General features: G+C 42.3%; 17 protein-coding genes, 1 long non-coding RNA gene and 1 pseudogene across 29 annotated transcripts in view; 6 read left to right on the top strand and 13 right to left on the bottom strand.

Moving 5' to 3' along the window:
* Nucleotides 1-7,985: 7,985 nt before the first annotated feature.
* LOC116373974 (uncharacterized) lies at nucleotides 7,986-9,052 on the bottom strand. The gene is made up of 3 exons (XR_004209684.1): nucleotides 8,762-9,052; nucleotides 8,605-8,676; nucleotides 7,986-8,397 (listed from the first exon to the last, which is right to left on the bottom strand). It is a non-coding gene; the product is annotated as an uncharacterized LOC116373974 (long non-coding RNA).
* A 33,540-nt stretch (nucleotides 9,053-42,592) lies between these two features.
* On the bottom strand, nucleotides 42,593-48,550 carry LOC109889293 (coactosin-like protein). The gene is made up of 4 exons (XM_020480620.2): nucleotides 47,975-48,550; nucleotides 47,435-47,517; nucleotides 43,801-43,958; nucleotides 42,593-43,624 (listed from the first exon to the last, which is right to left on the bottom strand). The coding sequence occupies exons 1-4, from the start codon at nucleotides 48,049-48,051 to the stop codon at nucleotides 43,514-43,516; spliced, it is 429 nt and encodes a 142-aa protein (XP_020336209.1). The 5' UTR covers nucleotides 48,052-48,550; the 3' UTR covers nucleotides 42,593-43,513.
* A 4,913-nt stretch (nucleotides 48,551-53,463) lies between these two features.
* Nucleotides 53,464-55,899, top strand: LOC109888636 (kelch-like protein 36 pseudogene; annotated as a pseudogene).
* Nucleotides 55,900-56,564: 665 nt separating this feature from the next.
* Nucleotides 56,565-62,254, bottom strand: zgc:56622 (aldo/keto reductase). Of its 2 annotated transcripts, none has more exons than XM_020480619.2 (10): nucleotides 61,960-62,254; nucleotides 61,575-61,748; nucleotides 60,640-60,756; nucleotides 58,849-58,926; nucleotides 58,584-58,700; nucleotides 57,668-57,780; nucleotides 57,429-57,516; nucleotides 57,255-57,338; nucleotides 56,883-56,974; nucleotides 56,565-56,792 (listed from the first exon to the last, which is right to left on the bottom strand). In XM_020480619.2, exons 1-9 carry the CDS (start codon nucleotides 62,041-62,043, stop codon nucleotides 56,888-56,890), a joined length of 942 nt encoding a protein of 313 aa, XP_020336208.1. In that variant the 5' UTR covers nucleotides 62,044-62,254; the 3' UTR covers nucleotides 56,565-56,792; nucleotides 56,883-56,887. The 2 variants fall into 2 exon arrangements, with proteins under 2 accessions (XP_020336208.1, XP_020336207.1); XM_020480618.2 differs by having other exon boundaries at nucleotides 56,892-56,974; nucleotides 61,960-62,189.
* Nucleotides 62,255-68,790: 6,536 nt separating this feature from the next.
* LOC109889290 (tyrosine aminotransferase) lies at nucleotides 68,791-92,749 on the bottom strand. 5 transcript variants are annotated; one of them, XM_031822694.1, is made up of 17 exons: nucleotides 92,402-92,725; nucleotides 89,269-89,492; nucleotides 88,953-89,051; nucleotides 88,696-88,797; nucleotides 86,599-86,712; nucleotides 85,161-86,478; nucleotides 80,176-80,465; nucleotides 79,959-80,063; nucleotides 79,629-79,696; nucleotides 79,319-79,477; nucleotides 78,387-78,525; nucleotides 78,209-78,261; nucleotides 73,367-73,519; nucleotides 73,079-73,207; nucleotides 72,860-72,943; nucleotides 70,412-70,510; nucleotides 68,791-69,601 (listed from the first exon to the last, which is right to left on the bottom strand). In XM_031822694.1, exons 6-17 carry the CDS (start codon nucleotides 85,274-85,276, stop codon nucleotides 69,461-69,463), a joined length of 1,536 nt encoding a protein of 511 aa, XP_031678554.1. In that variant the 5' UTR covers nucleotides 85,277-86,478; nucleotides 86,599-86,712; nucleotides 88,696-88,797; nucleotides 88,953-89,051; nucleotides 89,269-89,492; nucleotides 92,402-92,725; the 3' UTR covers nucleotides 68,791-69,460. The 5 variants fall into 5 exon arrangements, with proteins under 5 accessions (XP_031678554.1, XP_020336206.1, XP_020336205.1 ...); XM_020480617.2 differs by lacking the exons at nucleotides 85,161-86,478; nucleotides 86,599-86,712; nucleotides 88,696-88,797; ... (1 more) ...; nucleotides 89,269-89,492; nucleotides 92,402-92,725 and adding an exon at nucleotides 81,206-81,335; XM_020480616.2 differs by lacking the exons at nucleotides 68,791-69,601; nucleotides 70,412-70,510; nucleotides 72,860-72,943; ... (5 more) ...; nucleotides 79,629-79,696; nucleotides 79,959-80,063 and having other exon boundaries at nucleotides 80,355-80,465; nucleotides 85,161-86,254; nucleotides 86,370-86,478; nucleotides 92,402-92,749.
* A 1,467-nt stretch (nucleotides 92,750-94,216) lies between these two features.
* On the top strand, nucleotides 94,217-95,711 carry LOC109888561 (peptide deformylase, mitochondrial-like). The gene is made up of 3 exons (XM_020479724.2): nucleotides 94,217-94,493; nucleotides 94,605-94,620; nucleotides 95,052-95,711. Exons 1-3 carry the CDS (start codon nucleotides 94,338-94,340, stop codon nucleotides 95,201-95,203), a joined length of 324 nt encoding a protein of 107 aa, XP_020335313.1. The 5' UTR covers nucleotides 94,217-94,337; the 3' UTR covers nucleotides 95,204-95,711.
* Nucleotides 95,712-96,628: 917 nt separating this feature from the next.
* spata2l (spermatogenesis associated 2-like) lies at nucleotides 96,629-99,899 on the bottom strand. The gene is made up of 3 exons (XM_020480615.2): nucleotides 99,523-99,899; nucleotides 98,554-98,876; nucleotides 96,629-97,955 (listed from the first exon to the last, which is right to left on the bottom strand). Exons 2-3 carry the CDS (start codon nucleotides 98,869-98,871, stop codon nucleotides 96,720-96,722), a joined length of 1,554 nt encoding a protein of 517 aa, XP_020336204.1. The 5' UTR covers nucleotides 98,872-98,876; nucleotides 99,523-99,899; the 3' UTR covers nucleotides 96,629-96,719.
* A 1,169-nt stretch (nucleotides 99,900-101,068) lies between these two features.
* Nucleotides 101,069-108,047, top strand: LOC109888634 (uncharacterized). Its single transcript, XM_020479795.2, has 6 exons — nucleotides 101,069-101,229; nucleotides 102,354-102,461; nucleotides 102,590-102,729; nucleotides 102,963-103,059; nucleotides 106,862-106,986; nucleotides 107,213-108,047. The coding sequence occupies exons 1-6, from the start codon at nucleotides 101,145-101,147 to the stop codon at nucleotides 107,408-107,410; spliced, it is 753 nt and encodes a 250-aa protein (XP_020335384.1). The 5' UTR covers nucleotides 101,069-101,144; the 3' UTR covers nucleotides 107,411-108,047.
* Nucleotides 108,048-108,473: 426 nt separating this feature from the next.
* On the bottom strand, nucleotides 108,474-154,741 carry LOC109889288 (VPS9 domain-containing protein 1-like). 3 transcript variants are annotated; one of them, XM_031822692.1, is made up of 17 exons: nucleotides 154,625-154,741; nucleotides 154,396-154,490; nucleotides 139,305-139,377; nucleotides 138,416-138,595; nucleotides 138,171-138,333; nucleotides 137,715-137,829; nucleotides 134,951-135,013; nucleotides 134,516-134,568; nucleotides 133,905-133,992; nucleotides 133,717-133,802; nucleotides 133,134-133,600; nucleotides 132,905-133,034; nucleotides 131,552-131,757; nucleotides 129,689-129,767; nucleotides 117,304-117,408; nucleotides 115,226-115,342; nucleotides 111,805-113,763 (listed from the first exon to the last, which is right to left on the bottom strand). In XM_031822692.1, exons 4-16 carry the CDS (start codon nucleotides 138,567-138,569, stop codon nucleotides 115,231-115,233), a joined length of 1,821 nt encoding a protein of 606 aa, XP_031678552.1. In that variant the 5' UTR covers nucleotides 138,570-138,595; nucleotides 139,305-139,377; nucleotides 154,396-154,490; nucleotides 154,625-154,741; the 3' UTR covers nucleotides 111,805-113,763; nucleotides 115,226-115,230. The 3 variants fall into 3 exon arrangements, with proteins under 3 accessions (XP_020336203.1, XP_031678552.1, XP_020336202.1); XM_020480614.2 differs by lacking the exons at nucleotides 111,805-113,763; nucleotides 154,396-154,490; nucleotides 154,625-154,741 and adding exons at nucleotides 108,474-111,629; nucleotides 139,774-140,046; XM_020480613.2 differs by lacking the exons at nucleotides 154,396-154,490; nucleotides 154,625-154,741 and adding an exon at nucleotides 139,774-140,042.
* On the top strand, nucleotides 140,489-154,309 carry znf276 (zinc finger protein 276). Its single transcript, XM_020480612.2, has 11 exons — nucleotides 140,489-141,068; nucleotides 141,205-141,520; nucleotides 141,637-141,683; nucleotides 141,790-142,131; nucleotides 142,309-142,390; nucleotides 142,487-142,570; nucleotides 142,769-142,885; nucleotides 143,020-143,095; nucleotides 143,197-143,314; nucleotides 143,839-143,938; nucleotides 151,880-154,309. The coding sequence occupies exons 1-11, from the start codon at nucleotides 140,798-140,800 to the stop codon at nucleotides 152,145-152,147; spliced, it is 1,821 nt and encodes a 606-aa protein (XP_020336201.1). The 5' UTR covers nucleotides 140,489-140,797; the 3' UTR covers nucleotides 152,148-154,309.
* A 13,592-nt stretch (nucleotides 154,742-168,333) lies between the features above and the next one.
* On the bottom strand, nucleotides 168,334-170,805 carry LOC109889285 (P3 protein-like). The gene has a single exon (XM_020480611.2). It carries the CDS (start codon nucleotides 170,230-170,232, stop codon nucleotides 168,832-168,834), a length of 1,401 nt encoding a protein of 466 aa, XP_020336200.1. The 5' UTR covers nucleotides 170,233-170,805; the 3' UTR covers nucleotides 168,334-168,831.
* Nucleotides 170,806-174,289: 3,484 nt separating this feature from the next.
* On the bottom strand, nucleotides 174,290-182,839 carry chmp1a (charged multivesicular body protein 1A). Its single transcript, XM_020480609.2, has 7 exons — nucleotides 182,683-182,839; nucleotides 182,048-182,067; nucleotides 181,878-181,955; nucleotides 180,946-181,092; nucleotides 180,629-180,757; nucleotides 176,523-176,719; nucleotides 174,290-176,285 (listed from the first exon to the last, which is right to left on the bottom strand). The coding sequence occupies exons 1-7, from the start codon at nucleotides 182,687-182,689 to the stop codon at nucleotides 176,264-176,266; spliced, it is 600 nt and encodes a 199-aa protein (XP_020336198.1). The 5' UTR covers nucleotides 182,690-182,839; the 3' UTR covers nucleotides 174,290-176,263.
* Nucleotides 182,840-187,234: 4,395 nt separating this feature from the next.
* Nucleotides 187,235-198,995, top strand: cdk10 (cyclin dependent kinase 10). 2 transcript variants are annotated; one of them, XR_004209682.1, is made up of 15 exons: nucleotides 187,235-187,339; nucleotides 188,327-189,157; nucleotides 194,548-194,620; nucleotides 194,828-194,899; nucleotides 195,064-195,166; nucleotides 195,494-195,575; nucleotides 195,704-195,771; nucleotides 196,019-196,071; nucleotides 196,401-196,470; nucleotides 196,564-196,623; nucleotides 196,976-197,099; nucleotides 197,415-197,467; nucleotides 198,005-198,144; nucleotides 198,318-198,370; nucleotides 198,459-198,995. XR_004209682.1 is itself a non-coding variant. In XM_020480608.2 (14 exons), the coding sequence occupies exons 2-14, from the start codon at nucleotides 189,068-189,070 to the stop codon at nucleotides 198,551-198,553; spliced, it is 1,083 nt and encodes a 360-aa protein (XP_020336197.1). In that variant the 5' UTR covers nucleotides 187,243-187,339; nucleotides 188,327-189,067; the 3' UTR covers nucleotides 198,554-198,995. The 2 variants fall into 2 exon arrangements, 1 of the variants encoding a protein (XP_020336197.1); XM_020480608.2 differs by lacking the exon at nucleotides 197,415-197,467 and having other exon boundaries at nucleotides 187,243-187,339.
* On the bottom strand, nucleotides 197,683-207,843 carry vps4a (vacuolar protein sorting 4 homolog A). The gene is made up of 11 exons (XM_020480607.2): nucleotides 207,610-207,843; nucleotides 207,065-207,176; nucleotides 206,801-206,945; nucleotides 206,408-206,469; nucleotides 206,181-206,300; nucleotides 205,887-206,043; nucleotides 203,913-204,061; nucleotides 203,623-203,704; nucleotides 203,109-203,328; nucleotides 201,711-201,851; nucleotides 197,683-201,598 (listed from the first exon to the last, which is right to left on the bottom strand). Exons 1-11 carry the CDS (start codon nucleotides 207,628-207,630, stop codon nucleotides 201,497-201,499), a joined length of 1,311 nt encoding a protein of 436 aa, XP_020336196.1. The 5' UTR covers nucleotides 207,631-207,843; the 3' UTR covers nucleotides 197,683-201,496.
* A 1,110-nt stretch (nucleotides 207,844-208,953) lies between these two features.
* Nucleotides 208,954-217,751, bottom strand: LOC109889280 (syntrophin, beta 2). The gene is made up of 7 exons (XM_020480606.2): nucleotides 216,833-217,751; nucleotides 212,811-213,021; nucleotides 212,480-212,687; nucleotides 210,911-211,053; nucleotides 210,493-210,689; nucleotides 209,903-210,093; nucleotides 208,954-209,803 (listed from the first exon to the last, which is right to left on the bottom strand). Exons 1-7 carry the CDS (start codon nucleotides 217,551-217,553, stop codon nucleotides 209,711-209,713), a joined length of 1,764 nt encoding a protein of 587 aa, XP_020336195.1. The 5' UTR covers nucleotides 217,554-217,751; the 3' UTR covers nucleotides 208,954-209,710.
* A 455-nt stretch (nucleotides 217,752-218,206) lies between these two features.
* Nucleotides 218,207-238,228, bottom strand: LOC109889279 (protein spire homolog 2). Of its 2 annotated transcripts, XM_020480604.2 has the most exons (16): nucleotides 236,875-238,228; nucleotides 236,239-236,755; nucleotides 225,656-225,699; nucleotides 225,086-225,463; nucleotides 224,896-224,970; nucleotides 224,596-224,760; nucleotides 224,406-224,492; nucleotides 224,115-224,235; nucleotides 223,823-223,989; nucleotides 223,241-223,463; nucleotides 221,269-221,396; nucleotides 221,004-221,141; nucleotides 220,711-220,778; nucleotides 220,458-220,485; nucleotides 219,670-219,767; nucleotides 218,207-219,287 (listed from the first exon to the last, which is right to left on the bottom strand). In XM_020480604.2, exons 2-16 carry the CDS (start codon nucleotides 236,540-236,542, stop codon nucleotides 219,044-219,046), a joined length of 2,268 nt encoding a protein of 755 aa, XP_020336193.1. In that variant the 5' UTR covers nucleotides 236,543-236,755; nucleotides 236,875-238,228; the 3' UTR covers nucleotides 218,207-219,043. The 2 variants fall into 2 exon arrangements, with proteins under 2 accessions (XP_020336193.1, XP_031678551.1); XM_031822691.1 differs by having other exon boundaries at nucleotides 236,239-238,228.
* Nucleotides 238,229-240,604: 2,376 nt separating this feature from the next.
* chst6 (carbohydrate sulfotransferase 6) lies at nucleotides 240,605-257,568 on the bottom strand. Of its 2 annotated transcripts, none has more exons than XM_020480603.2 (2): nucleotides 257,409-257,568; nucleotides 240,605-243,562 (listed from the first exon to the last, which is right to left on the bottom strand). In XM_020480603.2, the coding sequence occupies exon 2, from the start codon at nucleotides 243,536-243,538 to the stop codon at nucleotides 242,354-242,356; it is 1,185 nt and encodes a 394-aa protein (XP_020336192.1). In that variant the 5' UTR covers nucleotides 243,539-243,562; nucleotides 257,409-257,568; the 3' UTR covers nucleotides 240,605-242,353. The 2 variants fall into 2 exon arrangements, with proteins under 2 accessions (XP_020336192.1, XP_020336191.1); XM_020480602.2 differs by having other exon boundaries at nucleotides 240,605-243,559.
* An 11,277-nt stretch (nucleotides 257,569-268,845) lies between these two features.
* Nucleotides 268,846-273,362, bottom strand: tmem231 (transmembrane protein 231). Of its 2 annotated transcripts, XM_020479794.2 has the most exons (7): nucleotides 272,834-273,360; nucleotides 272,393-272,559; nucleotides 272,179-272,307; nucleotides 271,906-272,049; nucleotides 270,102-270,183; nucleotides 269,864-269,969; nucleotides 268,846-269,415 (listed from the first exon to the last, which is right to left on the bottom strand). In XM_020479794.2, the coding sequence occupies exons 1-7, from the start codon at nucleotides 272,970-272,972 to the stop codon at nucleotides 269,253-269,255; spliced, it is 930 nt and encodes a 309-aa protein (XP_020335383.1). In that variant the 5' UTR covers nucleotides 272,973-273,360; the 3' UTR covers nucleotides 268,846-269,252. The 2 variants fall into 2 exon arrangements, with proteins under 2 accessions (XP_020335383.1, XP_031678550.1); XM_031822690.1 differs by having other exon boundaries at nucleotides 271,906-272,307; nucleotides 272,834-273,362.
* Nucleotides 273,363-273,863: 501 nt separating this feature from the next.
* LOC109889277 (gamma-aminobutyric acid receptor-associated protein-like 2) overlaps nucleotides 273,864-277,439 on the top strand; it is a 7,365-nt gene continuing 3,789 nt past the window's right edge. The window contains exons 1-2 of the mRNA XM_020480601.2: nucleotides 273,864-274,080; nucleotides 276,788-276,843. Coding sequence (XP_020336190.1) covers nucleotides 274,047-274,080; nucleotides 276,788-276,843 — 90 coding nt within the window. The 5' untranslated portion in view covers nucleotides 273,864-274,046. The remainder of the gene's footprint in view (nucleotides 274,081-276,787; nucleotides 276,844-277,439) is intronic.

Genomic DNA, 277,439 nt, shown 5'->3' with positions numbered 1-277,439 from the left:
CCAGTCTAGCTTTTAGTTTGGTACACCGGAAGTTAATATAAGACTCGCTGTCTGCCGTTCGACTTCGGAAACAATGTTTCACTTTTGAATTTCCATCTCTACCATATATGGGGAGTGAACGGTGCCCAGACAAGCCTAGACAACTTTTTCTGAGCCAGGCAAAATCACACACCAAAGTCATAAATATGGGCATATCCAAGTAAATGCCAATAGAAAAAAAGCTCAAACAAACACGTGTACTGTCATTCCATGTTTGACGTGACTTAGTTAGCTGGAGTTGGCCAGCTAGATAGTTAGCAAGTGACAATAATATTATCATCCAGCCTGCATAGCAACCATTTAGTTTAGAAAGGATGAGCAGTACTTTTGCATAGCAACTATGCAACAACAAAAATGTATGACTGGGTCGCTCGCGTCTGTAGCAACATGGCCAAAATAACTAACAACCAGATTATTGTCCAGACTACATTTTCTGGAGGAAGAATGAAATTGTATGAATTTACTTGTCAAACTAACGTTTTAATGAAAAAATGCAATTCATTGTTATTTTAATAAGTTGGTAACAGTTTATAAAAACATTATACAATGGACATAATGTCTATTTACTGTGTTCCATCTGACTGCACAATCCACTGTCTCATCAGCCCAGTCAGGCAATTTCTAAACTTGATCTGCACTATAAAAAGCATCTAGACATTATCTCACATTTCTTTTAGACTAGCATTTAGTTTTCAACAGCAGAGATTTGTATAAACGCAACATTGTTTCAATATTCAAATTCGATCTCCAGCTGTCTCATAGTAATGAACGTGTCGGGAGTCGGGATGAGACAGACAGGCAGGCAGCCTTTCTCAGCCAGTAGAAATCTTGAATCAGCATCATTTTTATGTACAGTCATGGCCAAAAGTTTTGAGAATGACACAAATATTAATTTTCACAAAGTCTGCTGCCTCAGTGTCTTTAGATATTTTTGTCAGATGTTACTGTGGAATACTGAAGTATAATTACAAGCATTTCATAAGTGTCAAAGGCTTTTATTGAAAGGCTTTTTATTGGCTTTTATTGCTGTCAATTAACTTCTGGGCCACATCCTGACTGATGGCAGCCCATTCTTGCATAATCCATGCTTGGAGTTTGTCAGAATTTGTGGGGTTTTGTTTGTCTACCCTCCTCTTGAGGATAGACCACAAGTTCTCAATGGTATTAAGGTCTGGTGAGTTTCCTGTCCATGGACACAAAATATCAATCTTTTGTTCCCCGAGCCACTTTTGCCTTATGGCAAGGTGCTCCATCATGCTGGAAAAGGCATTGTTCGTCATCAAATTGTTCCTGAATGATTGGGAGAAGTTGATCTCGGAGGATGTGTTGGTACCATTCTTTATTCATGGCTGTGTTCTTAGGCAAAATTGTGAGTGAGCCCACTCCATTGGCTGAGAAGCAACCCCACACATGAATGGTCTCAGGATGCTTTACTGTTGGCATAACACATGACTGATGGTAGCGCTCACCTTGTCTTCTTTTTTCTTTTTCTTCTTTTTCTTTTTTTCCGGATGCCCCAAACAATCGGAAAGGGGATTCATCAGAGAAAATGAATATCAGTCTGTCCCTGATGTTTTTCCTGGAGAGAAGTGGCTTCTTTGCTGCCCTTCTTGACACCAGGCCATCCTCCAAAAGTCTTCGCCTCACTGTGCGTTCAGATACACTCACACCTGCTGCCATTCCTGAGCAAGCTCTGTACTGGTGGTGCCCTGATCCCGCAGCTGAATCAATTTTAGGAGACGGTCCTGGCGCTTGCTGGACTTTCTTGGGCGCCCTGAAGACTTCTTCACAACAATTGAACCGCTCTCCTTGAAGTTCTTGATGATCCGATAAATTGTTGATTTAGGCACAATCTTACTGGCAGCAATATCCTTGCCTGTGAAGCCCTTTTTGTGCAAAGCAATGATAATGGCACATGTTTCCTTGCAGGTAACCATGGTTGACAGACGAAGAACAATGATTCCAAGCACCACCCTCCTTTTGAAGCTTCCAGTCTGTTATTGAAACTCAATCAGCATGACAGGCATCCTCGTCAACACTCACACCTGTGTTAATGAGAGAATCACTGACATTATGTCAGCTGGTCCTTTTGTGGCAGGGCTGAAATGCAGTGATTTTCTTTTGGGGGGGGGAGATTTAGTTCATTTGCATGGCAAAGAGGGACTTTGCAGTTAATTGCAATTCATCTGATCACTCTTCATAACATTCTGGAGTATATGCAAATTGCCATCATACAAACTGAGGCAGCAGACTTTGTGAAAATTAATATTTGTGTCATTCTCAAAACTTTTGGCCACGACTATACATACACAAATAAATATCAATAGAAAAAAGGTCTAATGAAATGCAGCTAGTTTGAAGTGATTTGTTAGCTATGTTTTTGGCTAGTTCCTCTGAACAAGAGCGTCTTGAAGAGAGAGCACATTTTCTATACCAGGTGAATTCGAGTATCATTAGTTCATTGTTATGGATGTATCAAAAAAATGTCACTAGAAAACAGCTTAAACCACTGCCGGCCCGCTCATTAGGCAGGATTAGGTCACGTCCAACAACACATAAACACATAAAACCTCACATGAATCTACCCAAAAACAATTACAATTTCTCTCAACCAGTGGCATATGGGGATTTTAGGTGAACACTGATGACACCCTTTGATAAGCAGTGCCCATTTTATCAATGGCAAGGGCGCAAAAACAGGTTGCTGTTGGAGAGATGCATGCCCGCAGCTCTCCACCAACGTTCCGTCAAAAAAACTATCCAACTTAAAAAAGGATATGGTAGAAAGAGTATGTCGCTTTTTCTGTAGTCTATAGGCTGGAGATAAAATGTATGACAATATAATGAGATTGACACTTTTTACATCATGCAGGTTTCTCCAATCATATAGCCTAACCTAAATGGCGCTCAATCAAAAAAAGAAAAAGTGCTGTCATGTTAACAAACAACATATCCCTGACCAGGTGAATTCAGGTGAAAGCTTTGATCCCTTACTGATGTCACTTCAATCAGTGTAGATGAAGGAGGGGAGACGGGTTGAAGAAGGATTTATAAGCCTAAAGACAATTGAGAAATGGATTCCTGTGGAACACTTAACACCTTGTAGAGTCCATGCTTCGACAAATTGAGGCTGTTCTGAGGGTAAAAGAGGGTGCAACTCAATATTAGGAAGGTGTTTCTAATGTTTTGTACACTCAGTGTGTGTATATATATATATACACTGCTCAAAAAAAAAGAAAGGGAACACTAAAATAACACATTCTAGATCTGAATGAATGAAATATTCTTATTAAATACTTTTTTCTTTACATAGTTGAATGTGCTGACAACAAAATCACACAAAAATGATCAATGGAAATCAAATTTATCAACCCATGGAGGTCTGGATTTGGAGTCACACTCAAAATTAAAGTGGAAAACCACACTACAGGCTGTTCCAAATTTGATGCAATGTCCTTAAAACAAGTCAAAATGAGGCTCAGTAGTGTGTGTGGCCTCCACGTGCCTGTATGACCTCCCTACAACGCCTGGGCATGTTCCTGATGAGGTGGCGGGTGGTCTCCTGAGGGATCTCCTCCCAGACCTGGACTAAAGCATCCGCCAACTCCTGGACAGTCTGTGGTGCAACGTGGCGTTGGTGGATGGAGCGAGACATGTCCCAGATGTGCTCAATTGGATTCAGGTCTGGGGAACGGGCGGGCCAGTCCATAGCATCAATGCCTTCCTCTTGCAGGAACTGCTGACACACTCCAGCCACATGAGGTCTAGCATTGTCTTGCATTTAGGAGGAACCCAGGGCCAACCGCACCAGCATATGGTCTCACAAGAGGTCTGAGGATCTCATCTCGGTACCTAATGGCAGTCAGGCTACCTCTGGCGAGCACATGGAGGGCTGTGCGGCCCCCCAAAGAAATGCCACCCCACACCATGACTGACCCACCCTCAAACCGGTCATGTTAGAGGATGTTGCAGGCAGCAGAACGTTCTCCACAGTGTCTCCAGACTGTCACGTCTGTCACATGTGCTCAGTGTGAACCTGCTTCCATCTGTGAAGAGCACAGGGCGCCAGTGGCGAATTTGCCAATCTTGGTGTTCTCTGGCAAATGCCAAACGTCCTGCACGGTGTTGGGCTGTATAAGCACAACCCCCACCTGTGGACGTCGGGCCCTCATACCACCCTCATGGAGTCTGTTTCTGACCCTTTGAGCAGACACATGCACATTTGTGGCCTGCTGGAGGTCATTTTGCAGGGCTCTGGCAGTACTCCTCCTGCTCCTCCTTGCACAAAGGCGGAGGTAGCGGTCCTGCTGCTGGGTTGTTGCTCTCCTACGGCCTCCTCCACGTCTCCTGATGTACTGGCCTGTCTCCTGGTAGCGCCTCCAAGCTCTGGACACTACGCTGACAGACACAGCAAACCTTCTTGCCACAGCTCGCATTGATGTTCCATCCTGGATGAGCTTCACTACCTGAGCCACTTGTGTGGGTTGTAGACTCCGTCTCATGCTACCACTAGAGTGAAAGCACTGCCAGCATTCAAAAGTGACCAAAACATCAGCCAGGAAGCATAGGAACGGAGAAGTGGTCTGTGTTCACCACCTGCAGAACCACCCCTTTATTGGGGCTGTCTTGCTAATTGCCTATAATTTCCACCTGTTGTCTATTCCATTTGCACAACAGCATGTGAAATTTATTGTCAATCAGTGTTGCTTCCTAAGTGGACAGTTTGATTTCACAGAAGTGTGATTGACTTGGAGTTACATTGTGTTGTTTAAGTGTTCCCTTTATTTTTTTGAGCAGTGTATATACACATACACACAAATACTGAACAAAAATATAAACGCAACATGTAAAGCGTGAAATAAAATATCAAATGTTTTTCCCATATGCCCAAAAAATGTATTTCTCCCAAATATTGCGCACAAATGTGTTTACATCCCTGTTAGTGAGCATTTCTCCTTTGCCAAGATAACCCCCCTGACAGGTATGGCATATCAAGAAGCTGATACCCCTTGTATATAGCCTCATTATTGTTATTTTATTGTGTCACTTTTTATTATTTTTTTACTTTAGTTTATTTTGCAAATATTTTCTTAACTCAATTTCTTTAACTGCATTGTTGGTTAAGGGCTTATAAGTAAGCATTACACGGTAAGGTGAAATGTTGTATTCGGTGCATGTGACTAATACATTTGGATTTGATTACCACACTCCTTCTTCAACTTGAAATGTCTTGTCTGAGAAGAAATTGTGATAAATCCCCAGAATTTCTACACGTCCATTTGAAAAGCAGAAAATCCTCAATCAGAACCTTAAGTCATTCCTCTCATTATCAATTGCACTCCTCTGACCCTGGCTATGAAGGGTCTTCACTGCAATCTCCATCGTGGCCAGCATCAAGGATGCTCCTCTTGCCTCCTGTCTCTACCTTCAACAGAACACCCCAACCTGACTGTCATCCACTAAGTATATGTGGTAGGTTACTTCCTTTAATAAATGTGCCTCTATCTCCACCTGCAGGTACAAATGAGAAACACAATGATACTTGCACAGCATTAAGAGACAGAATAAAACAAATAATAGAAAAAAATATGTGGGAAAGGAGAGAGGTGAGAGGTGAGAGACTGTCCTGGTTGATACTGACCTCTTCCTCCTCAGGGAGAGTCCAGGGTGTCCAGAGAGTCATGGGTGAAGTCCTCCTCAGCAGAGAGCCGAGGGCTGCTATAGCTGGTGCAGTGAGGCTGTGCTCGGCTATGCCCACTGCCAAAATCGCTGTCCAGCCACAGGCCAGAGAAGCCATGCTGACCAGCCATGCCCTAAAACACACACCGACAAATTACACAAGTGACATTGCTTGGGTCAAGAAAAACAACAGTTGAATTTTGCTCAATTTGTAAATTGGGAGGTGCCGGAACAAAAAGTGAGCCCTATGGGGCTCTTGAAAAAGAAAATCACCTTTTATAATAAAGAATTGCATGCATTATCATCGCTTTTGTGTACTGGCATAGAGCAGTAAAGTAGAGGCGCTTGCAGAAGTTGCCCATAGGAAAACACTTTTGTAGCCTGGGTTCCGGGAAAAAATGTGGCCTTTTATAAACCTTTTATAATCAATTCTACATACTTTTATTTGACTGGAGACTTTTGCAGAATACGTTTTAATACCTCTCAAATGATCGAAATGACAGGCTACTTTGACAATGAGATCAATAAAACGACCATGTCTTGAATCCATCAATAGCATAGGTGTGTGGAGACATATTGTACAATATGAGGAGGGATTTTTTTTTTTAAAGCATTCAATTTTCACTGACTCACCCAATGATGCCCAACTCACTCACCGGTAAAGGCCGAAGTGCTACTGCCAAAACCTTGTCGATCTCTCTCTTGTTTTACTTTGTAAAACAATGCTGTTTGCTCAATAGCGCTATTTGTAAATTGATCACTTTCGTAGTTTACAGACAGATTAGTATTCTCTTTTCAGCAGAATACATTTGCTTTACAAACTATGTTTTCACGCGAATGTATTTGAAATACTTGTTTTACATGCATACTGTTCCCTGACCGTATGCCCGGTGTACATAGCACAAGGATGCCTTGCGGTGAAACACCGCTTCTGATTCATTTTCAATGGAAGATAAAGAAGCGGAGAGTCTGAGGACATTTGGGTGGTGCGTGGTAGCTGGTGAAAAATATACAACTTTTCCCAACTTTACGCAAATAACCAGCGGCGACCGCTGTGCGATGACCAATCATATCGATTGGTTTCCATGACGAATTTGACGCGTTGCGACCCAATGCTGGAGACTTCCTTCAGATCATTGTCTATTTGTGTACTTCTTGTATGTATACAGCCTATTATACATTAAAGTTTTTTTTTTTAATGAGACTTTCTTCAGTGATGGAAGCAAATGTAAGTGATTATAACGTCATTACGAATCATGCAAAACAAATGTACAGTTGATAGGAATATGTTAGTTAATGTAGACAAACGATTATGCATATTGTTATATCATTAAGTTCATTTACGAAAATCGCGATTTAGCAAACTAGCTGGCTAGCTAACATTAGCCAGCTAGCTGGCTAGCTTTATGGGTGTTGCGACATGAGCATGAACTTGTCATCCTGGTTGTTTAATGTTTTAGGGACTCCCGAAACAACCAGCAAACCAGACTGTCGTCTTGTGAAAGAATCTAGCTAGCTAAAGCATTTACTGCGAATCGAATGTACAATCTTGTAATCTTGCCTTGCTGATATATGCAATTCAGATCGATGAAATAACGTAGCTAGCTAACTATTTTCTTGCTTATTGTGCAGTGGAGGATAAAAAATGCCTGTATGCCTATGGATGTGTAGCTAGCTATGAAGCTGATCTGTGTATGGACCCTAAAACGTTTGGTTTTACATAGTAGTTCAGAACCTAGCTATGAACCTCAACTATCATAGCCAGTTGTATCAACTTCAAAACAGTGAATGACATTGACGAAGCTGATGGATTGACTAGAATGTAACTTTGTGCCAAGGATGCAAGTCGTATATACGTGTAGTTATTACCATATATGAGATCCCCACATTGTAGCCCGTACATTTAATATATTCTCTAATCATGTACTCTACCATGGCAAATAGAGGTGCAGTTCAGGTATGAATTAATGTCATTTCAGTCATATCCAATACCAGGAGTATCAAATTCCAGTCTTTGAATGATGCTGTGTCTGCATGTATGCACTTCAACAGTGTTTGCCAATCTTGGTCCTGGGACATCAATGGTTACACATGATTTAACTAGTTAAATGTTGACGTGTAATTCATATAAACAGAAATATAATATAATTGAAAAACATTACACTACACTACACTTCCTATGCATCATGTAAATACTCTAAAACCGGTTCATCTCAATATCTAATTTTCTTCATTTGCGTTGATCTAGCACAGAATAGGTGCAGTATTTCATCAAATGAGAGACTTAATTTCAACCAGTAGAGAATGTGAAATGCTTTATTGAAAGAAGTTAATTATCCAAGTGTTATAAATACATGCATTATAAATATTATAATTGTAATATTATATTATAAATACAAGTTCAATCTTTACTTCAATGGACATCTGTTGTGCATTATAAAAACAGAGGAAGAAAGAGGTGGCAAGGGAGGTGTAAAAGACAGAAAGGGAAAGAGGTAAGAACAGAGGAGCAGGGAAGACAGCATATGATTAACGAATCACAGTGCTACCCTAATATTCTCTCAGTTCATCACAATGACATAACCTTTGGGGCTGAGTAGAGACACTATTATTTTAAGAGCGGGTGAGGTGGCGATGACTGGACTGGGGGTTGGCATCCTCTCTCACATCAAAACATACCTGTAGACAAGAGACAGATGGAGAGAGAGAGAGCATGTTAAAGCCTTGTGTTTTTTTTTGTCTAACACTGTCAGTCATAATCAGGAGGTGAAATGCAAAACTGACCTTGGATCATTAACTCTGGGACTACTGCATCTCTATCTGTATTTCAATGTAAAGCATCTCTTTAATAATACTTCCTCTTGGCCTGACCAAGTAACCTCTCACCTCTGATCATTCTGTGCACTCTATGTAGCAAGTTCAGATGCAGGAGGGGTTCACAGACAAGGCTGATATAACCTAGAAGTGAAGGCGAGAGACTGTTATTGAGAAAATAAGGTCGTTAAATGGACAGTGTTCAACAAGAATCTGTGTGTGGCCTCACCTGGTGTCCACACAAAGTGGCTGCAGAGTTCTTTATGCTGAAAAACATGAACGGGCACACGAGGACAAGCAATATAGAGTAGTATGACCGACAAGAGCTTCTGGACATCAGAACTGCGATTACTCACCTCCAGATTAGACTAAGAGTTTTTCTTCAATGAGTCGGACAGGAGGGAGATACTACAGACCTCCGACCAGGCCCAGATCCCCAGCCTTCGCTGGAGAAGGAAACAGAGATTTTGCGGAAAAAGATCAGGGTGCCGTGTGAGGATCAGGCAACGAGTGGCTAATCTGCCTTTGCCTTCCGTCCTGCTAGCTAACGTTCAATTGCTGGAAAATAAATGGGACGAACGGAAGGGAGCAACAGCAAGCTAGCTAGCAACAGCAAGCTAGCTAAATTGGACAAATTAGTTATCAAGTGCATGCTAACTAGCTAAATTGCCATACATGTTTAATGCTTTTCGACCTGTAGCCAAATTAATTTCATTGTTTCAGAGTTGAAAAAAAAATATTTTAACGTGCGTGTCATGATCGCATTTGGTGTAGGGGGACAAAATAAATGTATGCATGATAGCGCATGATGGCGCTCTCGCGCAGCCGGTTTGGGTTACGTATTACGTCTATGCAACCCTTAGCCCCGCCCCCTTTGTCTCGCTCACACTCACATTGACACTGACAGTGACAGCTCGAAAACTAGCTACAATAGAAAATGGAAAAGCAGAGTAAAAAGGGTGGGGTTGAAAATGTAAGAAACAAAAGAATCAAAAGTCTTCACTCAAATGCAAGTAAATGTAAATAAAAAACGTTTTAAAAAATGACTTATTCAGTACTATTGCTACTAGTACCACCGATTCTAACATCAGAGTGCTAGACCGGAAAGAGGAGGATGCCACAACCCGGTTGGTGGCTAAAAGAGTAGCCGGAGAGGACAGCAAAGCCAAAGATAGTGAAGTCAAAGTGGTAGATATGTGCTTAAATGTTTTACAAATACAACATGTTATATCAGAATTTATGAGTGAAATGCAAATACTATTGGTCAGCTACTGCTATGTAAATGTACCAGAAAGAAAGAATTGAGGTAAAGACGTACAATAACTGGGTGTTCAAACCGGCTAGCGGAAAAACTCTAATTTGACGTGTAACAAAGCTCTGAATGCCTAGATTTCGCCATCCTGTGGGGATTTTGTAGGAAATGGCAATCACTTGAGTATCAGTGATTTACTGTCGTATAATTTGACTTAGCTCAAATAAGCATTTTCATTTGATTCTGATTGATTTAGCCTTGTCGTTCTAAACGCTAAATTGCATTAGACATACATAAATGTTAATTAGCTCATTTTATTTCATGTCTATACAGCCATTGGTTGCAAATAGTATACATATTGTAAAACCAATCAAGTCCTTTCCCTCTCAAATTCATATTTTGTGCGGGAGAATATGGCTACAGTGATTTGCTACTGTAGTTATGATCCTCATCGCCACGGTTCCTACCACTTCACCTCTTACTAGACAACGCATTGAAACTCAACATTATGCCAACAGTCCAGTGTGAGGCTGTGGTGGGGCTGCTGAGGTGTTTATTTTTTTTCACAATTGGGCCTTTATTAGTTAATTTATATATTATTTTATTCATATCCAGTTTGATGATAGGTCCAGTCCAGTTTCAGTGGAAGTGAGCATTGATGTTGATGACAGGTCCAGTCCAGTTTCAGTGGAAGTGAGCATTGATGTTGATGACAGGCCCAGTCCAGTTTCAGTGGAAGTGAGCATTGATGTTGATGACAGGTCCAGTCCAGTTTCAGTGGAAGTGAGCATTGATGTTGATGACAGGTCCAGTCCAGTTTCAGTGGAAGTGAGCATTGATGTTGATGACAGGTCCAGTCCAGTTTCAGTGGAAGTGAGCATTGATGTTGATGACAGGCCCAGTCCAGTGGAAGTGAGCATTGATGTTGATGACAGGCCCAGTCCAGTGGAAGTGGAAGAGAGAGTCAGGGAAGGCCAGGATGCTAGACCAACTTTTGATTATTTCATAGAGAGGCTTTTATTCTCTATTTTGGTTAGGCCAGGGTGTGACTAGGGTGGGCATTCTAGTTTCTTTATTTCTATGTATTCTATTTCTTGTTTTTTGCCGAGTGTAGTTCCCAATCAGAGGCAGCTGTTTATCGTTGACTCTGATTGGGGATCACATTTAAGTTGCCATTCTCCTTTTGGTGTTTGTGGGATCTTGTTTTTTTTTTGTTAGCTATGTGAAGCATGCAGAACGTGACGTTCGTCATTCTTTTTGTTTGGTGTTCAGAGTAATTAAAGAATCATGAACACTTACCACGCTGCACCTTGGTCTCTTTCTGACAACAAACGTTACAGAGACCCAAGTCAGATGACCTAAAAACGTGTTTTTGTTTCCACCCTATGCATGAATCTAAACCTTTTCTGTTTGGAAGACTGCACCAATCGGAAATGGCTGTCTTACAATGAAGAAAGCCATGCATTATACTGTTCAATTTGTATGGCATTTGCAAAGCCTACTGACAGCAGTATTTTTATGAGTGGAATGACAGATTGGAAACATGTTCACCAAAGGGTAGAAGAGCACGAGAAGAGCAACATGCACAGAAGCAGTGCTGAGGCATACTGTTTAAGGTCCTCCAAAGCAGACACTCAAAGTCTGCTCAGTGGCAGTCAGTTGGAAAGTGAAGTGAAGCCCCAAAATTGCCCTACCTGGAAGCCTGTGTTTCAGACATAAGGAAGTGGATGGTGGCAAATGTTCTACTTTTAAACTCAGACAAAACAGAGCTGCTAGTTCTAGGTCCCAAGAAACAAAGAGATCTTCTATTGAATCTGACAATTCATCTTGATGGTTGTACAGTTGTTACTCTGGACCCTGATCTCTCTTTTGACGAACATATCAAGACTTTCAAGGACAGCTTTTTTCCAACTACATAACATTGCCACAATGTGATGCACACAAATGATGCAGAAAAATGTATCCATGCTTTTGTCACTTCTAGGTTGGACTACTGCAATGCTCTACTTTCCGGCTACCCGGATAAAGCAATAAATAGACTTCAGTTAGTGCTAAACACGGCTGCTAGAATCTTGAATAGAACCAACATTTTCTATCATATTACTCCTAACCTAACTGCTAACCTACAAAGCATTACATAGGCTTGCTCGTACCTCCTACCTACAAAATAGCTTCCAATACTCTACTCAGCAAATTGGATGCAGTCTATCACAGTGCCATCCGTTTTGTTACCAAAGCGCCTTTTTCCACCCACCACTGCGACCTGTATGCTCTAGTCAGCTGGCCCTCGCTACATATTCGTCGCCAGACCCACTGGCTCCAGGACATCTACAAGTCTATGCTAGGTAAAGCTCTGCCTTATCTCAGCTCACTGGTCACGATAACAACACCCACCCGTAGCACACGCTCCAGCAGGTATATCTCACTGGTCATCCCCAAAGCCAACACCTCCTTTAGCCGCCTTTCCTTCCAGTTCTCTGCTGCCAGTGACTGGAACGAATTGCAAAAATCGCTGAAGCTGGAGACTTACATCTCCCTCACTAACTTTAAACATCAGCTATCTGAGCAGCTAACCGATTGCTGCAGCTGTACATAGTCCATCTGTAAATAGCCCACCCGATCTACCTACCTCATCCCCATATTGTTTTTATTTACTTTGCTGCTATTCTGCACACCAGTATCACTACTTATACACCATCATCTGCTCATCATCATCTGCTCATCTATCACTCCAGTGTTAATCTGCTAAATTGTAATTACTTTGCTACTATGGCCTGTTTATTGCCATACCTCCTCATGCCATTTGCACACACTGTATATAGACTTTATTATTTTTCTATTGTGTTGACTGTACGCTTGTTTATTCCATGTAACTCTGTGTTGTTGTTTCTTTCGCACTGCTTTGCTTTATCTTGGCCAGGTCGCAGTTGTAAATGAGAACTTGTTCTCAACTAGCCTACCTGGTTAAATAAAGATGAAATAAATCAAATAAAAACATCTTTCCGATTTGGTCCTGTCGTACATACGTACACTACGGTCACAAGACGCAGGCCTCCTTATTGTCCTCCTTATTGTCCTGCTGTCGTGGACTGGGGACAGCAAGGAGTCATCATGTCAGGTAATCCTGGGGCATGGTCCTAGGGCTCAGGTCCTCCGAGAGAGAGAAAGAAAGAGAGAAGGAGAGAATTAGAGAACGCACACTTAGATTCACACAGGACACCGAATAGGACAGGAGAAGTACTCCAGATATAACAAACTTACCCTAGCCCCCGACACATAAACTACTGCAGCATAAATACTGGAGGCTGAGACAGGAGGGGTCAGGAGACACTGTGGACCCATCCGAGGACACCCCCGGACAGGGCCAAACAGGAACGATATCCCTCTAGTGGTGTGGGGGCTGTGCTTTGGCAAAGTGGGTGGTGTTATATCCTGCCTGTTTGGCCCTGTCCGGGGGTATTGTCAGACAGGGCCACAGTATCTCACGCCCCTCCTGTCTCAGCCTCCAGTATTTATGCTGCAGTAGTTTGTGTCGTGAGGTTAGGGTCTGTCTGTTATATCTGGAGTATTTCTCCTGTCTTACCAGGTATCCTGTGTGAATTTAAGTATGCTCTCTCTAATTCTCTCTCTCTTTTTCTCTCTTTCTCTCTCTCGGAGGACCTGAGCCCTAGGACCATGCCTCAGGACTACCTGGCCTGATGACTCCTTGCTGTCCCCAGTCCACCTGGTTGTGCTGCTGCTCCAGTTTCAACTCTTCTGCCTGCGGCTATGGAACCCTGACCTGTTCACCGGACGTGCTACCTGTCCCAGACCTGCTGTTTTCAACTCTCTAGAGACAGCAGGAGCAGTAGAGATACTCTGAATGATCGGCTATGAAAAGCAAAGTGACATTTATTCCTGAGGTGCTGACCTATTGCACCCTCTACAACCACTGTGATTATTATTATTTGATCCTGCTGGTCATCTATGAACATTTGAACATCTTGGCCATGTTCTATTATATTCTCAACCTGGCACAGCCAGAAGAGGACTGGCCACCCCTTATAGCCTGGTTCCTCTCTAGGTTTCTTCCTAGGTTCTGGCCTTTCTAGGGAGTTTTTCCTAGCCACCGTGCTTCTACACCTGCATTGCTTGCTGTTTGGGGTTTTAGGCTGGGTTTCTGTACAGCACTTTGTGACATCAGCTGATGTAAGAAGGGCTTTATAAATACATTTGATTGATTGATTGAGATGTCTGCCCATAGAGAGCAGGTAAGCAGGAGAAGACAGGTGCTGGAATGTGTCGTAGACATAGTGAAAGTCATTGGCAAGAGGGGGCTCCGTTACAGGGGGATGCAGTCTGAGGCTGTGTATACATTAGAAGACACCAGCATCGATCATGTTAATTTATTGGAGATGATAATACTGCTGGTAAAGTATGATGTCTGCTTGAAAAAACAAAAGCAAGAACCTACATCAGTCTGGGGCAAGAGGTTCTCTAATCACACTCCTCTCAAAAAATACTGTCAACACCGTCATTCACACAATTCAGAGAATTATCCAAGTGAAATCGAGTAAGCTGGAATGTTCTCTGTCCAGATCGACACAACTCAGGACATAACTTCTCAAGACCAGTGCTCTGTCATTGTGAGAAATGTGAAAGATGTCGTACAAGAAAGGCTTGTGGCTGTTGTGAAGTGTGTCTAAACAAGTGGGTCACTTTTTTCTCTCCTTAACGACATTGCTGTGTTACTCCGTGAATCCTACCAGGATTGGTGGATGTGTGAGAGAAGTAGAGCCACGACACAGACACCTATCTCCAATCAGAGAAACAAGCTGGTGGGCTAAGGATAGTGCTTTGAAGAAAGTCTTTTGATCCTTTGGAAAACCAGACCAGGGTCTCCATGTTGAAGTACTCCTCACACTATCAGCCATACAAGGACAGGCCAACAGGAAGACAACTGTTCGGGTGAAGGCAAGAGGATTTACTGAGGTTCTTCTCCGGTATGAGACGATACTGACAGCTCAAATATTTCTTCGGATATTTGAGAACACATCACTGTCCAAGTGCCTGTAGACAAGTGGGATGGACATCCTGTCTGCCGATCAAGTGGTTGTGGCTACACAGGAAACCCTGAAAGGCATGTCAAGATACTTTGACACCATTAAGGCAACTACAGACACATTTGTTCAGTTTGCAAATAAGAAGATTAATGAACAGGATGAGGACACAGAGATGGAGGAGGTAGAAGCCACTCTGCCACAGAAAAGGGCAAGAAAGAAGAAAATCATGTCTGGAGAGATGTCTCAAGATGAAGCTTTGACAGGGGCAGAGTGCCTATAAAGTTGAAGTCCACAATCAAATTATGGATAGTCACAGATAGTAGACCACCGTTACTCCACACACAGACGCGTACAAAGCTCTCCCTCGCCCTCCATTTGGCAAATCTGACCATAATTCTATCCTGATTCCTGCTTATAGGGCAAAAATTAAAGCTTGAAGCACCAGTGACTCGGTCTATAAAAAAGTGGTCAGATGAAGCAGATACTAAACTACAGGACTGTTTTGCTATCATAGACTGGAATATGTTCCGGGATTCTTCCAATGGCATTGAGGAGTACACCACATCAGTCACTGGCTTTATCAATAAGGGCATCAAGGACGTCGTGCCCACAGTGACTGTGCGTACATACCCCAACCAGAAGCCATGGATTACAGTCAACATCAAGGAGTGGGACTAACCTGGAAGCTTATAAGAAATCCCACTATGCCCTCTGACAAACCATCAAACAGGTAAAGCGTCAATACAGGACTTAGATCGAATCGTACTACACTGGCTCCGACGCTCGTCGGATGTGGCAGGGCTTACAAACCGTTACAGACTACAAAGGGAAGCACAGCCGAGTGCTGCCCAGTGACACGAGCCTACCAAACGAGCTAAATAACTTCTATGCTAGCTCATTTTCTCCAGTTGCGCCGTGATTGGCTCAGTGTTCTGTCACTCATGGGGACACTACGTCACCGCAAAATCTATGGGTAAAGCTCGAAAACTCAAGCCCTTTCATTAACTTTTCTGATGACACAACAGTGGTAGGCCTGATCACTGACAACTATGAGACAGCCTATAGGGAGGAGGTCAGGGACCTGACCATGTGGTGCAAGGACAACAACCTCTCCCTCAACGTGATCAAGACAATGGAGATGATTGTGGACTACAGGAAAGGAGGACCAAGCACGCCCCCATTCTTGTTGACAGGGTTGTAGTGGAGCAGGTTGAGAGCTTCAAGTTCCTTGGCGTCCACATCACCAACAAACTAACATGGTCCAAGCACACCAAGACAGTCGTGAAGAGGGCACGACAAAACCTATTCCCCCTCAGGAGACTAAAAAGATTTGGCATGGGTCCTCAGAACCACAAAAGGTTTTACAGCTGCACCATTGAGAGCATCCTGATGGGTTGCATCACTGCCTGGTATGGCAACTGCTCAGCCTCCGACCGCAAGACACTACAGAGGGTAGTGCGTACGGCCCAGTACATCACCGGAGCAAAGCTTCCTGCCACCCAGGGCCTCTATACCAGGCGGTGTCAGAGGAAGGCCTTAAAAATTGTCAAAGACTCCAGCCCGCCTAGTTATAGACTGTTCTCTCTGCTACTGCACGGCAAGCGGTACTGGAGTGCCAAGTCTAGGTCCAAGAGGCTTCTAAACAGCTTCTACCCCCAAGCCATAATACTTCTGAACAGCTAATCAAATGTCTACCTATTTTTACCCCCCATTCTGCTGCTACTCTCAGTTATGCATAGCCACTTTAATAACCCTACCTGCATGTACATAATTACCTCAACTACCTCGACACCGGTGCCCCCGCACATTTACACATTGACTCTGAACCAGTACACCCTGTATATAGCCCCACTATTGTTATTTACTGCTGCTCTTTAATTATTTGTTTTTCTTATCTCTTACATTTATTTTTATTTTTTGGGGTCTTTTCTTAAAACTGCATTTGTTAAGGGCTTGTAAGTAAACATTTCACTGTTGTATTCGACGCATGTGACCAATACAATTTGATTTTCTACCATAGTTACAGTGGGGCAAAAAAGTATTTAGTCAGCCACAAATTGTGCAAGTTCTCCCACTTAAAAAGATGCGAGAGGCCTGTAATTTTCATCATAGGTACACTTCAACTATGACAGACAAAATGAGAAAAATAAATCCAGAAAATCACATTGTAGGATTTTTAATGAATTTATTTGCAGATACTATTTTTGACTGTGTGAGAGTGAAGTCTCGCAATATTTGCGTTGCTGCACGTGCAACATCATTTTGCTGACTCTCCCGATTACCTAATTCTCCTAACCTGCTGCGTAAGTTCTCCTAACTTGCTACGAAAAGACAATTTTGAAAAAAGCTGTATCTCATCTAGACAAAATCATTGTGCATCACACCTTTACTTCAGCCATGATGGAAAAGCACATGTGAAGTACTAGGATAACCACTATGATACCTAGTTAAGTGATATATCCTCCAAAGACGGTGTTTGAAGGATATATTGGCACAGTGTTTTCAGTGCCAATATATCCTTCAAACACTGGCTTCGAGGGCATTATCACTTTTATACAATGGGTTACCAACATATTCAAATAATGATTGACGTATTTTCATTAAAAATGTTATTTTGATGAATTTATTCATACTATTTCATCCTTCAATGAGATATAGTTGAAGTCGGAAGTTTACATACACCTTAGCCAAATACATTTAAACTCAGTTTTTCACAATTCCTGACGTTTAATTCTTGTAAAGATTCCCTGTCTTAGGTCAGTTAGGATCACCACTTTATTTTAAGAATGTGAAATGTCAGAATAATAGTAGAGATGATGGTGCCACCCCCGTGCTTCACGGTTGGGATGGTGTTCTTCGGCTTGCAAGCCTCCCCCTTTTTCCTCCAAACATAGCGATGTTCATTATGTCCAAACAGTACTATTTTTGTTTCATCAGACCAGAGGACATTTCTCCAAAAAGTCAGATGTTTGTCCCCATGTGCAGTTGCAAACCGTAGTCTGGCTTTTTTTATGGCGGTTTTGGAGCAGTGGCTTCTTCCTTGCTGAGCAGCCTTTCAGGTTATGTCAGTATAAGACTTGTTTTACTGTGGATATAGATACTTTTGTACCCGTTTCCTCCAGCATCTTCACAAGGTCCTTTGCTGTTGTTCTGGGATTTATTTGAACTTTTTGCACCAAAGTACGTTCATCTCTAGGAGACAGAACGCGTCTCCTTCCTGCGCGGTATGACGGCTGCGTGGTCCCATGGGGTTTATACTTGCATACTATTGTTTGTACAGATGAACGTGGTACATTCAGGTGTTTGGAAATTGCTCCCAAGGATGAACCAGACTTGTGGAGGTCTACAATTTTTTTCTGAGTACTTGGCTGATTTATTTTGATTTTCACATGATGTCAAGCAAAGAGGCACTGAGTTTGAAGGTAGGCCTTGAAATACATCCACAGGTACACCTCCAATAGACTCAACTGATGTCAATTAGCCTATCAGAAGCTTCTAAAGCCATGACATCATTTTCAGGAATTTTCCAAGCTGTTTAGTCAACTTAGGGTATGTAAACATCTGACCCACTGGAAATTTGATAAATTGAATTATAAGTGAAATAATCTGTAAACAATTGTTGGAAAAATGACTTGTGTCATGCACAAAGTAGATGTCCTAACCGACTAAAAAAACTATAGTTTGTTAACAAAAAAAATTGTGGAGTGGTTGAAAAACTAGTTTTAATGACTCCAACCTAAGTGTATGTAAACTTCCGACTTCAACTGTAGTCCCGACACAAATATAGGCTTGCTACCCAAGCCGGCTGGTCGTTCTATTGGTTCGGTTGCTAGAGACACGACCCAGTCGTTACGTCTTTTTGTTTTGAATCCAGTCGTTCGTTCCAAATGTTGCGTGCCATGAAGGCGGGCAACGTTCTTTTCCCTTGCTTGCTAGCTAGCCAACTTTGGCTAATGCAGTTTTGTAAAACAGTGCAGCCAGAATAACAGTAGCTTAATTTGCGTTTGTTTAAGCTGTTTTCTAGTGATTTTTTTTTTTTATACATCAATTAAATACTAGCTATTGATGTACGATTTCACCTGGCATAGAACATTTTCTCTCTCGCCAGGCCACTGTTCAGAAGAGATAGCCAACTACACAGCTAATACAATCACTTTAAACGGAAGCTAGACTGACAGCAAACGAAATCAAATACAATTGTATTTTTCACATGCGCCGAATACAACAGGTGTAGACCTTACAGTGAAATGCTTACTTACAAGCCTTTAACCAACAATTCAGTTTTAAGAAAATATCCCCCAAAAAGTAAGAGATATAAGTAAGAGATTATTATGCATAGATAATAACAGAGAGTAGCAGCAGCGTGGAGGGGGGGGGGGAAACGCAAATTGTCTGGGTAGCCATTTGATTAGAACTAGCTGCATTTCGTGTTTTCTATTGTCATTTCTTTATATATCCATAAAAATTATGCTGATTCATGATTTTGACTGGCTGAGTCGTTCATTACCATGGGACAGCTGGAGATCGAATTTCACTATTGAAACAATGTTTGAAATGTCAGAGAGACAGACAGCAAGGTTATTACAAATATCCGCTGTTGAAAATCAAATGCTAGTCTAAAAGAAATGGGAGACAATGTCTGGATACTTTTTTTCACCCTCATCAATCTACACACAATATACCATAATGACAAAGCAAAAACAGGTTTTTAGACATTTTTGCAAATGTATTAAAAATAAAACAGAAATACCTTATTTACATAAGGGTTCATATTGGGTTCATAAGGTTCTATATTGAACTTAGTCTTTGAGATGCTCTAACAAGCATGTGTATCTGTAGTTGGTGCTCTTGAACTCTAAAATGCACTAGACTGTAGACTAGAAGACAAAACCTACAAAGAAAAGACGACAGGCAAATAAATACATATGTGTTCTCAATGAGTACGGTTACATGCACACAATAATACGATTATTGTGGATAGTCAGATTAATATAATAGTTCATTTAAAACATTTATATGATTTGCACGAAGAATGATTTCCCTAAAAATCCTGTTTACATGGACACATCTGAAATCAGGCTAACTGATGGGACTTAAATAAATGTTTTACCACAATGTCCATGTTATTTTTGCGAAGCATTTTTTATAGGCAAACCTGTAACGTCCAGTAATGGATACCAACAATCATTGGTTATACTCTATCACTTTATCTGGTGTACAATCTGTAGTCAACTCCAACTAAGCATATTGGCAGGGATGTGTAATTGTCACGACTTCCGGCGAAGTCGGGTCCTCTCCTTGTTCGGTCGGCGCTCGGTGGCTCAGGTCTTCTAGCCATCGTCGATCCACTTTTCATTTTCCATTTGTTTTGTCTTGTTTTTTCTCACACCTGGTCTCAATTCCCTCATTTACTTTTTGTGTATTTAACCCTCTGTTCCCCCCATGTCTTTGTGTGGGATTGTTTATTGTAGTGCTTGTGCACATTCCCCGGGAGCGCACGGCGGGTTATTTTGTGCCCATTTATCTTGTTGTTCTGGATGCCGTTGGTTTTGCTTTATAAATCTCAGGTTATTACCCAGTTCTGCTCTCCTGCGCCTGACTTCTCTGCCGCCTATTACACACCCCGTTACAGTAGTTTGTTTGAAATTAATGAGTACTGCCTTGATGACTGTGTATTAGCTTTACAATACTTGTCCTCTAGATTTTTGTAGTCTTAAATTATTACTTGGAATAATGATAGCTAAAGGTACCTGTCTCGGAATGGAATGCTAGTGATAAAGCTATCTGCTCCTGCTAGCTAGCAAAAGGTCTACTTGCTGTAGCTACAATAGCTAGCTACATTGCTAAGGTTGCTGCATTCTAAGAAAGTTTAAAGAGTTTGGTACAGCTTGCATTGATGGTATCATGTTTCTATAACTAAATAGATTACAAATATAAAAAATACTTTACACATAGCAGTTTCTTCTTCTTCGGTGGAGTTTAACGGCGGTTGGCATCCAATATGTTGCATTACCACCATCCAACTGGACTATAGTTGTCACGATCGTCGTAAGCATACTCGGAACAATGTGCAGCGAGGCACATTGGGTTCCACATATTTTACTATAAGGGAACTGCACAACAAACAATAAAGAATAAACGAAACATGACGTTCTGGAGTGCTCACAGGCAACTACACAAAAACAAGATCCCGCAAAACACAGTGGGGGAAATGGCTGCCTAAATATGATCCCCAATCAGAGACAACGATAAATAGCTGCCTCTGATTGGGAACCATACCAGGCCAACATAGAAGCAAACAACCTAGATAAGAACATCCCCCCCCCCACACACTAGTCACACCCTGACCTAACCAAAATAGAGAATAAAAAGGCTCTCTATTGTCCGGACGTGACAGTCCCGTCCCCCCCATCCCCAAAAGTGCGGACTCCGTCCGCAAAACCTGAAACCAACTGGGGAGGGTAGGGGGGTTGACTAGTGTCGGTCGCGTCTCCGGTGCGGGTCTTTGCCCCCCGCCTAGACCACGGGTCCGGCCATGGAGCCGCGCAGAACGGCGTGCCCGCCCTGGGCCTTGGCGCAGAGGAGGGCCCCGGCCATGGAGCTGGGTTGAACACCTCACCCGGACTGGGCTCCGGCCATGGAGCTGAGTTGGCGCCGTGCCTGGACTGGGCACCGGCACAGAGGAAGGCTCTGGCCTTGGAGCGGGACTGGACGCCGTGCCTGGACTGGGCACCAGCGCAGAAGGAGGCTCCTGCCATGGAGCAGGACTGGACGGTGTGCCTGCACTGGGCATCGGTTCAGAGGGAAGCTCCTGCCCTGGAGCTGGAGGTTCTGGACCGTGGACCGTCGCAGGAGGTTCTGGACTGTAAACCGTCGCCGGAAGCTCTGGAATGTGAACTGTCACCGGAAGCCTGGTGCGTAGAGCCGGCACAGATGGCACCGGACTGGTGACACGCACTTCAGGGCAAGTGCGAGGAGGAGACACAGGACGTACCAGACTGGGGAGACGTACTGGAGACCTGGTGCGTAGAGCCGGCACAAATTGTACCAGAATGATGACACACTCTGCACGGCGAGTGCGGGGAGCTAGCACAGGACGTACTGGGCTGTGGAGGCGCACTGGAGACCTGGTGCGTAGAGCCGACACAAATTGTACCGGAACGATGACACACTTCGCACGGCGAGTGCGGGGAGCTGGCACAGGACGTACTGGGCTGTGAAGGCGTACTGGAGACTTGGTGCGTAGAGCTGGCACAGATGGTGCCGGGCTAAGAAGGCGCTCTTCAGCGCACATGCGCTGCAGCATACTCCTTGCCAAAACCTCTCTCCGGTATCTCTCATTACCTTCCTCTATAGACTCCCACACAGGCTTTGGCCCTCTCTGCTGCTCGACCGCTAGCTCCGGCGCCCACCCCGTATGCCGCCCACCACGTGTGCCCCAAACCCCAAAAAATGGGCTGTCTTTTGGGCTTTCTCTGTGGCCGCGAACCCTGGGGTCGTCGCTGTCCTCCCTTCTCTCCTTGCGTCTGCTTCCAAGGAAGGCTTTCGTGTCCTGACATGATTTCCTCCCAAGCCCAGGATACCTTCTCCTACCGGGCTCGCTGCTTGGTCCTGTTGTGGCGGGATCTTCTGTCACGATCGTCGTAAGCAAACTCGGACCAACATGCAGCGTCATCTGGGTTCCACATATTTTATTATAAGGGAATCGCACAATAAAGAATAAACGACGCATGACGTTCTGGAGTGCTCACAGGCAGCTACACAAAAACAATAGCCCAAAAAACACAGTGGGGGAAATGGCTGCCTAAATATGATCACCAATCAGAGACAACAATAAACAGCTGCCTCTGATTGGGAACCATACCAGGCCAACATAGAAACAAACAACCTAGATAAGAACATCCCCCCTAGTCACACCCTGACCTAACCAAAATAGAGAATAAAAAGTCTCTCTATGGTCAGGGCGTGACAATAGTATAAAGCCATTATACTTTGTAATACAAAATGAGAAAAGGGGACAAGGAAAAAAACATCCTTCCAATTAAACCCACTACCCCATTCCAATACTTTGACCCTATCTGCAGCTGCACCATGCCAATGGCCTGGGAGGACGACTGAACACGACCCACTACTCAACCCACTCTGTAACTCTTCAGAAGTCGTCAAATCTTGTACACCCAAGTACTTCTCTGCAGCTGCCACCACAATATCTATTTTCTGTGATTTATGTTCCATTGCTGCAATATAGTTGATACCCATTGCTATGAGCGCTAAGAAGCCAACCTTACTGAAGCATATATCACTCGTAGGCCTATCCCTCTGTGCTGGCACAGATCTACTACTCAGAAGGATCCTCTCAGGAGCCCTCACCCTTGACCCATCCTCCTCTACTTTCTTCACTGCCTCAGCATAAAACACCTAATTCAGCCAGGAGAGCCAACTCAACCTCTGACTGTGGCCAACTCAACCTGCCTCTCTGGCACCGGACACTCCCGATCCCCAGCAACATGGGCACACCTACAGTTGAAACACACAACTTTTTCCGCCAAAACTACAAAATCCTCCACAATCCATGTTCTCCTACACACTTCCCACATCTTGGAATCACCCTCCAACAAACTGCTGTGGCATGACCATAATCGTGGCAACTGAAACACTGCAGTGGATTTGGCACAAAAGCTCTAACAGAATAACTCATATATCCTAACATGACTTTGTAGGGTAAAGACTCATTAAAAACGGCCAGAATGTGACACCTCTGTTCCACCACGTTCCCCACCAGGTTTGCATCACACCAAACGACAGGCGTCACAAACACCAGGGATCTTCAACTTCAATTGCTCCACCTCTACACTTAACACTACTCCAGAACTCACTCCTTTCAATAGTACCCTATTCCTAAGAGCAAAGCATGAAACAGATCTTGACCCGAATTGCGTGGCACGGAGCACCAGCTCCCTCTGGGCGGAAGAAACACAAACAAACATCATAAGTCCACTTCGGGTTACCTTCACCGATTTAACAGTACTTTTCCACCAAACCTGATACCACATATGGATCAGCCAAAAGGCCTGGATCCACTTTCTCCAAGAATCTCACTCCCACTGGACCAAACTCATCTTTATCATAACTATGTCCATCGATGCAAGGCTTGGGCTCCGAGCTCCTCATCACACCTTCCAACTCACTTAAATCCCCCTCATTCACTTCCATTTCACCTCCAGAACTCAGTCTGGCAGACATCCCACTGTGTTTGTACTTGACCCCAGTCTTCTTTGACACACCATCTCCCTTTTTATTGCCTTCATAAAATTCTAATTAAACCTCTGCGGTGGCATCCCGACGTAAATCCATCTCATAATCGTCCTACTCACCCCGGAAACATGTCTTCTCCGGGTAACGACATTTTCAGAGCATGAGCAGTGGCACAATTCCCTCCCATAGCAGTTTGTTAGACGGAGATCTCGTTTAAGCTGTAATCAGCTGTGTTTAGTACCTTAGATACGGAGAACGTGATTGGCAGATGTGATCAGCAGAGATGGTACCTGGATAGTACACAAGTTTTTTATTAATTGTATTTCATTTTTCTGATGTTTTCTTTGTGGGGTCTGCAGCAACCTCGGCACCCCTACTTCCCGTGGCTATGGGTTAGCGGTTTAGTACTTGGCAGCGTTTGCCTGTCCAGATAGCGAACATAAAAGAAAGTATTTAGGAAAAAATTGCAAGAATTGACATTCCCAAAAAACGGAAATGTGTTCAGAATAAATAAATATATTGAATATGTAATAAAAACAAAAAGAAATAGCTCCTCCCTTGCCAGAGACCGATCATCTCGAAAACTACAGCTTTGGCCACTGAGCTAGCTATAGGCTTCGTCCCTCCACCTATCACAAAATATACTTAATTTAACCCATGCTCGAAAGAAAGCTCATACATTTCGGCATTATGCTTCATCAGTGCTATACAAAGCATTGATTACGTCTCCTTGACATTATCATTTACCTGATGATGTTTTTGTTAATGTATGATGGGAGTCCATGGGTCACCGGTTTGCCTGGGAGGGGGTCCCTGGGCAAGAAATGGTTGTGAAGTCACCCTGAATGATTGTGGTAAAAAAAGAACAAAGGACTATGAATTTAAACAAACATGTTACCTAATAATGTAATATAACGCAGTAATAACGTTACAGGGAACAATAGGAACTACTACTAACAGTAATAGTAAACACACAAATCTCAGCCTTAACAACAATAACCACTACTCACTTTTACACGCGCACTCCATGAATACACTGCCATAAATCCCACTCTTATGTCAACTGAAAGGAACAGTCATGGGGACTGACTGCATATATAGGGATCCAAGAGCACCGGGCCTTATTAGCTAGTGCAGATATCAATAACCAATCCGAGGGTGAATGATCAGTTAATGTACAGAGTGGGCAACTGGGCACCAGTCGCTTGTCTGAGATCGCGGCTATGCGCTGATCGATATTTCCTCACTTGAGGAGAGCCAGACTCAGCGGAGCCAAACATAAATAATTGCGCACAAAAAAACTGTCAATTAAATAGTGTCATGCAGTGCCCTCAGTAGGGGGAATTCTCTCCTACAGTGTAGTAATGTATGTAACGTTATTTCATATTCACATACTATTGTTTTGTCAAATATGGTTGCTGTTGAGTCGAGACGTCTATCTAGTAGTCCATGATTAAAGTTGGGAATAATTTAGCATTTTGTTTACTACATTTTATATACATTTATTCTATATAATTGGACATAAAACTTTCAGACTAACAGAATATTCTCTGAAGAGCAGCTTGTTTCCATTGAACGGTCACTGCTATTCCCTTATTCGCCAGAAGAGTGTGCAAAGGAGCACATAAAAACGGAACCAATATGTGCTTAGCTTCAGCTCATATTGAAACTGTCGTAGACTATGAAAAACGCCTTTTAAGGGCATGAGATTTACCGTGCGAGTGGGCTGGGTGTTAATCAAGTCGGATGCAGTACAGTGGGCGCGATCCTCTGTCCAGGCGTTGATGCATGCCAGATCATACAACGCCTGGATAGGTATTTTAAAACTGCAATATGTAGCTTTTTGGGCGTCCCGACCAAATTCATATAGAAATGTTCGTTTTAAATCTGTCATTCTCGTTGAAAGAATCTCTAAAAAGCGGTAGATATGTTCTATGTGTACTATTTCTTTGCTTCCCGTTCTTCAATGTCATTTTTTTGTCTTTTACTTTCGGTTTTGTACACCATCTTGAAACAGCTGAAAATACAATATTTTTGGTAATGGAATATATATTTTACAGAGGTTTAGATGGTACAATGATTCTCTACACTATACTTGATTGTTTTGTTACATACACTGAAATTAGGCGAGCTATTAGAATGTTAGCAAACGGGAAATGGTTGATCGATTTCTGCATGGTGCATCTTTAAGTATCACTATCAGCTAACCACATAATATGTTATAGCAATCTGTCAGTCGATGACACGCTGTATCTCATCATACGGTTCTCATGGCAGATATGCCGGTTTTGAGTAGCAGAAGTGACTTTTTGTACAGGTTAAGATAATTAACATGACAGGTTAGGAGAATGAGGTTAAGGTTAAGAAAAGGGTTAGCGTTGGCTAAAATGCAAAAATTGGCCCCAACGAGACTGAAACATATCTACAACCAGGCCTGCCCTGAGAACAGTCTTGTGCCGCATTCATAACAACTGGGAATTCAGAGTTTGGAAATCTCCAACTTCAGTGCATTCAAGACAACTGAGAACTCGGGGAAAAAAACGATCTCTGTGTGGGAAAAATAGTTTTTAACGGTCCTCCAACTCAGAATTCCAAGTCGAAACTTTCTAGAGCTACGACTGATCTTATGGTTTGACCTCGTTTTTTCAAAGTTTCCAGTTGTCTTGAAAGCACCATTGGTTTCCACTAATGCCATGCTGCCGAGGACACAGTTGATAACGTGGCACGCAACCATTGGTTGATGCATGCAACATCTGAGCAGGGGAACGCAACAATTGACTGATTTGGGCTCACTCCATTTGTATAGGTGACGTTCCACTCATTTGTATAGGTGACGTCTCCAGGTGTTTCTTGCACCTATCTGCAGACTGACGTGTATTCCTCAGTCAAAAACCAAGAACATTACAGGATTTGATTTTATATACAGTTACAGTTGAAGTCGGAAGTTTACATACACCTTAGCCAACTACATTTGAACTCCGTTTTTCACAATTCCTGACATTTAATTATTGTTAAAAAAAAATCCCTGTCTTAAGTCAGTTAGGATCACCACTTTATTTTAAGAATGAGAAATGTCAGAATAATAGTAGAGAGTTATTTCAGCTTTTATTTCTTTCATCACATTCCCATTGGGTCAGAAGTCTACATACACTCAATTAGTATTTGGTAGCATTGCCTTTAAATTGTTTAACTTGGGTCAAATTGTATTTATTTGATTTATTTCACCTTTATTTAACCAGGTATGCAAGTTGAGAACAAGTTCTCATTTACAATTGCGACCTGGCCAAGATAAAGCAAAGCAGTTCGACACATACAACGACACAGAGTTACACATGGAGTAAAACAAACATACAGTCAATAATACAGTATAAACAAGTCTATATACGATGTGAGCAAATGAGGTGAGATAAGGGAGGTAAAGACAAAAAAAGGCCATGGTGGCAAAGTAAATACAATATAGCAAGTAAAACACTGGAATGGTAGATTTGCAGTGGAAGAATGTGCAAAGTATAAATAAAAATAATGGGGTGCAAAGGAGCAAAATAAATAAAATAAATACAGTAGGGAAAGAGGTAGTTGTTTGGGCTAAATTATAGGTGGGCTATGTACAGGTGCAGTAATCTGTGAGCTGCTCTGACAGTTGGTGCTTAAAGCTAGTGAGGGAGAGAAGTGTTTCCAGTTTCAGAGATTTTTGTAGTTCGTTCCAGTCATTGGCAGCAGAGAACTGGAAGGAGAGGCGGCCAAAGAAAGAATTGGTTTTGGGGGTGACCAGAGAGATATACCTGCTGGAGCGTGTGGTACTGGTGGGTGATGCTATGGTGACCAGCGAGCTGAGATAAGGGGGGACTTTACCTAGGAGGGTCTTGTAGATGACATGGAGCCAGTGGGTCTGGCGACGAATATGTAGCGAGGGCCAGCCGAGGCTATTTTGTAAATGACATTGCCGAAGTCGAGGATTGGTAGGATCGTCAATTTTACAAGGGTATGTTTGGTAGCATGAGTGAAGGATGCTTTGTTGCGAAATAGGAAGCCAATTCTAGATTTAACTTTGGATTGGAGATGTTTGATGTGGGTCTGGAAGGAGAGTTTACAGTCTAACCAGACACCTAGGTATTTGTAGTTGTCCACGTATTCTAAGTCAGAGCCGTCCAGAGTAGTGATGTTGGACAGGCGGGCAGGTGCAGGCAGCGATCGGTTGAAGAGCATGCATTTAGTTTTACTTGTATTTAAGAGCAATTGGAGGCCACGGAAGGAGAGTTGTATGGCATTGAAGCTTGCCTGGAGGGTTGGTAACACAGTGTCCAAAGAAGGGCCAGAAGTATACAGAATAGTGTCGACTGCGTAGAGGTGGATCAGAGACTCACCAGCAGCAAGAGCGACATCATTGTATACAGAGAAGAGAGTCGGTCCAAGAATTTAACCCTGTGGCACCCCCATAGAGACTGCCAGAGGTCCGGACAGCAGACCCTCCGATTTGACACACTGAACTCTATCAGAGATGTAGTTGGTGAACCAGGCGAGGCAATCATTTGAGAAACCAAGGCTGTCGAGTCTGCCGATGAGGATGTGGTGATTGACAGAGTCGAAAGCCTTGGCCAGATCAATGAATACGGCTGCACAGTAACGTTTCTTATCGATGGCGGTTAAGATATCGTTTAGGACCTTGAGCGTGGCTGAGGTACACCCATGACCAGCTCTGAAACCAGATTGCATAGCAGAGAAGGTATGGTGAGATTCGAAATGGTCGGTAATCTGTTTGTTGACTTGGCTTTCGAAGACCTTAGAAAGGCAGGGTAGGATAGATATAGGTCTGTAGCAGTTTGGGTCAAGAGTGTCCCCCCCATTGAAGAGGGGGATGACCACAGCTGTTGTTTGACCGCAATTGTTTCGGGTAGCCTTCCACAAGCGTCCCACAATAAATTGGGTGAATTTTGGCCCATTCCTCCTGACAGAGCTGGTGTAACGGAGTCAGGTTTGTAGGCCTCCTTGCTCACACACGCCTTTTCAGTTCTGCCCACAAAGTTTCTATGGGATTGAGGTCAGGGCTTTGTGATGGCCACTCCAATACCTTGACTTTGTTGTCCTTACGCCATTTTGCCACAACTTTGGAAGTATGCTTGGGGTCATTGTCCATTTTGAAGAACCATTTGCGACCAAGCTTTAACTTCCTCACTGATGTTGCTTCAATTTATCCACATAGTTTTCCATCTTCATGATGCCATCTATTTTCTGAAGTGCACCAGTCCCTCCTGCAGCATAGCACCCCCACAACATGATGCTGCCACCCCCGTGCTTCACGGTTGGGATGGTGTTCTTCTGATTTTCCCATGATGTCAAGCAAAGAGGCACTGAGTTTGAAGGTAGGCCTTGAAATACATCAACAGGTACACCTCAAATTGACTCAAATGGTGTCAATTAGCCTATCAGAAGCTTCTAAAGCCATGACATCATTTTCAGGAATTTTCCAAGCTGTTTTAAGGCACAGTCAACTTAGTGTATGTAAACCTCTGACCCACTGCAATTGGGATACAGTGAATTATAAGTGAAATAATCTGTCTGTAAACAATTGTTGGAAAAATGACTTGTGTCATGCACAAAGTAGATGTCCTAACCAACTTGCCAAACCTATAGTTTGTTTAACAAGAAATTTGTGGAGTGGTTGAAAAACAAGTTTTAATGACTCCAACCTAAGTGTATGTAAACTTCTGACTTCAACTGTATATTAGGGACCAGTTATATCAGGGAGCAGTTATGTATGTTAAAGATGATATAACTTGATTTCTCAGTTACTGGTATGAATGCTATGTGTGTTTAGTTTGCTCATTTTAATGATGGGTGTGTTGAAAGGGTAATGGTTGCCTACACTGGACGCAATTTGATATCTCTCAAAGGCCTCATAACCTTTCCCTATTGTTATAGAATGAGACACACACAAAGAGCATCCATTTTGGTGAGCCGTCACATAAAGTAGGACAGACACTAAAGGACATAGAGCAGAGGAGGCTGGTGGGAGGAGCTATAGGGGAACGGGCTCATTGTAACGGCTAGAATGCAATCAATAGAACAGTATCAAACACATGAAACATATGGAAGCCACGTTTGACTCCGTTCCTTTAATTCCATTCCAGCCATTACAATGAGCCTTTCCTCCTATAGCTCTTCCCACAAGCCTCCACTGACATAGAAGTAGTAGTGATCCTTTTCAACAGGTTGATGGTGTGTGGTGTTCAAGAGAGAAGGCTGACTGTTCTAGACATTCTGTAATTTCAGTATATTAAAAGGCTGACTATAACCTACTGTATTGAAATATAATGTAAACAGCAACTGACAAACAGTATGACAGATGTGTTATGTCCATTAAAATTGAAAGTACACATTTAGAAGCATGTGAAAAGCCAACATTACCATGAAAGTTAAAGTTAAGCTGAAGTTCAGTCATAACCATATGCTATAAATCTGAAGGGAACTTCCTTTACACAATGGGTCTCTTTTGGAGCATCTGAAACCCAGCATTGTTGTTGTACATTGATTCAGTTGTGCAGTGTATGCCATACCAGGGGCATTATCAGGTAGTGAATGTGTCATGCTATCCATGTTAAAGCAAGCTCTTGATGTGCTTGGATGCGAGTAAACAAGGCCAAAGTTTCACTGTGAAGTCATCTCCTCTCTCCATCTGTCTCCTGGATAGTCAATGCAGGTACAAACAAACCCAGAAAGAAACAAAAGTTCTGACACTGAGTGCACATGTAGATTTTCCAATAAAAGTTTCTTGGCATGATAGGTATCTCTGGCAGTCTCTACTTTGTTCCTCTCTGCTGCTTCGTCTAGCTGCAAGTTGAGACTTGAGGTTTTTCTCTCCCCTCTCAACAGTTATTCTTTCCTCTTCCCCTGCCTGCCTCTTTCTACTCACAGCCCTATATGGTAAAATACTCACTGTTGACTGAGTGCACAGGAAATTAATCACCCGCAAACACTCATGCGCAAAAACAAGAACATAAAGTACATTATAATAATAGTATCACTCGCTTTTTGTTGGGGTTAAAATCCACTGAAAACTCTTGTTTCATAGAATGAAGTCCAGTGGATAGGTGAAATAATTGTTCCATTTGATGATACAAGTATCAATCTTGGTACACTAATACTAGATACCTTAAGGAACATTTTAAAGATTTGTGGCAGTCTGGAAAGCCGGTCAGTCAAGCAGGGTGGCCATTTCAATAAAATGGCTGCCATACGGATTTCTTGCTCGAAGTAAATAGGGTCAAATCATTCCAAACAATATCAAAATGACTTTGTAATGTTCTCTACCTACTAAATAAACACCAAAGATAATATAGACAATTCTGATCATAAAGTACTCTTTTGACCTTCGTGGGGGTCATATTGAAGTAATTTTGACCATAGTCCAGTAGCTACTGGATCTTTTGGGGGGACTTTGTGATAGAGCCACCAAATTTCACACACAGCTAGGGCATGTCTAAATATGTAATTTTGGCTATAGCACAATTGCAGAATTTGTCCAGTAACCCCCTGGTGCTGGAAAATAGGCCAAGAAAGGTAAATCGTTGGATAGATGTCACCAGGGGTACTCCGCTCTGGTCAGAGAGCAAGCGAACAAACTTACTCTTAACTTGGACACATAACTTTTTTTTTTTTTATTAGGGTGTGAAGGGACCTATCACTAATGATCAAGTCCTGATAATTAGTGACAAGTGTGTGGCATTTAGAGAGAGTCAACAGGTGAAATCAACTTGTTTAATCAAGTTCATCTCAGTAGAATGCTGATCCACTCTGAGGGCTTTTGTACAGTCGCCAACCAGCTGCATGGGGCCATATTGTACTAGATTCACTTGGCCATATCTTCATAAATAATTGGTACATACAACCCAATGATGGCTTAAAATGTTTGAGGGGGTATGGAAAACACATTGAAATGGCCCACACATGCCATATATACGTATTGAGATTTTAGAAGAAAAGTGGTGAAAACGTATGACAACTGACTGTTTTTTGTAAATGTTTTCATGGCAAGTTCCAATATGTTTTTTGGAAGTTCCAACATGTAAACACTCTAAAACATTATATTGGTGTTCCCTGAAGTCTACTAATTGTAATGATATATAATATGATATTCTGTTTTATGTCAATTTGAAGAAATGTGAAACCTGCCCTGTACATGTCACTTTAGGTGACATGTACAGTGTCCGGTACGGTGTCCATCAGAGAGACAGATAACTCATTATGATGAGCACAATAAAATGACCCAAGTATGCCTTATGTATGTGTCCTTTAACTACACTTTATGCAGAAATGTGGTGGAAATGTCCCCTAAAATTACTTTTCTGTCATTTGAATTGGCCATAACTTCCTAAGTAAGTGGCATATTAAGCCTAATGATTCCTTGGACACTGTGCTATCTAACCTCCAAACGAGCTTCAATGCCATACAACACTCCTTCCGTGGCCTCCAACTGCTCTTAAACGCTAGTAAAACCAAATGCATGCTTTTCAACCCGACTAGCATCACCACCCTGGCTGGTTCTGACCTAGAATATGTGGACATCTATAAGTACCTAGGTGTCTGGCTAGACTGTAAACTCTCCTTCCAGACTCATATCAAACATCTCCAATCCAAAATCAAATCTAGAATCGGCTTTCTATTTCACAACAAAGCCTCCTTCACTCACGCCGCCATACTCACCCTAGTAAAACTGCCGATCCTACCGATCCTCGACTTTGGCGATGTCATCTACAAAATAGCTTCCAATACTCTACTCAGCAAACTGGATGCAGTTTCTCACAGTGCCATTCGTTTTGTTACTAAAGCACCTTATACCACCCACCACTGCGACCTGTATGCTCTAGTCGGCTGGCCCTCGCTACATATTCGTCGCCAGACCCACTGGCTCCAGGCCATCTACAAGTCCATGCTAGGTAAAGCTCCGCCTTATCTCAGTTCACTGGTCACGATGGCAACACCCACCCGTAGCACGCGCTACAGCAGGTGTATCTCACTGATCATCCCTAAAGCCAACACCTCATTTGGCCGCCTTCCCTTCCAGTTCTCTGCTGCCTGTGACTGGAACGAATTGCAAAAATTGTTGAAGTTGAAGACTTTTATCTCCCTCACCAACTTTAAACATCTGCTATCTGAGCAGCTATACGATCACTGCAGCTGTACATAGTCCATCTGTAAATAGCCCACCCAATTTTACCTACCTCATCCCCACTCATCCCCATTCATCCCCATTAATTTATTTACTTTTCTGCTCTTTTGCACACCAGTATCTCTACCTGCGCATGACCATCTGATCATTTATCACTCCAGTGTTAATCTGCTAAATTGTAATTATTCGCCTACCTCCTCATGCCTTTTGCACACAATGTATATATACTCTTTTTTTCTATTTTTTTTTCTACTGTGTTATTGACTTGTTTATTGTTTACTCCATGTGTAACTCTGTGCTGTTGTCTATTCACACTGCTATGCTTTATCTTGGCCAGGTCGCAGTTGTAAATGAGAACTTGTTCTCAACTAGCCAACCTGGTTAAATAAAGGTGAAATATTTTTTAATTTTTTTAAATTATGGCTTAAAATGTTCAAGGTAACGTGGAAAATACAGTCAAATGGCTCATGTATGTTTGTTTTAAGATGTTTTTGAAAATACGGAAAATAAATTGCCCAAAATGCTGTCCAAATCACAGATTTTTGTTGATATTTTAACCCTTCGATTAAGAGGATCACATTTCAGTAGACAACTGAGACATGGATTAGTAGTGTGTGATATCTGTGGATTAGAATGATATATAACATGTACCAAAACAGTGCTTGCATAATAAGTCATGGCAGTATCGTGTCCCATACATCAAGGTAGAGTTCAATTGGAATGGCTTCATGTCCATGGTTTCATTTTCAACATTCTAAGTACAGGAAAGTAAGTACTTGGAAGGTTTCTTGTCACATTTCTTGAAATTGAAAAAAATACAGACTCTCATATTTTATATAATTGTAATTAGTCAACTTTAAGGAACACACATTTTACAATTTTAAGTGTTTTAATGTAAAATACAGAAAATGAGAATGAAAGTATTTTATATATTCAAAATATTTAAAGTCTACATATACACTGAGTGTACAAAACATTAGGAACACCTTCCTAATATTGAGTTGCACCCCCTTTTGCCCTCAGAACAGGCTTAATTTGTTGGGGCATGGACTCTACAAGGTGTTGAAATGTTCCACAGTTGTGCCTGGTACCTACTACCATACCCCGTACAAAGGCACTTAAATCTTTTGTCTTGCCCATTCACCCTCTGAATGGCACACATACACAATCCATGTCTCAGTTGTCTCAAGGCTTATAAATCCATATTTAACCCATCTCTTCATCTACACTGATTGAATCAAATTTAACAAGTGACATCAATAAGGGATCATAGCTGCACCTGTTTTCACCTGGTCAGTCAATGTCATGGAAAAAGCAGGTGTTCCTAGTGGTCAATTGTACATTCAGTGTATATGGCATATTTGGGCCATTTTATTGTGTTCTTGTGACCCCCTCAAACATTTTAAGCCATCATTGGGCTGTATGTACCAATTATTCATGGAGATATGGCCATGTAAATCCGGTCCAATATGGCCCTATGGAGGTTGTTGGTGGTCATTTTGGAAAACTGAATATATTCACAGGTGTGGTGTTGCCGGAGCGCACCGGAGCAATGAATCAATCACTTAATGAATGATTAATTAGTATTCTGCATAACAGATTGAATATAACAAAATACTATAACGTTACTGTACATTACTGGACATTTTACCCGTAAAATAAGAAGAATTATCATTCACGATTGATAATGATGGTATTTTGGAATTAGTTAGGCTTAATTTGGTGTATGAGGGAATTAAAAATACAAAAACAATGTCATGCAATGTCTGAATATGCAAGTGTGGCATTTGGATGATGCGTTTTATGCATATAAAATGATTTTATTCAACAGACTACGGTGCAAATGTTGATTGGCAGCCAGGGGGGTAATGGACTAAATCTGTGATGGTACTATAGCAAAAAAAATACTTATTTAAACATAACCCAACTGTGTGTGAAATTTGGTGGCTCTATCACAAAGTCCAAAAATGTTTCCCCATAGCTTCTAGTCCTATGGTTAAAATAACCTCAATTCGACCCCCATAAAGGTCTTAAGAGTGATTTATGATCATAACTATTGTCTATGTTACCTGTGGGATTTATTTAGTGGGTATATAACATTACAAAGTAATTTTGATATTGTTTGGAATTATTTTTCTTCTTACAGGAATTATATTATGTTGACTTATTATGTTGACTCCCGAGGCGTCACTACAGACACCCTGGTTTGAATCCAGGCTGTATCACAACCGGCCTGGATTGGGAGTCCCATAGAGCTGAGCACAATTGGCTCAGAGTCGTCCGGGTTTGGACGGTGTAGGCCATCATTGTAAATAAGGATTTGTTCTTAAATAACTTGCCTAGTTAAATAAAGGCTCAATCAAAAAATAATAATAATAATGACCTCCCTGGTTGACTGACATGCTTCCCACACTGCCTCCCATGTTTAAAATGTTCTTTAAGCTATCTAGTATTAATGTTACCAAGTTTGATACTTGTATCATAAAGTGGAAAGATCTCAGTATATTTGGTACTTATCCTCTGGACTAAATCACCATTTGGGAACATACTGCATAAAATCACTATCAAACACACAATCAAGCTGAAGAACATATGTACATATGCAATGCGTATGAATCACAGGTAACTTATTTTGAAGCCTTGGATATTTCTTATATTATAGGACAAGCTCAGTGTATGGCCTGCTTAGACACTCAGATTGTTCTTCAGGTTGTTGACAGTATTGAGACAATATTAAGCAGGAATGAAAACTAATATTTTGTTAGTATACCTTTGTAATACACACAAGTCAGTTGTAATGTGCATCCTTTGGAACTCTAGCGCTAAATGGCGTGTTTATTCTGCTCTGCTGGCACAGACCACTTCCTCATTCTGCTTTATGCTTGAGAGGTTCATTAGGCTCTTCAAAGTTTTCAAATGTCATTGTCTTTCATGTGGTTGACCTTGAACATTACTGACCAATTCATCAGACTTGTAAATGCCACACTCCTCAGTGCAGGAAAAAAATTAAAATGTATATGACGTTTTAAATGTTCTATCTAATGCAGCATCTGCCGGTGCAATATACTGTATCGGTAGCTAGCCATTTTTACAATCGTCAATAATTGAAGTGTTGCCTCTGAAAAAGCCAGTCATGCTGTAGGGAGATTACCTTTCTTTATAAACTCTGTCTACTGACTGTGTTTCACATCTTATTAGTCTGTGTGCAACTTGAGCAGGATCAAGAAATGAATAACTATTTTGCTGGGGTCATTGATCCATGCAGAGGAGTTGAGTTATAGTTTTATTAAATAGCGAATCCAGCAAGAAAGGGATGCTGGATATATTGTTGAGTGAGTATGAGCTGGAGAAGGAAAGAATGAAAGAGAGAACATGTGTTGCCTCAAGTCTGTGATGTATATCAAGGAGACTAGAGTTGCTCTAAAGTAGACATGTGACGTTGACATGTAACATTCAGAGGGGTTTCTGGGAAGAATAGTCTCTTCTGAATTAGATCGCCAAACTGTACTCCACCTTCATCACTTCCTCTTATGTTTCTGTCTTTGTTTGAGCTCTTTGGAACAGCACTTCTGCAATTCTGTAACCAGACAACAGTTGAGAAACTATCCTACATTTTTCGAAGTAAATGAAACTACACAATCCTATTCCTCACTTCATTGGCCACGACGACAGATCATCTGATTGACTATTATATTTTCTACTAGTGGAAAAAGGCATTTCCATAATTTCCCAAATTAAGTCATTAGAGTGTGTATATGACAGGGATGACAGAGAGAGAGGAAGGTTTGATCTGCGGGACAGAACAGTGACCTGAACAGCCAATGCAATCACAGCACTGAGGAGACAGATAGAGGCATCAATTTGGATTGAGTGGATGGAGTGCAGCTCAGCTCATTAGGCCCTGACAATGGCCGCTCTGTGCCAATGCTGGGGTGGCACACAGGGGCATTGAGAGTTGACCCATTCACACAGGGGCATTGAGAGTTGACCCATTCACACTCACATTCCCTCTCCCATTCACACAGGCTGAAAGGGCCCGAATACCCCCCTTGCTCGCCCCAATTTCTCTCCTCCCTAAACTCACCCCCCTCCCCAACAAAAATAACCCCATCAGTCCCCATGAACCGTATTCCGTACTCCCAGCCCACCACTCCCCCTCACTCCCCTTCCCCCTCTTGCGCCTGAGGAGACGAGATATAAGAGAGTGATGAGATCATCTGCACAGCAGGGGTTGGTTAAATATCCCGTAAGTACACAATCCAGCCGTGCTCGTCACTTTGTTAGCTCATGTTGTGATATTTGGATAAGTGACTGGGGGAGTCCTTTTTCTTTGAATCCAGGGAGGGACATTGATCATGTAAACTGCTACAGTGAATAATGCAGTTCAATGACATTTCAGTGATATTGGCAAGATATTAAAACAGACACCATACTCTTTACATTTCTTGTTTTTTTTTGTCAAACATGATATCTGGTTTGAATTATATATTTTGACACAGACAACAAAAGAACAACAGAAAAAGCCTCCCTCTCAGAGTGGAAGAACATTGCTGGGATAAGATGGATCACACAGGAATTCAAACACACTCACTGACGTAGACACAGACACACAAACAAGCACATGACTTTGCAGTGATGTGTGGGATATGAAATATGCTGGATATGGGAGGATTCTGGAATGCAGGAAGGAGCTGAGTATCGCTGGCAGGAACTTCCTTGTGAATCCCAGAGTGAACAACACTTCTAGGACTCGCATACTCACTTATTAAGCAACTCTCCCTCACTCTAATACACAAAGGAGGCTGGTGGGAGGGACTATAGGAGGATGGGCTCATTGTAATGGCTGGAATGGAATAAATGGAACAGTATCAAACACATATAGCTCCTCCCACCAGCCTCCACTGATGTACTTACTCCCACCCTCTCTCCCGCTCTTTCTTTCTCTCTCTAGCTTACATGCAAGTAATGTATAGTTACACACTCCCACAGCACAGGGGAGAAAAGCTGGCTTTACCTTTGGCCTAGCTGTGGAACTGTCAGAACATGCACAATGTAAATATGGTACCGTTAACAGGCTAGCAGGTAAGGCTGTTTGCCTGTGAGCATGATCGTCTCAGGGTAAATTACCTGAAAGAGTCAGAAAGGAGTCTGTCCAGCAGAGTGACAAGGATGCAAATTAACACACTAAAGTCATTAATCTAATTAATATGGTCCCCTAAGACACCACACAACACCATCTTACCCATCCTCCACTGGGCTAAGTCTCCAACTGGGCTAAGTCACACACACACATACAGTACATCCCACACCAGATCTCCATAACAGATCACACACATGTGAGCACACACATGAACATACACACACACACCTACTTAAAAGCAAACACAATAAATAACAGTTGAAAATGTAATCTCACCCTGCATCCTCAATTATTGGAGTCTGTAGGCATTACTGACAAGAAGGCGCCGGAGAACAAGGCTGACGTTTTATGTATTCCTAACCAACAGTTTCTTTGTTTGTTTTTTTGCAATGTTTGTAACTTATTATGTAACTCACCCAGAGGCGGCGCTCCTAGTAACCGGGGACATTAATGCAGGGAAACTTAAATCCATCTTACCAAATTTCTATCACCATGTTAAATGTGCAACCAGGGGGGAAAAATCTGGACCACCTTTACTCCACACACAGAGACGCATACAAAGCTCTCCCTCGCCCTCCATTTGGCAAATCTGACGATAATTCTATCCTCCTGATTCTTGCTTACAAACAAAAATTATAGCAGGAAGCACCAGTGACTTGATCAATAAAAAAAAGTGGTCAGATGAAGCAGATGCTAAGCTACAAGACTGTTTTGCTAGCACAGACTGGTATATGTTCCGGGATTCCTCCAATGGCATTGAGGAGTACACCACATCAGTCATTGGCTTCATCAATAAGTGCATCGATGACGTCATCCCCACAGTGACCGTACGTACATACCCCAACCAGAAGCCATGGATTACAGGCAACATCCGCACTGAGCTAATGGCTAGAGCTGCCGCTTTCAAGGAGAAGGACTCAAACCTGGAAGCTTTTAAGAAATCCTGCTATGCCCTCTGATGAACCGTGAAACAGGCAAAGCGTCAATACAGGACTTAGATCAAATCGTACTACACCGGCTCTGATGATCGTCTGATGTGGCAGGGCTTGCAAACTATTACAAAGGGAAGCACAGCCGCGGGCTGCCCAGTGACACGAGCCTACCAGACGAGCTACACTACTTCTATGCTCGCGTCGAGGCAAATAATACTGAAACATGCATGAGAGCACCAGCTGTTACGGAAGACTGTGTGATCACGCTCTCCGTGTTTTAAGCAAACCACCTTAGTCCCTATGCCCCAAAACACTAACGTAACCTGCCTAAATGACTACCGACCATTAGCACTCACGTCTGTAGCCAGGATGTGCTTTGAAAGGCTGGTTCACATCAACACCATTATCCCAGAAACCCTAGACCCACTTCAATTTGCATGCTGCCCTAACAGATCCACAGATGATGCAATCTCTATTGCACTCCACACTGCCCTTTCCCACCTGGACAAAATGAACACCTATGTGAGAATGCTATTCATTGACTACAGCTCATTGTTCAACACCATAGTGCCCTCAAAGCTCATCAATAAGATAAGGACCCTGGGACTAAACACCTCCCTCTACAACTGGATCCTGGACTTCCTGACGGGCCGTCCCCAGGTGGTAAAGGTAGGTAAAAACACATCCGCAACACTGATCTTCAACATGGGGGCCCCTCAGGGGTGCGTGCTCTGTCCCCTCCTGTACTACCTGTTCACTCATGACTGCACGGCCAGGTACGACTCCAACACCATCATTAAGTTTGCCGATATCTCAACAGTGGTAGGCCTGATCACCGACAATGATGAGACAGCCAGGACAACAACCTCTCTCTCTCTCAACGTGATCAAGACAAAGGAGATGATTGTAGACTACAGGAAAAAGAGGACGGAGCACACCCCCATTCTCATTGACCGGGCTGTAGTGGAGCAAGTTGAGAGCTTCAAGTTCCTTGGGGTCCACATCACCAACAAACTAACATGGTCCATGCACAACAAGACAGTTGTGAAGAGGGCACGACAAAACCTATTCCCCCTCAGGAGACTGAAAAGCTTTGGCATGGGTCCTCAGATCCTCAAAAGGTTCTACAGCTGCACCGGTATGGCAACTGCTCGACCTCCAACCGCAAGGTACTACAGAGAGTAGTGCATACGGCCCAGTACATCACAGGGGCCTAGCTTCCTGCCATCCAGGACCTCTAGACAAGGCTGTGTAAGAGGAAGGCCCTAAAAATTGTCAAAGACTCCAGCCATCCTTGTCATAGACTGTTCTCTCTGCTACCGCATGGCAAGCGGTACCTGAGCGCCAAGTCTAGGTCCTAGAGGCTTCTAAACAGCTTCTACCCCTAAGCAAAAAGACTCCTGAACATCTAATCAAATGGCTACCCAGACTATTTACAGTGCCCCCCCTCTCTTTTACACCGCTGTCACTCTTAACTTTAACTAGATGTACATAATTACCTCAACTAACCGGAGCCCCCGGACATTGACTCTGTACCGGTAACCCCCTGTGTATAGTCTCGCTATTGTTACTTTACTGCTGCTCTTGAATTACTTGTTACTTTTATTTCTTATTCTTACTCATATTTTTTTTAAACTGCGTTGTTGGTTAGGGGCTCGTAAGTTAGCATTTCACTGTAAGGTATACATACACCTGTTGTATTCGGCTCATGTGACTAATACAATTTGATTTGAATCGTTATCTTAACCTGACTACAGTTTCTTCCAGAACTCTGCAATCTATTTGTCTCTCAGTCCCCTGCTCTCCCTCCCCCTTTACCACTCAGGCCCCATGTCTGGACCTGAACCAGTTTTGCTGGAGGCTATTAAGGCTGTGTTTACACAGGCAGAACAATTTGGATATTTTTTTCACTAATTGGTATTTCGACCAATCATATCAGCTCTGAAAAAGATTTTATGTGTAAAGATCTGATGTGATTGGTCAAAAGACCAATTAGTGGAAAAAAGATCAGAACTGGGCTGCCTGTGTAAACGCAGCCAAATTAACCTGAGATAAACAACATTCAATGCTCAAACTACACAAACAAACATTAGTATTAAAATTACACATAGGGTTAAGCCTATGTCTTACTCCCCTCGAACATTCTCTTACCCACTACAAGCTAAACTACAAGTCATAAAAGCAGACTGCTAGAGGTTTATAGATTACTAGATTAAGTAATTAGGCAGACGAGTTCACATCTGTCGAACAAAACTACCGGCAGAGAGGGGGAAAGGCGGAAGGGATGGGGGTGGTGAGAGAGCATAGTGGCAAAAAGAAAGTGGTTGGAGAGAGAGAAGAGGGGATAGTCAACAGAGGGATTGAGAGAGTGGGAGTAGGGGGGGGGGGTTCTTATTGACAAGCTTTAGAACAGAACAGCTCACCCTGAGGCTGTGATTGGCTGAAACTTACAGAAGTGGTGACCGTGACAACGCATGCTACTCCCATAAGTCCCAAGAGACAGTGGGCGTCGTTCGAGCGGATCACTTTTGTCAAGTTGGTGACCGCCTTTCAAAGTGTGTTGCATTATGGGGATCAGAATTGTCCGACTTGCGCCTACATGTTGATTGCATGAACTTAACAAAAATCATGTCATTAAAGGTCATGAAGTTTTGACCGCAAGTTTCTACACTTGCTCTTCACCAACTTCATTCTGCAGTATCGCCTGCATTGTGGGAGGCTCTATTGTCCACTGATCATTGGGTATTTTTGTTTGACCCACGCAAACGTGACCAAAGACGTGACTGAAACAGGAACCAACTTCGCCGAAATGCATGTATATAGTGAATATGTACAAATGAATGTGATATTTAAGGCTCTCTCGCCAATTAATTGTACAACATTATTTAGTGTGTGATATGGGGGTTGAAGACATGTATATTTCAACATTATAAAGAACAACTTTTATAAACAATGGCAACACTGCCATGTTGCACTGAGCCTTGCTGTTGGAAAACCACACCAGTGTCTGACTTTCAGCTGTAGCAGATGCACCTCCCCCGACTTCACTCCTCACATTTGTCTACAGTCGGTTGCTTTCACTTTACCACTCAAACGAGCCCAGTTACTATGTGTACTCTGGACTACTTTAGCACAATGCCAAGAGCTTCCATTACATCACTGCCCCCCCCTGAGTCTCACCACCTCAAAACAAATTTACCTTATTCTCACATCACCCAAAGAGCCCTCCTGTCCATGTAAATGAGAGCTTTAGACACAAACAAAGAGACCAGCGAGCTTGAAAAAACATGTTTTTATTCTGAAATGATTGATCATGTGCCCAAGTTCAGTTTTTAAAAGTCTCCTCAAATCTCCTAGATAAATTTGCTCTCAATAATAAATCAAAGGTTATAGAAAATAAAAGTAATCTTTAAAAAAAAAACATTCCTTTTTGGAGTTTAATCCAAATAAAAAGAGAGGCTACACTAGAGAAATGGCTGCTCCTGGGTTGGGCTAACTGAAAGTGCTTTACAGCCCTGTCCCATTGGTATGTGGGCCATAGGCAAATCATAGTCTCACCCCCATGAGTGGAGGATAGCCAATCACAGTGTAGTGTCCACAAACACACACACCTCCCATGATGCCCCTCTCTCCATGGGAGATTAAGGCAGTTAACACAGTGGGGTATACCTTGGGGGTGGATTGGGAGATGAGAAAAGCTGGGCAGGAAAGACCTCTATTGCCAAGGATGCATGTTTGGACTACAACCACAGAAGAATACAGTAAAAGCACGATGATGACAAGTCAAATCAGATAGAGGCCCTTGCCCTTGTTCTGACAAACAGTACAGTAATGTGTCTTTTCCAGTTGTAACACAAACACAGCCCCCCAGATTGAGAGAGTTCGTAACGTTGCTCTGCAGCTGAGATGATAGTGAGATGATGCACAGTACAGTAGATAATCATCCGTGACCGTACAGGTGAGAGGGCTGAGGATAGGACTATAGCCATATATATGTCTGAGTGTGTCTCAACATGCTTTTTTGTGAGAGTGTGTGTGTTGCTGTGTGTTAATGTGTGTACCTGTGTGTAAGTGTTTGTACATGTGTGTGTGTGTGTATATATATCCCCCTCTCTCCCTCATCCAGGCATGAATACCCCTCCCTCCCCCAAAAGGTAGCAGCCGCACCCCTGCCCCGCCCTGGTGGACTCTCCTCTACTCTCCCTGGGCGTCATAGTTGGCCCCACCCGCCTTCTTCAGCTCGGTGCGAATGTAGTCCTCCTCCAGCTCACGAGGATCACTGATCATGAACTCCTTGGCAAAGTTCTGCAGGAGACAAACAGAGGAGGAATTTAAGAGAAAAAGTGTTGAAAAAAGATAGACAAACGAAGGTCATTTTTGATGCTTTATTTGCCATTTAATGTACTGTATTTTAACAGAACATTAATATTTGATATTTGTAAAGGAATCATGTGAGTATGTGTGAGAACAGAGTCCCTAACCTGGACAATGTCTTTCACCAATGTCTTGTCAGTGCTGATCTTGGCACGCTGCAGGCCGCTCACGTTTTCCCCTATCCAGGTGATGAGGGTGAACTTGGCACGCTTGCTCATGGCGTCACCCGTCGTGATCCGCACAAAGCCAAAGAGACGCACATCATCTGATAGAGAGAGAGAGAGTCAGAAATTAGACTGACCATCAGACAAGCAGAAACATGCAGAGAGGCTGAGGACACCATTTCCATTCCCAGCTGCCTCATGACAGGTAATTACAGTATAGTTGTTAGAGAAATGGATTTGTCTCCATGTCCATGTCGGCAAGGCCTGATTCCTGTGTACTGTGAGTTGATTGAGCTTTGTGAGAGTGTTTCTATGCTGCTGTAAGAAGTATGAATGGCTTGTTATGGTGACACTACCGTGGCCATGCACCAAATCCAAAAGTGTGATAAATCGGTGAGTATAAGAGACAGGAGAAGGTATTCAGGTCAACAGACTAAATAAAAAGGGGCTGGAGTTGTGAGCAATACCGAGGAGACTGGGGAGGCAGTGATTCTGGGTTCACTCTTTCACGCTGTCTCTCTCACACAAACACATCACATGTTAGCCCTACATCACCAGCTGCATTGTCTTGGAATAGAGATGTTTTTTTCTGTATAGTCCAACACACCAAATATGTGCCAAATCAGTTCCCTAAATAGATTATAGTAAAGGTAATAACACATTTATGGCATGATACTGCTCTGGTCTGGGCCCTGGCTCTTCCTTACCATTAATAATGCCCCATTGGTTCCCTCTGTATTAGAGGTTGACCAATTAATCAGAATGGCCGACAATCGGAAATTGGTATTTTTGGACACCGGTTTTGCCGATTTTAAACTTTTTATTTAATTTGATTTAATCTTTATTTAACTAGGCAAGTCAGTTAAGAACACATTCTTATTTTCAATGACGGCCTAGGAACGGTAGGTTAACTGCCTCCTTCAGGGGCAGAACGACAGATTTTCACCTTGTCAGCTCAAGGGATCCAATCTTGCAACCTTACAGTTAACAAGTCCAACGCAATAACGACCTGCCTCTTGTCGCACTCCACAAGGAGACTGCCTGTTACGCGAATGCAGTAAGCCAAAGTAAGTTGCTAGCTAGCATTAAACTATCAATCATAATCACTAGTTAACTACACATTGTTGATAATATTACTAGATATTATCTAGCCTGCGTTGCATATAATCTGACTGAGCATACAAGCATCTAAGTATCTGACTGAGCAGTGGTAGGCAGAAGCAGGCGCGTAAACATTCATTCAAACAGCACTTTAGTGCGTTTTGCCAGCAGCTCTTCGTTGTGCGTCAAGCATTGCGCTGTTTATGACTTCAAGCCTATCAACTCCCGAGATGAGGCTGGTGTAACCGAAGTGAAATGGCTGGCTAGTTAGCGCGCGCTAATAGCGTTTCAAACGTCACTCGCTCTGAGCGTGTGGTTGTTTCCCTTGCTCTGCATGGGTAACGCTGCTTCGAGGGTGGCTGTTGTCGTTGTGTTTCTGGTTCGAGCCCAGGGAGGAGCAAGGAGAGGGACGGAAGCTATACTGTTACACTGGCAATACTAAAGTGCCTATAAGAACATCCAATAGTCAAAGGTTAATGAAATACAAATGGTATAGAGGGAAATAGTCCTATAATTCCTATAATAACTACAACCTAAAACTTCTTACCTGGGAATATTGAAGACTCATGTTAAAAGGAACCACCATATGTTCTCATGTTCTGAGCAAGGAACTTAAAAGTGGCACATATTGCACTTTTACTTTCTTCTCCAACACTTTGCTTTTGCATTATTTAAACCAAATTGAACATGTTTCATTATTTATTTGAAGCTAAATTGATTTTATTGATGTATTATATTAAGTTAAAATAAGTGTTCATTCAGTATTGTTGTAATTTTCATTATTACAAATATATAGATTTTTTTTTTTTTTAATCGTCCTTCAATAATCGGTATCGGCGTTGAAAAATCATAATCGTTCGACCTCTACTCTGTACTGATCGGTACCATCTTAGCGTGATATCTGTGTTTACCTGTGCCTTGCTGATAGAGATTTTCCTGGCAGAGCTTCACAAGCAGCATACATCTAAAGGCTTTTGTTGTGCATGAACAATAATCAGTGTTCAAACTGTTATCAGCATGGTTACAAAGGCCATTGTTAGTTTCAACACCTACCCTGCATGTCCCATGACTTAGCCATGATCTCCACCAGACCATACACAGGTTTATGCTGTTTCTCTGTATAACAAACCACAATTGGATGTTTCTAGCACTTAAAATCTTAAAGGTCAGATTTTTTGTGCTTATTTCTATATTTGTCACATTGTGGCAGACAAGTAATGAATAAGCATATACCACTGTTGAAAGAAAACACTAATTCTGCAAACTCCTGAGTATCAAGCCTGACCTCCCCGGTTTAAAACTTTCTGGTTTGTCATACAAATATCTCTAGTTGTGCTGACACAAGTGCCCAGAAAACTGCTGCACTACTGAAACTATGATGATGTAGCAAAAAGACACATATGATGCTTTATTTTAGCCCTTTAATTGATAAGAAATACAGATGTTTATTTTAGCACACTATGTCTATCTAAACAACAGATGCAATTACTGAGCCTTCCCATATAAGTATCCACTACTTTTGACCGCAACAGTCTGTGGCCCTCAAATACAGAATGAGACTTTCACAGTTTCTGTTAAAGCAGACTCATCAGAATGTATGAAACTTCTTATACAGTAGGATTAGGGCAACAATATTCACTGGGCAAAGACAAGGTTCAAAGTGAGGAGAGACAATGGTAGTATGGGACAGCCAGAGGTACTATTTGGGTAGTTAGTATAGCAATACATCAGTTCTCCTATTTAAAAAGGGTAATACATCGGTAATGGGCCTAGATCGTAATAAATCCGAATTACATCATTGGAATGCATGCCCTGAAACATAAATAAACCGGAGCAGCCTACAGTCATACAGGCACACCAGCGCTGGAGTATTTACCCGCCACGCCCTACACTCCATATCTAATTAGGGTGGTGAGAGAGTGTCAGGAAAGGGTGCTGATAGGGTGGTGACAGCATGATTGGCTCACTAGGGGTGGGCACATTTATATTATGTCCTACATAGTGGGATAAAGACCCTGCGCTGAGCACAAGAAACAGTGGACACACTTTCAATGTTATTAATATTATAAGGCTTTATATTTCACACTTTTTAAGAACCCAGAAAGGCCTACTTCCGTATGAAGTCACGAGACAGATAGGCTATTAAATGGTCACTGGGTCGCAGTACTTCTGGATTAATTAGCCTACTGACGGCCAATGGACAGAGTTTTATAAAAGTATTGCTCTGGTAGGCTACAGAGCGTCACAAATCGGAAGTTCCTTCAAACGCTGAAGGTCTACTTCTTTACAAGCAACACAATTTCAGATATTATAAGTTTCCAACAACTCAATGAGCCCTACTGACTGACATGGCAACAAATTGTAAAGATGTGTGTGGTCTATAGATTATTACAGCGCTGTTGCCATTACGCAGGACCATTGCGGCCAATTTGAAATAACCGCATAAACGCAAAAATGAATGAAATCCCGGCCTTACCTGTGCACTGACTCTTGAATTCTTCATAATCAGTCCCCTGGCCCGCCGGCACAATCATATGACCCTCATATTTAAACGCGGCCCTAAAAGAACATAAAAGGCACAGTAAACGAATGAATTAAAATGCACTAACCTTACAGTCATCTCAAATGGAGTATTCAGACCCTGTCTGTCAATAAAATCGGTAATAATCCATGACCGTCTACTCCACTAACGCATTTCCACGTCCATCATCCGACATCTATCGGATGGGATTACAATGTATATATCTAGTCGAGACCAGGCTGCGTAGGCTATTCATTCAAAAACCGGTGTCAAATGAGGGGCAGACTTGTCAGGTTTTGTGTCAACATATACGTGTCATTTACCACTGTATTTTCTTGGATAGGCTAAATAAATGAAACACTGGATGAATGAATGAGAAGTGCGCAGTTTGATTATTCATCCATTGTTATTGATTTTATAAATATATTTTTAGGATGCTCTGTAAAATATCAGATTCCCACAATTGCCTATGCCCAACAAATTCACCACACTCACCAGTTTATCTCTGTGTTATCGTCTCTAACGAGGTTATACGCTTCCCTGCAAGCCTCTTTATCGATTCGTGTTGCCATTTTGGATGGACGCAAATGGACAGTAAGAAATGAGAACGCAGAACAGATATGCTACCGGTAGTCGAAGTGAAAAAGCGAGGCGAAAAGAAAAATCAAAAAGGAGCAGAACGAGAGTTATACAATAGAGACACCTCTAGTCTGAAATCACCAGCCCCTATTGAGCAGTCGAGTCTGTGCTATTACACGAGGAGCGCGCTGAGCAGGGTGTATCTTTTCTCAATTATCTGAGAAAGAGACTCTTTCCACGACTTGATTCATTTCATATAGCCAGTTTATGGGCGTTGGTGATGTTTGTCAATCAGGTTGCCGTACTAGTGCGGCGAAGTCCCCAGACGCAGTATTCACCTCCCAATGGTTAACTGAGGTATTCGGTTAAATTAAATCCACCCTTTTTCTATTGTTGCTGTTTTACTGCGCTATCGTGCCACCTTGTGGTCTGTCAATGTGATCGATGCTGGAGAACAATAGCCCGCAGCAAACAGTTTCCCAACCAATAACCACAGTGTGATTATAGCCGAGAGACAATTAAACATTCATAGAAAATAATAAACCATGGAAAGTATAACTAGAAAACACAGAGATTTAGGTCATTTTTTTCAAGCTATATGAGGGGACCAAGCGAGAGAGAAGGATAAAAACATAAATAAAGAGATTGTGTGTGTGTGTGTGTGTGTTAGTCATTTTCCAATGGCTGTACCTGCATGACCACACACCCCATGAATTGATGAGCCCAAAATATCTAGAATAAAATCAACATGCAAACTAAAAGTTTCTACACTGAGTGATATGACTGTGTGGAGATACTTTAGCAGTGCAATGCTCAAACTAACCTTTTAGATCTATGTCTAATAGCTTTACGTTTTCAGCAGTTTCTGAATGCATCCTAAGTGGGCTCATGCACTCGCCATATGATTGGTTGGATTCACATACAGTCCACGGCTACTTCCCTGGATGAGCTCATGACTGCTGCTGAACAACAAAATAATACATTTCAAACTGCTTTTGATCAAGCATGATGTACCAATTGATTATGCTTTTTGCCCTGTTTATCAAAAGTGTTGTAAAAACGTGTCAATAATCAACTGACTGCCTTCCTTTATGTGTATAGTGTATGTGTATTCTCTCTGGTATGCAATCTGGTTTCCGTTCAGGTTATGGATGTGCCACTGCAACCTTAAATGTCCTAAATTATGTCACCATTGCCCTGGATTCTAAGCAATGTTGTGCTGCTATTTTTAATGACTCGGCCAAAGATTTTGATACGGTAGATGATTCCATTCTTGTGGGCTGGCTAAGGAGTATTGGTGTCTGAGGGGTCTTTGGCTTGGTTTGCTAACTACTTCTCTCAAAGAGTGCAGTGTATAAAGTCAGAACATCTGCTGTCTCAGCCACTGCCTGCCACCAAGGAAGCACCCCAAGGCTTGATCCTTGATCCCCATCAACAACATAGCTCAGACAGTAGGAAGCTCTCTCATCCATTTATATGCAGATGATACAGTCTTATACTCAACTGGCCCCTGCCTGGATTTTGTGTTAAACGCTCTACAACAAAGCTTTTTTAGTCTCCATCAAGCTTTCTCTGCCCTTAACCTTGTTCTCAACACCTACAAAACAAAGGTCCTGTGGTTTGGTAAGACGAATGCCCCTCTCCCCATCGGTATACTTACTACCTCTGAGGGTTTAGAGCTTGAGGTAGCCACCTCATACAAGTATTTGGGTGTATGGCTAGGTACACTGCCCTTCTCTCAGCACATATCAAAGCTGCAGGCTAAGGTGTCACGATCATCGTAAGAACATTCGGACCAAAGCGCAGCATGATATGGGTTCCACATATTGATGTGAACCGCACAAAACAATAAACCGCAACCGATACATGCCGCTATGGCATGCTCACAGGCAACTACACATTAACAAGATCCCACAAAACACAGTGGGGAAATGGCTGCCTAAATATGATCCCCAATCAGAGACAACGATAAACAGCTGCCTCTGATTGGGAACCATACCAGGCCAACATAGAAATAAAACAACCTAGATTACCCACCCTAGTCACACCCTGACCTAACCAACATAGAGAATAAAAGGCTCTCTATGGTCAGGGCGTGACATAAGGATAAATCTAGACTTGGTTTCCTCTATCGTAATCGCCCCTCTTTCTCCCCAGCTGCCAAACTAACCCTGATTCAGATGACCATTCTACCCATGCTAGATTACAGAGATTTATAGATTTATAATTTATAGATCGGCAGGTAAGGGTGCTCTCGAGCGGCTAGATGTTCTTTACAATTCGGCCATCAGATTTGCCACTAATGCTCCTTATAGGACACATCACTGCACTCTATACTTCTCTGTAAACTGGACATCTCTGTACACCCATCGCAAGATCCACTGGTTGATGATTATTTATAAAACCCTCTTAGGCCTCACTCCCCCCCTATCTAAAATAACTATTGCAGCCCTCATCCTCCACATACAACACCCATTCTGCCAGTCACATTCTGTTAAAGGTCCCCAAAGCACACACATTCCTGGGTCCCTCCTCTTTTCAGTTTGTTGAAGCTAGTGACTGGAACGAGCTGCAACAAACACTCAAACTAGACAGTTTTATCATTCAAAGACTCAATCATGGACACTCTTACTGACAGTTGTGGCTGCTTCACGTGATGTATTGTTGTTTCTACCTTCTTGCCTTTGTGCTGTTGTCGGTGCCCAATAATGTTTGTACCATGTTTTGTGCTGCTACTATGTGCTGCTGCCATGTTGTGTTGCTTCCATGTTGTTGTCATGTGGTGTTGCTGCCATGCTATGTTGTTGTCTTAGGTCTCGCTTTACGTAGTGTTGTGGTCTCTCTTGTCGTGATGTGTGTTTTGTCCTATATTTGTATTTTTAATCACAGCCCCGGTACCCACAGGAGGCCTTTTGCCTTTTGGTAGGCCGTCATTGTAAATAAAAATTTGGTCTGAACTGACTTGCCTAGTTAAAAAAATGTTAAAGAAATAAAAAATATTCCCAAAAAATGCTGTGGTAAATTCAAAATCTGTGGTTTTATTCTCACACGATCAATATCGCTGTTGAACATAAAAGCGTGTCATGTAGATCGTTGCTAGATCTCAAAGTTACTGTTGAATAGCTGCTACAATGTAACAAGAAGCCAATATAATCTTCCAGTGTCCTCCCCTGAGAGGTCAAAGTGAGGTGATACATTGTGCCATGATGTCATTGTCAAATTTTCAGTTCAGCTCTAGTCCAAGTTATGCAGTGGTGGAAAAAGTACCCAAACATCATACTTGAGTAAAAGTAAAGATACCTTAATTGAAAATGATTTAAGCAAAAGTGAAAGTTAGCCAGCAAAATACTACTTAATTAAGTCTACACGTATTTGGTTTGAAACATACATAAGTATCAAAAATAAAAGTAATTGCAAAAATATACTTAAGTATCAAAAGAAAAACTATAAATAATTTCAAATTGCTTATATTAGGCAAACCAGACAGCATAATTTTCTTTTTAAATTTACAGATCACCAAGAGCACACTCCAACACTCAGACATAATTAACAAACGATACATTTGTGTTTAGTGAGTCGGACAGAAACGAGGCAGTAGGGATGATCAGGATTGTTCACTTGGTAAATGTGTGAATTGAATTTTCCTGTCTTGCTAGGCATTCAAAATTGAACCCGTGTCAGGGAAAATGTATGGAATAAAAAGTACATTATTTTCTTTAGGAATGTAGTAAAGTAAAAGTTGTCAAACATATAAATAGTAAAATACAGGGCCAGGTTGCATAAAACATCTTAAGTTATTTTCCCCCTTATCTTTCCCCTTAGTTTCCTTAACTTTAAGTCAGTTGCACAAAACATTTTAAGGTGAATTTCCCCCTTAAATTAAGTGAAAAAGTTAAGGGTGCCAATGAGGTCCCTTAACTGCTTCATTCAGTATGGATATCAATGTAAACAGCATTTGTGGAGATGAATGTTGCTTTCATCTGCTCTGGTTAGCTACAAAAGGAACACATCAACCAGCTAGCTACTTAGCTAAACAACGAACGGTGCACAATCTATGGCTACAAAGCCATCTGGCTAGTTAGCTATAGCTACTCTGTAAACTAGCTTAATTTAACTAGACAGTAAAATAAACAAGTTGAGAAAAAGTAAGTCCAAGAAATGTGGATTATTATCTTCTGAAGCAATTTGATTATCTGTCTTGATTGTATGAGTTCTATTTTGCTATCTCCCAAAATAAAAGCAATCTCTTTGATGAGAAGTTTAGTCAGTGAATCAGGCCGTCTCCATGGTACCCATATACTCTTTCTGCCATACATGCCTTCAAACTACCATAAAACATCTTAAGTATGACCTTACCTAAGGAAACATTTGATAGGCTCTATGTAACGGCCTTAAACACAATTCTCTTAGGTAAGGGACATGAATTCCTTAAGGTAAACACTTAAGATGTTTTATGCAACTGGGCCCAGATACCCCCCAAAACTACTTAAGTGGTACTTTAAAGTTTTTTTACTTAAGTACTTTCACCACTGAAATGATGTAGCTCACTAGCCCAAGATGTACTCTTAAGGAGCCTATGGTTACTCCTTAAGGTCCATGGACCTTCTGTTATTTTCAGAGGTAGACTTACTCTGGCAGCCAAAACAGCCAAATGCTCCATCTAAACATAAATTGATTCTCAATTGCGATATGGTTCTAGAAACAACTTTCGTATCCCATCCAAATCATTTTAAAAAATGCAAAAATATACACTTACTGTACACTGTTTTAACCTGTTTTGCAGCCAACAGTATTTTTCAGTGACAACATGTTTCTGGCGGCCTTCTTCCATTACACACAGGTGTTCAGAGCATGCTGGATAGCTAATTAGCACAGGTGGTCCCTCTGTCTTCTGTAAACGTTATGTAACATGGATATATGGCCTTGTGGGAACACTAACCCTAACCGTATAACGGTGTGCATTCATTTAACCTTTAGTTTTTAGTTTTTTTTTTCTCCCGCTGATATGAAAGGTAAGGTCCTTATGCTTCCAAAACCGTACCGGAAGTGATGCGTGTTAATGTTCAGACTGAGCGTCGGGGCTCGTAATAATACTTACCCGTACAGAAGACGCCTTTGTCCAGTGACTTATGTGTAATGTAATGGAACTGAGAACCATGGGCTAATAGCCCACTTATGATTTCTCTGAATTCTATCATACAAATGTCACTGTCCTTTAGATTGTGTTGGATTAAGAGCACACAATGGATGATGGAAGACAAAGCCGTGCTTCACGGCCTCAACGGATAAGTGAGTCATCCAAAGTTAGTAGCATGATGTGACCTATCTAGCTACAGTATTAGTTTTGTCTTACCTGACTAACTTACTTCAACTATCACTTTTAATGTCATATTATCTGTTGCTATATGTCTCAGGTCTACTGTTGGGCGGAGCAAGCAGACTTCCTCCTGCAGGGTCTGAATGAGCAGCGTCAGCACAGCCAGCTGTGATTCGTGGTGCTGGTGGCTGATGAGCAGCGTATCCCAGCCCACTGCGCTCTACTGGCCGTCTCAAGCCCTTCCTTCCAGGCTATATTCACCCTGCGAATGAGGGAGGAGCGACAGGCAGAGGTGGAGCTGGTGGGGGCCTCCTTTAGGCTGTGGTGGACTTCCTCTACAGTGGGGAGCTGCTGCTGGACGGGGGAAACATTGACCGTGTTCTGGAGACGGACCACCTGCTGCAGGTGTGGAGGGCAGTGGACTTCTGCTGCCAGTACCCGGAGAAAGAGGTGAGTGAGGACAACTACCTGTAACTGCAGGAGCTGGCTCTGCTCTACAGCCTGGAGACACTAGATGCCTACATTGACCACTTCATCCTGGAAGGCTTCGCCACCCTCTCCTTCACCCCAGGCTTCCTGAGTGATGTCTGGCTGCCCAAGCTCCTACCTGGCCAGCAGGCAGGTCCAGCATGAGAATGAGCAGGCTCTGCTCCAGGCTTCTCTCCAGTGGCTGAGCCACACGCCAGACCGCCCTGAACACGCCTGCCAGCTCCTCTCCCACATCCGCATCCTCCCTGCTGTATGGGCTCTGCTGCCCCTGGAGGCCAGCTGTGAGGTGCTGGTGGAGGAGGCTCTGGACTACCACACAAGGGCCAGTGCCTAACCAGTTTTGCAGACAGGAGGCAGGGAGGGGAGGAGCAGTTCCTACTTGTGGGTGGGGAGGTGTCAGAGCATGGGGGAGGAGCTGATTGCAGATGTTTGCTGGCTAGATTTAGACTCTGGTGGGTGGATGGTGGAGATCCAGATCCCAGCCCAGAGGAGCCACCACCATGTCACTGTACTGGGGGATTTCATCATGCAACTCATCACAAGTTAATTAATGGAGGTGATGCTGCCAGGAACCTGCTGTACTGCTACAAACCCAGAGACAACCAGTTGATCAAGGTAAAGCTCTGTTCTTACACTGCAACCCAACCTAACATTTCCAAAATGACTCCAATTATGTTTAATCTCTTCTCTAGAGTGCCCCAATGAACCAGTGATGTGTGGATTTCTACCTGGGAGCCATTGGGGAGTGTCTGATTGCTGTTGGAGGGCGTAATAATAACGGGCTCTGTTGTCAGTGGAGATTTACACCCCTACAGACGACTGCTGTACATATGTAGCAGGACTGCCCAGGGGAGAATTCAACTCACCCTGATTCACAGTCACACTACTCCTCAATTGTCTCCCAAAGCGTCACCTGTACTCCTGTCTCTGACATTACTTCCCCCTGTTAAGCAGCAAGACAACAGAGTAAGGAGAAGAACACTCTGCCTAAGGGGTAGCTCTCTGTTGTCACGGTTCCCAATACACATACTATAACTATTGTGCCTCTTTGCCTGGCAGGCTGGCACAACTCACATCAAAGTCCTTTCTCTCACTTATCCCTCTCTACTCCATTTCTCTGCAGATTCACCTATGGCAATGCAGCCACATCTCATAAAGGATTGGTCTACATCTCAGGCGGCCATATCTACCAGATCGGGCCGTACCGGTGAGTCATTTTTGAGCTATGACCCCAGAGGAGGAGATGTCTGGGTGGAGCGCCAGGCCATGTCATCTGCACGGGGGTGGCACTGCATGACGTCACTTCACCACCTCATCTATGTAATCGGGGGCAGCAATGACCACGAGGAGAGCATTGAGTGCTTTGACATCCTGGTGGTGGAGGCCTTTGACCCCCAGAGTGAACAATGGATCTGTATAGCCCCCCTCCTCCAGCCTAACAGTGAGGCGGTCTGTGGGGGTAAGATCTTTAACAAAATATATATTTTACCCTTATTTTACCAGGTAAGTTGACTGAGAACACATTCTCATTTACAGCAACGTGCTGGGGAATAGTTACAGGGGAGAGGAGGGGGGATGAACGAGACAATCTACGTGCTGGGGGGCTACAGCTGGGAGAGCATGGTTTTCTCACAGGTCACACAGGGGTTTGACCCTGAAAATGCCAGTGGGTGCGGGACCCAGACCTTTCCAAAAACATTACAAGCAGGGGAAAAGAGCTGTGTAGCTGCCAATGGAACACAGTGGATGACAGAACTACCTATATCATATCACATCATCTCTAAAAGCACAAAACCTCACAAAAGGACTAGTTCTGTTTCAGCTAATTTGTGAAGACTTCCAACATGCTTAACATTGGGGACTATGTGAAAAAGTTTTACTTTGATGTGCTTCGTATTACAGTTGAAGCATAATCTATACTGAACAAAAATGTAATTGCACACGTAACAATTTCAAGGATTTTACTGAGTTAAGTAAATTGAAATAAATTCATCAGGCCCTAATCTATGGATTTCAAATGATTGGCAGGGGCACAGCCATGGGTGAGCCTGGGAGGGCATAGGCCCACCCACTTGGGAGCCAGGTCCACCCACTGGGGAGCCAGGCCCAGCTAATCAGAATGAGTTTTTCCCCACAAAAGGGCTTTATGACAGGCAAAAATACTCCTCAGCACCCCCCTTCCCCCTCCTCAGACGCTCCCGTAGGTGAAGAAGCTGGATGTGGGGGTCCTGGGCTGGTGTAGTTACACATGGTCTGCAGTTGTGAGGCCAGTTGGATGTACTGCCAAATTCTATAAAAATGATGTTGGTCGAGGAAGGATAAGTGCACCTGTGTAATCAGCTTCAGACCAACACTTTAATTTTTTTTTTTTACCTTTATTTAACTAGGCAAGTCAGTTAAGAACAAATTCTTATTTTCCCTGACGGCCTAGTGGGTTAATTGCCTTGTTCAGGGGCAGAACAACAGATTATTACCTTGTTAGCTCAGGGAGTCGAGCCACTAGGCTACCTGCTGCCACTTTGTGATTATATTTTGGTTCAGTATATGTGTTTTAAACTAAACGTTTTGTTTGAGTTATGATGATAAGAAAAAATATGGCATCCCTTCAGAATCAGGCAGACAGGGCACAGTGTTGGCACAGAGGGCATACTGTATATCTATTCAAATCATGTCAACAAAAAAAACAATAGCATCCATCCATACCTTCAGCGCCACATTTCTATTTATCATCACAATTTCACATTATAGGTAAACAATAAACACTGGTTGAAGACCATTTGCAGGCCAATGTTGAGGAGGTGGATAGTAATCTGGCCTTGTTCTCAGGTTGAGAAACAGTTATCTTATTCTCCCAAGTGACTTCTCTGTCTCTTGTCTCTGATCCCCAGGGACTCTCATTCAAAGGGGTAGTAGGGATGAGACTTCAAGCTGAAGAACAGAAACATGTCAGGGTAGGAGCAGTTGTTCTCTACATGGTATTATTGATGTATTAAGTATTTGATTAAGGAAGCGTTGAACCTGTCTTACGAGTCGATGATGCAGCTCCTCCAGCCTCTATTCAGTCCTCTCAGTGCCGACATGTCCTCCTCAGTCAGAGAGAAGTCAAAGATCTGCAGGCAACACACTTTCTTTTTGAGTGTTTATTGTACCATTGACACATTTGATTTATGTTAGTGAGTAATGTATGTGAAAGTTCAGTTAATAACTAAATGTGTAAACCAAGACATTGATCTGACATTGATCAAACTAGCCCTAAGACTGAATACTATATCAGTCAAAGTCATATTGCTCAAATTGAACTTGATATGAACTCATGGTATGATTGAGCAAGAGCTACATGTAGTACAAATGAGTAAATATAATGTATATTGGGTCAGAGAGAGAGTTCACCTTAGTGTTTTCCAGAATGTGATTGGGTTTCACACTTTTGGGGATCACTGCAATACCCTGCTGCACATGGTACCTCAGCAGTACCTGAAACACACACACATAGTCCTTAGATGCAGAGCCCAGATGCACACACACACACTAGATGTGTGTTTCTACTGAACTATCTAGTCTAACCTGAGCAGGGCTCCGTCGGTGCTTCTTAGCCACGTCTCCTACCACAGGGTCTTGCAGCAGCTTCTCAGGATCAGTGTCTCCACAGTGACTGTAGGAAGTATTGACACAGTCAACTTTTGGAACATAGGGAGGGATGTTTACTCGGCCATCCGTGGGGTCAATAGTGCAGAACAGAGCAATATAGTGCAGGATCATAGTCCAGTTGCTAATGTATACATGTTATTGTCAGGAGGACTCACAATTCTTTGGGTCTTCCAGGGGAACCTAAGGGGCTGTAGGCAGTGAGGGTGATGTTGCGAGACTTGCAGAACTCCACCAGGTCAGACTGGACCAGGTAGGGATGCAGCTCCACCTGCAGGAGTGGAGGGAGAGAGATAATGAGATTACAGAGTTGTAAGAACGCTCTTTCGGCTGTTATCCATTCTTGTCTCCTACCCTCTGACCCAGTAGCGACACCCACACACTCTTTCAGAATGGTAAACACACCCGTTTGCACATGTAGTGTCCATGTATAAACACAGTTAACTGTGTATTGCACTGGTTGAGCTGGTTAAAGGAGTGAAATAGGGTTGGTGGCACATTAATTGGGGAGTATGGGCTCATAGTACTGGCTGGAATGAAATTAATGGAATGGTATCGAATTCATCAAACACATTCCATGAACTCCATTCCTGTCACGACTTCTGCCGAAGTCGTTGCCTCTCCTTGTTCGGGCGGTGCTCGGCGTTCGACGTCACCGGTCTTCTAGCCATCATTGATCCATTTTTCATTTTCCATTGGTTTTGTCTTGTCTTCCCACACACCTGTTTTCAATCCCATTCATTACCTGTTATGTCAGAGATTGTTTATTGTCAGTGTAGTGTTTTTGTTGTATAGGTGCGCGACGGGTCTTCGTACCCATATTTGTTTATGTTCTTTTTCCTGTTTAGTGTTATGGAGCATGTTTTTATGACATTATTAAAATACTCCATTTTACACTCCGTTTGACTCTCCTGCGCCTGACTTCCCTGCTACCTATACACATATGCCTGACAATTCCAGCCATTATTATGAGCTGTCCTCCCCTCAGTAGCCTCCTGTGGTTTGTGAGGTACTCAGGGTTTCATAATAGTGTATTTGAAATAGCTAAAGTTGCAGTGTAAAGCCTTGAAGAACCTGGTTGACTGCAGGGGGAACCTTGGCCACAGAGAGCAGTCTCTCCAGCTGGAGGATGTTGAAGTTGGACACGCCAATGCTCTTCACTTTCCCTGAGGCCTGCAAGGCCTCCATCCCCTACATCACATAGCAGACATTACAGCACAGGCACAGTAATACACCACACTTCAAGATACCAAAAATAGACCACGAAAAAATACAAATAATGTTGTTGTTAGGAGACAGTATAATGATGTTGATGAAGAGGAGATGATAGTGTTTTAACCTTCCACACATCCAGATAGTCAATGTCAGTGGTGAGCATTTCTCCATCTCTCATAGGGAAGAGCTCATCATCCACTTTCTGGAAGGAATGAAAAAGATACAATGCATTCGGAATGTATTCAGACCCCTTGACCTTTTCCATATTTTGTTACGTTACGGCCTTATTCTAAAATGGATTCAATTGTTTTTTCCCCCTCATCAATCTACACACAATACCCCATAATGACAAAGCAAAAACAGGTTTTTAGAAATTTTAGCAAATGTATAAAACTAAAAAAACTGAAATGTCACATTTACATAAGTAATCAGACCCTTTACTCAGTACTTTGTTGAAGCACCTTTGGCAGCGATTACAGCCCTGAGTCTTTTTGGGTTTGACACTACAAGGTTGATATGCCTGTATTTGGGGAGTTTCTCCTATTCTTCTCTGCAGATCCTTTCAAGCTCTGTCAGGCTGGATGGGGAGCGTCGCTGCACAGCTATTTTCAGGTCTCTCCAGGGATGTTCGATTGGGTTCAAGTCCGGGCTCTGGCTGGGCCACTCAAGGACATTCAGAGACTTGTCCTGAAGCCACTCCTGCGTTTACTTGGCTGTGTGCTTAGGGTTGTAGTCCTGTTGGAATGTGAACCTACACCCCAGTCTGAGGTCCTGAGGGCTCTGGAGCAGGTTTTCATCAAGGATCGCTCTGTATTTTGCTCCGTTCATCTTTCCCTCGATCATGACAAGTCTTCCAGTTCCTGTCGCTGAAAAACATCCCCACAGCTTGATGCTGCCACAACCATGCTTCACTGTAGGGGTGGTGCCATGTTTCCTCCAGATGTGACGCTTGGCATTCAGGCCAAAGAGTTCAATATTGGTTTCATCAGACCAGAGAATACTTTTTCTCATTGTCTGAGAGTCCTTTAGGTGCCTTTTGGCAAACTCCAAGCTGGCTGTCATGTGACTTTTACTGAGGAGTGGCTTCCATCTGACCACTCTACCATAAAGACCTCATTGGTGGAGTGCTGCAGAGATGGTTTTCCTCATGGAAGGTTCTCCCATCTCCACAGAGGAACTATGGAGCTATTTCAGAGTGAACAGGTTCTTGGTCACCTCGCTGTCACCCCGATTGCTCAGTTTGGTTCAAAACTTCTTCCATTTAAGAATGATGGAGGCCACTGTGTTCTTGGGGACCTTCAATGCTGCAGAAATGTTTGGTACCCTTCCCCAGATCTGTGCCTCAACACAATCCTTTCTCAGAGCTCTATGGACAATCCCTTCGACCTCATGGTTTGGTTTTTGCTCTGACATGCACTGTCAACTGTGGGATCTTATATAGACAGGTGTGTGCCTTTCCAAATCATGTCCAATCAATTGAATTTACCACAGTTGGACGCCAATGAAGTTGTAGAAACATCTTAAGAATGGTCAATGGAAACAGGATGCACCTGAGCTCAATTTCGAGTCTCATATCAAAGGGTCTGAATACTTATGTAAATAAGGTTTTTCAGTTTTTTATTTTTAATACATTTGCAAAAAATAACAAAATAACCTGTTTTCGCTTTGTGAGTATGGGGTATTGTGTTTCGATTGATGAGCGGAAAAATATATTTTTATAAATTTTAGAATAAGGCTGCAACATAACAAAATGTGGAAAAAGGGAAGGGATCTGAATACTTTCCAAATGCACTGTACGTGAAAGTAAACCGAGATTTATTGTTGAAATGTCAAGAACTGTATCAGAAGAGTCCATTAGTCCCTGTATCATTCATGTGACTATTTGTGCCAGTGTCAGTGTGAACTGTAAGCCCACCTTCAGTCCTACAGGGAAGTGCATCAGATACAGGTCCAGATAGTCCAGCTGCAGGTCACTCAGGGACTTGTTTAGACACAATGGGATGTCATGGGTCGCATGGTGTGTACTCCACAACTACACACAAAGAAGTGGTCACAGGTCTATTCAGCAACACAGCACAATGATATAGCAAATCAACCATGAATACAGAGAAGAGCCCGTAGATAGAAACCAGTTCTGCTTCCAAGTCAGTACATATGTTAACTTTTTTAGTGTTATGTAATAGACATTGACCAATAAAACTAGTGGATATATCAACAAATACTCTACAGTAGAGGTCTTCACGTGTCCTCTCAAACCCAAATACCAGAGACCAGCCCCGGGACTCGAGCAGATCTGGGTCCAAAATGTATACTTTTCCCTCGGGTCTGGGTCAGGTCCTGTTTGATTGTCATCGGTTCTCAGGTCTATGTAACTACAGCTGATAGACCCGAGTGGACCCGAATGGACCCGATCATGGCTCTGCACAGCATATAGCATATTAATGTTACGCTAATAAGGTGAATATATTGACTTATAGAAGGCCTAGCCAACATATAAATACCTATTCATTAACCAGAAGAGCAACTTGGCTGATAAACATAATTTTCTTGTCACTAGGGTTCAATCGGTTCTGGTCTAGGTTGGTTGTTGTTGGGTCCATATGGGTTCGGGTCTGAATACCCCATTTATTTTATGATCGGGTCTATTCGGGTCCTGGTCTGATTGTCCTCGTATACGTTCGGCTCCGGGTCCACTTTTTGGACCCGAGAAGATCTCTACTCTACAGGCAAAATTAATATCAGATTATATGTATTTGAACTTTGTATTGGACCAAAAGATCAAAGGGCAAGCTCATGTCCACCTGGAACAGTGACAGCCAGCCCACATAAACACTCAGCCGCAGCACCCACCTTACTGACGACGTACATGTCTTGTCGTTGGATGATGCCTTGCTGCATCTTGGAGCGGAGGGCCTTGCTGATCTCGACCTCATTACGGTAGCTGTAGGCTGTGTCTATGTGACGGTAACCAGCAGCTATGGCAGCTTCCACCGCACTTTGACACACTGCTGCTGAACTGCTTGACTGAACAACACAAAGACACCGTAATGACAATTTAACCCACTGTGTAATAACAACAATCACCACTGTAATAACATACACTTTTCATACTTAAGAGAATAATACATAGACACTATATATACTGAGATTTTGAGATAACCTTCAATGTGTGGTTGAGGTAGGGAGTGGGAGGGGGAGAGAGAGAAAGAGAGAGCAAGAAAGAGAGAGAGAGTACCTTCCATGTTCCCAAACCCAGCAGGGGCATGCGTGTGCCATCATTCAGCTCTACTGTCCGAACAACACTGGTGCTCACCTCCATGTGGTGGGTTAAAACAGCATAGAATGACAGGAAGAGCCTTGTGACAGGGACTTGTGACTTATCCTTCCTCTTTACCAACTACTTTGTTACCCGCATACCCTTCTCTTTCTATTTCTACCTCCCTCTCTCTCTCTCTCTTGCGTCCTTCCTTATCTTTCTAGTTAATCATTGAACTATGTAAGAAGTACTTCACCACAATTGTGTATTTATGTGTACACTCAGTAACTGAGGGCTGTTGTAAAGACTCAGGGGAGGAAGGAGAATGTTGTAAAGGTCACTTTCTTCAGACAGGAAATACTCATGTGCACACAATATGTGGTAGGAAAGGTGTGGCCTATGCACTGTGAGATATATGTGATATTGTACCAAAGTGTACATTTTAAACTTGAAGTGTTTGGTGATGCAATGCAAATACATTCAGACATGCAAGTCCTGGATGCAGGCCAAATAATGTGTCCTTGTTGAATCTGCTCAGCAACGTCCCAGACTGCAATACACACATCCAGCAGTAGGATGTGCTATAGTGTCAGCAATGAATGATTTCATGCTACAGTCAGTCATCAAAACAGTTTTTTATTTTATATTTACAAATGAGCTGTAGAAGCATACCATTGAACCATACCATTGTGTGGAGTTAGACTGATAAATTTATCTGTGTGTTGTATGAGTAAAAGTATTCCATTGTAATATTCATTATTTGTGAGGACGTTTGTTTTCTTTCTTTAAAACCAAGAGAGCCTTCATAGGGATTTGAAACTGAAGGTCACTCACGGTGTGTCTAGGCCCTAGGGAATAACATTTTAGTATGAGAAAGTTCTGGGTGAAAATCAATAAAAGTGTACTGAATATACTGACATAAAGCATTGACAAAACATTATACTTGAATTAGAAATGACAACAGTTCAAGACTGAATAATATTGTTCAATACTGTATTTAAAAATAAATACATATTTTAATTATCTTGAGATTGTTTAGCAGAAGATTTACACCTGATGGAAAAGCATTCCAGGTGAAGCTGGTTGAGAGAATGCAAAGCTGTCATCAAGGCAAAGGGCAAAGGGTGACTACTTTGAAGAATCTCAAATATAAAATGTTGTTTTATTTTTTAAACACTTTTTTGGTTACTACATTATTCCAGATGTGTTATTTCATAGTTTTGATGTCTTAACTATTATTCTACAATGTAGAAAATAGTACAAATAAAGAAAAACCCTTGAATGAGTAGGTGTGTCCAAACTTTTGACTGGTACTGCATATCATTGAGTTAATAAAGCCGCATACACATATGGTTTCTTTTTTTGTTTTCTTGAATAAGGGTGCTCCAAAATGCAGGTGTTCCAGCCTAGCTCAGTGCTTTCTGAGGTGGTGGGGCAAGCCAGAAGAAAATACGAAGCGTTGCACCGTGATTGGCTCATTGTTCTGTCACTCATGGGCACACTACGTTACTGCCAATTCTAAGGGTAGAGCTCAAAGATTCAAGCCTCTTGGGTGCTGCCATAGAGTTACATTAGACGTGTCCATCCAAGAAAGCAGAAGGTCATTGGCCACAGATAAAATGACGTCAAATCACATTGTCTACAGTAGCTTTGATTGGACTGATACGATGATAAACAATGAAGAGAAATGATAGATAAAAATGTATCAGTGCTCATCGGCTATGGACATAAACATTACACAAGAAGTTGGAAATCTCAAATTCAACAATGAGTGGTTTGGAAGGAATATATGTGGCTAACTACAAGCATTGCAAAGCAATCATTAGCCTGCTATTCAGTGGAGTGGCCCCAAGTCTAAGGGTCTCTTCTCCTAGTTTAAAATGATAAACATTCAATATTAGCCATGCTGTCAATGAAGCATGATTTGTGCCTCGCTCAAAACAACTGTTAACTCGGAACTGCACAATCTGACTTTAGTGAGTTCAAGACAACTGGGAATTCAGGAAAAACGAGCTACGAGCTCGGAATTGTAAATTGGGAACTCGTGCCTCTTTCTAGAGCTACGAACCTGAAGATCACTGACGTCATCATGAATCAACCTTTTTTTTCTTCTTCAGAGTTCCCAGGTTTCTTGAAAGCATCATAAATCCAGAGAATGCCAGACTTTGATGATAAAGTTTGATGACAAAATATGCCCACAAAGGACCGCTGCGCCACCTTCCTGTTCAAGTGAGCACAGCACAACAAGGTGAGTCAAAAAATGTCTTGTATGTTGATGCTAAAATGTAATATGCCAGGGAGATATGTATACTGTAGCTAAGAAAGTAATACTAAGTGTATGTTGTGTAGTAAGCTGTTAGTAGCCCATGTGCCTCACCCTAATAATTTGGTCTATTTTCACCTCTTAGTTTCACCTACTGTTCTGACTTGTTGGTGCACATGTAGCCACATGTAGCCTGTTTTTGAGAAATGTAATCATAGAATATTGTAAGAGCTTTCAGTGTCTGCTTATATGCCCCCTTTATTTATTGTATGGTTCTGACTTGGTGTATAGGGAGAATACTGTAAGAACGGACCATGTTCTGAATTATGATGCTGTACATTTCAAAAGTTCTGAACAAATAGTTATATTGATTACGTCCGTTCTAGATCCCTCATTAATGTCTTAATCGAAATTACGGATGGCCTCTTATCCGTTTGTTGTCCCCATATGCCATAGTTTGTTCATCTCAATTGTCAGTAAAAACCACATTTGTTTAAGCAAGTCAGCCATATCAGCTATGGGTTTTTTAAAGACAGTAAATGAGACTGAATTAACTGTTTCACTGACAGACAAGGCTCTGCTGTTAGCCAGGTGTAGCAGTGGTAATGTGTTGGGACTCTGCTGTTAGCCAGGTGTAGCAGTGGTAATGTGCTGGGACTCTGCTGTTAGCCAGGTGTAGCAGTGGTAATGTGCTGGGACTCTGCTGTTAGCCAGGTGTAGCAGTGGTAATGTGCTGGGACTCTGCTGTTAGCCAGGTGTAGCAGTGGTAATGTGCTGGGACTCTGCTGTTAGCCAGGTGTAGCAGTGGTAATGTGTTGGGACTCTGCTGTTAGCCAGGTGTAGCAGTGGTAATGTGCTGGGACTCTGCTGTTAGCCAGGTGTAGCAGTGGTAATGTGCTGGGACTCTGCTGTTAGCCAGGTGTAGCAGTGGTAATGTGTTGGGACTCTGCTGTTAGCCAGGTGTAGCAGTGGTAATGTGCTGGGACTCTGCTGTTAGCCAGGTGTAGCAGTGGTAATGTGCTGGGACTCTGCTGTTAGCCAGGTGTAGCAGTGGTAATGTGTTGGGACTCTGCTGTTAGCCAGGTGTAGCAGTGGTAATGTGCTGGGACTCTGCTGTTAGCCAGGTGTAGCAGTGGGAATGTGCTGGGACTCTGCTGTTAGCCAGGTGTAGCAGTGGTAATGTGCTGGGACTCTGCTGTTAGCCAGGTGTAGCAGTGGTAATGTGCTGGGACTCTGCTGTTAGCCAGGTGTAGCAGTGGTAATGTGTTGGGACTCTGCTGTTAGCCAGGTGTAGCAGTGGTAATGTGCTGGGACTCTGCTGTTAGCCAGGTGTAGCAGTGGTAATGTGTTGGGACTCTGCTGTTAGCCAGGTGTAGCAGTGGTAATGTGTTGGGACTCTGCTGTTAGCCAGGTGTAGCAGTGGTAATGTGCTGGGACTCTGCTGTTAGCCAGGTGTAGCAGTGGTAATGTGCTGGGACTCTGCTGTTAGCCAGGTGTAGCAGTGGTAATGTGCTGGGACTCTGCTGTTAGCCAGGTGTAGCAGTGGTAATGTGCTGGGACTCTGCTGTTAGCCAGGTGTAGCAGTGGTAATGTGTTGGGACTCTGCTGTTAGCCAGGTGTAGCAGTGGTAATGTGCTGGGACTCTGCTGTTAGCCAGGTGTAGCAGTGGTAATGTGCTGGGACTCTGCTGTTAGCCAGGTGTAGCAGTGGTAATGTGCTGGGACTCTGCTGTTAGCCAGGTGTAGCAGTGGTAATGTGCTGGGACTCTGCTGTTAGCCAGGTGTAGCAGTGGTAATGTGCTGGGACTCTGCTGTTAGCCAGGTGTAGCAGTGGTAATGTGCTGGGACTCTGCTGTTAGCCAGGTGTAGCAGTGGTAATGTGCTGGGACTCTGCTGTTAGCCAGGTGTAGCAGTGGTAATGTGCTGGGACTCTGCTGTTAGCCAGGTGTAGCAGTGGTAATGTGTGGGACTCTGCTGTTAGCCAGGTGTAGCAGTGGTAATGTGCTGGGACTCTGCTGTTAGCCAGGTGTAGCAGTGGTAATGTGCTGGGACTCTGCTGTTAGCCAGGTGTAGCAGTGGTAATGTGTTGGGACTCTGCTGTTAGCCAGGTGTAGCAGTGGTAATGTGCTGGGACTCTGCTGTTAGCCAGGTGTAGCAGTGGTAATGTGCTGGGACTCTGCTGTTAGCCAGGTGTAGCAGTGGTAATGTGCTGGGACTCTGCTGTTAGCCAGGTGTAGCAGTGGTAATGTGCTGGGACTCTGCTGTTAGCCAGGTGTAGCAGTGGTAATGTGTTGGCACTCTGCTGTTAGCCAGGTGTAGCAGTGGTAATGTGCTGGGACTCTGCTGTTAGCCAGGTGTAGCAGTGGTAATGTGCTGGGACTCTGCTGTTAGCCAGGTGTAGCAGTGGTAATGTGTTGGGACTCTGCTGTTAGCCAGGTGTAGCAGTGGTAATGTGCTGGGACTCTGCTGTTAGCCAGGTGTAGCAGTGGTAATGTGCTGGGACTCTGCTGTTAGCCAGGTGTAGCAGTGGTAATGTGTTGGGACTCTGCTGTTAGCCAGGTGTAGCAGTGGTAATGTGCTGGGACTCTGCTGTTAGCCAGGTGTAGCAGTGGTAATGTGCTGGGACTCTGCTGTTAGCCAGGTGTAGCAGTGGTAATGTGTTGGGACTCTGCTGTTAGCCAGGTGTAGCAGTGGTAATGTGTTGGGACTCTGCTGTTAGCCAGGTGTAGCAGTGGTAATGTGTTGGGACTCTGCTGTTAGCCAGGTGTAGCAGTGGTAATGTGCTGGGACTCTGCTGTTAGCCAGGTGTAGCAGTGGTAATGTGTTGGGACTCTGCTGTTAGCCAGGTGTAGCAGTGGTAATGTGCTGGGACTCTGCTGTTAGCCAGGTGTAGCAGTGGTAATGTGCTGGGACTCTGCTGTTAGCCAGGTGTAGCAGTGGTAATGTGCTGGGACTCTGCTGTTAGCCAGGTGTAGCAGTGGTAATGTGCTGGGACTCTGCTGTTAGCCAGGTGTAGCAGTGGTAATGTGCTGGGACTCTGCTGTTAGCCAGGTGTAGCAGTGGTAATGTGCTGGGACTCTGCTGTTAGCCAGGTGTAGCAGTGGTAATGTGCTGGGACTCTGCTGTTAGCCAGGTGTAGCAGTGGTAATGTGTTGGGACTCTGCTGTTAGCCAGGTGTAGCAGTGGTAATGTGCTGGGACTCTGCTGTTAGCCAGGTGTAGCAGTGGTAATGTGCTGGGACTCTGCTGTTAGCCAGGTGTAGCAGTGGTAATGTGTTGGGACTCTGCTGTTAGCCAGGTGTAGCAGTGGTAATGTGCTGGGACTCTGCTGTTAGCCAGGTGTAGCAGTGGTAATGTGCTGGGACTCTGCTGTTAGCCAGGTGTAGCAGTGGTAATGTGCTGGGACTCTGCTGTTAGCCAGGTGTAGCAGTGGTAATGTGCTGGGACTCTGCTGTTAGCCAGGTGTAGCAGTGGTAATGTGTTGGCACTCTGCTGTTAGCCAGGTGTAGCAGTGGTAATGTGCTGGGACTCTGCTGTTAGCCAGGTGTAGCAGTGGTAATGTGCTGGGACTCTGCTGTTAGCCAGGTGTAGCAGTGGTAATGTGTTGGGACTCTGCTGTTAGCCAGGTGTAGCAGTGGTAATGTGCTGGGACTCTGCTGTTAGCCAGGTGTAGCAGTGGTAATGTGCTGGGACTCTGCTGTTAGCCAGGTGTAGCAGTGGTAATGTGTTGGGACTCTGCTGTTAGCCAGGTGTAGCAGTGGTAATGTGCTGGGACTCTGCTGTTAGCCAGGTGTAGCAGTGGTAATGTGCTGGGACTCTGCTGTTAGCCAGGTGTAGCAGTGGTAATGTGTTGGGACTCTGCTGTTAGCCAGGTGTAGCAGTGGTAATGTGTTGGGACTCTGCTGTTAGCCAGGTGTAGCAGTGGTAATGTGTTGGGACTCTGCTGTTAGCCAGGTGTAGCAGTGGTAATGTGCTGGGACTCTGCTGTTAGCCAGGTGTAGCAGTGGTAATGTGTTGGGACTCTGCTGTTAGCCAGGTGTAGCAGTGGTAATGTGTTGGGACTCTGCTGTTAGCCAGGTGTAGCAGTGGTAATGTGTTGGGACTCTGCTGTTAGCCAGGTGTAGCAGTGGTAATGTGCTGGGACTCTGCTGTTAGCCAGGTGTAGCAGTGGTAATGTGCTGGGACTCTGCTGTTAGCCAGGTGTAGCAGTGGTAATGTGCTGGGACTCTGCTGTTAGCCAGGTGTAGCAGTGGTAATGTGCTGGGACTCTGCTGTTAGCCAGGTGTAGCAGTGGTAATGTGCTGGGACTCTGCTGTTAGCCAGGTGTAGCAGTGGTAATGTGCTGGGACTCTGCTGTTAGCCAGGTGTAGCAGTGGTAATGTGCTGGGACTCTGCTGTTAGCCAGGTGTAGCATGGTAATGTGCTGGGACTCTGCTGTTAGCCAGGTGTAGCAGTGGTAATGTGCTGGGACTGTATCCACTTTTCTTCTTTTTTTGCCCCACCAACATTTTTACATGCTAAAATCGCCAATACTTACAACAAACAAATAAGTATTTCATAGCTTTCATTTGGTTTAAATAACTTTTTATATGAACGTGAAAAAAACAAAAAAACATTCAATATTACATCAACATAACAAATAGATTATATACATAGGAAAAGTGTTGGTTAAGCATGCAATATATCAGAATGTATACTGAGTGTCATCATAATTCTAACACATGCAAGAAAGAGTATGTAACGCTGACTATGGAAAGCAATGTAGATCATCTTATCCATGCTGGTGCTTCAGTTCCATCTGTTTCAATGGTGGGATCAACCCAACCATGAACCCCATCATGGTTTGAGGAATGGGGAGGACCCCCGGTCCCTGGTTCTATACGCCCAATGGTGTTCTGGTCAACCCAACATATAGAATAACATTAAGAATTCAAATAGTTAGACAAAGTAAGGTTAACATAAGATGGCCATACAAAATATAAATATCAGGTCTGCTCATAAGTTGGGGTACCAAAGATGGACCACTACCAATGACATTGCAAAAACCTTTGTTCCCGCGGTGCAACACGATATTTTAACCCATCTTCTCTCTCCTCCTCTTCCCTAATTTATTTTATTTTCCTCTCACCCTTTTCCCATTCTCTTTTTTTCACATTTACTTTTGTCACATTCTGTGCCCATACTCTTTGGTCTCCCCCTCTCTCAGGCTGTGTCTCTCATTATTGGTCTAGCTCGTTGCTGTCTTGGCTGCAGGTTCTGTAGTGGCGCTGGCAGAACTCCCGAATCCGTGTACACGCCTCCACCATCATCTCCTCTGGTACGGTCACCACGATCCGGAAGTAATTTGGGTACTCAAATGCCTGCAGGGGGAAGAGATATGTAAACAACAAAACAAGGTAATTTCTCTTCCCTTGGTAGACAGAGAGGATGGATGAGTCCATTAGATGGATGGATAGATAAATAACAACATGTAAACTATATTTAGTCTCCAAATGTATATTGAAAACAACAATATAATTGCACAATGAGCTCTTGTTGTCTCTCAAATACATTGTTACAGTTATTGGTTAGCTAGCTAGCGAATCAGTCAAAACACCTTAAAACAAGACATGGTATCAAAAACAAGATCAAACTAGCTGAAACGAGCCACCTACGATTCCCTACATGGTAGCTTCTTGTCATTTCCTTACAAAAACAGATTGCAGTTAGAGTGCAGTATGTTTCAAATACTGCGTCCAAAATACCACAGTGCAGTTATTCTGGAATTACTGCGTTTAAAATACCACAGTGCAGTTATTCTGGAATTACTGCGTTTAAAATACCACAGTGCAGTTATTCTGGAATTACTGCGTTTAAAATACCACAGTGCAGTTATTCTGGAATTACTGCGTTTAAAATACCACAGTGCAGTTATTCTGGAATTACTGCGTTTAAAATACCACAATCGACTGCAGTTACTGCACTTTTACTGCAGTTTCAAATCTGCAATCTTTTTTGTTGGGGTGTTGCTAGCTTTCTGACTGTTCAGAATCATAACAAATCATGGCTTCCACTCACATCGATAGGCATGCATAATTTTCTTGAAGTTGTCCGCCAACGCGTCGATAGACAGACAGACAGACAGATAGATAGATAGACAGATAGATAGATGTGTGTGTCTGGCGTTTTACCGTAGCGGGCAGGCAGAAGACGGACTGCTCAGTTACCAGACGCTCAGTGAACTGCACATCGTTCTGGAACTCTGGGAAGTGTTCCATCGCAATTCCCACCTAGAAATACCAAGACACACATTAAGTAACCTACTAAGCATTTAACGACAGCAACGCCTTTTTTGGTCCTGTCCGGCCGCCTTGATTTCAACGTCCCCAGACAACCTATAATTTGTTAAGATTTGGTCTGGTCCAGACCGGATTTGATTTGCCCAAACATTAGAATAATACTAAGCCTGTTTTTACATTTACATTTTGGTCATTTAGCAGATGCTCTTATCCAGAGGGACTTACAGTCAGTGCATTCAACTAAGGTAGATAAACATATCACAGTCATAGCAAGAAAATAAAAAATAAGTAACCGTTACTGAGAATGTTATTGTAGTTGAAATGGTCTTTTGGTTTAATCTGTAGGTTGGATTAGTTTGAACATCATTGCTTCCCGTTTTAAAGGTTTGAAAAAGCTATCATAAGTGCATGTGACAGAAGGGCGCAAGAATAAAATATTCTGTTGCAATCTTCAATTGTTTCCTCTTTCCTGTATTAAGGCTTGAAAAAGTATTATTGTGATCTAATGCTTACGTCATTGAGAATGTACAGTATGTGCAGTTGAAATTTGGTTATAGAATCAATAAACGAAAAATACATACAGTTGAATTCGGAAGTTTACATACACTTAGGTTGGAGTCAAAACTCAGTTTTGAAAACTCGGTTTTCAACCACTCCACAAATTTCTTGTTAACAAACTATAGTTTTGGCAAGTCGGTTAGGACATCTACTCTCTGCATGACACAGGTCTTTTTTCCAACAATTGTTTACAGACAGATTATTTAACTTATAATTCACTGTATCACAATTCCATTGGGTCAGAAGTTTACAAACACTAAATTGACTGTGCCTTTAACAGCTTGGAAAATTCCAGAAAATGATGTCATGGCTTTAGAAGGTTCTGATAGACTAATTGACATTACTTGGGGTCAATTGGAGGTGCACCTGTGGATGTATCTCAAGGCCTACCTTCAAACTCAGTGCCCCTTTGCTTGACATCATGGGAAAATCCAAATAAATCAGCCAAGACCTCAGAAAACAAATTGTAGACCTCCACAAGTCTGGTTCATCCTTGGAAGCAATTTCCAAATGCCTGAAGGTACCACGTTCAGCTGTACAAACAATAGTATGCAAGTATAAACACCTTGGGACCACACAGCCGTCATACCACTCAGGAAGGAGACGCGTTCTGTCTCCTAGAGATGAACGTACTTTTGTGAGAAAAGTGCAGGAAACAGGTACAAAATTATCTATATCCACAGTAAAACGAGTCTTATATCGACATAACCTGAAAGTTCTGTCAGCAAGGAAGAAGCCACTGCTCCAAAACCGCCATAAAAAAGCCAAACTACGGTTTGCAACTGCACATGGGGACATAGATCAGACTTTTTGGAGAAATGTCCTCTGGTCTGACTGTTTGGCCATAAGGACCATCGTTATGTTCGGAGAAAAAAGGGGGAGGCTTGCAAGCCGAAGAATATCATCCCAAATGTGAAGCACGGGGGTGGCAGCATCATGTTGTGGGGGTGCTTTGCTGCAGGAGGGACTGGTGCACTTCACAAAATAGATGGCATCATGAGGTAGGAAAATTATGTGGATATATTGAAGCAACATCTCAAGACATCAGTCAGGAAGTTAAAGCTTGGTCGCAAATGGGTCCTCCAAATGGACAATGACCCCAAGCATACTTCCAAAGTTGTGGCAAAATGGCTTAAGGACAACAAAGTCAAGGTATTGGAGTGGCCATCAAAGCCTTGACCTCAATCCTATAGAACTGAAAAAGCGTGTGCGAGCAAGGAGGCCTACAAACCTGACTCAGATACAACAGCTCTGTCAGGAGGAATGGGCCAAGATTCACTCAACTTATTGTGGGAAGCTTGTGGAAGGCTTCCCGAAACATTTGACCCAAGTTAAACAATTTAAAGGCAATGCTACCAAATACTAATTGAGTGTATGTAAACTTCTGACCCACTGGGAGTGTGATGAAAGAAATAAAAGCTGAAATAAATCATTCTCACTACTAATATTCTGACATTTCACATTCTTAAAATAAAGTAGTGATCCTAACTGACCTAAGACAGATAATTTTTACTAGGATTAAATGTCAGGAATTGTTAAAAACTGAGTTTAAATGTATTAGGCTAAGGTGTATGTAAACTTCTGACTTCAACTGTGTTTTCAACGTCCAGAAAAGCCATGTTTTCGCCTTTTATTCAGCACATAAAATGCACCTGATTTTAACGTCGGAAAATATGTATTTTCAATGTCTGGAAAATACGTTATTTTCCTTATGGGGATCCTGTTCTGTTATCTCCCCACCTACAGACTCTCCACCTACCATTCTTGACACATAAGACTCACCATGAGGTACATGGCTCCTGATGGCATCACGGGGGTCAGCCCAGGAACAGTGGACAGTTCAGAGTAACAGATCTCGGAGTTTGACTGAAAAAGAAGCAGGAAACTAGTCAATAGACAGTCAGTCGGACAATCAGACAGATATCCAGATAAATCAATATGATAGACTACTACCATCTGCATATAAAGTAATTGGGGAAGGTTCAAGGGAGGGGGACTCACCTCGAGGAAACTGATGGTTCTGTGGTAAAACTCCTGGGGCGTGTCATTCAGGATGCTCTCTATAGCACCCTGGACAATGGTGCAGGCACCCAGAATCCTCTGGCTAAGCTTAACCAGACCCTGACGAATCTGAAAGCAGAAGAGAGACAGATTAGGTACATTAGAAGTGATTCCAAACCCCAGAGGACACAGATTAATCTTACTGTATGTGTACTGGTGTAGCGTATGTGTATAGATAAACTGGACTTCACATTCAGTATGCGAGTAGTGAGAGGCTGAAGGACTTACCTCTTTTCCGAAGATTTGATTCTTGTCGTGGATGAGGATCCAACCTAGCCTCCAGCCAGGGACTAGCCATCGTTTGGCCAGACCACCACACGCTAGGATGGGCACATCACTGCTGAGGGACGCCATAGATTGGTATGTGCAACCCGGAAACACCTGATCATGGAGATACAGTACACACTCGCGTCAATACAAAACATACTGTAGAAGACAATAAAATAATCAGGGTTAGTTTAGATTGAAGGGGAAATGTTTTAATATATTGATTCTATTCATAATACAGAGCATTACACTCAGGGTTGGGCAAATTACTTGAAAAATACACCAAGCAGAATGTGGGGAGTAAAAAAAGAAAACATTCATTTAAATGTCTGACCCTCCCTTAAGGTAACTGTCTGGTACGATAAAAGATGGCAATAGACAGATGCGACAGATGCAAGAGAAATATGATTATATTCCATCTAAGTGCTTGGGCAGTGAACAGGGTGGAGCTGTGTTGACTAACCAAAGATGTCCTATTGACACAAAGACCCTGATGTTTCAGTTCCCAGTGAAAGTGGGGATCTGACTTTTTTGGTTAAAATATGTTTCTGTGGAAAGCAACCAAGGAGAGCAAATGTGGAAGTTTTGGAGAATTTCAAATATATTAGAACAGAGCTTCCATTCCTACCTAAAGAAGACTTCTGAGCTGTGTGAAACAGCACAGCTTTCAATGATGTTAAAACATCTGCCATTTCAGTGTTTGAGGCAAACACTTGCAGCCCACATAGTGATTTTAGATCAAGTAAATCAAAATGTATTCAGCTGTTTTTAAGTATGTAACTGTAATCCAATTACAATTTTTTTAAAGAAGTTAGATAACTCCAGTTGTACCGAACTCTGACTACAGTACAGTGCAAATATGGTCTTTCTTCATCCATTGAAAAATTAAGCAATTAAACTTAAACAATCAATACAAACAACACCATAAAAGACATAAACATGACAAAAAATGTGTATCAATAGTTAAAAATGATTAAACTAATTTGACCATAACAAAGTTTGAGGGATTTCATAACTTTATGTAATGCAATGTATTGTTATGCACTGCTCGTCTAAGACAAAAAGACAACGAGATGGAAGGAGAAAAGGAGAGAGAGAGCAGAGAAAAAAGTGGTGGTATGGTAACCGTAGCAAGCTGGCTTTCATTAGAGCTGAGGCCTTGATGACGGGTGGGAGATCCGCCCCGCGTGCTATTGGTCAGAGCACAATGACTGACAGTTCAGAAAAAGAACATAACAAACCTCACCTCAGATCTAATTTACAAACAGAGCATTTATGGCTCTGCTCTAAGCTCTCGTGAGCTGTGGGTTTTTTTTCACAGAGAGGAGCCCATAGGGGCCCATAAGGAGAGAGCCTGACGCTTGCCAAACATTCCCCTCTCTAACCATGAGATGGAATTGATGCTGCCCAGACACATAATGCCTCCACGCAGCCCCTAAACAGGCACCCCTCCACACAGCCCCTAAACAGGCATCCATCCACACAGCCCCTAAACAGGCATCCCTCCACACAGCCCCTAAACAGGCATCCCTCCACACAGCTCCTAAACAGGCACTCCTCCATACAGCCCCTAAACAGGTACCCCTCCACACAGCCCCTAAACAGGCCCCCCTCCACGCAGCCCCTAACTAAACAGGCACTCCTCCACGCAGCCCCTATACAGGCCCCCCTCCACACAGCACCTAAACAGCCCCCCCCCCCCCACACCCCCCCCCCCCCCCCCCACACCCACACACAGCCCCTAAACAGGCCCCTCTACACACATCCTGAACAGGTCCCTCTACACACACCCTAAACAGGCACCCCTCCACGCAGCCCCTAAACAGGCACCACTCCACACAGCCCCTAAACAGGCGCACCACTCCACACAGCACCTAAACAGGCACCACTCCACACAGCGCCTAAACAGGCACCATTCCACACAGCCCCTAAACAGGCATCCCTCCACACAGCCCCTAAACAGGCATCCATCCACACAGCCCCTAAACAGGCATCCATCCACACAGCCCCTAAACAGGCATCCCTCCACACAGCCCCTAAACAGGCATCCCTCCACACAGCTCCTAAACAGGCACTCCTCCATACAGCCCCTAAACAGGCACCCCTCCACACAGCCCCTAAACAGGCACCCCTCCACACAGCCCCTAAACAGGCATCCCTCCACACAGCCCATAAACAGGTATCCCTCCATGCAGCCCCTAAACAGGCATCCCTCCACACAGCCCCTAAACAGGCATCCATCCACACGGCCCCTACACAGGCCCCCCTCCACGCAGCCCCTAAACAGGCCCCCCTCCACGCAGCCCCTAAACAGGCATCCCTCCACACAGCCCCTAAACAGGCACCACTCCACACAGCCCCTAAACAGGCACCACTCCACACAGCCCCTACACAGGCACCACTCCACACAGCCCCTAAACAGGCACCACTCCACACAGCCCCTACACAGGTACCACTCCACACAGCCCCTAAACAGGCACCACTCCACACAGCCCCTAAACAGGCATCCCTCCACACAGCCCCTAAACAGGCACCACTCCACACAGCCTCTAAACAGGCACCACTCCACACAGCCCCTAAACAGGCACCACTTCACACAGCCCCTAAACAGGCCCCCCTCCACGCAGCCCCTAACTAAACAGGCACTCCTCCACGCAGCCCCTATACAGGCCCCCCTCCACACAGCACCTAAACAGCCCCCCCCCACACCCACACACAGCCCCTAAACAGGCCCCTCTACACACACCCTAAACAGGCACCCCTCCACGCAGCCCCTAAACAGGCACCACTCCACACAGCCCCTAAACAGGCGCACCACTCCACACAGCACCTAAACAGGCACCACTCCACACAGCGCCTAAACAGGCACCATTCCACACAGCCCCTAAACAGGCATCCCTCCACACAGCCCCTAAACAGGCATCCCTCCACACAGCCCCTAAACAGGCATCCATCCACACAGCCCCTAAACAGGCATCCATCCACACAGCCCCTAAACAGGCATCCCTCCACACAGCCCCTAAACAGGCATCCCTCCACACAGCTCCTAAACAGGCACTCCTCCATACAGCCCCTAAACAGGCACCCCTCCACACAGCCCCTAAACAGGCACCCCTCCACACAGCCCCTAAACAGGCATCCCTCCACACAGCCCATAAACAGGTATCCCTCCATGCAGCCCCTAAACAGGCATCCCTCCACACAGCCCCTAAACAGGCATCCATCCACACGGCCCCTCCACAGGCCCCCCTCCACGCAGCCCCTAAACAGGCATCCCTCCACACAGCCCCTAAACAGGCACCACTCCACACAGCCCCTAAACAGGCACCACTCCACACAGCCCCTACACAGGCACCACTCCACACAGCCCCTAAACAGGCACCACTCCACACAGCCCCTACACAGGTACCACTCCATACAGCCCCTAAACAGGCACCACTCCACACAGCCCCTAAACAGGCATCCCTCCACACAGCCCCTAAACAGGCACCACTCCACACAGCCTCTAAACAGGCACCACTCCACACAGCCCCTAAACAGGCACCACTTCACACAGCCCCTAAACAGGCACCTTGTCGTTAAAAAAGGGGCCCTCCCACCCCCACCCACTTCTTCTCCCCCGCTCTCGCACTATATTACCCTCACATCTGCATTAATCGCAAACACATGCGGCGAAAAGTGCACAGTCATTCTGAGTACTTCTGTTCTGGTGGTTAGAGTGTTGGGCTAGTAACTTAAAGGGCCTTGTTTTGAGCCAACATTGTGAAAAATCTGTCGATTTGCCCTTGAGCAAGACGCTTAACCCTAATTTGCTCCAGGGGCTCTGTACTACTATGGCTGACTGTAAAAAAAAAAAACATTTCACTGCACCTATCCTCTGTATGTGACAATACAACATATTATTGTATAGTTTTTTGTACTGAGCGAGACATTGGTGAATTCTGAGCCCATGTGATTTATGCACTCAGCGACCCCAATCACCCCCCCATAGCGTTCCCAATCACCCCTCCCCCCATAGAATTTTAGCAACCAGGACATATCTTCATATTGCTCCTTTAAATTCATAGACAGAGCTATTGATGCATTTACAATGTTTACAAACATTGGAGTAAACAAGCTTATATTTTGGGTTCCGATGGGCTACGACAGTTGAGCTAAGCTGATGAGGCATTTATAAGTTATGTTTTTTCAAGAATCAATGAGTATACAGTATATCATTCATTTATAAGTACAAAAATAGATGTAGCAACTGTGAATTTCCCTTTAACCTATCCAAAAGTCATTCTCAACACTCTCAGAAATGACAGAGCAGAGGAGCGCCTCTTGTCTACAGTTTACCTCTGTGGCTCATTCTTCACCTAAACCCAGCACTGCTGCCCCGCCACTACCAGCCCCCCATTCAGCCTGTAACACCCCTAATCACCCCAGTGCTGATGTGGACTTGTCAGACAGGTCTCCTTGGATACCCAGCAGAGCTAAGCCAGAGAAAACCTCCCTGTAACTGCTATAGAATGTTAAAGAATGTGCCTTGCTGGTATTATGTATTACATGGGGCCTTGTGGCCAGGATGTAGGCTATACCCCAGAAACAGCAGCCCACTCCTGGACGCATGACCAGTCTACTACTGTATTGCACACCTCCATAGACCAATCCTCCTCCATGCCAGAAGACAATCCAATTTAGATTCCTCTCCTTAGTCTCATATTATGCAATAGACTCAATGCCAGTTTCTGTATTAGTCTGTCGGAGTGTCTGTCTCTGTTGTGTTTGTCTCTGAGAGTGCTTCTGTGTTTATGAACTCACCATGTCACCATAGATCTCATCAGCCAGGATTGGGACGCAATGTTTGGAGGCAACTAGACAAGAGAATAGACACATTTAAAAATATTACAATTAGAAGTGGATTCATTATAGGAACCAAATGCTTGTATTGTGTTATAGTGAGAGGGAACACTGTGGCCAGGGGGGGAACAGGGCTCACCAGAAAGGATGTTCTGTAGATGCTCTTTACTGTAAACGGAGCCACAAGGGTTGGAGGGATTGTTGACAATCAGGCAGGTTGTCCTGTCATCTATCAGGCTTTCCATGTGTTGGAGATCGATCTCCCAAGACTTCTCTGGCTGCAAGGACAGACAAAGTCACCACGAGTCAGAGAGCAGACATAAGGCATGCAATGTACATGCACTACACAGACGCTGGAAAACAGACAAATCTGCAGATTCTGCACCGTCCTAACTCTTTTAACTGATCTTTTATCTCTTAGGCTGCATTTACACAGGCAGTCCAATCCTGAACTTTTTTCCGCTAATTCGTCTTTTGACATCAGATTAGCTCTGAAAAATATCTGACGTGAAAAGTTCTGATGTGAATGGCTCAGAAGACCAATTAGTGGAAAAAATATCAGAATTTAGTCAGGATACTCTGTGAAAATGTAGGTTTTCAGAAGATGGGCAGGAACTCAGCTGTCCTGACATTAGGAGGAAGCTCTGAAAGAGTTCTAAAAATGTATAAGTGGATTGTATAGGTGAATCAATAGCAGCTCTTAACACTGTGTGCAGTTGTCATATACACCTCAAGAGTCACGACATTCCACTGTGTGCCTGAGTTACCTCATGTTTTTTATGGATGTAATTAAACTAAAATGTTATGTAGCTACAAGTATTTATCTGTATTTGTGTGTGTGTGTGTGTGTGTGTGTGTGTGTGTGTGTGTAAGCCTAGAGGGAAGAAAGCCATCCAAAATTATTTATAAGTGCCAGATGTGTGTCAATGAGGAAGAGCTCTGCATTTCCCCCACTCTTTCCCTTTCAACAATCTATTTTACCCCTTCTTCGCTCTCTCTTGCTAACATCCAGTTTTTCTCTTTGATTTATTTTCCCTCTATTTTGCTCCTCCCCCCGTGTCCAACACTCACCAGCAGTGTGTACAGTTTGACCTGGATGCCCAGAGACACAGCCAGAGTCTTGTAGAGGGAGAATCCAGGGCAGGGGACTAGGATGTTGTCTCCAGGATTACACAGCACTGTGATGGCCAGATCTATAGCCTGACTGCAGCCACTGGTCAGAAGCACATCCTGCATGGAAGAGAGAAGAAGATTACAAGAGATTTTTTTATGTCCTCTAGTTTTGGAGAAAAAATTATTACAGTAGAAAGACAGGTGAATATATGAAAAAAAAGAGAGTTTGAACGAGTTAAAGCAGGTAAACGATGAGAGGTAAACACACCTCTGCCTCCAAGGGGGCCTCGGGGCAACTGTAGAAGTTTGCCACCACCTCTCTGCTCTTCTGATAACCTGTTGATGAGTAGAAGACAACATCTTATATTTTGTACTGTAGTACTGTATACTGTACTCGGCAGTCTGCTGGGAGAAAGGGAGATTTCGCCTGCCTCCGTCCTTAGAGCTACAATCATCATTAATCATAGAGTGGAACCCTTTCAGTTCATCTGCAGACAGTTAATTGGCCCTATTTTACGTAGCTCTTTCAACTTCCCTGACTGAAATTACTTTAGCCTCCAACTTCTCATCCCCTTGCAAGCTGCCCAACTTGCCTTACCAACAGATGGAGCATAGCCGTTGTATTTGTTTGAGTCAATGGCATCCTTCATGGCCTGGAGAACTTTGTCATCAGTAGGCAGGTTCCCGAACACAGTAGGGTCCCCTGATGGAATGACAGGACCAAGGAGTACATGAGAAACATAATTCTGAACAACTGCACTTCACAAGTGAACACACTGAGCATATGCAAATGAGATAGTGGTGTAGCATCTCACCAATGGACAGAGCAATCATGGGTTTCTCAGGGTTGGGTGTGAGCTTCATCCCATCCACAATGGCACGGATGGGATTCAAGGTGTTGATTGACATCTCTGAGGGCCGGATGTTCCATCGCTGCCTGCAGCTCTTCTGCTTGGCCAGACAAACAATGCCTTTCACAGCCTTATGATGGTTACCGTTTCCATTAAGAGCTTTTCCGTTGACACCAATGAGAGCATTCATCTCATGAATTCCACTCCCATTAATTTTCACCTCATAGGACTGGTTCGCCATGTTGCAACTGCAGCTGAAGATGGGAGAGATAGGACAAACAAATAGATTTTCATGAATAATTCCTGCATTATAAATTGTTGTAAAATATCATACAAATAATATAAATTAGGATTATTCGTTAATATACAAATGACTAGCCTAATAATCAATTGGAAAACTGAAAATAAACTTGTTGGATAAAAAAAGAAATCAGTGCAGAGAAGTAGGCTAGTCCAGGTGTTAAATTACCCATGAAAACACAACAGGTGCGATGTTTATATAATCCAGTTTGGGACACCTCAAGTTATTGATATTATCTTATTAATGGCTATCTTATCACAACGCCGTATAAATAGCAGTATAAATGCAGTATATAGTCCATTAGCAATGAAAACTATGTATATTATACAAAAACAATACATCAAATCTATCCTAATCAACTCAAATCTAACCTAATAAAATGTCATCTAAACAAGTCTGTTCTGATACAGCCTGAAAAAATATACAAACAAGACAATTGAAAATAAGACAGAAACAACAAATATTATAAAACTACCTATAATAGGTAGTAAGGTCATAAGGAATAAGGTCATATTTGTTTGTGCATGCGTAATAATAAACATGTGATCTATACCTCAAATTAAAAGCTATAATACATTTACCAGGCGTAGCTTATTTGAAATTGCCTCAAAATTAAATTGGACACTTAGGCTACTTGCTAGAGGTAGTTAAATGCGTTATCATACATTTAAATAACAATAGTCTTTTAAATACCTTTACAATCTCAAAAGAATTTCACACTGCAAATGAAGGAATTCAGGTAAAATACTGAATATGAACAAAGACTGACTGATAAGTCCGTTATAAGCCGGCTTTATAGCAAGCCCCACCGAAAAGGGTTGCTGTTGAGCCCTGCCCATTTTTTCATTGGTGGAGACTGAGGGTTGTGCCATACACCCCCGTTACATCATTCCCAAAAATGTAAAACACTGCAAGGTTTGGGTTAAACGGCATGAACTCTTTCCAAAAGACAGATACCAGACTCATGAGAGGAGACCCATGGGACCCCAGATGTCCTTGTGCGTAATGCGCACAGGAGAGAGACGCTCACATTCAATGCCCCGCACAAAAAGTACGAGTGAAAAATGTGTGGAAATGTCCGGCCATAACATGTTATTGGTTTCCTAATTATGTTTGCAAAATCCCAAAGGCACATCCGGTCGCCTCAAGTCAAAACAATATGTATGCCTTTCAGTGGAGGCTGCAGAGGGGAGGACGGCTCATAATAATGGCTGAAACCGAGTCAACGGAATGGCATCAAATACATGAAAACTGTGTGTTTGATGTTTTTGATACCATTCCACGTATTCTGCTCCAGCCATTACCATGAACTCGTCCTCCCCAACTAAGGTGCCACCAACCTCCTGTGAAGCCTATAGCCTATACAACATCATTGACCAAGTCATGGATAGATGGCCTCTGATTTTCCTACCTTTCATGAATGGAGAAAAGCTTTTTTTAAATTCTAATGAAGCATAAATCTGTTTATATTTATAAAAGTAATTGATTTCATCCTTTATCAAAGGTCCATAGGGTCTCCAAGAAACTTTTTGAGGCTCAATCAGCTTGAGCGTAGTTTAGGATGAGCCTGCTTCTTCCTCATTAAAAGCAAGCAAAACGTAAAAAGTGGAGGTACACTATATATACAAAAGTATGTGGACACCCCTTCAAATGAGTGAATTCGGCAATTTCAGCCACACCTAGTGCTAACAGGTGTATAAAATCGAGCACACAGCCATGCAATCCCCATAGAGAAAAATTGGCAGTAGAATGGCCTTACTGAAAAGCTCAGTGACTTTCAACATGGCACCGTCATAGGATGCAAGTCAGTTCGTCAAATTTCTGCCATGCTAGAGCTGCCCCGGTCAACTTTAAGTGCTGTTATTGTGAAGCGGTAAAAGTCTAGGAGCAACAACGGTTCAGCCACGAAGTGGTAGGCCACACAAGCTCATAGAACGGGACCGGCAAGGGCTGAAGCGCATAACAATCATCTGTCCTCAGTTGCAACCGAGTTCCAAACTGCCTCTGGAAGCAATGTCAGCTCAAGAACTGTTCGTCAGGAGCTTCATGAAATTAGTTTCCATGGCCAAGTTTCCAGCCAATCATCGGCTGGAGTGGTGTAAAGCTCTCCACTATTGTTCTCTGGAGCAGTGGAAATGCGTTCTCTGGAGTGATGAATCATGCTTCATCATCTGGCAGTCCGATGGACGAATCTGGGTTTGGAGGACTCCAGGAGAATGCTACCAATGCATAGTGGCAACTGTAAAGTTTGGTGGAGGAGGAAAAATGGTCTGGGGCTGTTTTTCATAGTTCAGGCTAGACCCCTTAGTTCCAGTGAAGGAACATCTTAACCCTCCAGCATAGAATTACATTCTAGACGATTCTGTGCTTCCAACTTTGTGGAAACAGTTTGGGGAATGACAATGCATGACAATGTCCCTGTCCACAAAGCAAGGTCCATACAGAAATGGTTTGTTCGAGATCGGTGTGGAAGAACTTGACTGACCTGCAGAGCCCTGACCTCAACCCCATCGAACACCTTTGGGATGAATTGGAACGCATCAGTGCCCAACTTCACAAATGCGCGTGTGGCTGAATGGAAGCAAGTCCCCACAGCAATGTTCCAACATCTAGTGGAAAGCCTTCCCAGAAGAGTGGAGGCTGTTATAACAGCAAAGGGGGGACCAACTCCGTATTAATGCCCATGATTTTGGAATAAGATGTTTGACAAGCAGGTGTCCACATATTTTTTTGTCATGTAGTGTAAGTAGACCCCAATCTATGGAACATCTCAACTTTGCATAATAATAGTCCTTCCAGAGCTTGTTTTGACAGTGCAGCAGTGTTTAGTGCTCCACGCATTGGGTGATTTTGCAACCCAGTTGCTGAGAGTAATTATGATAGGGATTTCTGGCAAATGTCCCAAATACCCACAGCATAATATACAGTATGTGCACAGTAATACATAAAAGCTAAATAGGTATATAGAGTAAAATACAGATAAGTAGCATATGATACAGCGCAATTGCTTCATGTATGTATAATATAGCTTTCATTTATACATGTAATTTCACACAAAAAGTTTATTGAACACAGTAATGTAACAGGTAGCCAACAGCATAACTTCTGATTCACTCTGGGGTTGTTTACTCTCATGATTGGTAACTCAGTGAACAGAGACTGAACAACTCATTATGCAATATTGGTAGAGCCACTGTGTCCTGAAAAATGTACAGAAGAATGTAGATAAATAAATACACACCCTAATAAAACCTTATGCAGTGGTCCAACACACACAAAAATCCCCTGGAACTTTCTACCCCACCATCCCCTTATCATCTGGCTAAGGACCCTTGTGCCCTATCCGCCAGCAGGCATGATGGGGTTGAGTCAGTTAAAAACCCTGTCACTCCATGTCCCTCTGTTGACCACGTACCTATCCACATATACATTCTTAATAAATAAAACATGTCACAGAACTCAAGCTCACCTACCTAAAAGTGACTCGTAATTGTATGAGTCAAGTACCTACTCACTTCACAACAACCGTAATTTACCTCAACACCTTGCTGCTCACCAATCCATTTCCCACACATGATTTTAAAACTGAAGTAAACACAGACTGCTACATCATGATTCACATGTCTCTTAATGATGAGGTGTTAATAATATGTATGACCCTATTTGTAGGCCTTTGGCCCTATGACCCTCTTCTGGGTAAAGGAGAATCCCTGGCATCTTCTCTCTCTATGGAAGCCCTCTACTAGCTTCCCATCTTATGAATATGTTGCTGAGTCATCTAACATCTGTCTTCTCATTGGCCCACATACCCTGAATCTGTGTCACTTGACCTACCCCAAAATTGCTGTGGACTAACTAATATATGGATTAACTAACAACGGTAGTGTGTAAGCACAAATGCATAGGTGGCTTACACTGACAGCATGATGACCCTGAACCCTCACTTCACAAGATGAGCTGCCTATGACACAATCAGGAATGATTCACAGCTTTTCCATTTGTACAGTGATGTACGCAATTCCCAATGACGTCATCATCATTGATTTGTCAACAAAAGGAGGTGCACAATGACTGGTCAACGGATTTTGGTTGCATGTTATGGACAGTAGCAGTCCACTCAGAATATCTGAGTAATATTTAACCCATGTCACACCATCAAACAGACCCCTCTGAATCAACATGACACAGCATGAAATATTAGAGACGATACCAGTATAATATCGTGGCTAGGAAACAATCCACAAAAATAATGTAACTTTTTTAGGAAAAAATAACCCTAATGTTGGAAATAAAAAAATCCCCATGTCATCCAGTCATGTTTATTTTCCAAGCTATAGCACACAATATTTTAAAGAGTTTGGTGTGCCACATATTTTCATTTTTGCCATGGAAAAAAATAGAGATACTGGTATTGTCACAGACCAAGAACCTAGGTCAGTAAGAAACTGGTGCTGTGTATTATGGTATGTAAAAGGTTATTATACCAACATTACACCTGGTTGAACTGGGCATATTGAATACTGTTTTACTGAAATGTAACCTGAATTCTGATGCTGAACAATTATGTAGCAGTTTGTTTAACCTCGGCTATACATTTCACCGCGGCAAATGGTGGACACCACCCTGATACCTCAATCTAATCCCATACCTCATTGTCAACCCCAGGATCATGCTTCTTCCTCCATCACACACTTTGGTTGTACATCCTCTTTCCATATCCAGGAACATAGTCAGGATCTGAATCTTGTGTTTCGGGATCTTCATCAGAGCTTGACTCAAAACTAGAATAGAGTGTGTTCAAATCATAATAAGAATACACTGGAGTTTTTTCCACATGTTCTTCATCATCCTCCTCTTCACCATCATCACGGTCTTCCTCCCCAGTGGTCTTGGTCCCTCTTAGCTCTGCAGCCATGCTACACTCCTGCTGGGTCAGTTTTCGGAGCCGCACAAATGGCTGTAGAAACTTTGACATAAGCAGAAGAGCCTGACTCTCCATAGACAGTCTCAGCTTGACCTTATGTGTTCTACTGGCCTCTGGGCTGTCTGCTGGTTCTCCAGCCTGTTCAGAATGGGCTCTGTCATCGAGGGCCGTAGGTTGGGATACAGCCACTGTTTGAGGAGGGGAAGGGCTCTGTGTGGCCAGAGTTAGATGTTGGGGTTGACAAAGGGTGAGGAGGGATGGGGTCAAGTCCTGTGATGAGGTGGAAGAGGACCCCTGACAGTGCACTGGGGTATCACTCTTTTCACACACCAGTTCTTCAGAGCACTCCTGCAGAATGCTCCTCACCCATTTATGGTGTTTAGAGCACAGCTGCAGTGGGGAGGCCTCAGGCACCTCCTCATTGTTCTGCCTGTCCTCCACCTCCGTCCTGCCTCGGCTCCCCTCCTCCCCATCAGAGACTTCCTCCTCCAGGAGGAGTGGACTGTCTTTGGACAGATCCACCCCCAGCTCCACGATAAGGGCCTGTGGCTCTAAACTTTGCTCAGCTGCACAAGCATGGTGTGGACCCAACCCCAATGAGTTGGATCTCTCCTCTCGGTTATCTTGACAGATACCCTGGAATGTGTAGAGACTTGTCCTGTCAAGCTGTGACTGCCCGTCTTTGTGTGTTCTCTCCTTGGGCGACCTTAGCACAACTTTCGAGGTCCCAGGACCCGCCAGCTCCCGGCCTATTCCCCTCTCCTGTGCTGATACCTTATGGGCTCCGTGGCTGGGATGGCATCTTGAAGAAGACTCGTCTGAAGGAATAGAAAGACAACATATTTATCTACAGTACTATAGGTTCCTGGTGGTCTTACATACTGTACTGTGTTTACATCTGTATGTCATTGTTAATATGCTGAGTTTGTTGACCAGAGTGGAATAGCCTCTTCAAGGACGCAGCAAGGGAGGTGGAGTCACAGGTAATTAACGGCAATAGTAACTCCTCTTCGTATGCCATTGGACCCTCCTGCTTCAACAGCTATAGGCACATTCACATGGATAACAAGGACATTGACAGTTATGTAATAGCATGAGAACATACATTCTCTATTTGATTGAATCCTCAAACAATCTCAATAATTATTGTATATACACACACCTGGTCAAAATAGGTATCACTCTGCAGCGTCGACTCCAGTACCTGAAGGTAATGCAGCAACCTGTCCTCCAGTTTCTGGGCATAGCATTCTCCATATTGGTCCTCCATCAAATCCTGAAAGAGAACCTACAGATCAATACATATACTCCATCCTACACACAATACCTCAACCCTAGTGGAGGCGACAGGCATTGCTCCATCAAACCATCTCCATTGTTTTGGAGTTCCATCACAAGCAACTAAAGGCTGAGTGTAGCAAGAGGCTGGGTATATAGCATCCCCTACTGGACAGCAAAGGAACTTCTACCCAGACTTTAGAATTGCACTATCATCTCAGACTGGCCTATTACGTATTCAGCATTGTACGTCTTCTTCAGGAACCACTGAATCCAGGAATAGTTGAAGGTCACAGTTCACATAGTTGAAGGTCACAAGGCATAAAGATGTCAATTACACCTATGTAATCATGCCAGTGTTCATTCTGGCACTCTTTTAGATTTAGTCTAGTCTTAGTCATTTTATATAATATTATTAAGTCTTAGTCACTTGAATAATGATTTTGTCTAGTTATTGTCAAAATGACGAAAACAGTGGGCCATTTTAGTAAACTAAACTTTTATTTTAGTCACATCACATCAGTAAAGTAAACACAAATGACTGTCTCCCATGTGCACAAACATAAATAGCCTTGTCTTACCAACATATTTTTCTGCATATCATCCTATTCTCTTCCCAACAGCAGAAATATGACAAACATACACTGTATAAGAATGATCTGGCCATGTAAATTCCTAATTCAGCCGACATAGATATTGTACATTATATACAAAAGAAAGACACCCAATCGCAGAGAGAGACAAAGAGAGTAGCTCAATCACCTCAAAGTATTATGGGTTGCACCGCCGTAACTCGTCTCTCATCACTGCCACTGTTAGCAACATTCCACAGATGCCGCGGCCACATTGATGTCCAAAAGTAGAACGGAGATCTTTTTTGGTACCCTTCCCCAGATCCATGGCTCGACACAATCCTCTCTCAGAGCTCTATGAACAATTCCTTCAACATCATTTTCGGTTTTTGCTCTGACATGCACTGTCAACTGTGGGACCTTATATAGACAGGTGTGTGACTTTCCAAATCATGTTCAATTTAATTTACCACAGGTGGACTCCAATCTAGTTGTAGAAACATCTCAAGGATGATCAATGTAAACAGGATGCACCTGAGCTCAATTTCGAGTCTCATAGCAAAGGGTCTGAATAGTTATGTAAATAAGGTATCCGTTTTCACTTTGTCATTATGGGGTATTGTGTTTAGATAGATGATGAAAAAAATATATAGAATCAATTTTAGAATAAGTCTGTAACAAAATGTGGAACTAGTCAAGGGGTCTGAATACTTTCCAAATGCACTGTATATTGCTAGGCAATGAGGTAACATGACTGAAAAAGGTGTAGCCTAAACAAATATTTAACGGACTGGTCTGTAAGCAGCCTAGTTGTAGAATGGTCGCGATATGCTTTATGAATGTAAAATTTGGCGCCAATGCAAAATAGAAGAAAAAAAAATGTAACACAGGTATTATGAGTCATATCTTTTGAATGGTAATGGCTAGAATCAAACCGTTTTCTCTGAGGAAAGACTTCGCTAGGATGTTGGCACATAACCCGGCTATGAAATTCAATGGGGAAAGTGCAAGGTTTGAGCGAGACTACAAATTCAAAAACGTTTCTATAGTCAAAAAACATACTGTTGTGTCCTTCCCACTGCTTAGCAGAACTGTGCTGCTAATATTAACATGTTGCTTACCACTGAAAAGCTCTCAATCTCGCCAAAAACTCTTGTTCTGTCCCCTTAGTAGTCAGATTTTAGTCAAAGAGAATTTCAACTCGTCTAGACTAAAATAAAACATTTTGCTTTGTTCTAGTTCATTTCTAGGTGTATTTAGTCAGTTATAGTCTCGTCAATTGCCACTGAAAAATAGGGGTTTGATGAATATTTGTCACTATTTTTGTTGACGAATTTAACACTGAATCGTGTGAGACAAAGAGGGGAATAGAAAGGGAGCGTTAAACAGACGATGGGGATTTAGCTAACCTTGATATAAGAGTTGCGCATGGACATGTCCATTGCAAGAGTCTGGGCCAAAGCCTTAAAGTCCTGGTGGTTCTTCCTCATTAGGTGCATCTCTTGTCGGCTCTGAAGAGGAGCAAAGAAAGGCGACATTTAGCTCAGCAACCCAAAACTCACTGGGTCGGTCAGAGATGCTGATACTCTGATATACAACTGATTCAGTTTAGTCAACAGTGTCATCCAAAGTAATCAAATTAGGCAGTTATAATGCATTTACTTACACATTCATGGTACTGAGGTAGTCTACTTGGGAAAAACTTAATGATCTTCAGAACAGTGTTGACAATACCTTGGTCTTCCTGAAGCTTCCACATAATTATCTGTACCAGAATACAAATCAAACACAGCTGCTCATTTTGTTCCACCAAAACTCAAATCAACAAAAACAGCATAGTTAAAATAACTGTACCTGAACAAGTCAGCCCAACTTATTAGTAGGCATACATGGCCTTGGAAACCTCTCTATGCATCCACATATTGCGATTTCCCACCCCTTTCCTGTAACTGTTCTCTACCTTATGTGAAACCTCTACATACCTTGGTCTTGAGGCCAAACATGATTTTCATGTGTTTGATAGGGGGCACCAGTCGTGGCAGCAGTGTATAAGTGACATCCATGAACTCCATCACCCTCTCAAAGCTCTTGATGTCTCTTGTCTTCATTATAGAATACGCCTGGGCTGCTGCCACCCGTAACCTCCATGGCTCATCTAGGGTGACAGATTGTAGGTCATCCTCTGGCCATCTGCTGGGGTCCAGAGCTAGAGAACACACACACAAACAGGGATATAACAAATAGGTAAAACTTTTAAAGGAATGTCACCTATCATGTCAATTTATCAGCTTGGGGTTATTAATACCATGTTTCAATTCCATTTTTTACCATCTTATTGACTAAATTTAACTTAATTATATTTTGCATGTCCTATATTAGCCCATATAGGTCTAATAATATAATTTAATTAGTGTCAACTATTTAAAATAATATATTCTGTTTATAAACAGGTGATTATGCAACTTCGGGCACTTTGACTGTGCAAAATTAAAACTTATTCAAACACCATTTTACCAGTATTGTACTTGTCTTTGATTTGTCTAGAAACTATATATCTGATAATGGCTGCGATCGTACTATTCAGGAATTTATATATTTTTGTAATTTTCCCCAAACAGCCATACACAAATGTAATTTCCATCACGTCATTAAACATAAATTTTAGTTGAAAATGAAATATCATACAATTGATTTATAACATATTTCTTATACATTTGTACATGAACTTGAATTGAATATTATTTAAAGTGATTAAGATTTTCCTAATATTAATAATTCACACGACACCTGAATATATAAACTTGCCTTGGTGACAGCTGAAAACATTTATTTATCATGAAAAATAAGATATTTCCACCCAACCTTTTTGTGAGATTATGATAACCATATGATTTCCATATCTAAAACAAATAAATGTATGTAAATTATACATAATATACACATTTACCTCAAAATATGGGTTGTGATGGAAATTACATCTATGTAAAAAAAAAAGAAAAAATGAAAACAATGTTTTATTGCAAACATTTTGAACAACCATTGTTAAACATTTCAGACCTATACTGGTTTGTAGGCCCATCACTCACAAGGTGTACAGTAGTAGCTGATGGGCAGAGCTCAAGGATGTAGGCCAGTGTTTTTGAGAGATGGGCCCAGATAGCAGAGGGGTCATGCCGCATAGAAGAGCTCAGTGAGCAAAGTGAAACTGTATCATTTGTGGTATATCCAAGACAGGTGTGGAGGGTCACCTGCTTGTGAGAATCACCAAAGTTAACTGCCTGGATTTCACTGGTGTATTTACACAGGTAGTTCTCTGCAAAGTCAATATGCACAATGATCTCCTCTTTCCCCAGATTCTCTTAATTCTCTCATTTGAGTATTGGTGTTGAATGTTGTACAGGTGTTTCCCCAACTTCTCTTTCAATCCTTTGGAGAAGTCCTCCAATAGAATATGCAGTGTGCCACATAATTTTTATTTTACTGTCAAATGTACAGTGAACTTCTCCATGTTTTCCTCTATTTTTCTTCTCTCTCTTCAGCTTTGTTTTTCCACTCAAACCACCATGTCTGCTCACCAGCATCAAAGTCAGATGTTTTAAGCTCTTTTGCTTGGCGAAGGGAGCACTCTCTATACATGAGCTCTTTCTTCAGGTTCTCACAGCACAAAGACTCAAAAACTTTCTCATTGTTGCTGCAGCTGATCACTTTGTGATACTGTAGTTTGTCCGCCATGAACTGGAGGTTGGCGTGGGGTTTTGCAGAGAAATTATATTTCTCAGCTTTCCGTAAAGCATTATCAAGTTTGACATTTGTCATTCTAAGATCTCTGTATGCTTTTGTGCGACCTCTTCCAACCTTTTTCCTTCCAGCAAGTATTCCATTTCTCATTCATGTTGCAGACGATGAGGAATGGGTATCAGGGTGTGCATCAGGGGCAGGTATGTTAGCCTCATGTTCTGGCTGCAAGTCATCTGGTGACTGAGGTGGTGTGTTGCCTGATAGGTAGGTCTCCTTTGCAACTGTTCTCTTTAAGTCTGTCTTCTATTCCGTTGGTTGTATTTTCATCTCTCCCTGTCTTTTTGCAGATGTTCCTGGTATCGTATAGGATCGATTTTGATTTTGTTTCTATATGTCTGTGACCTCTGTGCTGTTTTATGTGGCATCTTCTAAAAATAAAGACAAATACTACTTAGTTTCCAAGGTGTGCACACCTTGGAGCATTTTCTAGATTAAATTAATTTAAAACATGATTAAATAAGCCTAAAGTTAAAAATATATATATTTTAAAAATAAAGTAAAAACAAATAAGATAATGGTTTGGGGCGTTTTCACCGCTATCTGCCATTTCCACCACACTTAAGTTTGTGATGGAAATGACATTTCTACAGTTTCTGGAGAAAATTGACAGACAGCTTAGCATGCTTTGATTAGTATTACAGCTAGCATATTGTTTACCTTAAATACATAAAATATTTTTTTTAAATCAAAAGTTCTACCACAAATTAAAGAAATTATAGCCTGTTGGGAAATGACTGACAATTAAAATATTAATTGCACAAGCAATATTTCACTCGATTTTTCTTCATCTTCTGGACATCACATCTGGAACAACCGTCCACTGCAGCCATGTGCTTCAGTGTCACAATATGTTTCCATGGTAACTAAATGAACATTCGCTTGAAAAACTTAATTAATGAGGAATTTGTCCTCAGTGGTGGAAATGACACCACTCCCAAAGGACAGGTATATTTTGTGTAGAAAACAATATAAAGGGCATACTCACAATAAATATTGATATAGATTTGATTTAATTGACTCTTTCTGTAGTGCATAACATTATATAATGTGTCATTATTAATGTTCTCATAGAAAAATATAGTAGAAGCTTAAAAATAGTGAAATTGATGTATAAAATGCATCTGAAACGTAGCTAAAATACTTGATAGAGAGGTGTTTGAAGGGTATGGGGTGATTCCAGTGTGAATTGAACATACAAATATTTGGATTTGTTTTATTTAACAAAATAAAATCCCCAAAATTGACCCGAGGACATGGAAGTGCCCGTTGTTGCATAATCACCCAAACACGGATTTGAAAAAATAGATTTTTGCTTACCATCCAATGTGTCCATCATTCTGTGAGCCCAGGCATATTCAATGATCCACATTGGCAACGTTGGGATGATCTCCAAACATTTAATCTCAGACGGATTGAAATTATTCTCAAGGCCTCTTCCCTCCATCTATTTGAACTGCTGCAAAACGTCCCCAGCAGCGGAATCAGGTGCCTGATTAGATTCGTGTAATTTTAGTCAATCTACTTCTTTTTGGGGGGGCTCTGGTTTAATAGCAGAAACACAAAGACTGTCATTGGTCCTTGATGAATATGCATGTCCGGCGGGTTGGACATGTACGGACAAGTTCAGAATTCGCTCGTTAGCGAAAACGTATCCAAAATATTTCCGGGTTAAGACTGTCACGAACTGGTCCGTGCTATCCGGGATCCTTGGGACGTCCTTGCTCTTATTGAAGTTGATATGTAAAATGGTTACGGTTAGGTAAGGTTTGTGGTTAGGGTAGCACTATTCGTCAACTGGGAACCATCTGAACTAACTATGTATAAAACATAATAGCTAGAGGTATATACAGCACAAACTATTCCCTGATTATCAGCCATTTAAAGGGCCAATCAGTAGTTGAAACAATAAAGTGAACTCACCACTGTTTTGGCAAAAACCTGAGGGATGGGGCTAGAGAAATTGAATCACTCTCAAATTCATAGACAGAGCTGACCATCCCTGATATCAAGAATCATAGTTTTAACCATGTTTTGAGGCTATACATACATATACTTTGTTTACAAACATTGGGAGTAAAACAAGTTTATATTTTGGGTTATGATGGGGTATGGCAGTTAAACTAAGCTCATGTGATATGTATAAGTTATAAATTATAGTGAAAAAAAATCTATGGATATTTATAAATCCAAAAATGTATGTAGCGACCCCTTTAAGCAATCTCAACCCCTTTCAAATAATTCCCGTTTCTACCGTCACATAGAGGACCTATTGTGAAGGCCTGACCAAATAGTTGACTCGGGAAGTGATTATCTGGTTAAACTGTAGTACGGGTGACATGCTTATGTGTATTTTCATTTTAAAAAGTTAACTACAGTATAACAATACTGTAGTATGGCATCACTGTCCATACTACAATCAATATAGTAATATTTACATTTAAGGGAAACGTAATTATGTTATGAAAACGTGTAGCACTTGCATGGCATATACTCGTGTTAGTCAAACTTTAGTGTTGGTTCAATGTCATCTAGTCTAGTGCGCTAATTTAGCTAGCTGCTGTAGCTATTTGCTTGCTAGCTAGCTTCTCAGTTATGTGATCATGTGAAAGGATGTTGCTCATACCCGGGCCAGAAATACTGATTTGGTAAGCAGACCATCTTTCATGTACATTTCAACCTTTCTTTCACCACTATGTTGTTGACCATATTTTGTTGAATTACTTCTTGACAGTTCTTTGCTTGTCTCTTGTAGGTGGGCTGTAAGTTAGCTGACTGACTGTGCTGCCATGACTGGACCCAGCCATGAATATAACTCTGTACTTCAGCGGTCGACTAGGGCCTACAGAATGTGTGTTTCAAAAGCCCCATGGCCCCATTTCACTGTCTCCATTGGCTGGGTAGTCCCCGTCTCATCTGTGGCCCCTTCTTGTTCTCAACAAGCGTCAAGGTTCGTTCATACCTACAGTATATGAAGCGGAAGATCCAGCCCCCGCCAAGTCCTTCATAGTCATACCCCCATGTCTGCCAGGTGGGTGACCCGGTGCTTCGAGTCCAGGCTGCAGTGGTGGACCCTGAGACCGCACATGGTCCGGAGGCTCAGGTGGTGATCCGCACCATGGTGAAGGTGATGCAGAAGTTTGAATGTGTGCATCTCAGGTTGTGAAGGTGTTACGGAACTTCAAATGTGTGCGTCTTAAGTTGTAGTGTCACTAGCTCTGTTACTAGTATCTTAGCTCTGGAGTTCCCAGAGCGCATGTTGGATCACAGCTTGCCTGCTGCACATGAAGTCCGCGGTCTCACCACTGTGCCTCTGCGGATCTTCATCAACCACCAGATGCGGGTCCTGGATGGGCGCACTGTTAACCTGTTCTTGAAGATACATTTTTCTTCCGAATCGAGAACGAAGAAAGTATCTTAAACTGTGTTCACTTGCTTCTCCAAAAACCAGAGAATATTCAGATAGTAAAATCTTTGCCATTTTAGCTGTCAAACATCTTGCATTTCCCAACATTCTTTGCAGGAACTAGTTGTTTTATGTAGATGACAGTGTATCAAACAGTGTAACCTGAACAAAGATCTACACACATGCAAGAGGCATTTCTCACTCGATAGTAAAATCCACGTTTTGAATATTCCATTTTTTTGGAGAACCACTTGCAACTGAACACGGACATTTATAAGATACACTTTTCTTTCGAATCGAGAACGAAGAAAGTAAATTAGTTGAAAATTGGTTCCGACCCTTTCTACTAGCCAAGGTATAACAGCTACTATGGAAGAATTCACATATCGCCGTTCTAATGTATAGCTACTTCCACAGAGCAGTTAAATTGACAAATTGAAATAAACTTGTCCAGATTTAATCTACCCAAACCTGCTATCTGACTTCAATCACTGGACCCATAAATGAATTATGCATGTGTGTGTGACTGCTTTTATTAATAAGGTTTTCATTTTTGTTTCAAAGGCCTGAATGAGAAGGCAGAGCCTGTGACCTGGCAAGTGAGCGGGCCCGCACGCATCCTACAGCTTGAGATGGATCACTTGGATGGAGTCCGGTACATTGACCGCATGGACAGTAAAACCTTCAACGTGAAATGGGCAGCACAGAACGAGTAGCAGTTTCAAACTAACCTTGTCACCCTGATTGAGCACTAAGACAACTTCTTGGACATAATATACAACAGACCATGAAGAAACCTTTCTTACTGATTCTTTATTAATACATTTATTTATGAAGCCAGATTTGTGGTCTGAATGAATATTGAATTATCTTGCAAGTTGTTTCAAATGTCCACAAACATTAGAGCTAAAATATTGACTCAACTGTGGACTGTCACCTGAGTGGTATACTACGACGCTTGGTTTTCTAAAGCTTGCTAGCTTCACATTACAGCTCAGGCTTCATCCGTATTACGACAGTGGATATTGCTCATCCGGCGTGTGCATGTCGCACATCGTACTCATCATTGAGACAATACTAAAACGTCCATCCTTGGGCGATTTCATTTTAGCAGGCTGTGGTGTGAAATAGGCAATTAGAAGTTCTGTATTTTATGCTGTCATTGGTGTGCACAGGCACCTTTAAATAATTGTATGAAGTAATACAAGTTTTACTGTGCATGAAGTTTCAAATTCATCCTGTCTTTACTAAATGTAATAGGTATTTTAATTACTTTCTTTACAAAAAAAGCATTTGATTAATAAAATAGTAATCAGTGGTTTCCCTCAAATGAAAGGGATGATGACGCAATATTTGTGAGAGGGAGGGAATCTTATTTAGTAGTTCCTCAACTCACAGCTCAGACACTTCATTCAGGAGAAGTGGAGTTAGCCTGCCCTGGAGCAGGTCAGTTCTGAAGGATTCATTGCCATATAACTGTACCTGGCTAAAAGGTGAGCCACTTTCGTATGACTGGTTATCGAGTTTAACTCAGAGTTGACCAAAGTTACCTTGTGACTCCTCAAACCCAGTACGTAATATACCCTTCAGGTTAGTTATGAAGGATTTGTTGCCATAGAAATTTACCAGGCTAAAAGGTGAGACGTGATCAGTTATTGCGAGTTGAACTCGGAGTTGACCAAAGTTACCTCACTACTCAAACCTGATTTGTAGTATAGGGCTCCGATAGCTGACCGCAGAGAAAACGGCGCTGGGCCAATTATGCGCCACAACATCTCAAATGCACGAGACATATTTTTCCAATTTAAATCCCATTTTTATTCAAATAACTTTCTGACAACAGAACAAATAATGAAAACAAGCAACTTAACATCAACCCACATTTGGCAATATCTTAACTCTTGAGCTGCAACATGTATCACTGGCATTAGACTTTAACATAAGTATAAGGCTTCGGATCCCAACAGACTGGATGAATTATCATGAAAAACCTTCGGGGCAATTTAAGGTCCTACTGAGTTGACTAAAGTAGAAAAATATAGAAGAGTTTGGCATTTCACTTTTAATCCCTGGGTGGGATAAAGCTAATTTATACGATCGTATTACAAATTAAGAATATTGTGAATTTAAGGCAACATGTAAGTGATTGCCATCATTATATTTATAGGCATTTTTTTTTTTTATCAGTGCTTTTCCCAATTCCATCAAGTACCTTTAAAATGGTTCCTAAATTCAAACTTCAGAGGACTCATCAAAAGGGTAGCCACAAACACATTGAAGTGGTGTTCTATACCAACAGTCTTTACAATACACAACACTGCAGTATCTGCATAGTTTGCAAGGGGGCCTTGTGCACCCCAACCCACTTGAGCAGACATCCAACATGAGCATCTTGTGCTTTCTCTGGCACATCTCCAACATTTTACAGGCTCTTTTGTGGAATACCTTGCAGGTGAGGCAGGTAACCTCAGGGTCTGGATTGGCAGTGTTGCAACAGTCATGAAAAGGAATGGGCTGAGGGGTAAGGCTTCCTGCTTCAAAAACATCAAGTGGAGGGCAGAACTCCCTCTTATCCTCATAGAGTGGCACACCTCCCTCTCCAGGACTTCCTAGCCGTGGTGATAATCCACTGCTCCCTCTCTGCTCCTGTAGGACTTCACCATCAATATGTTTTACTTCACGACCCTCGTCTTTGCACCTCTCCAATATGGGGCAGTTCAAGCTACGTAAGGTATTGCAATTCTTGCAATGATGGATGCAAGGGCTAGGGTAGCACTCGATGCAGAACTGACTGCCCCCTGGTGACACAGGGTGGGCATTCTCTGATGCTTTTGCAGACAGCAATTGTGAATCCCCTTTATCTGACCCGGACATGGCCAACTCTTTATTTGGACTTTCCCTTTGCTTGCGAGTTGGGGTGTTTCTGGTTGGTGCTAATGATGGTGTCTTAATCAACTGGCAGTTCAGTGAGGAGACACAGATATTCTCTCGTTGAGAAGAAAGCCCTCTCGTGTACACCCTTCTTGGTGAATAGAGAGGATCTCTGACTAACCCAACTTCTTTATGCCCATTAAACTCATCTGTGTACAAATCCAAGTCTGCCTCTATAGTAGATGACTCAAGAAAATCCCCTTCCTGTGGTATAGTCTCCAACCTTCTCTTGCTGTTGTCCAATGCTATCTGCAGGCTGTGACCTTTCTGCCTCTCCTGCACCAGGTTGAGCTCCCACTCCACCCTTCTGCCCTGGGGTACTATGGCAGACAGCAGTAAGCGACACTCACAACGTGCAGTGAAGAAAGCACAGGACAGGCGGAGAAGGGTGTCCACTGGGAGGGCTGGGGAACACAGCCTAAGCTCTTCACATAGTCTGGCCTCTGAAGCCTGGTACCCAAGCAACCCAAACAGATCAGCCACCTGCTGCATGGACAGCGCCGGCTTGATGTAATGTGTGAACATGCCTGAGAACATCTATAAAAGGAGGAAGGTTGTATTGTTATTAAAATTAAATTTCTGGACAAAGGCAAAGTCACACAATTGAAGCCAAAACAGCATTCATGATGAGATTATACATTGCTGATGAGCACTCCACCAATATATAGGTAATTGCCTAAATGAAGGGAACACTTGACTAAATTAGGGATACAAAGTATATTGAAAGCAGGTGCTTCCACAGGTGTGGTTCCTGAGTTAATTAAGCAATTAAAACATCCCATCATGCTTAGGGTCATGTATAAAAATTAGCATGCTAGAAAATAACTCTGACTTAGAAAGTCTCAAAGGAGCATATGGAGTTTAAAAGGGGTGTATTCGTGTCTCAGTCACCAGATCTCAACCCAATTTAACACAGCTGGAGCACTGCCTGGAGTCAACAAAACACCAAATTATGGAATTACTCATGGAAGAATAGTGTCGCATCCCTCCAGTATAGTTTCAAACACTTGTAGAATCTATGCCAAGGTGCATTGAAGCTGTTCTGGCAGCTCATGGAGGCTCAATGCCCCATCAACACACTGTTGGCATTTCCTTCATTTTCGCAGTTACCAGTATATTCCCCAAATTAGCATACCTTTACCACTCTGTATTCCTTTCTCCAGGGACACAAGTACAGGTTGAGGGATGCCAGTTCCAGCACTTCAAAGGCTCTAGCCAGCCCCTTCAATCCAACTCCTTGTGCTGTCTGAAGCGAGTCCTCCATTACACTGAGGGGGTCCAGTCCCAAGGAATGTGTGTCCTGGGCACAGTCCCCCATCAGCAGTCCCTCTACCTTCTTAATCAGTTCCTCATCTCTGCATACTAGGTTCCAGTCACCCTGCTCAATCCGGTGCTCCAAACTGACCCGGTACAGTTCCACCAGATCCCTGGCTTTCTTCCCAGGGACAGTCATCTCAGCTACATAGAAAAAAACCAACAAAGACAAAATAATCAATGAAACCCCTTGACTGAACTCTACTGCAACTGGAATCATTTGACCTAGGTATTGTTTTTAGAAATGACGTCTGTTTATCACACATTTACATCCCAGGAGAATGGTCCCATAACATTCAGTCATTACATTAGGGATGAAAATGTCGCCCTTCCTAAAATGAAAGCGAAAGTGACCTGATGAGACTTGATTAGTTAGCTAGCTTTCTAGCTAAAAAGTAGACATTTGGTCTAATATTTATAACACGCTGTTACAACTTTTAATTGCGTTACAAGTCAGCAGTAGCGTTAACGTCAAAAAACAATGTTACATTTTTTTTTTTTAACTAAGCTAGTTATCTAGCTATTCAGCTAGCTAGCTTTTGCGCAACTTGCTGGGCTCGGTCAATGACACCAGTCCACCCGTACAATTTTGCTGACACTATGTTTAAAGAAATAATTTTAGCTATGAAATTCAACCACACAACTCCATCGTCCACTTGCTTGTGCGTTTTGGCAACTACGTTAGCTAGCCAGCCAGCTAGCTATAAGCTAAGTAATATAGCTAACTTGCTTACTAGCTAAATAATGCAAACATATGAAACCAAGTTGCTAACAAACAAAAACAACTCACCAACACTTTATATATGGTGGGACCTTTCCTTAAACCATCACAAATGCAAGGAACACTGCTGTAAAAATTGACGAGCGTGATTTGAACCCAACCCTGAGTTCCGAAAAATAAACCCGTCACGTGTCACCCTAAAAGTGTGGGGGCCTTCGATTTAGCTCGGCCGCCAGCCCCCCGTATGGTTTGACAAAATAAGTATATTTTTATACTTCACAAATTTCCAAACCATTCAATTGCGTATTTTTTTCTTAATATACAGCAATATAAATATTCAAAATACAGCAAGAGAGTGAGGAGTCTGTGACTATGAATATACATCTACGAATTCAACAGGCTGCTTTGAGCTCATCCGAAATCTATGTTTTTCTCCACCAGAGTGCGCGATATTCTATCGATGTCATCATTTATTCACTAACCACGTTTACATGCATACTGTTTACTGTTATTTTTCACGGTCTGTGCAGGCTTAGGTGGGTATATCATGGGTGTTGTGCAGTCTATGGTGTTATGTCATGATGTTTTCATCTGATTTTCAAACAAATCACTTCAAAAAGTAGGCTTACCTGCGCAGTTCGATCCACCATAATAATCTATTTTGCTGATACTCTTACTGGACCGTATAGCATACTGGATACTTTTTTAGACACGTTTCTGCTTATAATTTCTGACATTTGGTATGCCATTTATTTGTCACCCATAGTTAAATATATCTTCTCTTCTGTCATATCTTGTTACTCTGGAAGACTAAATAAAGTAGTTCTTACCTTCTTAACGTCTTACATCGATAGAATGAATGCATGAATCTAGTTAACGCCGGTAAAGTTGTCTGTTTCGTTTAGGGAGGGGGGAAACGCAATAACTCAAACAGTGTAAAGATTGGTCCTGTGCAAAATGTCCAATGTCATCAGTTTGACCGGTTTTAATTAAGGGAACGAAAAGCTGAGAAAACGATGAAGCACGTTTCTGATAAGACTTAAATTCATCTTGGGCGCATATGTTATGTGGTTGAAATACTGTCTGCTTCTATGAGAGTGTCAAATATAACACATTACATGCTCCTTCACATTTTCTCAAGAGATGCTGAAAGAAAGAAATCATATTTCTCCACTCCTGTTCCCGAGACAAAATTAACATTCGTTGTATCATTTTACAGCAAGACATTCATACCTCTGCTGGATGTAATATTATATTACGCTACACGTGAGAGGTCGTAGGCCTACAGCCAGTGTCCAGATTTCAGTTACTATTCAATTTAACTCATATGAACTTAATTTAGGAATATTATGTTTATTCAAGGATACAGGGATAATCCTGAACGGGATATCAAAGGTGCATGTAAACAGTTTATCCTGAATAAGACCCTAAGCGGGATATGAGCTACTATCCGCAATACTGTTTGCATGTAAATGTAGTCGTTGTGAGAGAGAGAGATCAAATCAGTTAGGTTTTGTGGGTTGTTCTTTCACCTGATACGGGCGTGGCTTCAGTGACACTGGTAGAAGGGCGTAACTGTGGCCGCTATGATTTGTTTAAAGGTCCCGGGCGGTACAAAATGCTCTCCATAGACTCAGACTGTCAGTCTCATTAAAACTGTTCATTTGTTCAGTCCTGTGGACCTATCCAGCATGTCAAACGCTGACAGAGTTGTGTTAGCTCTCGGTGGAGCAGGAACAGTTGGCTCTGGAATAGTTAAAGCACTCCTTGACAAAGGTAAGATGTCCTCATTGAGTTTAGGGAGCATTTGGAATCTGGGAACCGATACACCTGCGCCAAGACAATGCCTCTGCCCACGATCAATGGGCCGGATTAAGAGGTGAAATTAATCTAAAAGGTCCCGCGTGCAAAATATGAAGGATAGGCTATATATGAAGAGGTCTGTTAAATTGTATGCCACGTGACATTTTACGCACGTATGGTCGTTGTCGGCTGGATCAGCATGGCTCTGCTGGGAAGTTAGTTGATTTATGCGTTTCTCAAGGTATATTGTTCGGTAATATATGAAATAAACATTTTAGTAATTGAGACTGCGCGGAAAATAAGGATTATGGCGGTGTCAATGTGGTTGTCATGAGTGCATTTGCCCGTAAAACAACTGGCATCTCCTTTACGCACATAATTCAAGGTGTGATTCTCTTAAGAATATCCGAAAACTTCATCTTGAGGTCTTAGGAATTGAAATCCAACTAGCAGTTAACCTCAATAATAATGTTAATATATTGTTTTTTCTCTCGTCAATAGTGCTGGTAAAAAGGCTTAGTCTAGACACAGGTTCGTCGGGAAGCAATAGATAATACATGTATGGTTTGGATCAAAATGTCACGACGCTGAGTTAATTGATTGGTATTGCCCTTTTGGATGTACTTTTTGTTAGAGGGTATCATCATTTCAATCATGAATTTGTCTAACCACACAGTCTGACTTTTTTTAAATTGATTTTTTATAGTATAGTAACATGACCTCTTACATTTTAACTGTTTCATATAACATTGTAAGCAGAACCATCTACTGCAGTAAAATTGCTCTTTTGTTTGCCATGTGTCAGTGTAACGGATGTGAAACGGCTAGCTCAGTTAGCGGTGCGCGCTTAATAACGTTTCAATCGGTGACGTCACTTGCTCTGAGACCTTAGTAGTAGTTCCCCTTGCTCTGCAAGGTCCGCGGCTTTTGTGGAGCGATGGGTAACGATGCTTCGTGGGTGACTGTTGATGTGTGCAGAGGGTCCCTGGTTCGCGCCCGGGTATGGGCGAGGGGACGGTCTAAATTTATACTGTTACATCAGTCACATTTGATAATGACATGTCCTGATTGTGACTGTGTACTATACTTGTTTTTAGGTTTCAAGGTGGCGGTTATCTCCAGAGACAACAGCAGGTTGGATAAACTCAGGGGGTTTGTTTCTCCCTCCACCAAAGACAACCTCACCACTCTAGTGGGGAATGTTGGTAATACTTCTTGTCAGAAACAATTTTACATCGACACATTTTACAAGTGAGAGTATTGTTGAAAGTATCCCATATCCCCAAAAGGTAGTGTATGGAAATACCTCTCAAACTCTTACTCTTTTTCTTAGGTTCAGAGGAAGGGGCAGAGGTGGTCAAGCAGGCCCTTCTGAAGTCTGTTGGCAAGGTGACAGACATTGTGTCATCTCTGGGTTTCAGCTGGTGGCAGGGTGGACCTCCACATAGCCAGACTCTGAAAGAACTACACTGGGTGAGTCCTCAACACAACTCAGACTAATCCATGATCCAGAGTTGATATCATCACCATTATCTTTTAAGCTGCCACGACTTCCTTGTTTTTAAGCCTCACTCCAGTCTTCCTCTCTTTGCTGTCAGTTCCACAACTTTCTCGATTTTCCTCTCGTATTGAATTCGCCACCTCTCTCCCTCCTTTCTTCTCCGTATTAATCTATTATTTTCCTTATTCTTCTCATCCACCCATAGGTGATTGAGACATTGCTGTTCAGCACCTTTGTATCATGGAAGGTCTTCTTTCCACTGGTGAGAGATGACCCCAACTGCACCTACACCTTTATCACAGGTGAGTCTCCCACCTGGGCCCCTCCCAACATCCCAGCCAGTCAGTGCCGGTTCCGGCACAAGTGACATAAGCGGTCGCTTATGTCCCCTGGGGAACTCAGTCGGTGTCTCAATGTATTGGTGAGAGTAAGATTAGTAGAATGCACCAGGTGCAATTTTGAAATGTGGTTGTGCATCAGTAGTTTTTCTTTGTCAGTTACTGACAGTCACTCAATTAGCCATGTCAGCTTACAATTTTTAGATTGGTAGTTAGTCTAACCAGCTATCTAAACTTGTAGTAATTATGGCCAAATACCGACTGGGCACCCAGGGCACTTACCCAGGGGCCCTGACCTCTGGGGGGCCCCCATTGATTTGTTCGTCATTCTCACTCAGATATCATATTAACATGGCATAAGTCATGGCAAAATGTGTTGAATTGTAGGAAATTGTCTGCCGTTTTAAAACTAATCTCTCTGCCCCATTGCAAAATGAGTAGAATTGCATAAAATTTGTTATAAAGTTGCAACGCTTTCTCTCCGCCCCATGGCAAAAATATATATAATTGTGGAAAATGTGCTTTAGCAGTCCAATTCAGTTGTTTTTATCTCAGTATCAAATCATTTCTGGTAACAATTAAGTACCTTACTGTGATTGATTTAAATTAAAATGGTAAAAAATAAACATAGCTTCTTAGCAAAGAGCAATTTCTCAAATAATTTTGCTAGGACTGTCTGGGAGTGGTCTAAGTGGGGAAGGAAAAACTGAAAATTAGCTGTTATTGGCAGTTTTGGAACTCTCTTTCTTATTGGTCAAAAAACTAATTCACTGCATGGTGATGTCACCATGGAAGGCCAAAACTCCATCCCACCAAAACAAGCAGTCTTTTCAAACAGCTCTTTCACTAAAAAGGCATTGTCATCATGTTCACAATGTCACAGTATTATTCCAACCTCCTAAGGTAGAAATACACTACATGACCAAAAGTATGTGGACACCTGCTCGTCAAACATCTCATTCCAAAATTATGGGCATTAACATGGAGTTCGCCCCCCCCCCCCCCCCCCCCCTTTCCTGCTTTAACAGCCTCCACTCTTCTGGGAAGGCTTTCCGCTAGATGTTGGAACATTGCTGTAGGGACTTGCTTCCATTCAGCCTCGAGCATTAGTGAGGTCGAGCGATTAGGCCTGGCTCGCAGTCAGTGTTCCAACTCATCTCAAAGGTGTTCGATCGGGTTGCGGTCAGGGCTCTGTACAGGCCAGTCAAGTTCTTCCACACCGATCTCGACAAACCATTTTTGTATGGGCCTCTCTTTATGCATGGTGGCATTGTCATGCTGAAACAGGAAAGGGCCTTCCCCAAACGGTTGCCACAAAGTTGGAAGCACAGAATCGTCTAAAATGTCACTGTATGCTGTAGCGTTAATATTTCCCTTCACTGGAACTAGGGGGCCTAGCCCAAACCATGAAACAGTTCCAGACCATTAATCCTCCTCCACCAAACTAGGCAGGTAGCATTCTTCTGGCATCTGCCAAACCCAGATTTGTCTGACAGACTGCCAGATGATGAAGCGTGATTCAGTACTCCAGAGAATGTGTTTCCACTGCTCCAGAGTCCAATGGCGGCGAGCTTTACTCCACACCAACTGATGCTTGGAATTGTGCATGGTGATCTTAGGCTTGCGTGTGGCTGCTCGGCCATAGAAACCCATTTTATGTAGCTCCTGACAACCACTTATTGTGCTGATGTTGCTTCCTGAGGCAGTTTAGAAATCGGTAGTGACTGTTGCAACCTAGGACAGGATTTTTATGCACTACGCACTTCAGCACTTGTTGTTCCCATTCTGTAAACTTGTCTGGCCTACCACTTCGCGGCTGAGCCGCTGTTTCTCCTAGATGTTTCCACTTCACAATAACAGCACTTAGTTGACCGGGGCAGCTCTAGCAGGGTAGAAATTTGACGAACTGACTTGTTAGAAAGGTGGCATCCTATGACGGTGCCACGTTGAAAGTCACTGAGCTCTTCAGTAAGTCCACTCTACTGTCAATGTTTGTCTATGGAGATTATATGGCGGCGTGCTCAATTGTATACACTTGTCAGCAACGAGTGTGGCTAAAATAGCTGAATCAACAAATTTTAAGTTGTCAACATACTTTTGTGTATATATAGTGTTCAGACCCCTTGGCTTTAGCCACATTTTGTCATAGCCTTATTCTAAAATAGATTAAATAGTTTTTATCCCTCATCAATCTACACAAAATACCCATAATGATATAGCAATATGTTTTTTGAAATGTTTGCAAATGTTTTAAACTGTATAAACGGAAATATTATATTTACATAAGTATTAAGACCACTTTACTCAGTACTTTGTTGAAGCACCTTTAGCAGGGATTACAGCCTTGAGTCTTCTTGGAGATGACGCTACAAGCTTGGCACACCTGTATTTGGGGAGTTTCTCCCATTCTTCTCTGCAGATCTTCTCAAGCTCTGTCAGGTTGGCTGGGGAGTGTCGCTGCACAGCTAATTTCATGTTCGATCTGGTTAAAGTCCGGGCTCTGGCCGGGCCTCTCAAGGACATTCAGAGACTTGCCCCGAAGCCACTGCTGCGTTGTCATGTTGGAAGGTGAACCTTCGCCCCAGTCTGATGTCCTGAGCGCTCTGGAGCAGGTTTTCATCAAGTATCTCTCTGTACTTTTCTCCTTTCATCTTTCACTCTACCATAAATGCCTGATTGGTGGAGTGCTACAGAGATGGTTGTCCTTCTGGAAGGTTCTCCCATCTCCACAGAGGAACTCTGGAGCTCTGTCAGAGTGACCAATGGGTTCTTGGTCACCTCACTGAACAAGGCCCTTCTCCCCTGATTGCTCAGTTTGGCCGGGCGGCCCGCTCTAGGAAGAGTCTTGGTGGTTCCAAACTTCAACCATTTAAGAATGATGGAGGCCACTGTGTTCTTGGGGACCTTCAAATGCTGCAGACATTTTTTGGTACCCTTCCCCAGTTCTGTGCCTCGACACAATCCTGTCTCGGAGCTCTACGGACAATTCCTTCCACCTCATGGCTTGGTTTTTGCTTTAACATGCAATGACAACAGTCAGACCTTATATAGACAGGTGTGTGCCTTTTCAAATCATGTCCAATCAATTGAATGTATCACAGGTGGACTCCAAGTTGTAGTAACATTTAATGATCATCAATGGAAACAGGATGCATCCAAGCTAATTTTCAAAGGGTGCAAAAACGTATGTAAATAAGATGTGTATTCAGAACCTGTTTTCACTTTGCCATTATGGAGTATTGTGTGTGGATTGCTGAGGAACATGTTTTATTTAATCAATTTTAGAATAAGGCAATAACGTAACAAAATGTGGAAAAAGGGGAGGTGTCTGAATATTTTCCAAATGCACTGAAAACATAACACAGAAATCATGTTTTTGACTGCACTGGGCCTTTAAACCCATAAAATCTTACGTACTCCCCATCGCAAAATGTGTAGAATTGCAGGAAATTAACTTAAACTCTCCACTGTCAAAAGGGGGGGGGGGGCACTAAAATATTTTGCCTCGAGGTAGGGGGCCCTCAACAAAATCTTGCTTAGGGCTCCCAAAAGGCTAGAGCCGGCCCTGCAGCCAGTACAGTAGTATATGTCCTTCTGAGCATTATGTGAAAGTGATTGGACCTTTTGCCAAGTTTGAGTGAGAGATGGGCAACACCTTGTTTTGAGGAACAACCTTCTTCCCCACTTGATATAACATGATTTTTCTCTTTGCACTTGCTGAGTATGACTGGAGTGTTATTTGGCAGTGATGTGTGCTGTGCCGCAGGTGGTGCTGGGGAGAAGCTGTTGATGCCAGGTACAGGGTTCCTGACTGTTGGCGCTGCCAGCACCCTGGCATTTTGTCAGGTATTACGAGAGGAGTACCCAGAAGTACCCTGCAAACTCAACCAGGTTTGGCCAAGATCCATAACATGAAACTCCCATTGCTTGGTTGGATAGTTAGCTGGGGTGTCAGTTGCAGTACTTGTCTGTCTGCCCAAATAGCAATTGTTGATAAAAGTTGTCTGCAACATTGCGATCATGAATACAACATTCCCTTGCATTGTTTGCGGTTTCATATACCATAAATTGACTCATTAATCAATGACAACTGGCTTCCATTCTCTTGCTCTTTTAGGTAAAGATCAACACAGGTGTGGCCCCTCCAGAGCGTGTGGCTCCTGGTTACCTGAACCACCTGGACCTTGGTGAGGCTGTGGCCACATTGGTGGAGAGAAAGAACACCACCCACACAGTGTTCCCTGTCAACTGCCCGGCAGACTTAAAAACCGTCATTCTAGAGGGTAACCTTCAACGCTGCCCCTCTCTGCCATAAATCCCTGCAGATTATCAATACCATAGTGCTCGAGTCAATCCACATCCATTTTTATTCTATAGTCAGTTCATGTGGTTTTCTTTGCATGTCAAATTATATATCTGTAAGGAAAATGTCAATCTTTATGCGACTTCATACCAGCTTCTGCACAGTCCTTCATTGTTCCAGTGTTCATACACTAATAACAAGAACAATGGAACTGTGCAAGTGCTTACAAGTGTAGATTATCTAGATGTACTCTGTTGGGAAATTGCAGAATGACTCTAAGATGTAAGCATTTCACTGTTAGTCTACACCTGTTCTTTACGAAGCATGTGACAAATAAAATGTGAGGCAGTAAAAGATGGCGGTACAGGGTCTTGGAACATTTGTGTCCCGTAGCGTGACTCTCTGTCCTGTTCACAGACGCCCTCCCCTTTTATCTGGGTCCAATTATCTGGGATGGCACATCCTTAAATAAACAATGAAGGGGATGAGGAGGTGGGAGGTCCCCCGGAGGTAAAGAAATATCACAGAGTGCATTGTTGTCTTTGTCTACTGTTCTGTTAATGGCATGCATGCTTTAGCAACAATAATGTATATTTGTCATGCTAATAAAAAAAACTGAATTGTGCCGAGGCAACACTAACTAACCGAGTTGGGTCAAAGGTTGTTGTCCGTGGTTTTGTTTTGACTGTCGGCTGACAGCTCAATTAAGCCAACTTTTAATGAGCAGCGTGTAAGAATCCACCGGTCTTTCTCTTTCCATCACAAACACATTAACACACAGTGCTTGACTTGGTGCCAGTACTGTTTTATATTTAGGAACTTCACAATACTAATATTCTATAGAGGTACAGGAGCTCAAGCAGTAGAACACCTGAGGTGCCAGTACTCAGCTCCAGTGAGCTTCTGCCCAAGTCAAGCACTGTTTACACACACTAATGCTGATATACCCTCCTGTATGATGCCATTTCTTATTCTAATAGGAAAAGAGAACTGTCTTTTGTAGGGGTAGGAGGGACAGTGGTGGACTTACAAGTTCTTAAGGCAGACATCATGAATCAGCTTCTAAAAGAGGAAGAAGGGTGAGAAGGGATTTATTTTAATGTATTACAAAATTAGAGCGATGTAACATGAGTATTTTAAGCATTCAGTGGGTCACACAGGGTCTCCCGCCTCAAAGAGCACTATGCAGGTTGTATGGCACCTGACCTCATTTGACATATCACTAAGAGGCACTGAAGCTGTTGTAGACAATGGTGTAGTTCTGCATTAAATAAAAGGAACCAAAACAGACAAATACAGCTGTCTTCATATAGCATTAAAGTAATTCAATATGTATTATAGACAATTGAAATGCAAATGATGAATTGCACTAGTTAAGTTTAAGATAGTATTGCCTGGGCTGGACTTGTACCTGAAGACACAACAGATCACTAAGGACAGACTGAAGTCATGATATCAAGCAAGGTAGAAAAGTTAAGAAGTGGGCATGAAATTTCTTTTCTGGTTTTCATAAAACATTGGACTGACCGATCCCCCTTTAAAACATGTGAATCAGTTAAGGGATTAAAACAGACGGAAAAACAAATATGAGACCTTGGCAGTATCATGCTCCCCTTTCCGTGTGAGTGTAGCAAGTGCTTACCAAAGCTTAAGCTGTCAATTAAAAACAAAAACAAATGCCTCACATTCACAGGCCAAAAGACACCGCAACATACAGTCAGGCTGAGAGACAGACTGGCAGGCAACAGATTTACTTGATACATTCTGGGAAACTCTGAAAATAACATTTTGAACATGTGCTCTTATCACTTAAGCACCTGCAAGTATTAGTGTTTCTTTGTTACAATGAATCTTCGTTACAATAATGTGGGTGTGTGTGTGGTCTGGTCCACATATGACAGACAGGGAAACAACTCAGAGTGGTGTGATGAGAGAGCAGAGGGATTTGTCTGTTTAATGCTGTATATATTAAAATAATTGTTATTTGGTGTTTTTGGAGACCTTTCTGGAGGCTTACACATTCCACAGACTTTAATCAACTTTGTGCCCAGCTCTGAGGTCAGGGAGAGATGGAGAGGACAGTTTGATCTCACGCCAGCATCGTCAGGGCATGGCCTCACACATCTTATCAGATGATTAGTTCCCAATGTTGACATGAACAGTAGATGTCAGCAGGCAATGGGGTGACAAATGCACTGGGTAGCTGTCATTCATACTTTCCAGGCCACCTGGCATGGTCCTTTGGTGAGGATGAACCCACCTAACAGCTGTTGTCAAGTTCAGCCCAACTATCTCAACCTAGGGCTTCCTATTGCTGCATCCTCTGGTATAGATCACACTCTAGAGCCAGGACACTGTACCCCACACAGGGTTATAGGCTGATATAACAGGCCACCAGTAGACCTGGGTTCAAATACAGTGCATGTGTATTTTAATACTTGTTTATTAAATATATTTTATCTGAGTATTTTCAAAAACTCAAATAAAAGTACTTGTTTTTTGCAGAGTTTTTGAATGGTTATTTGTAAAAACCAAGTAGTCAACCAAATTGTATATGAAAGTAAATACCTGGGTTTAATCCGTGGGAGTGTATTTGAGTCAGTGGGCTTGTTTGAGTGGTAAGGCTAAAGCAACCAACTGTTGACAAAGGTTGAGGAGTTAAGTAGGGGGAGGTGTATCAGTGACAACCAAAAGTCAGACACTGATGTGGTTTTCCAACAGCAAAGTTCAGTGCAACATGGCAGTGTTGACATTATAAAGAACATCTTTTATACATCGAAATAAACATGTCTCCAACCTCCATATCAAGCCCTCACAACCTGAAAATATGTCTGTACATTGTACAATCAATGGGTGAAAGGGGGACTCAAATATCACATTCATTTGTACATATCCACTGTATACAGAGTTGGTTCCTGTTTCTTTCATGTTGTTGGTCACATTTGTTGTGGGTCAAACAAAAACACCCAAATGATTAGCTGACAATAGTCAATCATGCAGGCGATAGCTGCTCATATTGATCAACTGCATAAACCTGCAGTCACAATTTCATGACCTTTGAAATGTTTGCAGTCAACATGTAGGTGCAAGTCAAACAATTTCTAACCCCATAATGCAACAAACTTTGAAAGGCAAAAGTAATCCGCTCAAAAACACACCCAAGCACAGTGTATTTACAAATACATTCCAATATTAAACTACTTTTTTTTCTTCAAATAAAGGTTATCTGAATACTTGTTTAGAAATCTATTGAAAATAAATTTAAATAGTATTTGAACCCAGGTCTGGCCAACCGAGGTACAGACATTCCGCTGCTTTACCTCTAGCTCCTCCTGTACCTTACACCAGTGTTTCCCTACCCTGGTCCTCCAGTAAACACTAACATTACACATTTGAATCCTAACCCTGGAGAAGCACACCTGATTCAACTTCAACTAATCATCAAGCCCTCAATGAGTTGAATGAGGTGTGTTTGTCAAGGGTTACAACGAAACTGTGTACTGTAGATTCACCTGGTCAGTCCATGTCATGGAAAGAGGTTTTATTTATTTTTTAAATAGGCAAGTCAGTTAAGGACAAATTGTTATTAGCAATGACGACCTACCCCAGCCAAACGACACTGGGCCAATTGTGGCGTGCCCCATGGGACTCCCAATCACAGCCAGTTGTGATACAGCCTGGAATCAAAACAGAGTCCGGTTTGATTCCAGACCCTTGATTGTGCCATTTGGGAGCCCACTCGGGTGTTCTTGCTTTATAGACTGTGTATAATGGATGTCAGCACCACACGGAGTGTGTATGTGTAATAGGCTGTTATGAGGGGAGGTGGAAGAGGGGTTGCGAGGATCTGTCTGGGAATGGAGCAGTGTATCATGGCAAGGAGGCTGGGACTGAGTAGTCTGTTACGGCATAATGGGTCCTGATAGGATCCGAGCTCTGACTGAGATTTCAGCTTGCATGTGTGTGACAAGGTAAGTGGACTTGAAGGGATTCAAGGGGACACACAATGAGCACGAGTTATGCATTAAAGTTAGTCCTCTGCGGTTGTCTGGACTCCTCCTGATTCGCAATGGCATGTTTTCTCCTCTGGTCCGGAAGCACTCTGAACAATCCAGCCATATGACCGTCAGTGTCTATCGCCCCTCCTCCCTGCCAGGCCTCCAGCACACAGACCCATCAGGTCAACACTGCCCCAACCGCTCTCTATGTCTGTTCTAAACAAATCTTCATCCTAAAGAAACAGCAAAACAATGCATTAGATTCTAGTGTCAGTCAAATGAGTGCAGCGGGGAGGGGCATGCAGCAGGGCTATATAAAGGAGTTGGCTGAATGTTTTCGCATTTTTGGAGTGGGCATATCTTCAGCAGAAGAGCGTTTGAATGATAATTAACAAATTCTCAGAGGGACACTTTTCCTCAACTTCTTTATTGTTATAAACCTCCAGGACAACACATACACAGATATCATAACCAGCCAGACTAAGACCCTCCACACAGATGAATGTCTATGGGGGGGGGGGGGGGGGGGGGGGGTTCTCCAATAAAATAACATATTGAATCTGAGTGTAACCAACATACATGTTCACAAGGCTTCAAGAGCAAAAAAACAACAAAATACAGGTCATAATTAGTTGAGTCAATGTAGTGGTTCACATACTGTGTGAAATACAACAGCATTCCTTACATCCCATTATGTCCATTATATTATTATTTATATACTTCTCACAAAAATATACACAGTACATATTAGCACATTTTTGGTGTTACAATTTTCACAGATGGTTTCAAAAGACAATGCTGACAGGTGGTACAATTATTTTAGGATGTCAAAAACATTTTTACATCTTTTAGACCCATTCATTTCTTTAACAGACCAAATAAAAAGTATTAAATAGAAAACAGCATAAAACAGTATGAATAAAAATGATAAATTTAGTCAATAAACCAGGTATTAAGAGTTGTCCGTGCTCTGCATTTTCATATAGCTGTGAGAGACAGGCCGACTATGTCAAAGGCGTTGCATTACGTCAACAAATGGTTGCGTGCTTCGTCAAAATGTGCAGTTTGGCATCAGATTGCAATATCATACGATGTGGTTAGCGAATATATTAAAACACCCATCTTGGCGTTGTGCAATGCATCTGCAATGTAGTCAGCCTGGAACGCAACCATTGAAGATCAGGCAGTGCTTTGAGTGACTGGTCAACTCTCAGCATGTCTTCTAAACACTAAAACTCTCCCTTAAATCCATCACTATCCCACATTAAACCTCAACCTAATACTGTACTGACACCAGTTCATGATATATTCTGTAAGTATAAAACAGTGGTTAAAATGTTCAACCACAGTAGCAATACAATTCATATCTTATCTGCAAGTGCATGCTGGCGTCCACACTATTACAGTGAATTCGTTTAACTGATGAGACTTTCAGAAGTGAAGTCAGAATTGAATTAAAAAATATTGCCAAAAGAGCGATTAACCATAACCCTGTGAGAATCACCCCTAGAACTCCATCCACCCAAATGCACAAAATACTTAAATATTTAGATAAATTAAAAACTAATTTGACACTAAATTAGTTCTAAACATGGTCCCAAAATGTTTTGTTGGGGGGCCCATATCTCAATTTTGCATGCAATTTTTCAGAGGCATTGTCCCTACAAATTCTTGCATGAACACACATTCTAACGAAACACAATTACTTAGCATAGTTTCAAATCACTCACAGCAACCTAGTTCTTTAGCAACATGTGTGCATTACCTTAAAACATAACCTGAATGCAAGCATTAAAATTGAACTGGAATCCTGACATCTAAAATAAATTATTCTATTAATATTCTGTAAGCAGCTCCACAATAATTGATCAATTCATGCTTTTTTTTTTTTTTCAAAAGAGAGACATGTTGCTCTATGGTAGTACATAGTCATCTTTCAGACATTCATTTAATAAAATGACAGGGTCAGTTCCTAAACGAAAGCAATAAAACTGAGCAATATTGGACAATAGCATTAAAATATTTTGCAGACTTCAGGTTGACGGATGACAAAGCTTCAAGCACTTGACCTAAATGCCCCTCAATGGCAGTCATAAGCAAAGAAATTCCACATTGCAGCTAGTCCAGGTAACAAGCAGGCTTTGTCAAATCACCTGGGTGAACAGAAACAGAACTTGGAAACTAGGTTCAGCCCATCAGAACCATTGTTGCATAAATTAAATAAGAAAATTAATTTGACAGCCAAAGTCATTTCTTGCTCAGAACACTGAATTAAGTTGAACCGTAGTCCAGTCTGCAGCTAACAGGCACTGCCACTTCAGAGCACTGCAACACAGGGAATACTGGTTTCCATTTCAAAGCAGCAGCCTGAAATAGCAAACAACAAGCGCTCAATTCATTGTTACACAACACCCTATACACCAGCCATACTAAAAAGGTAGTCTGCAGGCCGGATCCGGACCCAGAACGGGGTCAATACAGACCGTGCGCCCAGACTTAAAAATATATATTTTTTGGGTGGGGGGGGGAATTCAGTTGGGATTCAACTCCTGGTATCATATGAACAAACAGACATGTAAAATCTGTAGAATTGCAGGAAATTAGTTCTAAAACTGCACATTTCTCTCTCTGCCAACAAGAGGAGTGAACAGTTTGGGGTCGAATGGATTGCAAGGTAAATTACAATATCCATCCAGAACTCTGCCACCTAGGAAGTTTGTGTCAAATAATATTATTTATATTAATAATATTTCTATATTATAATAATATTATTTCAGTACACCTGCTATAGACTAGTGAGAGCTACAATGTGTCCCGCTACTGCATTTAAAGGACACTCTTCCAATCAAAGAACTTCAATGTTCTTTGGTGTAGAAAAGATGCTATTCACTTGCTCCTAGGTTGCATTCCGATCCTTTACTCCTCTAACCAAAGTGTACACTTGTTCACACCTCCTCATAGAGTTAAAAACATTGGATTAGCATAAGCATGAGTTAGGGAGTTTCCCTTTTACATCAATCCTTGTGATATCCATGAGGGTTGAACGAGTGCACACTTGAGAGAAGGGTAGAGAATCGGACTGCAGCACTAGCCTGCACCACCATGTTATGTTGAAGTCTAGTACCGAACCCATGTGTGTGGTTATACAGAATAATTTCAGATCAATAGGAGATGAACTAAGAATGCAAATACCGAAATTCCAATAAAATAACATTACATTCGGTAAAACATTCCTTTGTCATTGAGTGGCAAATCAAACAGAGAAACCACAAATCATGACAATCCACTGCAACAATGGACTGTTCCAATTTTGGATGCATGAATCGGGAGGTGGTCGGACTGACGTTTAAACCGGAATCTGTTATTCCAGCTGAAATGTGGAACAGAGGAGGCCTCATAACTGAACAGCCTTGCATAACTGACAGCTCTCAGACAGAGCACACTTTTAAATCAAATGTTTAGTTAGCATGGATTAATTATGTCACAGGGAGTTTAGCTGGGACTGTTTGATGATGTCACATATAGTTAATCCCTGTGTAAATTCTCCCGCTCTGGAAACATTGCTCAAGGGCCCACTATATTATTTGATTCATCCAACTGCGAACCCTCCAACCCCAATCAGTTCAATAACTTCTAGTTTGGGCACTTTCACAATGGTATCATAGCACTGTGCACTTAACATTTCACTTCATTTTATCATTGTTACAGGTAAGACAAATTATTTAAATTAAACTAATTAAGATTGAAGAGTTGCCTCTAAACGGGTTGCATTTGAGAAAGACCTCATTTGCACTCAGTGAAATGTTTAACCATGTTGGATGTACATTACCTGTATCAGGTGAATTTAGTGTTATGTAGCTGAAATCCTCCTGTGTGCAATGACTCCACATATTGCAGAGCACTTTGCATGGAGGTCAAGCAGTAGCCCTCCTCTCCAATCAGATACCTTAGACAGAAGAACAGTTAGAACTCTGCACCATCGTTGTACAACAGTGGTCACCAACCTTTTCCGAGCCAAGATCACTGTCGCAGTCAAAAAGCAGGCAGAGATCTACTGCTCAGAATATTTTTTTTTTAACATAACTTTACAAATGTAAGCCTATGCAACATTAACCTAAGCCTAAAACATACCATGCTTGGCCTGCCAATATAGTTCTTTGACCATACATATATTTTTTTAAATAATAAAAACACTAGCTTTGATAACAAAATAGATCAGTGGTTGTATTACTTGCGAGGCAGAGCATAAATTGAAATAATTTGCTTTTTTATTTTACTGGACTGGTGGTACCTGCATCTGATGGTCAGTGTCAGCAGAGGGAGAAAGCAGCAGAGGGTCCGCCTCTCACTGTCCCTGCGCTCTCCTTTCCTCCAGTGAGACTTTGGAGTATTCATTCCGCCAAAAAGTTGCAAAAAGTTTAGTTTTCAACTAAAACAAGATTTACTATTGGACAAATGCAACTTTTGGAACAGTATTGGTGGAATAAATACACCCCTGACCAGAGAGAGGGGACAGTCTTCCACCTAATGATGAAACTCTAGTCACTTCGCATTATTTCTGCCTCATGCACAAATTAATATTGTTCCAATGCCCAGAGAACCAGCACACTACTTTAGTCCCCCCCAAAAACAACCTCAAAACCCCTACTTCCTGAGCTATGCTCTTTGCTGTATTCTTTGAGTTTCTGGCCATGGTTTTAAACGTCATGAAATCTCATGTAGGCTAGTATAACATTTAGCTGTAGGTCGTGGTACACTGGCAATACAAGGAACGGTGATTTCAGCTTTCCAATTGGCCAGCACAGTAGGCACACTTGATTTAGTCACAGCTGTCCTGGTCCACCATGTAGGCAGTATGTCCCTTCAGAATGTGAACCCTGTCTACCCGGCGAGCAGGGCTTTGAATCACAACAAATGTTTGTTGATCAAGTAGGAATTCCTTGAAGATCAGTTGGTGTATAATTTACAGAAATCAATAAAAATACAATTCTGCCTAACCACATCTTGGTAATCGTCACAGCAGATTAAGTGATGAATACCAACCTCATATTTTATTCATTTTATTTAGTCCAAAACACACAAAAAACCACTACATTTTCATTATCATAAAGATTGTTTCAAGCATCAACTTCCCTTCATATCCAACCATACCGTGACTAAACAATAGGAAATGGTCCAGTGAAGCAAGTTTAATTTTCATTTATAAAAGGGGGAGGGAAGAACAGACGTGGATGGTGACAAGGCAAGACAGTAAGCAGGGTGGAGGTTTTCCTTAAGGGAGCGGTGCAAGGCCGGAGCCTCGTCAACTCTGGGTGACCTTAAGCTAATGAGACTAAGACATGAGAGCAACTCAAGCCAGGGCTTGCTTGTGTGTGTGTGTGTGTGTGTGTGTGTGTGTGTGTCAGAGAGAAAGAGCGATGGAAAGATGTCTATCACTATGCTTCTATGATGGGGGTAGGGAGGGGCTTGATGCTTTTTTATCAATAATAAGCATGTAAATAACATTACCCCTTCTTATTTACTTTTTTGACTAGTCATTTTGCAAATCACAGCAAGAATTCCTACATGTAGGGCCCACCTCTGTAGGGCCTTGGTCCCCAGTGAGCCCCACTGAACATCAAGTAAGCTTTTAATTTGTATTTTTGTAGAGAAGGAAAACCAAACGAGAATATCCCTATATGTCTTCATTACTGCCAATCTAACCAGCCTGTTAAAGGCTGTTTGAATTGAGATAAATAGACTCTCGGGTGTGGTCTGAGCTGACGCGCATGGAAACTCTGAGACTGAGCCAGAGGGGGAGACGGTCTCCAGAAGGGGAAAGTAGCATGTCGCAGGCGGAATGGAATTAGGGGACGTGTTTTCTGTGAGGTGAGCTGGGATTTAAGTCTGTGTGAGTTGGAGACCTACCCTTCATGAATGAACTCCTCCAGGGCAGCACACTCTGACACCAACTGAGGCAGCTCACAGTGCAGAGCCACATAGGAGAGGATGGGCAACAAGTCATCTGCCCCACTGACAAAGAAACAGAGAAGGAGGGTTAGTTTAACAGAAAGGCAAGAAATTAGTTAAAAACCAAATCAAATATTTTTTAAATAGTTGTGCTATAATAAAGTGTTTACACTCAATCACAACACAAAAATCACACCCTCATTACCTGTCAATACAAACATTACTATAAACTTGAAATTAGTCTATAAATTCCAGTGTTAACATAAATATTACATTCAGGGTCAAACTTGGATCATCATAATGCAACCAGTCATAGACGATGTTGACATAATTGAAAAGCCATTACAGGGTTGTTGATCTGAAAGTTCTGATTGAACAAGTCGAGGGGGAAAAGGAGATATTTAAAAAAGACAAAGTGAAGTAGAGTGTCACTGTACAATCTTAACGCTGTGAAATACATTTTACATAACCAAAAATAGTTGTTTCAGCTGCCATACAAAACTGAAAGTAAAAGATACAAAAACAAAACTTAAAGGGAAGCATAGAAATCTTGTACATAGAATCGATATACCGTTTCTTAGACTTACTTTCAAGTATAATAGATCTATGACTCACATTTCTATTTGGTCAAGTTGCCCCAAAAGTTAAATTTTGCCACTAAAATACAAATACAGTCATGGGAAACAAATAAAACATCACTAATCACCCAAAAAACAGTTGCATTCCTCCACAAATAAGTACCCAAAACAACACTTTAAATTGCCTAAACAGCACCAGAACATGAAATGTATTTTGAATTTTGTTAGAGCAATACGGTGCATTAAAACTAAAAGCAGATTTGCCTAGCTCGGTGACAGGGAAAAAACAGATCGTGGGTTAATGTGCAAAGTCAAACACGCATACATATTCATTCATACTTTCTTGTGAATACAAGAACACAATTTGTGAGAATAATGATCACATTTAATGCATTAACATTTCTTCTGCAGTTATCAATCACACTCCTCGGAATAGAAGAAGCCTTTCTTTAAATACTATGGGTAAACTCTTAAAGTGAAACACACTGATGAAGCAATAATAGAAATGGCAGTACGCCATTGCCATGTCCAAAAACAAATCACACACACTAAAATATATTGACTAGACCTAAATGCAAATCGTATCTAGTGTAAGACCGAAAAGGGAAGTTTCTGAACTCATATTCCATTGCATAACCAGCAGCCACTATATTATGGTGCTCCCAAAAATAAGCTACATCCGCCAGAGCTAAGAAGTGGTATCCAGCAAACCACATCCAAAGTCCGACTGCTCTGCACACTCCAATACAAGGAGACAAATATAGAGCATGCGTTTAGGGCCGTGTCCGTAATTGGTCAGCCAAATGACCAGTCTCCTAATAACCATTCAAAAAGCAACAAACATTTGACAAATTATGATATTTATTGTAACTCACATTTTCCCGTCTCCTGACTGCATGCGCTGCCATATCAATAAAATGAATAGAAGGGGCTTCGAACCCCTAACCCTGGCAATTTGTCTGGTAAACTCACAATGACTACCTGGTCTTGTGATGGAAGAATTTCCATGGTAATGTAGAATGTTAATTCAAATCATGTTAAAGGCCCAATACAACATTTATTATCATCAATATCAAAATAATTTCTGGGTAACTTTACCTTACTGTAATTGATTTCCATATTTAAAAAAAGATTAAATTGCTGTTAGCAAAACATTTCTCAAGCAAGAATTTTCCTAGGACTGTTTGGGAGTGGTCTGAGTGGCCTGAGTGGCAAGGAGAAAACTGAAAACTAACCATTGTCTGAGAGGTTTGGAACTCTGTTAACCAACTTACCACAAGATAAGGTCACCATGGAAAGCCAAATCTCCTGCCGATGCAAACCTGGCGTTAAAAGGTGTGTAGATTTCAACCAGCAACTATCAGGAAATACACTACATGATCAAAAGTATGTGGACACCTGCACATCAAACATCTCATTGCAAAATTATGGGCAGTAAAATGGAGTTGGTCCCCCCTTCACTGGTATAACAGCCTCCACTCTTCTGGAAAGGCTTTCCACTAGATGTTGGAACTGCTGCAGGGACTTGCTTCCATTCAGCCTCAAGAGCATTAGTGAGGTCGGACACGGATGTTGAGCGATTAGGCCTGGCTCACAGTCGGTGTTCCAATTTATCCTAAAAGGTGTACGATGGGGTGGAGGTCAGCGCTCTGTGCAGGCCAGTCAAGTTCTTCCACATCTCAAACCATTTCTGTATGGACCTGGCTTTGTGCACGTGGACATTGTCATGCTGAAACAGGAAAGGGCTTTCCCCAAACTGTTGCCATAAAATTGGAAGCACAGAGTCAGCTACAGAATGTTATTGTATGCTGTAGCATTTTGATTACCCTTCACTGGAACTAAGGGGCCTATCCCAAACTACGAAAAAAAGCCACAGACCATTACGCCTACTCCAAACTTTACAGTTGGCACTATGCATCCGGGCAGGTAGCGTTCTCCTGGCATCTGCCAAACCCAGATTCGTCCATTGGACTGCCAGATGGTGAAGCGTGATTCAGCAATCCAGTGAACGCTCTTCCACTGCTCCAGAATCCAATGGTGACGAGCTTTACGCCACTCCAGCAGACGCTTGGCATTGCGCATGGTGATCTTAGGCTTGTGTGCGGTTGCTCGGCCATGGAAACTCATTTCATGAATCTCCTGACGAACAGTTCCTGTGCTGACGTTGCTTCCAGAGGCAGTTTGGAACTCTGTAGTGAATGTTGCAACTGAGGACAGACTATTTTTATGCACTTCATGCTTCAGCACTCGACGGTCCCATTCTGTGAGCTTGTGTAACAATTTGCGGCTAAGCCGTTGTTGCTCCTAGAAGTTTTCACATTTGACAGGTGAAAACAGTTGACAGTTACCACTTTGAAAGTCACTGAGCACTCAGTAAAGCAAATGTGTCTCTGTGTGCTCGATTTTATACACGTCAGCAACGGGTGTGGCTGAAATATCAGAATCCACTAATTTGAAGGAGTGTCCACTTTTGGTGATTTAGCGCAACACTGATCAAATGTTTTTACACTTTTACAGTAGTAGTTTCATCAGCTTTTATACAATATGATGCAGTACTAGGCAGCACTAGGCCTTTAACTAGCAATGGTCATCAAAATTATTAAAAGGTCTGAAAAAGTATTCTAATAAATGCCATTTGGACAATGGATGAAAATATTTTAAACTTTTACATTTGTTAAAATCCATTAGATATTTACTGAATTATAGCAGGTAAAACATTATACTGGCAGACAAAAATAGTTCTGGGATGCGGGAATTCAGGTATTCAATTTGCCAAATTTCTCTTTTGTTTTCTTAGAATGCACTCATAGACCAAGTGTACAAAACATTAGGAACACTTCCTAATATTGAGTCACACCCCCTTTTGTCCTCAGAACAGTCTCAATTCATCAGGGCATAGACTACAAGGCATCGAAAGCACTCCACAGAGATGCTAGGCCCATGTTGACTCCAATGCTTCCCACAGTTGTGTCAAGTTGGCTGGATGTCCTTTGGGTGGTGGATCATTCTTGATACACACAGGACACTGTTTTAGAGTGAAAAACCCAGCAGCTTTGCAGTTCTTGACACAAACCGGTGCGCCTGGCACCTACGATCATAGGCCGTTCAAAGGTACTTAAATATTTTGTCGGATTTAAAAAGTGACATCAATAAGGGGTCATAGCATTTACCTCGTCAGTCATGGAAAGAGCAGGTGTTAAAGTTGTGTTTACTCAGTGTATATGAATAGCTTAACAAAGGGGTGGCAACCACTAAATACTTGCTATGTCTAGGCCTACATACACTCACCTGTGTCATCCAGACTGCCTCAATTACTGTTATGTTCTGTAGCATAATTCAACAAGTGTATCAATAGCAGAACAGCCTCGGTTTAAAATAAACACGCTTGGCTCTACATTACACACATTTATACATACTTTACATTGTTCGCGAGATCAGACATAATATCACTAATCAGTGTTCATTTTCAGAAGTTATTCATTTTAGTGCATCTAATTTGTAAAAAATTCAACTGTATTAAATTATAACTTTTTAAATTCCACAAATTTACACCATCAAAATAGTTATTTCTTATGTTTTTGTGATGTAACTGTCGAGACGATGCAGAACGCTAAAGATAGTGTATTCCATTGAGCCCACTTCAGCTATTATCGGGGGTTTGACAGGTCATTACTAACATTTCCGCAGTCGTAACATTAACGTGAAAAAGCGACAGGCACAAGCAAGAGTATGAAAAAGTCACAGGAGTACAACAAAAGCAATCAATCCAGCATGATTTAAGTGACAAGTAGGGTTCTGGCGGTCACAAATTTTAAATCAGCCGGTGACTGTCAAGCAAATAAGTGTCCGTCTCACGGTAATTGACCGTTTAATTAACAAACACATTTAGCATCTCCTGGCTTCCTACAAGCCACTGACGCAGACCTTTGGAAACCTACATTTTAAAAAGTCGAATAAATCCATTATTTTACACAGGTCTAAAGAAACATGATATGAAGAAAATGTAGTCTATTTCAGAAGAACAGAAAAGCATACACAGTTGTCCTGATCTGGCTATGCCAAATGGCTGTTGGGTACACTAGGTCATTTAGCAGACAAGATTTGCTTAGAATGCCTTGACATTTTATAGCATGAAGAATACAATTGAACAAAGCTGAATAAAATAGGACATTTCCTCCAAACTATTTCAGTGAGTGCACACTGTGTTGAGCGGCTAACAAAGAAAAAGGTATTCCTATATGCTTCATTTAGAGTTCATGTAACTTCAGTGGTTCTACAAACGTTGGGCTGTATGTTTGGATTTTTAATACATTGTAAGGCTGCATGATGCAACTAATGAGGAATTGAAAAAAACTATTTTGAAAGGCATAAGCTCAGCTTAGTTTTTTTGCACCGGCTGTACACACCACTTCAGCAACTCATTCACAATTTGACAAGCAATTTTATGGTGGCATCCCCTTTGTGGGGCCGTAATGCACCTTCTCCCTGGCTCCCCATCACGTGATCAGGTCTTTCTCACAGGCTACAAGTGAAGACAGACATTTGGGACGCTACTGCGCGTGTCCTTATCCAATTCCGAGGTGCAAATTGAAGATATTGGAAGAAATGTCCACATTTACTTTGTCTCCCAACAATGCGAGTAGGCCTAACGTACAGCAAAAGTACTAGCCTATGTCAATCTACTATCCCCCATAGTACAAAGGTCGACCTATTCTATGCAAGAAATAAATATTCCAAACAGACTGGGACAGTTGTGGGATGCGATGGATCCTAAATTAATACAACCACTAGCCTCAAACTACTTACACAATGTGGCTGCCACAACAGATAAGAACATTTAGCTTAAAATGATAAACTATTTCTTCACATTATAAGCACAGCAATGCGCACATGGTAGTAGGCTGTAAGCGCAAATGTTCCAATAAGAGGAAACCACCATCATCAAAAGTGACCTGCAAACACAATTATGCATGTAATGCTTATTATAAAAGGTGCATTTTTATGGTGAAAATTCTTCCCCAAGCAGCGCGTGAGTTTCAAGTTTATGCATGCCAGTTAGGCGCTACAACCATTGTAACACGGAAAAAAGAGCCATTGTTTCTTATGCTGGGCATCATTCACAAGTGATAGCCTAATATTGTCACCCAATTTGTTTTGATTTACAAAGGACCATTATGCACTGTATCGAAACAGGGGCAAAGGGGAAAAAAATACATGTCATCTATGCACTTAAATAGCGAATGGAGGACACCTTTCCCCATGGTTTATTTTCATGTCAGCCAGGTAGGCTATACTCCTGTTTTAAAGAGAAGCAATGTGCTTAATATTAGCAAGGTTGAGAAATAAATATAGCAAGCCTAGCCTATAGAAAACTGATGGGAACCTCTTTTTAATAGAGGCCATTACTCGGTTCTCTCTCGCAATTGCATAGCCTCTAGACATTTTGAGCAACATGAGCTCTCATGAAGTGTTCAGTTAGATTTTCGAATACATTTGCATTGATGTCAGTGATTAGAAGGACAATAGAGTGCGGAGTATCAGGTAGTTAGCAACTTTGGGAGGCTACCAATGACCATCAGCAGCATCAGAGCTTGGAGAAGCCTGATTACCATAACTAAACAGTCACGTGGAATTTGACTGCCTTCATGACTTCACCGCAACAACCCTAGTGACAAGTGGATTTTGCACCCCTCAAAACAGAGATGGCTGAAAAAAAGATGGCTGAAAAAGACAGATCCTCAGATGTGGGGCATGCGTGTTGCTACTTTAACTGATGTGGCTCAAACACATATTGATGGGTACACTTCCTACTTTTACTTCATGCTTTGCACCTATGGGAACACTTCCATTATGCCATAATTGTCTTGAATGGGGATGCCATCCCATTTATTCTATTTCTACGTATGCTGCTGCTGCTGCCGCCGCCGCCTCCTGGGGGGGGGGGGGGGGGGGGGGGGGCATTGACTAGGCAACCGAAGACTCCTTTGCTACAACACCTTGCTTGTTTCAGCACGTTGATAAGAGTTCACGTTACTGCAGAAACAGACAACCGCAAGAATTCCCGGCCATCCAGTCTTCAGGTAGCTGTTTGTTCCCAAAATAAAATGTTTTTAAAATGGTTATGGCAATATTTTTTTCATGACGGTCTTCACCCATAACTGTCGGTTACACAGTAATTGTGCCAGCACTACATGAGCTATGCCCTCAATGCTCCAAACAAACATAATGAGAGAGAACAATTTGTTTGGTTGGTTGTGGAGCCCACATTCTCAAACAGTTTTAGTTTTAGAGGTGCCTGATAAGTTCATGCAATGGGCCTATGGGTGGCTGGAGTCAAAGACTGGTGCCACCCAAGTCATAGACTGTTCTCTCTGCTACCGCGCGGTACCAATGCACCATGTCTGGAACAAACAGGACCCTGAACAGCTTCTACCCTCAAGCCATGAGAATGTTTAATAGTTCATCGATAGCTACCCGGGCTAACTCCGGACTCATCACATAAGCTGCTGCTACTGTTAATTATCTATCCTGTTGCCTAGTACATATAGGTAGGTATAAAGTGACATAGCTAACTCAAATCTAACTGTTCACATACACGCGTTTAGCAAATGTTATTGCAGGTGTGGCGAAATGCTTGCAATTACCTCGTACCTCTGTACATCAACTCAGTACTGGTACCCGTGTGTACTTTACAGCTAAGTTATTACTCATTGTGTATTTATTCCTTGTATAATTTTTTCTATTATTTCTCTTCATTGTTGGGAAGAGCCCGTAAGTTAGCATTTCACTGTTAAGCCCTATTCGGATGGGATAAGTTTTACTGGGAGTGCTAAGGTCATGTAATTATGTGCACGATCACAAATTCACCATATGTAATTTTAGTCCTGTCCGAATCTGCCATGTCAGTAATGTTTTACTTGGAAGGAAGGTCCTCTGATAACACTTAGCCCGTGCGAATAATCATCCCTGTGTTTTGAGGGATATTACAGGGTTTAACAGGTGCTGCATCCCAGTTTGGGTAAGAACATAGGAACAAATTCATGCTTAAAACAAAGTGCTATGATTGTAGCCTACAGATTAATGATTTGTTTTGTCATATATCAACTTTCCCAGTGCCATACTTCTATTAAAAGATGAAGTGGACAATATACAGTGCAATTGATAAATTGCCAAATCCATCAGGTAATTCAATCTCTGCATAGGTTACAGATCTTATTGATATGGATTATCATTTAGACTTCCGCCGAACTCAAGGCCATCAGGCCAACATTAGGCTATCCCTAGACATTTGAAATAGCATCGCGCATAGAAGAGCCTCCAGGCTTCCGTCATAACGGTCAATTGTGAAAAACATATTACAGGGCAGTTTGCTAAAACAAAACCCGTCTGAATCATCCACTGGAAAAAACAGACATGCTGGGATAATAATTACATAACCAACATTCTCTAGTAATACTGGTCCCGTGCGAATAGGGCTTTAGTCCAATTAGAATTTTATGCAGACAGACGTTTACTGGGTGTCATTTAGGTAGCGTGTGGACTGGCTCTTAAATGTTTGATCTACCCCATCAGTTTCCTGCCTACACTAGCAAGCCTCATTAAATTATCTTCTAGTAGTAGACTACTTAATCAAGCAAACAACCCAGTAAACTTTCTCACTACATTACTCCCCCAACCTCAAATGACTTAACGTCGACACTCTGCATACCCATTACATGGTCTCTGACCTATAGCTCTCTCTGCTGCCCAGTAGAGCCGCTTTCCTATCCACAGCTCCTAGGCTAGCTGGGCCCTGCCTGAGTATGTTCCAGACAAGGCGACCCACTTTGAGGGTCGGCCAGGATGGGGCACTCTGCAGGGGGCAGTGATCCTTGGCCAGACCCCTGCTGTGTCTGGCCTTAGTGATCTCTGATGAAGTCTGACAAGGCGACCACTGACCGAGGCAGGAGGTCCTAAATTATATTTGGATACTCCCCCCAAAATATCTGTACAGTAAGTCTGTATAAAAGCACAGAAACGGTCAGATTTTTTATTTATTTTTAAAACAAACAGTGCCTTCAGAAAGTATTCATACCCCTTGACTTATTCCACATGTTGTTACAGCCTGAATTCAAAATGTATTAAATATATTTGAGGTTGACCGATTAAAATCGGAATGGCTGATTAATTAGGGCTGATTTCAAGTTCATAACAATCGGTATTTTTAGACACGATGGTGATGATTTAACAAGCGCATTTGCGGAAAAAAAGCGCTGTTGTTGCACCAATGTACCTAGCCATAAACAATGCCTTCCTTTAAAATCAATACACAAGTATATATTTTTAAACCTGCATATTTAGTTAATATTGCCTGCTAACATGAATTTCTTATAACTAGGGCAATTGTGTTACTTCTCTTGCGTTCCGTGCAAGCAGTCAGGGTATTTTCAGCAATTTGGGCCACCTGGCTTTTTGCGAACTGTGTGAAGTCCATTTATTCCTAACAAAAGGCCGTAATTGTTTTGCCAGAATTTTACATAATTATGACATAACATTGAAGGTTGTACAATGTAACAGCAATATTTAGACTTTGGGATGCCATCCACTAGATAAAATATGGAACGGTTCCGTATTTCACTGAAAGAATAAACGTTTTGTTTTCGAAATGATAGTTTCCGGATTCAACCATTTGAATGACCAATGGCTCGTATATCTGTGTGTTATTATGTTATAATTAAGTCTAGCATTTGATAGAGCAGTCTGACTGAACAATGGTAGGCACCAGCAGGCTCGTAAGCATTCATTCAAACAGCACTTGTGTGTATGTCAGCAGCTCTTCACAATGCTTGAAGCATTGCGCTGTTTATGACTTTAAGCCTATCAACTCCCGAGATTAGGCTGGTGTAACCGATGTGAAATGGCTAGCTAGTTAGCGGGGTGCGCGCTAATAGCGTTTCAAACGTCACTCGCTCTGAGACTTGGAGTAGTTGTTCCCCTTGCTCTGCATGGGTAACGCTGCTTCGAGGGTGGCTGTTGTCGATGTGTTCCTGGTTTGAGCCCAGGTAGGAGCGAGGAGAGTGACGGAAGCTATACTGTTTGACTGGCAATACTAAAGTGCCTATAAGAACATCCAATAGTCAAAGGTATATGAAATACAAGTCGTAGAGAAAGAAATAGTCCTATAATAACTACAACATAAAAAACTTCTTACCTGGGAATATTGAAGACTCATGTTAAAAGGAACCACCATATGTTCTCATGTTCTGAGCAAGGAACTGAAACGTTAGCTTTCTTACATAGCACATATTGCACTTTAACTTTCTTCTCCAATACTTTGTTTTTGCAATATTTAAACCAACATGTTTCATTATTTACTTGAGGCTAAATAGCTTTTATTGATGTATTATATGAAGTTAAAATAAGTGTCCATTCAGTATTGTTGTAATTGTCATTATTACAAACAAAAAAAGTTTTAAAAAATAAAATAAAATCTGCCGATTAATCGGCATCGCTTTTTTTTTTGGTCCTCCAATAAATCGGTATCGAGAAATCATTAAATCGGTCGACTTCTAAAATATATATCCCCCACACACAATAACCATAATGACAAAGTGAAAACATGTTCCTGGATAAGTTAACATTTATTGAAAATTAAATGCAGAAATCTAATTTACATAAGTATTCACACCACTAACACAGAACCCAAACCAGTTGAGCGCGTGTGCCATCGTGCATAAATGTATTTTGTCCCCCCACCCCAAACGTGATCACGACAAGCAGGTTAAAATATCAAAAACTCTGAACAAATTATATTAATTTGGGGACAGGTCGAAAAGCATGAAATATTTATGGCATTTTAGCTAGCTAGCTTGCACTTGCTAGCTAATTTGTCCTATTTAGCTAGCTTGCTGTTGCTAGCTACTTATAGTCGCAATATAAAGTCAAGAGAAGAAAAGGCCTGGAAGGAAGAGAGTTCACTAGAAACGATTCAGTTGACCGTTTTATGTGTGGATTAATTGGAGGACCTTGTGCATTTCAGGTAAAAATAACAACAATATTTATATCCCAGGACAAATTAGCTAGCAACAGCAAGCTAGATAAATAGGACAAATTTGCTAGCAAGTGCAAGATAACTAGCTAAATTGACAAATGTTTAATGCTTTTTGACCTGTTTCTCAAATTAATATAATCGTTTCAGATTTTGTTTTGATATTTTAACCCACGTTTGGTGTGAGGGGGACAAAATATATTTATGCACGATTGCACACGCAAACAGACGGTTTGGGTTCCGTGTTGCCGCCACCGACCTATTGTCTCTTTCAGTCACCCATGTGGGTATAACCAATGAGGAGATGGCACATGGGTACCTGCTTCTATAAACCAATGAGGAGATGGGAGAGGCAGGACTTGCAGCTCGATCTGCGTCAGAAATAAAACTGACTTCTATTAAAGCCCTTGGCAACGCAGATGCTCGTTGGCATGCGCGAGCAGTGTGGGTGCAATAATTGAATAATATAGATTCCTACATTTATTTTGTCGTCAGCCTGTGAGTCAATACTTTGTTGAAGCACCTTGGGCAGAGATTACAACTATGAGTCTTTCTGGGCAAGTCGCTAAGAGCTTTCCACATCTGGATTATGCAACATTGGCCCATTATTCTTTTCAACATCCCTCAAGCTCAGTCAAATTGGTTGTTGATCATTGCTAGACAACCATTTTCAGGTCTTGCCATAGAGTTTCAAGTATATTTAAGTCAAAACTGTAACTAGGCCACTCAAGAACATTCAATGTCATCTTGATAAGCAACTACAGCATAGATTTGATGTTGTGTTTTAGGTTATTGTCCTGCTGAAAAGGGAATTCATCTCCCAGTTTCTGGTGGAAAGCAGACAACCAAGTTTACCTCCAGGATTTTGCTTAGCTCCATTCAGTTTTTTTTTATCCTGGAAAAACTCCCTGGTCCTTAACACTTACAAGTGTTAAGGACATAACACGATCCAGTCATCACTGTGCTTGAAAATATGGAGAGTGGTACTCAGTATTGTGTTGTTTTTGCCCCAAACATTGCCACATTTTGTTGCAGTTTTACTTTAATGCCTTGTAGCAAACAGGATGCATGTTTTGGAATATTTGTATTCTCTACAGGCTTCCTTCTTTTCACTGTCAATTAGGTTAGTATTGTGGAGTAACTACAATATTGTTGCTCCATCCTCAGTTCTCCTATCACAGCCGTTATACTAACTGTTTTAAAGTCACCTTTGGCCTATGGTGAAATCACTGAGCGGCTTCCTTCCTCTCCAGCAAATGAGTTAGGAAGGATACCCGTATCTTTGTAGTGACTGGGTGTATTGATACACCATCCAAAGTGTAATTAATAACACCATGCTCAAAGGGACATTCAATGTCTCCCTTCCTTTTTTTTTTACCAATAGGTACCCTTCTTTGTGAGGCATTGGAAAACCTCCCTGGTTTTGTGGTAGAATATGTGTGGGGTAAAGTGATGTAGTTATTAAAAAATATATATGTTAATTTGTAAAAACATTTCTACTTTGACATTATGGGATGTTTATTGTGTGTAGGCCAGTGACCCAAAAAAATCTCAAATTAGTCCATTTTAAATTCAGATGGAAACAAAAGGTGGAAAAAGTCAAGGTGTGAATCCTTTCTGAAGGCACTGTAAATAACACTGTTTGCACTGTGTGTGAGAGATTTGAGGGGAAACAAGCATGGTCCAGCATGTGAGCATGTTCATATCCATAAAAGCAATGTTGTAGTATTACACTCACATGGCTGCAGTTTTGGATTCTGCCTCATGAAGGCAGGAGTAGTCCTCAGCACAAGCACAGATCAGACGCAACGTTCGAACTGCAACAGAACAGGACGCAAAACAAAGGTGACTAACACATACAGTTGAAGTCGGAAGTTTACATACACTTATGTTGGAGTCATTAAAACTCGTTTTTCAACCACTCCACAAATTTCTTGATAACAAAAAATAGTAATATCTACTTTGTGCATGACAAGTAATTTTTCCAACAATTGTTTAGACAGATTTTTAAAACTTATTTCACTCCAGAAAATGTCATGGCTTGAGAAGCTTCTGTTAGGCTAATTGACATAATTTGAGTCAATTGGAGGTGTACCTGTGGATGTATTTCAAGGCCTACGTTCAAACTCAGTGCCTCCTTGCTTGACATCATGGGAAAATCAAAAGAAATCAGCCAAGACCTTAGAAAAAAAATGTGGACCTCCACAAGACTGGTTCATCCTTGGGAGCAATTTCCAAATGCCTGAAGGTACCACGTTCATCTATACAAACAATAGTACGCAAGCATAAACACCATGGGACCACGCAGCAGTCATACCGCTCAGGAAGGAGACGCGTTCTGTCTCCTAGAGATGAACGTACTTTGGTGAGAAAAGTGCAAATCAATCCCACAATAACAGCAAAGGACCTTGTGAAGATGCTGGAGGAAACCGGTACAAAAGTATCTATATCCACAGTAAAACGAGTCCTATATCATCATAACCTGAAAGGCCACTCAGCAAGGAAGAAGCCACTGCTCCAAAACCTCCATAAAAAAAGCCAGACTACGGTTTGCAACTGCACATGGGGACAAAGATCGGACTTTTTGGAGAAATGTCCTCTGGTCTGAAGAAGAAAAAAAATACAACTGTTTGGCCATAATGACAATCATTATGTTTGGAGGAAAAGGGGGATGCTTGTAAGCCAAAGAACACCATCCCAACTGTGAAGCACGGGAGTGGCAGCATCATGTTGTGGGGGTGCTTTTCTGCAGGAGGGACAGGTGCACTTTACAAAATAGATGGCACCATGAAGAATGAAAATTATCTGGATATATTGAAGCAACATCTCAAGACATCAGTCAGGAAGTTAAAGTTGGTCGCAAATGGGTCTTCCAAATGGACAATGACCCCAAGCATACTTCCAAAGTTGTGGCAAAACGGCTTAAGGACAACAAAGTCAAGGTATTGGAGTGACCATCACAAATCCCTGACCTCAATCCCATAGAAAATTTGTGGGCAGAACTGAAAAAGTGTGTGCGAGCAAGGAGACCTTAAAACCTGACTCAGTTGCACCAGCTCTGTCAGGAGGAATGGGCCAAAATTCACCCAACTTATTGTGGGAAGCTTGTGGAAGGCTACCGGAAACATTTGACCCAAGCTAAACAATTTAAAGGCAATGCTACCAAATACACTCAATTAGTATGTAAACTTCTGACCCAATGGGAATGTGATAAAATAAATAAAAGCTGAAATAAATCACTCTCCTATTATTCTGGCATTTCACATTCTTAAAATAAAGTGGTGATCCTAACTGACCTAAAACAGGGAATTTTTACAAGGATTAAATGTCAGGAATTGTGAATAAACTGAGTTTAAATATATTTGTCTAAGGTGTATGTAAGCTTCCAACTGTAGGCATATGGAAATCATCAATAACATCACACAAACAAGTCAAAACAGATTCCAGCCTGTCTGAAATAAAATAACATTGTGTATGGGATGTTATTGGAGCAGAGAAACATGGGTTTTCCACCCAATTAAATGCTTCTGCGGTATGAGCAATGTAAAGAACACTTCCCACACTATCATTGTACAGTGAGGGTCTTGAGGGTCTCACTCACCAATGCACTCCAGCTTTCTCTGGGGACAGCAATCTCTGCACAGCAAGCGAAGCTCTTGCACTGCCGAGTCATAGGGGTAGGAACCATGCAGCATGACAGGGTCCTGGGGGTACAGTTTCGATGGGACACCAACATCACCAGGTGAGGCATCCCGATACAGCCTCATACTGGACTCAAAGGACAGCTCCCTCTCTCTGTGGACCTTCCTTCATAGTCCAGGACAAAGAAATAAGAGGTAACCATGCCAAATCAAGAAGTAGTGTGACATGACTGACACCAGCTTCACACTGAACTACCTTTCTAAATGGACAGATTGAATACGTCAAGGAATGGTAGAATCACAGGTCTGTTAATCATCTCACTACACTGATACGCATAATCAACCATGCAGCAGGCTAATAGGAGAAGAGAGAACAGTTTCTAGTTGTAGCATACCAACGCCATCTATCGACCACTGCCTGACATCCAACTCCTTTTGCAAACAAGAAGCTTTTACTAGGGATGTGCACGGTTATTCGAATATCAAATATCCGAACTGACGTTATTATTCAAATTCTTGTGTTATTTTTATAGGCCTATTTTAACACTGAAAATGCTTTTTCTAAACGTAAATAACAAATCCATGTGACATTGTTACATATAGGATATACCATGACATTTAAAATGATTAATTTAATAAAACAAACTTTTCAATGTAGGTTTTATGACGTGCACCCCATAAAAAAAGGCCGCTAGCCAACTGGTAACCTTCACATGTGTATCTTGTTGTTTATGTTAGCTAATTAAATTCAGCAGAGGCTTAAAGTGTAGCAAGTGGAGTGATAGTTCACTAACGCAATGCAAGATGCAATAAAATCACAGAATGAAAAGTTAGCGAAATGAGAAGGAGTAGGCTACCACTGAGCAACCAACAGGCAAGCGGTTGTTTTATCTGAATGGAGTTGGGGAGAAAGCAGCATATGGCCTCAATTAGCCTAGTTAACTATATATGGTTAGCTTCTCTAGGCTACTCTAGTCAAGACAGGCACTGTTATATGGGATGATAAATAACATTGTGGCTGCTACAAGTTAGCTAGTCTTGGCTGTCACCGAGTTGCCTTGGCGCCTCTCCCTTTGTCTGCTCTCCCTCTCACACTGCCCCCTCCGCAGCTTAAGCAATAAGAGTGCCAGCAGTCCTTAGGTTAAGACCGTAAGATGTATAAAAAAAACACATGTAATTCAAATATCCTACAGAAATGTATGATACTATTCGAATAGTGAAATTATTTCAAAACCCCAATCACTAGTTTTTGCCACAAGATATGGGCAAGTGATCATAGCTGCAAAAAAAAAAAAAAGAGAAGAGAAGATTACCTGAAGAGAGCCAACAGAGGGCTCCAGAGGGGAGTGAAGAAGGCTTCTTCTATGCTGGCCACACACAGGTCCTTAGAACTGGCTGTGTTCAGACACTCAAAGGAGAGAAGACATAGCGACAGCAGTTGATCTGCAACACAAAGTTATTTTCATACATTTCCCTCAACAATTAGAAAACACTGCAAAACATGAGGTCTACTACATAGTACATTTTAACAGTCATACTAACCAATGGCAATATGGATGTCCTTCACAATAGCCTTGAGGTGTTCTTTGAGATCACGCATCTCCAAGTCTTGAACGAGAGGCTCCTCCTGATCCAACTGTGACTGTTCAAAGGTCACGTCAGGGTCCCCATGTGATGGAGCCCAGTCCAGCTGTGTCAGAAACTGCTCCAGATCCTCAAACGAATTCTCCCTGTCCAGTGTATGGGGCCAATCACTATCCTCCTCGTTAGCAATATGGTCATGGGAGAAGGAGATATTGAGAGAGGCATCGGAGGACATACTGTGGCCCACTTCGGATTTTGACACGTTCTGATGAGAGTCTGACATCAACAGGCTCTGGGCGCTGTGGGAGGGTTTCATGGGCAGGGCAGGACTTGTAGGGAGACTCTTACTCACGATTGGGTAGAGCCTGTTGTAAACTCTGTACTGGAGCCTTTTCAGTAACATCATCACAGGGTGGTCTGGACAGCTAGGATACACACCAAGCACACAAAAACGACTCCTCTATTCAAAAGGAAATTAAGCAACATTATGTATGGAAAATTATAGAACTAGGACTGCCTTGTGCGGCCTCGTGTTTAGTACCTGAGAAGACATGAAACAAGGCCAGACACCAATGTGGGATCATCAGGATTTTTCTTAATGTTGGCTTTCCAAAGCTTGGGCCAGTCCTATAAGTCAAACATACACAGGATGAGGACAACGACAGGAAACACTAAAGTTCACTTATCGATACAATGACTTGTCAAGTTGTCACTGCACTTTGAACTCACATGATCTTGTTCATATTCCAAAACATTTGTGTACAAAACACGTTGCTCCTGTTCTTCTGCAGTAATTGTTCCAGATGCGGCAAATCTCCTGCATACAGCATAGACACGTTGATTTTATTTAACTGGGCAAGTCAGTTAAGAACAGATTCTTATTCATAATGACGGCCTACACCGGCCAACGCTGGGCCCTATGGGACTCCCAATCACGGCCGCTTGTGATACAGCCTGGAATTGAACCAGGATGACTGTAGTGACGCCTCAAGCACTCAGATGCAGTGCCTTAGACCCCTGTGCCAATCAGTAGCCCTTACTCAGATACATGGATGCAACTGGAGCTCAGCTCCAAGCACCATTTCAATTACTTTCATACTACATATCAGAAGACTTAAATTAAGGGTGGATTGAGTGGTTAATGAGGGGAGATGGTTCTGAAGTATTCTAAACTTAACTGCAAATACACAAGTGTCAGGTTTCTGTTCTTATTTCAATTCCTACAAAGTAGCAGCACTTATACTACAGACATTACTTATGCGGTTAGACTGTAAAGCCATACAACAGTCTTGAACTGTGATGTGTACCAAGGTCTACTGTCAGAGGGGACAAATGCTCACCTGTTGGCCTCCTCCTGCAGCCGCAGTCTCCTCTCCTCCATCTTCCTTTGTAGCTTCACACATATTAAGGAACCCTTCCCAAATGTCCACTGGATCTAAACATAAAACAGCAGCTCACCCCAAAGCTACATGCCTATCCCCATGGATAACCAATAGCATAAATTCTCTCAAAAGGTAGCTACTTTCAAACAACACTAACAGGTCATTCACTATAATAGATGTAACTTTAGGGTCCTCTTATGACTCAGTTACAGGAGACATAACATGGGGTGTCTGGAATGTGTTTACCAAGGATCACAGGTAAGGCTCATTCAGCCACGATGCCATAATTTGGATCCTGGTGTAACTTAATCAAGTGGACATTCTTACCCAATTGACTCCTAGACTTATATAATATCAAACTGACCCCGAAAGTCCACATTAGCAGAAGGATACAGCATCTTGCCTGGCCTTGGCAATGATTAGGTTCTCCATCATCTGCCTCTGAAGAGAGAGTGTCTGCGTTGAAAGAAAATGGATTAATATTTTACATTTCCAGACTACTTCTAGAGATGTTACATACATGTCAGAAATGTCCTAATTACATTGTGAGAGAGATAAGACAAGTAATATTTCCCAGGAGGAAGAATTCTAGTTGAAAAGGTAAACATAAAATGTTATCACCTCAACACTACAACCAGTAATTGCCTGAGGTAGGCTGACTGTTGGCCGATTGCATATATGGCTCATCGGGGTCTGAACAACAACTTCACTGGTTAAGGGTTGTCAGTGATTGCACTTGAGTAAGCTCCTGGAGAGGTCACTTCTACTGGGTCATTCCACCTCAAAAAGCACAAGAAATGATTGACCCACCGAGTTGTGTCATGTTGGCTGGATGTCCTTTGGGTGGTGGACCATTTTTGATACACACGGGATACTGTTGAGTGTGAAAAACCCAGCAGCGTTGCAGTTCTTGACACACATACCAGTGCACCTGGCACCTACTACCATACCCTGTTCAAAGGGACTTAAATATTTAGTCTTGCCCATTCAACCTCAATGGCACACATACAAAATCCATGTCTAAATTGTCTCAAGGCTTAAGAAAATCCTTATTTAACCTGTCTCCTCCCCTTCAGCTACACTGATTGAATCAGATTTAACAAGTGACATCAATAAGGGTTCATAGACTGACCAGGTGAAAGCTAAGTCATGGAAAGAGCAGGTTTTCTTAATGTTTTGTACACTCAATGTATAATACCTCATAAATATATAACTGGACCAAACTTTTTCTAACAATGAGTTAGACATGAGGAATACAAATAAATGGTCAAAAGCCCAAGACCATCCTATGATGGTGCCACGTTGAAAAATCACTGCGATCTTCAGTAAGGCCATTCTACTGTCAATGTTTGTGGAAGGAGATTGCATGGCTGTGTGTTCGATTTTGTGTGTGGCTGAAATAGCCGAATCGACTCATTTGAAGGGTTGTCCACACACACACACACACACACACACACACACACACATATATATATATATATATATATATATATAAAAACTCTCATTGGGAACATCCTACTACTAAATCAAATCAAAGTTTGTCACGTGCGCCGAATACAACAGGTGTTGTAGACCTTACAGTGAAACGCTTACTAGTCACCCTGTGAGTACATGTGCAGTAGTCTGTGCTACTGGTACTTTCACGACAACTGAGAACCTCGAAAAGAGTACTCTTGAACGCACTAAAATCTGAGATTTCCGAGTTCCCAGTTGTAAAACGTAAATGAAACAATGAAACTACACGGACATAAAAAGTACCTTCACAAATTCCTTCAGTTTTTCCCACTGAGCCCGCAGATCCATTTGGCCGTTATGTCGCCGAAACATTCTTTGCATCTAAATCGTGTGATTTTTTTTTGTTCTAAGCGACTAAAACGCGTGGAAAAGTCAAAACTAGTATTCCTTGAAGGACACGACAACGTGATCATGAAGAGGAAGGGGGGAAAAAACTGCCAGCTGTAGATTGTATTCTGACGGTATTTCGCCTCAATCTCTAACCTTAGAGTGAGTCACTAATCCTGTTGATTTCTCAACTAAAACTCGAATCCAAAAAGAACGTGTGGCGCGCCAAATTAAGTCCAAACGAATCGATTCCCTAATCACCTTGAAGGGGCGTGAACCTTGTATGGATTCACATGCCACTAGTCTCGTGCATGCATGCGATTATGCTTCAATGCAAAACCCAGAGTATTATATTTAAAAATAAATATGAAATAGATCAATCAATGAGTACACTTGCGTCAAGCATGAATTATTTCTTATTTCCATGTTATCAGTCTACTTCATTCGAAACAGTTTTCTGCACGTCTACAGCTCTAAATACCCACCATAGCAGCGTCCCAGAACTGATGGACATAATTAATGTAGAAGAAACATGATGCTGAGTTCTTGTTGGATCCAACTCTGCCTCATACCAACATCAGATGGTACTCATGTGTGTGACTCGTGTGTGTGTGTGTGTGTGTCAAACTTATTTGTAGTGGATATAACAGCTGTGTGAATCTCACAACCTTTCTGCTTTGCTTCAGTGTTCTACTGTAATCTGACACACAACTGTGAATTAAAATAGCAGCCAGTTAATTTACAAGCACCAACTGTCAGAGCAGCTCACAGATTACTGCACCTGTACATAGCCCACCTATAATTTAGCCCAAACAACTACCTCTTTCCCAACTGTATTTAATTGTATTTATTTATTTATTTTGTTCCTTTGCACCCCATTATTTTTATTTCTATTTTGCACATTCTTCCATTGCAAAACTACCATTCCAGTGTTTTACTTGCTATATTGTATTTACTTTGCCACCATGGCCTTTTTGCCTTTACCTCCCTTCCCACCTCATTTGCTCACATTGTATATAGACTTGTTTATACTGTATTATTGACTGTATGTCTGTTTTACTCCATGTGTAACTCTGTGTCGTTGTATCTGTCGAACTGCTTTGCTTTATCTTGGCCAGGTCGCAATTGTAAATGAGAACTTGTTCTCAACTTGCCTACCTGGTTAAATAAAGGTAAAATAAAATAAAATAAACAACATCCCTCAATTTATCCAACTTTGGGGATATTCTAAAATCATGGTCGCAATGTAAAGTTTGGTTAAACTAAATGTGGTGTCTCTTTGGTATAAGTGAATAACACACAAACAAAGACTGACCAGGGAAGTCTTCTGTGTACGGGCCTGTGCAGGGGGGAGTCGGGCCAGACGAGCTTCATAATTTTCTTTCAACTTCTGGTTCAACCGCGAGGCCTCCTCTATGGGTGTAAGCTCCCTTTAATACACCCAAAAACATACAAAAATGTTTAGTCACATGTTACCAAAGGTATAAAATATATCAAGTCTATGACTGCGGTGGCTTACAATGTGAATTTCAGTTCTGCACTATTTGAATACTCTGTATTAAATCAACTCTGTATTAATCATCGACCTCTTCAACAATTTAACAAAGTTCTACGGTGACAACCATTCATTGATAAGAGTGACTTCTGATGTAGGCATCTCATGAATACTGTAACCAGAGAGCGTCCTTCTATTTCACAGAGTGGCTATTTCTAGAACTCTCCTTTTTGTCCCTTGATTGTTTAGTCCCCAGTTTCTCTGCCAACAACTCACTTCCTGGTATCCTGCGACTCCACTATCTGCAAACTCTGGAAGATTTCTGGGGACAGGAAGGTGATGACCTCCCCTCCACCCTCAGAGAGAACTTTGCGCTGTCCAGGCCTGGGGTTATGTTTAGGCCCCGAGTAAATAACCGGCTCTTGTGGTTGTGGCGAAACTGGAGGAGGGACAGGAGGTTGACACGTTTCGGGAAAAAGTCATTTGAAAACGTTGCAAAATTTGGGGCTAAATATATTTACCAATCTTTCCAGGGCTTACTGCTAAGGCTGTGGTCAGGCTAAGTGCTGCCAAGTTGATAGGTGTCGTGTAGGAGATAGGGGTTGCAGGTTCATCTCTCCTTCCTGTGAAGGAGGACTTGGCTCTCTCCAAACACTGCTCAGCCAGCCTCAACATCTTTTCCACCTCTACTATCTCTCCCTCTGGATGAGTAAAGAAAATCAAAATAGCAGAAGAGAAAAGCAACATTTTACAACTGGTAACCACTTCCCACTACAACTAAATTAAAACAATCGATGCTCAGAACTGATAAAATCTCAGTATCTACATCATTGAGGTTGATACAGTCATCCTTTAGTGTTGTTGATTATTTCAGGAGGGAGTAAATTAATCAATGTGTGAGGTAATCCTGTGATTGTCTACAAACAAACACAGTCAACTACTTACTCCTGGACTTGTTCAATTGTTTATTTTCTACCTTCTAAAACAGTGTTTCCCAAACCTTGTCCTCGAGTACCCCCAACAGTAGACATGTTTATTGTAACCCTGGACAAAGCACAGCTGATTAGACTAATCATCAAGCCCTCAATGAGTTGAATGAGGTGTGTTTGTCAAGGGCTACAATGAAACTGCTTACTGTTGAAGGTACTCAAGGACCAGGGTTGGGAAATACTGTTCTAAAATGACTTATAGACCTGCCTTGGCAGCTTTGAGTGGAGTGGAGAAAGAGATGACAAACGTCATAGTATCTTGATTGAGCTTAGATGTCTTTATGCGCAGTGACTGCCAGGTATAAAGATGTAGTTACTGTCCCATCCTGAAAGCACCATAACAGCTCTTATCTACAGAGCACCTCTTGAATGAAATGAGATGTATTTAGTTTTGCATAATGGAATATTGTCCTCATCTTACGCCTAGATACAGCATCCTCCAAAAGTGAGTGGGTGATGAAGTTGATACTCCTCAAGTATTCACAGTAAGCTTCCTAGAGAAAAAAGAAAGCTGTAAACTTACAAGTAGGCTACTGTAGAAACATAACAGTATTACAACAGAGATAATAGCACATTATGCCAACTAGCTACTGTAACAAGTGATGCTGCATTGTTTACGTCATCAACGAAGCATATTTCGTGGCTATAAAACTCGTTCACCACTGTAATTCTAAATCAAACCTTACAAAAAAAAGATCGCAGTTTTGAAACTGCTGTTGGCTGTGGTATTTTGGACGCATAACTGCAGTCGAACTGCAATTATACTGTAACTGCTGTCACACAAAACATATTGCAGTAAAAATATATATTTTGGAGGCAGGATTTGCAGCATAGTGAAGTTATACTGCACTCTGACTCAATCTTTTTTTGTCAACTTGACATTAGAATACCTTATGTCGGTTCCCTGCGTCCAATTGTATAGCCACTTTAGCTATTTTCATGGCATGCTGAAGGGGCTTCATGTCAGCGCCAGCTGCTGCCATGGTGGTGGTGGTTGTTATTGTTGTGACCAATCGTTCCGGATGTAAACTTTGCATGAACGAACGGAGTATATATATTTCAACAGCCGCAAGATGGCGCTACATTTTTTATTTTTTTTATAACTAACCCAAGATAGAACACAGCCTGTCAGATCCAATGGGAAACAAATAGTCTTAGTGGGAAGAACAAGCAGGGAGGGGTCAGAGCCGAGCATGAGCGAGAAAGAGCCTATTGCTGTGTTCTGTAACGTTTTCTACTATTGATAGGGAACGCCTACTCTGTGAAGTGCGCGTGTGCAAGAACTCAACTTGCCCTTTGCACTCCTAAACATAGCGATTTTTTATTAAAAGGGGTAAAGTCTACAAAGAATTGTCCACTCTGTTCGTAACCAATTTTAGTGTTGGTAACATAAAACTGTAGTGAGATCAAATGTTTCATTGATGAGAACATTTGCAGAATGTCGGTCAAAATCCATCTCGTTCATCTTCTCCCACTGCCGGCCAGTGGCCTTCCTCTTGTTACCATATTTGGTAGTGAGTGGAAACGCCAACCGGATGCTTCACATTTATAAATCTGGTGAAATATCTGTCTTATTGTTCTATCTGCGTTATTATTATTATTTTTTACTACTTCCGGGTTTCGTGTTTCAATAGAAACCGCTTCCTGTTCGTGCTTTACGATATTGTGTTACTGTTAAATCGACTATGTATATTTTACTAAACCACCAACCAACTAAATGTTAAAACTACAAATGACTGCTAGAATTTGAGGCGAATCGTGTTCTCCTCATTGGAAGTCGCAGCTGCAGGTTTCAAATCAACTTTGGGTTTTAAACAGCTATACTGATAACAGCGCTCCCCATGTAAGACTCAAGTTACTTTGAAAGCTACTGCCACATTATATTGACAGGACTTTTCTTAAGGACTCTGTGTAATGAAGAAGCGAGGGAGACGAGCGCGGCTAACCGATGTGGCAGCAGGACAGAGAAGCCAGACTCAGTCAGTGGCTGGGGTCAAGAAACCTGCTGGGCGACGAGAAAGACCAAAGAATGCTGTGAAAACAACTCCACCATCAGTTGCATGTGATGGAGGTTTCGAGGATGTTGGTCCAAGTGACAGATCTGCAAGATTACAATTGAGCACAACCGTGTCAGTTGTGGAGATAGAAGGGGAGGAGCATCCAGAGAATAGATTAAAGAAATCAGGTGAGTCCCCTGCAAAATTCTTGACAGATCAGTCTAGATTGAGGTTAATGACGGTTGTCATGTGTTTTTATTTCCACAAGGTAAAGGATCAGCTCTTACACTTTCTCAAATGCAACCTCTTTGACTCTTCTTACAGGTATGGGCAGACTCAGCACTGCATTCTGTCGACTCTGTCATGGAAAGTTCTCACCTCGGAGGCTGCGGCATGCCTTTGACAAGTGGCCAGGAGAGCTGGAGGGGGTCCCTGACCAGACAGAGCCAGCCCAGTCGCCCCTGCTTTTCTACACAGACTTTCAGCGCCTAGTGGGAGTGCCACTGAACCGTGATCCACGTCTCTCACAATTCGTCTGCAAGAACTGCCACACAAAATTCTACAAGTGCCACACTATCCTGCTCACATTTCTGCAGAGGGTAAACCTCTTGCCATCTGTGAATGTGCCCACCAGAGACAGGTGAGGACAAATGTGAGCAACTGTAATGTCACAGGGTAGAGAGTGGCAATTGTAAACCTATAGGAGGGTCAGTAATGAGCAGTGAAACCAAAACATGATGTTGATTTTGGTTTCAGGAAAAGTTCAGAGTGCTCTCAATCAACAGTGCGTCCCAGCTTGTTGTGTAAGTAGATGCATTCCATCAGGACAAGATGATTACCAGATTTTGATATGCAGAGATAACCCCTTACTAAATGTCCCATTTCTCTTTCCTCCAACCTGACAACCAGCCATCCACTCCGATCCCAAGTGTCTCCACAGCCTGGTGTCCTGGGCCCACCACCATGCAGGAGACTGCCGCTCCTGCCCTGACCTGAAAGAAGTGCTGGAGGGGCAGTGCTTGGGCTCAGTAAGGGCTGTCTGGGAGTGTGTGGCTGGACATAGTTACATGATGGACACACAGACCAGAGCAAATCCTGGACACACTGGGTGTGATCCCCTACTGGAAGCTGAGGAGCAGCCCAGAGGGAACCGAAACCCTGTCAACACCACCATGCCCCTGGCCAGTCCAGGTGCTACCCCACAGACTCAGAGTTCCATCAACACTGATGCTACTACCACCAGTGCAGATGGTGAGACCGCTTTTGGTGCCTCAAAGTTACGCTGAGAAACGGGAACACACCGTATTTAATTTCAGTATTCAATTAAGTATAGTCTTGACTGCATTGAAATGTGACTCTTTGTAGGTGGTTACCATCTTAAGGTCTGGTGCCAGTCCAAATTAATTTGTTTGACCCTCTTGTTCCTAGAATTTCTCTTTGCTAAGGAGACACCCTGCCCTGCACCTGCCCCACTCATGGACAGGACAGGTGACATTGACATATATGACCGGTGAGTCAACAATGACACACATGGTTCAAGTTTTACAGTTCTGGGAAGTTCAGATTGGTTAAACTATAGGCTGTGTGTGTTCATGTGAAACCTTAGGAACATGTCCAGTGAGGATGAGTTGGAAGATAAAAGGAAAAGTGGATCCTCTGATGAATTATTTGAACCATACCCAGAAAAGAAGTGAGTGGATTGATGTGGGTTCCAGCTATTTTGCATATCAAAGCAAAATAATGTACATGGAACAATTCTTATTGATACACACAGTAATAACATAGTAACACATAAATGGACATAAGAGCACTTATCAGAGAAAAATTGGTAGTGGAAAAAAGGGCAGCAAATGCATGAGTGTTTTCTCCCCTTTCCCATGGCTTGCAGAGTTGCTTCCCCGAAGAAGAGAACCAGAAGAAAAGAAGCAAAAACTCCCAAGGAGCCTAAAGTTAGAAAGAAGCCAGGACCCAAGCCTGGCTGGAAGAAGCCAATCAAGTCAGAAAGGTACGGTAGAAGCTGTCCGAGGGCCAAAGCACCAGATCTTTGTAGTAGAACAGATGTTAAAATCTTGAATTGGAGTGTAGCTGGTTGTGGAGAGTAATACATGTGAAATATCCATGTTTGTTTTTTGTTTTCAGAGAGGAGCTGCCCAATATCTACAAATGTCCATACCAAGGCTGCTCAGCTGTGTACCGAGGAGCAGACGGCATGAAGGTCAGATACAAGTCATCCTTAAGGCACTGCTTATCCTCTTATGAACATTTCTATTAATACATAAGTGTTTTCTGAGGGCTGTTTTTATCTGTGGGGTACAGAAACACATTAAGGAACACCATGAAGAGATCCGTGAGCGACCCTGCCCTCACCCTGGCTGCAACAAGGTCTTCATGATTGACCGCTACCTGCAGCGACACGTGAAACTAATCCACACAGGTAGGTTTGGACTGGCTAATACTGAGGACTAAGGCTAATTTCTTTGTGCCATGGTCAAACATATAGTACAATATAGGGATTAGGGTGCCGTTTGGGCGCAACATGAGAGATGTTTGTGTGCTTGTATTAAAGGCCCAGTGCAGTCAAATGTGATTTTCCTGTTTTATATTTATATAATAATACTGTGAAATTGTGAAAATTACGATGCCCTTTTAGTGTAAGAGCTGTTTGAAAAGACCGCCTGTTTTGGTGGGATGGAGTTTTGGCCTGTCTAGTGACATCACAAGCCAGTGAATTATTTATTAGAGTTTCAAACCTCTCTGACAGTAAGATAGTTTTTGGTTTTCCCCTCCCCACTCAGACCACTCCCAAACAGTCCACGCAAAAGTATTGCTTGAGAAATTGGTCTTTGCAACAATGTTAGTTGAAACAATCACAGTAAGGTACTTAATTGCTACCCATAAATTATTTGATATTGAGATAAAAACGGCTGCATTGGACCTTTAAGTTTGACCCTTTTCCAGAGGTGAGGAACTACATCTGTGACCAGTGTGGTCAGACCTTCAAGCAGAGGAAGCACCTGTCTGTGCACCAGATGCGCCACTCAGGGGTCAAGCCACTACAGTAAGTACAGAGGGACATAAAGCTTATATCAGGAGGCAAGGTTCTGCTGGTTTATGTGTTGCGAGGGGTTCAAGCACTGATGAGTCTGTCAGACTGTAGCCAAGTCTTTGATTACAGTGCATTCGGAAAGTCTTTTGACCCCTTCCTTTTTCCACATTTTGTTATGTTACAGCCTCAGACCCTTTGCTATGAGACTCGAAATTGAGCTCAGGTGCATCCTGTTTCCATTGATCATCCTTGAAATGTTTCTACAACTAGATTGGAGTCCACATGTGGTAAATTCAATTGATTGGACATGATTTGGAAAGGCACACACCTGTCTATATAAGGTCGCACAGTGCATGTCAAAGCAAAAATCAAGGAATGAGGTCTTAAGGAATTAAGGAATCTTAAATGGAAGAAGTTTGGAACCACCAAGACTCCTAGAGCTGGCCGCCCGGCCAAACTGAGCAATCGGGGGAGAAGGGCCTTGATCAGGGAGGTGACCAAGAACCCTATGGTCACTCTGACAGAGCTCCAGAGTTCCTCTGTGGAGATGGGAGAACCTTCCAGAAGGACAACCATCTCTGTAGCACTCTACCAATCAGGCCTTTATGGTAGAATGGCCAAACAGAAGCCACCCCTCAGTAACCGCCCACTTGGAGTTTGCCAAAAGGCACCTAAAGGACTCTGACCATGAGCAACAAGATTCTCTGGTCTGATGAAACCAAGATTGAATTCTTTGGCCTGAATGCCAAGCGTCACATCTGGAAGAAACCTGGCACCATCCCTACGGTGAAGCATGGTGGTGACTGCATCATGCTGTGGGGATGTTTTTCAGCGGCAGGGACTTTGAGACTAGTCAGGATCGAGGGAAAGATGAATGGAGCAAAATACAGAGATCCTTGATTAAAAACCTGCTCCAGAGCGATCAGGACCTCAGACTGGGGCGAAGGTTCACCTTCCAACAGGACAACAACCCTAAGCACACAGCCAAGACAACGCAGAAGTGAACACGATTGAAAATGGCTGTGCAGCAATGCTCTCCATTTAACCTGACAGAGCTTGAGAGGATCTGAAAGGGAGAAACTCCAATTACAGGTGTGCCAAGCTTGTAGTGTCATACCCAAGAAGACTCGAGGCTGTAAATCACTGCCAAAGGTGCTATAACAAAGTACTGAGTAAAGGGTCTGAATACTCAAAAATCAAATCAAATTTATTTATATAGCCCTTCGTACATCAGCTGATATCTCAAAGTGCTGTACAGAAACCCAGCCTAAAACCCCAAACAGCAAGCAATGCAGGTGTAGAAGCACGGTGGCTAGGAAAAACTCCCTAGAAAGGCCAATACCTAGGAAGAAACCTAGAGAGGAACCAGGCTATGTGGGGTGGCCAGTCCTCTTCTGGCTGTGCCGGGTGGAGATTATAACAGAACATGTCCAAGATGTTCAAATGTTCATAAATGACCAGCATGGTCGAATAATAATAATAAGGCAGAACAGTTGAAACTGGAGCAGCAGCACAGTCAGGTGGAAGTTGAAACTGGAGCAGCAGCATGGCCAGGTGGACTGGGGACAGCAAGGAGTCATCATGTCAGGTAGTCCTGGGGCATGGTCCTAGGGCTCAGGTCCTCCGAGAGAGAGAAAGAAAGAGAGAAGGAGAGAATTAGAGAACGCACACTTAGATTCACACAGGACACCGAATAGGACAGGAGAAGTACTCCAGATATAACAAACTGACCCCAGCCCCCCGACACATAAACTACTGCAGCATAAATACTGGAGGCTGAATACTCATGTAAATGTGACATGTTGTGTTTTTTTACAAATGTAAAAAAAAAAAAAAAAAAACTTTAGCTTTTTCATTATGGGGTATTGTGTGTAGATTGATGAAAGAAAGAAAAAAACAATTTAATACATTTTAGAATCAGGCTAACGTAACAGAATGTGGAAAAAGTCAAGGGGTCAGAATTCTTTACGAATGCACTGAATGTAGATTAATAAGAATTAATGGAAGGAGGAATTGGGACTTAATAAGGACATATATACCTCTGTGCCGAAATCCCTGATGCAGTAAAACATTTAAAACATTGAATATGAAGTAAGCTTTGTGACATATTTGAATGCAATCCATGACCTCTTTGTTTGTCTGAATTTCTGGGTTTTACTCTCCATCCAAGCTTTTGGGAGAGCGCGTGGTACTCTTTTGATTTGTGACACCCTCAAATGCAATGTTATTTGTCAGGTTTACCTGTGGATGTATTTCAAGGCCTACCTTCAAACTCAGTGCTTCTGCTTGACATGGGAAAATCAAAAGAAATCAGCCAAGACCTCAGAAAACAAATTGTAGACCTCCACAAGTCTGGTTCATCCTTGGGAGCAATTTCCAAATGCCTGAAGGTACCATGTTCATCTGTACTAACAATAGTACGCAAGTATAAACACCATGGGACCACGCAGCCGTCATACCGCTCAGGAAGGAGACTCGTTCTGTCTCCTAGAGATGAACATACTTTGTTGCGAAAAGTGCAAATCAATCCCAGAACAGCAAAGGACTTTGTGAAGATGCTGGAGGAAACCGGTACAAAAGTATCTATATCCATATATGTCCTATCCATATATGTCCTATATCATCATAACCTGAAAGGCACCTCAGCAAGGAAGAAGCCACTGCTCCAAAACCTCCATAAAAAAGCCAGACTACGGTTTGCAACTGCACATGGGGACAAAGAGCATACCTTTGGGAGAAATGTCCTCTGGTCTGATGAAAGAAAAATAGAACTGTTTGGCCATAATGACCATCGTTATGTTTGGAGGAAAAAGGGGGAGGCTTGCAAGAGCGAAGAATACCACCCAACTGTGTAGCACGGGGGTGGCAGCATCATGTTGTGGGGGTGCTTTGCTGCATGAGGGACTGGTGCACTTCACCTTCAGATGGCATCATGAGGTAGGACAATGATGTGGATATATTGAAGCAATATTTCAAGACATCAGTCAGGAAGTTAAAGCTTGGTCGCAAATGGGTCTTCCAAATGGACAATGACCAAGCATACTTCCAAAGTTGTAGCAAAATGGCTTAAGGACAACAAAGTCAAGGAATTAGAGTGGCCATCACAAATCCCCGACCTCAATCCCATAGAGAATTTGTGGGCAGAATTAAAAAAGCGTGTGCGAGCAAGGAGGCCGACAAACCTGACTCCGTTACACCAGCTCTGTCAGGAGGAATGGGCGCAAATTCACACAACTAATTGTGGGAAGCTTGTGGAAGGCTACCAGAAACGTTTGACCCAAGTTAAACAATTTAAAGGCAATGCTACCAAATACTAATTGAGTATGTAAGCTTCTGACCCACTGGGAATGTGATGAAGGAAATAAAAGCTGAAAGAAATCGTTCTCTCTACTATTATTCTGACATTTCACATTCTTAAAATAAAGTGGTGATCCTAACTGACCTAAGACAGGGAATTTTTACAAGAATTAAATGTCAGGAATTGTGAAAAACTGAGTTTAAATGTATTTGGCTAAGGTGTATGTAAACTTCCGACTTCAACTGTATATATTTTTAAACCTGCATATTTAGTTAAAAGAAATTAATGTTAGCAGGCATTATTAACTAGGGAAATTATGTCAAGTGCAAGCAGAGTCACGGTATATGCAACAGTTTTTACCGCCTGGCTCTTTGCGAACTAATTTACATTACATTGAAGGTTGTGCAATGTAACAGCAATATTTAGACTTAGGGTATTTTACTGAAAGAATAATCATTTTGTTTTTCGAAATTATAGTTTCCGGATTTGACCATATTAATGACCCAAGGCTCATATTTGATAGAGCAGTCTGACTGAGCGGTGGTAGGCAGCAGCAGGCTTGTAAGCATTAATTCAAACTTTACTGAGTTTGCCAGCAGCTCGTAGCAATGCTTGAAGCACAGCTCTGTTTCTGACTTCAAGCCTATCAACTCCTGAGATTAGGCTGGCAATACTAAAGTGCCTATTAGAACATCCAATAGTCAAAGGTATATGAAATACAAATGGTATAAGAGAGAAATAGTTGATGCGTCATAATTCCTATAATAGCTACAACCTAAAACATCTTAACTGGGAATATTGAACCACCAGCTTGCATATGTTCTGAGCAAGGAACTTAAACGTCAGCTTTTTGTTACATGGCACCTATTGCACTTTTACTTCCCTCTCCAACACTGTGTTTTTGCATTATTTAAACCAAATTGAGCATGTTTCCTTTATTTGAGACTAAATAGATTTTATTTATGTATTATATTAAGTTAAAATAAACGTTTTCAGTATTGTTGTAATTGTCATTATTACAAATGTATAAATAAATACAAATTGGTCGATTTTGAAATCGGTATCGTCTATTTTTGGTCTTCCAATAATCAGTATCGGCATTGAAAAATCATAAATCGGTCGACCTTAGCATGTAATGCTTACTTACAAGCCTTAACCAACGATGCAGAGTAAGAAAATATTTGCTAAATAAAGTTTTTTACCCACCATAACAATTACGAGGCTATATACAGGAGGTATCGGTACCAAGTTAATGTGCAGGGGAACGGATTATTTGGGGTAATTGACGTCATATGTACATGTAGGTAGGGGTAAAGTGACTGCATAGATAATAAACAGCGAGTAGCAGCAGCGTAAGGTGGTCAATGTAAATAGTATGGGTAGCCATTTGATTAACTGTTCAGCATTCATATGGCTTGGTGCTAGACCCTGTTAAGGAGCCTTTTGGACTTAGACTTGGCTCTCCGGGTACCACTTGCTATGCGGTAGCAGAGAAAACAGTCTAGAACTTGGGTGGCTGGAGTCTGACCATTTTTAGGGCCTTCCTCTGACACCGCCTGGTATAGAGGTCCTGGATGGCTTGAAGCTTGGCCCCAGTGATGTATTGGGCCGTACGCACTACCCTCTATAGCGCCTTGCGGTCGGGCAGTTGCCATACCAGTCAGTGATTCAACCATGCTCTCGATGGTGCCATTATATAACTTTTTTAGCATCTGAGGACCCATGCAAAATCTTTTCAGTCTCCTGAGGGGGAATAGTTGTTGTCGTGCCCTCTTCACTACTCTCTTGGTGTGTTTGGACCATGATGGTTTGTTGGTGATGTGGACACCAAGGAACTTGAAGCTATCGCCCTGCTCCACTACAGCCCTGTTGATAATGTGAATGGGGGCATGCTCGGCCCTCCTTTTCCTGTAGTCCACGAACAGCTCCTTTGTCTTGCTCACATTGAGGGAGAAGTTGTTGTCCTGGCACCACACTGCCAGGTCTCTGACCTCCCAATAGGCTGTCGCAACGTTGTCAATGATCAGGCCTGCCACCATTGTGTCGTCAGCAAACTTAATGATGGTGTTGGAGTCGTGCTTGGCCACGCAGTCGTGGGTGAACAGTGTACAGGAGGGGACTGAGCACGCAGCCCTGAGGAGCCCCCGTGTTGACGATCAGCATGGCAGATGTGTTGTTGTTGCCTGCCCTTACCACCTGAGGGAGGCCCGTCAGGAAGTCTAGGATCCAGTTGCAGAGGGAGGTGTTTAGTCCCAGGGTCCTTAGCTGAGTGATGAGCTTTGAGGACACTGATGTTGAACGCTGAGCTGTAGTCAATGAACAGCATTCTCACGTACAGTACCAGTCAAATATTTGAACACACCTACTCATTCCAGGATTTTTCTATATTTTTACTATTTTCTATATTGTAGAATAATAGAAGACATCAAAACTATGAAATAACACATATGGAATCATGTAGTAACCAAAAAAGTATTAAACAAATCAAAATATATTTAATATTCTTCGAAATAGTCGCCCTTTGCCTTGACAGCTTTGCATTCTCTCACCCAGCTTCATGAGGTAGTCACCTGGAATGCATTTCAATTAACAGGTGTGCCTTGTTAATTTGTGGAATTTCTTTCCTTTTTAACGAGTTTGAGCCGATCAATTGTGTTGTGACAAGGTAGGGGTGGTATACAGAAGATAGCCCTATTTGGTAAAAGACCAAGTCCATATTATGCTAAGAACAGCTCAAATAAGCAATGAGAAACTACAGTCCATCATTACTTTAAGACATGAAGGTCAGTCAATACGGAACATTTCAAGAACTTTGACAGTTCCTTAAAGTGCAGTTGCAAAAACCATCAAGCACTATGATGAAACCAAAGGAAGACCCAGAGTTACCTCTGCTGCAGAGGATAAGTTCATTAGAGTTAAATGCACCTTAGATTGCAGCCCAAATAAAAGTAACAGACACATCAACTGTTCAGAGACTGAGTGAATCAGGCCTTCATGGCTGAATTGCTGCAAAGAAACTACTATTAAAGGACAACAATCAGAAGAAGAGACTTGTTTGGACCAAGAAACACAAACAATGGACATTAGACCAGTGCAAATCTGTGCTTTTGGTCCGAGTCCAAATTTGAGATTCTTGGTGAACGGATGATCTCCGCATGTGTGGTTCCCAACGTGAAGCATGGAGGAGGTGGTGTGGGGGGTGCTTTGCTGATGCCACAGTCTGTGATTTATTTAGAATTCAAGGCACACTTAACCAGCATGGCTACCGCAGCATTCTGCAGTGATACCCCATCACATCTGGTTGGTGCTTAGTCCCCCTATCTTTTGTTTTTCAACCTGATAATGACCCAAAACACACCTCCAGGCTGAGTAAGAGCTATTTGACCAAGGAAACTGATGGAGTGCTTATTGCATCAGATGACCTGGCCTCCACAATTACCCGACCTCTACCCAAATGGGATGAGTTGGACTGCAGAGTGAAGGAAAAGCAGCCAACAAGTGCTCAGCATACTGTATGTGGGATACTCCTTCAAGCATTCTAGGTGACTACCTCATGAAACTGGTTTTAGAGAATGCCAAGTGTGTGCAAAGCTGTCCGCAAGGCATAGGGTGGCTACTTTGAAGAATATAAAATATATTTTGAATTGTCTAACACTTTTTTGGTTACTACATGATTCCACAATGTTCACCTATTTAAAGGTCTTGCTCAAATCGGCTACAGAGAGCGTGATCACACAGTCATCCCGGAACAGCTGGTGCTGTCATGCATGCTTTAGTGTTGCTTGCTTTGAAGCGCGCATAGAAGTCAATTAGCTCATCTACACAATTTTTTAAAACTTATGGTCCACTGCATGAAAATCAGTCAGTCACCTTATTCATAATCCGACATATTATCCACATGTACAATCCAACATGTACTATATCCACATTATATATAGTACCAGTCAAAAGTTTGACACCTATTTGTAATCCGTAATAGTTTGCAAGCCCTGCCACATCCGATGAGTATCAGAGCCGGTGTAGTAGGATTCAATTTTAGTCCTGTATTAACACTTTGCCTGTTTGATGGTTCATCGGAGGACATAGCGGGATTTCTTAAAAGTGTCCGGATTCGTGTCCCACTCCTTGAAAGCGGCAGCCCAAGCCTTTATCTCAGTGAGGATGTTGCCTGTGTACGCACGTATGGTTGGGATACGTGCGTACAATTTCTGAGGGGACGACGTCATCATTGCACTTATTGATGAAGCTGGTGACTGATGTGGTATACTCCTCAATGCCATTGGTTGAATCCTGGAACATATTCCAGTCTGTGCTAGCAAAACAGTCCTGTAGCTTAGCATTTGCGTCATCTTACCACTTCTGTATTATGTGCGTCACTAATACTTCCTGCTTTGGTTTTTGCTTGTAATCAGGAGGATAGAATTATGGTCAGATTTGCCAAATGGAGGGCGAGGAAGAGCTTTGTATGCGTGTGGAGTAAAGGTGGCCTAGAGTTTATTTCCTCTGGTTGCACATGTGACATCCTGATAGAAATGAGATGAAACAGATTTAAGTTTTCCTGCATTAAAGTCCCTGACCACTAGGAGCGCGGCTTCTGGATGAGCATTTTCTTGTTTGGTTATGGCCTCATTAAACCTTTTTATCTTCACTTTCAGGTGCGAAGTGTGTGGTTTCCAGTGCCGCCAGAGAGCATCGCTAAAGTACCACATGACAAAACACAAGGCAGAAGCTGATCTGGAATTTGAATGCAAACTGTGTGGAAAGCGCTTTGAGAAGGCCCACAACCTCAACGTCCACATGTCTATGGTGCATCCCCTCACACTAGCAGCTGCTGGAGGAAACATCGACAGCCCCTCCAACCCTGCTATCACAAGCATAGAGACCATCACAGAGACTGGGGCACTGAACCCTTACACCAGTTGACCGACTTGATTAGGCCTGTGACCCTCAAGGAGATATAACAACCACAAAGTCTAATAGGGCTAGGGAACTAGATTCAGCTGCGGGATGATTTCTGTCTGAGCGGATGGTCAGAGAGCCAGTACATAATTATAACTTTGTACAACTGCAAATGGACCACAACTAAGGCAAAAAAATCACTTGCGGGATGTTTTTGGCCCGCCAGCCGCCTGTTGCTGACCCCTGGTCTATAAGGAGTCTGGTGTAAAATGGTCATGGCTAATGTGACTAATTAACTTGAGGTAGAGAATAAGGTTAATAAGTTATACGTCATCTATACACAGTGTACAGTACGTATAAAAGGAGCACAGCTAGCGGATCCTCTTTCAAAGCCAGGTAAGCTGTGTGATACTTATTTTAGTGTTGTACTGCTCTATAATTATATCCTTAAGGCAACATTATCATGTAGCTAGCCAAGTATATTCTTCATGGAAGGACAAAGACCAAGTTTTCAAACTCCCCCATACATATATAATGCTACTGTCATGATTCAAGGAAGCCAAATGTCAGTAACAGTCCACGGGTGTGCCTGTAGCCCCATATATTTCTCTCACACACACACAGTCCATTCTGAAAGTATTCAGACCCCTTCTCCACATTTTGTTACTTTACAGCCTTATTCTAAAATGTATTAAATAAATCTACACACAATACCCCATAATGACAAAGCGAAAAAACGTTTTTTTAAATGTTTGTATTGTATATACATGGGTATTCAGGCCCTTTGCTATGAGACTCGAAATTGAGCTCGGGTGCATCCTGTTTCCATTGATCATCCTTGAGATATTTCTACAACTAGGTTGAAGGAATTGTCTGTAGAGCTCTGAGACATTGATGGTCCCCAAGAACACAGTGACCTCTGTCATTTTTAAATGGAAGAAGTTTGGAACCACCAAAACTCTTCCTTGAGCTGGCCACCCAGCCAAACTGAGCAATTTGGGGAGAAGGGCCTTGGTCAGTGAGGTGACCAAGAACCTGCTGGTCACTCTGACAGAGCTCCAGAGTTCCTCTGTGTAGATTGGAGAAGCTTCCAGAAGGACAACCATCTCTGCAGAACTCCACCAATTAGGCCTTTATGGTAGAGTGGCCAGATGGAAGCCACTCCTCAGTAAAAGGCACATGAGAGCCCGCTTGTAGTTTGCCAAAAGGCACCTAAAGACTCTCAGACCATGAGAAACAACATTTTCTGGTCTGATGAAACCAAGATTGAACTCTTTGACCTGAATGTCAAATCTGGAGGAAACCTGGCACCATCCCTATGGTGAAGCATGGTGGTGGCAGATTCATGCTGTGGGCATGTTTTTTAGCGGCTGAACTGGGAGACTATTCAGGATCGAGGGAAAGATGAACGGAGCAAAGTACAGAGATCCTTGATGAAAACCTGCTCCAGAGCGCTCAGGACCTCAGACAGGGATGAAGGTTCACCTTTCAACAGGACAACGACCCTACGCACACAGCCAGGACCGGACTTGAACCTGATCGAACATCTCTGTAGAGACCTGAAACTAGATGTGCAGTGACGCTCCCCATCCAACCCGACAGAGCTTGAGAGGATCTGCAGAGAAGAATGGGAGAAACTCCCCAAAAACAGGTGTGCCAAGCTTGTAGCGTCATACCCAAGAAGACTCAAGGCTGTAATCGCTGCCAAAGGTGCTTCAACAACGTACTGAGTAAAGGGTCTGAATACTTATGCAAACGTGATATATATTTTTTGCTTTGTCATTGTGGGGTATTGTGTGTAGATTGAAGGGGGAAAACTATTTAATCCATTTTAGAATAAGGCTAACATAACAAAATATGAAAAAAGTCAAGGTGTCTGAATACTTTCCTAACGCAGAGGAATTCCAACTCTTGGCTGAGGCCAAGGGCTGAGTTGAAAGATCAGAGCTGCTTCCAGGTCAACACATAAGACCTCCAGCGAAGGAACAGGGGAGAGAGAGAGAGGGTCACTCAATAGGGTATTATGTGGGTCAAAGAAAGTACAATGGTATATCAATCTGCCGTGTTTTGAGAGCCATTGGTAAAAAGCAGTCTGACATGTGGTGAAGCCCAGAAACTTATCATAGACTGTATTTGTGTAATGTTTGATGTTTGTGAAATCCTAATAAATGTATCATTATGTCATATCCAGCTGATTTCAACCCAGTCCTACTCTCTGGGCTACAGACTGAGATCAGCCTAGCTCTGGGTGGTCAGTGCACAAATGTGTTACCTGGTTCAGCTGATGTTGAGACAGTGAGGTTGGGGATGTCAGAGAGTCTTCAGAAGTACCTACTGGGCCCGGGTCAGAATCTGGGAGGGGTCCATCTGCGAGACCAAAACACAGATTCAGAAAAATGCTACTGTCAGTAGTTTGTTGACCACATACCAGTCAAACATAGTGTAGATGTATGATTATTAAACATTATCTGTGCCTTTTTTGTGAATCAAAGTAAGCTCACCTCATCAGTTGGGTGCTCGGTCACAGGGAAAGAAGTCTGGACATCCATAAAGCGCTTGAAAAAGGATGAGTAGCAGAGCACAGGAACCCTGGGGCCTTCAATGTCCTCTCCAACATCTCAGAGTTAAGATGGGGGAGACCAGGCTGGAAGGGAAACAGAACACAATACACATACAGAACTCGCATATAAACAAGAAAATGGATGACACTGGGGTCAACACTGACAGTTTGACCAAGTAAATATATCTATAAAATGATAGAGGCATCAGTCTTGTGTATTCCTCTAATATTACCATGGCTACAGGCTGGTATGGGCCTTGTTCTTGATTTTTTAAAATTATATATAAATACCCAATATAACGTCAGAGACACAAAATGTTGTATGATAAACATTATAGTTATGTGGTGTTTTGTTAGTGTAAAAGGTGTTTAGTCTGTTGAATACATTACTATTACATTGTTTAGTATGAAGGGCTAGGAGTTCCCTGACCACGTAACCTAACCAGGAAAATCTCCTGGCATTGACTAAATCCCACAGCGCCCCCACCTTTCCCACCCACACTACTAGCACTGACTTTGAGGAAAATGTACTTACTATAACTGTGATATTTGGTTGTCCCATCTAGTTATCTTAAGATGAATGCACTGACAAATTGCTCTGGATAAGAGCATCTGCTATATGCCAAAAATGTGTAAAAGTACCTAGGGTGTGAGAAAAATTGTGAGGAAGTCGATCACACAGAGGAACAGCAGAAACACCAGCAGCTGGGGAGAAATGGCAGCAGAAGGAGACGTGAGCCTACATGCCAGTTTCCACAATTAATTACTTAAAAGGGAGTCTCGTGACAATGATCACGTCTCTGATAGAAAAGTGCTGAATCATTTGAGTGTCTCTGCTCCTGAATGATGAATCAGAAACTGTTTGTGTGAAGCCAAAGGTTAGTGCTGAGCATGTGAGAGTCAGTGTTTATATGTCACAATTACCAAAATATTCCAAGAATCCTACAGTTGCAGCCAAATATAAGGACACCTTTTCACTTTTCTTAAATAACTCCCAATTTCTTTAAAATAAGTTGACAAATTCAAAGAAAAGAACACCCTCCCTACAATCAATTATGGAGGAGGTTCGATAATGCTGAGGTTATGGAGGAGGTTCGATAATGCTGTGGGGATTCTTTGCTGCCTCTGGAACTGGGGGCCTTGAAAGTGTGCAAGACGTCTTGAAATTATTGTATCTCTGCTTCAGTCACTTTTATAGATTAACTTTGACACCTCCTGGAAACAGAAGATACTCTACAGGAATGACAGAGTCCATCCAATCCCCAAGTCCAGAACAGACTATAGGAAGTGCACAGTACTACATAGAGCCATGACTACATGGAACTCTGTTCCACATCAGGTAACTGATGCAAGCAGAATCAGATTTAAAAAGCAGGTGAAAATTCACCTTATTGAACAGCATGCATACAAACACATGATAACATATGCACTATACACACATGGATTTTGCATTGTAGATATGTGGTAGTGGAATATGGGCCTGATGTTATTTTTATAAAAATAAAAAAAAGTTTTTAAAATTGTATAACTGCCTTAGTTTTGCCGGACCCCAGGAAGAGTAGCTGCTGCCTTGGCAGCAGCTAATGGGGATCCATAATAAATACAAATACAAATCAGCAGATTATGAAGGTATTTTGGAGTGCAATGTTCAACCCAGTGTTCAAAAACCGTCTCTGATCAAGGTTGTGTGTCTTCCAGTAGGACAACTACCCCAAAAATACATAAAACGCACCCTGGAATGGTTCTCGGAGGAGGACTGGACTGATCTGGAGTGGTGAGTGAAGAGTCCAGATCTGAATCACATCAATAACCTATGGCAAAATCTGAAAAACAGCAGTTGGTGGAGGCCACCCCTCTTCAGCAGTTTGCTGTGAGTGGGCCAAAGTGCCAGTAGAAAGGTGCAGCAAGCTCATTGATGGCCACTAGAAACATTTGTTGGCCGTTATCTTGGATAAAAGCTGTGCAACCAAGTGCTAGCTCTGGGTTGCCAATTGCAATGTTGAAAATCCAATAAGGTGTGAAGACCAAACTTTTTTTTCAATTTCAACTTATTTTAGAAGAAATAAGGAATAATTTGAACAAAGTACAAGGGTGCCAATATATTTTGCCTTAACTGTATATATTAAGAAACCTACGTATGTGTGGGTTTCGTTTTCTTTGCACGTTGACCTCTGTCTTTTAGGTGGTGTGAAATAGATTTTCTTAATTGGCTGTGTTACATGTCCACTCTGTCAAAGATTACAAACATGGCTAGTGAATCTATTGAACAAACATCTAGGTTGAGTTTGAAAAACTTTATGATAGGGAAAATAATTGTCCTCACCTGTCTGTGCTGCTCTGCCAGAGTGCCCTGGCCACTCCCCTGGCCCTCCCATACACAGTCCAGACAGGCTTCCAGGAGCAGAGGCGGGGCAGAGGGAACGGGGCATGACACCCCTTCTTTGAACTAGCACATGAACTCAATCATCACTCTCAAAAATAACATTGAAATAAAAGTAAACATTTAGTTTGTATAGGAGTATTATCAGTAAATGTTCTATATACACAGCCATGTACGCATGATCCTGTTTTATCTGTAGGCCCACAAGTGACAGTCAGCCAGGACCTGCAGCTGCTGAGGCAGGGGCTGTCCGTCAGTAAGGCGACAACACAGGGGAGAGACAGCCCCACTAATGCTGTCAAACACACACACAAATTACACTTAGTCAGCATCATATATTAAAACTCTCAGATTAAGGTGTACTTCACCTCAGATTAACAATCAGAAGTGTTCCTGGTAGTATAATGTACTGTACACAAGCAGAGACGAGGAGCAGTGGACAGTGAAGACTGATCGGGGATTTGGTTATGTTCACTTCTCCTGATGGACAGTTACAGCTCAGGGGACAGCCCCTGCCATGAGCACAGTCTATGAAAAATAAAAAGAGGGAAGATATTCCAATTTCTTATGATAAATATCACAATATGTTGTGTCTACCCATGTCTATAGCAGTACAGCTAATAATCTAAGAATGGAACCAATTTACTGTTAATAAGTGTGCTGTGAGATGGTAGTGCAGCAGGCCAGCTTGGAAGCTGCCCTTCCTCTAATACACAAAGAGATGCAGTATAACAATAATAATCAAATCTGGGAAACACATCATAGTATTTCTGTAAAAATAAGGGTCTTGATTTCAGCAGGTTTGGTCCAGATGAGAAGTGAACTATGGATTCACACATGTATTCAGACTGTAGCCAACTTAATCATCCTGCTCTGTTATAGTCCATGCTTCCCTCCCTCTCTTAACCCCTATATGGGCACACCTGATACTAGTTGATATATTCCATGATGGTCTCACAGTCCTCTTCACTCTGATTTCAAAACAATACTGATACTGAACTGACTTCAACAATGTCTATTGGATGGGTTACAGATCCCCTGTCTGCTGGTCCATGATGGCGTTAGGAATGTGTGAGCAGACTGTCCTCATGTCTACTGCACAGCTCCCTTGGTCCTCAGGAGAGGGACAAGGTTTTAGACTGTGCAGGTTTTAATCTGTTGCCTCACCTGGTATTCTGGGAGTTTTACTAGGAAACGGAAGGGGGGCGTGTTTCCATAGTGCCAAGTCAGATTTCCTCCCAGTCGTATTTGTGTCAGTAACACTCTTCCACAACCCATGATTCTCCTGCTCACCCTGTCTGTCTGCCTCCACATGCTCAGATTCCCCACTCGCTTCAATCGGCAACCTCCTCGCAGCTGGCATTGGTCTGGAAATGAGGTACAGCATCTGCAAATACACACGCGCACATGCACACACACCAATTCAGGGCTAGGCAGGACATGTCTCTGTGCAGTCAAGCAGAGAGGTACAACTGTAGGCGTATGTGACATTCCGCTAAAACAGCAGCCCCCTGCTGCTTGCATAAAGGGCATCTCAGAGTGTGGCTGGGTGATAAGAATCATTTCAGTGACACTGGGAAAATAACGTGCATACCGGTACCTTTTTATTGGGGCTGCAGGGATGATTCTACTGCTGCGGTTAAAACTGTGACTCAATCCTACAGAGCCCATAGTAAACCTGCAGCCACGCAGAATCTGGCCGACAAAAACAAAGCAGTCCACATAAATACATATTATGATAGCAATGTCCTATTGAGCTAAAGTTAACTGTGCCTTTTTGTTTACAATATACTGTATAATTAGTATCATGTCATCCTAGATGCTGAGGGTCCCTCTCCAGTCTCACCCACCTAACACAGAAGAGCATGTTGGTTTTGGGCAGGGCAGGGCAAGGCAGTGGCCAGTGCCTCTGGAACAGACACAGGGCCGGGCAGCAGGGGTGGGCACAGCTGCACAAGGGGGCACTGGGCCTGGGAGGCATGAAGGTGCACAATTCAATGACCCCCCCCCCCCCTATAGGGAAGGAGAAAAGAAGACTATGAGAGGCTATAAGAAAAAGTAAAGGGGATAAGAAAGAGAGAGAGAGAGCAGGAAAATAAGATGGAGAGCGAGAGGGAAAGTGAGATGGAGAGAGCGAGAGCGAGAGAGAGGGAAAATTAGATGGAGAGAGAGGCAGATAAAAAAATATATATATATATGGACACCTTGTTGTGGAGCAGGTCCCACATGCGGTGCAGGAGGGCAGTGAGCAGCTGTCTGTGTCCCAGCAGGATGTTGACAAACTGGGACACCCAGGGGCTCGGTCTTGGGTCACAGAGCACATTAAGCTCAAAGGAGAGAAGTGCAGTTTTAAGCTGACTTGCAGTTACACTTGTGGAGGCTAAGAAGAACATAATATACACAACTATGTGCAGATGGACTGGAAAGAAAATCAAGTAGTGACAATTCTGTATTATTCGGTGGGCTTATTTCCGGAGGCGTCCAAAAGTCTCTGGCAGAAGCTCCTGAGGATCATGTTCTCCACCTGAACATAGACAGGACAGACAGACAGTGTGAGAGACCGAAACAGTGAGTGTGGCATCAGAAATAACTAGAACGACAGACAAGTAGAGTAGGAAACTAAATAGTTGAGACAGAGCAGAGGAGAAAAACAGTAGAAGAGAAGGAGAAATGCAGAGACAGGAGGAGAGTTGGCAGTTCCTGGCATTCCTTCCAACTTTATTGTGCAGCTCAGGGGAAGTCGACTCATCTACATGAAGCTTGATGATTGTCTGGCCAACCAGTTCCTCAGCACATTCAGGGAACACAATACTCAGCGTGTGGAAGATCCTGGCCAGACAACTCTGTCAAGTCAGAGATAATAAGACTGGTTTGATTTGTATGTGTGTGTGTTTTTGTTTAACTATTTGAACAAACAACTGGAATCAACATACACAAAACATCTGTATCAGACTCAAAGCGATAACAGAAAACTGTGTGGTCAGTCAGTGGTTGTATGGCTGTGAGTGTGAATACCAGAACAGACTTTTTGAGTGAATCTATGAAATTCATCCTGATATCAGGCTTTACATGCAGCTGACTGGACAGAGACAACGAATACAATACCTGGACAGAGCATGTGAACACACCATTCAATAAAATCCATTCATTTTAAAGCAAGAGAATAAGTCTTACCACACGTGGAGTTAGGAGGGCAGGGAGAAAACGAGTCGGGAAATATGGCCTTCTGAACATGCTGGAGTAGGAAAAGAGTGCAAGTGTGGCGACACATAAAAAAAGACACAGTGCAGAACACAATACGACATGTATAAGTCATCAGTACATTGATCTCAATAGGTGATTTGTGAGAGTTATGCAGCATTTTGATGCTATATTTTTAGGGTACCTACCAGCCCTCCATGATGACTGTGGCAGATATCCTTCCTGTGCTCTCAAACAAAGAGACTGCTTTGTCCACATCCTGACCTGCCTGACACTGGGGCTGAGAAGGAAGATTGCACACAAACACACAAGACTGATACACATAATTAACACATGAAAAACATTAATTGAAGAGATACAACCAGCAGAGGTCGCTCAAACCTGCACAAGAGCTCCTACCCTAGAGACATCCTCATAAAGGCCAATCTCCTGCAGACAGAGAGAGGGGGACCCTGTTCATACAGCTGGAGGAGAGGAGATGAATGAGCTGCTGAATGAGAGGGTTTGTGGTATGGTAAGTCAACCAGTCAGAGTTAGATACATTGGAATAACTGGGTTGTCTCAGCTGATCTATATACGCCTCACATACTGGTTCAGTGACTCTCTAGGCCCTACCTTCAGGTCAGCCAGTCTGGTCTTGGCAAGGGAACCAGTCTGACTAAAGGCCCAGTCCAGCAGTAAAGTGTTAAAGCAGAGCCAGAGTATCTGTCACCTGACCTTCAGGTACTGCGGGGGTCAAAGGACACTATGTCCGACAGGAACTTCAGCAGGAAAACCACAGACTTCTTACTGTTCCAATGGTAACTGCCGGCACCGCCGAAACACATCCAGGAAGACAGGAGAGAAGTCAACTTTGTCTAAGAGGCCCAAACATAAGAAGAGAGGGGACCAACATATTGGTATTCTAGTAGCCACTAACTAAACTCTGAGGGGACTAGCCTTAAACCATTCACTGTATGAGGGGAAAACACCAGGCCCTTCCAGTACAGGAGAGCACATGCTTCCAGTTAACCTCACAAGTCTCCAGTACTTACTGCAGTTGAGAAAGCAGCTCCTCTACCTTGAATATCACTGCCAGCTAGGACAGAGAAAGAGAAAGGGATAGATGTTATATCACACCACAGATACAGTCACATCACAACTCTCTATTATAAGGTCACACTTGTTTTTCTATAGACCGGTTTTAACACACCCTACTGTAATTTCACAATGTCCTGTAAAAACACCCTAATGTCATAACTCACACCCACAGGTACATCATCATTCAACTTCAGATGTATGTGGTCAGTCACACACATACACACCAATACCTCACAAACAACTACATGACAAAATACATATTTGGAAGAGCAGCTCACATTAACCAGACATGGTAATGTATTTATAGATGTACTAAGGTATATATAGATGTTTCTTTAGAACAGAGCACCAGCCATTTACATTACGAAACAAGGAGGTCAACAGTATGCAGGTTTTTAGCAAAGCCCCACTCTCTTTGCATGGCAATGGTATCAGATACTATGTAGAATATAGGTAGAGGAGAACACAGATGAGATAGATGATATAGATGGCTGTTTTACAAGAGGCCCTATATTAAAGAGAGATGTCAATGATAACATATTCTGTGATTTTAACATTCAGTCTGTAGGTGAGTGTATGAGACAGAGTGGGAGAAGAAACAGCGCAGTGCATTAGGTGATGGACACACCACACAAGGAAGCCTCAAACATCTGTACCCTTTTCCAACAAAACAAGATACATACAAGAGTGAATATCATGGATTATTATGTATGTTTAATAATTCTGTTTGATTAGCAGCCTTTTCCACTTCACCATCATTCAGCTGCTGTTTCACCAGTATCCAGCACACCTAAAAAAAAAACACAGGTTGAGAAATGAATATTAGCAGTTGGATAAGATACAGCCTCTGTCTATTGAATGCAGTTTCGAGCTGCAATGAGAGGGGACATTCAAACTCACAGGAGAGCATGTCATCCAGCACTGAACAGCAAACCAGGGAGCCTCCTGCATGGTCTCATCAAAACCAGCTCGCACCAACACCGTTACCACAGCTGGAACACAATACATCGTTGGATGTATACAGACTGATGTGAGGTGAATGGCAGACAATAATATATGTACACTTTATTCAGAAAGTATTCAGACCTCTTCCCTTTTTAGACATTTTGTTACGTTACAGCCTTATTCTAAAATTGATTACAATCTACACACAATACCCCATGATGACGAAGTGAAAACAGGTTTTTAGAAATGTTTGCTAATGTATTAACAATAAAAAACAAAATAACTTATTTACATAATACTATATCCTTTGTTATGTGACTCGAAATTGAGCTCAGGTGCATGCTGTTTTCATTGATCATCCTTGAGATATTTCTTCAACTTGATTAGAATTCACCTGTAATATATTCAATTGATTGGAAATGATTTGGAAAGGCACACACTTGTCTATATAAGGTCTGACAGTTGAGAGTGCAAGTCAGAGCAAAAGCCCAGCCCTGAGGTTGAAGGAATTGTCCGTAGAGCTCAGAGACAGGATTGTGTTGAGGCACAGATCTGGGGAAGGGTACCAAAACAATTTTGCAGCATTAAAGGTCCCCAAGAACACAGTGCCCTCCATCATTCTTAAATGGAAGAAGCTTGGATCTACGAAGACTATTCCTAGAGCTGGCCGCCCAGCCAAACTGAGCAATCGCGAGAGAAGTGCCTTGGTCAGGGAGGTGACCAAGAACCCGATGGTCACTCTGACAGAGCTCCAGAGTGCTCCACAACCATCTCTGCAGCACTCCACCAAATCAGGCCTTGATGGTAGAGTGGCCAAACGGAAGTCACTCCTCAGTAAAAGGCAAATGACAGCGCACTTGTAGTTTGCCAAAAAGGCACCTAAAGGACTCTAAGACCATGAAAAACAAGATTCTCTGGTCTGATGAAACCAACATTGAACTCTTTGACCTGAATGCCAAGCATCATGTCTGGAGAAAATCAGGCACCATCCCTACGGTGAAGCATGGCGGTGGCAGCGTCATGCTGTGGGGATGTTTTCAGTGGAGGAGACTGGGAAATTGGTCAGGATTGAGGGAAAGATGAACGGTGCAAAGTACAGAAAGAGCCTTGATGAAAACCTGCTCCAGAGCACTCAGGACCTCAGACTGGGGTGAAAGTTCACCTTCCAACAGGACAATGACCATAAACACACAGTCAAGAGAATGCAGGAGTGGCTTCAGGACAAGTCTCTGAATGTCCTTGACTGGCCCAGCCAGAGCCCCGACTTGAAGCCGATCAAACATCTCTGGAGAGACCTGAAAATAGCTGTGCTGTGACGCTCAACATCCAACCTGACAGAGCTTGAGAGGATCTGCAGAAAAGAATGGGAAAATGTATAATGTTACAGGTACATTTCCATTTCACATGATTTTTTTATACCTTTATTTAACTAGGCAAGTCAGTTAAAGAACAAATTCTTATTTTCAATGACGGCCTAGGAAAAGTGGGTTAACTGCCTGTTCAGGGGCAGAACGACAGATTTGTACCTTGTCAGCTCGGGGGTTTCAACTTGCAACCTTCCAGTTACTAGTCCAATGCTCTAACCACTAGGCTACCCTGCCACACCATTATAAGTTCACAAAACCTGTATGCTGCCACTCAAAAGAAAAAAATATAGTAAGAAATACATAAAGTTTAATAATTCATAATAAATTCAGTATTAACAGGAAAATAAATTCCCTCCAACCGCATCGATCCAACATGTATCCATCCAAAAGTATTTTATGAAATCAAACTAATAGCTAATTATTTTGATTAAATGCATCTTAACACAATGAACAGAGGCAATTTTAATGACCATCTAAATATCAATCTCCTCCGACAGGACATGGGACAGATGAATGTATTATCAGGGTTGGCAAGGCTAACATTTCAGTCTGTCTCTCTTGCTGATCGATCCATTGAAGGTAAATGGCACCAGCTAGTCCATTAGAGCTACACTGTCACTCGGATGATGAAAATGTCTGCGACAGCAGTAATGTGAGGTACTACAGTTTATTACTCTAAACTGACACATTGTTTAGTCACTGAACAGAATGTTCCTCTGTTAAGTTGTTCCTCGTTCTGCCCCTGAACAGACAGTTAACCCACTGTTCCTAGGCCGTCATTGAAAATAAGAATTTGTTCTTAACTGACTTGCCTAGTTAAATAAAGGTAAATAAATAAACAGCACCAATGCTGCAAGAACATCGACTTGAAGGCAATTTCAGTTCAGCTATGACTATGAGCTATCCATACCGTCGATGGACCAGATGAGACTAGCCCTGGTTCATAATTGTATCTGTTTCTATTTTGTGTGAGATTGGCTCATATGCAAAAGTTTGAACATAAGATGAGAGAATTGTATGCCCTTCAGACAGTCTTCCTTTGTTTGTCGTTCCAGTGAATAGGCCTACTGGAGATACAAGCACACACGAATGAGAATATTTTTGAGGAATTCCACCCATGTTTTCCTGGACACTCTGGCACTGCGGCAAGAAACCTGCACATAGAAGGTGAAAACAACTCATTAAAATGGAATCCCATCTGTCTCATGAATTTTTAAGTGTCTTCCCTATTGTGTCACTAAACCACAGCATAGGAAGTGTAAATACTGCAGCTGCTGGAACAGTGTCATGAAATCACCTGTCAACCTGTAAAGTACAGTGGACACTGTTACCTGGGAGAAACAATCTGAGCTGTCGCTCAAGTGGACGTGACACTGTCCTTGCACCCACAGCAGGTACTTCACCCATTTCTCTAATGGAAGTGACACTTTAGGCATTTCCTCAAAGTACAACTTACAAAGGAGCACTTTGCTTAGTTTGCGTAGGATTTTACAAACCACACAGCTCATATGGTAACCTATTGGCTCTGTAGCACCAAGAAGAGAAATATCATACCAGGGAAATTAGAGTATATAGTGTGTATCTGTGAAATAGTTTAAGCCCTATGTCTCTGTCTATCTCTGTGCAGCAGAATACGAGGTGGAATGCATGGGCTGAAATCTGTGGTTATCAAAGGTCAAATTACCATTGCAAGTGAGGCTGAGCAGCTGTTGAGCCTTTCATTGAAATTACAGACAGGGGGTGCATGGCAGTGAGAGAGAGTGATAGAGACATGCATGCATTGACAAAATTGATGACTCCCATTGGTAGTGGCATGATTGTAACTCACCATGTGAATTTACATCATTTTCATGCAACGCTTCAAATCCTTAAAATACCTTTGGCTAAAGATTGGTCCAACAGCAGGTATATTAATTAAATGGACGATATGTTGTGCATCTGAGTGTAATTGATATGCAAGGCTTATGACACTGTACAGGAGGGTCCAGAACACAATGTAAACAGAGTCATGTAAACATTTCCCATCAGCTTCAATGTGTGTTAATCCATTCGTTTTAGATTAGGGTTAATTGCGATTGGAAAACAAAACAGGTTTTCAGTATATGGCAATTTGTAATGGAAACACAAGATGGACTTGCCACAAAAATATTCTAGGATTTTACTATTGTTTCCCAAAATACAACTTTACCCATAAACCCCTACCTGTTTTCCAATAGAAAAGTGTCAATAATTGACAGGAATAAGGAAACAGTTAATGATTTTGGGGATAGTTGAGTTATATCTTAATTTACTGTTTTAACTATCAGGTCTCATTTACAGGAAAACAAAATACAGTGGCTCCCCACTTCGCACAGCAGTTGAAGTACGCGAATATCGACAAAGCCCCTTCAAACAACAGAGTTCAGCCCATAGACTTCAGCATACATGCTACTTTCCTGAGCTCCCACGTCTTGTGCCAAAACCAAGCTCCAATGCCGTTTCCCACTACAAATGGGCAAAGAAACACAGTAATTAAAATACTTGAGTTGTGTAAAAGGGATAAACACTTACAAAAATGCCTTTTACAAAACGTTCACTCCCCTAAGGTGTCAGTTTTGCTTTCGCCAGAAAATGAATACATAGAGTGCATTCGGGAAAGTATTCTGATGCCTTGACTTTTTCCAAATTCTGATACGTCACGGCCTTATTCTAAAATGGAATATATTCTAAATTTTATTCTAAAATTGTTTTATCCCCCATCACTTGACACATAATAACCCATAATGACAAAGCAAAAACAGGTTTTGAGATTTTTTTGTAAAAAAAAAAAAAAGTATTCAGGTCCTTTACTCAGTACTTTGTTGAAGCACCTTTGGCAGCGGTTACATCCTCGAGTCTTCTTGGGTATTACGCTACATGCTTGGCACCCCTGTATTTGGAGAGTTTCTCCCATTCTTCTCTGCAGATCCTCTCAAGCGCTGTCAGGTTGGATGGGAAGTGTGGCTGCACTGCTATTTTCAGGTCTCTTCAGAGATGTTCGATCGGCTTCAAGTCGGGGCTCTGGCTGGGCCACTCAAGGACATTCAGAGACTTGTCCCGAAGCCACTCCTGCATTGTCTTGGCTGTGTGCTTAGGGTCATTGTCCTGTTGGCAGGTGAACCTTCACCCCAGTCTGAGGTCCTGAGCTCTCTGGGAGCAGATTTTCTTCAAGGACCTCTCTGTACTTTGCTCCATTCATCTTTCCCTCGATCTTGACTAATCTCCCTGCCCCTGCCGCTGAAAAACATCCCCACAGCATGATGCAGTCACCACCATGCTTAAACGTAGGGATGGTGCCAGGTTTCCTCCAGACATGACGCTTAGCATTCAGGCCAGAGTTCAATCTGAGTTTTATCACACCAGAGAATCTTGTTTCTCATGATCTGAGAGTCTTTAGGTGCCTTTTTGGCAAACTCCAAGTGGGCTGTCATGTGCCTTTTACTGGGGAGTGGCTTCTGTCTAGTCACACTACCATAAAGGCCTGATTGGTGGAGTGCTGCAGAGATGGCTGTCCTTCTGGAAGGTTATCCTATCCCCACAGAGGAACTCTGGAGGTCTGTCAGAGTGCAGAGGGACCATCAGGTTCTTGGTCACCTCCCTGACCAAGGACCTTCTCCACCAATTGCTAAGTTTGGCTGGGCAGCCAGCTCTAGAAAGAGTCTTAGTGGTTTCAACCTTCTTCCATTTAAGAATGATGGAGGCCACTGTGTTCTTGGGGATCTTCAATGTTGCAGACATGTTTTGGTACCCTTCCCCAGATCTGTGCCTCAACACAATCCTGTTTCGAAGCTCTATGGACAATTCCTTCGACCTCATGGCTTGGTTTTTACTCTGACATACACTGTCAACTGTGGGACCTTATATAGACAGGTGTGTGCCTTTCCAAATCATATCCAATCAATTGAATTTACCACAGCTGGACTCCAATCAAGTTGTAGAAACATCTCAAGGATGACCAATGGAAACAGGATGTATCTGAGCTCAATTTTGAGTCTCATAGCAAAGGGTCTGAACACTTATGTAAATAAGCTATTTCTGTTTTTGATTTTTAATAAATTAGCAACATTTTCTAAAAACCTGTTTTTGCTTTGTCATTATGGGGTATTGTGTATAGATTGCTGAGTTAAATAGTTTTATCCATTTTAGAATAAAGCCATAACATAACAAAATGGGTGAAAAGTCAAGGGGTCTGAATACTTTTCGAAATCACTGTAGGCAGCTATTATGACTGTATGAGCATATTTCACCTGCCGAAAATCACGTTCATTCCAGTCATAACATGCCCTCTCACAAAGACCTATGTACTACACCAAAAATATATATTGAAAACTACAACCTCCATTTCAGGAGTAAAAAGGCTTAGAAACATTAGGTAACCACATAACATGCAAACATAGATGTGTTATGAGATTGTTATAATACAAATGCAAATACACAATGCAAAGAGACATGCAAATGTCCTCGCATTGGCACACACAAAGAAACCTGTTAATCAGTCCACAAATATTATGCACAGGCAAATATTGTCACGGAAACACCCTCAGAAACAAAGGTACTGGCTATATTGCTCAGCTGTGCTGCAGCACAATCTTTACTTTAGTAGGTCTCAGTGTTAAGATTCCTTGTTTAAATAAAGATCCTCCTTGGACAAACTCAAGACTGCTTTTATGAATGCTTTTATTTCTTTACGTCTCCTCTTTATAAAGTACATGGACTCTTAGAAAACCATATTTGAATCCAGAACAAAAAAAATTGTAACAATAGTTTTCAAACACCATACTTTTCCATCTGACAAACAATCAGTTTTCAAAACCATTCCCATTCCTTTGACACATAGACCTCTTGTAAACAAATCAATAATTTCAATTACAAAAAATGTTTTATAGAAAAATATATTTTCTTTAATAGGTATTTCTCTTTCGGCCTATTTACATGAGGTACTCTTCAGTACAATCTCATAAAAAAATGAAGAAAAAAGGGGTTTAGCAGGAAAAGGCCTTTGGTTTCAAGAAAAAATACATGATTTAAAATGTCCATTCGCTGTCCTGTGTACACAGTGTCAATGTCAATGATTGTTTTCATATTGTTGTGTGTGATTTGTAGCCAACACTCTGGGACCTCCACAGGTTTGGTTTAGAACAGAAACTTTGTCTACAATCAGGTTTCAGTCCGGGTGGTGGGGGTACAGAACTTTCGATGGGCAAAGTGACCGAGGACGATGAGGAGCATCTCAGAGGTGCTGCTGAGCGCCACTATGAAGGGCGCTTGGGACGCAAAGTCAGCCTCCGCCCGCCGGAACGACAGCTGCATAACCGCCAGCGCCAGGAGACTGTTCTGCACCCCCACCTCAATACTGACCGTCTTCCTCTGTGGCACTGCCAGCCCTGCCAGCTTCCCCATCCCAAACCCTAGCAGCAGCCCAAACAGGGGCACGGTCACCCCCGCGACCACTATCTGAGGTCTCACGTTGGCCAGGATAGACGCTCCCATCTGGTAGGCCATGAAGATGCCACCCACGATGAGCACGAAGCTGAAGGGCCGGATCAGTGCCAGCAGCACGCGGGTCAGTTTGGGCAGACGTAGCTTCACCAGCATGCCCAGGGAGATGGGGATGGCAATGAAGAGAAGGGTGCCCAGGATCTTGATAAAGGGCACGTGGAGGGCAGCGTGGACACCCAGTAGCCTGCCGTACAGGGCAGAGCACAGGGGCATGGCTGCTGCAGCTACAACTGTGGACACCAGGGTCATGGAGATGGCCAGGGTGACGTCCCCGCCCAGTAGCAGGCTGTAGAGGTAGCCTCCGCCGCCGCCCGGGGCAGAGCATGTGATGACCAGGCCCAGGGAGAGGGCCTTTGGCAGGGAACCCAGCCTGGACAGACCATAGGCGTACAGTGGCATGACCAGGAACTGCCCTGCAACCCCCAAGAGGAGGGGCACAGGCTTCCGCAGGAGACCCCTCAGCACCTCTACCTCTACCTTGCACCCGAAGGCACACTTGTTGATGAAGATGAGCGGCAGCAAGGCAAATAGGACAGGGTTCTCAGAAAAGTGGGACAGCACGCCTGACTGTATGAGCCCGGCAGCTGGGTCATCCCTGCCAGGCGCCACCCTGATGCAGTAGTCTGTCCTTTCTTCAATTACAACAGGGAAAGAATCCTGGTCCAACTCCAATAGCTGGATGAGCAGTTGTGCCCGACCCGGTAACCCAGACTTTATGCTGATAATGAAACTCTTCACGGGCCCCGCATGACTGTTACTTACATTCAGGATGGAAAGAACCTCCGAGTCCAAGGAGCTTACATTGACCGTCTGCTTCCAGCTCTCGCGGCCCTTCGTACTTACGGCGCTTCGGTATTGACTGGAGATTACAATCACGCCCTTAGTGTTTTCGGGAAACTCAAATTCTTGGGAGGTCCCGTCCCCGATTTGTATATACCTTCTGTTACTGTCGGCCGTCACGTTCATGTTGTTGTTGTCTGTCAGTGACCTGCCCGCCGTTGGCGGATCTGTTCCTCTCGTTATCAAGAAGAGACAACAGAATGCAAATAGCGTCCTCATTGTTAGGTGCGCCGCAAATACACGCTGCTCCCCAGCCTGCGACCTCCCCAGTCCGTCTTAAACCGCCTCCCTTTTACAGAACGCGATAAAAACTTCTCAGATCCCCTGATACAACAGCTACGTATGTAGCGGGGTCTACATTCCTTCTGGTACCCATTTAGCTTCACCCGTGTTCTTGCTCTCTTTCTACCGGAATTTAAACATCACCCCGCCCCATCCGACTTGAACACTGCTTAAATTCCAATAAAAAAAATTGCTGTCATATTTGACCGATATCAGACGATACACGAATCATTTTTTCGTGCTAAGAAGAAATATCTGCCTCGGCGAACCGTCGCCTGGAATTACGGTTTTTATTGTCTCTATGCCAACTGTCACCACCGCCGTTTCCCCCTGATTTCTTCTCTTATTTCACTCACTCGCTAAGACTTATTTTAATCCAATCAGAGAAGCCGCTAGCGTTAACTCTCTTTTTTTTGCGTTGACTCTCTAGGTCCCTTACCAAAATAAGCACCAACGTCACTTGAGAAAAATCTAATTGCGGGGGTGTTCTTTCTTCCATGCGTGGGCTGCAATCTCAGCATCATAGAGGATACACCGTTTATTTATGGGGGAGGACCCACTGCAAAATGCTGTGGTCATGTTATGTTGACTAAAGGAAAATGGTGGAATAAGATAAACATAGTCCAAAACATATAAACTGCAGTTCATTGTGGCTGGAGATATTTTCCTTTATTTAGTTATTCTGCCCTTACAAAAAAAGATTGCAGTTTTCAAACTAAAGTGCAGTAACTAGCCAACTGTGGTATTTTGGAAGCAGTAATTGCTGAATAACTGCAGTGCACTGCAGTTATACTGCACTGTAACTGTAGTTAGACTTCAAAATTACTGCAATCTTTTTTTGTAAGGGTGGCATCACACACATGATTTATGCAATAAATAATGCATTTAAGCAGGGCAAGGGAGCTTGTTTTCTTATACTGAACAAAAATACAAAAATACGCAACAATTTCAAATATTTTACTGAGTTACAGTTCGCATAAAGAAATCAGTCAATTGAAATATATTGATTAGGCCCTAATCTATGGATTTTATATGACTGAAAATACTAATATGCATCTGTTGTTCACAGATACCTTCTTTTTTTTTAAGTAGGGGCGTGGATCAGAAAACCAGTCAGTGTCTAGCGTGACCACACACTGTCGTATGCATCGTTCCAGAGCATCCCAAACATGCTCAATGCTCTGGTGAGTATGCAATCCAGAACTGGGACATTTTCAGCTTCCAGGGAATTGTGTACAGATTCTTGCGACATGGGGCCATGCATTATCATGATGGCCGAGGATGAATGGCACGACAATGGGCCTCAGGATCTCGTCACGGTATCTCTATGCATTCAAATTGCCATCAACAAATGCAATTGTGTTCGTTGTTCGTAGCTTATGCCTGCTCATACCATAACTCCACCACCATGGTGCACACCATGGGACACTCTGTTCACTAAGTTGACATCATCAAACTGCTCAACCACACAACGCCATACACGTGGTCTGCGGTTATGAGGCCGGTTGGACGTACTGCCAAATTCTCTAAAACAATGTTAGAGGTGGCTTACGGTTGAGAAATTAACATTAAATTATCTGGCAACAGCTCTGGTTGTCATTCCTGCAGTCAGTATGCCAATTGCACACTCCCTCAAAATGTTATACATCTGTGGCACTGTGTTTTGTGACAAAACTGCACATTTTAGTGGCCTTTTATTGTTCCCAGCACAAGGTGCACCTGTGTAATGATCATGCTGTTTAATCTGTCAGGTGGATGGATTTTCTTGGCAAAGGATAAATGCTCACTAACAGGGATGTAAAAGAATGTGTGCACAACATTTCAGAGAAATAAGCTTCTTCTGGAACATTTCTGGGATCTTTAATTTCAGCTCATAAAACATGACACTAAAACTTGACATGTTGTGTTTATATTTTTGTTCAACATAGTGTGTGAGAGGGGGAGCACCTAGTATGTTTGTCGAGCAGAAGGGTGGATTTAAGGTGTTCAAGCTAGTCTGTTCTAGTACCAGATATTTGATGTCTGGTAAGCTCTTGAATAACACATCCTCTGTGTGCTATAGAAAATCTAGGTTAAACGTAGTAGGCAACTTGAGATTTTGTAACCTTTATGGTTTTATCTATGGAGAAACTTGTCAAGTCTATGAGACCATGCTGCAACGGAAGCTTGATGAGCCACTACAGGAACATGTTTCACTATCAAATTCTCTTGATCTTTGGACCGCTGCATATTTGATCACTGAGCAAAAACAGAGTGGCCATGAACACACACATTGCACGGTATCCAGTTCCAGGTCGCTGCTAAGACGTTCGTACACAACAAATGCAATTGTGAAATTTGATACCACCATTCGTATGATGTAAGGGAACCCCCTGTGCTCTCTGAACAGCAAGGGCACATCACATAAGATTAATGGATTCATAGCATGAAGTGTCTTACCTGACTTTTTAATAGGTTAAGTGAGTCCAGTCAGCATTTTTTCTGAGAAAGCTATTTAATCGATCATAGATAGTGAGTGTAGCTACTTTCATAGTATTGATGAAAGAGTGCAGTTATATATTGTGCCGTATGTGGCCTACTTTGGACTCATGACTCAGAGGTTTCAAGAAAAAAGGGAGAGGTCTGGTCTTCTGTGAAAGCATTTAAGCCAACAACCTGCTGAACTGGAGAGCTCTCCAGACATTTCGCAGAGTGATAGTTGTTAAGAGCCACAGGGCAGATAATATACCTCACAAAAGACACAGGAAAAAAAGCCTCTGTTAAGATTCCATACACACCTAGTGCCTTCAGAAAGTAATCACACCCTTTATTTTTTTCCACATTTTATTGTTTTACAGCCTGAATTTAAAATGGATTACATTTAGATTTGTCATTGACCTACACACAATAGCCCATGTCAAAAGTATAATTATGTTTTTAGAAATGTTTACAATTTAATTAGAAATGAAAAGATGAAATGTCTTGAGTCAATAAGTATTCAGACCCTTTGCTATGGCAAGCCTAAATAAGTTCAGGGGTAAAAATGTGCTTAACAAGTCACATAGTAAGTTGCAGGGACTCACTGTGTGCAATAATAATGTTTAACATGATTTTTGAATGACTACCTCATCGCTGTACTCCACACATATAATTATCGGTAATGTCCCTGAGTCGAGCAATGCATTTCAAACAGATTCAACCTCAAAAACCAGGGAGGTTTTCAAATGCCTCACAAAGAAGGGCACCTATTGGTGGATGGGTCAATATAAAAAATAAGCAGATATCGAATTTCTCTTAGAGCATGGTGAAGTTATTAATGACACTTTACATGGTATATCACTACAAAGATAGGCATCCTTCCTAACTCAGTTGCCAGAGAGGAAGGAAACCACTCAGGGATTTCACCATGAGGCCAATGGGACTTGTTTAAAACAGTTAGTTTAATGGCTGTGATAGGAGAAAACTGAGGATGGATCAACAACATTGTAGTTACTCCACAATACTTACCAAATTGATAAAGTGAAAAGAAGGAAGCCTGTACAGAATACAAATATTCCAAAACATGCATCCTGTTTGATATAAGGCACTAATGTAAAACTAGAGAAAAAAAAAATGAAAAAGAAATTAACTTTATGTCCTGAATAAAAAAAGTGTTATGTTTGGGGCAAATCCAACACATCACTGAGTACCACTCTTCCTATTTTCAAGCATGGTGGTGGCTGCATCATGTTATGGGTATGCTTGTCATTGGCAAGGACTAAAATGAAACAGGAGAGCTAAGCACAGGCAAAATCCTAGAGGAAAACCTGGTTCAGTCTGCTTTCCAACAGACACTGGGAGACAAATTCACCTTTTAGCAGGACAATAACTTAAAACAGAAGGCCTTAGTTGCTTACCAAGACGACATTGAATGTTCCTAAGTGGATTCAGGCTGTAACATAAAAGTGTGGAATAAGTCAAGGGGTGTGAATACTTTCTGAAGCCATTGTAGACAATTTAGACCCTTGTTTCAGTATGACCATGGGGAGAAATGAGGTTTACTTTGAAGCTGTACAGTAGGCATGTACAGTATAAGAAGTCTGTCTCTCGGACATCAACAGTTACCTACATGACCTGTTTACACCAGATGAATGCATAACATAAACAATCTTTACTGACGGCAAGCATGTTATATAATCTGAAATGCTAATAATAATGACCATCCCTCCCCACAGAAAAGGAAGCAAAATAATTGTGTGAAGCAGCACTAAAGAGAAATGTTCACAGCATCACAGATCATTTTTAAACAGCAAGAACTCTTCAGTATGTGAGCTTATTTTGGCAAAAAGTAAAACATGCATTTGAGGATGTGTTGAAACAGCACCCACAGTCTGATGGTTGAACTCATGTCTTGGTTACATGGTTTCCTGGTTACAAGTCTATCAGTTTGCTTGTGGTGCCATATGCTGCTGTCATTTCCTGAGTGTTGAAATAACACAATGTTCATATCAGATGGCTATATATACCAAAATACTGCAAAACTTGCATAACTTTGAGTATTAATAACTATTCCCATGTAAAATAAAAGAAAGGAATGTATTCCCAAAATGTCTTCGCTACAGAAGCCAAATCTCTGGTTTGTATGTGATGTGGACAGAAATGGGACATCCTTGTTATATGGCAACATAATTCAAGAGTTCAGGACTATAAGGTTCTATCTGCACTTGTCAAAATGTTATTGACATAGCCTTGTTCGGTTCAATGTTCTCTACTCTAAATACCACAATTCATGTTTTTGAATTCAAAAGAATACAAGATAAAAAATTGCTAACACACTTCAAACCAAAGAGGGTTCAGAACTTTAAAGCCAAATATCTCAGAATATTCTTTTGGCAGATAGAACTTTATAGTTCCAAAACCTCAATATTAAAACCTTACATAGGATCAATCACTATATGTCTAACTACATATATCCAGGCACTGAGAAGACCTATGCATACCCCTGCATCCCAATAAGGCACACATATTCAAAGCAAAATAACATAGGCATAAATTAGTAATATATTTTAAACAGAAATAATCAGGAAAACAAAAAATATGACTGAGAATTGTCCTCCCTCTATATAGAAATAATGACATTATGTCAGATTATTATTTCTTTTAAGAGTTGGGAGAAAGCAGTAGACAATAGTATGTCTTAATTTTGTTTGTTAGTGTTGTCAATACAGTGTGTCAAGAGATGACTGTGGTTTAGTGCTAAACAGAGTGCAAACTGGGAAACATCAGAGCACTAAATAATATTCTCCATTCAAGTCAATGATTTGTCCGTTCTATTCATTCTATGTATATTCATTTAATCTTATCTGATAGGTACAATCCAGATAAATAACTTTTGGGAGTCCAAGCTTCAATATATTACACAAATGTGTGTTTTAAAAACACCCTTTTCCAATATACTATTTGGACATTTTGCAAAACTCTTCATGTTCTCAGGAAAACCCTGAATTCAAATATAAATCCAAAAATATGTCATGTGACAATGTACTGAAATTCACAAGTACAACTAACCAAGGGGGATATTTTTTCTCTCTGCATTATTGAGAAGGGCCCGTAAGTAAGCATTTCACTGTTAGTCTACACCTGTTGTTTTACGAAGGATGTGACAAATAACACTTAATTTTGATTTGAGGGATCCCTAATTAATATAAGACAATGAGTGAGAGATGGAAAGACTGATATGGGAAAATGAAAGGTGGGGAAAAAAAGATGTGCAACAGAAAAAGACAGACAGAGACAGAGGGGGGAGAGAGAGAGGAAGAGACCCATGCCTTCTCAGGTGGTATTTTCAGCACCACAGTGTGAGTGTGTATATAAAGACGTGAGGATGGAAATCAATAGGCTCATTAGGTCCTCACGGTATGAACAGTTTGATAGAATCACACAGCTCCCAGCTGTTTGTTTCCAAGTGGTTGTCAAGCCTCCTTCTGTCTCGCGAATAGTTGAGAGATGTTCAGTTCCGCAAAGCAGCCAACCTGCAATGTAAATAAGTGTAATTGTTGATTTATATGAAAATCTTTGGTCTATGTGCATGTTGGTCATTGGAATATCACTATGCATAATTAAAAAGGGGATCTATCATAGCACCAACACATCTAGCCAAAATCTACACTACTTTACAGTCAAATAATTTTTTGACAACACATTTCCTTAATTTAGAAAACAAGCCAAATGTCCCACAGTAACCAGTGAATGCTGCATTGTTAGGGTACCTGCGAGACAGCTGGTCCTCCTTCTCCTGCTGTGAGCGTGAGGAGCTCTCTCCCAATGAGGTGGCTCCTGCAGGCAGCTGGCTGAGCTGGTCCATCACCTCCAGACCACTCTCTTCTGCTATCTGGACGATGAGGTCATCCACCTGGTCCTGTGGCGTGGTCAGTGTGGTGGCCGAGCTCATAGAGTCCTCCATCACCTATAGGCGAGTGGGTTTATGTTGTTTCACAATTAATGCAATTATCCAGAAGGGTACAGTAATGCATGTTGAGATAAAGGGTTTAGTGAACTAGGAAAATGGTTGAGGAGGCCGAGTGAGCTAGAGGTCTTAGGGAAGAAGGGGACACGTGAACAAGAGGCTTGAAAACGAATGACTTCAAGAAATTAAATTGATTAGGAGTACAACCATTATGTATACTGAACAAAAATGTAAATGCAACATGTAAAGTGTTGGTCCCATGTTTCATAAGCACAAAAAGCTTTTTTCTCTAAATTATTTTTGCACAAAATCTTTTACATCCCTGTTAGTGAGCATTTATCCTTTGCCAAGATAATCCATCCACTTGAAAGGTGTGGCATATTAAGAAACTGATTAAACAGCATGATCATTACACAGGGGCGCGCACATTGTGCTGGGGACAATAAAAGGCCACTCCAAAATGTGCAGTTTTGCCACACAACATAATGCCACAGATGTCTCAAGTTGAGGGAGCGTGCAGTTGGCATGCTGACTGCAGGAATGTCCACCAGAGCTGTTGTTAATTTCTCTACCATAAGCCACCTCCAAAGTTGTTTTAGAGAATTTGGCAGTACGTCCAACCGGCCTCAAATCAAATTAAAAGTTTATTTGTCACGTGCGCCAAATACAACAGTGAAATGCTTACTTACAGGCTCTAACCAATAGCGCAAAAAATATATTAGGTGAACAATAGGTAAGTAAAGAAATAAAACAACAGTAAAAAGACAGGCTATATACAGCAGCGAGGCTATAAAAGTAGCGAGGCTACATACAGACACCGGTTAGTTAGGCTGATTGAGGTAGTATGTACATGTAGATATGGATATGTAGATATGGTTAAAGTGACTATGCATATATGATGATCAGAGAGTAGCAGTAGCGTAAAAAGAGGGGGTGGTGGGTGGGACACAATGCAGATAGCCCGGTTAGCCAATGTGTGGGGGCACTGGTTGGTCGGCCTAATTGAGGTAGTATGTACATGAATGTATAGTTAAAGTGACTATGCATACATGATAAACAAAGTAGCAGCAGCGTAAAAAAAAGGGGGTTTGGGGGGAGGTTGGGGGGCACACAATGCAAATAGTCCCGGTAGCCATTTGATTATCTGTTCAGGAGTCTTATGGCTTGGGGGTAAAAACCTTTTTGTCCTAGACTTGGCACTCCGGTTATGCTTGCCATGCGGTAGTAGAGAGAACAGTCTATGACTGGGGTGGCTGGGATCTTTGACAATTTTTAGGGCCTTCCTCTGACACCGCCTGGTGTAGAGGTCCTGGATGGCAGGCAGCTTAGCCCCAGTGATGTACTGGGCAGTACACACTACCCTCCGTAGTGCATTGCGGTCAGAGGCCGAGTAATTGCCATACCAGGCAGTGATGCAATCAGTCAGGATGCTCTCGATATTGCAGCTGTAGAATCTTTTGAGGATCTCAGGACCCATGCCAAATCTTTTTAGTTTCCTGAGGGGGAATAGGCTTTGTCGTGCCCTCTTCACGACTGTCTTGGTGTGTTTCGATCATTCTAGTTTGTCGTTGATGTGGACACCGAAGAACTTGAAGCTCTCAACCTGCTCCACTACAGCCCCGTCGATGAGAATGGGGGAGTGCTCGGTCCTCCTTTTCCTGTAGTCCACAAGCATCTCCTTAGCCTTGGCTACGTTGAGGGATATGTTGTTATTCTGGCACCACACAGCCAGGTCTCTGACCTCCTCCCTAAGGGCTGTCTCGTCGTTGTTTGTGATCAGGCCTACCACTGTTGTGTCGTCTGCAAACGACACAACAGAGGGAGGTGTTTAGTTCCAGGATCCTTAGCTTAGTGAAGAACTTTGAGGGTACTATGGTGTTGAGCTGTAGTCAATGAATAGCATTTTCACATAAGTGTTCCTTTTGTCCAGGTGGGAAAGGGCAGTGTGGAGTGCAATAAAGATTGCATCATCTGTGGATCTGTTTGGGCTGTTTGCAAATTGGAGTGGGTCTAGGGTTTCTGGGATAATGGTGTTGATGTGAGCCATTACCAACCTTTCAAAGCACTTCATGGCTACGGCCGTGAGTGCTACGGGTATGTATCATTTAGGCAGGTTGCCTTTGTGTTCTTGGGCACAGGGACTATGGTGGTCTGCTTGAAAAATGTAATCCGTCTGGCCCCGCAGCCTTGGGTATGTTGACCTGTTTAAAGGTCTTCCTCGCGTTGGCTATGGAGAGCGTGATCACACAGCCATCCGGAACAGCTGATGCTCTCGTGATTGTCTCAGCGTTGCTTGCCTCGAAGCGAGAATAGAAATGATTTAGCTCATCTGGTAGGCACGTGTCACTGGGCAGCTCGCAGCTGTGCTTCCCTTTGTAGTCTGTAATAGTTTGCAAGCCCTGCCACATAAGAAGAGCGTTGTAGCCGGTGTAGTATGATTCAATCTTAGCCCTGTATTGACGCTTTGCCTGTTTGATGGTTCGTCGCAGGGCATAGCAGGATTTCTTGTAAACTTCCGGGTTAGAGTCCCACACCTTGAAAGCGGCAGCTCTACCCTTTAGCACAGTGCGAATGTTGCCTGTAATCCATGGCTTCTGGTTGGGGTATGTACGTACAGTCACTGTGGGGACGACATCCTCGATGCACTTATTGATAAAGCCAGTGACTGATGTGGTGTACTCCTCAATGCCATCGGAAGAATCGCGGAACATGTTGCAGTCTGCGATAGCAAAACAGTCCTGTAGTTTAGCATCTGCATCATCTGACCACTGTTTTAGAGACCGAGTCACTGGTGCTTCCTGCTTTAATTTGTGCTTGTAAGCAGGAATCAGGAGGATAGAGTTGTGGTCGGATTTACCAAATGGAGGGCGAGGGAGAGCTTTATACGCGTCTCTGTGTGTGGAGTACACAACCGCAGACCATGTGTAACCACACCAGCCCAGGACCTCCACATCTGGCTTCTTCACCTGTGGGTTCTGTCTGTAATAAAGCCCTTTTTTTTACCTTTATTTAACCAGGTAGGCTAGTTGAGAACAAGTTCTAATTTGCAACTGCGACCTGGCCAAGATAAAGCATAGCAGTGTGAACAGACAACACAGAGTTACACATGGAGTAAACAATTAACAAGTCAATAACACAGTAGAGAAAAAAAAGGGGGAGTCTATATACAATGTGTGCAAAAGGCATGAGGAGGTAGGCGAATGATTACAATTTTGCAGATTAACACTGGAGTGATAAATGATCAGATGGTCATGTACAGGTAGAGATATTGGTGTGCAAAAGAGCAGAAAAGTAAATAAATAAAAACAGTATGGGGATGAGGTAGGTGAAAATGGGTGTGCTATTTACCAATAGACTATGTACAGCTGCAGCGATCGGTTAGCTGCTCAGATAGCTGATGTTTGAAGTTGGTGAGGGAGATAAAAGTCTCCAACTTCAGCGATTTTTGCAATTCGTTCCAGTCACAGGCAGCAGAGTACTGGAACGAAAGGCGGCCAAATGAGGTGTTGGCTTTAGGGATGATCAGCGAGATACACCTGCTGGAGCGCGTGCTACGGATGGGTGTTGCCATCGTGACCAGTGAACTGAGATAAGGCGGAGCTTTACCTAGCATGGACTTGTAGATGACCCTTCTGTGGGGAAGAACTAATTCTGATTGGGTAGGCCTGGCACCCCAGTGGGTGGACCTGACTCTCAAGTGGGTGGGCGTATGCCCTCCCAGGCCCATCCATGAATGCGCCCCTGTCTATTTGTGAAACCCATAGATTAGGGCCTGATTAATTTATTTCAATTGACTAATTTCCTTCTATGAACCGTAACTCAGTAAAATCTTTGAAATTGTTGCATGTTGCGTTTATATTTTTGTTTAGTATTGATGGGGAACATTTTCTATAAACTTGTGCCACTCACCGAGGTGTGAACATCGAGGTTCTGGACCTGCGTCTCAAACTTGTCCATAACAGCAGACACCTTCTGCAGGTCCATGGAACCCAGCGCTTTGTCCAGTGCCTTAGTGACCTGCGTCATATTCTTTGTGACCTAGGGATATAAAACACAGGAGTGCCACACACAAAGGTAGGACAGAGAGTGCATCTCTATGAAAGTAGCCAGTAGCGAGGATGGCTGAGATTGGGGGGTCAAGAGAAAAGATGACAATGACTAATGTGAGACACACAATTGGATGATATTAACATATGATTATGATTAGGCAGAGGGAATAGACTCACTGCTTTCATAGTGACAGCAGTCTGGACCTTGGAGGCAACAGCATCAACACGGGATGCCATGCGCAGACAATTAAGGCCCTCGTTCTTCTTACGGATGGCATTCTCTGCATACACTCTGGCAACTTCCACATTCTTCTGCTGAAGAGCCTGGTGAGACGAACATACACACTTAAAGTCAGTTCAGTTGCCTATGAAAACATGTTCAGGGGCTGCATGTGTAACAATCATCTTACAGTAGGAATACTGATCTAGGATCAGGTCCCCCCCGTCCATGTAATCTTATTAATTGTGATCTAACAGGCAAAACGGATCCTAAATAAGCAATCTCTGCTCTGAGACGTTTGATAAATATGGCCCCTGGTCGTCTGTTTAAATCCTTAGGGCAGTAATGGACTGGTGGAGCCTCAACCATGATCTTCCACTGCCACCTGCTGGTTAATGTGCTGCACACATCTTTAGTCGACCTGTCCAGTCAGACACCAACTGAACATGTAACGGGTATGCCTAATAATTATTAAGTTCAATTAACTATTTAATGACACGAATTTCAACAATAATGTTGTTTATACGCTATTGGGATAGACTGACTGCTGATCCTGTATTACCACAGGAGGATTATGGCACCTTAATTGGGGAGGATGGGCTTGTGGTAATGGCTGAAGCGGAATTTGTGGAATGGTATCAAATACATCAAACATGGTTTCCATGTGTTTGATGCCATTCCATTTGCTCCATTCCAGCCATTATTATGAGCAGTCCTCCACTGAACAATAAATACCACACCCTGTATACCCGTAACTCGAGTCGCGTTCAGTAGGGCCCAGTGTACACCATACATATAGCAAAATGTTTTGCATCAGAAAACAAAAATCTACTACACACAACCATGTTCAAGCCCACATTATTTCTCAGAAAGCCCTCCCTTTACTCACCTTTTTAACTTTGGCTTGCTCGGATTTTGAATCTTTCTCTGCCTTTTTGGCAAGTTTTTCGAGCTGTTTTGCTGTAAACTGTTAGAAGTATAAGCAGACATTTTAAAGTGTAAAAATGTTTATTAACTATGTGTAAACTCCACAAAGACAATGGCTAATTTCTTATATACCTTCAGTTGGAAGAGTGTGTCTGAAAGAAAGAAAGAAATTAGATGAAAGGGGTGATAGATACACAGGTACTGCCCAGTGCATTGGGCCTGGAATACTTTGCACTGACAGTGTGCAATGACGACTATGACAGACTGAAGGCAACTAGCTAGTGATCTCAGAGTCTGGATCAAAATCATATAATTGTATAAGTTGTCAACGCGTTCTGATAATTTCAAACTCTACACTACTACAATGGCGATAAGACGCGTAATGCTAGCCACCTAACTACAAATAAATGAAAACGGGAAGTTAGCTATCTATCTAGGAATGCAGACAGTTTAGAAAAATCATCTCTTCAATCCCCATGTAGCTAACCTTACTCGTGTAAACCTTTTTTTGAATACTCGTCTAGCTTCTGGTGACATCTGACATTGCAGTGAGATTTTAATAGCTAGCTACAAAACGTGTATATTTGGTCAAATCTAATATAAACTAATATTAGGCTAATAGCAAGCTATCATAACATTTATCTTATCGACTGGCTGCCAAGCTTTTCCTTTATGCTAGTTTATGTCGGCTAACTAGCGTTATAACGCACGACATAGATCAAAGTAAGTTGACAATCTCGTCAAATAAAAAGTCGAAAACGACTTACCATCCATATCAGCGTGCCTTCACTTGACCCAAAACATGTGTTTTAGTTTGACAACGAGCTAATTTCCTTAATGTTTTTTGATATTCTGTTTTTGTGATGAGTCTTTCTTTCACCAAACGAGGTTAGCCAAAGCCACGCCCCTTTCCGCTAGCGGCGTATTCTAGCCTAAATACGTACACGTCATTGGTCAAGCGCATGAGAGCGGTGATTGGATAGATTCAGAGAACCTCAGCCAGGCGTTTACAGTCAAAAGCGTGCTGTCAAAAAGCATTAGGTACCGTTGCTAACAACAACATGTGAGAAGAATGAACCTCAATATCGCCACAGCCAGTAGTGATATTAGGATGTAAATATTGGTGGGGCAAACTAAAAACTAAAATGTTAGATGCATGACAGCAAAGCCACAACACAACACTAAACAATACATTAATTTCACTATAACGGTGACAAACGGTGCCCACAAACTGTTAGGGCCTACATAAAGCTGTTCCTAAAGCACAGCTTTCTTTTCAGCACAATGGAGGGAATCCTTACCACTGGTACACCAGGCTATCTTGTCTGGCAGCGAAACAGTTTATTCAGCCTCATTTACTGCCTTTTAAAAAACATAGCTGATATGGCTGACTTTGTTAAATAAATGTGGTTTCTACTGACAACTGAGATGTACTATGGCATAAGGCCCTGGGGATGCCGAGAAGATAAGAGGCAATCCCTCATTTCGATTAAGACATTAATGAGAGAGCTAGGGTGGACGTAGTCAATATAACTATTTCTTCAGCACTTTTGAAATGTACAGCAACAGAATTCAGAACATGGATTCAGAACATGGGCGTTCTTACAGTATTCTCCTTGTACACCAAGTCAGAACCGTGGGATAAATAAAGGAGGCATGTAAGCAGAAACGTCTTACAATATTCAATGATTACATTTCTCTAAAACAGGCTATAGGATACATGTGCAGCACCAAGTCATAACAGTAGGCTAAGTTATGAGGGGAAAAGGGACCAAATTATTAGGGTGAGTGAGGCACATGGGCTACTAACAGCTACACAACATACACTTAGTACTACTTTCTTAGCCACAGTATACATATCTCCCTCGCATATTACATAATTTATGCGGCGGCATACAAGACATTTCTGGACTCATCGTTGTTGTGCTGTGCTCACTTGAACAAGAAGGTGGCACGGTGGTCCAAGTTGTGGGCAAATTTTGAAATTCAACTTTGTCATCAAAGTCTGCCATTTTCTGGATTTCTCGTGCGTTTAAGACAACTGGGAACTCTGGAGGAAAACAAGGTTGAATCATGACGTCAGTGATCTTCACATATGTATATAGTGTATTCTATTCTACTGTATTTTAGTCAATGCCACTCCGATATTGCTCAATCTAATATTTATATATTTCTTAATTATATTATTTTACTTTTAGATATGTGTGTATGGTTGTTAATCGTTTTAAGATACTACTGCACTGTTGGAGATAGGAACACAAGCATTTCGCTACACCCGCAATAACATCTTCTAAATATGTGTATATGACCAATAATATTTGATTTGATTTGATTTAGAAAGAGGCCCGAGTTCCCGACTTGGAATTCCATGTTGGATGACAGTTCAAAACGTATTTTTACCAGTCAGAGCTCGTTTTTTTCAGAGTTTCCGGTTGTCTTGAACTCACTGAAATCTGAGATTTCCCAGTTCCAATTTTCCAGTTGTTTTGAATGCAGGATTGACAGCATGGACAATTTATTAAACATTTACTGACCCATGGTGTTGCGTGTGAATGTTTATTATTTTAAGCTTGGAAAAGAGACTCTTTCAGACAGATGTTTTAAATTCTTAAACCCAGACTTGGACCACACACCCTCTCCACTGAATAGCAAGCAGTGGAAGCAAAATAGTAATTGCTTTGCAACGCTTGCAGTTAGCCACCGAGTCCTTCCAAACTACTCACTGTTGAATTTGCGATTTCCGACTTGCTGTGTAATGTTTATGTCCAATGGCCAATGAGCTCCGATATGTTTTATCTATAATTTCTCTTCATGTGACAAGGATTGAAAAGGATTTGCCCCATTAGATTGTCAAGATTGTCATGACGATGACTGCATGTCTAGCTTCCTAGATAAGATTTTAAAAGAAGGATGCTGACATGATCAGTCCAATCAAAGCGATGGTAGATATAACGTGATTTGACGTAATTTTATCTGTGGCCAATGACCTTGAGCCTTCTTGGATGGGTACTTCTAATGTAAATCTATGGCAGCACCCAAGGGGCCTTGAACTGCCTAGCTCTCCCTTTAAATCAAATCAAATAAAATGTTATTAGTCACATACACATGGATAGCAGATGTTATTGCGAGTGTTGCAAAATGCTTGTGCTTGTAGTTCGGACAGTGCAGCAATATCTAACAAGTAATCTAACAATTCCACAACTACCTAATACACACAAATCTAAGTAAAGGGATGGAATAAGAATATGTACATATAAATATATGGATGGGCCATGACCGACCGGCATAGACGAGATGCAATAGATGGTAGAAAATACAGTATATAATTTAATTATTAAAGTGGCGTTAGTAAAGTGACTAGTGATCCATTTGTTAGTGGCCAATTATTTCAAGCCTGTATGTAGGTAGCAGCCTCACTGTCTTAGTAAAGGCTGTTTAACAGTCTTAAGGCCTTGAGATATAAGCTTTTTTTCAGTCTCTCAGTCCCAGCTTTGATGCACCTGTACTGACCTCGCCTTTTGGATGGTAGCTGGGTGAACAGGCAGTTGCTTGGGTTGTTGTTGTCCTTGATGATCTTTTTGGCCTTCCTGTGACATCGGGTGCTGTAGGTGTCCTGGAGGGCAGGCAGTTTGCCCCCGGCGATGCGTTGTGCAGACCGCACCACTCTCTGGAGAGCCCTGCGGTTGAGGATCCTGTATTTTCACTGCACTCACCTGATTTTCTCTTCTTTTTAAATGTTTTTTATTTAATTTTTTTTTAACAACAAATCAATACAGGAAGTACATGAGGGAACACAAGTATATATAAATCATATACAAAGGACAATTGGTCTAGGGGGTACAATATCACATTATACAAGGACCTTAAGGGACATACATACACTTATAATTCTAACAGCTTTTTTGTTAGTAGAGTATTTAATTGTCTTAAAATATAGTTAAATTTATTTTTGTAAGGTAAGAAAATGTGGTGTTTTGTCTGTAAATGTACATTTGTGAATATGAAATTTGGCCAAAAGAATAATGAAATTAATTACATACAATTGTTTCAGCTTATTTCTACATCTCTCCACAATAGAGTAAAATCTTCATAAATGTGTTCAATTATAAATCTATTGATGTCTTGCCACAGTTTCCTTACATGAATACAATGCCAAAAAAGATCCAACACAGTTTCTGGGTGGTCATTACAAAAGGTACAATTTGAGTTTATGTTTTCCTTAAACTTCTTCATATAGTGGTTGACAGGAAAATATGTATGGACAATTTTTCCTTAATTCTGTTAACAACATCCAAAGTTTTTTCCAACAGATATTATCAATAAATCCGTTCCAATAAGGCATGACATAAGGTATAGATAGATACAACATTCTGCTGAAACATCGTTCGTATCGCTCTGTTGTTGAATTCGTATCGCTCTGTTGTTGAATCCCTGATCTTCTCTTGTCTTTTAACGTCACGTGCCTGGCTGAGGCCCCCCGAATCCATCCAATCACGGCTCTAATTATGTTGACTAATGACGTGGTGTATGTAGGCTGGGATACGCCCCTATCTAAAAACAGACGCGGCTTTGGCTAACCTCGATTGAGGGAAAAAAAAAGATGCGCAAAGGATACTCTGCGTGTTCAGAACAGGTCACGTGAGAGAGGCTTTTCTGTTGCTGAAGCTTAAATGGAAGAGGCCATTATTGTTAGTCACATGACATGATGCTTACTTTAACTCTTTGTCCTCCACTTTCCAAAATACACGATCAACCTTCCCAAATCATAAACATAAATGATTATTTAAAGGTATGCTCTGAGAAGGCTCATAGAAGACAGGCTATGTACACACTGCCCACAAATGAGGTGGAAACTGAGCTGCACTTCCTAACCTCCTGCCAAGTGTATTACCATATTGGAGCCACATATTTACCTCAGATTACACAGACCCACAAAGAATAAGAAAACAAATCCAATTTTGATAAACTCCCATATATATTGGTTGAAATGCCACAGTGTGCAATCACAACATTGTAAATGGTTTCCCCTTTTGTACTTTAACTATTTGCCCATCATTACAACACTGTATATAGACCTACTATGAACTTTGACATGTCTTTATTCTTTTTTGAGTGTAATGTTTACTGTAAATGTTTTATTGTTTATGTCACTTTTGTTTATGTTCTGTTTCACTTGCTTTGGCAGTGTAAACATATATTGCCAATGAAGCCCCTTGAATTGAAATTGAGACAGAGAGAGAGAGAGAGAGAGAGAGAGAGAGAGAGAGAGAGAGAGAGAGAGAGAGAGAGAGAGAGAGGGGGGTGTCCTGTCTGAGTAATGCTCCAGGCATTGACAGACACACCAATAGACAAAGCATGGATACTTGCAGGTTGTGTTGACCAAATGTCAGATGGGGTCTGCAGTGAGCCAGCAAGCAAATGAGGGTAAGCAACGAGGCTTAAGCTCTTTATGGTAGTTATTTCTCTTGATTATTGCAAATTGCACAATCATTAATTAATGTCTATGATAAATCTATTGTATTAAAATAATTACATAAATTGAGAGAGAACAAATATTTTGAACATCATTGTTTACTGTCAGTGGCCAATAAACAGATTATAAAGTACTCTTGGGAGCAGATAGCCTACCAGTGTGAACATATGTTCAGTGTTTTCAATGCAAACCCATCCACCTTAAGTGTACACATCTTCTTTTTGATTCACTATTTTCTTGTAAGCTTTCAGAAAGACTTTTGAGTCAGAAAGCTTATGAGCACTATGAAAATATTATACAAAGTTACAGTTTAGACTACCTTTTTGGTTGTTGCTAGGGGACAAAGACATTACTATTCTATTGGTTTTCCTTAAGTTGAAAAAAAAACATAAATCCCTGCAAATGTTTTTTTTTGGTAATGCTCAAGTAAAAAAATAACTGTAGTATTTCAGGTTAACAAATATTTCAACAGTTAAAATTACTAACACATGAATGAGTAGATAGCAGCTGTTGTTACGAGGTTAATCTTTATTGTTCCTTGAATGATGCTCCCTCTAACACTCTTAAGAAATTAGCACAATCCAATTTAAAGGTGCTTGCATTACACTGATCGATCCTCGAGAACAAAACAGAGTGACACTATTGAGGCACGATATTCCATTGGTATTATTATAACAACCCTAATCACCCTTACTCATATCTACAAATGAAGACAACTCACTCAGATTCCTCACGATTGTGAAACCGTTGAGTGATACTTGAATTGGCTACATATGATACAGGAAGTTGCTGAAAGTAGAAGTATTTTAGATTGAATTGCTACATTAAAGGCTGCCACATGTTGGTTATTTTACTTTCTGAAGAATATAACTTATAAATGCCTTAATTAGCTTTGAGAAACTAAATGATATGACAATGTTCACTTCTTCATCTTCTAGTTATAGAGCCAAGTAAGCCAACCTCCTCTCCAGCAGAGATTCCGGTTGGTGAAACTTCCTCCCCCTCTTCATTCATACCCCCTGCCATAATTGTCACTGCCCCATCCAAAGAGGACCTCTATGCTCAGCCACCCACCAAAACAATAGAGGAGGCAAACAAGGAGCCACGACCTAGAAGGCAACCAATCTGTGTTGGTAGAGCCATCACTAACAAGGCATAACGATTTTGGAAAAAGTAAGGTCACATAAATACTACAGGCCTGCCATCCCCTTGAGCCAATGATTCCCTATTCATCTGTGCTATATGAGTGCTAGATGTACCAATTGCAGTAATCCATTATAAGAAGTGGTAATAGATATGTACAGATTTGAGGAACAAAGTCATTTCTGGTGCTTTTTGGATGCATTACATATATTTGTTGAAAAAGTGGGGATATTATTGTACTATTTAATTTATATGAGGAATGATTCAAGTAGATATCGTCATATTTGTGGGGGAAAAAAAGCAATTTCTAAATAAACAAAGTAATTTAATTTCTGAGGGGAAGCGGATCTCACCATCTTGAACCCCGGGAAAGCTTGTAGTCGTCCATTTAATAGACAAAGCACCGAGTGTGTGGTTTCCTGCCATTCATACTGTTTTGAATGTTTCTGGACGTATATTCGCGTACTGGTCACATTTTCTGTCATCACAGTACAGCAAAGGGCGAATGAACCATCATCTTGGGCGTCCAAATAACAATGGAGAACGCTGCAGATACTGACCCGGACCCCATAAAGCTGAAGTCGATCAAGAACAACAGAACGTTCACAGTACCGCAAAAACACAGGGTAAGCAACATGCATACAGTAGCTACTAGCTAGTGGGCATTTTATTGTTATGGGGGCCACGTATTCTTTAACAAATTACCGGCACCCTGATGGTCAGCAAGGATACATCAAATGACGCCACTTCATTTAGTCGGAATGTAATTTAAGACGATTTTATAAGCTGACACAAGTACGTTGATACGATTGCAAGTCGGGTGCTTTGTCAGTTTAATTTGGAACGTCACTCTCGCAAACCCTGACACGCAGTGACGTTACCGGCCCAAAGGTTTTGTTTTGATGTCCATTCACACCGTCAATGGAATGTCCTGTCCTTAGAACTCTGTGACCTAGACAAAGCTGCCTGGGAGATCCCTATAAATCCCAGCCAGGTTAATTTGGGCTGTATCAAACGGCACAGTGCTGAGAAAGTGATATGGGGCAATTCCAAGTTAACAGTGACGCTGAGACTCACCTTTTAACTTTAAAATGAATGCCAAGCTAATGCCATTGTTAGTAACAAACAATACACCTATATGCAGAAGTGAACATTTTACTCAAATACATTTACTTGAGAAACAGTGCAGATCCACATCTTGTAACATAATGACAGTAAAAAATGACAGTCAAAAATCTCCTTCAGTTGTTTATGTGACCACGTTTTCCAAAAACTCTTTTAACTATCTCATTCGAATAAAGATCCAAATATGTCTGCAGAAAGAATGGGGTGTCAGCTATGATATGACACCTTGAGTTTGAAAAACGGTATTTTGGTTATTGAACTACTGTAGGGTGAAGTGGATCAAAACCCCTTAACATAATTGTTGTTCTTAACTGGCTTGCCTGGTTAAATAAAGGTTAAATAAAACAAATTTACTACAGAAGGCAAATCATTTCTACAAAACCGTATATAAATGTTGATATTAGTTGGCATTTACTTCAACATGATTGTGTTGTGATTTATTTCTAATACCTTTTATATTTCTAAGACTTTCTCTTGTAGATTAACACCCCTTTTCCATCTGTGTGGCCAGATCTTTTGGGGGGAGATGTATATTGGTTGAGAAATATATATATATATATGTTTACATACACTTAGGTTGGAGTCATTTAAACTTGTTTTTCAACCACTCCACAAATTTCTTGTTAACAAAATATAGTTTTGGCAAGTCGGTTAGGACATCTACTTTGTGCATGACACAAGTAATTTTTCCAACAATTGTTTACACAGACAGATTATTTCACTTATGATTCATTGTATCACAATTCCAGTGGGTCAGCAGTTTACTGTGACTGTGCCTTTAAACAGCTTGGAAAATTATAAAATGATGTCATGGCTTTAGAAGATTCTGTTAGGTTAATTGACATCATTTGAGTCAATTTGAGGTGTACCTGTGGATGTATTTCAAGGCCTACGTCCAAACTCAGTGCCTCTTTGCTTGACATCATGGGAAAATCAAAAGAAATCAGCCAAGACCTCAGAAAACAAATTGTAGACCTCCACAAGTCTGGTTCATCCTTGGGAGCAATTTCCAAACGCCTGAAGGTACCACATTCATCTGTAGAAACAATAGTATGCAAGTATAAACACCACGGGACCACGCAGCCGTCATACCGCTCAGGAAGGAGACGCGTTCTGTCTCCTAGAGATGAACGTACTTTTGTACAAAAAGTGCAAATCAATCCCAGAACAGCAAAGGGCCTTGTGAAGATGCTGGAGGAAATGTATCTATATACTCTCTACTATTATTCTGACATTTCACATTTTAAAAATAAAGTGTTGATCTAAAACAGGGAATTTTAACTTGGATTAAATGTCAGGAATTATGAGAAACTGAGTTTAAATGTATTTGGTTAAGGTGTACAGTGGGGCAAAAAAGTACTTAGTCAGCCACCAATTGTGCAAGTTCTCCCACTTAAAAAGACGAGAGAGGCCTGTAATTTTCATCATAGGTACACTTCAACTATGACAGACAAAATGAGAAATAAAATCTAGAAAATCACATTGTAGGATTTTTAATAAATTTATTTGCAAATTATGGTGGAAAATAAGTATTTGGTCACCTACAAACAAGCAAGATTTCTGGCTCTCACAGACCTGTAACTTCTTCTTTAAGAGGCTCCTCTGTCCTCCACTCGTTACCTGTATTAATGGCACCTGTTTGAACTTGTTATCAGTATAAAAGACACCTGTCCACAACCTCAAACAGTCACACTCCAAACTCCACTATGGCCAAGACCAAAGAGCTGTCAAAGGACACCAGAAACAAAATAGTAGACCTGCACCAGGCTGGGAAGACTGAATCTGCAATAGGTAAGCAGCTTGGCTTGAAGAAATCAACTGTGGGAGCAATTATTAGGAAATGGAAGACATACAAGACCACTGATAATCTCCCTCGATCTGGGGCTCCACGCAAGATCTCACCCCGTGGGGTCAAAATGATCACAAGAACGGTGAGCAAAAATCCCAGAACCACACGGGGGGACCTAGTGAATGACCTGCAGAGAGCTGGGACCAAAGTAACAAAGCCTACCATCAGTAACGCACTATGACGCCAGGGACTCAAATCCTGCAGTGCCAGACGTGTCCCCCTGCTTAAGCCAGTACATGTCCAGGCCCGTCTGAAGTTTGCTAGAGAGCATTTGGGGGATCCAGAAGAAGATTGGGAGAATGTCATATGGTCAGATGAAACCAAAATATAACTCTTTGGTAAAAACTCAACTCGTCGTGTTTGGAGGACTAAGAATGCTGAGTTGCATCCAAAGAACACCATACCTACTGTGAAGCATGGGGGTGGAAACATCATGCTTTGGGGCTGTTTTTCTGCAAAGGGTCCAAGACGACTGATCCGTGTAAAGGAAAGAATGAATGGGGCCATGTATCGTGAGATTTTGAGTGAAAACCTCCTTCCATCAGCAAGGGCATTGAAGATGAAACGTGGCTGGGTCTTTCAGCATGACAATGATCCCAAACACACCGCCCGGGCAACGAAGGAGTGGCTTCGTAAGAAGCATTTCAAGGTCCTGGAGTGGCCTAGCCAGTCTCCAGATCTCAACCCCATAGAAAATCTTTGGAGGGAGTTGAAAGTCCGTGTTGCCCATCATCACTGCTCTAGAGGAGATCTGCATGGAGGAATGGGCCAAAATACCAGCAACAGTGTGCGAAACCTTGTGAAGACTTGACCTCTGTCATTGCCAACAAAGGGTATATAACAAAGTATTGAGAAACTTTTGTTATTGACCAAATACTTATTTTCCACCATAATTTGCAAATAAATACATTAACTCTACAATGTGATTTTCTGGATTTTTTTTCTCTCATTTTGTCTGTCATAGTTGAAGTGTACCTATGATGAAAATTACAGGCCTCTCATCTTTTTAAGTGGGAGAACTTGCACAATTGGTGGCTGACTAAATACTTGTCTGCCCGACTGGTATGTATGTATGTATGTATGTATGTATGTATGTATGTATGTATGTATATATGTATGTATACTGCTCAAAAAAATAAAGGGAACACTTCAACAGCACAATGTAACTCCAAGTCAATCACACTTCTGTGAAATCAAACTGTCCACTTTGGAAGCAACACTGATTGACAAATTTCACATGCTGGTGTGCAAATGGAATAGACAACAGGTGGAAATTATAGGCTATTAGCAAGACACCCCCAATAAAGGAGTGGTTCTGCAGGTGATAACCACTTCTCAGTTCCTATGCTTCCTGGCTGATGTTTTGGTCACTTTTGAATGCTGGCGGTGCTTTCACTCTAGTGGTAGCATGAGACGGAGTCTACAACACACACAAGTGGCTCAGGTAGTGCAGCTCATCCAGGATGGAACATCAATGCGAGCTGTGGCAAGAAGGTTTGCTGTGTCTGTCAGCGTAGTGTCCAGAGCATGGAGGCGCTACCAGGAGACAGGCCAGTACATCAGGAGACGTGGAGGAGGCCGTAGAGGGCAACAACCCAGCAGCAGGACCGCTACCTCCGCCTTTGTGCAAGGAGGAGCAGGAGGAGCACTGCCAGAGCCCTGCAAAATGACCTCCAGCAGGCCACAAATGTGCATGTGTCTGCTCAAACGGTCAGAAACAGACTCCATGAGGGTGGTATGAGGGCCCGACGTCCACAGGTGGGGGTTGTGCTTACAGCCCAACACCGTGCAGGACGTTTGGCATTTGCCAGAGAACACCAAGATTGGCAAATTCGCCACTGGCGCCCTGTGCTCTTCACAGATGAAAGCAGGTTCACACTGAGCACATGTGACAGACGTGACAGTCTGGAGACACCGTGGAGAATGTTCTGCTGCCTGCAACATCCTCCAGCATGACCGGTTTGGCGGTGGGTCAGTCATGGTGTGGGGTGGCATTTCTTTGGTGGGCCGCACAGCCCTCCATGTGCTCGCCAGAGGTAGCCTGACTGCCATTAGGTACCGAGATTAGATCCTCAGACCCCTTGTGAGACCATATGCTGGTGCGGTTGGCCCTGGGTTCCTCCTAATGCAAGACAATGCTAGACCTCATGTGGCTGGAGTGTGTCAGCAGTTCCTGCAAGAGGAAGGCATTGATGCTATGGACTGGCACGCCCGTTCCCCAGACCTGAATCCAATTGAGCACATCTGGGACATCATGTCTCGCTCCATCCACCAACGCCACGTTGCACCACAGACTGTCCAGGAGTTGTCAGATGCTTTAGTCCAGGTCTGGGAGGAGATCCCTCAGGAGACCATCCACCACCTCATCAGGAGCATGCCCAGGCGTTGTAGGGAGGTCATACAGGCACGTGGAGGCCACACACACTACTGAGCCTCATTTTGACTTGTTTTAAGGACATTACATTAAAGTTGAATCAACCTGTAGTGTGGTTTTCCACTTTCATTTTGAGTGTGACTCCAAATCCAGACCTCCATGGGTTGATAAATTTGATTTCCATTGATCATTTATGTGTGATTTTGTTGTCAGCACATTCAACTATGTAAAGAAAAAAGTATTTAATAAGAATATTTCATTAATTCAGATCTAGGATGTGTTATTTTAGTGTTCCCTTTCTTTTTTTGAGCAGTGTGTGTGTGTGTGTATGTATGTGTATATGTATGTATGAATGTATGAATGTATGAATGAATGAATGAATGAAGAAAAACACATCTATGCCTAAAATATAAATTTTCAGTTTTCATTTGACACCAAATTTGATATGCTCCTATAAACTGCACATGTTGGTGCTCATGGGTCCTTTACAAGGAAATTACCTCTGTTGAGTTGCCAAAATGATAAACTTTATAGCAAAAGTTTAAAAGCTACATTGTCATACCTTTCCCCACATTTTATGTATAAAGAAATGTTGCAATGTCATTAGCAATAATTGCAAAGGAATTGATCAATTATTGAAAAAGCATGCATTTCCTCTCTTCTGTCAGTTTGGGAACTGTAGGAGTGTGAAAGAATTTGAGAAACTGAACCGAATCGGCGAGGGAACATATGGAATTGTGTGTAAGTTAACCTTGATCTGTTAACACAGGATTGGCGGCTGTTCTTAGAAAGAGATTTATTAGATGGTGTAATTCACAGTACTGTCCAGAGCAACACAGATTAGGCCTACGCATAGGCCTTATTTAATTACCGGTAAGAACACTTCATACTGTACAACTGTCTAAGTGCCCTGTAAGCCTAGGTTAAAACACTGTATCCCGTTCACAGACAGAGCTCGAGACACCAGGTCTGATGATATTGTAGCACTGAAGAAGGTCCGGATGGACAAGGAAAAGGATGGTAGGCTTACAGCTGGGTTCTCAGCCACTTGCCTTGCTTCAGTTGCTTTTAGCGAAGTATACAATAGTTTTCAGACATTTCCATCATATTATTAGGTTATCTCTGTTATTTATGGCCTTTGTTATGTTCTGTGTTTGTTTGACTTGGTGTTGTTCTACACACAGGGATCCCTATCAGTAGTCTGAGAGAGATCACCCTGTTGCTCAAACTCAGACACCCCAACATAGTGGAGTTAAAGGAGGTGGTGGTGGGAAGTCACCTGGAGAGGTGACAGCGTATACTCCTCACAGTACACACACACATCTCCTCTAATTATACTGGAACCCTTATTCAATATGCAATGATAACATCTTCAGAAATGATTAAGCCTAGACCTACTCTTTCTTAACAGATCAAAACGTTTGTTCACATACTTTTATTTAATGCTTGTGTAACAGTTTACAATTTTACATTAAGTTGTCATTTCTACAGTTACTCAACTTTGTTGTTCCATAGTATTTTAGTTTGGGTGTATTCAGTATTTACCTGTCCCATCTTGGTTGACTGTATTCAGTAGCCTACTCATCAGTAATTGACCTGTGTGTCTCTGCTCAGTCTCTTCCTAGTTATGAGTTACTGTGAGCAGGACCTGGCCAGTCTGCTGGAAAACATGCCAACACCTTTCTCAGAGGCACAGGTACAACAGTGAAAAGTATTATGTATTAATGTCCTCCTGTCTTGTTTTTCTACTGTCTTGACATTATACAACATTGATTATTTTAGAGAACTGTGTGCTGAAATGTCTCACTTTCTTTTCTCCTTCAGGTGAAGTGTATAGCTCTGCAGCTGCTGAGAGGTCTGGATTATCTTCACCTCAACTTTATTCTGCACAGGTCAGAAACGTTCACTGTCAGGCTCCATATCTCAGACTTGTGCTGTTATTTAGGATGGAATCTCCAGGATGGAATATCCAGTCTGTTGTGGGATATATTTATTTGATTGTAATAATGGATCTGAATTCTGTAATGAATTTGTAATGTGTACTCTTGGGTGCATTTTTTTAATGCTTAGACGGTAGTGGTCTTTTAGTTTGCTGTGATTCGTATGGTTACTTTATTAAATGTCATGACTATGTGGCAGGGATCTGAAGGTGTCCAATCTGCTGATGACAGACAAAGGCTGTGTAAAGATTGGTGAGTCATCACCATACAACCACTGTGCTCCTGGATTACGTCTGTATGCATGTACTGTACTACGCATGTCCTTTCCCTGAACAACAATACCTCAATGGTTTTAAATTTGCACTGTTGTAAACAAAATGCTTTAATTGTACTGTTTTCACTTCTGATAGTGAATGTTTTACATACTGTAACATGCATAACAATTAGCAATGTGCAGAACAATTATTTTGACATAGTTTATAACCAGTTTACAGCATTATTCAACAGCTGTCGGTTATTGTGTGTGTAAAAACATGCTTCTGTCGATGGTTGATTGTGCTAATGTTTCCCTCTCTGTCCAGCTGACTTTGGCTTGGCACGTTGCTACGGTATCCCCCTACAGCCTATGACGCCCCGGGTGGTGACATTGTGGTGAGTCAGTCCTTTAACCTCAACTTTCTCCTCAGGCACTGATACCTAACCCTCCCTGAGCCTCATCAGCTCCTGTTATTTCTCTCGCTCCAGGTATAGAGCACCAGAGCTCCTCCTAGGGACCAAGACTCAGACCACAGCCTTAGACATGTGGTAATTTGTTTTAAGTCTCTACTTTGTCCATACACATAAGATACATGGGTCACAGATCCTTTTAAACTTATTTAGAGTTTTGTCACTATCACAGAGCTCCCTCTCTTCCAAACAAGCTTTAACATACAGAGAGAGTTGTCTATGTCATGTATGTAGTTGTCTCCTTTCAGTTAGTGAACTTTACTCTGTTCCAAATAGGATTTTCTCTGTTCTAAATATGATCCAATCCTCTGTTCTAGCAGAGAATCTCCCATCCCATCTGTACATCAACCCTCCAGAGAGTATTTTCATGGCACAGTCACCAATGTTTATTACCATTTGTATGAACATACTGTATCTCATATTTATCCAGGGCGGTGGGCTGCATCCTGGCTGAGCTGCTTGCACATAAACCTCTGCTGCCAGGGGGTTCTGAGATCCAACAGGTGGACCTCATAGTGCAACTGTTGGGTACCCCTAATGAAAACATCTGGCCGGTAATGAATGTCTCCTAGTGCTGAGCGATAAACCAAAATGTTTTTTATTTTTATAGACTAATTGACCTACATGGGTTCAATTTGAATTCCATTTAATTCAGGGGTTTTCTGTGAGCTCAATGCGCACATTGCGCTGCAGTTTCTCTAGAGATAAATCAGATCATGCCCAAACTGTGTGACGTAGTAGGGAGTTTCCAACAGGCCAATATTCTACATAGTTTAGTGCAGAAAACTTAATCATTAACTACAATGACCATAATCCATTACGTGGCTACTTGTCCGGTCTGTGTTTCTTTTATGCCTGCTACATAAAAGACAGAAGAATGCACGATCAAGAAGGGATACATAGAGAGCAGTTGCTTCGCGAGGTATTGCCTTATTTACTTTGAAGAACTACTAAAATAGTGATTTTGTCAGACAGCATAGACAACAGATCTATAGAGATGAGATGATGACTTGGAATGAAATAAGTCATCAAATAAAACAAATGTAATATACACAACAACTGAAATATTTGATTGAAGTAATGTGTATAATGATGGTTAATAAGTGATAAGCAGTGGTGAGCAATCACTACCATGATAATGTTTTTATTCATTGTTTTATTTTGTGTTATAGCATTCAACCCAGATAATGCATAGGGAATTTAATGTCTAAAAAACATTTTCAAATTGAAAATTGTTGTTTTATGATCTAACCAAAACCGACCCCAAATCAAACCAATCGCTCAGTACTACTTTCTCCTAAACAATCACAGAATTTAGGATTTTACCATTCCATAAGTTTAATTTGAGTCACTTTAATGTTGATTAATTTTATAATATGCAACAACCAATGATAGTAGTTTCTCCTCAAAAAAAGGATATTGTTGGTTAACCCCTGTCTGTTGTGTTAAAATTTTGCAGGGCTTCACTCGTCTTCCCCTAGTTGGACAGTACAGTTTGAGGAAACAACCATACAACAATTTGAAGAATAAGTTCACCTGGTTGTCTGATGCAGGGCTGCGTTTACTCAACCTTCTCTTCATGTACAATCCTCTACGCAGGTAACTACCAAATAACAAACTTCTCAGCATTATAAATACATACATGCATGAAGAGACCTGTATACAGTTCTACACATTGCGTCATTCACATATTTACACAGAAACCTTCCATTAACACATGTGCAGTATACTTCCTTTCACTCCTCCATGGCTCACAAGTGTTTCTCTCTTAGGGCCACAGCTAAGGACTGCTTGGAGAGTTCCTACTTTAAGGAGAAACCTTTGCGTAAGTGTGGCCTCAGGGTTATATGACAGAAATGATTGGATCAGTGTTTGTGAAATTAAAGAAGTGATTAAGGTCTCTCTCTTTTTAGCTTGTGAGGCTGACTTGATGCCAACCTTCCCTCATCATCGCAATAAAAGGGCAGCCCCAGCTGTAGAGAGCCAATCAAAACGCAATAAAGTGTAACTTCATTAACATCCTTGATCGCAGTTTAAATAAATGAATGAATATCTTAATGTTTACTACTACACAGATTATGCACCTGGTTGTAAAAATGTGTTGTCATAGAATGCATGTACCTAGCAGTAATTATCCAAATCAATGGGGTGATGGTAGTATTCAAGCTTTCAAGTATTCCACAGTTCAGTCCTCAGTTACTGCTTACAAAATCCTATTTCTTTCACTGTGTGTCTGATGAATATCCAAAAGTATGTGATTAACATGCATAAGTTAAATTTAATTCACCAATGTTGCTTTGTTTTTTGAATGGATGTTGGTTAACCTTTGGCAGGTTCAAGTAACCAATAGGATTTGGTTTGCTGTATTCATGTACATAGACATTTTTTATCCCATGAAATTCAATGAATATTGTAGTTTTAGTTTTTAATAAACTGCTTTTTCAAATTAATGTGTGTGGAAAGTTTAGTTACATCAATTGGAAAGGCAGCACATGTATCTGTTTTAAATTACCTGATTCAAAACTTGTGGACTAAAATATGGGTAGAAATGAATAAAGGTTGTAGTCTTAGCCAGTCATCTGCTATATACAGTCAAGGTCAGAAGTTTACATACTTAGGTTGGAGTCATTAAAACGAGTTTTTCAACCACTCTACAAATTTAACTACAGTTTGGCAAGTCGGTAAGGACATCTACTTTGTGCATGACACAAGTAATTTTTCCAACAATTGTTTACAGATGATTTCACTCACAATTCCAGTGGGTCAGAAGTTTACTGTGACTGTGCCATTAAACAGCTTGGAAAATTATAAAATTATATCATGGCTTTAGAAGATTCTGATAGGCTAATTGACATGAGTCAATGAGAGGTGTACCTGTGGATGTATTTCAAGGCCTACCTTCAAACTCAGTGCCTCTTTGCTTGACATCATGGGAAAATTTAAAGAAATCAGCCAAGACCTCAAAACAAATTGTAGCCCTCCACAAGTCTGGTTCATCCTTGGGAGCAATTTCAAAACGCCTGAAGGTACCACGTTCATCTGTACAAACAATAGTACGCAAGTATAAACACCATGGGCCCACGCAGCCGTCATACCGCTCACAAAGGAGATGCGTTCTGTCTCCTAGAGATGAACGTACTTTGGTGCGAAAAGTGCAAATCAATCCCAGAACAACAGCAAAAATGCTGGAGGAAACCGGTACAGAAGTATCTATAGCCACAGTAAAATGAGTCCTCTGGTCTGATGAAACAAAAATAGAACTGTTTGGCCGTAATGCCCATCATTATGTTTGGAGAAAAAGTGGGTGGCTTGCAAGCCGAATAACACCATCCCAACTGTGACGCACAGGTAGGCGGCGCTTTGCTGCAGAAGAGACTGGTGCACTTCACAAAATAGATGGCTTCATGAGGAATGAAAATTATCTGGATATATTGAAGCAATATCTCAAGACAGTTACAGTTGGTCGCAAATGGGTCTTCCAAATGGACAATGACCCCAAGCATACTTCCAAAGTTGTGGCAAAATGGCTTAAGGACAATAAAGTCAAGGTATTGGAGTGGCATCACAAAGCCCTGACCTCAGTCCCAAAGAAAATGTGTGGGCAGAACTGAAAAAGCGTGTGCGAGCAAGGAGGCCTACAAACCTGACTCCGTTACACCAGCTCTGTCAGGAGGAATGGGCCAAAATTCACCAAATTTATTGTGGGAAGCTTGTAGAAGGCTACCCGAAACGTTTGACCCAAGTTCAACTATTTTAAGACAATGCTACCAAATACTAATTGAGTGTATGTAAACCTCTAACCCACTGGGAATGTGATGAAAGAAACAAAAGCTGAAATAAATCACTACTATTATTCTGACATTTCACATTCTTAAAATAAAGAGGTGATCCTAACTGACCTAAAATAGGGAATTTTTACTAGGATTAAATGTCAGGAATTGAATGCATTTGGCTGAAGTGTTTGTAAACTTCTGACTTCAACTGTAATAACATGGGTAATGTAAAGTTGAAATGGAATAATGACAAACATCTTTTTATTTTTGAATTCTGGATTTACTAAGTCAGGCTATCAAGGATATGTGTAACTGCAGTGAGATCCCCTCTGGGACCAGAACTGACACCCCCCAACTATACAGACATAGCAACACTTGACAATATGATCATGTCTGTCATGGAACTATTATTTTCAATGCTCAAATCCAGAAATAGAAAAGGGCTCTTGTCCCCATCTTCAGTCACATAACATGTCAGAGAAATACTGAAATGTAAACACCTCTCCCACTCAATGATCAGCTGTGTCCTCAGTCACTCATACAGTCAACAAATCTTGACGAGATAAAAATAAATAATCGTAAGTAACACTGCCTGTAAAATAGGGACAGCTCTAGTGGGGACTGGGAGAGGGGGCAGCTATGGTCAGTCAACTCAATTAATTTAAAAGCCGAGCACTCCTACACAAGACATACATTAAGGCTGCGTTGAAACAGGCAGCCCAATTCTGATATTGTTTTCCACAAATCGGTATTTTTACCATTCACATCAGATCTTCAGAGCTGATCCAATTAGTCAATAGACCAATTAGTGGAAAAAAAAGCAGAATTGTGCTGCCTATTTAAACGCAGCCTATGACTTACACACATGCAAGACAAGAGCTATGTTAAATGCAATTGTTCAAAAGCTCTTCACCCTTCCTTCATAATGATTAACAACTTAAAGTGCAGGATGGCAAAAAAATATATAGTCTGTCTTCAGGACTGCAATAGTGTATGATCGGAGGGAAATGGTATGAGGTTAAATGCTCCATCATTCTTGCCAATGCAGGTTAGTTGAACAAATTCAAGTTTGTAGTGTGGTAGTACTGTAGCTACTACTTGACAGGAGGTTGTATGAATGGGGCTTGAGAGGAGAAACAGGGTAAGGAGTAGTGAAGCCCCTGGCTGACCAGGGCCTCTTAGCCCTCCTGTCCAAAGTCCTCTGTGAACTTCCTGACCTTGAACAAGTCTTCACTGTTGACTGTCGGACGCGTGGTGGACAGTGACCGCAGCATATCAGACTGGAGGGCAGAGGGACAAAGCATTAGCATTGTTCAGTATTTGTACAAATATGATTGTGTAATGCCTGAATGTGTAAACAAAATGTGAGTGTCTGTTGTGGATGTTTCTCACCATGCAGACGATGGGTTCCAGCAGCTTGTCGCTAGGCACATCCATCCAGGTTAATTCTATGGCAGCTGGGTCCCCAGGCGAACACGGGGTCAGAAGGTCATCCACCATCAATTGACTGTTGGCACGGGATGGCCCTCGCACCTAAGAGTACCACAACAAACAAATTCTAAAATCTCTAATAGCAGAGAAAGAGAAACACCTTTAGTGTAGTGTACAAGAGTCGACTACAATAGAGTTACTATATCATGGGCAATGTTTCATCTAATCTGCGTGTTGCCACGCAGCTCCCCAGGACTGCCACGCAGCTCCCCAGGACTGCCACGCAGCTCCCCAGGACTGCCACGCAGCTCCCCAGGACTGCCACGCAGCTCCCCAGGACTGCCACGCAGCTCCCCAGGACTGCCACGCAGCTCCCCAGGACTGCCACGCAGCTCCCCAGGACTGCCACGCAGCTCCCCAGGACTGCCACGCAGAAATATCAGCCCATGGAGAGAAGCACAACTTTCTAGAGTTTTCCCCTCTTAACACTATCAACCTTTCTCATTACTGTGATCAAATCAACTCAATATTAGCCACTTTCAATGCAACATACTTAAACAAAACGAACTACGGAGGATGTTTTGTTGTAGGTAGTATACTTCGGAGTAGGATTCTATTACACACGACCCAGCCCATACTCTACACAGACCTGTGGGGCATAGTCAATCAGAGCTGCAGTAGGCCTTTATGCAAATAGACCATTGCAATATATATGGATCTGTGCTATTTACTATGAACTGGACTGTGTTACCAGCTGTGGTCTTGAGTAGATGGGCTTGTTTTGAGATCAAAGCAAGAGCTGCATGTAGCCACGTGTGCACATTTAGTTCATATATTTTGCTAGGGGCAGTGTTGTATTTTGAGACAGGCTTGAATAAGCTAAGTAGCCAATAGACAGAGGGTAGCATAATTGGTCTGATTCTCTTTAAGAATGATATGGGAATAATAATGCATATGATTTTGTAAAGTGGTTTCTTGTATCAAAAACAACATTTTCATTAACCTTGTCTAAAGAACAAGTGGACAAACAGGTTCATGTCAAGCCCTGCATTTTTTTTTCTTCTACCACACATTGGCTGCTACTGTAGGATGAATGATAGAACAGGTATTTAAATGTTAAAATGTTATGGGATGTATTTTCTACATTGTTTTTGATGGTAAGCCAGTCTGGTAGACCTACATTATGAGCAAATAGTCACAGTAGCCTAGTTGGCCACTGTTAAAACTAACTTAAAGCAGGTTCAGCCTCAGTGTTCACAGTAAATGCACGCTGGAAGTTGCACAGAATCTTCACAAATTCAGACCCGAAATTTGCTCAGCGAGGAAAAAATTAGAGGGAACATCATGGGTATAAATTACCTTTTTGAAGTGTGTGGCTGACTGCACTTTCCTGACAGGCTGCATGAGGGCATCTCGTACAATGACGCTGATGTCAGCCCCGGAGTAGCCTTCTGTCTTTTTGGCGAGCTGACGAAGGTCTGCGTCACTCAGGCTGTGGGGTGTGTTGCCCAGGTGCAGCCGGAACATCTGTGACCTGGCGGGCTCCTCTGGGAGAGGGATGTAGATACGCTTCTCAAACCTGACAGTGACATAATTCTGATGAGAATGCTTGACGATGACTATTGTATCCATTAGGAAATCATTTTTGCTTGAACAATACAACACAAAACATTTCCAATTTTGGGTGCTTATCTACTGTTCTACAAACATTTCAAGAAAACTCCAGGACTGGTCTTCCACTCAATGGAATCTACATTAATAGGTACAGACAGTATAAACAAATATTCAGGCTTTATCATTACTTTTGTGAATCTGTTAAACAACAAACATACTGTATATCCCATCCCAACCTGCCCCCTTATTGATCACTGACCTTCTACGGATGGCAGCATCCAGAACCCAGGGAATGTTAGTGGCCCCAAGGGTGAGGATTCCATCGTTGTTGTTGCCCACACCTGCCATTAGAGTGCAGGAATGAAGACTATGTAAGCCTGTTGCTTATAAAGAACATGTTACGCATTGAATCGGAAAGATCAAGTCAACTGATGCAGTAGACTTTTAAGTTAAAATTAATCTTTGATGGGGTGTTTGTTGGATCTGAAGTCTTAAAGCTGTCTTGGCCGAAAGTGGGGAGTGGGTATAGACTGTAGACTGAATTCTCACCTTGCATCTGTACCAGGAACTCGGTCTTAATCCGCCGGGCTGCCTCACTCTCATTCTCATTCCTGGAGCCACAGAGCGAGTCCACCTCGTCAATAAAGATGATGGAGGGCTTGTGCTGGCGGGCAAGATCAAACAGGTTCTTCACCAGTCTGATGGATAGAGAGAGAAAGAGGCACAAACATTCAACAGGATACTTATGCTCGCTTCGAGGCAAGCAACACTGAAGCATGCATGAGAGCGTCAGCTGTTCCGGACGAGTGTGTAATCATGCTCTCCATAGCCGATGTGAGCAAGAGCTTTAAACAGGTAAACATTCACAAGGCCGCAGAGCCAGACAGATTACCAGGACGTGTACTCAAGGCATGCACGGACCAACAGGCAAGTGTCTTCACTGACATTTTCAACCTCTCCCTGACCGAGTCTGTAATACCTACATGTTTCAAGCAGACCACCATAGTCCCTGTGCCCAAAAACACTAAAGTAACCTGCCTAAATGACTACCGTTCCGTAGCTCTCACGTCTGTAGCCATGAAGTGCTTTGAAAGGCTGGTCATGGCTCACATCAACACCATCATTCCGGAAACCCTAGACCCACTCAATTTGCATACCGCCCCAACAGATCCACAGAGGACACAATCTCAATCGCACTCCACACTGCCCATTCCCACCTGAACAAAAGGAACACCTATGTGAGAATGCTGCATTGGCTACAGCTCAGTGTTCAACACCATAGTGCCCACAAAGCTCATCACTAAGCTAAGGACCCTGGGACAAAACACCTCCCTCTGCATCTGGATCCTGGACTTCCTGACGGGCCGCCCCCCAGGTGGTAAGGGTAGGCAACAACACATCTGCCACGCTGATCCTCAATACAAGGTCCCATAGGTGTGTGCCGAGTCCCCTCCCGTACTGTTGGCCAAGCATGAATCCAACACCATCATTAAGTTTGCTGACGACACAACAGTGGTAGGCCTGATCAACGACGACACAGACTATAGGGAGGATGTCAGAGACCTGGCAGTGTGGTGCCAGGACCACAACCTCTCACTCAACGTGAGTATGACAAAGGAGTTGATCGTGGACTACAGGAAAAGGAGGGCCGAACAGGCCCCGATTCACATAAAAAGGGCTATAGTGGAGCAGTTCAAGAGTTTCAAGGTCCTTGATGCCCACATCACCAACAAACTATCATGGTCTAAACACACCAAGACAATCATGAAGAAGGCACTACAATGCCCTTTCCCCCTCAGGAGACTGAAAAGATTTGGCATGGGTCCCCAGATCCTCAAAAGGTTTTACAACTGCACAATCGAGAGCATCCTGACCGGTTGCATCACTGCCTGGTATGGCAACTGCTATGCATCTGACCATAAGGCGCTACAGAGAGTACTGCGTACGGCTCAGTACATCACTGGGCCTAAGCTTCCAGCCATCCAGGACCTATATACTAGGCATGTCAGAGGATGGTCCAAAAAAATTGTCAAGACTCCAAACACCCAAGTCATAGACTGTTCTCTCTGCTACCGTTTGAGCTCCAAGTCTAGGTTCAAAAGGCTCCTTAACAGCTTCTACCCACATGACATAAGACTGCTTAACAATTAATCAAATGGCCACCCGGACTATTTGCATTAACCCTCCCCTTTGTTTTGACACCGCTACTACTCGCTGTTTATCTATGCATAGTCACTTTACCCCGACCTACATGTACAAATTACTTCAATCATTGACTCGATACAGGTAGCCACTGTATATAGCCCGATTATTGATATGGAGTGCGTTTTTTAAACTTTAGTTTATTTAGTAAATATTTTCTTAAAACTGCATTGTTGGTTAAGGGCTTGTAAGTAAGCATTTCACAGTAAGGTTGTATTCAGCGCATGTGAGAAATAAATTTATATTTGACACATAAGTATCAGTGAGAATTTGGGGGATTTACATGAACAGTAGAATTACAAATAATAAATTATGTCTCACTTCTCACTCTCTCCAAGCCACTTGGACATGAGGTCTGATGATGACACAGAAAAGAAGGTGGAGTTGTTGGCTTCTGTGGCTACTGCTTTGGCCAGGTAAGACTTTCCCGTCCCAGGGGGTCCAAAGAGAAGAATCCCTCTCCATGGAGTGCGTTTGCCTGCAACCAGAGATACATTCAAGCATAATGAACAAATAGACAGAATACACATACAGTATTATCATTATGGTGACATGTCCATGCAGAAGCTAGTGATAAAGAGAGTATATATGTGAGGGGAAAAAAGGCAGTCTAACCTGTGAAGAGGTGAGGGAATTTAATGGGCAGGATTACAGCTTCCTTCAGGGCCTCCTTAGCTCCCTCTAGCCCAGCTACATCGTTCCACCGGACATTGGGCTTTTCCATCACAATGGCACCTGTACCATGACATGGATCAGTTTAGCATCAAAGTTAATTTCCCTCAAGAACATCAGACACAGTTTAGACAGCTGGTGTGTGAAAGAGTAGACAAACACACACTCACCCATCAGTTGCTCCTGCAGTTTCTTTCTCTCTGGGTTTTCACCCTCGCTGTCACTGTCACTCCTAAAAGGAATGTGTAATGTGAAAAACTATTTGTTGCCGGTGACTATGTGGCACTTATTTGATTTCTCTCGACTCAACCCCATTCGATGTGTGGAACGGATATGGGTGGGTCTATGTCTACATAAGGGTGGTCTTTTTTTTTTTACTCACAAAAGCTCTGACGAAGGCCGTCAGGCCGATGCGTAAGCTTATTACAGATCAGTGATACTATCAAGAGCAGTGTGCGGTTTCCTTTTTCCTTCATATTGTCTGTTTGGCAAATTGTTATTTCCTAGGTATGCTTGTGTTAATGTAGGACAGTGTCTGTGTGAACAGATGTGTGACAACATACTTATCATTACTCTGTGCTTCCTTGACAGGCTTCTTCCCTGTTTTTTCTTTGTTTTTCAAGAAATCTTTGAGTTTCTCAGCCCGGTCTAGGTACTGCATACACTTCCCACGTATGCTCTCCTTTGCCTTGTCACTGTGTGCCTCATCTGGAAGAAGAGATCAAAACACATTACTTTTTGCCTTCAAAAACAACAACCTAATTTCTACTCTGAATACTTAAAACAAATTGGACTGTGGACAGAAAAATATTACATTTCACACTCACACTTGATAGCATGCAGGAAGTACTCCACTGCATGCTGGTAAAGGCGCAAGGCTTCCTCATAGTTCTTGTTCTTGTCCTCCTCTGTGGCTTTGGTCACAAGATCAATCGCTTTCTGTGTGAGGGAAGAGAGGAAGGGATTAACCATATAAATGAAACAGGGGAGTCCAGGTTCAGACCATGGGTCAAACCAAACAAATAAACTGTAGATTTACCTTTAAGGTTGGAATCCATAAACTGTAACAGATTATATGACATTTACAGACTAATAACTACTAGTACTCACTAGACTTGACAAGCAAACTATTTTGTTTGCAAGACATTCATCGTAATAGTTATTCGTGCCAATGGTCAAACTACCAACAGTGGAAAATGTGGTGTTATTGTTGTAGCTACAGTATTCAGTTCAATAACAAGTTGACTGGTAACTATTAAGCAGAATGTATAATAGTGTAGCTAGTAAACTAATGGTGATAACGTTAGCTAGATTTTGTTGACACAAGTTAGCAAATAACGTAGCGAACGTTAGCTAGCTAATGTTTTGCTACCTGTAATGTTGACGTTGTCATTTCATCTCACTCTTTTTCTCTTCGCCCAGCGTCTCTGATGCTAATTCAAGGTATCTTTCAAAATATGGTTGCTATATTTTCAGGAGAGGGGTTGCTACAAAATCATGACAAAGGTAGCTTCGCTAGCCTATATTTGACAGCCACTGCCCAGGCAACAGCAACAACCGTAGCTAGTGGTAACTACAGACGTTCATGCAGCGTCTGCGTCACTCTTGAAAGAGAAGAAAAACAGAATTACTGACGCCTAGCGGACAGGATGATCACCGAGTCAGATTATTATTCTTTTTTTTAAAGAGGAGTGGCACGGTTTTGCGAAATCCATTTTTTTTGTTATGCTTTTCTGAACCAGCTTTCTTTCCATTGCAATGACAGACATCAAATCCATTTGTTACAGTTGGACATTAACATGTTTAATTCTTATAGATATTTACATTTTAGATTATTACATTACATCTTAATACAGGCTTGGAAGTCTAAAATACTTTGCATATAACAGGTTTGCAGCAGCAGGGTTTCTCCTGTGCTTTCTCTGCTAAATGATTGTGTGGAACGCAAGCTGCCACATATAACTTTGGTTAAAAAACCCTTTCTCAAAAAAATAAGCTTTTCTTTGCAATAACAGTATATAGCTCAAAACTAACAACCAAAAGAGAAAGATATGACAGTTTGACAATGTGAAATGCTAATTAAGATACATTCATGGGTAAATTAAGGTGGCGATCAAGCTAGAAATTGAACAGTTCAGGTATTGATAAAAATGTCCATTATTAGAAGTAGGCCTACAGAGACTGAATTGGGATAGAGTTCAGGCATACAATTGGCAGCATCCACAAGGCCCCCCTTACAGTATCCGCTTACATACTGAGACAAGCTGTTAGGGTGATCACGTGGTAGAGCAGGGTCTGAAAAAGAGCTTTGACATATGTAGGACTCAGAGGTCACATACAGCAAGATGATAAGCTTATACAGGGATAAAACAAAATAAAAGAATAGCATCCCATTTGTACTAATAAACGCATCCAAAGCTTTCTTTCACTAAATGGACATGATGAGGTACCATATTACAGCTGAAATGGTGTTTTCTCAGATATCATAGTGCTGAATGAACATCTTTGAACGTTCTTTCTAGGTATATATTTCGCTTATTTTAATTATGTACTGGATGGAAACATTCCCCAGAACACTTAGCAGACAGCTTGTAGCTCAGTGACTTTACTGTGGATGCCTATCGACAGTAAATATTATGTTTACATGGTGTGTATGCAACACTTCCTCAGGAATCACAGAAAAATATGAGGTCAGAAAAAGGCAGAGAAGCTTAGGTATGACCTCATGAGCTTTAATAGAAAGCATTGGCTTAGGGCTAATGCAGAAGGGAATGATAAAGGGAAGTGGTGTTCTCAGGCAGCATAGGACAATGGTTTGGCAGTGTGACTAGCCTACTGGAGGGCAGGTTGACTTTGAGGCAGGTGACAGGGGTCACTGGCGTTACGCCATGGTTTTGCAAATGCTCAAAAACAGCATCACATTTTCATAGTCAAGTCAGGATATACATACAAAATAATTAACTGAAAAACAGTACGGAAATAGCATGTTAACAATATAAGAATAATACTATTGCTGTGCATGTTGTTGAAAGCTTACTTTGCTTTAAAACCTATTACCTTTTGAAAATAAAAAATACTTTTACACACACTAAAAATAGCATTTATGACTACATGTAACAAGGCACAGTTGGCAATACTGATTATAACAGTCATTTTGGATAATATGCTAGATAATCAGTTTTTGGGTAACAGGCACTCTATAAAGCCAACAGAAATGCAAAAGTATAAACCCATTCATTCTGGCAGTATGCTCTAGGCCACTCACACGCAGTTATCAACTTGGAAACCCAATTGACACATGCTCATATGAACAAACTCGTACTCTGTTCATCACAAAATCACTCATTTGCCTGACAAGAACAGAGTACATACATAAAAAATTGCCAAAATTACATTGGAAGGCTGTGTTGAATGATACATAGTAAAAATAAGAATATTTCTGGATATGTTCCCGATTTCAGCCTCTTCCCATTTCACGTCAGCAGGCCCAGACGAGTCAGTTTGGCAGACAGGAAGGAATGAAGAACAAACACCATGGGCTTGGGGCCAGAGTGCAGGTCAAACACCTGAAAGAAAGAGACAAGATAAAAAAATACAAACAGTACATTAATCAATACAGTCAATGGACTTTTAGACCATTACACTCTAACAGTGATGTAGTTTACCATTTCACCCTCTGGACCCCCAAAGTCCAGATAGAGGTTGCGGATCCCGTCATCTGCAGACATCTTGAGCTTCTCGAAGGGGTATCTGAAGAGCACAGCACCCCCTGCAGTCTCTCCTGGCTCCCGGGTCACAGTGAAGCCCTTCTCATAGTGCAGTATGAGGCGAACGTCCTGCCTGTTCAGCATGCAACCTGAAGTACAGAGGGAGGGAAGTGTGAGAACAGTACTGCACAAAGTAAACGTGTGTGGGTGTGTGTGTGTAATTGGAACAGTATGTGCCTGTGTGAAAGAGTTTATGAACATGTTTGTGTTGCAGTGGAATAGGGAAGGAAAAGACTGAACATTTCCAGCACATACTAGCAGCCAACTATTGTTCTCTATTGAGTGGAAACATTCCCCCAACTGACTATGCTTCTTCCTTTACAACTTTTTTTCCCCCACTGGTGTTTTTGGTACATTCACTTTTTTCAGTCACCACTTCCTGTATCACTGTGAGAAGTGAATCATGTGATTCCAAAGCCTCACTCAATAATATAGGCAGATAGTTAGACAAACCAACATTAGACATACGGACAGACACACACACTCACCAATGGAGACCTCCTTAATGAGTTCTGCGGCAGCATGCGCCCCCTGCACAAGGGCCCGGGTCCACGAGGACAGGTCCCAGTGTGTCTCCACCCGGAACACATGGGACTCGATGCCCCGCCCTGTACCCGTCCGAGTGGCAAACACCAGGTCTGCCCCCTGTGCCGGGGAACTGCGGGCACTGCCAGAGTGCACCAGTCTACAGAGAAACAGGAACAAACCACAAGGTTATCAACTCACTGTTTGCTCCTCCCACAAGTGATTTTTAAAGAGCTTACAGTGATTCATAAGTTATGATAACAAAATGCCAACACATCGCAGAGTGAAAATGGCAGAGAGAGAGAGAAAGAGATAGAGACAGACAGACAAAGAGAAATACAACCTACATTCTAATTCTGGCTGGCAAACTTGTTGTCCTACCTTGTGGCAAGTAGTGGGTGTGTGAGCATGGGTGTGGACCAGGCTTCGCGGTTCCATGGCACTGATTCAAACAGCAGGATATCTTTCTCTGTCAGTGCCATGACGATTGGTCGGAACTGGTGCCGCCCACCATCCAGCTGGACCTACACCATAAAGAAAGAGAGACAGCATGAGAGAAGTGTGTCAAAGTGCTTATGTAATTTCTGATGAGATTTTCCACGTCTGATTGTGTAGTTGTGTGGGTGTCATGCTAGGTGGGCCCAGAGGAAAGTTAACGCAATGGCACCTTCCTTTGGTTCAGTCTCAAAGTGCTTCCTGTCAACACCCAACATGGCCAACAAAAAACACACACAGACAATATCTATACATTTAACATGGTGTAATGACACTACACCGCTACCCACTTTGTGGACCATTGCTCCCATGCAGCTATGCCCTGTGGACTATTGCTCCCATGCAGCTATGCCCTGTGGACTATTGCTCCCATGCAGCTATGCCCTGTGGACTATTGCTCCAATGCAGCTATGCCCTGTGGACCATTGCTCCCACGCAGCTATGCCCTGTGGACTATTGCTCCCATGCTGATATGCCCTGTGGACTATTGCTCCCATTCTGCTATGCTCTGTGGGCTATTGCTCCCATGCTGCTATGCTCTGTGGACTATTGCTCCCATGCAGCTATGCCCTGTGGACTATTGCTCCCATGCTGCTATGCTCTGTGGGCTATTGCTCCCATGCAGCTATGCCCTGTGGGCTATTGCTCCCATGCAGCTATGCTCTGTGGGCTATTGCTCCCATGCAGCTATGCTCTGTGGGCTATTGCTCCCATGCTGCTATGCTTTGTGGGCTATTGCTCCCATGCAGCTATGCCCTGTGGACTATTGCTCCCATGCTGCAATGCTCTGTGGGCTATTGCTCCCATGCTGCTATGCTCTGTGGGCTATTGCTCCCATGCTGCTATGCTCTGTGGTCTATTGCTCCCATGCTGCTAAGCTCTGTGGGCTATTGCTCCCATGATGCTATGCTCTGTGGGCTATTGCTCCCATGACGCTATGCTCTGTGGGCTATTGCTCCCATGATGCTATGCTCTGTGGGCTATTGCTCCCATGATGCTATGCTCTGTGGGCTATTGCTCCCATGCTGCTATGCTCTGTGGACTATTTGCTACATTCATTTTGTTCAGCTGTTTCTCTTTCCCCCCCATTGTTGACCTTTCTTCAATTGTGTTGTCTCTAGTGTTCTTTTTAATTATGTGTAACGTGTGCTGTGACTTGTGGCACATGTAAACTGCACTTTAAATCAATTCTGATTCGCACAACATATAAGACAGCACATTTAAAAGACTACAGAATATCACAACTGAAAGTTCAGAACAAACACAGTGACCCATTTATAAAACTCTTCACAGTACACATGCACTATTATACAAGGCTGAACAACATTACACAATGCTGTATGTGTGAATCTGTACACAAGTGTATTTGACAGCAGCATACAGTACTTCAATTGGATTATTTTGCTTAATATTTAGTGTGTTTGTGTAATTTATTCTAAAGGCCTAATTGAGTACCTGTTCTGCCAGCCAGCTGATGTGTTTGAGTTGGGGGTGTGACCCAGTGGTGCTGGAGCCCAGATAGGAGTTGATGTGGGCCAGAGTCTGGGGCAGCAGGGCAGCAATGTTGGTGTGGATGGCTGTGAACCAGGAGTGGGCGCTGGGGCCATCCTTACAGCGCATCACTACCGTGTGCTGGCCATCAGGGGAGTGCAGCTCCAAGAGCCTTTGGGAGTCAACAGTCCTCATCATTATCTTACTAAAACATACCAAACCAACATTTTCATTATGTTTCCTATTTTCCCTCTTATGCCACATTTCAATTGCACGCACACAATGCAGGTCTTACCTGTTCTCCAGGTCAGGCATGGTCAAGTTTCTGCTGATAAAGCACATTTTGAGGAGGATGACCTTCCTGTCCTTGGCCCCACTGTGTTTGGGGGACCCAGAGTCCTCACTGCCACTGAAGTTGGGGGACTGAGGACGCACCCCATCCCACGGCAGGTCTGCCACCAAGGAGGGCTTCTTAAACAGTGGGGAAACCTCTCTGATATATTTAACTACAGAAACGCAGAAAGACACAAAATAAAGAAAATTTGTGATTAATTATGCATAGACCTCAAGTTGTACAAAAGTGTGTCTAAACGCAACACACGATTGATCATGTTTCAGACCGTGGTTGAAAAGTTGCAACGCTCAATTAAAGAGTAATACATGTCTTATAAGGATGTATTAGTCTCTTGTGGAGTTGTTCTGAGTAGGAGAGTTGGCGGAGCAGTTGTGTGCTTGGCAGGTCGGCTGCTTGGAGAAGAATGGCTTTGACTGAAATCATGAATTCACTTTCCAAATTTGGTCCTGCGGCCTATTCCACTTCTCCTCTCTCTCTCTCTCTTCTCTACTGGTGTATGTTAGTCCTCTGGGTCGCTCTGCTCTGACTGAGAAACTCGATATGAGGAGCTGAAAGGATGAGGTCATTGTTGCATGTAGGAGAGGACTAGGGTTGTGAAAGTAATTGGCCCAAACATATAGTATGAATATGGGTGGACTGTGTGTGTGTGTGTGTGTTTGTGTGTAATTTGACGGAAAGAGGGAGATAGTGGTGAGGCACGAGGTCAAGGATTGGAACCCATTTCCAAGACCCTGCTAACCACACTGCTCTTACTAACCATGTCAGGGAATATTTCTGCAAGTCTTTTGGTGTGTTTATGTACCGTATGTGTGTATGAATGTGTTTCACGAAGTGGGCTGGACCTCTAGACATGAGCTAGAGCATGAGGAAACCCCTACCCAAACCCAACCCAGAAAGAAATCAAGATGGACAGAGCCTGCTACAGTCACACTGCGAATCCTGATGAAGCAAAATAAAGATTACACTCACTGCTATAGTGGCATATGCCCAATACACACCGCCACATGTTTTAGTGAGGAGTAATAAATGACGAATCAAGTTAACGTAATTATGCTCAGTCAAGACTTCTTCCAGTCACAACACCACTGCAGTGTTCCAATGTGGTTATCAATGTCATGGCATACTTAAATACAGGTTCTGTCTGTGTGTGGCATTCCTACGTCCCCACTGTACTGTAGCTCTGGTATCTGTATGGATATTCTTTAGCAATGATACGTTGAGCTATAGGTGACAAAGACGTTATGACACTGGCTCACATTCAGAGGGAAGATACATATTGGAGAATTGGAGATTTAACACTACATCTCCATCTGCCAACACTCTCTGCTTGAGTAAGTGCAGACCGCAGTGGAACAAGGAGGATGTTTGGGCTAGTTGGTGTTTTATGGCAGAGTAGCCTGTTGAACTGAACGAGGAGAAAGTGTGTCCCACACCCAACATGGAGTTAAAACTTTGTGAAAAGTTCTGAGTCAGATAGTTGGTTTCAGAAGCTACTCTCACTGTCCCTCTCTGGTGCTGTTTAAAGATCTCATTATAACTGTCAGCATTGTCACTCAGCTCCAGTTCAGATTTTAATTAGGGCAGTACACAGAGGACAGTGTGTGTGTGTGGTGTGTGGTGTGTGTGTGTGGTGTGTGTGTAAGAACGAAAGAAAGAATGAAAGAATAAAAGAAAAGAATAGTGAGAGATTGAGAGAGATGAGAAGAGGTGCATAGAGATGCCATCACACATAGCTGGAGCTAGTCCGTCTCTCTCCCTCCATACCTCTATGCCCACAGCAATGCAGAGGAATGAGACAGAGAGGAGGAAGCGGAGAAGAGCCAAGGGAATCTGACTCCAACTTATATTTGGCTGAAGGAGTTGAGGTTCAATCCCCCATGGGTTGATCAGGCATACATTTTCTGTCTTCTTCTTGTAGCCTTCACCCGGGTATGGCTTTAAGTGATCGGTTACACCACAGACCCTTACCAATGTTTTTCTTTTGACCAAAATCCCCCTGTGGTTTGTCCAGCTTCACCCTCTTTTCTCTCCCCCTCCCCCTGCCACAGACTGTGTGCTGCCAGGCCTTTAATGAGAACAGTGTGTCAGACTCCCCAGATGAGGGGGGGGGGGGGGGATTGCAGAAGGCTCTGGAGAGGCTCCCTCTGCTCCCCTCAAATATACACACCTGCCCCCCATTCAAAAAAGCCCCCTCTGCTGCTCCCATTCAAACACACACACACCTATCCCCTTCCTCGCCTCGTTTCACCCTGACCTGGATCACAAAAGGATGGCATGCCAGTTGGTAGAAGCATTGTATATATCCAGTAGGTGGATAAAAAAAACATTATGGAAAGTACACATGCTGCTACACTGTCCATGCAATGAATCACACAAACAAATGTCTTTGGTAGGTTATGGTCAGATATTTATGTGGATATCCATCTCTGTTTACAGACACAGACAACTTGAAAAAACGATGAGACAGAGACTGGAGAGCAAATGTGCTTTCCCACTGATATTAATCACATACTTCATATGTGGTGGCTTTTATGACGCATTGCAGAATCAAGTGAAATGTTCAATGGTCATTGGTCAGTAAGTTTTGGCTTGTGAACAAAAGAAAATAACTGTCTCTAATCGGGCCTGTCCCCATTTTATGAATACAGTCTTTGTCTCTTTGTAGTGTTCTTATTCTTCCTTTTAACCAGACAATGGCCTCCTCCGCTATCCACCAATGAGCAGACAAACTAAACAAGACAGCCATGAGCCAATGTACTAACTGAATGGCGTTAGTCAATGTCCATTACAGTGAGCTCATGTTTATTATGAACGGCAAAATAAAGCAGATATCGTATTAGTTAGAAACACAACATCCAGGCCTGTGTGAGAGTTCTACACAGACCTTGGGAGCAACCTGGTTGAGGAATGTGAAGTCACTAATTGCTGTAATGTCTAGCGTTTATGTACTGTGTACATTACATATTGGTCTGGAAATTGAAACCTCATTCTGACCTTCAGAGGATGAGGAGAATGCAGACAGATTGGAATTGTGGTCCATTTACAAACACCACAACTCACTCCCTGTCATTCTAACAAACAGTGACAGGCAACTGGCACATTCCTTAAACAAAATCACAGGTTTTCCGCAATGGAGAGACAGAGATTACACAAAGTTATTTCGGACTATTAGGCCTATTTCAGACGAGGAGTAGAAAATACGACTTTATTTTTTTGGGGTCATAGTGAGAACTCATTTGACTTGCTAAATTACACAAACTGCATCACACTAACTACATCCAACCTTATTCAGTATTCATGCTGAGTTCATTTGCAAACCATTAACCACCACACAGTGCATTTCAGCCCCTGACCAGTTGTTTCCAAACCCTGGGCTTTACACTGAAGTGCTCTTAAAATCAATATATGAGCACACAAACGTGATGATTCACCGCTTTAGCATACAATGACCTATCTAAAACAATCCACTGCCACAAATACAATGTAGCTAATTTTGTAACCACAGTGCAATAGTTTCGTGTTTACAATAGACCTAAAGATAGGCTACGTTGAGTCAGTTGACACCGCCCCCTATAAAATCCCATCAATGGTTGTGGAGTGTGAACTTGTTACATTGTAGCGTATGCGCTGTGGTCTGGCAATGTGTTAGAAAGTAAACATTGTAGCCTAAAACCATGGCCTGAATTCTGGCTACGTTGAAAATAAATGAAAAAGTAGCCTGGTCATCAATCAGTTCATCTAACTGGCTGCTCATTATCTTATTTTAGGTATTTCTGTGTGTTTATTTCCTGATGCAATATTCTGCCCACAGCTGCATCCTAGGCCTAGGCTGCATCTTCTAAGAAAAAGGCAGAATTAAGTCGCATTTGGCTATAAATCGAACATTGTTTTGGCTACTACTGAAGGCTGCTGTCAGACTGACTGGCCTTCTCAAATCCCCGCTATTGCGTTTGGAAACTTACCCTCAAGCGTAACCTCTTTCCCGGCCTTTTTTAGAGCCTGCACCGCTAGATCGTGCGTAGCCTCCCTGAGGTCATTTCCATTGACTGACAGGATCGCGTCGCCGACCCGAAGAGCCCGACTCTGATCAGCTGCAAGTCCGGGGAAGATCTTGGATATGAGGATGGGCATTCGGTTTTCCCGACCCCCCTTGATACTGATCCCCAACCCGCCAGACTCTTGTTTTACAACTCTAACTTTACGCACAGCTTCTGATGCGCCGGATTCTAAATTGATGGAAGTTTCGCCATGCCTGGAACTGAAGCTAGATCCAGGACTACCGTAACTGGACCCCGGGCTGCCAAAATCAGAGTTCGTACCGTTATCACGATTATACTTGCCAGGGCTGGGGCTATTAAAACCGTCGTAGTGACCCCGGTTGATGCCCCCGCGCGCTGGGCTACCGCTTCGTCCTAGCGCACCATGGTTCGGATGTAGTTCTGGGTTTGATGTTTGACCACGGTTCGAATTTCCCGACGCTAAACCCGGGTCGTTTCCGTTAGACGTTCCATTCCGCAGGCCAGCTGAATTGGTGTAATCCAAGTTGTTCCCGTGTCCGCTTATCTCTGTTTCGGCCGTTAATGTGAAAGTCTCGCGGGTCAATTCGGCCGCTACCCGAATCCAGCGGTCCCGGAGCAAAAGATCTAATTGACCATTTTTGTCCGCTCGTGTCCAGACAGCCATCCTGGTAGTCCGCGGTAGATTTCAGACTAAACTCATGATGAACTTTTCCTATTTTCAGAGTGCGTAGGCTACCCAAGCACTATCCTACACTACATTTGACACACCCACTTACGCACAGATTGCAGGAAAATGTTTCAACAAAAAAAGTGGAAGGGAACAAATGCCTCTGACGGCCTCCCTCTTCATTTGGGGTGCTGAAGCGGGCCGCCTGCTGAAGAAAAACTCGGAGCCGGATGACAGAAACAGCCAATGAATGGGACCTCAAATTACTTATTCATGAAAGAGGCGGGGTGTCAAGAAATTCCCAGACATGTAGGCCTACTTTTTTAAAATCTTCTGAAGGCTAGTCCATCTCTCTTCTCAATATAGGGCTCTATTATCCCGTCTATTAAATTGTAACAGACACTTTATAATATAAGTGTTTATAATTGATTAACGAATGGTAATAGCATTTAACATGTAGGCTATAGCATATTAGTGAACAATTAATTTACATTTTCAACTATCTAACAAAGCTTTAGATCTTCTCATGGTAGCTCAAGGTCAACAAGCAGACTAGACTACAACAGTTTTATAGAAATATACCTACAGTCTAAGGCTTCCCTAGCCTTCTAAAGGAGCAGATGGACAGATCCACACTGTAGACATAGGACTTCCTTTTTACATGAGATTTATTGCAGTTGAGGTTTACTGGGTGTTTCGAAAAATTTGAGCAGATCGCACAGGACCATCGAGGGTGAGAGAGGGGGCTTAATGTCATTCTAAAGCAGCAGAGATAGGAGGCTGGGAGTCCAGTCCAGTTTGGTGCCAATGGGACAGGTCCCTTCCAGGACCATTTTCACCCCTCTAGGACCCGATTACATTCAGACAGTCGGACAGACGGTGCCACCATGCATCATCAAGTTGGACCACAGATAATCCAAGCACATTCTAAACTAAAAAAAAGACCTATAGTGAAATAAATATATCTTCTATTCAGCCATAGTGTCATTTTAACATTCCAGAAAAAAATCCAGTGTTCTGAGAAGGTGTGTCAATGTAAGATGTATTATTTTGGTGTTAAAAGAGTATATTACATTCATAACTAAAACAAGGCAACTAGGGAGCTAAATATTTACCCTACATTTACCCTATTTACCTTAAACTCTTGGCTCCTACAGTAAATAGATCTCCTCTTTCCGATCATCCTCATCAATTACCCTCTCACCTCTTTCCTCCTCCCTCGTATTTTGCCTTTCCTCTCTGCTTGTGCATTAGACCAGGGAGTGAAGTCAATATATGTGTGATAAGGCAGACTCATATGTTGTCCCTAGGCCACGTCTTATGAACCTCTCTACAGAGGAGGCAGAGAAACAACCCTTAACAAGCACTTCAGCAGGGGGAGGGGGTACTTGCAGGCTGGGGGAATGGTGGGGTGTTTTGAGTGGGTTAGTAGTGCAGCACAGGGGCAACCCTGCTAAGGAAGTGGGGTAAACCAACAGTCAATCTTTTCACTTGTCTTTTCTCTTCAAGGTGGGTGGCTGTGGTGATGCGTGAGGCTGGGGTTGTGGTTTGGGTGTAGCACTCTCCCTCTTGGGAGTGTTGTTGAGGATGTCCAGGCTCCGGCGGCTGGACGAGATGACATCAGCCACAAACTTGGTGCAGTCCGCACAAACATCCCGCAGGCTGCAGCCACTGGTGTACAGGTGGGGGAACTCCTCCTCCACAGACCGGCGGGAGAGAGTACACAGAGATCTGTGGAGAGGGAGTGAGGTGTTATAATCCATCAGGGGAGTACTCAGTATATAACATGACGAGGAACCTTCTGGGCCTGGAGTTTTTCCAGATCAGGTCACATGGTTTGGAACAACTCCAAGCCCTTCCCATCTGTAGGGGTTTGCAAGGGGGATGTTAAAGATGGACCGCGGAGAAATCAGATGGGTAATTACTACATAAAGGCTGCTTAGAGATCTGAATGAAGCAGAGACATCATATAACATATGCTGAGAGATCTAGAGGAAGGACAGTGATTAGATTGAGCATGTAAATTACTATTGGCCAGGGTGAGCAAAGACTTCTTCTGCTAAGTTAAAGACAGTTCAGTGGCCATGAAGACGGACAGACAGACAAGACTCACTTGTAGACCTCACTCTTGCGACCATGGCTCTTTGGGCTGCTATGAAAGCCCACAGTGTAGACTGGGATGTGGGCCATCTTCTTGGAAGGAATCTTCATCTGTGGCAGAGGGCGAGGGAAAGCAGAGAGTTAAAATAGGCATGGGTGAGGTGGAGGAAGAGGAGGAGGAGTAGGACGTTTAAAGAACTAAGTGAGATCATATCGGCAGAAAGTGAAGAGGAAATGGCAGACTTGATATGATTAAGAAATATGATAAAAGACAGGGCTGTGTGTATGAGGGAGAAACAACGTCACAAGACATCAGCCACATACCACAGACACGACACCCAAACCATAAACTCATACAACTCAGAAACTCACTGTACACAAACACAAGCAAGGAACCACCAAACATAACCATACACACATATAGCATCCCATACAACAGAACACACAACAGAACCTCAAGGCACAATCACTAAATGTATTCAGAACTGAATACATTAACTTACAAAACACAGAACTACAATCTCACACAACAAACTCAACAGCCCAGACCTCAAACCTACATAGCACAGAACCACAAATCCAAATGGTCTGGTGACTAAGGCACAGATCACAATAATTGACATAATTAAAAGCACAGAATAATATTATGAGCCAACACAGAATATCTTAGATACATTTTGGTTGTAAAATAGATATTTTCAATAGAAACAACATTAACAAAAAGCACTGTAGAAAACATTACACATTCAAAGAACATGAATTTGCATTTACACAGACAAAGAAAAAGGGACTGTAGGATACCTTTGCACTGCAGAATCCACAGACAGACCTGAAGGAGAGAGAACCACAGGGGCAGAGTTAAGAATCCCCTGAATTACACTACCAAAAACACATAGAACACTATTCAATCAAACCCACAATGGTATGTCAAAAACAACATTATTATTGTGCTTCATGAGCAGAGAGGGACCAAGTTTAAATGACTTGATTATGGTGTTATTACAAAAGGAGCATGTACTAATCTAATACTACATACTGTGTAGTGTGTACTCACCTTTTACAGAGCAGGCAGGTGGATGGCCATGAAAAGAGGGGGAACTTAATTCTGCAGCAACAGCACACCTGGGAGACACATGCATATACTGTGGATAGGACCTCACGCATAAGGCTTTGAGAGAACATTATTATACTGTAGATAGAACCTCGCTCATACGGCTTTGATAGAACGTTATCATACTAGAACCTCGCTCATAAGGCTTTGAGAGAACGATATCGTTCTGTAGTTAGAACCTCGCTATTAAGGCTTTTAGAGAACGCTCCCAAAGGATGTGACGTCACTGCTTGTACCTTGCCTCTCCTCAGATTGTAATACAGTTCCTTGTTCTGCAAGTACTTCTCCATCTCTGCTTTCACCAGCACGCGACGCACATTGATGACCTCATCCACTGTTAAGGCAAGACTCTCCACTGGGTGACTGAATTCCTCCTTACAGAGAGAGATGGGAGGGAGGTAGTAGGTAGAGGAAGTTAGCTAGTATAATACAATGGGCAGGTTGAAGTGGAGCAGAGAGCACCCAGTGTGGAGAGGTTATCAAAGATAATGGGCCACTCACCATCCACTGGTGTTTATTGCCATTCCGAGAACTGGAGCCGGTCTCAGCTCCCTCTGTGGTCTCATTCACTGAGCTGAGAGAGAGACGGGCAGGGGAGGGTGGCACCCAGCCTGGCACAGGAAGAGAGGCTGGGAACAGGGAGATGGAGACACATGAGAGAGAAGCTTTGAATCACAGTCCATGTTGTTCTATTGAGTCAGATCTCTGATCATCCAAAAGTGTATGCTACATAAATTAGCTGTCAATTAGATAAATTAGTCGTGACATGTTTACCTATTTGGTTTTGGTGGGGTTTAATACATGCTGACAGAAACATTTGCAAATCAGATCACAGTGGATCTTTGATAAGTATGATATGAGTCAGTTTTTCTAACATTCAAGAGAGGAACTAAATTGGGGTCAGAGGAAATAAAAAGTAGGCTAGGTATTAGTAGAAATACTTTCTACAGGATATAACCTCTAGGACTAAGTACCAACCTAGGTGTTGGTACTTGAAAGTCTCACCTGTCTTTATGCAACATGGAAAGGAATAAGGCGCTATGTAGCCCTGAGAAATAAATGTGTGGACTCCTATAGCGTCTAACCAGACCATAGGAATCTACAGCCTTGTTAGAGCTAGGATTAGAGCGAGTTAGAGCCGGGTTAGAGTGAGGATCAGAAAACTAGAAAACAACAGCAGGCTACATGTAGGCTAATGTAAATCAGCTGCTTATGATGACATTGTTGACATTTCTGGCATGTGTGTGACGAGAAAGGGTTGACATCCCTCTAGCGGTAGAACAGGAGATATCACTGAACCACCTTTGTTTTTGTTCTCTCCTAGCTACAGTCAACACATATTTCACAAATTAAGGGGTGTATAAGGTGGTTGTGATATGAAAGAAAAACATGTATCAAACCCATTAACTGTTGTCCTTCTAGCATTTTACTGCGCTAGTTCCTATCTGTACATCTTTATAAGGTGATTAGTATCCATCACAAAACCCTTCAAATGAAATAACACAGCAGTAACTCTGTAACGGCTCTCCTCTTCGTCTGATGATGAGGAATAGGAATCATCGGACCAACACGCAGCGTGGTAAGTGTTCATAGTAAATTTAATGAAATAAACGGAACACTGAATGACTAAAAAACAACAGCAAAGAGAGTGAACGACACGAAACAATCCTGTAAGGTGAAAAAACACAAAACAACTACCTGCAGGGTAGCCTAGTGGTTAAAGCGTTGGACTAGTAACCGCTAGGTTGCAGGCAGTTAACCCGCTGTTCCTAGGCCGTCATTGAAAATAAGAATTTGTTCTTAACTGACTTGCCTAGTTAAATAAAGGTTAATAAACATTTAAAAAACACAGGTGGGAACAGTCTACCTAAGTATGGATCTCAATCAGAGACAACAATTGACAGCTGCCTCTGATTGGGAACCATACCAGGCCAAACACATAGAAATACAACACACAGAACAAAACATAGAATGAAAAACATAGAATGCCCACCCCAACTCACACCCTGACCAAACCAAAATAGAGACATAAAAAAGGAACTAAGGTCAGGACGTGACAAACACCTTTTAACCTGAGCAAGAAATTATTGTAAGCAATTTACGGAATGGATTGACACACATTAGGCCTATATGTGATTACCTCCTGACATTGAATAAGATATAAACACTATACCAAACTTTATAACAAACTTTGTTGCAAAATCCTCTATTGCATTTTTTTTTTTAAACAGTTTAGACTAATGTTTTTTCAATTGCAATTATCTGATTTTTTGTCAGGCTTGCTTTCTAACACAAATAAATATTTGACATGACAAAAATACCAATATATCTGTTTCATTAACCATAATACCGTAAGTTGTCTGATGAGTGGCTCTGCAGTATCACATGAATACATATTACAGTAAATGTCTCCCTCTGCTGACCAATACCTGAAACTGTCTGTAGTGAAAGGAGTCTCAGTGAGCATACTGACCTCTGTGCGTGGAGGGTGGCCCAGCCCCTGAGAGCACATGTAACCATGGTCTCTCACCCCTCCGCATCACGGCCCCTTCCAGATGGGTGCAGTCGGACAGTGAGGGGAGCGTCTCCCCCCTGAGCTCAGCCAGGTCGTGTTCTGAGAAGGAGCGGTCCCGTTTCATAGATGTGGGAAAACTCTCAGCACGGCAGAGCTCCCCACTGTCTGGAGACTCCTCATCCTGCAACAGCAACAAGACAGGAGGACAACAGTGAGAAGGATGAGGTAGAGGAGGACAAGGAGGGGGGAGGAGGAGAAGATGGAGGGGGTGATGGAAGTGGGAGGTGATGGAGGTATATGAGGAGAAGGAGGTAATGGAGGAGGTGATGGAGGTGGAGGAGGAGGACGAGGTGATGGAGGTGGAGGAGGAGGACGAGGTGATGGAGGTGGAGGACGAGGACGAGGTGATGGAGGTGGAGGAGAAGGAGGAGGAGAAGCAGGAAGGAAAACATAACTGATGTTGTAGTTGTTATTTCTCAGTAAGAGGTAGTGCATTTAAATGAGAAAACAATATAGTTTCTCTTCTATTTTCCGTCTAACCTCCAACATGTTCATCTCCTCCATCTCTTGAAGAGTAGGGGCTTTGAGCAGAACACGAAGACGAGAAGGGGGGCGGGACCCTAGCTCTGAGCCTGACAGGTCAATGCAGGAAGTAGATTTGAAATCACACGGGCAAGTGTGTGCCAGACAAGGCAGGGAGCCAAACGCTGGCGAATGAAACAACACACAAACACTGAACTCTCAAACACATTTCACTTAGAATACATTCCACAATATGAACATACTACATGTATAGCTCAAAGTATTAATGTAGTGACAGTGATGTCCATACATCTTTTGGAGCTGGGTGGGTCCACAGGCTTCAGTTTGCGCTCTTGTTTGATTTCAGCCAGGACACGTTCATGGAGGGACTGCTTCTCCTGAGGAGGAGGGGGCAGGTTTCGCTCTGACGCCTAGCATGCAACACAACAAAACACACAGGCAGACTGAGAACACAGGAAAAATAGACACAGACACACATTACCCAGTCTCAGACTATGACACCTTGTGACACACAAGGTACTGCCATAGTCACACTACAGTCACGTCAACAAAACAAATTGTAGTGAAAAGGGACACTCACTGGTTTGAGTGGAGGGCGAGACCTGATGAAGTCCAAAATAAGCTCATGAGCATTTCTCTTCACCCGCGTAGGGATGTCACCATCCACCTACAGAGAGAACATGAGTGAGGTCTGGGACATAAATACAGGAGAAATAACTACTTGATCCATTGATCAAGAGTCTTCTTATCAGTATCAATACCCAGCTCACCATGACTTTCCGCAGCTGGAACTTGCGGGTGCGGATGTCCTGCATGAGCATCTCAAAGGGTGTGAGGCTGAACTCAGTGGGCAGTGGGTCAAACTCCTGGTCCTGCACCTTCTTCAGCTTCACCCCCTGTCTCAGCTCCTTCATCAACTGTACCCAGAGACGAGTCTGAAACACACACATACACTCATGTACTTCACACACAGACCCCATCAACCCAATGAAGGATAATACAGTATATACACATATCCTCATATACACACACAACGACACAGACAAATACACACGATCCCTGCTTCTCACCCAGTCTGTGTGTTTAAGTGCATCAATCTCAGCTCTATCTTCCTGAGGATCCTCTGTTTTGATTTTCTTCAACATCTACAGAGAAATGATAGTACACTGATAATAACACCACTATTCAGTTAACAATGATTTCAGTGCTTTACATGTGAGTGATCTGTAATCTCTGGTATAAACAAAATCAGGAACATACCTTCTTGGTATCTCGGATTCTGGTCAGGAAAGTTTGTAGCTCCAGAGTCTCAACAAACAAGGCTCGGCACACGGCCTGGTAGTGCTCAGGGGCAAGTGCAGGGTTGGCCAGTCTGGAAGCGCAAAGTGTCATCACCTGGCGTAATGTACGCACTGGCCTCATAGGCCCCTCTTCTCCTTCCTCTTCCTCCTCCTCCTGACCACTGTAGCCCTCATCTGTAGTTCCGTTGCCACCACCACAGTCAGCCCCCAGGCTGTGATCTCCCCCTGCCATGCGCTCAATGAGCCGCTCCAGCTGAGGACTCAGCTCCCGCTCCTCACTGTCATCCAGACCCCAGTCCAGGGCCTGGTAGATTGCCACGCCCAGAGACTGGACCAGCTGAGGAGGCAGATTCAGGTGATCGAGGAAATAAATAGCAGTGGACAACAAGCTGTTAGGATAGAGAGGACTGGAGGGCTGCTTGAAAGATATATATGAAGACCGGCCATGAGAAGAGAGGAGACTGACATTTACCTGTCATGGCAGTATGTTGTATGTTACAAGGTGGGGATGATGGGTTCAGAAACTCACCTGGCGCTCCGCGATAGGTGGGAGGGGAGGTCCGTCTGTGTCATCTATGAAGACAAAAAAGTAGGCATGCAGCCGCATAACTAACACTGTTTTATGCTTGCTCTCCTCCCTAATAGGGTCTAGAGTTTTCCATCCATCTCACACATTTTTGATACAATACATGGTTAAAACGATCATTTCGATCTATGAATTTGAGAGCGGTTACATTTGTCCAGCCCCACCCCACAGCTGTTTACCAAAAAAGTGTCAGGGTGTGCTCTTTGTTGTTGTTTGAATCCCAGATTGCCCCTTTGAATTGTATGGGTATAATTAAGCAATAAGGCCAGAGGAGGTGTGGCATATGGCCAATATACCACGGCTAAGGGCTGTTAGCATGCACAATGCAACGCGGAGTGCCCGGATACAGCCCTTAGCCATGGTATATTATTCCCCTCATCAATCTACAATAACAAAGTAAAAACAGTTTTTTTCAAATTTTGGCTAATATATATTTTTTTAATCAATGAAATACCACATTTACATAAGTATTCAGACCCTTTACTGAGTACTTTGTTGAAGCACTTTTGGCAGAAATTACAGCCTCAAGTCTTTTTGGGTATGACGCTACAAGCTTGGCACACCTGTATTTGGGGAGTTTCTCCCATTCTTCTCTGCAGATCTCTCAAGCTCTGTCAGGTTGGATGGGGAGCTTTGCTGCACAGCTAATTTCCAGTCTATCCAGAGATGTTCGATCGGGTTCAAGTCTGGGCTCTGGCTGGGCCACTCAAGGACATTCCGAGATTTGTCCTGAATACACTCCTGCATTGTCTTGGCTGTGTGTTTAGGGTCGTTGTCCTGTTGGAAAGTGAACCTTCGCCGCAGTCTGAGGTCCTGAGCGCTCTGGAGCAGGTTTTCATTAAGCATTAGTCTCCCGGTCCCTGCCGCTGAAAAACATCCCCAAGCGGGCTAAAATCCAAGCAGACTATCATGTGCTTTTTACTGAGGAGTGGATTCCGTCTGGCTACTCTACCATAAAGGCCTGATTGGTGGAATGCTGCAGAGATGGTTGTCCTTCTGGAAGGTTCTCCCATCTCCACAGAGGAACTATAGAGCTCTGTCAGAGTGACCATCGGGTTCTTGGTCACCACCCTGACCAAGGCACTTCTCCCCTGATTGCTAAGTTTGCCGGGCGGCCAGCTCTAGGAAGAGTCTTAGTGGTTCCAAACTTCTTCAATTTAAGAATGATGGAGGCCACTGTGCTCTTTGGGACCCTCAATGCTGCAGACATTTTTTGGTACCCATTCCAAAATCTGTGTCCCGGAGCTCTATGGACAATTCCTTCAACCTCATGGCTTGGTTTTTGCTCTGACATGCACTGTCAATTTTGGGACCTTATATAGACAGTTGTGTGCCTTTCCAAATCATTTCCAATCAATTGAATTTATGATAGGTGAATTCTAATCAAGTTGTAGAAACATCTCAAGATCTCGCAATGGCTCAATTTTGAGTCTCAAAGCTAAGGGTCTGAATACTTATGTAAATAAGGTATTTCTGTTATTTATTTTTAATACATTTGCAAAAATGTCTAAAAACCTGTTTTTGCTTTGTCATTATGGGGCATTGTGTGTAGATTGCTGAGGATTTTCTATATTTTTTATCCATTTTAGAATAAGGCTGTAACATATAAAAATGTGGAAAAAGTAAAGAGATCTGAATTCTTTCAGATCACTATATAGTAGAAAATGCTGACAAAATGCGTCATTTTCCCACCATTGATCCCGTATCACTCTAGAATGCGCATTTTATAGTCGTCAAATTCTATATATCTCATGTGCTGCAGTCACAACTCAGCTAGCCAGCAATGGCTCAGTTTTCTGTGTGTACAGAGAAGCGCACGGCTCAGATGACATTAATGACACCCGGGAGGCCTGAAACCACACGTTCAGCACATTAGTGCTGCAGAACCCAAGACTAGTGGAGAGGCCTGGGTGAGGGGTCAGTGCTGCTCCTTCTGTCCAGAACAAAGCGCTGAAAGCAGGACTAGGTCCAGATTAACAGAGCCTGTCTGAATAGATCTGCACCGTGGACAAAGAGTCGGCCTGACACATAGTCATAGTACTGTTCTCTCTCAGGAGGGTGAAGACATTTCTGTTCAAGCCTCTCAGAAGCTGAGTAATAGATCCTTTTTGAAGCAGTTAGACAGGTTTCATTATGTTTGGTTAGGTTCATGTAACCAATGACACAGACAGTCGCCATGTCCGAGTACCCATACTAGCATGCTACATACTTAAACTGCATACTCATTTGGCGTTTGATCAAGTAGATTCAGAGAGCCGGAATATCTGTCTCCCTTCAGCAGGTGGCTTTTTTCATTGTTTCGCCAACCAAGCAAGGAGTTTTTGTATGTATCAAAGAGAGTTTCGAATTTGGTCAACAACAAAAATGAATGGCTTATTTGCTAGGTGAGGTTAATTTGATCTAATAGAAGTTTCGTAATGCTTAAGTTGTTAGGGGTCTACTGATATAAGTAGGACACGTGACTTCCTGGCAACTTTGAGAAAAAACACTTTATTTCGGAGTTGTCTCAAGATGACAATGCATATTCATGGTATGGGGCTAGTAGCATAGCATCTCTCTCCAGTGAATACAGGCGGTCGACTTCAGCAGACATCACCTCACTGAATATTCAAAAAAGGATTACAAGAATGAGATGTATCCACCAATCCAAAGAAAGGATAGGCAGGAGCTATACAGCCTGCCGGCCGCTTTGTGGACAACGGCTCCTACTGTTTGGGTGGAGAGACATGTCTTGACAGCATATGCATAATCTTTGGTAGAATTCACTCGTCTTTTTTCAGACTCACGTGTTTGACAACAGCTGATAATCAGATAAATTGACGTGCCTAGACGCATTTGGAGTATTATTTTCAAAATGTCACATATGCTGGTATGGGTATTCGGACACGATCAGTGTCTCGGAGAGAACATTCTTTCATCATGTGTCTGTCAGTTGATGATAGTTATTTCTCTTTCAGGCAAATTTTTCAAGATTCCATCTATTTTGGAGCTGTTTTATGTTTGCTGCCCCTGTGATTTCCCCCACATTCAAAATATGGACCTGGAATCTGTTGTCAAAGAAATATGGGGAACAAGACAAAAAAAAAAAAATTAAACACAGAGGGAGTTAAACATTTTTAAAAGTGAATCAAAGAAAACTATTACAGTCACGTCAAACAGTGCAGCCAGAATAATAGCAAAGTAGCTGAATTTGATCATTTTCTAGTGACATTTATTTGGATACATCCATAACGATGAGCTAATGATACGCAATTTCACCTGACATAGAAGATGTGCTCTCTCGTCTGGACACTGTTATTCAGAGGAGCTAGCCAACAACACAGCTAACACAATCACTTCAAACTGAAGCTGGAAAGACAGCAAACTAGCTGCATTTAGTTTCATTGGACCTGTTTTCTATTTACAGTACCAGTCAAAAGTGTGGACATCTACTCATTCTAGGGTTTTTCTTTATTTTTACTATTTTCTACATTGTAGGATAATAGTGAAGACATCAAAACTATGAAATAACATATATGGAATCATGTAGTAACCATAAAACATATGTTTGATTTTAGATTCTTCATTCTTGGCATTCTCTCAACTAGCTTCATGAGGTAGTCATCTGGAATTTCAATTAACAGGTATGCCTTGTTAAATGTTGGTTTGTGGAATTTCTTTCCTTCAAATGTGTTTGAACCAATCAGTTTTGTTGTGACAAGGTAGCGGTGGTATATCAAGAACTTTAAAAATGTCTTAAAGTGCAGTCGCAAAAACCATCAAGTGCTATGATGAAACTGGCTCTTATGAGGACTGCCACAGGAAAAGAAGACCCAGAGTTACCTCTGCTGCAAAGGATAAGTTCATTAGAGTTAACTGCACCTCAGATTGCAGCCCAAATACATATAACAGACACATCTCAACATCAACTGTTCAGAGGTGACTGGCCTTCATGGTCAAATTGCTGCAAAGAAACCACTACTAAAGGCAACCACTACATAGGCAAGATACAGTAGATGATATTGAGTGCAGTATAAACATATGAGATGAGTATGTAAACAAAGTGGCATTGTTAAAGTGGCTAGTGATACATGTATTACATAAGGATGCAGTAGATGATATAGAGTACAGTATATACGTATACATATGAGATGAATAATGTAGGGTATGTAAACATTATATTAGGTAGCATTGTTTAAAGTGGCTAGTGATATATTTTACATAATTTCCCATCAATTCCCATTATTAAAGTGGCTGGAGTTGAGTCAGTGTGTTGGCAGCAGCCACTCAATGTTAGTGGTGGCTGTTCAACAGTCTGATGGCCTTGAGATAGAAGCTGTTTTTCAGTCTCTCGGTCCCAGCTTTGATGCACCTGTACTGACCTCGCCTTCTGGATGATAGCGGGGTGAACAGGCAGTGGCTCGGGTGGTTGTTGTCCTTGATGATCTTTATGGCCTTCCTGTGACATCGGGTGGTGTAGGTGTCCTGGAGGGCAGGTAGTTTGCCCCCGGTGATGCGTTGTGCAGACCTCACTACCCTCTGGAGAGCCTTACGGTTGTGGGCGGAGCAGTTGCCGTACCAGGCGGTGATACAGCCCGACAGGATGCTCTCGATTGTGCATCTGTAGAAGTTTGTGAGTGCTTTTGGTGACAAGCCAAATTTCTTCAGCCTCCTGAGGTTGAAGAGGCGCTGCTGCGCCTTCTTCACGATGCTGTCTGTGTGGGTGGACCAATTCAGTTTGTCTGTGATGTGTACGCCGAGGATGTGCATGGCCATGCAGTAGTGGGTGAACAGGGAGTACAGGAGAGGGCTCAGAACGCACCCTTGTGGGGCCCCAGTGTTGAGGATCAGCGGGGTGGAGATGTTGTTGCCTACCCTCACCACCTGGGGGCGGCCCGTCAGGAAGTCCAGTACCCAGTTGCACAGGGCGGGGTCGAGACCCAGGGTCTCGAGCTTGATGACGAGCTTGGAGGGCACTATGGTGTTAAATGCCGAGCTGTAGTCGATGAACAGCATTCTCACATAGGTATTCCTCTTGTCCAGATGGGTTAGGGCAGTGTGCAGTGTGGTTGAGATTGCATCGTCTGTGGACCTATTTGGGCGGTAAGCAAATTGGAGTGGGACTAGGGTGTCAGGTAGGGTGGAGGTGATATGGTCCTTGACTAGTCTCTCAAAGCACTTCATGATGACGGAAGTGAGTGCTACGGGGCGGTAGTCGTTTAGCTCAGTTACCTTAGCTTTCTTGGGAACAGGAACAATGGTGGCCCTCTTGAAGCATGTGGGAACAACAGACTGGGATAGGGATTGATTGAATATGTCCGTAAACACACCAGCCAGCTGGTCTGCGCATGCTCTGAGGGCCCGGCTGGGGATGCCGTCTGGGCCTGCAGCCTTGCGAGGGTTGACACGTTTAAATGTTTTCTTCACGTTGGCTGCAGTGAAGGAGAGTCCGCATGCTTTAGTTGCGGGCAGTGTCAATGGCACTGTATTGTCCTCAAAGCAGGCAAAAAAGTTATTTAGTCTACCTGGGAGCAAGACATCCTGGTCCGTGACGGTGCTGGTTTTCTTTTTGTAATCCGTGATTGACTGTAGACCCTGCCACATACCTCTTGTGTCTGAGCCGTTGAATTGAGATTCTACTTTGTCTCTATACTGACGGTTAGCTTGTTTGATTGCCTTGCGGAGGGAATAGTTACACTGTTTGTATTCTGTCATGTTTCCAGTCACCTTGCCCTGATTAAAAGCAGTGGTTCGCGCTTTCAGTTTCACGCGAATGCTGCCATCAATCCACGGTTTCTGGTTTGGGAATGTTTTAATTGTTGCTATGGGAACGACATCTTCAACGCACGTTCTAATGAACTCGCTCACAGAATCAGCGTATTCGTCAATGTTGTTGTCTGACGCAATACGGAACATATCCCAGTCCACGTGATGGAAGCAGTCTTGGAGTGTGGAATCAGATTGGTCAGACCATCGTTGAACAGACCTCAGCGCGGGAGCTTCTTGTTTTAGTTTCTGTCTGTAGGCAGGGAAAATGCCAACAAAATGGAGTCGTGGTCAGCTTTTCTGAAAGGAGGGCGGGGCAGGGCCTTATATGCGTCGCGGAAGTTGGAATAGCAATGATCCAAGGTTTTTCCAGCCCTGGTTGCGCAATCGATATGCTGATAAAATTTAGGGAGTCTTGTTTTCAGATTAGCCTTGTTAAAATCCCCAGCTACAATGAATGCAGCCTCCGGATATATGGATTCCAGTTTGCAAAGAGTCAAATAAAGTTTGTTCAGAGCCATCGATGTGTCTGCTTGGGGGGGAATATATACGGCTGTGATTATAATCGAAGAGAATTCCCTTGGTAGATAATGCGGTCTACATTTGATTGTGAGGAATTCTAAATCAGGTGAACAGAAGGACTTGAGTTCCTGTATGCTGTTGTGGCCACATCACGTCACGTTAACCATAAAGCCTACGCCCCCGCCCCTCTTCTTACCAGAAAGATGTTTGTTTCTGTCGGGCGGATTGGGGGGAGAAACCAGCTGGCTGCACCGTCTCCGATAGCGTCTTTCCAGTGAGCCATGTTTCCGTGAAGCAAAGAACGTTACAGTCTCTGATGTCCCTCTGGAATGCTACCCTTGCTCGGATTTCATCAACCTTGTTGTCAAGAGACTGGACATTGGCGAGGAGAATGCTAGGGAGTGGTGCACGATGTGCCCGTCTCCAGAGTCTGACCAGAAGACCGCTTCGTTTTCCCCTTTTTCAAAGTCGTTTTTTGGGGTCGCCGGCTGGGATCCATTCCATTGTCCTGGGTGAAAGGCAGAACACAGGATCCGCTTCGCGAAAGTCATATTCTTGGTCGTACTGATGGTGAGTTGACGCTGCTCTTATGTTCAGTAGTTCTTCTCGACTGTATGAAATGAAACCTAAGATGACCTGGGGTACCAATGTAAGAAATAACACGTAAAAAAACTAAAAACTGCATAGTTTCCTAGGAACGCGAAGCGAGGCGGCCATCTCTGTCGGCGCCGGAAGTAGGGGGTGGGTGAAGTAGTTAATCATTTCATTTCTTTTTCGGCATCAGACCAGCCTAATTTTCATTTTCATTTGAAACATTGTTTTTGTGATTAACCATCATTAAGTTTGCTGATGACACAACAGTGGTTGGCCTGATCACCGACAATGACGAGACAGCCTATAGGGAGAAGGTCAGAGACCTGGCCGTGTGGTGCCAGGACAACAACCTCTCCCTCAACGTGATCAAGACAAGGGAGATGATTGTGGACTACAGGAAAAGGAGGACCGAGCACGCCTCCATTCTCATCGACAGAGCTGTAATGGAGCAGGTTGAGAGCTTCAAGTTCCTTGGTGTCCACACCAACAAACTATCATGGTCCAAACACACCAAGATAGTTGTGAAGAGGGCAAGACAAAACCTATTCCCCCTCAAGAGACTGAAAAGATTTGGCATGGGTCCTCAGATCCTCAAAAGGTTCTACAGCTGCACCATCATCCTGACTGGTTGCATCACTGCCTGGTATGGCAACTGCTCGGCCTCCGACCGACCGCAAGGCACTACAGTGGGTAATGCGTCCGGCCCAGTACATCACTGAGGCCTAAGCTTCCTGCCATCCAGGACCTCTATACCAGACAGTGTCAGAGGAGGCCCTAACAATTGTCAAAGACTCCAGCCAACCTAGTCATAGACTGTTTTCTCTGCTACCGCATGGCAAGCGGTACTGGAGCCCCAAGTCTAGGTCCAAGAGGCTTCTAATCAGCTATTACCCCAAAGCCATAAGACTCCTGAACATGTAATCAAATGGCTACCCAGACTATTTGCATTGTCACCCCCCCCCCCCTTTTACGCTGCTGCTACTCTCTGTTATTATCTATGCATAGTCACTTTAATAACTCTACCTACATGTACATATTACCTCAAAGGTGTTGCCTTATCTGTTTTTTGAAACCGGGTTTGCTGTTTATTTGAGCAATATGAGATTGAAGGAAGTTCCATGCAAAAGGGCTCAATATAATACTGTACGTTTTCTTGAATTTGTTCTGGATTTGGGAACTATGAAAAGACTCCTCGTGGCATGTCTGATGGGATAAGTGTGTGTGGCAGAGCTGTGTGTATGTTGACCATGAAAACAATTTGGGATTTTCAACACATTAATGTTTCTTATAAAAAGAAGAAATGATGCTGTCAGTCTCTCCTCAACTCTTAGCAAAAGAGAGACTGGCATGCATAGTATTTCTATCAGCCCTCTGATTACAATTCAGAGCAAAACATGCCGCTATGTTCTGGGCCAGCTTCAGCTTAACTAGGTCTTTCCTTGTAGCAGTGGACCACACGGCTGGACAATAATCAAGATTAGACAAAACTAGAGCCTGCAGAACTTGCTTTTTGGAGTGTGAGCATCTCTTTATTACGGCTAGACCTCTCCCCATTTTTGCAACCATTGAATCTATATGTTTTGACCATGACAGTTTACAATCTAAGGTAACGCCAAGTAATTTAGTCTCTTCAACTTGTTCAACAGCCACACCATTCTTAACCAAATTCAGCTAGCACTTAATGAATGATTTGTACCAAATACAATGCTCTTAGTTTTAGAGATGTTCAGGACCAGTTTATTACTGGCCACCCATTCCAAAACCGACAGCAACTCTTTGTTAAAGGTTTCAGTGACTTCATTAGCGGTGGTTGCTGATGCGCACTGTATATGGTTGAATCATCAGTATACATGGACACACATGCTTTGTTTAATGCCAGTGACAGGTCATTAGTAAAAATAGAAAAGAGTAGAGGGCTTAGAGAGCTGCCCTGCGGTACACTACACTTTACATGTTTGACATTAGAGACGCTTCCATTAAAAAGAAAACCCTTTGAGTTCTATTAGATAGATAACTCTGAATCCACACTATGGCAGAGTTTGAAAAGCCATAGCACTTAATTTTTTTCAACATCAGGTTATGGTCAATAATATCAAAGACTGCACTGAAATCTAACAGTACAGCTCCCACAATCTTCTTCTTATCAATTTCTTTCAACCAATTATCAGTCATTTGTGTCAGTACAGTGCATGTTGAGTGCCCTTCTCCATAAGTATGCTGAAAGTCTGTTGTTAATTTGTTTACAGAGAAATAGCATTGTATTTGGTCAAACACAATTTTTTATAAAAGTTTGCTAAGAGCTGTATGACTCCAAAGTGACTGTTCTTGCAATTTGTAGTCTATGCCATTTCAAATTTACATATGATACGTTTTCACAAAGTAGTTTGGATGTAGGGAAGTACTTTTAAAAGTAACTTCAGTTAAGTAAACTATATTTTTCCTAATAATAGCTTTAATTGGTAGCTTGGTAAACTATATTTTCAGAGTAGCTTCCCCAACACTGGTAAACTATAACCATACTGACCAACTGCATCAACAATGCAGTATAATTGGCTCATCAGCAAGGACACAAATGTCCCATACATATGCAGTATGTCCTTTGTTGTGCTCATTAAATTGACTGACTTTCTTCTGTAAATGACTCCATAAGTGTAGACAACAAAAATATTCAAGAAACACCCCAGCTCCCAAGACAAGATGAACACAGGGACCCTGTAGTGGGATATCAATCACTGTCAGTGCTATTAATTATGATTTACATTGTTCATTATAGAATTTGGTCATTTCTCAATATTAATAAAAACAAAAAAGTATTTATATATTTGGGACAAAAATGTGGCCTATACAATTATGTCTCAGCAACTGATCTATAGCCTAAACTATTGGATTCGTTTTAGTCCAATGTGTTGTGACATAATTTCTGCGTTTTCTTTGGGCTACTTTTATTACCGCTATATGAAATCACCTTATCACTCACTATGCTAATGTTCTGTTTAATTTTAAATAGGCTACTTTGGCCTATAAAATTTGGCCTAGCCTATTTAAAATGAAACAGAACATTAGCATAGTGAGTGACAAGGTGATTTCATATTTTTCTCTCAGTTTAAGTAATATCCATAGTCACCCTTAATGTTACAACATTTCGTAATCTACTAACCTGCTATCTTTTTCCACTCCCAGTTGTATCCTTTATCTTATCATGTCGGTTCGTTAGGCTATGTCAGCAACTCTGACAGAGCTTTTCTTTGGGCCCCGGCCCCGCAGTGCACTCAGGACAGTTATTTTATTGGGATCCTTTAACCAAATCACTTGTGAATGGGAAACAGATCACAAAGCTACCTCTAACTCTAAACCTTCTTTAGCAGATACAAGGGGGGGATCTGTACTGTATGAATAATTTATCATTTCGTCTATTTGTATAATCCAAGCCAATTCTGTTTGGGGAGTGCTACTGACGCATTTATCGTGAATTTCCCATTCAAAACAATATTGCGTGTTGAAATTACAACATACAAATAGTGTATCAATATCAAATTAATTGAGAAATAACTGAAAGGCCTATAATAAATGAGACTATATTGTAGGCCTAGGCTGGTGTTAATTGGGGTATTTTGGTACCGCAAAGGGCAGTCAGGAAGTTAGGTTAGCTAACAGAGCTCTCTTACGGTTGTTGCAGGGCTGTTGTTGTAGGGAAACCATCCCATCTCTGAGTAAGAGTATAGAGGACGGGTCCTTCACACGGGAAACTCCACCTGTCACAGTGGCCGGGCGCGGCACCCTCAGCCCGCTACAGCATTGATAACACACAGCCCAAGCCTGCTCCTCGTTAATGGGCTGCTCGTAGGATTTCAACACTTCTTCAAGAGACAGTTCCCTGGGGTCGCTCAGGTCCCGAGCCTCTGCCCTATCCGTGGGAGCGGACACCCTTGAATCGCCATCCTTGCCGCTTCTGTTTGTTGACCTGGCCATGGCTGCGGTACACTACCGATCCCATTGCTCTGTGGCCATTATCTTTTCACGCCGGGTTCCTTCCTTCCCCACAGCACGCCAACTCAACTGCCACAGCTGCGAGTTACTATAACAGCAAATTAAAGCGATCTTTGATCTGCAGGAATGTCAATCAGCGCCAAGGAAAGGAGAGGAGGCAGGAGGAGGAAACCATACGCTAGTGGCGCAATCAACCTGCAAGGAGAAAATCTTGTTGAAAATGTTTGACCACCAACCAGACGAGTACTGGTAAACAATGACGAAGAGATAGATAAACCCTTGAAGATGATTGTAATTGAGAGAATAGACCATACGCTCAGTTTTGACAGTCCGGTCACCCAGATTATCCGCTCCGCTGCAGTGCATCCCCGCATCCCCTGTGCTCCGCCCGTCTCACGTAGCCTGAGCGTCATCCAACAAACCCACAAATCTGTCGAAGTGGCGACCTCGACGCTGTGAGAATGTCAGCCCTCACATACATATTGTTAGATAAACAAACAGAAGTAGAGGATACATCACATAAACAATTAATTCATGAAACTCAATCCCCCGATGTTTAGGCCCAAGGAAATCATTCCGATTGTAGCCCAACATTACATAGCCAGAGCTTGCAAAGGGTTTTTAACTCTCAGTAGTTATAGACTGTTCATCATTAGTTCATATAGGATAGTCTATAAATCAATAATACATTTGTAATAAACATTGTATGAAAATGTGTCATAACTTGAATAGGCCTTAATTAAACCATTCACAAGCCCTTCATACCCCCTTTGTATACACTTTATAAAGAGTATATTAATATTACAGTTATACATATAAAATGTTTTCCTTTGATTTATCCATGCACCAGTTGGTCCAAAAATAAATAGGTCTGCATTCCCCCTCAAGCAAAGTCACAAGTTGATTATGAACAGAAAAATCCATATGGTTAAAGAGACTCTCCATAACTTTTGTTAACTTTTCTATTTTTAGCCAGTAGTTCTGAAAGCAGTGCCCAAGAGCCAATAGGGTCCCTGAAAGTTGTGTAGTAAGTCATCAGATAATTGCTCTCAAGCCCCTGCAGTTGTGCACAAAGACATGCACACGCTTTGGGGCTAATCCCAAAACCTCATTGGACAATGCTGTGCCGATCTGATCCCGCCTCACACCTTAACCTTGCAACCTCATTGGACGTCATTACACCTGCCAATCAACATTGTCCCTCGGGTTCGGTTGTCTCTACTTCCTTGTTGTAGAGATTATGGTAAGCAAGCGATTGTGAGGATGTCATTTCATACAATTTAAAAGTTATAGCCTACTTATATGTTTACATCAAATGTCCTATTCCTTGAAAGTCGGGTAATGATTCGGATGGATTAATTATTTGATTTGGATGGATGGTTGACACAACAGAAAGATACGGCGATATTTTATCTAGACATTGGGTGAAAGTTTGAGGTATACATTTCTCGAGCGCATCAAAGTTCTACGTGTGTTGTGTAGTGATTTACCCCTGGTAAAAACCTTCTAGTCTTTTGTGTAATATATTCAAAAATTCAAACAAAATACACCGGCGACACTATTTAGGAGATACAGGTTGTGAGCAGTGTTTCTGATCGGTTTGACAATTGTCTTCTAATGTATTTGTCTGTATAAAATTGCATCTTTAGCGCACATAATTTTCTGCTTGGTTTCCAGAGAAATGTAGCCTAATGAAAGAGAGAAATTAAACAACTAACAAGGTCTAACAGATCTTACTTCTAATTTCAAATGTATTCCAATTTATGATGCATGGATTTGATCGAAGTGTTCAATGCATTTTCGCTGTTATCAAAATAACTCATGGTAAGTGCATGTAGCTAGGCAATCCCACTCGCTTCCAAGCATGTGCTCACTAGGAACGAGCACATATCTCATGCACTAAATGATGCCAGATGAAAAATATAAGGATTATGTGCCTTTCTCCTCTGGGAGAGGACTGCACATGGTTTATTATGCATGTATGAGCCATACATCAAGTCTAAAACGGGAGGTTTAAAAAATAACTAGGTTGTTTTCATCCTCTGGAACACCTCTTTAAGTGTGGTGTGGTGCCAAATAAAAATGTTTCACTTGAAATGTCAATTAGGAACCCTATACTTAATACCGTGATGCTAAAGTTATTGTACTTCAACTAGATGGGGGGGGGGGGGGGGGGGGTCATGTCAAGCACTGTAAAGTACAGGTAACATAAAGTGCCAAAATAAAGGAAAAACCAACATACATACTTCATTGGGCGTTGGGCCACCACAGGCCGCCAGAACAGCTTCAATGCGCCTTGGCATAGATTCTAGTGTCTGGAACTCTACTGGAGGGATACGATACCATTCTTCCATGAGAAATTCCATAATTTGGTGTTTTGTTGATGGTGGTGGAGAACACAGTCTCAGTCGCTGCTCCACAATCTCTCATAAGTGTTTAATTGGGTTGAGATCTGGTGACTGACACACACACACACACACACACACACACACACAGACCCTTTAAACCCCCTATGCTCCTCTGAGACCCCTCTTTCAAACTCATTGAGATCTCATTGAGTTCAAGCCCCCGTGCTGACAAGGTACAAATCTGTCGTTCTGCCCCTGAACAGGCAGTTAACCCACTGTTCCTAGGCTGTCATTGAAAATAAGAATTTGTTCTTAACTGACTTGCCTAGTTAAATAAAGGTAAAAAAACAATAAACAAAAAACATTGCTTAATTAACTTAGGAACCACACCTGTGTGGAAGCCCCTGCTTTCAATATACTTTGCATCCTTCATTTATTCAAGTGTTTCCTTGATCTGTATCTACCATTTACCCGACAGCATCTAAGGACATTGGGCGGCAGTGTAGCCTAGTGGTTAGAGTGTTGGACTAGTAACCGAAAGGTTGCTGACAAGGTACAAATCTTTCGTTCTGCCCCTGAACAAGGCAGTTAACCCACTGTTCCTGACTTGCCTAGTTAAATAAAGGTTAAATAAATAAAAAATAAACATGCGCCAATGAATGATCTCTTTTAGCAGAGGGAGCTGTTGTATCATGCTTTCACAAAAATATGCCTCACCTTTAAATGTGTCAGGTAGGTAGGTCTAAACAAGATCTCCAACAGGTCGATCTCCAAACAACTCTGAAAGTACATGCAATTTTCAAGTGTTCCACCGCAAACGGTCATAAATAAATCTCCCAAGTGTCAGACACCGCAGGCTCCCAGCAACTACAGTATCTAATCAACGTAACATTGACATTGTCCCACCCATGGTTAGCAAATAGTTTCCCAATAACCTTCTCAATTAAACGTTAACTGCAAAGTTGGCTTACCTGGCAGAAGTATATCATGAGTAATAAGTAAATCATTTGTTATTTGCTAAATTTGCCATGAAATGAGCAGCAGCTGTACAGAACCATTGCTAGACCAGCACATTAGATGGCACATTCCTCACTGGCTAGATGCGCAATTGAAAGATCAAATACGCAATTAAAGGGGAATTACACTAATTACACAAAATGTTTCCTTCTGGTGTGATTTAAGCATTGACATGGAATCAGAACATATACTTTCGTTATTTCTCTATGAACATTTGTAATTTTGAGTGAAAATAAGAATAATTCTCAAACCAGGAAAAATAAAACAGGGAAATCATAATATGGGAAAAAATAAAACAGAATTTGGAAAAAAATATAAAACACTTTATAGGGCCCCCCCTTATAGTTGTTTAATTAACCATTATTTTACCTGGTATATTGACAGAAAACAGTGCACTACTTTCTCTTGTACACCAAGGACCCAGGAAAGAGTTGCAGGGGAGAGGAGGAGAATGTGCCTATTTGAAATCTAGAAAAAAATGTGTAGCTCGAGACATGTTTCATATTTTAAAAGTAGCTGCTAGAACAGGTTGGAGACCCCTGGTATACTGTACCAGCAAATTAGCCTACGTCTTCATTTACAGTCAACATACCTTCTGTCCAGCGTACCACAACCAAACACCACCAAATCTATTTACAGCAAATAACAAAGAGTAAAATATGGGGCAAATAAGGACTAATTTAATCAAATGTAACATTTATTGCTAATAAATCAACAGGTCAAACAAAATCAATTCAGAAATCACCAGTACATCATAATCTCACCATAATCAAATAAAATCATCTGGTTATTATTAGATAATTACATTGGGAAAATTAAGATTATTCCATTAGCATTGCCTACAGTAAGCATTCTTACTGTCATTTGTACAAAACAAAGTATAACAAAGCCAGATCTAGGTGAGAAAGTCAAATCAAGTGGTGGCACCAGACCACTATCATTTTAACCAAATTCATTTTTTTCTACACCCATGAATAAGAACATAACTTACATAGCAGGGGATTTGTTCACATTATACTGGGAGCCATATTGAAGTGTGACGACTGCATGGATAGCAAACTTCATAGCAGACTCACCTAAAAGTATCAGTCACAACATAATAAAGTAGAAAGATATCTATTTTAAAAATGTTATTTAACCTTTATTTAACTATATTTGAGGACATTCCACATTTAATTATGCCCTTCAGTTAAATAATGTCATTGATATTCAACACTATGGAAAGGTTCCTTAAACAAAGAGCAGGGTGCATAAACTTTTTAATGACGTAACAAAGTCATAACACTGTTTCATTTTTAACCATGCTGTGTTGTGTGTAAAAGGTCACTCTATTCTTGATTAATGATCTTATGGCGTTAAACAAAGCCACTGACCAACACTCATTGCAAGGTTTCCCAGACACAGATTAAGTCTAATCCTGGACTAAACCATGGAGTACCTGTTTATATAAAATGATATAGACACTAACAAAACCCATAAATCCACTTTCATAGACCACCAAACCATTACAAACACACAGGCATTCACACGCACACTGAGTTGCACCCTTTCTCACATGCACACTTGTACATGTGTTTTCATCTGGTGCTTCAAACTACAATACATTCTGAGCATAACTGGTTGTGATTGAGAGAGAGGGCTTTATCATCAGTCTTCACTGACGGCTACAGTACAGCAGCTCCTTCTCAAACCCTGGTCGGGAATAACATCATGCCACGGAGCTGGGCTTCATCTCTGGCTCCGGTATGTATAGGTTGGAAATCAATGTGATTTAAGATATATCCCACTGCCTAACTCTTTCATTCCTTCCCCAAACACTAACCATTATTTCAGTACTCTATAGAACATTACAACAATGACATAAAGAAAGATTAGAATTGAGAAAATAAAACAACATAACCATTAGTCTCTGTAAACATAAACCAAAGCAGATCTACATCTCGGTGACATGCATTAACCCAGGGGTCCCCAATTACATTCAGCCTTGGGCTGATATTTCCTTGAGTGGATGGTCAGGGGGGCAGGAATAACTTATCGCAAGAATCCCAAACAGATATAGTATTTGACAAAAACAGACTCATCAGATATAGTATTTGACAAAAACAGAATCATTTCAAACCTTGATTACACTGGGATACGATCACATATGCCTCTCTATTTATTAGTGTAAATACTTGGGCATGGATTTCCTAAATTAAAATCATTTTGAGCTGATTTCCTGGTGATTTGACAGTATTTTATGTTCCGTGGATCACCTATTGGGGAACTTTGCATTAACCCCTAACCAATACTGGCCTCCAAGCTCTTTTTCCAGTTCTATTTCCCTTAGGGGATGGATATTGACACCCTCCTGTTGGTGAATAGTTGCATTGTTCTCATTCCCACAAATACATTTCAGTGTGATTTGGTCTCTGAAAATATTATCTACTCATTGTTTGTCAGTTTTGGAAGGGAGCCAGCTGAAGTGATATCGTTCACGGGGAGTCAGAAGGTCCACGTCAAGTTTCTTCTGTTCTTTCTCACTGTCAACGGTCCTATACCCCAGCAAAGACATGGCACCCTTACACACCTCCTGGATGTTCCTTACCTTGTCATGGGGCAAAGTAGTACGCCAAGCCTGAGAGACGTCTGCTGCGTTGCGGGAGGTGATTTGGAAGGCCTCCTTCTTGGTGCCCTTGCCCTTACCGTGGGTGACCTTATAGATCCACTCCTGTAGTGACTGTGTCATCTCCAGCCCCACAAACTGATACATACTGTCAATCTCTGTCAAGGGGTCTCTCACCATGTCCTCGTAGCGTACCATCTTGTAACGTCCACGTAGAAAGTCTGGAGGTTTGAGCATGGCCCTCTCGTGGATGCGGATGTGGCTGCGGCATATCTCCTGCATGACGCGATACTGTGTGTCATCCACCTTGGTGTTGCCTTGCTCCAGGACCAGGGCATTATCCTTCACTAGGGCTTTGGCTGACTGCTCCCTGGAGCGCGCCACGGCCCGCGGGTCTCTCACCAGGTGGATGATGCGCAGGTCCAGAGTGGGGTCCTGCAGGAGAGGGTACAGGGAGTCTAGCTCAAAGAAGCGCACCTCTTTGAGCACCACATGGCTGTAGGTCCGACAGGCCTCTTCTGCCCCCTGCAGGCCAGGCCTGTCACACTTCTGCTTGCACTCTGTCTCGTTGCTGAAGAGGTGGCGGGGTGTGAGCTGGCAGGCAGGGGGAGAGCACAGGGCACGGCTGTGGCTCCACATAAAGAGGGCTGACATGTTGTGCTGGGCGGGAGTGTAGGCATCCATGACAGACATGTCACACTGGAAGACGCTGCGCATCAGGTCTCTCACCGCCATGCGCAGTGCCCGGGCTCCAGGCATCTGCAGAGTGGTCCACACATGCCACGATGGCTCCATCAGGTAGAAGACAGACGGGTGCTGGCTGAACACCTGGCCCAGGAAGGAGGATCCAGACCGCCATGAGGACAGCAGGAGCACGTGGACCTTGCCCTGGGAAGGAGGGCTACCACAAGGGAGCTGGACATACCATCCAAACAGCAGCACCACAGCCACTCCCTGAAGAAGCAGCAGGAACACCACGGTTGGTGGCGTCAGTCTGAAGCGCGGCATGCCGGAGACTCTCTGTGTGAGCTGCTGGGAATTTATAGGAGGGTGAGAGGGCGCAAGAGAGAGAGAGAGAGAGAGAGAAAGGGGAGGGAGAGAATAAGGAGAGGCATATTAAGAGTTTCATTCCAAAATGCTATGTATACACATCTTCAGAAATGTTGGTAAATTTGTTTTTATTGTTAAAAAAAATATGAAAGAGATGTGTTTTTCACTAATCATGGCATAGAGTTGTTTAATTAAAGACATGTATTTGTTTAAAATCTATCACTTGATGGTTTCATTTCAGAGAGACAAATAATCATGTTCTTAGCAAAATGCTATATATCTGCTTCACTGAGAAATAAGTTGTACTGCTACGTTTTATAGAGTGAATCAAATAATGTAACAAATAATTACGAGTTTTATAAAGGAATGTACAAATGAAACATTTGTGACATCAATATTTAAAAAATATTCGTTTTATATAATTTAATACACTAATATGAGAACTGTATGTAAAACATTTACATTTGACATTTACATCTGACATTTCAGTCTTTTAGCAGATTCTCTTATCCAGATTGACTTAGAGTAAGTGCATTTATCTTAAGACAGTGGTTACCAACAGGATAATCGCGATCGACTGGTCGATCTTCAAGGTATTCCTAGTCGCTCACCAAACACTTCTGTAGAAAAGCCAATGAAAAAGCCATGCGCTGCTTTTTAAAATTTGTATTAATCTTTCGCTGTTGGTAGTAAGTGCACTTGATTCAGAAGTCCTGCATGCCAGTTAGGCAGGGTTCCCATTTTAAACCATTTAATTTGTCTGGACGTACAAACTCTACCTACCCGGCGGAACTTAATAGATACATCAAGTGTACCTACTGCGCTGGCCAATCGGAAAGTTCAAATGACCGTTCCTACATTGCCAGTGTACCACAACCCTGCAGTAAAATTTGATACTAGCCTAATAGCCTTTATTTTTGAAGTTTATTTTGTAATTTTATTTTTACTCCCAATTTCGTGATATCATATCTTGTCCCATCGCTGCAACTCCCGTTCGGACTCGGGAGAGGTGTAGGTCGAGAGCCATGCGTCCCCTGAAACACAACCCCGCCAAGCCGCACTGCTTCTTGACACACTGCTCGCTTAACCCGGTAGCCAGCCGCACCAATGTGTCGGAGGAAACACCGTACAGCTGGCTATCGAAGTCAGCGTGCATGTGCCCGGCACACCACAAGGTGTCGCTAGAGCGTGATGGGACAAGGACATCGCAGCCAGCCAAATCCTCCTTTAACCCGGACGATGCTGGGACAATTGTGCACTGCCTCAATTGTGCACCGTCTCCCTGTTGTGCACCGTCTCCACCATCTCCCGGTGCACCGTCTCCCTGTTGTGCACCGTCTCCACCATCTCCCGGTGCACCGTCTCCCTCTAGCACTGCGATGCAGTGCCTTAGATGTGTGCGCCACTCGGGAGGCCCCAGAATTCATGAAGTTTAAAACCATGACCAAAGAGACACTGTTAAAGAATACAGCAAAGAGCATAGAAGGGATGCTGAAAAATCTGAATAAAACAATAATTAAAAAATACTTTTTAGAAAAAGCAAAATGTTAAGGTTTTATTCAGCACTGTCAACACTTTTACAAAATGTGCTTCTCCCTTCTTCCACTTGTGCTGCAGCTGCAATGAATGAGTAGCCACATGTGTTGATAGGCCTGAGTTTCTGTTTTTATTATTAGCAACACGTTTGTGTCTATTTTAATATAGAGGAATATTTCATGGTCATGGAAACAATATTAATTTGTGCATGAGACAGAAATAATGCAATGCAACTCGATTTTCGCCATCAGTTGGAAGACTGTCCCATCTTTCTGGTCAGGGGTGTATTTATTCTGCCGATTCTGTTGCTAAACAAAGTGGGATTAAAATTGATTTAGTTGTCATTGATCTACACAAAATACTCCATAGTGAGATTAAAATTCTACAAATAAAAATGCATAACTAAAATATAGTTGTTGCAAAAGTACATTAAACATTTTGTTTACGCAAGCCTAAAATAGTTCAGGAGTAAGATTTGGCTTAACAAATCACATCAGTTACATGAACAAAGTTTGTGGTCATATGCACATCCTAATGTGCTGGGCTAATAAAGAATACCTGTAAAGAACAGGAAGTCTGCAATTCACCGCTTTATTGATGACGTTTTCGATCCGAACCAGATCTTCATAAAGTCAAACAGATTGAGTGGTCACATCCAAAATCTACACATTTCTCCTCACATGACCATTACGCACATGACGCATGGTGGGTGTGGAAACAATTAAATTCACTTTTGCGCATAGTCCATCATAATTAATCACAAAAGGTACATATGGTCATAAAGCATTATATACATTTATACAACGGGTGGGTCTAATCCTGAATGCTGATTGGTTAAAACCGCATTCCAGTCAGTGTCTATTCCACAAGTTACCACCGGCTAAATCTATGACTTTAAAATTCCTATTTACACTGTTCAATCTCAATGCGCAATCCACTGTCATCAGCACAGCCAGGCAATATTTTACTTGATCTCCACAATTAAAAACATCTAGACATTATCCCACATTTCTTTTAGACTAACATTTAGTTTTCAACAGCTGAGATTTGTATAAACCTTGCGGTCTCTCTCTGACATTTGCAACATTGTTTCAATATTCCAATTCGATCTCCAGCTGTCCCATAGTAATGAACGTGTCTGGAATCGGTACGAAACAGAAAGGCAGGCAGCATTTCTCAGCCAGTCGAAGTCATAAATCACTTGGCATCCTTTTTTAGTTAAAAACAACGAAGTGCAGCTAGTTTGTATTCTTTCCAGCAACAGTTCGAAGTGATTGTGTTAGCTGTGTTGTTGGATAGCTCCTCTGAACAACAGTGTCCTGACGAGAGAGGACATTTTCTATGCCAGGCGAAATTGTGCCTCATTGTTATGGATATATCCAAATAAATGTTTATAGATAAAAGCTTCAACAAATGCAGTTACAGTTGTTATTACAGACTACAAAGGGATGCACAGCTGCGAGCTGCCCAGTGACACAAGCTGTTAGGAAAATTAGGATTAAATGACTGAACAATATTCTCATTTTAAATAGAACTGTAACTAAGTAAACTTATACTCTGTTTTATTATATCTGATTAACAATATGAGTTTATAAGAAGGGATTGTGTGACACGGACAAGGAGTAATTAAAGTAAATGAACACCATTCCAACTAGGAAGAAAGGAATGGGTTGTGGATTAAGTAAACAGATAAGGTAGTTAAGCTATGATTGAACCGACAAAACTGAGCTCTGGGGTGTTTTAGATAAGGCAGTGAGTGCATTCCTAGGTTTTCTGTTAGTTAGAACTGTCAGCTAAGTGGTGATCGATAATGGTGAGGAGTCAAAAGTTAATTCAGTTTTGTTGTGTGTCCTGTGTATGTGCTAGGGGGTCAGAATGAACTTTGAATGAACTTTTAAAGTTCCCTTTGTCTCGGTCGAGAGGAGGAGATTCACTTTAGAAGCAATGAAATGACGTCATGTTATTGTATATAAACTGTTGCTCGTGGTAACGTGGCAGCGCGCTCCGAGAATAAATTCTGTAGATTAAGGGATTTCAATTAATGAAAACATATTGGAATAACAAATTAATAAATAATAAATGAATTCCCTTAATCTATTTTATGAGAATTTGTAAGATTCTTGTTTGCATAAAATAGACGGAGACCTAGTCTTTTCAATAATAGGTAACAGAATTTATTCTCGGAGCGCGCTGCCACGTTACCACGAGCAACAGTGGTAAATTAGGTTGAGAGTTTCAAGTTCACATCAACAACAAACTAGAATGATCGAAACACACCAAGACAGTCGTGAAGAGGGAATGACAAAGCCTATTCCCCCTCAGGAAACTAAAAAGATTTGGCATGGGTCCTGAGATCCTCAAAAGGTTCTACAGCTGCAATATCGAGAGCAACTGGTTGCATCACTGCCTGGTACGGCAATTACTCGGCCTCTGACCACAAGGCACTACAGAGGGTAGTGCGTCCGGCACAATACATCACTGGGGCCAAGCTGCCTGCCATCCAGGACCTCTACACCAGGCGGTGTCAGAGGAAGGCCCTAAAAATTGTCAAAGATCCCAGCCACCCCAGTCATAGACTGTTCTCTCTACTACCGCATGGCAAGCGGTACCGGAGTGCCAAGTCTAGGACAAAAAGGCTTCTCAACAGTTTTTACCCCCAAGCCATAAGACTCCTGAACAGGTAATCAAATGGCTAAGCGGACTATTTGCATTGTGTGCCCCCCCAAAACCCCCCTCTAACCCTCTTTTTACACTGCTGCTACTCTGTTTATCATATATGCATAGTCACTTTAACTATACATTCATGTACATACTACCTCAGTTGGGCCGACCAACCAGTGCTCCCGCACATTGGCTAACCGGGCTATCTGCATTGTGTCCCGCCACCTACCACCCCCCTCTTTTACACTACTGCTACTCTCTGTTGATCATATATGCATAGTCACTTTAACCATATCTACATGTACATACTACCTCAAACTAACCGGTGTCTGTATGTAGTCTCGCTACTGTATATAGCCTTTCTCTACTTACCTATTGCTCACCTAACACCTTTTTTGCACTATTGGTTAGAGCCTGTAAGTAAGCATTTCACTGTAAGGTATTGTAGGTGTTGTATTCAGCGCACGTGACAAATAAACTTTGATTTGATATTGGCACGAAGTAGCCACCCTTTGCCTTGACAGCTTTGCACATACCCTGCCTTACCATGATCTTGGTAAGGCAGGGTATACATATACAAAGACACACCACCAGTCCAGGTGAAGGGTTAACACGGTAAAAAAAGGATCATGTACAGGCAGCGTTCCTGATACACAAAACTCAAACAAAATAAATACGCCGTCATCAGTGGATGGTCCTTCACTCTTGGTCTTTGGGGTTCACTCCGTGTTGAAATCTTCAGTTCCTTTATTCTGGTAAACATCCTTCTCCACCGTATGCTCAGTGTCTCCAATAGTCTCCTCCTCGTTTGCATGCCGGGGTCAAAGGAATGACAAAGAAAGCAAACCCAGGGAGCGGTTAAGTAGAGGCCCTGATTGGTTTCACCTGTCTGCCGTTTAGTCTCTAATTACAACTGGAGACAGGTGTGGCTGTTCTGCTGCAGTCTGGCAGTTTCCCCTGAGCTGTCCATGGTCCTGCCTCTGGGGAATACTTCCCATTGCTGTCCGTGGTCCTGACAGCCAGAAATCCCAGAAACCTCGCAGGCACATACTGTCCATCCACCACACAACCCCTGAAACCGCTACATACCTTTCCCCCAGCATTGACCCTGTGGTCAGGGCGGTCAAAGAAAACATGGCATGTGTAGAACCCAAAACGGTGGACGCTCCGATAGTGGAACGGCTGGAGGCTGAGGAACCACCGGGTGATCTGGGCGTTAGTGTGCTTATTCTGCTTCATCCAGGTAAGGGGAGCGTGATCGGTCATCAACACAAACTTGCGGCCCAAAACATAATAGTTAAAAAAATCCAGAGCCCATTTGATTGCCAAACACTCTTTTTCCACTGTTGCATATTTGGTTTTGTGGGGGATCAACTTATGGCTAATGTACAGCACAGGATGTTCCTCTTCCTGTGAGATTACAGCTCCAATTCCAGTGTCCGATGCATCTGTCTCTACAATCAGAGGTTTCGAGAAATCCGGTGAACACAACACAGGGGCAGTGCATAAGGCTGTTTTCAGTTTCTGGAATGCCTTTTCGGCGGCAGGGTTCCACTGTACCATGGTAGGTTTGGCCTTCCGGGTCAGGTCATACAGGGGTCCTGCAATGATTGCATAATCTTGGATGAAATGTGTGTAATCACCGGTTATTCCTGCCTACCTGCCTACCTACCTTCCTACCTACTATTATTGCCTACCTGGTTAAATAAAGGTAAATAATTCCCAGGAAGGTACCCCAGGTACCTCGAGGCTAATCCTGGATCACAGCGACCTTCTTCTCTTGTGGTTTGATCAACCCTCGCCCTATGGAATAGCCCAGATACTTTGCTTCACATACCCCCAACGTGCATTTCTTTGGGTTGGCTGTTGAGTCCAAAAGTGCCTATTGACTCACCCACTTTTTTAAAAGGTTAATATGATACACCTGTTCTGGCTTCCTTCTCCCTGGCTGACGGATAAGGTAGTTCACAGCCCCAGTTTCTGCAGCACCTCGTAGGGACCCCACCATGTGGCCAGGAATTTACATACCGTCATGGGTACTAACACCATAACCCGATCCCCTGGGGGCGAACTCTCGGGGTTGAGTGGGACGGTTATACACTCGACTCTGGGCTTCTTGGGCCTGCTGTAAATGTTCCTTCACATTAGGCATTACCAACGCGTTTATTCTTTCTCTCATGTCTTCAATGTGTTCTATGACCGTGTTGTGGGGGCTGGACTGTTGTTCCCAGTTCTCCTTCATCACATCTAACAATCCCCTGGGCCTGTGGGAAAACAATAGCTCAAATGGGGAAAAACCAGTGGATGCCAGGGGTACCTCACTTATGGCGAACATCAACAACGGGAAGAACTGGTCCCAGTTTTGCCCATCCCGCTCAATGGTCCGTCTGAGCATGGATTTCAGGGTTCTATTGAATCTCTCGACTAGGCCGTCAGTCTGGGGGTGATATACAAATGTGCGCAAGTGATTTGAAGTAATTTACATAAATCTTTCATCACCTTGGACATCAACACCATACCTTGGTCTGTCAGGATCTCTCAAGGTAAACCTACGCTGGAAAACATCTGTAGCAGCTCTCTGGAGATGCTCTTGGTGTTGGCACTATGCAGGGGATAGCCTCGGGATACCTGGTGGCATAATCAACTGTGACCAGTATATGTTGAAACCCTTTTGCAGACCGTGGTAAGTGTCCAATTAAATCCATAGCAATTATATCCAATGGCGTATCTATCACAGGCAACGGGATTAAAGGATTTAGTAAATCCGGGAGGGGTGAGGTTCTCTGACAATCAGGACACCCCTGATAATACCTTACCATATCCGCATACACCCCCGGCTAGAAGAAACATTGTAACACCCATTCTTGTGTATTCCCTCTCTGTAAATGTCCTCCCAACAAGTGGCTATGGGCCAGGTTCAGCACTGTACACCAAAACGGGGTAGGAACCAACAGCTGCTCCACGGTGATGTCATGGGACTTAGTGTCCTGGTATATAAGAGATGGTTGCTCATTGAAAAATGGGGAAAGGTGAGGACATGAGCAGGATTTACAGGTACCCCATTGATTACCTTGACATTCTGTCTGGCTTTCTGTAGTGTGGGGTCTTCCAGCTGAGCAGTACCAAACCTTCCCCTGTACTGTGCTAACTCAGGAGGGAACATGTTATATGCATCAGAATTTCCAAGCCCTTCGGCCTGCGCTTCCTGTTCCTCCCCTTCCACCATTTCTGGCCCATTTATCCTCACTGGGTTTCCTCCCTCTTCATCATTTCATTCCCCTTCTTCTCCCAGGAGAACTCCAGTGTCGGCTACGGAAGTTGCCAGGTAAGTAGCAACTTGCTAATTTTCTTTTCTTAGGTCAGGGAGTTGTTTGGTAGCAGTTTCATTTTCTTTTCACCAGAAAATGTGAAGGATGCCTGGCATGCCCTATTACTGGCACAGCCAGCTCCTTTGTCCTGTAGTCCGTTCCTTAATTCTTGAAATATGGACAGCCGTTACCCAGTAGCACGGGGTATGGTAGGTTCTCAACCAAACCTAGGTTACTTCGGAACTGCCCTCTGGTGGTGTTAATCTCTAAATCTGCGGTTGGGTAAATTTTGGTGTCCCCGTGTACACAGGTGATGTCCATGGTTGGAGTGGTAGTTCTCTGTGGCTGGGTTAATAGTGAAGGCATGATGAGGGAGACCAAGCTATGGGAGTCTAGAAGAGCATCAACTTGGACCTGTACCCGACTGAGGTGCGGTGGGTGGCGGAGGGCTTGGACACGGGTAGAATGACATGGAAATGGTGTAGATTGGAAATGTCAACCTGCATGGGTTCCTCCTTCTTGGGACAGTTCCATGCGATGCGTCCTATTTCGCCACAGAAGTAGCACTCTCGGATGTCAGTATCCACCCCTCTATTCCCTGTCTTTGCTTCATGTTGGAAAACACAATTCTGGTGCCCAAGTTTCCCATCTGCTCTTTGGATTTTCTCTTTCCAAACCCGGGGAGTCTGCAGTTGAGATGTCTTCCTTCCTCCTTCTTTGAGGCCTCCCTTTCCGGGGGGAGGGGGTTCTGTCCAGCTGACTGGGTTTGAGCAGTTCTTCAATTGCTCGACATCACTGACCAAGGTAAACCACTCCGTCCGCTGTGGTGGGACTGCCCAGGCTGACAACCTTTAACTTGTAAGGTAAGGCAGGGATGTAGTGGTCAATCATGATTCTTTCCATGATGTCCCCAGCACTGAGGGTTGCGGGCTGTAGCCATTTTTTTGCCAGGTGGACCAGGTCAAACTTTAAATGCGCAGCCACAAGGTTTCTCTGATCAATAGTCCTGATATTACTCCAGTGTTCTCCTGTCCTGCTATGCATTGTAAGAGCTTGTTTAATTTCTCCTACATAGCATAAACCAGAAATATATTTGATAAGTTATACCACATTTTTTATAGAACACTTGATGAAACCCTGAATCTGAATGGCCTTGTCTGTAATGAGGTGATTGAACATTGTGCTGTGATCGCTGTGCTGTTGTGCTGTGATGTTTTGACAGCCATGCTGGTTAAGCGTATTGGGGTGATTGAACATTTGTTCAAGTTACACTGGGTACATCTGTCACATCTGTAATTACCGTCCGACATTGTCTAGGAAGGTGCTACATGGTAGCCGTGGAAGACCAGACCTCACCACCATTTGACTGATGTTGGGGCCGCGTCTGAAGACTACCTGCTTGGTTTATTGTTACTGTAATTTAATTATACCAATGTGTTTTCATTAATTGAATTCCCTTAATCTATTTCATGAGAATTTGTAAGATTCTTGTTTGCATAAAATGGACGGAGACCAGTCTTATCAATAATAGGTAACAGAATTTATTCTCGGAGCGCGCTACCACGTTACCACGAGCAACAGTTTATATACAATAACATGACGTCATTTCATTGCTTAACAGAATCCCCTCCTCTCGACCGGGACAAAGTGAGGTGAAAAGTTAAATCTAACTTACTAACACACTCCCAGGTCACACAACATAATTGAATTAACTTTTGACCCTTCAACATTATCGATCACCACTTAGCTGACAGTTCTAATTAACAGAAAACCTAGGAATGCACTCACTTCCTTATCTAAAACACCCCAGAGCTCAGTTTCGTTGGTTCAACCATAGGTTAACTACCTTATCTGTTTACTTAATCCACAAACCATTTCTTTCTTCCTAGTTGGAATGGTATTCATTAACTTGAATTACTCCTTGTCCGTGTCACACAATCCCTTCTTATGAACTCATATTGTTAATCAGACATTATAAAACAGAGTATAAGTTTACTTAGTTACAGTTCTATTTGAAATATGGATATTGTTTATTCATAATAATTCTAACATTTATTTACAAGTATTTTCCAGTTGTAGGTCAGTGCTCAAACTGTTTGCCTAGTGGGGAGTATTGAAAAAAGCATTGGACTCATTGGTCAGGGGGGCGGGGTGGTCAGTGCGCAAACTGTTTGCCCAGTGGGGAGTATTGAAAAAAGCATTGGACTCGTTGGTCAGGGGGGCGGGGTGGTCAGTGCGCAAACTGTTTGCCTAGTGGGGAGTATTGAAAAAAGCATTGGACTCGTTGGTCAGGGGGGCGGGGTGGTCAGTGCGCAAACTGTTTGCCTAGTGGGGAGTATTGAAAAAAGCATTGGACTCGTTGGTCAGGGGGGCGGGGTGGTTTGAGAGTGAAGCTCTCATCCTGGGTCATATTTTTGTAACGGACCTGTGCATCATGCAGCCAATCCTCTGGTTAACCCCACTGTCTAAAGCGCCCATCCAGACAGTGAGCATTTTTGTCATAGTCACTCTGTTCAACAGATCCTGCGTATGTGACTGTATTGGCTGATAGGGAAGCTCTTTTTCAGGGGTGTATATTGTATATTGTTATCTGAAGCTATCTCCGCATAACAGGGAATTCTCATTCGTTGGCTTCCTGTATAGATCCGTGCTAAAGCAACCCCCTCCCTCTTTATCAAAATGTCCATAAAACTTGTTTCATGCACATAAAAGGTGAGAGTGAATTTCAGATGTTCTCTGCTTGTATTGATGAAGGAGTGAAATGTATAAAGTTCCTGTGCTGTGCCCTGGAATAGAAGGAATATGTCATCAATGAACACTGGCATAGCACTCACCCCCGCAAGGCGATGGGTGAGTGCTACGAGCCCCCCGGGGGGCCCACGAGCCCCCTGGAGGTTAGGCCCCCCAGATAGTATATGTACACATCAAAACTGTGAAGGACCTCCGCGTTAATCTGGACCTTGATGTCTCTTTTGACGAACATATCATATTGTTATCATATTACTCCAGTACTAGTCTCTATACACTGGCTTCCTGTTAAGGCTAGGGCTGATTTCAAGGTTTTACTGCTAACCTACAAAGCATTACATGGGCGTGCTCCTACCTATCTCTCCGATTTGGTCCTGCCGTACATACCTACACGTATGCTATGGTCACAAGACACAGGCCTCCTTATTGTTTCTAAGCAAACAGGCGGAGGCAGGGCTTTCTCCTATAGAGCTCCATTTTTATGGAATGGTCTGCCTATCCATGTGAGACGCAGACTCGGTCTCAACCTTTAAGTCTTTACTGAAGACTCATCTCTTCAGTATATCTTATGATTGAGTGTAGTCTGGCCCAGGGGTGTGAATGTGAACAGCAAGGCACTGGAGAGATGAACCGCCCTTGCTGTTTGCCTGGCGGGCTCCCCTCTCTCCGCTGGGAGAGATTCTATGCCTCCCACCCTATTACGGGGGCTGAGTCATTGACTTAATAGTGCTCCTCCATGCCGTCACTAGGAGGGGTGCGTCACTTTAGTGGGTTGAGTCACTGACGTGATCTTCCTGTCCGGTTTTGTGCCCCCTAGGGCTTGTGTGGTGGAGGAGATCTTCGAGGGCTACACTCAGCCTTGTCTCAGGGTAGTAAGTTCGTGGTCTGTTGATGTCCCTTTAGTGTTGTGGGGTCTGCACTTTGGCAAAGTGGGTGTCTTATCTTGTGTCCTGTGTGAATTTAAGTATGCTCCCTCGAATTCTCTCTCTCCCTCCACTACCAGAGGACCTGAGCCATAGGACCATGCCTAAGGATTAACTGGCCTGATGTCTCCTACCTGTCCCCAGTTCACCTGTTCGTGCTGCTGCTCCAGTTTCAACAGTTCTGCCTGCGGCTATGGAACACTGACCTGCTCACCAGATGTGTTACCTTGTCCCAGACCTGCTGATTTCGATCCTCTCTTTCTACCGCACCTAGATGCCTACTGGATAACTTATTCATATTGATTTTAATCTTTTAAATAAATTTATCTTATTAACACTTTGTTCTAGCTAGCTATTTGTGTAGGTAGCTATCAAGTAAACACAATAATCGGCTATAAAAAGCCAACTGATATTTACTCCTGAGGTACTGACCTGTTGCACCCTCTTACAAGCACTGATTATCATTCGACCATGCTGGTCATCTTGAAGAACAATCTGGCCTTAATGGCCATGTACTCATAATCTCCACCAGGCACAGCCAGAAGAGGACTGGCCACCCCTCAGAGCCTGGATCCTCCCTAGGTTTCTTCCTAGGTTTCTGCCTTTCTAGTGAGTTTTTCCTAGCCACTGTGCTTCTACAGTTTGCTTACTGTTTGGGGTTGAAGTCTGGGTTTCTGTATAGCACTGTGTGACATCTACTGATTTTGATTGATTGATGTAATATATAGGCCTAGTGCCTAACACCTTGATCAGACCGACAGCGTCATTGTGTTTTGGTACACCAGAAGTACATTCATTTCTAATGGAACACTGCATTAGCCTTGCATTGCAGAGGCAGTTGCAGTGTGTTCTGTGTGGTGCATATGTATACATCAAATTGTATGTGTAGACTTGACAGAAATAGTAACAAAACGTAAATGTTTAACTTTTGTTGGACACATATCCAGGGATGTAGTGCTGCTGGAGTGCCTTTTTTCAATTTGAGAATACAAGGAGCTGGTAAAAATATTTCAGGAAAAAATATTCTGAAGTGTCCTGCAAGATCACATAATGATGAATGAGTATTTTACATAACAAAACCAAATATAATAGCATAGCATAGTAGGTCTATAATGTTACTGTTACACCAAAAACACCTCATTTCTAGTGAGATTTTAGGATGGTTAACTGAAGTTGAATAGGCACATTTATTTTCTCATGCGGCCAAAACTCAACAGTGTGTGCCACTAGGCAGGATATGTTTTCATTAAAACAAAATAAATACAAGGCTAATAGTTTGTTAACACCATCTGCTCTAATTCACTGGTAAAATGTGAAGAATTATCATTCATGATTGACAGTGATTATGGCCTATTTTGAAATTAGGTATGCCCTACTTGAGGGTTTTAAAAATATAACATCTTCTTGAGACAATACATGTGTGCATAAGCAGATGTTGCAATTGGAGGATGCATTTTATGCATATTCCATTATAATATTCAACTGCTTCTCCAGTTTCAACTGTTCTGCCTGCGGCTATGGAACCCTGACCTGTTCACCGGACATACTACCTTATCCCGGACCTGCTGTTTTCGACCCCCTCTCGCGACCTCTGAATGCTTGGCTATGAAAAGCCAACTGACACTTCCTCCTGAGGTGCTGTCCTTTTGCACCCTCTACAACCACTGTGATTATTATTTGACCCTGCTGGTCATCTATGAACGTTCGAACATCTTGAAGAATACGATCTGTTCTTAATGGCCCTGTACTTTTATAATCACCACCTGGCAAAGTTAGAAGAAGACTGGCCACCCCTCAGAGCCTGGTTCCTCTCTAGGTTTCTTCATAGGTTCCTGCATTTCTAGTGAGATTTTCCTAGCCACTGTGCTTCTACATCTGCTTTGCTTGCTGTTTGGGGTTTTAGGCTGAGTTTCTGTATAAGCACTACGTGACATCTGCTGATGTAAAAGGTGCTTTATAAATACATTTGAATTGATAGTTTATCTTTTTTTTTTTTTTTTTGTGCTCCTAACACCAAAAAAAAATACCACTACCCCACTGCACATTTCTACAAAAAATGTTGGATTGCATAATGAAAAAAAGTTTGACTGTAGAATGTATTATGGAGCATTGATGCAATGACGTTGTCGGTCTGGTCGAGGCTATGCCTGTAAATGGGGCAAGGGGTACAGGTCCCAAAATCAATGGGCAAAGGCATGCTACAAAGTTTCTTCATCGAACAGTTAACATTAATGAATAGTCTACATTTAGGACATGTTAACATCATTTCTATGGTATATATACGCCTATATAATAATACATGTACTGTATATATGTATTCATACATAATACATAACATACATAATAAAACATTATTCTTTAGATAGGCCTATGTATTCTTTAGACCCGAATACATTTTTTAAAAGTAATGTGCTGAAATTGAATGGAACACTCACCTACATTAGCCTAAATTAAACAGTCTGTAGGGGTGCAATCCTTAGCTTCGGACTATCCAATATCATACAGAACTACATACCAGACAACAGTGGACAAACACTGTTACAAACAGCGATCGGTAACCGTGATCCACAGATACATAAAACAATGTCGCTAAAAAGAGTTTTTGTCGGAGCTGGGCAGTCCCAGTAGTTCGTTTTTGCATGAATACTTTACCTTCTCCGCTGTGTTGCTGGGCGACGAGACCGCAATGAGTGAGGAGAGCTCTGAAACTAACTGTTGTATTACATTCACGGTCTTTAGGCAAACATCCCCTGCCTTCAGAGTGTTAGTTTGCGTAGCCTACAAAGAGTTTTGAGACGTGGCCATGAGAGCTGCGCCTGGCAGTGCAGACTGGTCTCATAGACTAGACGTAACATAGTAAACGTAAATCCGGGATACAGCCATGTGTATGGGATGTTACGTTTGGTATGGTTACATAAGACAGAAGGTTACTTAAAATAGGGTGGTTGGTCAAAGTAGATGGGTGGGCGTATATTGTAAACCAAAAACCAAAAATTGTGTGTTCAAATCTCATTACGGACAACTTTAGCATTTTAGCTACTTTGCAATTACTTAGCATGTTAGCCCTAACCTTACCCCTTTTAGCTAACCCTTCCCCTAACCCTTTTAGCTAACCCCTCCCCTAACTTTAACCTAACTCCTAACCTTAACCCCTAGCCACCAAGCTAACGTTAGGAACAACAAATTGGAATTCGTAATATAGGATACGTTTTGCAAATTCATAAAATATTAAACATTTAGCAAATTTGTAACATATGGTACGAATTGCAATTCCTAACATATCATATGAAATGGATGATGGATGTTCACAAATTAATACGTACGATATGAAGCATAACATATAATGCAAAAAACAAAAGTCCTTTGAAACCTGATTCAAATGTGATGCTATGTCAAACATTATAGTCCTATGTTATACAGGGGTAAATTGGTGCCAGCTTTTTCTCTCACACACATTGCAGCAAACTTTCGCCCATTACCTAAAGCAGACTGCTGCGCTGTACAAAGTGGCGTGCTCTCTTAAAGCAGCATACCAGATGGAGTGTCTCAGATTTGCGTACAGAAAAAAACGAAAAGTCTTGAGACCACATTGGGCAGTGGGATGGGCAGGGGACAGCAGGGGTGAGAGGGGTGGCATAGGAATCTCTTACCTAAAACCCTTTCAAGTAAACGTTCCTGGGTTGGAAAGGCAGTGCATAAAGAGAAGTGATCTCATATAGATCATATTAAATTACTGCATTACCCTGTAGATTATAGACTCATTTACTTTCATCAGGGGGTTATTGGGCTCATTAGGCCAAATGTCCCCCCAAAACATTTGGTATTTAATAACTAATAACCATGAAATAAAATGTAACTTTTGTACCACTTTGTTACTGCCTGTTTGGAATTCACAAATCACAACATGCTACTGATGCGCATTATTTGCATAGCCTTGGGCACAACTTTATAGGATGGTTACTCTGACCTAAAATGTCACAGATTAATATAATTCTGATAATGGACAGGTTCATTATGACTTATTTTGGACACTTGATTGATCAGTTTCAACTAACTTCCACAATATAATCCACCTTCACAAAGGATGCATCTGGTTCCTGATCACTGGTTCCTGACTCACATTCTGAGCTGCTCATTGTTTGGAAGATTGAAATAAAGCATATCAGGCTATAACTGAGTTAAAAATCTCTCATAACTACACACCAAAGATTCCCTACATAAGGGAGCACATCACACCTTCTTTGGTGGTGACATTGAAAAATGTAATATTGAGCAGAAAGTTAAGGAAAGAAAGTGTTTTATTGAGCTACAGTGGGTGGGACTGTTGCTGATCTGGCCAGCCGAAATGGCTGCCAAGCTAAATGAGCCACACATTGGTATTGGACCAGAATGACAGGGAAATAATGACAGCATGTTTGTGTCACTGAAAGAGAGAGAGAGAGAGAGAGAGAGAGAGAGAGAGAGAGAGAGAGAGAGAGAGAGAGAGAGAGAGAGAGAGAGAGAGAGAGAGAGAGAGAGAGAGAGAGAGAGAGAGAGAGAGAGAGAAAAAGAGAGATTGTATCCATTTCTTTTCACATTCCTCAGTGAAAACAATGTCCTGAGAAAATGTTGAATTGGCTTCTTACCAAAATACCGTACGACAGACCACATGTACACACTGCAAACCCTTATTGACAAACAAACAAATGCAAAGTATTCTCATGCTTTGTGTATTTCAAAAAAGATTTTGACTCAATTTGGCATGAGGGTCTGCTATACAAACTGATGGCAAGCAGTGTTGGGTAAAAAAGATGCCATTATAAAATCAATGTACACAAACAACACGTGTGCACTTAAAATTGGCAACAAACACACATTTTTCTCAGGGCTGTATGGTGCCCCACCCTCTTCCTCATACACTGAGTGTACAAAACATTAAGAACACCTTCCTAATATTGAGTTTCACCTCCCAACCCCCTTTCAGAAAAGCCTCAAGTTGTTGGGGCATGGACTCTACAACGTGTCGAAAGCATTCCACAGGGATGTTGGAAGTCCCAGGTAGCGCAGTGGTCTAAGACACTACATTGCAGTGCTAGAGGCATCACTACAGACCTGGGTTCAATCCCAGGCTGTATCACAACCAGCCATGATCATGAGTCCCATATGGTGGCGCACAATTGGCCCAGCGTCGTCTGGGTTAGGGGAGGGTTTAGCAGGGGAGGCTTTACAAGTAGGCTGTCATTGTAAGTAAGAATTTGTTCTTAACTGACTTGCCTAGTTTTTATTTATTTTGACTTCAATGCTTCCCACAGTTGTGTCAAGTTGGCTGGATGTCCTTTGGATATTGGACCATTCTTGACACATACAGGAAAGTGTTCAGTGTGAAAAACCCAGCAGCATTGCAGTTTGACACAAACCGGTGCACCTGACCGACACCTACTACCATACGCATTCAAAGGCACTTAAATCTTTATCTTTCCCATTCACCCTTTGAATTACACACATATACAATCCATGTCTCAACTGTCTCTCAAGGCTGTCTCAACTGTCTCCTCCCCTTCATCAACACTGATTTGAAGTGGATTTAACAAGTGACATCAATAAGGGATGATAGCTTTCACCTGGATTCATCTGGTCAGTCCATGTAATGGAATGAGCAGGTGTCCTTAATGTTTTGTACACTCAGTGTATATATCAATGAATTGGCAAGGACACTGGAACAGTCTGCAGCACCCAGCCTCACCCTACTGGACTTGGAAATCAAATGTCTACTGTTTGCAGATGATCTGGTGCTTCTTTCCCCAACCAAGGAGGGCCTACAGCAGCACCTAGATATTCTGCACAGATTCTGTCAGACTTGGGCCCTGACAGTGAATCTCAGTAAGATAAAAATAATGGTGTTCCAAAAAAGGTCCAGTAACCAGGACAACAAATATAAATTATTTCTAGACACTGTTGCCCTTGAGCACACAAAGAACTATACCTACCTCTGCATAAACATCAACACCACAGGTCATTTTCACAAGGCTGTGAACAATCTAAAGAGACAAGGCAAGAAGGACCTTTTACACCATCAAAAGGAACATAGCCTGTCTTCTCTCAACGGCCAGGTCTGCCTATGTGCCACTGCTCACAAAAGGAGCTGGAAACTGAGCTGTACTTCCTCCTTCCAAATGTATTACCACATTAGAGATACATATTTCCCACAGATCACACAGACCCACAAAGAGTTTGAAAACAAATCAAACATTGATAAACTCCCATATATGTTAGGAGAAATACCGCAGTGTGTAATCACAGCAGCAAGATTTGTGGCCTGTTGCCATGACAAAAGGGAAGCCAGTGGAGCAGAAACAGCATTGTAAATACCACCAATATTTATCTTTTTATCTTCCCCTGCTATTTGCACCTTGCTAAAACACTGTACACTGTACACACTGTACATAACAATTGAAATGACTTTACCGTTTTAAATCATTCTTCAGTTCAGTATTTATTGTTAAATTCTAATAGTTTATTGTTGATGTTTTGTGTCTTCTGACTTTTGTCTATTGTTTATTTAACTTGCTTTGGCAATGTAAACAGGTTTCCCATGTCCAGTGGTGGAAAAAGTACTCAATTATAATACTTGAGTAAAAGTAAAGATCGCTTAATAGAAAATTACTCAAGTAAAGTGAAAGCCACCCAGGAAAATACGACTTGAGTAAAAGTCTAAAAGTATTTGGTTTTAAATATACTTAAGTATCAACAGTAAATGTAGTTGCTAAAATATACTTAAGTATCAAAAGTAAAGTAAGAATGATTTAAAATGCCTTATATTAAGCAAACCAGACTGCACAATTTTCTTTCTTTTTTAAATTTACTGATAGCCAAGGTCACACTCCAACACTCATCATTTAAAAACAAAGCATTTGTGTTTAGTAAGTCCACCAGATCTGAGGCAGTAGGGATGACCAGGGATGTTCTATTGATAAGTGAGGGAATTGGACCATTTTCTGTCCTGCTAAGCAATCAAAATGTATCAAGTACTTTTGGGTGTCATGGAAAATGTAAGGAGTAAAAAGTACATCATTTTTTTATAAGGAATGTAGTAGAGTAAAAGTAATCAAAAATATAAATACTAAAGTACAGATACCGCAAAAAACTACTTAAGTAGTACTTTAAAGAATTTTTACTTTAGTACTTTACACCACTTCCCATGTCAATAAAGCCCATTTGAATTGAGAGAGAGAGAGGCATTCTTTACTAGATGAAAGAAAAAGGAAACTGCACACTGCTCTTGATAGTATCACTGATATTTAATAAGGTTACGTATCGGCCTGACGGCCTTCTTCATAGCTTTTGTGTTGAAAAAAAAAATTGCACCCTTATGTAGACATAGACCCACCCACATCCGTTCCACACATGGAAAGGGGATGGAGGCAAAGGAAAAACAAATAAGAGCTACCAAATATAACAATATGCATTTCATAAATATTTGAATAAAGTGTGTAAATAAGACGTATTAAACACGTCTGTAAAACCACAATGAGAACATAGACCTACCGAACAAGTTTCTCATGAATCATTGGGTACATCGTACGAAAAACATCAGTAATCTGAAATAGGGGCATAATTCATGTTCAAATTCACATAACATGACATATATAGGAATATCATCATTAAGATCTTATCCAGTCGCAGTACATTTTAATGACCTAAAGCATGACATTTCTACCTTTAGATTTTGTGGCATAGAGAAAGTTAAGATATCAGACAGGGGAGGTGATATTAATAATAATCTGAGTAAAAGAGAATGTTTTGGGGATTTTCACCCTCCAGACATTATTTCCTAAAGGTCTTAATGATGAAATGCCTATGTATGTTATGTTGTGAATTTGTACATGAATTATGCCCCTATTTCATATTACTGATGTTTTTCGTACGATGTACCCAATGATTCATGAGAAACTTGTTCGGTAGGTCTATGTTCTCATTGTGGTTTTACAGACGTGTTTAATACGTCTTATTTACACACTTTATTCAAATATTTATGAAATGCGTATTGTTATATTTGGTAGCTCTTATTTGTTTTTTCTTTGCCTCCAACCCCTTTCCATGTGTGGAACGGATGTGGGTGGGTCTATGTCTACATAAGGGTGCTAATATTAAAAAACTCACAAAAGCTCTGACGAAGGCTGTGAGGCCGATACGTAACCTTATTAAAGATCAGTGATACAATCAAGAGCAGTGTGCAGTTTCCTTTTTCTTTCATCTTGTTCAACTGTTACTATGCACCTGCAAAAAATATTGCTCAGATGTGCGAGTGTCTTTTGAATTGTTATTCTTTAGTAGACTGCCATAGGCAAAGAACAGGGTGAAACTGAGCCATTAATCTGCCAGTCTAAATCAAATGTCTAGACATGATTTACACATCTAAACAAAGCCTCAAAAGCCTCAATATAAATAAATTGCACCCTGAATAGGTACTTTAGCTATTGGTGGAACCATTTAACCTTTATAGAAGCATTATTACTATTACACCATTATTTACTGTACATTGAAGGACACTTTCCACTTTTTAGAGACAGATGAGTGAGGATGATCACAGGAACCCACGTTACTTAGATACACTAGTAAGACAAGGACAGGATATACAGTTGAAGTCGGAAGTTTACATACACCTTAGCCAAATACATTTAAACTCAGTTTTTCACAATTCCTGACATTTAATCCTAGTAAAAATTCCCTGTCTTAGGTCAGTTAGGATCACCACTTCATTTGAAGAATGTGAAATGTCAGAATAACAGTAGCGAGAATTATTCATTTCAGCTTTTATTTCTTTCATCACATTCCCAGTGAGTCAGAAGTTTACATACACTCAATTCATATTTAAGAGCATTGCCTTTAAATAGTTTAACTTGGGTCAAATAAGTCAGGTAGCCTTCCATAAGCTTCCCACAATTAGTTGGGTGAATTTTGGCCCATTCCTCCTGACAGAGCTGGTGTAACTGAGTCAGGTTTGAAGTCCTCCTTGTTCGCACACACTTTTCAGTTCTGCCCACAAATTTTCTGGAGACTTTAGGTCAGGGCTTTGTGATGGCCACTCCAATACCTTGACTTTGTTGTCCTTAAGCCATTTTACCATAACTTGGAAGTATGCTTGGGATCATTGTCTATTTGGAAGACCCATTTGCGACCAAGCTTTAACTTCCTGACTGATGTCTTGAGATGTAGCTTCAATATATCCACATAATTTTCATACCTCATGATGCCATCTATTTTGTGAAGTGCACCAGTCTCTCCTGCAGCAAAGCACCCCCACAACATGATGCTGCCAGCCCCGTGCTTCACGGTTGGGATAGTGTTCTTTGGATTGCAAGCCTTCCCCTTTTTCCTCCAAACATAACGATGGTCATTATGACCAAACAGTTCTATTTTTGTTTCATCAAACCAGAGGACATTTCTCCAAAATGTACAATCTTTCTCCCCATGTGCAGTTGCAAACCGTACTGTGGCTCTTTTATGGCGGTTTTGGAGAAGTGTCTTCTTCCTTGCTGAGCGGCCTTTCAGGTTATGTCGTTTTACTGTGGCTATAGATACTTTGTACCGGTTTCCTCCAGCATCTTCACAAGGTCCTTTGCTGTTGTTCTGGGATTGATTTGCATTTTTCGCACCAAAGTACATTCATCTCTAGGAGACAGAACGCGTCTCCTTCCTGAGTAGTATGACACGCTGCATGGTCCCATGGTGTTTATACTTGCTTACTATTGTTTGTACAGATGAACGTGGTACCTTCAGGCGTTTGGAAATTGCTCCCAAGGATGAACCCAGACTTGTGGAGGTCCACAATTTTTTTCTGAGGTCTTGGCTGATTTCTTTTGATTTTCCCACGATGTCAAGGAAAGAGGCACTGAGTTTGAAGGTAGGCCTTGAGATACATCCACAGGTACACCTCCAATTGACTCAAATTATGTCAATTGGCCTATCAGAAGCTTCTATAGTCATGACATCATTTTCTGGATTTTTCCAAGCTGTTTAAAGGCAGTCAACTTAGTGTATGCAAACATCTGACACACTGGAATTGTGATACAGTGAGTTATAAGTGAAATAATCTGTCTGTAAACAATTGTTGGAATAATTACTTGTGTCATTCACAAAGTAGATGTCCTAACCGACTTGCCAAAACTATAGTTTGTTAACAAGAAATGTATGGAGTGGTTGAAAAGCGAGTATTAATGACTCCAACCTAATTGTATGTAAACCTCCGACTTCAACTGTAGCTCACACAAAAATACACACTTGCTTAAAACAAGTCAACTGAATTCAATTATCCTTCAAGAAACACATACAAACCCAAACACCTATCACTAAGCTCACACACAGTGTGCAGAGCCAAACCTATTCTGATGAAAATATCACAACTGAGAAGGCATTCAAAGATACCTCAGCCCTGCCTGACACTGTAACAGGTATGTTAATACACCTTGAAATGTAAGCATATTGTAGAGGGACGAAAGTGGAGCTATGAATTAAACAGGAATACTACACACTTCAGCTTTAGCTGTCAATGTACACATTCAAATAACAACTACTACAAGTGGCAGACAGTGGCTTTACACAAATGCAGTCTGATGTCACTACAGGTTACTGGTTAGATCTTCTCTGTGATCTAGACTCAGATAAGGCTTAATACTATTGACAAAAATGTTTCATCAAATCAAATTTGTCACATGCACCGAATAGAACAGGTTTAATGCTTACTTACGAGCACCTTCCCAACAATGCAGTTAAAAGCTACAAATAATAAAGCAAATAAGACAAAAAGGAAATAGTAACACAATCAAATAACAATAATGCGGCTATATACAAGGAACACCGGTACCAAGTCAATGTGCAGGGGTACAAGGTGGTTGAGGCAATATGTACAGTGGGGAGAACAAGTATTTGATAACCTGCAAAATCAGCAGTGTTTCCTACTTACAAAGCATGTAGAGGTCTGTAATTTTTTATCATATGTACACTTCAATTGTAAGCGACGGAATCTAAAACAAAAATCCAGAAAATCACATTGTATGATTTTTAAGTAATTAATTTGCATTTTCTTGCATGACAAAAGTATTTGATACATCAGAAAAGCAGAACTTAATATTTGGTGCAGAAACCTTTGTTTGCAATTACAGAGATCATATGTTTCCTGTAGTTCTTGACCAGGTTTGCACACACTGCAGCAGGGATTTTGGCCCACTCCTCCATACATACCTTCCCTAGATCGCTGTCGCTGGGCAATACGGACATTCAGCTCCCTCCAAAGATTTTCTATTGGGTTCAGGTCTGGAGACTGGCTAGGCCACTCCAGGACCTTGAGATGCTTCTTAAGGAGCCACTCCTTAGTTGCCCTGGCTGTGTGTTTCAGGTCGTTGTCATGCTGGAAGACCCAGCCACGACCCATTTTCAATGCTCTTACTGAGGGAAGGAGGTTGTTGGCCAAGATCTCGCGATACATGGCCCCATCCATCCTCCCCTCAATACGGTGCAGTCGTCCTGTCCCCTTTGCAGAAAAGCATCCCCAAAGAATGATGTTTCCACCTCCATGCTTCACGGTTGGTATGGTGTTCTTGGGGTTGTACTCATCCTTCTTCTTCCTCCAAACACAGCGAGTGGAGTTTAGACCAAAAAGCTCTATTCTGTCTCATCAGACCACATGACCTTCTCCCATTCCTCCTCTGGATCATCCAGATGGTAATTGGCAAACTTCAGACGGGCCTGGACATGCGCTGGCTTGAGCAGGGGGACCTTGCTTGGGCTGCAGGATTTTAATCCATGACTGCGTAGTGTGTTACTAATGGGTTTTCTTTGAAACTGTGGTCCCAGCTCTCTTCAGGTCATTGACCAGATCCTGCCGTGTAGTTCTGGGCTGATCCCTCACCTTCCTCATGATCATTGATGCCCCACGAGGTGAGATCTTGCATGGAGCCCCAGACCGAGGGTGATTGACCGTCATCTTGAACTTCCTACATTTTCTAATAATTGCACCAACAGTTGTTGCCTTCTCACCAAGCTGATTGCCTATTGTCCTGTAGCCCATCCCAGCCTTGTGCAGATCTACAATTTTATCCCTGATGTTCTTACACAGCTCTCTGGTCTTGGCCATTGCGGAGAGGTTGGAGTCTGTTTGATTGAGTGTGTGGACAGGTGTCTTTTATACAGGTAACGAGTTCAAACAGGTGCAGTTAATACAGGTAATGAGTGGAGAACAGGAGGGCTTCTTAAAGAAAAACTAACAGGTCTGTGAGAGCCGGAATTCTTACTGGTTGGTAGGTGATCAAATACTTATTTCATACAATAAAATGCAAATTAATTACTTAAAAATCATACAAATGTGATTTTCTGGATTTTTGTTTTAGATTCCGTCTCTCACAGCTGAAGTGTACCTATGATAAAAATTACAGACCTCTACATGCTTTGTAAGTAGGAAAACCTGCTAAATTGGCAGTGTATCAAATACTTGTTCTCCCCACTGAATATGTAGTTTGGGGTAAAAGTGACTGGGCAATCAGGATAGATAATAAACTGAATAGCAGCAAAGTATATGAAGTGTGAAGGTGTGTCTATGTGTGGCGTTAACATGGATGTGTGTGTGTGAGGGTATGTAGTGTGTGAGTGTGTGTTGGAGTGTCAGTGTAGTGTGACTGTAGGTAGAGTCCAGTGAGTGTGCATAGAGCTCAGTGCAAATAGTCTGGGTAGCCATTTGATTGGCTTGGGGGTAGAAGCTGTTCAGGAGTCTTTTGGTCCCAGACTTGGGCTTCGGTACCGTTTGCCGTGTGGTAGCAGAGAGAACAGTCTATGACTGGCTGGTGGCTGGAGTATTTCACCATTTTTAGGGTCTTCCTCTGACACTCTGTCTGGCCCTGCATACTGTGCCGTATGCACTACCCTCTTTAGTGCCTTGCAGTCGGATGCTAAGTAGTTGCCATACCAAGTGGTGATGCAGCAAATCAAGATGCTCACAATGGTGCAGCTGTAGAACCTTTTGAGGATCTGAGGGCCCATGCCAAATATTTTCAGGCTCCTGAGGGGGAAGAGGCGTTGTCGTGCCCTCTTCACGACTGTGTTGGTGTGTTTGGACCATGATAGGTCCTTAGTGATGTTGACACCAAGGAATTTGAAGCTCTCGGCCTGCTCCACTACAGCCCCGTCGATCAATGCATTTCAGTTCCACCCTTCTGTGTATTTATTCTGACTATATAGACTACCCACGTTCTGATCTTATCAGTGAATGAAAATGAGAAAAAGTACAAACGTATCATTATAGTGGTGTAAAGTACTTTAAAGTTTTAAATACTTTAAAGTACACTTTAGTAGTGTTTAGGGGTATCTGTACTTTACTATTTATATTTTGGACAACTTTTACTTCACTACATTCCTAAAGAAAATAATGTAGTTTTTACTCCATACATTTTCCATGACACGCCAAAGTACTCGTTACATTTTGAATGCTTAGCAGGACAGGAAAATGGTCGAATTCACACACTTATCAAGAGAACATCCGTTGTCATCTCTACTGCCTCTGATCTGGTGGACTGACTAAACGCAAATGCTTTGTTTGTAAATTATGTCTGAGTGTCCAAGTGTGCCCCTGGTAATCTGTAAATTATGTCTGAGTGTCCAAGTGTGCCCCTGGTAATCTGTAAATTATGTCTGAGTGTCCAAGTGTGCCCCTGGTAATCTGTAAATTATGTCTGAGTGTCCAAGTGTACCCCTGGTAATCTGTAAATTATGTCTGAGTGTCCAAGTGTGCCCCTGGTAATCTGTAAATTATGTCTGAGTGTCCAAGTGTGCCCCTGGTAATCTGTCAATTATGTCTGAGTGTCCAAGTGTGCCCCTGGTAATTATGTCTGAGTGTCCAAGTGTGCCCCTGGTAATCTGTAAATTAAAAAACATTGTGTCGTCTGGCTTGCTTAATATAAGAAATTTGAAATGATTTATACTTTGTTTTACTTTTGATACTTAAGTATATTTAAAACCAAATACTTTTAGACTTTTACTCAAGTAGTATTTTACTAGGTGGCTTTCACTGGAGTCATTTTCTATATGGTATCTTAACTTTTACTGAAGTATGACAATTAGGTACTTTTTCCACCACTGCTTTATTAACAGTGCCAAGAGCTATGTACAAAATAAAAACTGATTCATAAAAAAAACTAGACATTTCTTTTCCACATTCACAAAGAATCACAAATCTGTTTTCAACATTTACACAGCACCAGCTAACATAGCTAACTGAAAATCAATCACTCCATAACAGTTCATTCAGTAGCACGGACCGATGAAGATAAATATTTGAATGCCTTGTGTGTAGCGATGTGTACTAGTGATGTTTAAGTAAATGTATATGTAAAGGCAAGGAAAATACTGTATCCTGTGTGTGTTTGTATTGATCTTCTGAACATTTGGCCATTGTAATGTAAGTTGTTTGGTGATGTGGCCTCCTCCCTCCACAGTACCTGAGTATGGGAGGTGAACATTTTCACTGAATCAAAAGTGGTGCTGTTTCAAGAGTGGTATAGGTACAGTCGGCAGCACCTGATTCTGGAAAACAAAGGTCTGAATCCTGTTGAAAACCCAGAGGAAGATAAGCAACACACTGACATACTGGATCCAGGCAAATTTGATCATCTCCCAGAACCCAGGCCGATAGGTGGAAGCTCAGTCAAGGAAATACTGTGTGTGTATTTGCCATGCCTCCCTTCCCCTTACTATATGTAAAAGGTTAAGCTGATTTAATTACTATAACTATTATTACCATTACTGTTATTGTTGCCATCATTGTCTGTCTCATGTTTCTTTAGCAGCAGTGGCCTTGCCATTAATGTCAATAATGAATCTAAATCATCATCATATTTGTCTTCCCTGTACTTGTAGGCCTAGCCAAACTAAACATTCAATATAACATTAATACCAGTGCAAGAAATCATATAGACAAAGAGACAATAAGGAAAGTAAACATGAATGTCTGGCCTTTGTGAACTCGCTAAAGCATGTGCATTGTCAAACTGGTTAGGCTGCATCTAACACAAACAGAGAGAAAGGTATATTTTCACAAGTCTTTTCAATACACACACACACAGACACACAATAAAGGATATCTGACAACCTCCACTGGGTAGCGGACGTCAGCATTTATCTGGAAGGGAGTACCAGCAGCTCGACCCACAGTCCATACTGGACTTGGACAGGACAGAAACGTTGTCACTGTGTAAGGAAGGGGAAGTGTGAGAGTGAGAAACAGAAGGCAAACACATAAGTGGGCTAATTACGTGTAATCAGATACAGCTCAACAGTGATCAACTTACAGAAACATGGCAAGTGAGAATTCCCACTTACAGTTTCTATCCTGATAGGATCCAATGACGTTGGCAAGATCATATGCGCTTGCAAACGGACTTGCTCCATCAATTACTGATACCTAGATTATAAAAGAGGACAATATAAGTCAAGAAGCACACAAAATATAAGTTAAGTACACAAAGCAGTATTTATACATTGATTACTGGTTGTATCACTGCCTGGTATGGCAACTGCTTGGCCTCCGACTACAAGGCACTACAGAGGGTAGTGCGTGTGGCCCAGTACATCAATGGGGCCAAGCTTCCTATCATCCAAGACCTCTATACCAGGCAGTGTCAGAGGAAGGCCCTAGTCATAGACTGTTGTCTCTAATACCGCACGGCAAGTGGTAGAGGAGCGCCAAGTCTAGGTCCAAAAGGCTTCTTACCAGCGTCTATCCCCAAGCCATAGGACTCCTGAACAGCTAATCAAAGTGTTACCCAGACCCCTTTTTATGCTTCTGCTACTCTATTTATTATCTAAGCATAGTCACTTTAACTCTACCAAAAAGTTACATATTTCCTCGACTAACTGGTGCTCCCGCACATTGACTCTGTACCGGTACCCCCCTGTATATAGCCTCCACATTGACTCTGTACCGGTACCCCCTTTATATAGCCTCCACATTGACTCTGTACCGGTACCCCCTGTATATAGCCTCCACATTGACTCTGTACCGGTACCCCCTGTATATAGCCTCCACATTGACTCTGTACCGGTACCCCCTTTATATAGCCTCCACATTGACTCTGTACCGGTACCCCCTGTATATAGCCTCCACATTGACTCTGTACCGGTACCCCCTGTATATAGCCTCCACATTGACTCTGTACCGGTACCCCCCGTATATATAGCCTCCACATTGACTCTGTACCGGTACCCCCCGTATATAGCCTCCACATTGACTCTGTACCGGTACCCACTGTATATAGCTTCCACATTGACTCTGTACCGGTACCCACTGTATATAGCTTCCACATTGACTCTGTACCGGTACCCACTGTATATAGCTTCCACATTGACTCTGTACCGGTACCCCCTGTATATAGCCTCCACATTGACTCTGTACCGGTACCCCTGTATATAGCCTCCACATTGTTATTTTACTGTTGCCATTTAATTATTTGTTACCTTTTTTTTTTTTATGTACTTCTCTTTTTTACTTAACACTAATGTTTCTTAAAACATTGCTGGTTAAGAGCTTGTAAGTAAGCATTTCACTGTAAGGTGTATTGTTACACTGTTGTATTCAGCGCATGTGGCAAATACAATTTTATTTTATTAAGATTCCTGGACGTAAGGTTTGTCACTGTCATGACATATTCAGGTGCACTGAAGTATGACACCAATATTTGACTTTTGGGAGTAAATGCTTGTAGTGTCAATATTACAATGATGGAGCTTTGTTTAAGTGTATACTTTGTTATACAAACTGTTGGGGTGTATGTGTGTAAAGGATGTTACGCCACTTCCACCTGATTCGGCCGATACTGATGAACCCTGAAACGTCTTTCCCAGTCGCACCATCATAAATCTAGCTATTTGGCAGCACAAGTGGAGAAACTTCAGACTGCAGACTAAGCTTCACAGATCCCCATCTGCTACATGTGCTCATTGGAGTCCCAGCAGGAGTAGGTCAATGTTGCCCCTACCACTAATACAGCGTCAGGTAAACTAATGGTTAATATAAAGATTGAGGGTAATTTTATTCTAAACCTGTGGTTAAGGGCCATGTCTACAATGAACAATACTTTATGTGTTGTGTGTCTGAGAGAGATACAGAGAGAGAATGTGCCCTCACATTGTATACAGTGTGTAGACCACGGTGTGGAAGTGGGGTTCTCTGCTGGAGCCGCAGATCTCCACTGATGAAGAGCTGAGAGCCAGGAACTGAGGAGGAATGCTGCACAAAGGCCAGTGTCTGCATCACCACAGTGGACATTCTCTGCAAAGAGGGAAGAGAGACAGATGGAAGTGAAATACAAAAAGAGACTGTAGTAGTGAGAGGAACTGTATGGATGTAGTGAATGCATTGGACATTGTGTCGGACTGAATGAGGGGGGTGATGACATACAAACAGCTGGTAGGAGAAGGTGAGTAGTAGCTGGATGCTGTACACTTGTTCATCAGACCGAAGGGGAAGGTCAAGTCGGAATTTCAAACGGTCCAACTTCCCATCCTGATTCTGGTCTTCCTCTCGCACCTGCATTCACAACAATCCCAGAGATCAGTGAGTGATCTTTGTGTCACTTAAGAAGCACCATCTTAATAGTACTATTCATACTTACCGAGATAGATGGAATTCTGAGGTTAGTCCCTTGCATGTTATTAAAATTGGGAAAGGTGCTCCACGCAACATAGTCACCACTAGTGCTTGTTGCTGCAATTATCAGAACCTGGTACTGGAACCGAACAACAGGTTGCTCTTCATATGTACTCCTCTTTACCCAGAACCCTAAATAGAGAAAAGGAATACCAGAATATTGTATCAAATCAAAGTGTCACCAACAACGAGAACATTTAGCTAAGGTTAACAACAGAGGATTTGCAACATACATTGATTTCAATTAGATAGCGATGATAGTGTCGAAAGGTTATCTTGCTGGAGTTCTATCACCTTGAGAAAGGTGCTAACATAAACTGAATAATTCCATAACAAGCTATATAAAGATCGAGTTCTACTCGCGCTAGCTACCTAAGTAAAATATTTTGCAATTGACTGACGTTACCTTGGCTCCTGTAAGCAACCAGGAGGGGTGGGATGTAGGTGAGACACAAGACAATACCAAGAAACAACGTGGCTTTGGTGCAAACGCTTGTTTTGTATCTAATTGAAGCAGGGTGAGAATAGACTTCATAAAAAGCCATGACGAATAGTTTTTAGCAAGGGGTGTTGGCTAGAGTTAGTAGTAGCTACAAGGCTAATGTGGTTACTTTGCAAGAGAGAGGTCGTGGCGTTCCAACAGAAATATAGGGCTTGTAACCAGCTAGTAGCTAAATTCAAAAGCACAAGTCAGCTCTAGAAAAACAGTTGGCAGTATCACGTTTAGGAGGTCCTTCCAGGAAATTGTTATTGACTTCGAATCGAATTCTCCAAAAAGTCGCGCCACTTTGTCTTGCTAGCTTAAAACTACTTCCCGTTGTTTAGCGTTCAGAGGTTACCATGGCTGCAGCGGCTGATTTCCTGGCAACAAATCCTTGTTGTACCAAAGACTTTTTACAACTAAATCAAGATAGACCACGGGCTGTCATTTCCAATGTGAACACATTGGAGCGAGTCATAGTGGGCAGACCAAGCAAGGCACCAGGTGGGCAGAGCCAAGCATGAGCTAGCGAGATCCTATTGGCGCTTTCTAGGCACGTCTGCACATTCCGTTAGGGAATGCCTACTCTGAGAAGTGTGCGTATGCAATAACTCAATTCGCCTTTGCGTTCCTAAACAACGCATTTTTATTTTATTTTGCAAAGGGTCTGCAAAGGTTCCACAAAACTTAATCCACTATATTCATAACACATTCTAGTTTGGGGAACATAAAACTGTATTGAAATCAAATATTTAATCGATGAGAAAACGTGCAGAATATCGTCCAAAATCCATCTAGTTCCATCTTCTCCCAACGACGGCCAGTGGGCTTTCTCCCACTACCATATTTGGTAGTGAGTGGAAACGCAAAACGGATGCATCGGATGAAATATCTGTCTCATTGTTCTGTCTGTAGTTTTACAGTTGACAATCCCCCTTCCCGGCCCCCCTACAGAATAGAAATGGTACAACCAGACAGTGACATCACCACCATCTCCTTGGGCTAGACAGGCGTTCGAAGGGTTGCTGCTACATTGTTTACATTTGAGTTGTTTTACATAAAATCGACAATAACCTGCCTGTTTACACGTTCAGATTTGAATTTCAACATCACGTCATAGCGCGAGGATTCTGCAAAAATGAAATGGATGTTTAAAGAGGATCATTCCCTCGGTAAAGGGATTTTAATTATGTCACATGTAATTGCCTGTGTAATCTCCTGTACATATTTAGTTATCGGTTTTGAAGTGCCAAACCGATGATGGCATGAGCAGAATAGATTGCATGTGCCGTACGTTGGGCCACAAACACACAAATAAGGCTTGGAGCTTGAACAAAAGGTTAATATGGTGCATGTGTTCACGTACTGGCCTACAGGTTATTCGTAAGATAATGTATTTTGTAAACACCATCATAACTTTTACTCGAATCACAAGTAGGCCACCGTTACCCTCCCTGAACCTTACTTGTTCCCTCAGTAATGCATATTATGCATGCATATTAAGGTAATTAAGAATAGGGAACATAATAGCACACTATTTAAAAAAAATATATATAAACAGCATTTATTATTGCAGGTTATTACATTGAGAATTATTTTTTTTAAGAGACAAAATTGAGAGAGAGAACTGTCCCAACATATAAGCAGTTATCTGACGAAAAACGCACATTTTGTCCCCCATTCTAAATGTGTTTTCATGTACTTTACACCATTTTCTTATTTTAATCGTATCACTTGATAAAGGATCTACTCAATTATGTCTAATTATAGGGCCTATATCTAGGCTAATGAAACTGACAGCATTGAACCTCAATGGAATCCTCACACTTATACTGTTTTCACACTATTGTGTCGAATCCGGTCTAAACTGTTCTGATCTGGCTTTGATATTTTCTTTTCACATAGTCCTTTTCAGCTTGGCATCTGTGGTGGGTGTGTAAACAGTCCAGTACTGCTCAGCTTGGCTGTACTTTGCTCACCTCAGTAGTTTGAAAATGGTTCTAGTGTCATGCATGACATGGCATGGCTGCCAGAAACCAGCTGTATAATGGCAAAGGTTGAGCTCTAGTCTAGTAAATCTAACATGAACTCATATAGCTATCTAGATCATGACTATGTCTGAAACATTAGTTGAAAGTTGACAGACATATGTGTTGAGATACATGTATGTACAGTGCATTTGGAAAGTGTTCAGACCCTTTCCCTTTTTCCACATTTTGTTATGTTACAGCCTTATTCTAAAATGTATTAAATAAATACAAATCCTCATCAATCTACACACAATACCTCACAATGACAAAGTGAAAACAGGTTTTTAGACATTTTTGCAGAACAGAAATACTTTATTTACAAAAGTATTCAGACCCTTTGCCAAGAGACTCAAGATTGAGCTCAGATGCATCCTGTTTCCATTCATCATCCTTGAGATGTTTCCACAACTTCATTGGAATCCACCTGTGGTACATTCAATTGATTGGACATGATTGGAAGGCACACACCTGTCTATATAAAGGTCCCACAGTTAACAGTTTATGTCAGAGCAAAAACCAAGCCATGAGGTCAAAGGAATTGTCCGTAGAGCTCGGAGACAGGATTGTGTCGAGGCACAGATCTGGGGAAGGGTACCAAATTATTTCTGCAGCGTTGAAGGTCCCCAAGAACACAGTGGCCTCCATTATTCTAAAATGGAAGAAGTTTGGAACCACCAAGACTCTTCCTAGAGCTGGCCACCCGTCCAAACTGAGCAATCGGGGGAGAAGGGCCTTGGTCAGGGAGGTGACCAAGAACCCGATGGTCACTCTGACAGAGCTCCAAAATCCTCTGTGGAGATGGGAGAACCTTCCAAAAGGACAACCATCTCTGCAGCACTGCATCAATCAGGCCTTTATGGTAGAGTGGCCAGACAGAAGCCAATCCTTAGTAAAAGGCACATGACAGCCCGCTTGATGTTTTCCAAAAGGCACCCAACGGACTCTCAGACCATGAGAAACAAGATTCTCTAGTCTGATAAAACCAAGATTGAACTCTGACCTGATTGCCAACTGTAACATCTGGAGGAAACCTGGCACCATCCCCATGGTGGTGGCAGCATCATGCTGTGGGGATTTTTTTCAGCCGCAGGGACTGGGAGACTAGTCAGGATTGATGGAAAGATGAACGGTGCAAAGTACAGAGAGATCCTTGATGAAGACCTTCTCCAGAGTCCTCAGGACCTCAGAATGGGGTGAAAACAAGACAACACAGGAGTGGCTCTGGGACAAATAACTGTTCAGCGACGCTCCCCATCTAACCTGACAGCTTGAGAGGATCTGCAGATAAGAAACTCCCCAAATACAAGTGAGGCTGTAATCGCTGCCAAAGGTGCTTCAACAAAGTACTGAGTAAAGGGTCTGAATATTTATGTAAATGTGATATTTCAATTTGACATTTTTTATACATTTGTAAACATATCTAAAAACCTGTTTTTGCTTTGTCATTTTGGGGTATTGTGTGTAGAATGATGAGGGGAAAAAAACAATGTAATACATTTTAGATTAAGGTTGTAACATAACAAAATGTGGAAAACGTTAAGGGATCTGAATACTTTCCAAATGCACTGTATTGTCATTGCACATTGCTTCCACATGGAATGCTTAAAACAAGTGTGTTCCCTCACATCATCAGTAGAACATCTCCAAAATGACTCTATTACTACCTACTATTACTGTTTACTGTGCTGTCTCAGTCTTCTGTTTATCTGCTGTCTTAAGTGAATGGAGGTAAATGTATGAGCTGTGGAAAGGAATTTCCTTTTAGGAGGACAATAAATCTATCTAATCTAATGTAAGTAGCTATATTATGCCTGTGCATCTAATCCTACTTTTGTCTTCTCTTTCTCAGAACACCGATGTGTGGAGTCTGCCAAAATACGCAACAAATATCCTGACAGGGTACCGGTGAGTGAGTGAAAGGGATCGACCTAGGGGTTAGAGTGTTTTCCTGTGTTAGTGTCTATGCACCCTCAGCCTGAAACAACCAGATGCATCCAGTTTTCAGCAGAAATGGAAAGCTAAAGTTAGTCTGTGACGCAACTTCTGCTTTTCATGCGCCGGTACTTTGGCAACTAGTACGTTAAAAAAAAATCTCCCGCTTTGGCCTGGATGTGTCAATGTGTAGTTCATACATGCATAATCTATTAGCAGAATTACTGTTTTATCTCAATTAGACACGAAATACCTAGTTTGAAGGCTGTGCATCGCCAATTACCCTACATTGACCTCCACAGGCCAGCCACCTAGCAATTTGAGTTTCAGCCAAGGAGGTTCAGCCCCTCGCCAATTAAGTGACAGCTAGGAAGTAGAGCAAGAGAGAGAGAGAGAGCAATTACGTGGTGTACATATCTGCACATTTGTGAAGTAGTAGCAATTTTTGGGACCACTTTTGGCTCGTGGGCGCTACTTTCAAAACTACTGGCTAAAAAGTATACAAAAGTTCTGGAGAATATCTTTAACAAGGTGACATTCCATCTTAACTCCTCATCCACATATACTGG

The sequence above is a fragment of the Oncorhynchus kisutch genome, linkage group LG4 (assembly GCF_002021735.2).
Source record: "Oncorhynchus kisutch isolate 150728-3 linkage group LG4, Okis_V2, whole genome shotgun sequence".
Taxonomy (NCBI): Eukaryota; Metazoa; Chordata; class Actinopteri; order Salmoniformes; family Salmonidae; genus Oncorhynchus; species Oncorhynchus kisutch.
Note: the sequence above shows the minus strand (reverse complement) of the source record. Positions and strands in the feature narration are given on the sequence as shown.

Excerpts from the sequence above, each read along its gene's own strand:
- LOC109889293 (XM_020480620.2), bottom strand. The coding sequence starts at position 48,051 with ATGGCAACACGAATCGATAAAGAGGCTTGCAGGGAAGCGTATAACCTC. Across the intron at positions 43,959-47,434 it reads ATTCAAGAGTCAGTGCACAG|ATGATGTGCGTCTCTTTGGC; the intron begins GTAAGGCCGGGA and ends TCTCTCTATCAG. Across the intron at positions 43,625-43,800 it reads TGGTGAAAGACATTGTCCAG|AACTTTGCCAAGGAGTTCAT; the intron begins GTTAGGGACTCT and ends TGTCTCCTGCAG.
- zgc:56622 (XM_020480618.2), bottom strand. The coding sequence starts at position 62,043 with ATGGAGGTGAGCACCAGTGTTGTTCGGACAGTAGAGCTGAATGATGGC. Across the intron at positions 58,701-58,848 it reads ACTATCTGGATGTGTGGAAG|GGGATGGAGGCCTTGCAGGC; the intron begins GTTAAAACACTA and ends TATGTGATGTAG. Across the intron at positions 56,975-57,254 it reads ACATTCTGGAAAACACTAAG|ATCTTTGACTTCTCTCTGAC; the intron begins GTGAACTCTCTC and ends TGTTGCCTGCAG.
- LOC109889290 (XM_020480616.2), bottom strand. The coding sequence starts at position 92,528 with ATGGAGGGAAGAGGCCTTGAGAATAATTTCAATCCGTCTGAGATTAAA. Across the intron at positions 88,798-88,952 it reads TACCTCAGTACCATGAATGT|AGCCGACAAGAGATGCACCT; the intron begins GTAAGTAAATGC and ends GCTCCTCTTCAG. Across the intron at positions 86,255-86,369 it reads GAAGAGGCTATTCCACTCTG|ACGAGTCTTCTTCAAGATGC; the intron begins GTCAACAAACTC and ends CTATTCCTTCAG.
- LOC109888561 (XM_020479724.2), top strand. The coding sequence starts at position 94,338 with ATGTTGGATCACAGCTTGCCTGCTGCACATGAAGTCCGCGGTCTCACC.
- spata2l (XM_020480615.2), bottom strand. The coding sequence starts at position 98,871 with ATGACTGTCCCTGGGAAGAAAGCCAGGGATCTGGTGGAACTGTACCGG. Across the intron at positions 97,956-98,553 it reads AGGAATACAGAGTGGTAAAG|ATGTTCTCAGGCATGTTCAC; the intron begins GTATGCTAATTT and ends CTCCTTTTATAG.
- LOC109888634 (XM_020479795.2), top strand. The coding sequence starts at position 101,145 with ATGTCAAACGCTGACAGAGTTGTGTTAGCTCTCGGTGGAGCAGGAACA. Across the intron at positions 101,230-102,353 it reads TAAAGCACTCCTTGACAAAG|GTTTCAAGGTGGCGGTTATC; the intron begins GTAAGATGTCCT and ends ACTTGTTTTTAG. Across the intron at positions 103,060-106,861 it reads CACCTACACCTTTATCACAG|GTGGTGCTGGGGAGAAGCTG; the intron begins GTGAGTCTCCCA and ends GCTGTGCCGCAG.
- LOC109889288 (XM_020480614.2), bottom strand. The coding sequence starts at position 139,920 with ATGCAAAGTTTACATCCGGAACGATTGGTCACAACAATAACAACCACC. Across the intron at positions 138,334-138,415 it reads AGTAAGCCCTGGAAAGATTG|TTTCGCCACAACCACAAGAG; the intron begins GTAAATATATTT and ends TCCCTCCTCCAG. Across the intron at positions 129,768-131,551 it reads GAGAAAGCTGGAGTGCATTG|TTCGAACGTTGCGTCTGATC; the intron begins GTGAGTGAGACC and ends GTTCTGTTGCAG.
- znf276 (XM_020480612.2), top strand. The coding sequence starts at position 140,798 with ATGAAGAAGCGAGGGAGACGAGCGCGGCTAACCGATGTGGCAGCAGGA. Across the intron at positions 141,684-141,789 it reads AGTGCGTCCCAGCTTGTTGT|CCATCCACTCCGATCCCAAG; the intron begins GTAAGTAGATGC and ends CCTGACAACCAG. Across the intron at positions 142,886-143,019 it reads AAGCCAATCAAGTCAGAAAG|AGAGGAGCTGCCCAATATCT; the intron begins GTACGGTAGAAG and ends TTTTGTTTTCAG.
- LOC109889285 (XM_020480611.2), bottom strand. The coding sequence starts at position 170,232 with ATGAGGACGCTATTTGCATTCTGTTGTCTCTTCTTGATAACGAGAGGA.
- chmp1a (XM_020480609.2), bottom strand. Across the intron at positions 180,758-180,945 it reads CTGCTGTCACTATGAAAGCA|GTCACAAAGAATATGACGCA; the intron begins GTGAGTCTATTC and ends TTATATCCCTAG. Across the intron at positions 176,720-180,628 it reads ACCTCGATGTTCACACCTCG|GTGATGGAGGACTCTATGAG; the intron begins GTGAGTGGCACA and ends ACTCGCCTATAG.
- cdk10 (XM_020480608.2), top strand. The coding sequence starts at position 189,068 with ATGGAGAACGCTGCAGATACTGACCCGGACCCCATAAAGCTGAAGTCG. Across the intron at positions 196,072-196,400 it reads CAAAGGCTGTGTAAAGATTG|CTGACTTTGGCTTGGCACGT; the intron begins GTGAGTCATCAC and ends CTCTCTGTCCAG. Across the intron at positions 198,145-198,317 it reads ATGTACAATCCTCTACGCAG|GGCCACAGCTAAGGACTGCT; the intron begins GTAACTACCAAA and ends TTTCTCTCTTAG.
- vps4a (XM_020480607.2), bottom strand. The coding sequence starts at position 207,630 with ATGACAACGTCAACATTACAG. Across the intron at positions 204,062-205,886 it reads TGGCTTGGAGAGAGTGAGAA|ACTGGTGAAGAACCTGTTTG; the intron begins GTGAGACATAAT and ends TCTATCCATCAG. Across the intron at positions 201,599-201,710 it reads TGGAACCCATCGTCTGCATG|TCTGATATGCTGCGGTCACT; the intron begins GTGAGAAACATC and ends TCTGCCCTCCAG.
- LOC109889280 (XM_020480606.2), bottom strand. The coding sequence starts at position 217,553 with ATGGCTGTCTGGACACGAGCGGACAAAAATGGTCAATTAGATCTTTTG. Across the intron at positions 210,690-210,910 it reads CACCCACTACTTGCCACAAG|ACTGGTGCACTCTGGCAGTG; the intron begins GTAGGACAACAA and ends GTTTCTCTGTAG. Across the intron at positions 210,094-210,492 it reads CATTAAGGAGGTCTCCATTG|GTTGCATGCTGAACAGGCAG; the intron begins GTGAGTGTGTGT and ends TCTGTACTTCAG.
- LOC109889279 (XM_031822691.1), bottom strand. The coding sequence starts at position 236,542 with ATGGCCAGGTCAACAAACAGAAGCGGCAAGGATGGCGATTCAAGGGTG. Across the intron at positions 224,236-224,405 it reads CTCGCCCTCCACTCAAACCA|GCGTCAGAGCGAAACCTGCC; the intron begins GTGAGTGTCCCT and ends GTTGCATGCTAG. Across the intron at positions 221,397-223,240 it reads GCCACCCTCCACGCACAGAG|CCTCTCTTCCTGTGCCAGGC; the intron begins GTCAGTATGCTC and ends CCCTGTTCCCAG.
- chst6 (XM_020480603.2), bottom strand. The coding sequence starts at position 243,538 with ATGCCGCGCTTCAGACTGACGCCACCAACCGTGGTGTTCCTGCTGCTT.
- tmem231 (XM_031822690.1), bottom strand. The coding sequence starts at position 272,972 with ATGGCTTTTTATGAAGTCTATTCTCACCCTGCTTCAATTAGATACAAA. Across the intron at positions 270,184-271,905 it reads GTCTACACACTGTATACAAT|GTATCAGTAATTGATGGAGC; the intron begins GTGAGGGCACAT and ends TTTATAATCTAG. Across the intron at positions 269,416-269,863 it reads TACCCAGTGGAGGTTGTCAG|CTATCGGCCTGGGTTCTGGG; the intron begins ATATCCTTTATT and ends CTGAGCTTCCAC.